This window comes from Lygodium microphyllum, chromosome 20 (assembly GCF_053477565.2).
Source record: "Lygodium microphyllum isolate KBCC chromosome 20, Lygodium_microphyllum_v1.1.10, whole genome shotgun sequence".
In the NCBI taxonomy this organism is placed as follows: domain Eukaryota; kingdom Viridiplantae; phylum Streptophyta; class Polypodiopsida; order Schizaeales; family Lygodiaceae; genus Lygodium; species Lygodium microphyllum.
Window position 1 is genome coordinate 59,436,945 of NC_141154.1, and position 273,003 is coordinate 59,709,947.

At 41.6% G+C, this 273,003-nt stretch overlaps 2 protein-coding genes across 3 annotated transcripts; one reads left to right on the forward strand and one right to left on the reverse strand.

The window, feature by feature from the left end:
- Window positions 1-3,520: 3,520 nt before the first annotated feature.
- On the reverse strand, window positions 3,521-120,622 carry LOC148018942 (neurochondrin family protein). Of its 2 annotated transcripts, XM_087701428.1 has the most exons (19): window positions 120,440-120,622; window positions 91,851-92,025; window positions 91,468-91,624; window positions 91,242-91,381; window positions 75,077-75,180; window positions 74,880-74,978; window positions 74,035-74,122; window positions 73,710-73,830; window positions 59,846-60,036; window positions 59,641-59,735; window positions 59,482-59,537; window positions 59,248-59,346; window positions 59,037-59,136; window positions 52,469-52,564; window positions 52,172-52,244; window positions 49,814-49,971; window positions 29,870-29,927; window positions 29,629-29,713; window positions 3,521-4,068 (listed from the first exon to the last, which is right to left on the reverse strand). In XM_087701428.1, exons 1-19 carry the CDS (start codon window positions 120,470-120,472, stop codon window positions 3,987-3,989), a joined length of 2,010 nt encoding a protein of 669 aa, XP_087557554.1. In that variant the 5' UTR covers window positions 120,473-120,622; the 3' UTR covers window positions 3,521-3,986. The 2 variants fall into 2 exon arrangements, with proteins under 2 accessions (XP_087557554.1, XP_087557555.1); XM_087701429.1 differs by lacking the exon at window positions 120,440-120,622 and having other exon boundaries at window positions 91,900-92,028.
- A 113,567-nt stretch (window positions 120,623-234,189) lies between these two features.
- LOC148018943 (PHD finger protein ALFIN-LIKE 1-like) lies at window positions 234,190-236,849 on the forward strand. Its single transcript, XM_087701431.1, has 5 exons — window positions 234,190-234,658; window positions 235,448-235,480; window positions 235,600-235,822; window positions 235,949-236,072; window positions 236,232-236,849. Exons 1-5 carry the CDS (start codon window positions 234,523-234,525, stop codon window positions 236,484-236,486), a joined length of 771 nt encoding a protein of 256 aa, XP_087557557.1. The 5' UTR covers window positions 234,190-234,522; the 3' UTR covers window positions 236,487-236,849.
- The last annotated feature ends 36,154 nt before the right edge of the window (window positions 236,850-273,003 follow it).

The following is a 273,003-nucleotide window of genomic DNA, read 5'->3' on the forward strand; positions in this document are numbered from 1 at the left end:
AAGTTTTGACAGGTGATATTAACTTGGTTTATGTTAGTATGAAGGGTCAAGTTATTAACATTTTCACCAAAGCCTTGCGAGCTGAGAAGCCTCAGTGCTTTAGAACTATGCTTGGAGTTCACGAGCTCATGCTAAGCTCTAGGGGGAGTGTTAAGATGTCGAGCTCTACATGAGGTGACATTCACTATGCGCCTTGGTGATATGGTAGGATATTATTGATTGGTATGTTAGGTGATCAAAATGAGAATATGCCAATGGTTCTACAACTCGACTATACCCACATAGTCCACCCTTGGTTATGGCACATTCATTGTGCCACCTCTTCTTTTCTTAACACGTTCACACACTTAGTGATTGCGTATACATATGTTATGGTACTTTTATATTAGTCTCTTATCATGCTATAGACTTAGTTCTTTTGAGTGAAGAAGAAAACAAAGGAAGAAGATTTCAGAGCTATTTCTCTATGTGCTCAAGTCTCCAATTGTTTTAGTGTGTGTGCTCTTGGTTTCTTTTCCTCTCTTCCCTTTTATTCCTTTTTTTCAATAAAGATAAAGAGCAAGAGAACAAAATTGTAATAATGATATGCATAAATGAAAAACAAAGAGTTTTGAGTGTGGAAGATGCGAGTTTCAACGTTTGTAATGCCAAGAAGGGGTCGCAACCTATATCAACTTATTATCCTAGTAAATGTTTCATGGAATACTATACTGCAAACCTTAGATCCCGCCATAAGGGTTCATATCAAATCTTGTAATCCACAGTGCAAGATTCTTAGGCTATCTGTTTCACTATTTTCATTTACCCTTTTCCACAATTGAATATGGTCCCACACATAATATGGGCCATCCCTTAAACATCTAATTGAATGGCTAGAATTTAATATTCAATTAGGAAGCCTTATAATATAGGTTCTCCTCATTTGGGGGCCTTATAACATTCATCACAAGCATAGGAAAGTAACAAAAAGGTGGGCATTTGACCAATCACTTCAAATGGTAGAAATCTTCTCTCTCAAAATCCTCCTTAGCTACAATGCTTTACAACTAGGAAAGGATGCTGCCTTCGAACTTAGTCTCTTTGAAATGGTTCATTGCTTATCCAAGATCAAATTTGTACATCCTAGTGAAGAGCACTATCTAACTAATTTCTATCCGATTTGAGTTACCGTGCATCATTAAGGTTTTGATTGATCTATTAATGATGCCATACTTCCATGTATGCTCATGCTATCCAAAGGTTCACTTAGGGCTGGAGACTCCTACTATGTAGGTAAGATTTGGCTTTATATTGCATGAAAGAAGAGCACTCCCTAAGAGCTTCCCATGCTAGTGTTGATGCATGCTTTGATGAGATTCCTACATAGTTGAGATTTGTGTTGCATACATGTAGAGAACTCCCTAAGAGCTTCACATAGTAGTGATTATATTTACTTTCACTTTCTTAGATTAGACCATTGTTTATACTCGATTACCTTGAATGGCTTCAAAATCTCCATGATAGCATTCCTTCACTAGTAGATAATATTCTACTAAGTCTTTGGGAAACATCAATGTGCAATAAAAAATGCACAAGCTCAAAATATCTCATTGCAAACTCTAAAGCCGACAACCTTGTTATCCATTGCAATATTTGCTTGTGATGTCTCATTATGGTCAAGCCATCTACATATGAGACCACGACCACCTACTTGCCATGTTATGTAAATTACATGCAAGCTAGCAACAAAATCAATTTTAGCCTAATTCTTTTGAAAGATACGTCTACCCAATGGTTCTATGCCCTTGAGGAGTGTTTTTTGCTTATAACACCTTAATCTTGATCCCTTTCTCTTTTTACCATATACCTTAAAACTTTGTTCACACATGTAGGTGGTCATTTCAAGACACAAAAGCAACCAAGGTTAGTGTAACACAACTATTGATGATTTGTCATGTGGGTGCAAAAGTCTCATGGAAATGAAACCCTTCTACTTTTGAGTAGCCCTATGTGACTAGTCAAACATTCTTCCATACCATCAACTTTCCTACATCATCCTTGATTAATGATGTGCCTAGGTTTTCTTTCATGATGTGCCTTTTTTGGGGGAATTGTGGTATGGATTATGAATAGCACAATCCAATCTTGCAAACACAAGTACTCATATTTCCTCAACTATCTAGTCCATGGGAGGTGGCCTCCCTTGTAGCACTAAGGTAGGTTGATGGTTGGAAAACTTCTCATTCAAAAGCTCCTCCTCATCCTATAGTATTTTGGTGAGCTACATATCAATTGACAATCATGTGAGTCCATTAGTAAAGTGACATGCAAGGATACATTATTTTAATATTTAAAGAACCCAAAATGTATAAAAGAATTACATTCCTTACATGCTACATTAAACTTACACATATAGTATACAAGAATTTTTCATAGCTTCAAGTGGCTAAAAAATATGCATCTTTTGTGCAAAATTATCGCTAAATTGAGGCAAGGTGCATTTTACCTTAGTCATAATACATAAGCTTTGATTTCTTCTATATGCCCACAAAAAATACACCTTCCCCATAGCTTTCAACTAAGTTCTTTTAGTTTTACATTTCAATGTGCCCAAAGCATTACTAGCTTCAAATACCCTCAAGTTTTCACATATGGAAAATTGTATTTGTCGAGGCACTTAAAGAGAACCCACAAGCATTGCTCCTAAAAAGACAAAAAAAACACATATCTAGAAGAAATTGATTGCACGACAATTGACCAACCTTGGCAAACAAAATAATGCTTTAACCGTAAGAAATGTTACAAAACTATAAATCACTCAATGATGCTTTGATATATATATTTTGCCCACTATAGAAATGCCCAATGAAAGGCCAAATCAATCTAGGAGTCAACACACCAATGTAAGCCATTACATGGTTAATTTGGAAGGTCCATCACACAAGTGTACACCATATGCCATCATAGCTTTATTCGTAAGGGCTATAAAGGCCTTATAACAATTGCTTCCATCATGGATATGCAATGTTTTTGTTTGTCAAGCAACTAATAAACATTCTACAAATATTTATTAATGTCAATATATTAATTGCATTTACGTGTATCATTCTATATAGAGGAATTCAAGGGAACAGTATCACACACTCACATTTTATAACATCCTTTAACGGACTAGCTCATCAGAAGTTTTTCAAACTCTCCACTTGTTTTATTTAGGTCTATAATTTACAACTTTTGAATGAACCTTTATAGTAGCATGAGATCATCACATTCTAAGATGTGCCAAAATTTGCAATCATTTGATTTGGTTATGAGAAAATCAGTTCATTGTAGATAAATTATGGACCACTTCCTTAAACTAGAGATGCCATCCAAGGAAAAGTTGGAGAAAAGGTTAAATTTGTAGTCATGCTCACAACCTATTCCTTTGCTTAGTGTGGAAATTTTGTTTTTGAGAATGCAATAAGTCTTTCATGTTTTTCTTTTTGACACGATGTGAAAACAATTTCAACATTTGATGCATGAGTTCAAATGATTTCATGCACATTGTGGAAAAGATTACGTTATGTCCTTGACATCTAGATGGGCACAAGTAGCATTGGTCACAGCAGTGGTCATGAAGTGACTTAGTGTGACCACTGTGACGTGTGCTACTAGTGCCCATCCAAATGTCCAAGGACATAATAGATTAGGTCATGAAAGTCTGCTGCACTCCACAGTATATTCAATATGGCAAAAGATTTGGATATTTCTAATAGAAGAGGCATAAATTGGCCTTGGTTATACTCCAAATATTTTCATGCTTAACATGAGAAATATTCACTGTTAAGGAGGACAAGAACTATGGCCACTGATCGTAGTCTTCTTTTTACCTCCTTGTTTCGATAACAAGAATATCAGAGAAACTCTAGAGGGAAGAAGATAAGACAATGTACAACAAGAGTGGCAATCTGTTCTTTCCAACAGAAACACATAATAGCACTGGCTTTACAAATATAGTGTACAGATCAGTCATCAAGAAGGCTAATTATCAGTCCATGCAATGCTGGAGATGTCGTATTGTTTCTGAGAGTTATCTCCCACAAATTTCTACAAAGCAACATAGACAGATGCAAAAGAAAAAAAGAAATAAGTTCAAAAAAAGAGTGAGTATTGTCCAAAAACTTGTCCCTTCTTTCCTGTGCCCGAATGTTATCTTTAAAAAACCTTATTAAATTCAACACATTTTTGAACTCAAATGAGGATTAGAGATGGAAACTAAGAGAGGGAAATTTTCGAACTTCAAATGGAGTCATCAGATCAGCATCCAAAAACATTATTAAAGAGTGTTTTAAAGGCTCAACAGGTGCACTTGATCGTTAAAGCTGTAGCCAATCAGAAAAAGGATGTGAACAAGCTGTAATCTTTGGCTGCTATGGAACGAACAAATTTAAACAGCACAAAAATTTGTGAAGATATAGAACAAGAACTGGCTTTATAAAAAGAGAGTTCCACTACTTTAGGCTTTCCTTCAGTTGAAATTGCAAAAACAAGAACATGCCATATTTTAACCAGGTACTAAAATCACAGGACCTGTGGCCTGCCAAAAGAGAGGTTGAAATAGCAGGAAAAGTTAAGATATAAGCCAGCCTATAATTGAGTGATCTGAACAAGGGCAGAATGTTGTAATCGAAAGTTTAGATTCTGTAGTGTGTTTGAAAAAGAAGTTGTTTGCAGAATTTGTAGTGGAATGTTTGTTCAAGAGCTAGGAAAACTTGTTTTTTCAGAAGATGTCTATTGTTGAAGTCACCTAATGGCACAATGATCTCACCTTAGCTACTCATTGAGAAATATATTAAGGTAATGTGGACTTTACTTGATATTTGAATTCAGTCGTTGGTACACTTAAAATGCAGGTAAGTGCTGCATTGAAGTACCATACTGGGATTACAAATGCAAAGAAATGGCTTACATATAATCTGTTTGGAAGACTATAAATAGTTATTAGGAATGGGGTCCACTAGAAGAGAGTGCACTACGTGAAAAGACTAAGGCTTTGGAAGACGAAAGCCTAGTTAAAAAAAGCAAATGCACATTGGGAAACGTAACAATATACAATGCGTTGGCTACTAAGAAGACATAAATGCACTTTGTGAGAGAGGATGGTAGGAGAGTGTTGAGCTAAAAATGCATTCTCACTTAATTAGCTCTTTAGTTACATTCCCCAAAACTCAAAATTACCAAACTTCTTTAAAAGGAGACAAGATCCTAGAGAGTGTATGTGTCCCACAAGTCAAACCCTAATTTGGGAGGACCCATCTATCTATAAATAGACAACCTACCCACTGCTCAGTCTCATCTCGTTTTTGCAGATTGTTGGCACCATAACTTTGCTGTCCACACTTGTACGGAGGATATGTCAGTTCGAGTTACTGTCCACTACTGTTTGCTGTTGGTGCCTGCTGTGCAGCGTTTTCTACCAAATCATCATCTGCTACTGCTGTTTGAAGCCTGCTAGCTGATTGCCAGCCTGCCATGTGGCCTGTGAGCCCTGTGGTTGACTATTTCAGCTGTCATACAGCCTGCCATGGGTCAGTTTCTGCTGCATTTTGCTGACTGCACATTGGCTTGCATGCCACATCATTAGATCACCAAGATTTTGCTGTTTCTGCCCCCATCTGCCCATCTCTCATTGATCTGGCCATCATTAGAGCCGTGTTTGCTGCTGCTAGACACTTCTGGAGGCTGTTTGCTGCGATTCAAGATCTGTCAATGTACAATACTCTCACTAGCTCATACTCTCTGTCTTGGTCCTAGGGACATGGGAGCTTGAGGGTTAGTATTTCACCTTCGCATAGTGTGTTTGCTGCATTAAATTTTGTATATACTTAACATTCATTCATTTGTTCATTTTCTTCTTTAGTGTTCATTGTCTCTGAGTTACCCTGACCCTAACTGTTTTCTTTATTAGTATGTGCTCTATTGTGCGATTGTGTTTGTTATTTTTAGACAATTATTCCTTTGCATGGTATTATAGCTAGGTACTTGTTGAAGAAACTTGAGCTTTTGATTGGAAAGCTTGTCATAAAAAACAGGTTGACATAGGAAAAATGACTTCAAACACTTCCACACCACTTCAATCTCTAGAACCCTCCGCGCAATGACCCGAGTAGGAGTGGATCTCACAACTTGCTTTGCAAGGATCCAATACAAGAGGAGAGACGTCGAACTACCATGGAGTCTACATACCATTTGAGATTACATGAGCCAAGTATGACCTTATCCTTATGCATTAGGCTCAAGACCTAATGGAAGGTAAACATGGGTTATCCCCTTTAGATTTAGTGCATGATCTACTCATTTTGCAAGAAGGATGGACACTCCAAATGGGACAAGCCATTCCATTGGAGAAACCAACATAGAGTACAAGCCTCTATTCTCTAACCCTCCATTCACTCTAGTGTGAGGTATAACTATTTATACTTCATCTTATTTGGTTCCTACTTCTTTGCAATATTTTGCTAATACATAAGAGAAAGAAGGTATTGTGCAATCAATCCACAACAATAAGTCCTTAAGAGGATTGGTATCTTTATGTAACATAAGAAGAGATGCTTATAAGAAGAAATCTGTAAACCCTTCTATAAGTTTTTTCTCCTACTATTTCTTCAAGTTTGCTTCTGAAGGTCAATTTGAAATAGGCGAAATATCTCATGCTTCTCTTTTGTCTTCATTCACATTTGAATTTCAAAGATTAAATTCTAAAAATCAAAGAAATGAACTCACACATTACATCATCTCAATTAAATTTCCCATCCATCTCACCCGCTTCTTTTCTTTTCCCAGTGGTATAGAATCTAGATGCACCTATAGGGGAGGCTCAACATCCATCTCACACATGTTTGGCTTATATGTGTAGGTAGCTGTACCTAGTGGATGGATTGGTTATGTTCCATTGCCTTAGCCTACAATTGGGCAAGGCTATGCCAAGCATCCATTCACTAACGAGACTTGTTTTAACAGGTCTAATCACCCTATTTAGTCAAACTTGATGAGCCATGTCCTAGATTCACAGTAACTTGTGGGACATTGTGCAAGGGATGGAACCCCAACCAAACCCTCGCTTTGTTTCATACAAGTTAAAATACAAGGTTGTCTATTTTTGAAAGGCTGGAAACACCTCCGCCATTGTTGAGTTGATGTAGGGATTACTAGAATTTCATTCACAACTACAACATTTTGACCTTGCATTAGAGTAGTAGAAACACTTGACTAACTGCTATGTGGCTTGGGATAGGACCTGTTGAGATTCAAAGCCTGTCGTATGAATCTCCACCATGAGCTCCAAGAATTTAGGATCATGGACTAGGATAGCCTTAATGTCAAGCTGGCTGAATACTAGTAATTACTCACCTAGTTCTCCACCACAGGGGCTCCTAAATCCCTTGAAGATGAGGTCACATTATTCCTTAACAAGCTTCCAAAGAAATACTTCAATTTCCTTCTCAAGTGATCTCATAGCCGACTATGCCCATGTTCTATGAGTTCGAGTGTTAGCTACTACATTATGCTCGATTGTTCGATCAGTTTCATAGTACATTCTCCTTAGAGCAAGCTCTTGTTACCACCTCCCAATGGGGACACTAAGGCAATAAGGGCCATAGCTAAAATCAAAATCACAATCAAAACCAAAAACAAAAATCAAATTGCAAAACCTAGGTAGTAGAATGTACCTAGGAAAACTAGGTATTGCCAACACTGTCAAAAGGTTGGCCATTTTGATGAGTGTCGATCAAAGGCAAAAGGCACCCAACCAAAACCCAAGATTTAGACCTCCGTCCCTCAATTGTGTAATTCCTGACAAGGAAGGCAAGGTGGTTGCAATCAAAATCAGGGGCAGTGGAGGACTCAAACCCACATTGCCACCTACCAATCATCACATCCAGTTTCATTCTTAACTCCAAAGGACATGTCTCACTGGTCTGTTGGACCATAGACCCACCTTGTCTCTATCGAGACATTACGAGACGCGAGCTTAGTTCATATTTACGAGTTACCTTCTAACAAGGTGACTACACAAACCCACTCTACCCAAGTGAGTACATCTGTACTTGTTTGAATTGTTGATAGTGGAGTCACCCATCACACGACCCCTATCCAGGACATTTTTGTCTCCAACACCCCTTCAACTAGGAATGTCCAATGTGGGAATAACTCCTCAAACAAGATCCATGTTCTAGGTTGCGTCAAGTTTGACACTTACAAAGGCCGAGATCTCGTTTCGCTAGATGATATATACTATGTGCCCCAACTTGTGGTGAACCTTTTATTTGTTTAGTAACTTTTGCCAATTGGGACGAGTAGTTTTCTTTACTATGATCACAATCGAGGTCATAGACTCCTCCAGTTTAGTGATTGCTCATGGTATGGTACAACCTAGTGGCCTCTATATGATAACTTGATTCCTCTCATAGCAAATTGCTGAGGACTCTGAGTTCCACCATTTCTGGACTTTAGCCACCACACAAGACCCTTCGAGCAACAAGTGACTCTAGCATTTCCACTTTGAATGCCTTGGGTAGAGCTTTGTCTACAAGCTATCATGTTGTCAAATGGTTGAGGACCTTCCATGTCTTAAACTGTCCAAGTATGTTAGCTTGGGAAGCAGTACCGCACATCATTTCCTCAAAAGACAAAACACAGAGTTGAGGAGCCCCTTAGATTGATTCATGGCGATCTTATTGGGCTAACATTCACTACTACCCTTAATGGCATATTGTACTTTTTTTTTTATCGTGGATGATTGTTCAAGACATATATGAATGTCTTTCTTAAAGCATAAATTTGACATCTTCACATACTTCTCGACTTGGATGTGTCTTGTGCAAAATTAGATGGGTTGTTGTATAGGTACTATGAGGAGTGATAGCAGTAGTGAGTTTATCTCCCACAAGTTTTCTGAGTTCTTATACGAGCACAAACTCTCTCACTAGCTAACCTCTACCAGCCCCCCCTCTCAGAATGGAGATGTAGAGCGTAGGAATCAGACAATGATGAACATGGCATGCTCTATATTCTTTGCTGCAAAACTCCCTAAGAGCCTATGGACTAAGGCTATTAACACATTAGTGTATATCCTCAACTGATGCCCGACTGCAACAGTCCCTCATAAGACTCCCTTTAGGGTATTCTTTGGTACTTGATCTCATATCTCCCACTTCAAGGTCTTCCGGTGTTGTGTCTACATACACGCATGATGATAAGATAGAAAAGCTCGATCCCCGAGCCGGTCTCTTGATTTTTGTAGGATACTCCTCCAAGGCAAAAGTCTCGCTTGTTCAATCCTCAGACAAACAAGGCAATTACTCGAAGAGAGAGAGTTTTTGATGAGAGGGATATAGTGCAGCCCACTGCACTAGCTTTTTAGCCAATTCCTAAACCTACTTCATCAAAGATAGTGTCACATTTGCGTTTGTCTTTATGGCAAATTCAAGGTTGCATTCCATTTGCGGATGGAACTATGCAGTCTGTTCTATCTAGTCCGGTTAGATCCATAGATCCGGACTGTACTTGCCCACGTGACCATTGAGCATTGTTTTCCATAGTCAAAGTTTGGCCATTTTCTGACCGTTTTGTGAATTTTTTTGCTGTTTTTCTCTACCTATTTTTTTTGCCCCTTTTCAAGTTTTTTTGGACCTATTGAGAATGCATGCAACTCTTTATTGTTGGCTGGGACTGTTTATAAACAGCCCTCTCCCGCTTCAATCTCCACCCTCTACTTTCAAGCCTTCTCCACTCAATCCTCAATCCTCAAGTCTCCACCTCTTGCTCAAAAGTCAAGCTCACAAGTCATCTCCACCTCTTCTTCTTTCTTCTTTTTTTTCTTCCTCTCTACTAAGTTACCACCTTCTCTTCCTCTTCCTCTCCTCCCACCTCTTCCTTTTCCTTCCAACTTCCAACTTCCAACTTCCAACTTTCTCTTCCTCCTCTTCCTTTCTTTAATCTTAAGAGTCAAGACTTACAAGTTACTCCATACCACCTTCTCTTACCACATCCTCTTCCATCTCTCTTACCACCTTCTCTGTCTACACCTTGACCTCTCTTACCACCTCCATCTCCATTTCCATCTCTTCACCATGCCTAAAGCCCTTCATGAAGCCTTTTCTCTTCATATCTCACACCTTGAGAAAGCCACGAATTGCACCAATGCTTATCATTGGATTTGCAAGTATTACGGAAAGGTCCAAACAAGTAGCATGATACGGCTTCTCATCCACTTGTCCAAGATAGGTGGTGAATGTGGTCCATGTCTGAAGATCCCTCAAGTGGTAGCCAATGAGATCATCAAGAAGGATTCCCCCATTTCAAAGGCATTGGAGAAGGTATCCTATAGTATGGTGCAAACTCAAGAGGAGATAGTCTCTCCCAATACATGCACACCCACGGTTACCCCTTTGGCTACACCTATGGCTACTATGGAGGGATTCATAAATCCCTCAAATTCCCCTTTTACTTTAGCTGCCTTTGCCACCACCGTCTGATGTGATGAGGTGCGAATCTGTCCAATAGCAAATTGAAGCCCGTGAGAAAGTTGAGTATCCATATATATCGATCTCACTATGAAACCATCATGGGAAAGCTGTAAGAAGTGACATTGGTATTGTACCATCTTCATGCCTAATAGGAAAGGGGCTTGGACCAAGTCCTCTTCTGTCTCCACTTTAGTGATGTCTGCTTTGATCACTCTATTCAACTTCGAATAGCTGAGACTCAAAGTGGGACAATCAAGGTTGTAATTGAACGATGGCAATCTGTCTATATTCATCCCATGCAAGTTCAACCACGTGCTCATATGTGCATATCAACACTGTCTATCTTCCTCTGCTACAAGCTGTCTTGAAGACTCCAAAGCTAGCCTAGGGTATCGGTCTTTAGGGAGCTACCATATCCTTTGAAGAAAGATGATTGCATGGAATAGTGCCTCCACTACCGTGGGTGCTGCTCCCAACTCTGCTCGGATGATCTCTTGTGGTACTGAGGCTTTTGCCCTTATCATACGTGCCATCATCATGACCAATTGGTCTCTCCATATGTTCCTAGCCATCATAATGTTATACAAGTCCGTTATAGTCCATGAGAGGCGCCCGTCTAGTATGATAAAGGCTTGGGCTCCAAATGGCTGCTCCATAGAGTAATGTGGGGATAACTAAAGTGTCAAAGAGCCACAATTTGGTACAGGGTTCCTTGAACTGTATGTGTGCACATTGTCGCTCTAGAATGCCCGAAGCTACATATGCCCATGCAAGCCTAGCCTCTGAAGTCTTGTTCCATGAAAACTGTGGCCCTTTGAAAATGATCCCAAGGTATATATATTGTCTAACCATTTCCACTAATGACCGTCATACATAAAGTGATGCTCTGAGCATGTCACCCAAGCTGCCGAGGTGTTAAAGACCATAATTTTAGTATTTTCAAGATTAATCTTGATGCCTTTCTCTTCACAAAACACATGCAATGCATCCAGATATCGTTGTAGCCCCTCAGGTGAATTTGAAATGAGCACAATATCGTTTGCATATAACAAATTTGATATCAATACCCTAGCCAAGCACCCCATCTTTGTATGTAATCTGAAATCTCGTCAATGTACAATCCAAACAACAAAGGAGAGAGTGAACAGCCTTGCTTTACACCAACCGTGCTAGACACCAAGTCTGTTGTGGGTTCATGCACTCATACTCTACCTATCACTATCTCATACAATGTATAATTACACCAATGTATATCCTTTGGGACCCCAATGGTTTGCAACCTTTGCATGAGTCATGCACGTGGTACCGTATTGAATGGCGGAAGAGCGAGAGAGGATTTCAAAGAATGGAACGTCGAGAGAGAGGATGCCGTCGCCTGTGCGTCTGGCCCTAATGCCGCCCGTCTGACTTCTGTGTCACCTTTTTTCCTGTCGTGAGGATTTGCGTTGACTGTCAAATTGAGCAGGGACTGGTAGCGCGGACCTTCTGCCCCTTGTCGCCTGTGCGTCTCGACCTTAGCACCGTCTGGCCTGTGTCTTGACTTCCCTGCTACTAGATGGACTTGCACACACCATTGGATTGACCTAGAACTTTCAACGTTGACCCCCTGCTCCAGAACATTTGGCCATGTTGCACACACAGAATGATCTGTCGTGTGCCCTTCTCTTCCTCCTGCTGTTGGACAGAGCTGCGACTTGAAGCGCCGATCTCCTGCCCTATAACGTTTCACCCTGCAGATGCCCACCAGATTTGACCGTCCTGCTGTTCTCGTGATCGTGCTTGTCTTAAATCTGGACTGGCGCCGCGCTGCAGTAAACCCTAGCCAGCAAGTGACATCGTCTGAGAAAGGGAGTGCCTGATCACACATGTCACGTGCAGAGAGAGAGAGAGAGTGCCTTGCAAATAGCTTTAGATCTCTTGTTAAAGTGGTGATACAACATGGCTAGTCTGGACATGGCCTTTATTGACCAAATGGTGACAGCCCTTGGTCCGGATTCTGAAACAGAGAAACCAGAGGATATGGTTCCTTGCACAGAGGAGATGCCACTTGGTCCTGACTTCCAACCTGCGGGGGCAAACGCACCAAGCATACTTCAGAAGATACTATGGATCATCAAGAACATTCTTATGCTCAGGTTGCTTCTGATTCTGTGGATTCTCAGGATGTTGACTGGGAGCATTTGTTGGAGTTTGCCAATACTCTGCTTGGTGATTATGTTCAACATAATCATGAAGTGTTTTCTGACTCTGAAACTGAAGATGTTCTAGAAGCCACTGTGGATCCTAAAAATGTTTTGCGCTCATTCTCAGTGTTTTATGAACGTGCTATTATACTCTTCTTCACTGATAGGATCCCAATGCTTTCCCATATTCGCCAGTGGCTGCAAAGTCTACTAAAAGGGGAGTGTGTTGAAGAGATTTTTGTTGGGCCCCGAGGTTTTTATGAGGTGCTGTTGAAATCCGAGAAGCAGCGTGCCGATCTGCTGACTAAACTGCCATTGTTCTTTGATCGTCGTTTGGTCCATGTTGTGCCATGGTGCCCAATGGCAGATTTTCAGCGCTTGCTTCAACGCGAATCCTAGGTGTGGGTTGAAGTGGAAAACTATCCGACTGTCTATTGGCCACTATTAAAGGATGCCATGGCCGTTGTGGGCACTGTTTTGGTTCCCTCGAGCCTAAGGGCCACGAATCGTAACCGTTTGTGTATATTATGAGACACTGCTCGGAAAAGGCCTGCTTGGTTACGTCTTAATTGCTCTGGCATGCATCCTTTGCACTTTCGTTTGAAATGGGGTAACTTTGTAGGGCATTGTTTTTCGTGTGGAAAATTGGGACATTTTATGGCCGAATGTCTAGCGAAGCAACCGACTTCAGATGTTGAGCATGTTTTGCCTCCCATGGAAGATATGGTACTTGATGCTCCGTTGCAGGATGCGACCCAGCCACCTAAAGTTTTGGATAAAGGCAAACAACATGTTTCGGGTTTGGATTCCCGTGACAATGACTGGGTAGATGTACGTGCCAAAAAAGGTAAAAGGTTTGATGCTGGCATGGTGGATACTGTGCCTAATGCTTCACAAGATTCCTTGCGTACTTATATGCGTAGGAAAGATATGTTGTCTTCAGAGCACACTACTCATGCTATGGTTTCTTCTGCTCCTCGCAATCAGCCCACTAGGAAAGTATATACAGATGGTCCAAAGGATCCACCTGCTAAGTTGGCTTTTGATGCTAGAGGTAACGTGATTACCCCATGGGATCGTCGTTATCCCCGTTCCATCCCCAAGACAGTGGATACATTGTTTACCTTTAAATCCGGCCGTCAAAACTCTTTTGCCGTGTTAGCTGATTTTTTAGATGAGGGAGTCCTTGACATTCTAGCAGAAAAGGTTAAATCGAGGCAAGCTTTGCTTCGTTCCTAATTTTCTTTTTTGAATACACATGAAGATAGCCACGTGAAATGTGCGAGGCATTTGTTCTCGCAATAAGATACATGCCATGTGGAGTTTATTGCATGAGAATCAGTGGGATGTCTTGTGTGCTGTTGAGCACAAGAGTCACGGTGAAGCAGGAAAAGTTGTGGATTGCCATGGGTTTCGCTTGTTTTATACAGGGACACATGCCATGCATTATTATGGTGTGCTTATGATTGTACATGAGAAATATTAGCCTGTTCTTATTAAAAATGATGTACATGGTCGTTTTGTGGTGATTGAAGTTTTATTTGAAGGAGAGATCTTATGGTTACTTGGGCTCTATGCTCCAAATGACTCTTTATCCTGCTGGGATCTTTGGAATACTTTGTAGACCTCCTTGTCACTTGGCAGACGGGGTTTTTTTATGGGGGATTTTAATATGTGTGTCGATCCTTCATAGTCCACATTAGAGCATTCGGTGATGGACGCTCCGGAAAGCCGTGTGTGGAATGCGTTTGCTCTTACCGTACTTAAGTAAGATCTCTGATCATGGCTATACCCTTCTTCTACAAGGTTTACTTTTCATTCTGCACAGTATACAACTACATGGTCGCGGCTGGACCGCATATACATCATGCACGATGATGCTTTTCTTCCTGAGATGCTAGAAATAAAAGTGTTGCAGGAATATGCCTTGTCGGACCATTTTCCTCTACAGCTTGAGATGCTTGTACAACCCATTGTACCTTTTAAGCAATTTTTGAATAGACTCCCTTTGCCTTTCAACTCGTCTTATTTGAAGCATTCAATCTTTCAGGGTTATATACAGCAATTGATTGATAGATTTTTATTGAACTTCTCCTCTGAGGGCAATGCTTCTTTTGAATGATTGCTCTCTAATGTGCAACGGATTGTTCGGCAGTATGGGATCCAACATGCCTCCCTTTGTCGGCGGCGTCGACAAGCAGCGGAGGAATTACTGGCTTTGGTTCGTTCTCTACTGGTGGAGATTCCAGATGATGTATTTTTGTTGCCATTGGCTATGCGTTTGGCTGATCTTATTAAAGAGTTTCAGTTGAAATCTTATCAGCAGGCCAAATTGCAAAATTTGACTGAGAATTTGCAAGATAGTGCTTGTCAGACTCATAAGTTCTTTCGAGCTCTCCATGCATCTCCTGCTCGAGAGAATATGACTAGACTCCAGGATGTAGAAGGTCGAATGGTCATTGATCCTCAAACTATTGTGAATATGTGTAGGAATTATTTTCTAGACCTTCTTGGTTCTAGTTCTTCACCTTCTGACCAAAATACTCATGCTCGCTCAGTTTTCTATGATTTGGTCCGCAATCAGGTTCCACATGATATGCAAACTACTTTGGAGACAGATATTCGTGAGGCGGAGGTTATGGATGTTTTGTTACACTTGCCCAAGGATAAAAGTCCCGGTTGGGATGGTCTCATCAATGAATTCTTTGAGGTTTTTGCTACCCGACTGGTGAAACCATTGACGGCTATGTTTCAGTACGTTTGGGAAACGGGGTTCATGCCTTCCTCATGGCAAGGACTTATGAAACTGCTTCCAAAAGTTCCTTCGCCGTCTATGTTGAAACATTGGCGACCAATTTCTTTGATGGGTTCTATGTATAAAATCTTTTCCAAAGTGATGGCGAATCAGCTCCATAAGCATCTTCTTGCCATTGTGCATCCTCTTCAATATGGTTTCATTAAGGGCCGAAACATTCTGCATAATGTCTTAAATGTGCAAATGGCTATTGACTAATCAGGAGGTGGTATTGATTCAATTGGACCTGGAAAAGGCTTTTGATTATTTAGACTGGTCTCTCATTGCAGAACTTATGTCTACTATGGGCTTTGGTACTCCGATGTCTCGTTTGATCTACACCATTAGTGCTGCGGCTTCTTCGCGAGTTATGCCGAATGGTGGTGTAACCGAGCCATTTGTCCTTGCACGCTCTGTGAGACAGGGTTGCGCTTTGAGTCCTCTCTTTTTTTCCCTTGCGACTCATCCGGTTCTTTCGATGTTATCTCATATGGCAGCTTCTACTCAGTTGGCTGGATTGTCTCTTTCTTTTGGATAGCACTTCATTAGTCAATCCTTGGCTGATGACAGCTTTATGATTTTGCGTGTGGACAAGGATAATCTTCGTAAAGCATTAGATGTTTGGACTCTCTTTGGTCATGCTTCCGGTCTTCATATCAATGCTTTGAAATCAGCCATTCTCAGTTGCACGGAGTCAAATTTGTAGTCATTGGACTGGTAGGGAATGGTTGTTCCCCGTGGTTCCATTGTCAGGCATCTTGGGTACCCTTTGGGTGTTGATGTTCGGCCAAAGCAACTACTAGAGTGGATTTCACAGAAATTGGCAGCTAAGTTTCTGTATTGGAAGTCACAGGCTTGGCCCTTCCATGTTTGCCTCAAAGTGGCTCAGACAATTATGTTGCCAATGCTTACATATTTCTTGCCATTGCTGCCTTGGACTACTACTACATTGAATGCTCTTACTCAGTACGTTCGTTTCATGTTATGGAAGGACTTCTTGCATGCAGGCATTTCATGGATTTCTTGGTCGCATGCATGTAGATCCCCAAACGCATGGGTGGTGGGGCTATTTTGGACGCCGAAACTCATATGCTGGCACTCCGTTGGTCCCTTTTTCGTGCCATGTGCTTGGATCATCACCCGTGGGTCTTTATAGCCCGTTATTTTCTTGAGGGTAACGGGCTTGTGCATGGTAATACCCAAATTCGGAGCTCTTGGTGGCATGTTCTTAATGCAGACTCTCGGTTTTCTAGTCCTTCATCATCCCTGCTTGCTCATTTGGTATGTTCCTGGAAATTGGTTCTCTAGAAGGCTCAGTGGCATCCAACGGAGGACCGCTTAGCTACTAACTCTTTTTAACTGGAATTGTTGGCAGCCTCGCGATTACTTTCTTGGGAAGGCAAACATGAGCTTAGACCAAAATTTAACCGCATGGCACGTTTGGGCTTGACTTCAGTTGCAGATGCCACCCTTGCCAGTCGCAATGTGTTGATATCGTTTCGTATAGCCAGGAGGCTTTTCAAGATTCCTCGTGGATACCGTGATTTATGGGGACAGCTTTTGATGGTGCTCCAGAGCAGACAACCCTTTCCTGCCCTTGCTTCGGATCGTCCCTGGCAGGACTGGGACCTTGCAGCCCGACTGAATTTGGAGAAGGCCTCAGCTAACCAGGTGTATCATCTTCTGATTAAAGATCATCAATGGCTGGTTCCTAAAGCTAATACTGTATGGGGATTGCGTAAATCTCAGTCATGGTGGAAGGTAACTGTGATGGAGGGCTGGTTGAACAAGACACCTTTCAAATGCAAGGTCTTGAGGGTGATGATTGGTGGTCTTCCTCTTGCTTCACCCCTTTCCAAGCGTCGAATTTCCAACGGCAATTGTTTCTTTTGCACCACCAGTGTGGAATCGGCCTGTCATCGATTTATTTCTTGCCCTCTCGCTAAGAAAATCTGGTTACTCTTGTCAGCGGTTTGGTGAGCAGTGGTTGGTTTCTCGCTAAGCCCTTTTAGTTGGGTTTTTGTGCGGCCCAAATACCCCACACCGGCACAGTCGCATATGAAGATCTTGTTTCACTTTCTTAGATACTGGGGCTGTTGGCACAATTGGACATATTGCTAGGCTTAAGGGTCCCTTGCATTGGCAGATAGATCTCATTTGGCACTCTGGCTTACTCCCTTGGGAGGACTTACTTTCCTGGCATATGGTGATTTCCTCTACGTCTTTGCCATGACTTTTGTAACTCTTTTGTCGTTTAGTACTTTATAAATATAACATCCATTACGAAAAGAGAGAGAGAGAGAGAGAGAGAGAGAGAGAGAGGTCAATTTTTTGTGCGAAATTCAGCCACTTCTTAAATGCGATAGCAACCAAGGGCCATTAGGGATCAGGTGACATAAATTTGGTAATGCCTAGGCCAAGGTGGTTTTGTATAGTTAGTATGATACGTTCAATATGCAAATATGTGCGGTATGGAACATACACAAAAATTTTAAGAATAAAATACATTGTTCCGTATGTTCATTAAAAAAATTCATATAAAATTATATATAAAATCAGCCTTCACACATAGAATGTGTAACTGAAAGATAGGTCATGAAGAGGCCCAAGCATTGTGGAGAAGAATGACGAGAAGGGAGGAGAGGGAGAGGAAGAGGGATTTGGGGGAGAGAGAGAGAGAGAGAGAGAGAGAGAGAGAAAGAGAGAGAGAGAGAGAGAGAGAGAGAGAGAGAGAGAGAGAGAGAGAGAGAGAGAGAGGATATAATGCATATGAATGGTGCCAAAGTCTGCCAATTGGTCATAATCTGGCCCTCATTAGAGTTGTATTTGCTGCTAGTAGACACTTCTTGAGGCTGTCTACTACCATTTGGGATCTGTTAGAGTACGATACTCTCTCCAACTCATACTCTTTGATTGGGCCTAGAGACACGAGACAGTGTTTCACATTTGCAGAGCATATTTGCTACATTGAGCATCGTATATATTTAGCATTCATTCATTATCTTCTTTAATGATCATTGTCTTTGAGTTACCCTAACCCTAACTGTGTTCTTTATCGTTTTGTGCTTTGTTGTATGATTGTGTTTGTTATCAATAGATAGACATTTCTTTATAGAGAGGTGGAAAAATATCACTCAACAGAAAACAAACACTATGGCTTACCTTTGGTAGGCCAAAAGCATTGCCTTTATAAGATAAACACAATTAAATACTATTTCATCAAGCAGCAACCTACATCAAACCTTTTTGGGACTTGATCTTTGTACACAAGAATGGGCAAGCTTCTGTCAAGAAGAACATTCGCATGATGGATAGAGAGATTTATTTGATGGTTGACAGATTATGCAGTGCTAGTCATGATGATAGGATAAATGATCTTGAGCAAGCCATATGTGCCACACCTAATAAGCACAGTTGAGATGGGTGTCACTCCCCCAAATGCCAACACTCCTTTCCAAGTAGTGACCTTTCTATACTGCATATGTGGGAGCTCCCCAACAGAGATAAGCCCATATGATACTCATTCATCTTGGTAGTTAGTAGTTGAGGGAGACACCTAATGTTGGTATGCCTAGAATGTGCACTTGGTTAGATCTATATGCATGAGGATTGATGCACTCCCGCCCTTTGACTACGACCTTGCTTGCCCCAACCTTGGTCTCAACCACTCCAAGCTAGATAGGATAATCAAAATGGACATTGTGAAGCTAGATGAAAAAATGACATGGATTAGACTCCACACAACCTTTAGACAAAAAGATGACTCATTACTAGAACTAGTTTCTGCATCTTCCCCAAATAAATTTGTCATACAATCCACCTTATATGGATATACATAATTTGTCACACAATCCATCCTATTTGTTACACAATTCATCTTCCTCTTTGATAGCATTGGTATAGATCCTCCCCCTTACCATGAACGTTGACTTGATAAGAGATGATTGTCTTTTCTCCATTGTACTTTTAGAGTTTGGTTTGTCATTTATATACCTCTTCACCAATTTCCCCTCCCGGCCGTGTTAGCAATCATGTGTCTCGTGTCATCTCCCACCTATGAGACTTAGTTTGAGTCAGACAAGGACATTTAGAGCTCTAATATTGTGTTTATCTATCATTTTATCACTCCTAGAGACTTTGGATGGAGGTGACAGCAATGGATTTCATTTTCGGCACGATGAAAGTTAGTGAGTGGACTAGTTTGAGCACCTATATTTTGGCCCTAGACAACTAGTGTACTAGTTGTGACATCAATTTGGCTTTTTACAGCATTTTTCCCTCACTCCACTCATTCATTTCTCATTTAACCAGACCTTATTCTTATCTCATCCGCATGCCTCAATTTGGTGCCCTGTAACCAGCCTTCCTCCGTGGATAAGTGGTAAATTCCTAATTACAACTTAATTACAGCAGCAAACAATTAATGCAAATCTGAAAATACAAATTTACCTACTGATCTTGGACAATGCACACCCGATTGGCCCCAAAATTGGCGCCCCTTTCGGTATTTCTTTAGCTTTATTGAAGAAGAAGATTCAAAGGCTACTGCTAAACCCTAATTTCTCTGTAAATTAGGGTTTACAATAGAGAAATCTACAATTTTTGAGCCTCCAAGGGTCCAAATGCTAAGATTTTCGGAGCAAGGCTGTGAAATGGCTGGGAGACGAGAGAGAGAGTTGTAGAGAGAAAATTCAAAGTTTTGTCGCAAAGAATGATTGAAAATCAGTCAAATGTAGTTGTTGCCTTGCCACAACAGCTTGTAGATGCAAAGAACTAAAGAAAATCAGCCATTTACTGCTACTGCCCTGTCTCAACAGCTTGTAGATGCTATCACCTGCTGTTGATTGGTCTTCTCTAGCCCCTGACTGCCTTAGAAGGTCCTCCAATGGCTGCAAATCAGACCAACAACATCTCCCTCTCTCTCGCAAGCTGAATCCCCTAAAAATACCTCTCTCTAGCCTCTAAAGACATTTTTCAGTCTTTAAATACTGAAAATTAATCTAATCATTATTTCAGTGCCCTGAAAAATAATCTGATTGGCCAATAATTAAATTGCCTAGGCAACTTCCATTCCCGAGTGACTCTGTGTCATCTTTGACCATCAGATTGGCATTAGGTACCACTAGACACCACTTCTCTAGTGTCACCAAAACTAACACTCATGGCCAAATGAATGACCTAGGCCAAGAACTGGCACCAAATACCACCAAGTACCTGTGCGGCAAAACTTATAGTAACTTTTGCCTTTGATATCTCGTGATTTCCTCGGGTCCTAAGCTCGTAAATTTACTCTAACCCTAGTTCACCTCACATGTGTAACATTTACTTAATCATGTGATTAAAAGTTAATCCACATGTTAAGTGAGGTTTCAAAAATACATGTCCTCATGACAGCCCTTTCCCTTGGAATCCTTGTAATCGTCCTCAATTGCATTGCCAATGCATTAAAAGCAAAGTACTACACTGGAATTTTTCATAGGGCATCATAGTCAACACAACATTGCGCATTGCTGTTCAACCATTCCATATGCCCAATGTATGCTGAAAATTACCAACCAACATAAATAACATAAGACTCAAAGAATCTCAAAAACATTACTAGATTATCATGTGACATGTCCATTTCTCATGAGCTCAACTTATCTGACAAAACCAAACCATAGTATACCAAGCATAAACCATGGCTAAAACATCAATGGTATCATAACATATGCTGTTGTCCATGAAACTAGATGTAAACCATTGAAAACTGAGCATAAACTGATCACAAACTGCTGCAAGTGTGACCCCAAACTGATCACAAACTCATTGCAAAAACTGACCAGCAATCAGCGCAAAAATTGATGCACAAGTGATCCAAAAAGTGACCATAAACGGTTCTCAAGTTGAACAAAAACTGAGCTGAAACTTATCAGAATTTTTGTCTCAAAATTGAGGCAAAATTCATGCCCAAACTGATCACATGAGAGAGACTTAGATGAGTGGATACTACATTGGGCTTGCTTTCTTCTTACAACTTCTATAATATTCTTTTTACTTTTGACTTTGCCTCTTTGCTTCTTTGCCCAATTAATGAATTTCTTATGAACCAACTTTAGGATGCTAGTGTCCAAAACACACGATACAAAGAGAGAAGGCCAAAGACATAAAAATTGATCCTTCTATGTATGCAAATGTTAAGTGCAAGAAAAATGTGAGAATGACAATACTTTGAACTTAACCAACTTGATTAATTATCACCATGAAAATTAGAAGATAGAGGGGGAGAGAGAGAGAAAGAAGAGAGTCGATACCATGTTGAGAGGGGAACCGGCTCCTGTCCTTTACAGGAACTTATTGCAACAAACCACAGGAACCAAGTGCTTGAACCATATACAAAAGGGTTGATTTGCTGCGATTCTGAAAATTAGGGTTTTGAAACCCTAATTTCTGCATACTCCAAGCAGCAAGCTCATTTTCATTCTTTAGTGCTTGGACTAGATCAAAATAAGTAGAAAGTGCTTCTTAGATGAGTGATAGATAAGAGAGTACAAAGCATGTGGCTGAATTTTCACTATGAGGGCTTGTTGGAAATGAAGAGAGAGACCTCTAATACAGAGGTGTGGGCTTTGGATGCTCAAAAGCGAAAAGTAGAGGCTACAAATGACAAGTCACTATAGGATCTTCCAAGGCATCCGTGGCTGTCTCAATATCAGACTGCAACTTATATCCCAGCTGTTTGCTCTCTGTGTAGGAAAAACACTTTGTTAAATGTGTTTATCAACTGTTAAATGAGTGAGGTAAAAATGTGTTTGGGATGAAGGGTTAGAGCCTAGAGAGTACTTGGGGTTTTTTTTTCACAAAAAATCCTTGAAGGGTACAAAAGCATCATTTTAAAATGAAAAGCTTTTTAAACTTACAAAAAGCTTTAAAATATTTTAATATTAAAAACACAAGCTGTGTTTGATTGGAGGAGGATATAATAGCATGCGCGTAAATACTATTCACTGTCTACTTAACTTGGAATTTTGTTGGATGATTGAACATTGATGCTATAGGACAGAAATAATGATGAAAATGGTAACTGAAGTATTGTAAAAGTAGTGAGTCATTGCAAAAGGGTAATGCCCTATCCATAGCCCTTTAAATTTAGTCATTTCCTACTACCCACTTGCATTTCATTGAAGAATTCAAAGGCTTTTTTAGTCAATGCATAGCATCATTGTTTGATTAGCCATTAGAATGTACTTGCCATATTGATTCCCGTGAGGAAAAGGCCCATGCTAGGCAAGTTGGGAAGACAATAGTGAGATGACCCTCCCTTCTTGATTATGAACCTGAAGGGGTGCACAACCCGGCTTGAGGATGAACTTTGCACATCCCTCAAGTCTTGAAGCCTATGCAATTTTCAAGTTTAGGTGTAGGTACATTCCCATTGTCAAAGTTTCACAATAGCACAACAATTATCAGCCGCCCTCTTCAGATTACTATAGGTGGTTAAGGTTCCATTGAAACAAGAAGTACATGCAGTGAGTGATTACCTATTACTGTCAAAAGAGTTGGGACATGTGAGTGAAGGCCTTTCTAAGGATTTGAAGACTTTGAATGAGACCCCTGGATACTCCTTCAAAGCCTCGTTTCCCTTCTTGAGCTTCCCCACATCATCATCCAACTCTTGTGCACTTATTTAAAGCTTCTTTCCCCACCTACAAGCTGCCTGCCATTACAGTAGCCTCTGGTCCCATCTCCTTATTAGGCTTTGTCAATTCTATGGGCAGTGCCCAATGTTTTAGTTAGTTGGTTTGTAGTGTGAACACAAATACATTAATAAGTTGTGTCACCACTTATAGAGTTAGTTCTAGAGTTAGCTAACTTGAGTTAAGTTAGGCTTTGGTCTACCTTAAGACCTAAGGTACTATCACCCTATTACTTTCAGTTCAGCAAGTATAATCTATTTTTTTCAGCTCTCTTTTTTTATTTCATAAAGGGTAATTGTATTAATTACGAAAAAAAGGTACAAGTTTACATAATTACAAGATACACGATGGCTCTAAGCCATCGAGTTACAAAAGTCATGGCAAAGACGCAGAGGAAATTGCCATATGCCAGGGAAGTAAGTCCTCCCGAGGGAGTAAGTTAGAGTGCCGAATGAGATCTAACTGCCAATGCAGGAGACCTCTAAGCCTCGCAATATGTCCCGGAACATTAGAGGCCGAATCAAAAAGAAAGGCATTCCGAGTGGTCCAATTGTGCCAGCAGCCCCAGTATCTAAGAAAGTGAAACAAGATCTTCATATGCGACTGTGCCGGTGTGGGGTATTTGGGCCGTACAAAAACCCAATCAAAAGGGCTTAGGGAGAAACCAACCACTGCTCGCCAAACCGCTGACAAGAGTGACCAGATATTCTTAGCGAGAGGGCAAGAAATAAATCGATGACGGGCCGATTCCACACTGGTGGTGCAAAAGAAACAATTGCCGTTAGAGATTCAACGCTTAGAAAGGGCGGAAGCAAGAGGAAGACCACCAATCATCACCCTCCAAAGAAAGACCTTGCATTTGAAAGGTGTCTTGTTCATCCAGCCCTCCATCACAGTTGCCTTCCACCATGACTGAGATTTACGCAATCCCCATACAGTATTAGCTTTAGTAACCAGCCATTGATGATCTTTAATCAGAAGATGATACACTTGGTTAGCTGAGGCCTTTTCCAAATTCAAGCGACCTGCAAGGTCCCAGTCCTGCCAGGGACGATCCAAAGCAAGGGCAGGAAACAGTTGTCTGCTCTAGAGCACTAGCAAAAGCTGTTCCCATAAATCATGGTATCCACAAGGGATTTTGAAAAGCCTCCTGGCTGTACGAAACGATATCAACACATTGCGACTGGCAAGGGTGGCATCTGCAACTGAAGTCAAGCCCAAACGTGCCATGCGGTTAAATTTTGGTCTGAGCTTATGTTTGCCTTCCCAAGAAAGTAATCGCGAGGCTGCCAACAATTCCAGTTGAAAGGAGTTAGTATGTAAGCGGTCCTCCGCTAGATGCCACTCAGCCTTCTGGAGGACCAATTTCCAGGAGCATACCAAATGAGCAAGCAGGGATGAGGAAGGACTAGAAAACCGAGAGTCTGCATTAAGAACATGCCACCAGGAGCTTCGAATTTGGGTATTACCATGCACAAGCTCGTGATCCTTAAGAAAATAACGGGCTATAACGACCCACAGGTGATGATCCAAGCACGTGGCACGAAAGAGAGACCAACAAAGAGCCAGCATATGAGTTTCGGCATCCAAAATAGCCCCACCACCCATGCGTTTGGGGGTACATGCATGTGACCAAGAAATCCATGAAATCCCAGCATGCAAGGAGTCCTTCTTCCATAACATGAAACGAATGTACTGAGTAAGAGCATTCAAAGTAGTAGTAGTCCAAGGCAGCAACGGCAAGAAATATGTGAGCATTGGCAGCATAATTGTCTGAGCCACTTTGAGGAGAACATGGAAGGGCCAAGCCTGCGACTTCCAATACAGAAACTTGGCTGCCAGTTTTTGTGAAATCTACTCTAGTAGTTGCTTTGTCCGAACATCAACACCCAAAGGGTACCCAAGGTGCCTGACAATGGAACCACGGGGAACAACTAGTCCCTGCCAGCCCAATGACTATACATCTGACTCCGTGCAACTGAGAATGGCTGATTTGAAAGCATTGATATAAAGATCAGACCCCTGACCAAAGAGCGTCCAAACATCTAATGCTTTGCGAAGATTATCCTTGTCCGCATGCAAAATCATAAAACTGTCATCAGCCAAAGATTGACTAATGAAGTGCTGTCCAAAAGGAAGCGACAATCCAGTCAACTGAGTCAAAGCTGCCATAGAAGATAACATCGAAAGAATCGGATGAGTCGCAAGGGCAAAGAAGAGAGGACTCAAAGGGCAACCCTGTCTCACAGAGCGTGCAAGGACAAATGGCTTGGTAACAGCGCCATTTAGCATAACTCGCGAAGAAGCCGCAGCACTAATGGTGTAGATCAAGCGGGATATCCGAGTACCAAAGCCCATATTAGACATCAGTTCTGCAATGAAAGACCAGTCTAAATAATCAAAAGCCTTTTCCAAGTCCAATTGAATCAATACCACTTCCTGATTAGAGTGCCTTGCATAGTCAATAGCCATTTGCACATTCAAGATATTATGCAAAATGTTTCGGCCCTTAATGAAACCATATTGAAGAGGATGCACAATGGCCGGAAGATGCTTGTGGAGCCGATTTCCCATCACTTTGGAAAAGATTTTATACATCGAACCCATAAAAGAAATTGGTCTCCAATGTTTCAACATGGACGGCGAAGGAACTTTTGGAAGCAGTTTGATAAGACCTTTCCATGAGGAAGGCATGAACCCCGTTTCCAAAACCTGCTGAAACATAGTCGTCAATGGTTTCACCAGTTGAGTAGCAAAAACCTCAAAGAATTCATTGGTGAGACTATCCCAACCGGGACTTTTATCCTTGGGCAGGTGTAACAAAACATCCATAACCTCCGCCTCACAAATATCTGTCTCCAAAGTAGTTTGCATGTCATATGGAACCTGATTGTGGACCAAATCATAGAAAACTGAGCGGGCATGAGTATTTTGGTCAGAAGGTGAAGGACTAGAACCAAGAAGGTCTAGAAAATAATTCCTACACATATTCACAATAGTCCGAGGATCAATGACCATTCGACCTTCTGCATCCTGGAGTCTAGTCATATTTTCTCGAGCAGGAGAAGCATGTAGAGCTCAAAAGAACTTATGAGTCTGACAAGCACTATCTTGCAAATTCTCAGTCAAATTTTGCAATTTGGCCTGGTGATATGATTTCAACTGGAACTCTTTAATAAGATCAGCCAAACGCATCACCAGTGGCAGCAAAAATACATCATCTCGAGAGTCCACTTGCAGAGAACGAACCAAAGCCAGTAAGTCCTCCGTTGCTTATCGACGCCGCCGACAAAGAGAGGCATGATGGATCCCATACTACCGAACAACCCGCTATACATTAGAGAGCAATCGTTCAAACGAAGCATTGCCCTTAGAGGAGAAGTCCAATAAGAATCTATCAATCAATTGCTGCATATAGCCCTGAAACATTGAATGCTTCAAATAAGACGAGTTGAAACGCAAAGGGAGTCTATCCAGAAATTACTTAAAAGGTGCAATGGGTTGTGCAAGCATCTCAAGCTGTAGAGGGAAATGGTCTGACAAGGCATATTGCTGCAACACTTTCATTTCGAGCATCTCACGAAGAAAATCGTCATTCTGCATGATGTACATGCGGTCCAAGCGCGACTATGTAGTTGCATACTGCGCAGAATGGAAAGTAAACCCTGTAGAAGAAGGGTGTAGCCAAGACCAGAGATCTTGCTTAAGTACGGCAAGAGCAAACACATTCCACACACGACTTTCCGGAGTGTCCATCACCGAATGCTCTGATGTGGACTGTGAAGAATCAACATACATATTAAAATCCCCCATCAGAAAACCCCGTCTGCCAAGTGACAAGGAGGTCTGCAAAGTATTCCAAAGATCCCGGCGGGATAAAGGATCATTTGGAGCATAGAGGCCAAGTAACCATAAGATCTCTCCTTCAAATAAAACTTCAATCACCAAAAATCGGCCATGTACATCATTTTTAAGAAGAACAGGCTGATATTTCTCATGTACAATCATAAGCATACCAGAATAATGCATGGCATGTGTCCCTACATAAAACAAGCGAAACCCATGGCAATCCACAACTTTGTCTGTTTCATCGTGACCCTTGTGCTCAACAGCACACAAGACATCCCACTGATTCTCATGCAATACAGCCCACATGGCATGTTGCTTATGGCGAGAACAAATGCCTCGCACATTCCACGTGGATATCTTCATGTGTATTCAGAAAAGAAAATCAGGTACGAGGCACAGCTTGCCTCGATTTAACCTTTTCTGCTAGAATGTCAAGGACTCCCTCATCCAAAAAATCAGCTAACACGGCAAAAGAGTTCTGACAGCCAGATTTGGAGGTAGACGGTATATCCACTGCCTTGGGGATGGAACGGGGATAACGACAATCCCATGGGGTAATCACGTTACCTCTAGTATCAAAAGCCAACTTAGCAGGTGGACCCTTTGGGCCGTCCGTATATACTTTCTTAGTAGGCTGATTACGGGGAGCAGAAGAAACCATAGCATGAGCAAGGTGCTCTGAAGACAACATTTCTTTCTTGCGCATATAAGTGCGCATGGAATCTTGTGAAGCAGCAGGCACAGTATCCGCCATGTCAGCATCAAACCTTTTACCTTTTTTTGCAAGTACATCTACCCAGTCATTGCCATGGGAATCCAAACCCGAAACCTGTTGTTTACCTTTATCCAAAACTTTAGGTGGCTGGGTTGTATCCTACGACGGAGCATCAAGCACCATACCTTCCATAGGCAACACAACATGCTCAGCATTTGAAGTCGGTTGCTTCTCTGGGCATTCGGCCATAAAATGCCCCAATTTTCCACACGAAAAGCAATGCCCCGCAAAGTTATCCCATTTCAAACGAAAGTGCAAAGGATGCATGCTAGAGCAATTAAGACGTAACCAAGCAGGCCTTTTCCGAGCAGTGTCCCCTAACATACACAAACGGTTACGATTCATGGCCCTGAGGCTCGGTGGGACCAGAACAATGCCCACCACGGCCATGGTATCACGTTGAAGCAGGCGCTGAAAATCTGCCATTGGGCGCCATGGCACAATATGGACCAAACGGCGATCAAAGAACAATGGCAGTTTAAACAGGAGATCAACACGATGCTTCTAAGATTTCAACAGCACCTCATAAAAGTCTCGGGGCCCAACAAAAATCTCTTCAATACACTCCCCTTGTAGCAGACTGTGCAGCCACTGGCGAATACGGGAAAGCATTGGGATCCTACCAATAAAGAAGAGTATAACAGCACGTTCATAAAACACTGAAAATGAGCGCAAGACATTTTTCGGGTCCATAGTGGCTTCCATCAGTTCCAGAGTCAGAAAACGCTTCATGATTATGTTGAACATAATCGCCAAGCAGAGTGTTGGCAAACTCCAGCAAATGCTCCCAGTCAACATCCTGAGAATCCACAGAATCAGAGGCAACCTGAGTATAAGAATGTTCCTGATGATCCATTGTCGCTTCTGAAGTATGCTTGGTGCGTTTGCCTGCAGGCTGGAAGTCAGGACCAGGGGGCATCTCCTTTGTGCAAAAAACCATATCCTCTGGTTCCTCTGTATCGGAATCCGGACCAAGAGCTGCCACCGTTTGGTCTATAAAAGCCATATCCAGACTAGCCATATTGTATCAGTACTTGTGCCGGGAGCTCACAGGAGGCAGAAATGACACAGGTCTCTCTCTCTCTCTCTCTCTCTCTCCCTCGGGCAGAACGGACCCTGCACTCTTTAGGGCTTCCCAGGTCTGACCTTCAATCTACCTGCAGGCCGTCACCTGAATAGCACCCACCACCTGATCTGCGCCCACAGCCAATTATTCTCCTGCACCCACCTCCTGTCTGTACTGCACCCGCTAGCTGGTTCCCTCCCTCGCCTCCTCGTGATGAGATCGTAGCCAGACTCGCAGTGCCCATAACTGTCCGGCTGAGTAACAGTGCCCCCGCCCACAGCAGCGCGTCAGTGGTGATCCTTCTCTGGCTAATCGTGGCGATGTCAGAACTGGTAAGGAGGAACGGACAGAGGGCTGCTACAAGAGTGACGAATTTGTTCTCTCTCTCTCTCTCTCTCTCTCTCTCTCTCTCTCTCTCTCTCTCTCTCTCTCTCTTCCTTCTGCACGCTGGGCCGAACAGAACTTGCGCAGCCCTGAGGGAAGATCTCAGGTTGCTGCGCACAGGGCAAGGAAGTGCGCCCGCTGTACAGGGCAAGTCGCCAGCACCAGTCCTCGATGTTCAGCCATCGCCTCTCTCTCTCTCTCTCTCTCTCTCTCTCTCTCTCTCTCATTTCCAACACTCGCTCTTTCCACCACCCCACCAGTACTACCTACCCCCCCCCCCCCCCCGCACCGCCGGCCCTCGCAAAAAAAAAGAGCATCCTTGCTTTACTTGCCTCAAAGTTAGAAGGAATGTTCATATGGTCTCCTAAACCAGTTATTAAAATCATGAACACATTTCTGCTTACTGCTTACCTGTCTTGAAAAAGTCTTTGAAACCAGGTTGAGGACTTTATGGCACATTTAAGTCCTGGGTAGCGATCCATAAAACCAGTAGAAGCTGGACGCATAGAATGTTCAGTGAGTTCTAAGGATATAATGCAAGACAACGTTTTGATAAACATACTACAGCTATGACAAAAAGTAAAAAGGGAAAAAAAACACTGATAACATGTGCAGATCATGAAATAAAGCCTAATTTGTCAAAATGACATACTTGTAAATGTGAGGTCCCATAGATCATCTTGATCTGTGGATTCTACCAATGCTTCAGACTGCATCAAAATAAGATTATTCTCAGAAATTAGGAACCAAACTAAGGCAAAGGATTAAAGCGTAGCCTTCAGTAATGCTTGATTAGAGAAGATTGTAATACAAAACTTGATTGCATATATTCCTCTACTACATTCAACTGGCACAGTAAGAGAAAACCACTTTGAAAACCCTTCACTAATCAGAGATCCGGAATATATAACAAACCCCACCACACCAAAAAAAACATGTTCCAGAGGAAAACAGATCAAAGAATTGAAGAGATCTACTAAAGCAGAAGCTCAGGATAATATGACACAATAAAATATAGTATAAGGGTTTAGGGACAATATGGTACCACAAAAGTGAATAATAAATCTTTGTCTGGAGTTTCATTATTAACTTGCACTTTAATTGCCCAACTTCAGATCCCTGCTTTCTGAATTGTCCTTGATGCTGCTAAAAGTCTGAACTCATTAGTATGTGGGCCCTAAAAGGCAGGACAATATCTGGTCTTCGAAATAAACACTAGTTTGCTTTCCTCTCTGAGGTCTTGACCAGGCAAGCCAGCTACCTATTTTTCAAGTGTTTGGCCTACAGACATCATGTCATCAGTTTACGAAGGATGCCTTTGTCCAATAGTTAGACTATATCAGCACACATTTTCCATAAGGATCATTATTCGCCAGCTATACCACTGTTCTACCATCACAAGGGGAACAAGATAATAAGGGAAAAGTGGGTTGTTTTGACACAGTACACAACTAGAGACCTAGAGAGGTCAAGATGGTGGACCAACATTCATGCCCCATCTGTGAGATTTCATGGAGACTTCACTGCCTCATCAAGATGGGTTTCAACTTGCCCACGTAGTGGCCAATTACATGACCAGCAATGTCTTATTGTTTATCTTTTGAACTATCTAGCAAAGATGTCTGCGTGCAAGAGACCCACCAGGCATGGCTATCCTAACATCTAGTTGATAATCACAAACTTCTTCCACGCACAATGAAGATCCAGCATACATAGGACAATTGAGGGCCAAGTGACCACACCTCAGCAGTCCAGCCCCAGCCTTGGGCCTTGACCACAAATCAAAGTGATGCTCTAGTACTAAGTCCATCTTTTAACATTTTACAGAAGAAATTTCCATTAATAAACATCTCAGAGAAAAACCTTTCCCATAGCAAACATACAAAACAAATCCCTGTACCACCATATGAAGTCTAATATAAGGACGGACTAAACAGCCAGTCCGTGGGCACTAATGTCAAACCATATGTGACTCATAGTAGAAGAAAGTTCCGAAGTCCTGATAGAGAATAAAGGCATCTCTCCTCCTCAGTGCTCAGAGGCACTCAGCAGTCTGTCTCATCTCCTGCATCTCAGTCCATTGCAAAAATGGCTGCATGTAAGAGGCCAGAGACATGGTTATCCTGACTTCCATCTACAGGATAATCACCAACTTCTTCCAAGCACAATGAAGATCTACCATTCATATGAAAACGAGGGCAGAGCAAGTGCACATCATCAGTCTCCAACCCCAGCCTTTGACCTCGACCACAATCAAAGGGATGCTCCAGTGCTAAGTCCATTAAATCTTTATTCAAAAACACAAAATGTCTATTCATAAGCTCCCCACGAAAACACCTTCCCAAGGGAAAGTACTAAATAAGCCATGTACTGACATATGAAGTCTAATATAAGGGCTGAGTAAACTGCGAGTCCATGGGCTATAATGCCAAGCCATGTACTGACATACAAAGTCTAATATAAGGGATGAGTAAGCTGTGAGTCCATGGTCTGTAATGCCAAACCATATGTGACCCATAGTAGGAGGAGGTTTTAAAATCCCAAGTGAGAATAAAGGCATCTCTCCTCCTCAGCACTCACAGTAACCCTGCAGTCTCAACGTAATACTCCATAACTCAATGCCAAGATTCTCAAATGCAAAAATATAGCTCTGTACATTCTTCAACTCTAGACCTCCACTAGTGTTGAAACGCCCACATAGATTTCAAACCTGCACACATGACAAGACACAAGCCATACAAGTATGAAAAGAAATATAGAAGATGGCAATCAAACTTATCTCCCAGCCATACAGGCAAACAAGCTCACCCATGAAATAGAGGCATTTAGATCAAGCTCCTATTGCAAGCATTAATGTCCCGTACCATAAGCCCACACCATCCTAGCAATGCATGGAGAGGCACCTAGGGTCTAGAGTCCACGAGCCATCATGCAAAAAGAGTCGCACAAGTAGCTTCTTTTGTGGCCTTAAGATGCCCAAACCCTGAAGTAAGTTAACACATTCGCACTACAAGATCCTTAGCTAACCCTAGCATGCCTTGATGTGTTCACACCTTATGACCCCTAGCAACCAATGCTGTAGGCACTTGTCAATGATGTCCAAGGATGCACCACTCCAAAATTATGAAGGATTATTGTTCTCAACAAATATCCCTAGAAAAGAAGTAAGGAAAGTGACTATTATGTGAGCATACCAACGCTAATGTAGCCTCTACATTTGAGACCTTTGTCCATGACCAAGTATTCCAACTAAACAATCCAACATCACTTAGACCTATCCGTCAAGAACCAATTTGGGTTCGATTTGCATGTTGCATTTAATATCCTCCAAGCATGGGACTTTCCCAATCCACACAACCAACTCTCCTTGCCTTGAATGCTCTTTCAAATGGCTTCTACGATACCAAAAGTTATTACGAGATATCCCTTTTAGTATAAACATAAGCCTCTAGGGAACTCACAAGGATTATAGTGATGCCTAGCAATTGTCCCTATTTCCTGCATACTGTGCTGGAAAGTAGACTAGGGATTGCATGCTCACTCCTTTGAGTTCACATCACCTTTTGTGAGGCTTCTTCCAAGGTGTGAGCGAAGCTTTGCTTAATGTACAAAGCTCAATCACTTATGCAGGCTGTCACTCTGTATGCACATCTTCAAACCTCAAGTTCAGGTCAGCGTAATCTTTTCTTCCCCAAGTGACAACTATATAAGACCATCTTTGCATGCACACTGCTTCTCAGAAGCAAATCTTGTAGGATTAGTTTTTGGCAAGCTCTCACCTGAGTTTGATGATGAGGCCAAGCCTTAAGGGCCCAGATCTTGATGACTCGTATCATCTTCACATATAATCTATGATGCTAGAGCATGAGTCTGCCCCAAGGCTACAAGGAAGACTGCTGTCTCTAGCCAATGTGAGGGGAACACTTTAGGGTTTGAAGAGGAAACACAAAACGTATACAAACCATACTAAACAATTTAACTCAAAGAGAAATTCACAAAGCACAAGACACAAAAGTGTAGAGTGAAGGAATAACTCAATGAATTGAATGAAATAAAATACATCCAAAGAGTGGAGAAGAACTCAAACCATTCTCTCCCTAGGGCCAAGCTGAGCGGAGGGAATTGATGCAGATAACCTCAGATGATCCCGCAGCAGCACACCACCAAAGCTCGAATGTCGGATGATGCCACTGTCACCAAATAGGAGGAAAACAACGCTATAGCAATCCCAAAAGAGTGAACAGCAGCAAAATGCAGCCTCTGAAGGAGAAAACTCAGCTGGGTGGGAACTTAGGGAAGTGGGCACAGAAGTAAGATCTGATGGAAATGCAGCCGGCACATTGTCTGGATGATGACTCTACGTAGGGCAGTCAGAACAGCAGAAACACAGCCAATCTGATGCTGGAAATGCTGAACAGATGGTTGAAAACAGATCAGCCGCATCTGGAGGTTGTGGCAGCAGGGCAACAGTTAGGCAGCGACTTGGTGGTCCCTGCCACCAGCACGTGGACAACAAGTGTGATGTGCGCAACCGAAGAATGAGAGTTGCATGATGTGAAAAGCCCAAGTGTTTTATTTTTTATTTTTTGTGGGTTTTACTTTTTAAAAATTTTATCCCTAAATTTTATTAGTGTGTGCCCAAGGGGAAAAAGGGATGGTTAGCTCACATGCTTGTTAGCAAAGAACCCACCCAACTACTTGCAAGAATGTCAAAGACAAGGTATGGGATGGGGAGGGTGGTGGCAATCCAGTGGTGACAACCCAAGACCAATGGATGCTGGTTGGCATCTCCACTAAATAGTGGAACAAGGTAAAGCATGCTACACAATGCATGGTGCTTCACTTGAGAAGGGGCTCATATGTATAAGTGTCCCGCTTCCAAGTGCACAAAACATAAACACAATGTGTATGCAAAGGGAGTATGCAAGTACGCATATAATCATGCAACAAGGTCCACTCAAGCGATGCCTTCACAAGGGTCCCATGCAACAAGTGGCCTTTTACAATAAGTACGAAAAGTCCATGCACAAATGAGAGGGGAAGTTGGTGAAGAGGGATGCATAAACGACAAACCAAAGGCTGAAAGTACAATGGGGAAGAGACATTCCTCCTACCAAGTGGATGTCCATGGTGGAAGAAGAGTCAAGACCTGCCCCACTAACTCAATGCTGAGGGGGGGAGGACCTATACCAATGCTGTCATGCAAGCACTAGAGCATCCACCGATTTACATCCTTTGTGAGGAGGTCACGATGATTTTGTGTGGATAGGACAACAAACTGGAGCCACCTAGTCCCGAACTCAACTTGCTCTCTAGAGAAGTACAAGTGCATCCCCAAATTCCTCGTCTTGGGGGATACAACTGAGTGCCTTGCAATGCCGATGGCATTTTGGTTGTGTTGGGAATAAAGGCTCACCGTGCCTTTCACTGTGTTCAGGCGTGAACACACCCTTACACTTTGTACTTTATATATGTTCAAAACCTAAAATGTGGTACATTCGTCATTGTACCGAATACCCATTGTGTCATGCTCACTCTCTCACTCTACTGCTCTCAACTCTCTCTACCTTCACTCTTAGCTCAGCTCACGCACAGACGACTCATCTACATCAAACTGGTATCAAAGCACTCAGGCTGTGCACGCTTCTTGAAGCCAGTGACGGGCGTCGGGCGAGCAGGAGCTTCAGGTCCTAGATGTGGAACGGCACTTGGCAAGTTGTAGGCTGCAGGAGACGTGTTTGAGGCGACCAAGCTCAGGCCACACGTTGCACACGACACGCTGCAGGCGACCTGCAATTGGATGAAACGGGCTGCAGGGACATGGCACATGGCGGACTGGATGGAACGGGCTGCGATTGGACGAGACCCGGACGAGACGAGCTTCAGTTGGTGACCACAACCAATCGCCACGAACGTTGCACACACGAGAGGCAGCAGTCAACAATTTTTTTAAAAAGGAAATATTCTTTTTTTTCCTTTATCGAGCGTTCACACGCCAAGGCACAAAGCCAAATTCTCCCCAAAAAAATTGGGGCTTTTCCCGGATTTGGGGACTCTAATGCAAAAGTGGATAATCTGGCTCAGAAATTGCGAAATCAATGCACAATTGCCCGTGAAATTTTGGGGCTTTTTCACATTTTGATGAAATTTTTTCAATTTCAGTGAAATTTGTGCACACCACCGGACCTGAGAAATTTGGGGCTTTTGCAGAATTTCATCAATTTGTGCAAGAATTGCTTGGTATATGCACTTGGGCACTTGATTTTGAACAGATTATCCTCTTAACATTTGGGGCTTTTGACCCAAATTGTCAAATTTGTGCTTGGGAATGCCTTTGGAGCAGAAATTGAAGTGAAATTTTGGAGATTTCACATGTAACTGTTGGCTTGGTCTCTAATTGTGTCAAAAATTGCTTGAGGAGTGCAGCAAATGACATTTTTTAATTCTGAAAATTCATGTGCAGATCTGAAAATTTATGCAATCTTGGGATTTTCATTGTTGCTTGGTACTCTTGTGCACTACGGTCACTTCTATCATATTTGGGGTTGCCTTTGGTGACTGGTTAGTCAATTTGGGACTGCAAATTATGGCTGGAAACACTGACAACAGTAATCTTTTGTTGGCAGAAACAATGCTATAATGTCTTGGTGCAAAAGAAACATGTAAAGCCCATAAAAACAAAGGGAATCAAACCAGCAGACATGGAACAAGACAAGTGGGATGACTTGCACATAGCAAATCTCGTGGAAAGAATGTGAAGTGCCACCATTGTGGCAAAAAGGGACACTGCAAAAGGGATTGCTTTTAGCTAAAGAAAAAGAAGGGCAAAAACAAAAACAATGAAGCCAACAAGGCTGAAAACAAGGACAGCTAGCCTGCCAAAAAGAGTAATGTGAAAATAGAAGAGGTTAATGTAGTCACTCATGATAATGACAGTGATGGTGATGTATTTCTAGCTTCTTCTTTGGATGCACATGCATTGATTGCAGATTCTGAGGATGATATTCACACTTAGATACTTGATTCAGGTGCGTCCTTTCATGTCACACCACATCATGAGTGGTTCTTTGACTACAACAGTGTTGTATGTGGTGTTGTTCACTTGAGGGATAACTATGCATGTAAAATTGCATGTATTGGCAGTGTGAAATTGGAATTTCAGCATGGCTCCATATTTGTTTTGCATAATGTGAGACATGTACCTTAGCTCAAGAAGAGCTTGATAAGCACAGGGCAACTAGATGATGAAGGCTATCACACCACCTTTGGGGATAGCAAATGGAAAATGTGTAAGGGCTCCCGGATTGTTGCCAAGGGGTCCAAAAGTGATACTCTGTATCCTTTGCATGTATCTAGTGTGCGTGACCATGTTGTCGCCATAACTGAGCAGCCAAGTGTTTCTTTGTGGCATAGCCGGTTGGGACATATGAGTCAATCTGCAATGAAGGTGCTCTCTCGTTTGGGTTATTTACCATGTTTGAGGTATGCTGATTTTGAATAGTGTGATCATTGCATTTATGGTAAACATGCTCAAACGTCACACAAAAAATCTCTCTGAAGTCTTCACCCTTAGAGTTAGCACATTCATATGTATCTCAAATGCTAGGGTTATCTTTAGGGGGGAAGAAGTATTTTATTACCTTTGTTGATGATGCCACACGCAAAGTTTGGGTTTATTCAATCTATTGCAAAGATAAGGCCTTGGATAAATTTAAAAAATTCTTGGCACTTGCTCAAAATCAGACCAGCAATATGTTAAAATGCCTTCGCTTTGACAATCGTGGGGAATATGTGTCCGAAGCCTTTCAAGACTTTTGTGACACCAAAGGGACTAAGAGAGAGCTTACTGCTCCTCATAATCCACCCCAAAATGGTGTTGCAGAGCGTATGAATCGGACTATTCAAGACAAGGTCCGTACAATGCTATCACATACTGCTTTACCCCATGGTTTTTTGGGCAGATGCTGTTATGATAGCCATACACTTGATTAATCAATCACCAAACAGGTCTTTGGGGGGGTGGGGGAGAGAAGTTCCCCAAGAAGTGTGGTCGAGCAAGCCACCTTCGTATGCACACTTGAAAGTGTTTGGCTGTGAGGCATTTGTGCACATATGCAAGGAAGAATGTAGCAAACATGAGCCAAAGTCATGTAAATGTATTTTCCTAGGATATGGTGATGCAGGTGAAATGGGCTATAGATTATGGGATCCCGAGAAAAGAAAAGTAGTATGCAGCAATGACGTCATCTTCCGGGAAGACCTCATGCACAAACAACCTAAAAGAACAGAGGTCTGAAGGGTTGTATTCCAAAAGGATGTACCAATAGGAGAGCAAAGTATGCCCATTAGACAGCAGGAAATACCTACTGAAAATGTCCTTGAAAATGCAGGGAATGATGCTGTAAATGATAAGCAATATCTTGCCCATAACGTCCCACAAATTCAGCAAGAACATGTGCACTTGAAACAACTTGAACCAGTTACACAGCAAGCTGTATCTGTAGAAAAGCAAGCTGCTAATGCAGATTTACAGGCTGAACAGCCAGTGAATATTGACCACTGGGTCCGTAGGTCGACTAGAGTGCAAAAACAGCCAAATAGATTTGTTCCTGGAGTAAACTATGTGGCTGATTATGTCATGTTAACAGGTTGTAGTGAACCGTCATACTTCAAGGAAGCAATGGATAGACAGGATAGTAAGAAATGGCAAAAAGCAATGCTATCAGAGATGGAATCTCTCATGAAGAATGGCACTTGGGATTTGGTACTTTTGCCAAAAGGACAAAAAGTGCTACCGTGCAAATGGGTTTACAAAATGAAAGTCACTTCTAGTTATTTGCCCAAGTGCAAGAAGGCATGCTTGGTTGCTAAAGGGTACAAGCAAGAACATGGAATTGATTTTGATAAAATCTTTTCTCCTGTAGTCAAAATGACTACTTTGCGATCCATTTTGGGCTTGGTTGCATATGAGGACATGAAACTCATACAGATGGATGTAAAAACTGCCTTCTTACATGGTGATATGCATGAGGAAATCTATATGCAATAGCCTGACGGTTTTGTTGCCAAGGGAAAAGAGCACATGGTATGTAAACTCAACAAAAGCATGTATGGGCTGAAGCAAGCACCACGCGAATGGTATCACAAATTTGATACATTCATGCAATCTCAGGGATTTCATCGTTCTCAGGTTGATCACTGCTTATATACCAAGAAGGCAACAGATGGTAGCCTTATTCTCTTAGTTTTATATATGTGGATGACATGCTAATTGCGGGCAAGGATGTTCATGCATTGGACTCCTTAAAACAGAGTCTACACAATAGCTTTGATATAAAAGACCCTGGTGAGGTAAATCACATTCTTGGCATGCGTATACTCAGAGACAGATCAAAGGGTCTTCTTTATCTATCACAACAGGAGTATATTACGAAAGTTCTGCAACGTTTCAATTTGGAGGGGGGGAAAGCTATTAGTGTACCATTGTCTCCATATGTGAAACTTAGTGCAAACGACAGCCCTACATCAAATGATGGTAAGGCTAAAATGGCAAAGATAACTTATGCTTCAGCTGTTGGTAGCTTGATGTATGTTATGGTTGCTACACGTCCTGACATTGCATTTGCGGTAGGAGTAGTTAGCAGATACATGGCATATCTTGGCAAAAAGCATTGGAAAGCAGTGAAGGGTATCATGAGATACCTTAAGGGCACAAAGGATTTGTGTATCTGCTTTGGTAAGCAGAAGTCATCTGTTGTTGGTTTCATGGATGCAGGCTATACTGGCCATCCTAATTGCAGGAAGTCTACTTCAGGATATGTGTTTATATTCACAGGAGGTGCAATCTCTTGGATATCTAGGCTACAAAAGTGTGTTGCACTGTCTACTACAGAGACAGAATATGTGGCTACCACAGAGGTATGCAAAGAGGCTTTATGGCTTTCACGTAGGTTCCTATCCTCCACTGTGACAGTCAGAGTGCATCATGCTAGCACGGAATCCTATCTTTCATGCAAAGGCAAAGCACATACAAGTGAAATATCACTTCATCAGGTATGTACTTGACAACAAAGACATTGAGCTTGTCAAGGTACATACAGATGATAATCCTGCAAACCTTCTCACAAAAGGTGTCCCAGCTGTGAGCGGTTTGCTTATTGTTGCCGCCAGACGATGGGGGTTAGATAGTATATGTGTCTTTTAGCTTTGTACAAACATACACTTAGCTGATTCTTTCCTCTACCTTCAGGCACGTTGCCTTTAGGTGGGAGGTTGTTGGGAATAAAGGCTTACCGTGCCTTTCACCGTGTTCGGGTATGAACGCACCCTTACACTTTGTACTTTATGTATATTCAAAACCTAAAATGTGGTACATTCGTCATTGTACCGAATACCCATTGTGTTGTGCTCACTCTCTCACTCTACTGCTCTCAACTCTCTCCACCTTCACTCTCAACTCAGCTCACACACAGACTCCTCGTCTACATCAGGTTGTCGATGAAGATGGTTTAGAGGAGCCAAGAGGAAAGTGTATCTCAGTGACGAGGGACAGAAGGGTAGATGGCCACACATGTGGCACCATAGAGAGATCTATACTATGCGGTTCGAGAGAGTTTCTATGAAACCCTAATTTGGGAGGGTCCATCCACATCTATAAATAGACACGCTGTCCCCATTCAATCTTCATCCCTTCTATGTAGGTTTTTCACATTCACATGAAGATCTTCGCCGTCAACCTTTCTTTATGTGGCTCTTCAACCTTTGTGATCGCTGCTGCCACCACTCCGTCTGCTACTCCAGCCCTTGGTAACTGCCCAGGCAATTTCAGCCTTCCCTGACATCCTCGTGCATCTCCACTGCTGTCACCATGCATCCAACTCCTTTAAGTGATCTTTGTTTTGGTTTTCTACACCCACCGACACACTCTAATTGGTGGTTACAGCACTCGGGATTCGTCTTTGGTGGATGTCACACTCGGACACTCAAGGCTTTGCCCTTGAGTATTCTATACACTCTTACATTCATTTATTGCATTGATTCATTCACTTCAGAATTCTCCTTCTCTCTCTGTTTGTGTTGCGCATTTGAGTTTTGCATTTTGCGTTTTGCATTAGGGTTTGAGTTTTGCACGTCACAATCTATGTCTTTGTGTTTCTTTTGTGGTCATACACTCTATGTTTCCTCAGTGCAAACCCTAGTAGTTTCTTTACATGCTATCAGAGTTGGTGCTCTTGTGAAGAGTATCATATAGATAGTTTGGATTGCTAGGATTTGTGTGAGGCACACGAATGATCTGTAGCTGAATCACAATGTCTCAGCCATCTTCTTGTTGGGACCCCATGATGTCTTATTTGGCTTCTCCGTCACTCGAGGCTCTAAGGAGGCATTATGGACTCAGTAAGGAAGATGACACCCCACCTTCACCTTCTTTGTTTTCTCCTATTCCATATTTCAGTCTCATGATAGAGAAGGATTTTGAAGAGTACTTGTGCATCACATACAGTCCAACTTCCACCCCTCCTACCAGCTTTGCTACCCCATCTAGACCAGTTGATGATGTTGGCCACGTCTCCGATCATAAAAGATATACGACATTTGGAATGATTAGTGACCCATTTTCTTTATCTTAGCAAGGCCTAGTATCATGTTCGTGCAACCCTTTGAGTTGTATGAATCAAGACCCTCTCCTATTTTCCCTAGTATCATGTAAACTTAAATAGAGGGGGCTCTGAAAGCACGTATCCTTCATTAGGTATCTCCACATCTTGTGATTCATTAGAGCATGTAAGCCACTCTTCTCAAATCCTTCCCACCCACCCACCTCTTTTAGTCCACACCTCGATTTCCTTCTTTCTTCATTCCAAAGAAACAAAACCCATCTGCCAACAACTCCCTAAGAAAAATAGGTTTTATACACATTGCTAGTGGTCGGGCGATATGGACGGGGAGTGTTGTACCAAGGCCCTGGATCTTCCACCTAGAAAACCACAACAGAGTGCTGCGACTACCTCCACTCCAACTGGCTAGTCTAGTGGGACTATGCCTCCTGCTGTCGCACCATTTACTCCATCTATCCTAGTGGTTGGTAGACATATGATTTGTACAACCTCAACAGAGTATATCTTTCACTACTCTTGAAGGATTAGCTAATTGGTGTGCTACTATCAATGCCATCGCACTTTATGTATCCACTTCACATTCACCTCCATCTAGGACTATCTCACCATCTCGTCGAGCATTTCATTGGCAAAGCCTTGTTAGTGGGCGCATGTGATGGTGGCCACATCCTTAGATTCGTTCCATCCTCGCACTCTTAGATCTTTAGGCTATTGAGTCAAGCCCATAGGATTTTGTCCTCAGATTTTCATTCTTAAGCCTTCTATTGCATTTACTCATACACATTTACACATTTGCATCATTGCATTGTTCATTTCGTTAGCTTTTTGGTTCACTTTTGTTGTGTTTTCCCAAGCATCTCACTATTGACCTTTGTACTTGCATATCTTCATCTCTTTTGCACGGTTTTATTTTCAATGTAGGGGCTATCATGTAGGTTTGCACTAGTCCCGCTTGGGTTGGAGGCTTTAGACGCGTGCCATTCCATTCATGGAGACTTGGGATGCATCTCTCTTGATACTATCATGGTGGTGACTTCTACCTTGTTCTTTTGGTTGGGATGCTTCCTCGCATCATGGTTCTCGGCACCACATGAAGACCAACATCCGGCTCCTCTTCCTCCTTCAGCATCGACATCCATGGCTAAGAGAAGGTTGCAACTTTTCTTGGTATTCTAGAGGTTTCGGCACTTGTCTTTCACATCAACCTTTCCCCCTATTGTACCTTCTCTTTTGCATTGCATGATTTAATCATCTTTGTAAAGGGCACTTGGACAAGTGAACGATGTCCCCACGACGAACACTGACCAAGTGGCACTTGTTGCACAATCATTCTTAGCATGTACCATACTTTGCATCTCACTGTGTAGAGTATCCCTCAAGGGATCTAGACCTATCTCCACCAAAGCTTCTTACACCACACCACTGCTCCATCACCCCTTCCCTCGTCATTGACACCCTTAAGCAGATGGATAGCTTATCTATTTTGTGATGGGTTGGACCTAACCATCCCATCTTATTCTCTTGTATCATACCGTTGCTTAATTGAGCACCAACCATCTCTCCAAACACCTTTATATTTATTTATTTTAAAAAAAAACAAAACAAAAACCACACAGTTCATTATGGTTTCATCTACCCTTGCAAGACTTGGTAGGCCACTAGTGGGCAGCCGACGAGCATCCTTTGTCCAATGCCTTGTCCTCTCTGGGGTGACTGCTTGGACTCCCTTGGTAAGGTATCCATCGTCTCTATAGTCTTGATAGGCCACTAGTTAGCCACCATGCACCCTTTGTCCGATGCCCTCGCTCCTTTGGGGTGGGACATCTTGGGTAAACTTAGGTTGGTCTTCCTTTCTAGCCCTCTTTTGGGCATGAGAAGGGGTGTTGAGCTAAGAAATGAATTCCATGCTTGTTAGCCTCTTAAACAACCCAAAACATGATTTTTTAATGAAAAATGCAAAATCGATGTGCGATTCAAGAGAGTTTTTGTGAAACCCTAATTTGGGAGGGTCCATCCACATCTATAAATAGACAAGCTGCCATCATTCAGCCTTCATCCCTTCTATGCAAAATTTTCATGTTCACGTGAATATCTTTGGCATCAACCTTTCACCACATGGTTGTCTAGCCTTTGTGACTGTTGCTACCACTCTGCCTGCTACTCCAACACTTGGCGACTACCCTTCCAGCTATCGCTTATTGGCTGGCGCTTCTTCAACTGTTGTGTTTGACAGCCATCGCCAATCCCAATCAATATCTCTTCTGCTATGTTTGGTAGTTTCAGCCATCACCAGCATCCTCGTGCATCTCCACTGATGTCGCTAAACATCCTACTACTTTCAATGATGTGCGTTTTGGCCTTCTACACCCACTGACACACTCTGAGATCTGTCTTTGGTAGATGTCACTTGGACACTTGTTGCTCTGCCCTTGAGCATTCTGTACACTCTTTCATTACATTTACTGCATTGATTCATTTACTTCAGAGTTCTTCTCTCTTTGTTTGTGTTAGCGCTTTTGAGTTTTGCATTTTGTGTTTTGTGTTTAGGGTTTGAATTTTGAACTTCACTATCTATGTCTTTGCATTTCTATCGTGGTCGTACAACCTATGTTTCCTTAGTGCAAATGCTAGCAGTTTCTTCCCATGGGAATCTTGAAATTCAAACACCTAGTAGTAGACCATAAGTCACATTCACAAGGGCTATGGATCTGCTTGATGAAGCACCAGAAACCTGGCTCCAAGTCATTGCCAAGTAAGCCAGGTGACCAATAGAGGTAGAGTTGAGGACACCGCCGGGGCAAATTTGAACCAAACTGAAATCCCTGTGCATGTGTGACTAATAATATAGGTAGGCTATTCCAACTTAACAAGATGGGAGGGAGGGATGGAAAGACTAGTGTGAGTATGTGAAGAAGCAGAGCGGCGTGCCTCCCATCTTGGTCCACAATGATTGGAGTGGCTATAGGATGTCCCTCTTTGTCCACGATGATCCCTTCTCCCACGGAATCAGATCCCAGATTTTCTTCGACTTGAAGATGAATGGAAATCCCTCAAAGCCTGAACTGATGGACTCATAAGAGAGGGCTTTTAGGAGTGTTTTAAGAGTAACAAACTGAAACATCACAAGTTAGTGAAGTTAGCTCATGCAACCCCTAGTCTCACGAGTGCTCTAGGACCATGTGAGGAGAGCACCTTAGGTCTTGCAAAGAAAATACAAAACATATACAAACTCGACTAAAATAGCTCAAAGAGAGACTCACAAAACACAAAACCAGAAAATTGTAGAATGAAGAAATAACTCGATCAACTAAACGAAATACTATACGTTCAAAGAGCAGAGGAAACCCAAAATCATTCTCTCTCTAGGAGCAGGCTGAGTGGAGGTAAGTTTATCAAGACAACCTCCGGATAATCTTGAAGCAGCACGACCACTAAACCTCAGATATCGGAGAATGCCAGCATAGCTAGAGAGGAAAAAATTTTGCAGTCCTCAAAGACTGAACAGCAACAAACCCAACTTCTGGAGGAGAAAATGCAGCTGGCTGGGAACTCCGGGAAGCAGGAAGCAGCAAGACCTGATGGAAACCCTGCCAGCACACTATCTGGATCATACCATTTAAATGCCGGACAGATGGCTGAAAACAGGTCACCTGAGCTGGACAAGGTCATAGCAGTAGGGTGGCACCTAGTGTCACAACTCTATAGAAACAAAATTTGTATCCTTTTTCACTAATTTGTCTATATAATGATTTATTAAAAATTTGTTTCCTTTGCACTAATTAGATATAAAGAAAAGTGCATTGGAGTTGGCCACTGATGAGTGGTCACAGGTTATGGTGGACCCACGCGGTGGGTTAGAGAAAAGATAGTTCACACTTCCACCTATATGGCCCGATTGGGCGCCTGTGACCAAAACTCACGCATATCAGGGTTAGACTCGCACACAGAAAGGATTGATGCCTTGAAGTGTGGGCTAGATCCGCCAGAACAAACAGTTACAATCAACAAGATGGCATGATCATGAAATGCTTGTACAATGTGCATGTGTGGGCTGAAAGCTTGAACTGCACATTTCTTTGCATAGGAAAGTCACATGAAGATTCTGATACCGTTTTTGCGATGTACATGGAAAAAGCTTTCATATGACACCCATATTGGGGGGTCCCTAAATTTTAAGAGCCTCGAATTAGCCTAAAAATGCTAGTCCTAAAAAATAGGGATGTCATTCTAAAAATAGTAAATTCTGTACTCTGACTGTGCTTACTAAATTTCTATTCTTGACAGTATTCAACCCAAAAAGGAAGGCCATAGAGAAGAGACAAGTGTCAAGACACTTGTCACACAAGTTTCCAAGTGTCCCACCACTTGTCACATCTCATGACATGTGGCTAGACACTTGTCTTGTGCTACTCCACTTTCCCCTTTTGTACTAGCTCTTCCCCCTCCTATAAATAAAAGCTCGTTTTTCTTCATTCAGCATCATTTTTCTTTGCTGTAAACTCATGTACAGCACCCACAAATAGCCAGAAACTGGCCCCATCCATCCCCATCATCATCCCCCACTTCTCCATTATCAAATTCCTCCATATTCCCTCTTCTATCACTGCTGTTTTACAGGACAGCAAGCCTGTAAATTCATTACAGCACCTCCTTCTCGAGCTCTTTCTTCCATTTTAGCAACAAGAAGCAAGCCCTATCCATGTACTCCTGATCAACGATGGAGAAAGGCTGATTTCCCCTTTTTCTTCTCTCATACTATAAAGAAATCGGTTCTTATCATTGCATAATAGATAATGCATGTGTGTTTGTACATCTTTGCATGATCTTGTGAGAGTGAGAATTACTTCTCCTCACTCTCAGGTTGATTGTAACTGAGCTCTTCCCTAAGGGACTTGGGTTGAGCAGAAATACATTCCTTCGAGGGTTTTGCCCATCTTCAGCCCTCAATCTTGTCTCCATTACTTTTACATTTTCATGGCTGTAATTTTGTGAGTAATTTTCATTTTCAGCTTTAAGTGTTCATTCTCTTTTATATTAAATCTCGAAAACAAGCGAATATCATAATTGTTAAGCATACTACGTTGTTCAGGGCGTTTACACCTAGGCAGCAGTAGGGTGGTAGCAGGCATAGTTGCCAGAAGTTTCGGAAATGGAAAAACATAAACATGTTTCAAAGTAAACGAAAAGGAGTTTCAGCCTTGGTCTGAGATGGCAAGCTGTAAAACAGGGAAACAAAAACCTGAAAAATAAAAACATAAATATAAATATACATGTTGATATACATATAAATGTAAAGATGTGTGTGCGTGTGTAGTAGTATATTGTACAAGGTACTGCTATAGACTTTACATAAGTAGATTCTTATTTTGCCAAGCATACCCATTACACTTACTATTTTGTGGCTACTAGTTGCTAGCACGCTGCAGGAGTAGAGAGTTAGTGCAACTTTTATAGTCATGCAAATCTTATACGTGACATGCATGCAATAAAGGTAGAAATTGAAGGCTATAAATGAAAGCTGAAACTAAAATACATTCCCTATTGGCCAAAAAGGGAAACATAGGTTGGTAAAGTTCAAGGCTCTCCTCCCCTTGTAACCTCAAAAAAAAAAATCATTTTCTAAAAACCTCCCAAAAAAAAGGCGACCCCAAAATGTGTTTCAATTTTGAAATGTTTTGGCATTTCTGCACAACAACTAAAGAAAGAGGGTGGTAGGATGTACAAAGTGGCTCGACAAATTCCTATTAATAGATAAATGAGCCAATCCACTGTCTAGGGTGGTACCTAGACTCCCTTGAGGTGGTGCCCATACATTTTTTATGCTAAATGGTCAGGCACTGGATGGCTAGGCATCCGAAATCCCTGACAATACAACAATGCCTTGAAAACATACAAATGTGCCCAGCCCATCATGCATGTATGGACTCACACATAAATTGGGAATCTTGCTAACACCCTCTCTTAAATCATGGGTGATTTGATATTGTACAATGATACAATGATAATGACTCATCATAGTCCATACAACATAGAATCACCAGAGTAGAAACATGGATACCCAAGTAGTGGGTGATCAAGGCACCACCAATGTACCTCGGAGAGAACCTTATGTTGATGTCGATTGTACTAACTCCTGAAAATAGAGAAGAATCAAAGCATGTCTCTGTGTCCATCATCAATGTCTTGTAGTAGCATACAAGACCATCCTACCAAAAATGCCTTTGAACATATGTGACCATGGATTCCCCGCTGTCTTTGGCTAGACCACCAAAGTGTCCCCTCATGTGAGCACAAGACTATGAGCCAACCCTACTCTTTGCCAAATAGCAGCCCATCATGAGCCTAGATGTCAATCCTAACTCCAAGTTTTAAACTTGCCAAACTCCGGTTGATGTATCAAGGATGTCCCTCTCTAGAACCTGTATGCATATATAGATGAGGCTTGGCTGCTCCATCTCACGATCCTCTCACACTCCCTCTCTAGCACTGAAGAGTCACAAGGAATGACACTATCACTTGTACTAGAAGGCAATAAAGAAAGGGGCAATCAAGCCCTTCCCTTGATCCAAACAAGCAAATTCCTTCCACGCCTTCGAGTTCTCCTGTGTCGGAAGATTGACGTCAGAGTCAGAGGAAAAGGATGACTCATTAGAGAAGTTTGCATCTCGCTTCTTCTTCTTCTCTTTTTTCTTTTGTGAGGCTACTAACTCCTTGCAATCCTTTTGGAAACGGCCCTTCTTGCCACAATGATAATATTGGGCCTTTGATTTCGTCTCCCTATCACCCCTCTCAAAGGTGGTAAAGGCTTCACTAGAATCTCCATAATGAGACGGAAGCCTCCCCTTTAAATGCAAAGATGCTTTATGCCTAAGTAGCATTTAGGACATGTGCGTGAAGCTCATAGAACTAGGTGTAGTTGATGTCTACGCCCACAAGCATTTGCCTCTCCATCGAACTCTTGAGGGAGCTTGTAGAGTACCGTTGCCACAAGATGTGCCTCTAGAAGGGCAAACTGCATATGTCGAAAAGCTAGTTTGTGCAACATGGAGTAAAAATGACTGAATGTTCTTCGAAGGGTCATTGCTGCACGCATGGTGGAAGATGCCTCGTACAACATCTGAAGCTTTGGCCATACTTCAAAAGATGTCTTGCAAGAGGTAACCACTAGTCAAACCTCTTTTAAAATACATCAAAGAAGAGCAGAATGGGCACGACATCATCTGAATCCCATGTGAACACAGTTCCCTCATGGTTGTCCTCATCATATCTTCGACAAGTGGAAAAGGACTTTGAGAATAATGAATATCTTCACAAACAATGTACCAGATTTGCTTCTGCACAAACCAAACTTTCATCATAGCACTCCATATAAGATAGTCAAGTCCATGTAGCTTATCATTTGTAGAAGTGCACAAAGGAGCCATATGGAGACAATAAGAAGAGAAGATAGAGAATAAAAGGTATTTAGAGAGAGAATACATCCAAACCAACAACAAAGACTTGACAAAATGAGAGTTCACATTCAACGTAACCAAAACATCTGATTAGAAACAAAGGACAAGTGTTGTAAAATGAGGAAAACCCAGTCAAAAATTGTCAGAAACAGCAAAAGCAGCCTAGAGGAACCACTGCCTGGCTAGAGTTAGGGGGGCAAAAAATCAAAAAATGCATGTTGATGGAGCAATTAATGCGGTGAACTGACGATTGCAGGCTGTAATACTGGCGCAGGCTGAAAACACAGGGGCCTAGGCTGAAAATGCACACAACAGTTGACCTCTAACAAGCTGAAAATGAGCAGCAACAGGTCGCCTAATCAGCAAAGGGAGGAAAGACCTGTAATCAGCAGAAAAACCAGCAGCAAGAACCTAGATCCTGTGGTTTGATACCATGTTAGAAGTGGTGTGGCAATGAAAGCACAGACAAGTGCTGAAATAAACTGTTGAACACAAGACAAAAGAGAAAGAAAACAAAAGAACACTGCAAAAGAAGAGAACTCAAAGATGCACTCAAGAAATGGAATCCATATACCAAACACAAGACAGTTGCGTACAACAGTGAGTCACTAGCTACGTAAGCACTCACATTGGCTCGTCTCTCCAATGGGGGGTGAAGAATGATGATGACCATATGTGTGGAGGAGGAGGGGGAGCCCAATAAATCGGCCCATAATAAGCCATAACCAGCAGCTGGTCAGCCAGCATTTAATGCTGGTCGACTGGCATAAAATGCCAAAAGCCACATGAAATGACCACTATAAAATGCCCAAAAACATACAGATGCGCCCAGCCCATCAGGTATGCACAGACTCACACATGAGCTGACAATCTTGCTAACAATTCATTCTCAGTTTCTTGTGTTCATGTGTTCTTTCTTTGTAGCAATGTTCATGCTTTCTCTTTCATGCTTCTGATCATCTGCACATTCTCAGAAAAGCAAGGTGCTCACATTTGTTTCTGTGGGATCCTTCAAAACCAGGAACCTGTAATGCAAGCAAATCTTCCCCTGTATTAACTCTATTTCAAGGCCACGATTTCTCATATTCTCAAATGTGTCTGAAAATACTTGTAGGTGCGTATTGGCCAATCTATAAGGGAAAAGCTAGCCATGCGATAATTCATCAAAAGCAGAGAGTTGGCATGCCAACTTCTGGTTAAAAGCATGTTCTGACAAACATTCAGATGCTAGCAGGAAACCTACAAATTATGAAATGAGCTTACAGTGCCATATCCATCGTCCCCAAACATGCATACAGGCCAAAACATACACTGCCCTCTTAAAATCATTAGTGAAGTACATGCTTCCATCATCTTTCGCTCTATACAAGAATCCCTATAACGGGGTCTGTGTTTTGCAACAGTATGGACCATACTGACAGAAGGATCTGGTCCAAAATACTATTTTACTTGCTATCTCCTTCAACTGTCTTAATCAGTATGTGAATCTGTGAATATAATAGAACAAAGGTTCATACATCTTACCTTTTCAACTTCTCCTAGAACTCTGATAAGTAGTCCATAGACACTGGAAAGAGCTTTTGTGGATGTCATTTGTAACACACTAGCTTCGTTACTCAAGTCCAACACCATCACACATATGCAAGCTGCTAGGGACATCTCCAAAACTTGTTGTGTCTTAACTGCAAATAAAAAGAGAACATTGATTAATTAACACCTGCAGGGAAGTTAAAAGGACTAAGGGAATGATAAGCATTACATGTTGTAAATCAAGAACAAGTACTACTGATGAGAGAAATGCCTGACCCTAGCAGACAACTACTCTATTTTGGGAAAAGAGGTGAATAATTCTACTTATGCCACTGAGCTGGGAGCCCATTGACTCCCACACAGAGAAGTTAGGGACTAGATGCTTGAGCTAGTATAAACATGAAGGGAAAATATCCATAAGAGAAATCTATAAAACACTTAGGGGGCTCCAAGAGCTGGTTATTGATTGACACCAAAATGCCCAAGGAAGTATACACTGAACTCCAGTACAACAATCTGGGGTTAGTGTGTGCACAGAAGATCCATATGTACTCTACAGACATGTCAGTATGAACCTAGGAACCCACTGAAAGTCACCAGCTGGGGACCAACCAAAACACAGGGAATTGACACAAAATCTAAGATTTATGCCAATTAACTTTTCTGCCCTTGCTAAGCAGAGGACTTCAAAGACAGACTTAAAAGCCCAAAGATCTCAAGGATCCTTGTCATGAGATGGAATGCGTGTATCACTAATTTACAACTTGACTACTTTTCGTTTTTGGTGAAACAATATGAAAAATTTATATAAAGTTTCAAGAGGAATGCAAGAGGTGTTATGTTGAGTGCCAAAAAAAAGAGTGAAACAATGTGAATAAATTATATTGAGGTTCTGTGATTGGAGATGTCTACCTGCTGCATCAGTGTTATAACACCAACTATGAAATGTCATAAAATGTAACCCTTCACAAGCAACCCAAGGTTTATAGCAAGGGTCAAAAAGATTTGATCAATGCTTCTCCTGGTAGATGCCAAAAAAAATGGTACAGTGCATCTAACAAAATTATAAGCAATGCATCGGATCTTCTTTAAGACAAATGGCCCTATTTATGGCCAATGATGAGCAAAACGGTGATCATATAAAAAGTGATAATAACAAGGATGCTTCTCAAAAATGAATTTGGCAGCCAATCCAGGGCATATAAATTTATCAATTGCCATGTATGCACCACTGCAAATAAATGGCATATGATGTACAAGATACAGAGAAATTATTTTGCATTATGTATTTCATATGCAGCTAACTGTGCTCCCGGTCTTTCAAGGAGCATAAGAAGTGTGGATTGACTGGACAGGATGGGAGCATTCTGCTGACTATTATATACTCTGTGCAGGCACTGGCAATTTTCCAAGGGTCACTGCATCGGCTATGCACAATTAACAGCCATGAAGAGAAAATGGCAGGTACTTACTATATAGCTGTGAGCTGAAATCTATGAATTTAGATTCCTCATGCATCATAAACATCAGCCATGATAGCTGATATATCAAGCAAATTAAGCAGATAGATCTATGTCTAATGCAGCAGAAGTAAAGTGAGACATTTCATAATGTTAATCAATCAATTCTGCATTCACATATACAATAACAAATAGAAGTCCTAATTTTAAAAAAGTTTGGTTTTAAACTTCACACCTACTGTATTATGTATGTGCAAAGGGGAGCTTTTGTACCCATTTTTCCAAGAAAAGGGATTCTATTAATACATATCTCTGCCTAAAAACAAGCAAACCTATTTTCAAGTTATGAGCTTGCAGGCTGTCTAATACTTGGGCTGTATCCCAAACCAGCCTGGGGGCCTGCAGTAAGCTTTTCTAGCCCTTCAGCTTTTTAAACTAGTAAAAGGGTCCTTCTGCAGAAAAGGCTAAAGCTATTCATTTCACTGTGAAATCAATCAATGCTGGCAAAGATTGGATAGATGATAAATGCTAACTGCAATGCACTTTTATGAGTTCACATATATGATACAAACAGAGCTCCTAATTTCCAGATAGATCTGGATAAATTTTCTTAGATGTGCCTGCAGTGTTTAAATTTTTACTAATGTATTATGTGCTTGCAGAGGGTAGCTCCTCTTTCCGAAGCAAAGAGATTCTGTTAGTAAACACCTTTGCCTTAAAACAAATAAACATACTCCCATGTTATGATCTTGTGGGAGGATGTCTAATACATAGGCTGTATTAAAAACCAATCTGGAGGCTTGTGGGCTGCTTTTGTAGCCCTTAACATTTTTGAACTAACAAGAGCTTCCTTTTGCAGAAGAAATTAGAGATATTGAGATCATAACATTACCAGCCCAATCAGGAAGAACTGATATCAGGTGAATGAAATCTGAAGGTGTGTCAACGTTCTCAAGCCTGTTTTCCTGCATTGTTAAGTACAACACAGTACAACCTTCAGAAGACTTTCATATGCCATTTATTCATGACCTAGCCTTCAAGAAGCCAAAAGCAGCCTAGATAGTTTTAAAGCTTAAAAATTCTTTTTTCATTCAAACATCAGGGTATTCACTCTAGCAACACTATTGAATTAGATGCAAAGTTCAAGATAGAATATGTACAGTTGAATAAGAAGCTCATAAAAACTTGCCTTTTGTAGTAAGTTCAAAATGATGTCAAATGCTTTAAGTATCATGGGGGACGGACCTTGATTTTCTTGAATTGACACCACCAGGAAATCTATGATCTGTATAAAGGCGAACAAAAAAATGTGGCATAACAGTAACCCCCATCCCCACCACCATGGATTGTCACTGAATAAAGCTACATATTCCATAATAAGACTTAATTCAACACTTTGTTTGAAAGATCGTAATTACTCATTGCTGTAATCTCAAAACTCAATATTCCATGTATGCCTCCTTTTGAAATACAAGATATTATTAAGTGTATACTCAGGTGCACACATCATCATAACATATTATAGGTGTTCAAAAATGGAGGGCACTATGTCTAACAGCCAGCACATAACAATTTGCTGTCCAAGAACATTAAAGACCAGGAACACATGTAAATTGTGTACACCATTACAACCCTTTTTTGATTTTCCAGGAAGAAAGAAATTCTATTAACAAACACCTAAGTCAATATGGAACAAGGTCAAAACAAGCCATGTATTGGACAGCCATCATGAAGCAAAGAACAAAATAGTCACTAAGCTAGCTGCTCACAAACAAGAGTCTAATCATGCTAGCTGCTAACTGTTGGGTTTGACTCATGCCTATACTCACAAAGGAGTGTTGGTGATCCTCAGTACGACATTGGGGCACTTTTTACTCTTCTTATGAGAGGTTTTCTCCCCCAGATTTATTTCCTTTTATTTTATGTGCCTCTGCTACGTGTTTTGCACCTTTTGGGTGTGAACACACTCTTACAACCCTAAGGTTTAAGGGTTGTACTTTGTACTTGCATCTTACACTCTTGAGATTAATTGCATTGGGTGTTGTGCTATAACACTCACACACTCTCTTCACTGTCAACTATACTCTTAGATGAGCTTCAATCTCTATACATCCTCTTACATCTCAAATTTGGTATCAAAGCTCGCTCTCAGTTCAGCCAAGTCCGTGGCTACCATCTCCAGCAGAGCCATCACCTCTCAGTTGTACGTCAGCTCGAAGATCCAGGCGCCACCCAACACCACTTGGCCTAACCTTGTCCGCCTCCAACACTCACCCTGTGTGGCTGCCCAAGCTGAGCACAATTGTCAATGCCCGCTTGGCTTGGCCTCACATCTCTTGTTGTCTACTCCCTGCACCTACTCTTTGCACTGCTTCTAGCAGCACTCGACACCTAGAGAGCCATCCGCCTAGTCTTGAGAGCCAGCAATAAAGGCGCCTTGTCCCTGCACCAGATTCCGCGAGCTCCCTACGCGCCACCTAAGCAAGCAACGCTTTTGCCTACAGCGCTTCCACCTCCAGTGCCCCTACTCCTATCTGCTCTAGCACGTGTTGCCAGTTCCCTACGTGGTGGCAGCAACACCCGCTACTTGGAACGCCACCCTCCCGGTCCAGTGCGCGGGCCCGTCTCCCTCCAGCTTGAGCTCTAGCTGCGAAAATGAGGGTAAAAGAAAATTTTTTAAAAAAATTTAATCCAGATCTCATTCATTGGAAGGGGCTTGTGCTTGGGCAAGATCTCTCTGCTTTTGCAACATCTTTCTTAGCCATTTCCCAAGAGATTAGCAACACAAAAGACATGGGACACACGGGATGCTCACACTTTGCTGCTGATTGCATTGGTAGTTCAGTGGTCCATCATTTCACACATTCTATCTGCAGCTTCTTCACAAGAAACATGGCTGACCTTAGAGCATATGTTTGCTGGAAAGAATAAGATACGTCTCTTTCTTGAAGAAAGAGCTTGAGACTGTAAAGATGGATGAGGGTGATTTTATGTAGGATCATCTAAATAAAATTCAGGACTTGGAGGAGTAGCTTATAAATGTAGATGAGTATTACTTAGATATACAAGTGATATCTACTACCTTGAATTTATTGCCGCCCTCGTATTTGGCCTTTCATACGGCCTTGAACCTCAACATGAGAATTTCCCCACAACCACTTACTTTGCTTCAGTTGGTCAGTTTGCTCTTAGGGAAAGAGCAGACAAGAAAGAACAGTGGTGTGGATGTTATAGCCTCTGAGCACGCTTTTATGGCAAGGCAAAAGGGCAGGGGCAGCCAAGCTAAAAATGCTCCACAGAGCTCTAGGGCATCAGGTGCTTCGTAGAGTAGCAAGAAACAGAGGGGCACGATAGCCAAGAAGGACAAGTGCCACTATTGCAAGAAGCCAAGACACGACATCACAGAATGTAGAAAGCGCATAGCCAAGGAGGAGTCAAGGATGTATGTTTCTGATGCACCTTCTACTGCTATTGAGTCTACGTCTTTTGTTGTAGACCGGGACTATTGGTTTTACACATGCATTTAAGACTCTTCTTGGGATAATAGAGCATTTAGCTCTACTAAGAATGCAAGCATGTGGTTTTTGGTGCTTCTAGGCATATCACATCCCACAGGGATTTGTTTTCGTTCGTTATTGCAACCCCTATTGGCAAGTCTGTATAGTGTGCGAACAATGCATCATACCCTGTTAGAGGCATTGGGGAGATTGTGTTGACAGCCATTGATGGCTCTATTCTCCGCTTGCGAGATGCCCTATTTGTGCCAAGCAAAAAGAATAACTTGTTGTCTATTTCCTCTTTGACAAGGTGTGGTTTGCAAGCCACCTTTGATGATGACAGATGTATGGTCAGAGATAAGGAACACTTGTTGTCTATTTCCTCTTTGACAAGGTGTGGTTTGCAAGCCACCTTTGATGATGACAGATGTATGGTCAGAGATAAGGAGCACATGACTTTGGTTTTGATTGGCACTTTATGCCATGGGTTATATGAGGTGGATGCTTTTTCAGTTGATCAGTCCGTTTATCTAGCGTCTACTCTCACTCCTACTATGTCATCGACAGAGTTATGGCATGCTCGCATGGGGCATGTAAACTATGGTAGCTTGATGCTTGTGCAACATACATAGATGATTGATAGTTTACCTCTTTTGGAGAGACCTCCTAAGCATTTATACGAGAGATGCACTTTGGAGAAAATGCATCGTTTTTCATTTCCTCGTGATATTGTTTTTAGAGCAATTGCCAAATTGCAGATTGTGCACTCAGATGTATGTGGACCTTGTTGAGAAACCCTTCACCCGCAGTTTGCGTTTTTGCGTTTTGCGTTTAGGGTTTGCAGCCCCCAAAAGGGGCGCCATCTTAGACTGACTGTGCCTATTTATAGGCTACTATCTCATTCATTCACTACGGCTAATTCATTCAGTCCGTCACCTCTTCTCTCCAGCCTCTCCACTACCCTCACACCCCTTCAGGAGGACATTGTGGTTCGTGATTCGTGGCTATCTTCATCATCTTCCTTGTGCTACAACACCCTTGTTTCCTTGTATCACATTCACTCCATGATTCAGATCTTCATCATTCCATTCATCAAAGTTTCTTCTCTCTTCTCTTCTCTTCTCCATGTTTGCTGAGTTCACTCCGTGTTCCTCCCCGCAAACCCTACTGTCTCACTGGTACGTCATCTTTTGACATGCTATCAGAGCTGGATCTGCTCAAACAGTGGCAAAGATCCTCCACTCTAGTGAGGGCAAAGATGGGTGGCGGGTTCGGCATCCACTTCTCTTCTTCCGCTACATCAAAATCTCGTTTTTGCAGATTTAAGGTGTTTCAGCTTGTTGCCCACACCCCCTTCGAGGAGCACAACAGCCGAAGCTGTCCATTGCTGTCTCCATCAGTTAGTGCCTGATTTCCAGCTTTTTTCGCGCAGTTTGGAGCTGACTCCAGCCAAGCAATTGCTGTTCTTGTGCAGACCTTCTGCCGTACTACTTTCCACGTCATCACAGTCCTACTGCCTACGTTTTTACTATCTCTCTCCTACTACTATTTTTTCTTGCGTTTTTAGTCTTTCTCTCTCCTGCGGGTTGTCCTGCCTGTGTTTTTAGTCTTTTTCTCACCTGCGTTTTTCTATTGGTTGCATCCTCCTCCCACTGGCAGCTCACATCTAGCCCTTCCATTGCCCTCCCACCCCTCGAGGCGGACATTGCGGTTTGTGCTTCACACTGCCCTCACACCCCTTGAGACGGACATTGCGGTTCATGGTTCAGGGTGGCTGACCTCTTCCTTCTTCAGCAAGGCACACTGGTATCCATGGCTTCTTTACCAATAGATGACCAGACTCCTGGGTGCTCCTACTGTGGCATCACCGGACACACCACCAATGCTTGCCGACTTCGACCCTTGCTCCCCACCCCCTCGCAATATGTGTCTTCCACCAGGCACTCCTTGTGCCACCTCTTCTTTCTGGGCCACCGAGATCGTTCTGCATCGGCTATCAAAGTACTATGCTCAAGGCAATAAGACGCATCCGATGCGCACTAAGTCCTTTTGAGCACATGGAGGATCGATTGGTGCTACGAACTCGTGGAGATCGTCGCAATGTCAGGGGCAGTCTTCTCCCACTTATTTTCCGGTACAGTGGCTTCCATGACCTACGGATCTGCAGTCCGCTCCATCGAGAGACAATGATTGTTTGATAGTGTCTCCTCGTCAGTCCGCTCCTTCGAGAGACAGTGGCTGCTCGACTCCTTCCTCTTCTTCGGCTACCCAGTCCGCTCCACTGAGAGGCAGCGACTGTTGCCCACCTCTTTTACTCATTCTGATCCCCATCCTTCCCCACCCTCGACTACTTAAGTTCGAGAGGCTACCTTTGGGAGCTCTTCGGCACCCCAAATACCTTCTTCCGTACGCCCCCGGCGGCACTTCCTTCGTCATCAAACATTTCAAAGTCCGTGATCCATGAGTTTTTGGATTCCCTATCTACTTCAGAGGGGGATTCAGAGAGGGATGTTATTTCTTTGTCCTCAAAGGGGGCATCTATTTCTTCGACTTCAGCGGGGGCATCTACTTCTTCCACTTTAGCAGGGGCCTCTCACACGGAGCTAGTGGCTTCTCTCTCGAGGTTGAGTTTCGGGTTCTCCAATTTACTCTATCTACTGTTTTTTACTGCAGGTTCCCTTTTCGGTGGAAATCTTGGTTCTTACGGATCCTTTACATCTTCTTCCTCCTCTTCTCTTCTTGCCTTGGTCACTTGGTCAGCATGGAGCCACCTCCTGAGATCAAGTATGGGCATATCCTTATGGTTCTCGGCACCACACAAAGTCCGACATTTCCTATGCATTGCATGTTTTCATCATTTTTGTACTAGGACGCTTAGGCAAGTGAACAATTTCCCCACGAGAGACAGTGTCCAAGTGGCACCTGCTGCATGAGCATTCTTCAGCACGTAGCATTGCATCTCCACCTCACTCTTCTCTTATTTCCCTTTTTGGGCCTGAGAGGGGGTGTTGAGAAACCCTTCACCCGCAGTTTTCGTTTTTGCGTTTTGCGTTTAGGGTTTGCAGCCCCAAAAAGGGGCACCATCCTAGACTGACATGTGCCTATTTATAGGCCACTCTCTCATTCATTCACTACGGTTGATTCATTCAGTCCGTCACCTCTTCTCTCTCCACTGCCCTCACACCCCTTCAGGAGGACATTGCGGTTCGTGATTCGTGGCTGTCTTCATCATCTTCCTTGTGCTACGGCACCCTTGTTCCCTTGTATCACATTCACTCCATGATTCAGATTTCATCATTCCATTCATCAAAGTTTCTTCTCTCTTCTCTTCTCTTCTCCATGTTTGCCAAGTTCACTCCGTGTTTCTCCCCGCAAACCCTATTGTCTCACTGGTACGTCATCTTTTGACAGCCCTATGCAGACAAAGTCATTGGGTGGCTATTACTATTCTATCACCTTCATTGATTACTTGTTTTGCTGGGTCTACTCTTTGGTGAAAAAGTCAGAAGTGTATGATGCATTTTTGGCTTCTGTAGCACTTCCTGAAAATCAATCTGGTTGTAGGGTTAAGACTCTCTGTTTGGATCGAGGGGATGAATACATGTGTTCTATGCTGAAATCTTTTTTGAAGCAAAAAGGCATTGTCCATCCGTACACTATTGCTTATACTACACAGTAGAATGGGGTTGCAGAGAGAAAAAGTTGGTCACTCTTGGAGATGGCTAGATGTATGCTTAAATCAAAGAGCTTGCCACATAGTTTTTAGATAGAAGCAGTTATGTGTGCTTGCTATGACTTGAATAGGTGCCCCACCAAGGCATTAAACAATGTCATACCTTTTGAGACTTGGAACAGTCGGAAACCTTCAGTTGGACATTTTCCAGGGTGCTCTCTGGCCAAATGGAATATTCCTGGTAACCTTACTACATTGTTTCAAATAGTAAGACTGACTGCTTCTTCATTTTAAGGAGAAGCCAGATGAAATTGATATTTTTCTTTTGTACTATGATGACCAAAATGCCAATATTCTAGTAGAACTGTTGTAGTTTAGACTTGAGGCAATGCCAGATCAGTGAGATGTATGTCCAAAATACACCATATTAAAGACAGACAGATAGAACTCCTAAAGTTTCTTGGCTAGACCCAGCCCAGTGAGTTGCATATCAATTAACACACTTAACAAAGATATACAGCTACAAGACTCAATGGCAAAGGATTTTAGAAAAAGAAAATTTGATGTGCTAACTAATCATACAATACCTTCTTATGGCCCCCAAATGATACAAGAGCCTTGCATCCTTCTTTTTCCAAAGTGACTTGACAAAGAGCAGGAAGAAGAAGCTGCACAACCATGGAAGAACTGCAGTAAACTTTTAAATGAATCAGTTAGAAAAGCAAGGAAGCTTGGAGAAAGCTTAACTCATAGAGGGCACCTAAAGAGAGAGATTTTGGTGTACTTGCAATTTCACACCTTTCTACAGAATCTGATGTAATACCAAACAGATACTGAAGCAAAGACAGAAATTGAGCTCTGAGTTTCTTCTGGGAGGGAGGTGCGTCCGTCAAATATCTTCCAAACCAGAAGTAATTTATTCAGAACTATGTCATGCAAGACACATTTGCATCAAAGAAAGTAATCAGTGATAACAAAATTGCACCTCAGGTCTAGATGATAATTTTGAAACAACTTTGTTTGATTGCCCACCTGCCAATCATCCGAGCCGATGCCAAAAACTCATCTCCTTTTGTCAAATTCTTCTTCTGTCAATTCCAAAAGTACACATCTTTGTGAAGCTATATTGGGCTTCTCTGCAAGCAAAGCCTTGCTATTTAAGTTAGCAAGTGACTGCTATGTCAAAATTACCTTTGCTTCCTGTAAAAAATCAATCACAGTACTCATGGTCTCATTCAAGACAGAAATCGTTCGCTTCAGAGTTAAGTCACATAGTCTTGTCTCATCTGTATGCAAAAATGCAAGAGCGAAAACTGAACTTTGATTCTTGCAGCTGTCCCTCTCATCAAATTCATTCTTACACAATCTGCACAAATCAGAAGAAAGGCCTATCTACCCGTTTCTTCAACAATCACATCCATGACAGTTTCCAGTAAGGCATAACAAGTAGCCAAATTATGCTGCCTCCTCCTTGATTCCTCTGATTTGACCAGAGATGCATATTCTGGATTAAACCGAAATCGTGCAATTTCATTCAAAAGGACCACTGTTTCAATCCGCAAGTTTTCAACCAGAAGAATGAAAAACCTGTCATATTAATACAGTAATGAGATTACATGCAGCATCACCCAAATGCACAGCAAAACATGTAGTTTTAGATTCAGAACTATCTCATGTATCAGAAGCATAGTTCTAGGTGAAAACCTCACAGCAGAAAACATCTCTATCCAATGCATAAGATCCAAACAACCTTTTCAAGATTGGGCATCCCAATAGATGCACCTAATACTTGTGCTACATTTCCTCTGTTAGATGCTTAAACAACCCCAATGTCCCATGACAGCTGGAATTGATTGTAAGTTCAGGCTGCCATGTAAAAGACTGTCCAGGAGAGGATCTAGAACTTCTCTTCTTGCCAGCATAAAAAGATAATTGAAAAAAAGATTCTTTTACAGCATCGTTTTTTGTTCCCACACGCAGACAACTCATAAATTTGCAGCCCTAGTTCAACCCCTTGTATACCTCTATTTCCTTCTCTGGAGAAAAAAAGTCTACTAATAACACCTTGGAAAAAAATCCCCATGTAAAACACAAAGTATAAAGATCCCTATAAAAAGCAGCTGAGTACATAAATACAACAGTTGTGTAAATAACCAATCCAGTGGAATACAATGCCCGACCATATGTGAAGCTAGGTGACAGGTGTCAGAATCCCGAGTCCTAAAAAAGGTCTCTCTCTTTCTGACCATCTCAAAACCACCCTGCAGCGTCTCCCATCTCCATCAATAATCTGTCTAGATCCTCAAAAGAATCCTTGCCATGGAGACATCTTAGAGGTCTATAGCGTGGCTATACCTCACACGCCAATTGCACCAAGCGATAATACTAGCAATCAACTCCCAACTCTGTACAATGTCCTTGGACACACTACACAATGACAAGAAAGAAGTGGCCCCCCTAAAAGTGTGCTAATATCTGCATGTTAGGCCTCTACATCTAACCCAAGCTATGGCCCCCCGAGTCACAGCCATCGTATTTGTTATACCGTGAAGGACCATCAAAGACCATCTAGAGGGCTCTCACCCACACCTCCTTAGCCATGCAACAATCCCATACTTAGTGCCTCTGCATTTCCCCTAGCTCACCACATCTCACAAATGTCAAAATATGACTACTGTGAAGGCAAACTAGAGAGATAGTAGGGTTTGCAAGGAGAGACATGGCGTGTGTATGGCAAACACTAAGAGAGAAAGAGTCTCCAAAGTATTGTTGGAGATAGTAAATAATTGCATCTTTACAAATAATTTGGAATTATTAATATCTCTCCCAAATGTGATTTGAAGGCCATCCCATACCTCTTTTGTCCTTTTTGTAAGATCGAGGTGATGAAGAAGGTTGTCAAAGAGACTGAGCCCGATGATGGTGAGTGCGCTTTCATTCTTCTCTAGCCATTCTTAATAAAGCTATGCATTGCCTTGAATGTGCTCCAGCTCGTCAGTGGAGACGACTTTCCATATGCTTTCTCCCATAAGTATGAGCTAGATCTTTGTCTTCCAAATGGAAAAGCCAACGCCGGAGAATGTTTCACTCATGATGCCATATCTCAACATCCCAACGGTAGATGGCACGAGGACAGCTCAAATTGAGAAAGGATGAAATTTTGATGAAGGACTTTGAAGAAAGCAGGCTTAGATTTGAAAAACCCCAGCTTTTATTGGATAAATGACGCAAAATTTTCATAAAAATAAAGGGTCCCCAATTTCATGTGAGCTCCCCCTAACAAGCAAGTGTTTAAGCATTATTACCTAAGGTTTAATTAAAAATCTTATCTATTGTTTGAGAAACCAGAGGCTGAAACCTGATAATGAAATGAATGTGCGCAAGAAGAGTCGCCAAGATTAGTCATGGAGTGTGGTGCTAGGATTAGACACCTGAGATAGAACACAGCCAGGCGCACAGGCCAAACATGAGCAAGTTCACTGGCACGAGCAAGGTGACTATGGCGAGCGCAAGGCAAGTATGTGTTTTTCTTTTTTAAGTACATAATGACTGGTGGGAGCAAGGCACGTGTCGAGTAGCAGCAGTCAACTGATACGTCTAAGTGATTATGACCTCTGCAACAATTGACAGTTGTGACAATGACAGGCAAGGACAAAGACGTGAGGATGACAACCATGGTCAAACCCTTCTTCCCTTCCTTCTTCTTCTTCAATTGCACAAGCAATCATACTAGACTTCACAGCAGTAGCATCCGTTCACACGTACAAATCTTAATGCTCTGATGCCACAATTGGGTGGAGCTGATGTATGCCCCTTGCAGGCTATGGAGGATGAAGCTCCATGAGAGAGGGAGGAGAGCTCTTGCAAAAACACAAGAAGCTAAATAGATTGATGTGATCGCTTGTGATGGAAGTACAAGTGATGAGCCTAAATATATAGGCTAAGCTATCCACCTATACCTTTGACCCTTATTAAATGCTAAGTGGTGTAAAAGGTGTTCACACATAAACACGCACTTTTACACAATAATGTGTGTTCACACACAAGGATAAATAAATCTAAGAGTTCCCTCAGTGCAAACCCTAGCAACCACTCCATAGTTTTCTTCATATGGTATCAAAGCCGATGCTCTTAAAAAGAGTATCTTGCAAATATTGTGGAGACTACTTTTTGTGCGAGGCACATGAACAATTCGTAACCTAATCACAATGTCTCAGTCATCTTCTTCTCAGGACCCCATGATATCTTATCAAGCTTCTCCATCAGTGGAGGCCCTATGGAGGCATTATGAACTCGATGACGAAGACCACACCCCATCTTCACCTTTGCCTTCTTTGTTTTCTCCTATTCTAGATTTCACTCTCATGTCAGAGGAGTTGTTTCAAGAGTACTTGCCATCACGTATAGTTGAACTTCCACCCCCTCCTACCAACTTTGGTATCTCATCTAGACCGGTTGGTGAGGCTGGCCACCTCTCCGATCATGGAAGATATACGACATTTGGGACAACGGGCAGCCCATCTTTTTCATCTCAGACGGGCCTAGTGTCGGGTTTGTATAATCCCTTTGAGACATATGAATCAAAACCCTCTCCTATTTCCCCTTCTAGTGTGCAAGATCGGAATGATTTTCTCTATGTAAACTTCAGCAGAGGGGACTCTCAAAGAAAACATTGTTCATCAAGTATATCTACATCTTTTGTTTCATTTGAGCATGTAAGCCACTCTTCTCAAATCCCTCCCATCCCACCATCTTCTAGCCCCCACCTCAATTTCCTCTCTTCTTCATTCCAAAACATTGGATTACACTCCATATTTACATCCTCCACATTGGGAGTTAGAACCTCCGTTTCTGCTCCTAGCACATTCTCATTCTCTATTTGATGCTCACACTTCTCGCATGCATGGTGGACACTCTAGGACCTAGTCCCAAGTGCACTCCCTTCCCCCACCCTATCCAATCCATCCTTATTACACACCTTATCCGTCTCCTAGCACTACCACCCCTGTTGCCCATGCCTAGCAAGTCCATGCCCACCTTCATATCCACCATGCACACTTCTCGCATGCATGGTGGGCACTTTGGGATCCAATGCCAAGTGTACTCCCCTTCCCCACCCTATCCAACCTATCCTTATTACACACCTTAACCATCTCCTAGTTCTACCACTTTTGTTGCAATGGCTAAGAATGCCTTCACAAATAAGACTTGTTTTAATGGGTCAAATTTCACCACTTGGTCAAACTTCATGTAAGAAGTGTTTGAATCTCAAGGACTCTGGGACCTTATCGTTGGCCTAGAGCCTATGTTGAACCCTTCATTAGCTCACCTTGATCACATTCATTAGTGGAGAGCCCACAATGCCACCACCAATGTTGAGTTAATGTAAGGATTGCTACTTGAGTTCCACCCTCAGTTATAACATTTCCACTTCATATCTAATCGATGAAGTCATCTCATTGACTGCTATGTGTGACTCAACATATCAATCTCCATTTTCAGCTTCAGCAGTTTTCCATTAAGAAAGAGATGATCTAAAAGTCAAGTTGGCTGAATATCGACAATTACTCGCAGAGTTTGCCAACACTAACTCTTCAAAGTCAAACGTTGATTAGGTCCCACTCTTCTAGAACAAGTTGCCCGAAAAATACTTCCATTTTATCCTGCACATTATCTTACTACCTAGATTGCCGACCTTCTACAAGTTTCAGTGTTACGCAAGGCTGCATGACCAAGTCCACAAGAACCCCTCCACACATACTTATTCAGAGAGGGGACTGGTTGCATCTTCCTCGCAAGGTAAAACCAGCAGTGGTAGAAACTCGCAAGATGCAAAGACAAGTCACTCCTCTTCTTCAAACGGAACCAAAAAAAAAAAATCCATGTGGCAACAACTCCTTAAGAAAAATAGATTTTGTACGCATTGCTAGAGATCGTGCTATGTGGGAGTGTCGTACCAAGGCTCAGGGTCTTCCTCTTAAGAAATCTCAGCAGACCACTACAATTGCCTCCACTCCGCCTAGCCAATCCAATGGAGCTATGCCTCCCTTTGCTGCCCCATCTAGGCAACCACCATGCATCCTTTGTCCAATGCCTTGGCTACTATAGGGTGGGTCGCAAACAGCAAACCTACTTTGGCCTTCCTTTCTAGCCCTCTTTAGGGCTTGAGAGTGGGTGTTGAGCTTACATGCTGATTAGCCTCTTAAACAACCTCAAAACATTTTTTATTAATAAAAAACGCAAAAAACGACGCACAATTTGAGAGTTATTATGAAACCCTAATTTCAAATGATTCATCCACATCTATAAATAGACAGGCTGCCCCCATTCAGTCTTCATCCTTTTGTGCAGGTTTCTCACTCTACCGTGCAAATTTCAACCATCAGCCACCTACCATCTATTGTCCTACCATCACTGACTGCAATCCATCACTATCCAACCCTAGGCGGCTTGTTTTCAGTCATCGCCCTACTATTTGGAGGTCTCCACCTACTACATCATCATAGCACCTAATTAGCCTGTGTTTTCAGCATCTAGTGCCAGCAATAGGCTGTTGCCATCCCTCCCACCAAGCGACTACTACAGTAATTGCATTTTTTCTGTCCAATAGGCCACCTACATCAGCAAAAACCTCTCCTCTTGTCACCTAATAGTCCTCTACCTCAAGTGATCAATTTTCAACCTTCTCTAGTGGTACATTGCTGTGTTTACTAGATTTCAGCGTCCAACTACTATGTTTTGGTGACCAGCCTACTACCCTTCATTATTCAGCACTCTCATCTGCGACTTGTGGCTACAGTACTTGGAAGCCGTCTCTAGTGGACATCACTCTCCAACACTATTGCTCTACCCTTGGGCACTTTGTACACTTTTCATTCATTTACAGTTTTCATTCACTTCAAAGTTATGTTATTTCTATCTCCTTCTAATTGTGCTTGTTTGTGTGTTTGTGTGTTTGAGTTTTGAGTTTTGCTTTGAGAGTTTGAGTTTTGCACGTCTGTGTCAAAATTGACGTGTTTTCGTCACAGTTATACACTTTGTGTTTCCTCAATGCAAACCCTAACAGCCACTCCACAATTTTCTTCACAAAAGGTTGGTTACAGAAACACCTTGTATTATTTTCCTATGAGTCATTCTGGTGTGTGTTTTACCCTCTTAAGTGGGAGAGGTTTTTTCCTCGTGTGAACGCATTCTCATATATAGGTCTATATTACCTTAGGGTTGTACCTTGTACTTTCATTCTTGATATCCATTATAGTGAAAATATTTGTTACATGCTTCACACTTTCTACTCCATTTCGTGTCTATTGAGCCATGCACTCGATAACAATGGTATTAGAGCCATTCTGCCACTGGCCTCACTATCATAACTGCATTGATTCTACCACCAACTCCAATGCATGGATCCCCTCATGGCATTGTTACCCCCAACCGCCATCACTCCAACCACAGCCGCAGCATTTTCTGTTGCCCCCTCTCTCCCTGTGCAAGCTGCATGCAGTCTCTCTATGCAGCCTACACACAACCCTACACACAGCCTCTCTCATCCCTACCCACCATCTACTCAACTTTGCATACTATTTCTACACATTTGAAAAAAAATAACTTGGAAACTCTAATTTTTTAATTTGGGGGTTTTCTAAAATTTGTGCGATTTTCAATGTGTCTTACCCCTCTCTGCCATTTTGTATTGTGCAAAAAACTCAGAAAAACTAAAAGAGCAAAAACTCTAATTTTCTGAAAATAGGGGTTTTCAGAAAGTTATGCAATTTCCAATCTATCTTACCCATCTCATCCTAAATTGTAAGTAATTTTCAACCTCAGATGCCCAATGTTCAAAAATTTAGGGATTTTGGATCAACCTACCCAATTTCAGAAATTTCCTGAAATTTCTATCAAGAGATATGGGGCTTTTGCTGGATTTACCTTCCATTGCGTGGATGTTCATCGAATCTATGCAAACTCCATGCACACTTCATTTAACTCTGATTTCAACAAATTTCAGCTTTCTGCCCCGGCATTTTTACATGTAAATGCCTGAACAATATCTACATTGACATTTGAGTCAGTTGTAAGCTATTTCTCATCTCATTTTAATTTTTAGCCAATTTTTTCACACACAGGTGTTGGAATAGCAGCTCCCTTGTCCATTGGTGGACAAATTAGAGCAATTGCCTCAGCTACATTTGTGTAGTCAGCATGTGCAAAGATGGCATATAATCAAAATAAGTTGTTTGGGATGCTTTTTGCTAATCAGAAGTTGGATGGTACCAACTATTCCACTTGATCATACATGATGGAGCATGTATTGGTCACGAAAGATTTTGGGGACTCATCATGGTTTTAGATGTACGGCCAATAGGCCCTAAAACACCCATAAAGATATGGCCACTAGGCCCTAATGCACCCACACGTGCTACTGCTTCTACTACAAGTGGTTCTACTACAACTTCTACCTCAAGTTTTGCTTCTCTATGTCTAAGTCTTTGTATTTAAGTCTTGATCGTACATGCTATGTTTCCTCAGTGCAAACCTTAGCATATCTTCACATGATATTAAAGCCGGTGCTCTTCTAAAGAGTATCCTACGGTGATTGTGGAGGCTAGTCTTTTTGCAAGACTCACACGCAACTCGATTCTGACTCATAAGATCTCAAGCACCTTTTTCTTCCAATCCTATGATGCCCCATCAAGATTCTACATCATTGGAGGCTTTGAGAAGGCATTATGGTCTCAAGGAGGAGGTAGACACACCTTCACCTTTACCATCTTCTTCTTCTCGTTTTGGTCAACTTACAGATAAAGAGTTTGAGGAGTACTTGTGCATCATGTATGGTTCAATTTGCACTCCAACAAGTGCTACAACTCCATCTGGACCAATTTGTGAGACTAGCCATGTCTCTGATCTTGGAGGGACCATGAAGTTTGGCCCATCTAGCGATCCATCTCCTTTATCTCAGCCAGGCCTTATGTTAGGTTTATATAATCCTTTTGAGTCATATGAGTCAAAACCCTCTCTTGTTTCTTCTTTTCCTGTGCAAGATCCAAACAATTTTCAGTATGTTAACTTCAATAGAGGAGGCTCTTGAAGCAGACACACTTCATTAGGTATATCTCAACCATCTCTTTCATTTGAGCAAGTAAACCACACTTCTCAACTCTCTCCCATCCCACCACTATCTTCTCTATATTCTGATCTACTCATATCTTCATTTCAAAATCTTGGATTACATTTCACTTCTGCTCAAAGCACACTAGGGGTTGGATCTTCCATCTTCGGTCCTAACAGTTTCTCTTTCTCCATCCCACCATCTGCCTACCCTTCACTAACTCCACCTCTTGGTGCATCGTTAGGGGAAATGCCACCCTTTAACAATGTACCTTCCACATATCCCACCATCTGCCTACCCTTTCACTAACTCCATCTTTCTAACACTTTCTCTTTCTCCATCCCACCATCTGCCTACCCTTCACTAACTCCACCTCTTGGTGCATCGTTAGGGGAAATGCCACCCTTTAACAATGTACCTTCCACATATCCCCACTTTACCACATCCTTCCACTCTGGGACGATTGTAATGGGAACCGCCCTCACTAACCTGAGACACTCACGAACCCCTTACATGACCTTTTAGACGTGGGGCTATCTATCCTCTGCTTATGGATTGTCGTCACACATACACGGACAATATGGTGCATGACTTGCTTGAAACATGTGTGCCTCGTAAGCACATATATAAGCAATGTTTGCTTGGCAAAATGCATGGGTTCAACTTTCCTACGGATGGGAGTGTGGATACCACATAGAAATAGCGGCTTGTACATAGTGTGGTCCTATGTGCACTCCCTCTCTTAGTGGATGTGTCTACTTTGTTATCTTCATTGGCAACCACACAAGTCAAAATTGGTTGGTTGGTTTGAAAGCCAAGTCAAAGGCATTCTCATGTTTTCCGCATTTTATTGCATGGATGAAAACTCTAGTAGCTGCAAATTGGTTACCCTCTACAGCACTAATAAAGGAGGAGAGTACATATCAACGGAAATTGTAGCATTTATTTCTTTTAAGTGCATTATTCATTAGTGCATTGCACCTTATACACTGAAACAAAATGATATTGCCAAGCATAATAATAGATCTCTTATGGACATGGCCCAAATATATACTTAAAGGAAATTCTTTACTAGATAAGCTTTGGTTTGATGCAATTCATACAACTTGCTATTATAAAGAAATACCCTAACACAAAAACTCAAATATAATTGTATAACAAAGCACGAACTGACAATAGAACACAATTAGGATTAGGGTAGCTCAGAGAGTGAACTCACTGAATAATGAAATGAATAAATCTAAATAGACTACGATGCTCAATGCAGCAAACACACTATGTAGTGATGAATACCGAACATTGAACTCCCGTGTCTCATAGACTGGGGTAGAGATAATGGGCTGGATAGTGTGTCATACTCTTGACGGGTCCCAAAACATAGAAAGCAGACTGAAGGTGTCTGGCAGCAGCAAACACAGCTCAATGTGGCTGGATCAGTGATAGACGGGCTGAATCACAGCACAATCAGCAAGACACAAATGTGATGATGACTTGGCAGCACTTGTGGTGTCATAAATAGAAAAATGTTGAGCTTGTAGTGATGTCAACATCAATCGTAGGCTTTTGGGCTAGAGACAAAAGGCATCAGCTAGTACAGCAATTGAAAGTATTCACCCTAAAAAGGCCAAAGCATCAAAGAAAGGGTGCACATCAGTTGCCCAGTGGTCTACTAAGTCCTGTAAAGGCTAATGGACACAAAGGACATCATCCTTGCCATCATCGCAATTAGACAAGTTGGGATCTTCACTTTCACGATGGAAAAGGACAATCGCCCTGTGTCACTAGCTTATGAATTCACTACTTCCTTCAAGAACATGTTCCTTGGAAGACTCCGTTTACCACCCAAATGGTGGACCATGAGACTATCTGTAAACAGCGTCACAACACACTCTTGGACATAGGCTTACCTATCCTAGGGTGATTCTACATGCATGTTGCCTTTTCAACAAGAGATTTGTTTGCATTTCAAGGGCTACCATAGGAGACCAAAGGCGGAGACTACATGGCCTCAAATTGATTGGTCTCTTCTCCACAAAGGACATCATCCTTGCCATCATCACAATTAGACAAGTTGGGATCTTCCTTTCAAGATGGACAAGGACGGTTGCCTTCAAAGAGAGGACTTGATTAGGAAGAGATCACATGATGCTCTAGGCAAAGGATCAGGGTAGAGGCACATGTGAGAGGACGTGGTACATCGACTCGGACCTGGCCACCTGCTCATGGAAATGTTGGGCTTATCACAAAAGGCCCCTTTAGAACTTTTAGTGGGATCTAGGAGAGTGGGTTTGGAGGGATTATTCCTTGACAAGCCAAGTGATGTGGCATTCTTAACCTATACCACCAAGCTTCAGAGAAGGATTTAGATGGGCAAGATCACAAGAAGCCAACAACTACTCCTCAATGGGACAGAAAGGGGATCTCAAATCAGTTTTTATCGGACTTCTGGAGGAGATTATAAAACAGCCTTCAACCTCGAAAGAGTTCTCTCTTCCTATGGCTAGCAGCTCATAGAAACCTAGCAATCGACACATGGCTTGGCCAAACATGGCAGGGTCTCATTGCCATGTATGAGTTGTGGTGAATAAAAGGAGACACAAAGGCACTGTCTAAGGGATTGTCCTAGAGCTTGAAAGAGGTGGAGAAGGGCCCTCAAGATGATCTTCCAAGGCACAATAGAGTCCATGGTTGTGACTCGGGTGTCGTAGCTTGGGTCACAGACAAAGGCCCAACTTGTGCATATGAGGACTTTCAGGGGAGCCACTCCTTTCTCATCATTGGCCAACATTTGAGCAGGATCACCACTATAGACTACGATTGTCCAAATACTAAAGCTTCGCCCTTAGTCACAATCTCATTCACCAAAATATCCTTCTAGGTTCCAACTTCCATCCATTCACATTAACTCATCCCTTAGTCACACTTAAATACACCTAGAATAGGTCTACTTTCTATCCATAAATAGTACATTTGGTGAGATTCTATTTAGTCCCCACTGAAGAAGATGTGCCTATGCCTATGGTCAAGCCTCGAAAAATAATATATTTGTTTATTGACGAGCCTGAAGTGAAAGTAGTTAAAATAGAAATGGTAGAAGGGAAATATTTAAATCTAGGAGCTCAATTGGAATCCCAAGATCGAGAAAGGTTTGAGGAAGTATTACGAGCACATGTTGGGAAATTTGCTTGGTCTTATACTAGCCTTAAAGGTATTAAAGTTGAACTTTGTCAGCATTATACTGATCTAGAACCAGGCACAAAACTTGTGTGTCAACGCCAACGATGAACAAATCTTGTGTATGAAAAACTAGTCAAAGCTGAGATTACTAAGCTTCTTGATGCGGGATTTATTTATCATGTTGCATATATTGAATGGGTTTCTCCTATTGTGGCAGTACCAAAGAAGAATAGTAAGAAAATCCGCATTTGTGTTGATTATAGAAAGCTAAATAGCAAAACACGTAAAGATCAGGGAGACATTTCGCAAGCATGATGGACTCCAGGACATTGTCATAGATGGGAGCTAATTGCTAGTATCATGACCTAATACATTTGCACTACAAAGTGTAGCCATGCTACAGATCTCTAGAACATCTCCATTGCACAGAGTCAAGACTCTCTCAAGGATCTAGATAAAGATTATCCATACTCTCCAAGGAAGATGGGAGAGGCTGCAGGGTGGTTCTAAGAGAAGGAGAAAGAGAAATGCCTTCTTGCGGACCTAGGATCCTGACACCTTCTTTCATCTAGCCCCTCCTATGGTCTAGCATTATAGCCAACTAGATTGGTCTTTTACACAACCATTGTATCTATGATGTACTCAGCTACTTAGTTTGTATTTTATGGTTGTATTTTACCTCATGGGATTTTCCTCCAAGGTGGTATTAATAAAACTCTCTATTCCCTAAAAAGAAAGCCCCTTTTTTTATTCATCTTGGTTTTTCAAACAATCTCCATAGCCATTGACATGAATGTATCTATATCTACTTTGCTCCATGTAACAACCAGAAGAAAGAACTAAACCATAATGTCCAAGTTTTTTGTCACCCATTTAACCATTTGCTACACCATATGATTCCAACCCAATAAATAATCCAAATGCCTAACAAAATGACCATGCGGAGGAATTTCACCAAGCCAAAGTGAGTGACGCCACTACTGCTCCATTATTGCAAGCATCTTAAATTTATGAAAGTTGACATACAGACCTGCAGTAAAACTAAAAAGGTCCAATGCACACATAAAAACAGCAATACCATGCGGATTATTTTTTGGCATAAGAAAGGAATCATAGACATAAGCTTGAGCCAAGAACTACTTTCAATTTGGTAACTATAATCCATGTAAACTGCCATTATTGGTCAAATAGTAGAGAAAAGGGTTGGTGGCCACCCTACACAGCAAGGCACTCAATGGATAGCCCTGACGGAGCCAATCTACCTATGAGTGAAATAAGCCAGTTTCCAATATCAGCAAGGTTTTGCTATACACATAAAGCCAAAAAGCAGTCTAGTGCAATTCATAGTTGCATTCGTACTATGTACGGACTAGTTCATTCCATATGGTTCCTACCGTACCATACGGTACATATCCGTATCATTTCGTACCAAAAAACAGGCTATTTTTGGCCTCTGAAGACTAGGCCATACAATATCTTCCAACTCCTAAGCCTTATGTTTATTATCATAATTCGAAGTCTCTCTCTCTCACACACACACACTCTCTCTCTCTCCCAACTTCCAAGATGAGTATGCAATTCCAAGAGCATCCCTTCCCCTCTCTCTCTCTCTCTCTCTCTTTGATGGAGAGTTTTCCTTTCTCTACTCTCACTTTCAGATCACTGACATGTTTCCCTTTTATGGGACACTATTTCATTTCCTTTTCAATCTTATAGGCATGTTTTTCATCTTTTTTCTCGTTCTAGATGAGAAACACACCATCATTGTATGTACTGCTTTGGTCTCATAGGCCACATTGGCCTTTTAGAGACGTTAATATACTCTCTCTCTCTCTCTCTCTCTCTCTCTCTCTCTCTCTCTCTCTCTCTCTCTCGCGCGCGCGCGTCTCACACACACACACACAAAAGAATGAAGAGCCTGTTTGTCCATCCACTCTTAACTTTGCTTTGTTCTTTGATGTATTACATATACACTCCCATCTATCTTCTAGTAGCACATTGCGCATGTTGTGTGTGAGACTTTTCCTTTATCCTCATGTATTCATCCTATTAACTCAAGTGGCATTGCTATTTTAGCTCTAAACATGTGTTCTATTATCTATAATCCAAAATAACCAAGTTTTTGCTTTTTTTTTTCGTACTAATATCGTACTGTATCTTATAAAATCATAAGGTACCAATTAGTACCATATTTTATCGTACCGTACCATATCGTACATTTCGTACCTGACAATCCTGGTGCAATTTGTGACCCAACCCCAATTTAGATAGTGTTAAAGCAATGTAATTCCAACTCACAAAGTCAAATGCATTTCAAATGCCCACTTACAACTGTGTATATTTAGCATAATCAATACATTATACCAATATGCACATTGGCAATATTGTCATTACTTTGCCTTCTGGGTACAAAACCATATTCAGCAGTATGCAAACCATTAGGCAAAAAAAACTACTGATTCAGTCTGCCAACATCTTAGTGACCAATTCGCAAATCACTAAGTTCTAAAATTAATGTAGCTAAGCAAAGAGTGATTCACAAGCCCATTCATAAATCATCAACATTAACTAAACCCTCTTTCCATGATGGAAGCAGAAGACCATCACATTATGCCTTGTTATCATGAAAACTATGGATTCATTAAGAAAATTACAACATGATGTAAAAATTTCTACCACCAAAACATGCCATTCGTGATTTCCATCTACCCATTAGTGCAGTGCATCCTCTCACTCAGTCATTGTAAATGGCTCCCCTAAAGTCAATGCATCCTAATGGAAAATAATGTATTTAGCATGACATAAGAGAGTTGATCTAGCCTCACATGCATGCACCCACACACACACACAAACATAGAAATTAATCATAATACCATGGGGATGGACAACAAAGGATGGCATGGGCTCGGTGGATGAGTCCATACACACAAATTTGTGATAGGATCAAAGCCCAAACAAGCAGTTAATACTTTACCTATCTGATGGTGCTATTGGGCCTTCTCCACATAAACAAATTGGACCCAACAGCCAATTGCCTCCACATATTTCTACAATAGACTCAACTAGCTCCAATACCATGAATTTCAGCTCAGCAACTGCAGAAGCTCAGAAAAGTGAGACTGTAGAAAAGCCCTTCCAAATAATTCATTCATGTCCTATCTTACAGTTTCAGCCACATTAGTGTTCTTCTATTACTCTGTACCAGGTCCGAGATCTTTCCCATAAAACTAATGTTCAGAAAAGAAGACAAAATAAAAAGTCATCACAGCATAAATCTGAGAAATTGAAGACAAACTCACCCGCTCGGCTTTGAAGAACATGGCCAATGCATGTGCATATGGATTCAAGCCAAGCAGATTCAAGGATTTTTTCATTGCCAATATGTACCTGTGCAATGCATCGATGAGATCCAATAGCAAATCAAAAACTTTGACCTTATTTTCACAAGAATGGCTGAAGCTTTGATTTTTAAAAGAGCACATACATAACAACTGCAGTATGCCCCATTTGAAGCTGTAGTTTTGATTCTAATGAACATGACTATTGTCTTGTGTGTTAAGCTGAACCTGCTTACATCTAAATACATGGCCTAGACAAACTAAACAAGCAAATTAATTCCCAACTTAAAAGCACATTTCCTAGGCCAGGAATACCACTAGTTCCCCAGCTTAAGCCACATTTTTCCAAGTCACTCGTAAGAAACCGTCTGAATGTAGATGGAGATAATTTACTTTCGGAAACAAATGCAAGCCATTGTAGCATAACGTAGATGGCATGAGCATAAGCATAAGGCCATCTTAGATAACTGGGAGAGTACTATCCTAATACGAGCTCCCTAGAACAGTTACTGGACCATATTCTCCTTATTTGTACTTGTGTATTTACATTAGTGATGGTTATTATTGTGGTGCTTTTTATTTTAATTTTTCCTTGGAGAAAAAAGCTTTTATTCCAGTACACACAACATACATAGACACCAGAGAGGGACACAGCCTCTTGTGATCATGAAGGAGATTGAGCTTCACTTGCAACATTAGAAAGGTAGATCTAACAGAGGACAAAACAGATCCAATGCACTGCCTTTTCTTCTGCCAAAACATAACAAAACAAGATAAATTGTGCATTCAGAAGGATAAGAAGAAACCAAAATATTTGGGCTGCATAGCATTCGAAGAAGAGGAAATACATCCAAGTTAGATAATCCTTGATTGGAAGCAAGCAGTCGCTCTGCAAGGACTGAAATCTGTAAAATGAGATCAAACATTTGTTTCAGAAAAATGCTGTCAGGCACATTGATTTGAAGCAAAGACTAACTAGAACCATAGGTAAATGCAATCATACAATCAAAGGGATATTGTCAGCTGATTCAACAATATCTTCCTCTGGCACACTGCCACCTAACAGCAACAATGTAATCTTGGCAGACACCTGGGATAAGGCCGAGTCTGCAAAGAAGAAAAAAGCAAGCAGATATTCAATGCATGACAGTGTGTCCATTTGTTTAATTACATTATGTGACACTTGTGAATTCTATACTAAAATAAATCGAGACAGAGAGAGGGAGAGAGAGAGAAAACGTCCCCGTTGGAACCAACCTGCACACAAGACATGACACAAGCCCTGCCCATGGCAAAGAACATAAAGGGAATGGACATAAGACTTGCCTATCAACCATAGACCTGGGGGTGAGCCAATCAGGCTCGGCCTCGAGCCTAGGAGCTAGCAATGTACTAGGTACATGATTGCGTCCCAAGAGCTGGTGTCCTGTATTGTCATCCCAAACCCACCCTAGTGTGTGGGCATAAACCTTTGCCCCAAGAGTCCATAAGTGGTGATCGCACAATCATGTGCACAATAGAGTCTTGAGTCTACATATAGAACTTGGCTACCCTAATCCCTAAAGTGTCCTAGTGCATTCGCACTATGTCACTTTATGGCCACTGTTACCAATGCACTAGCACCCATCCAAATATCCAAGGATTTAACACTTTTCCCTTGTGAATAGCTGCCCTCAACAATATCCTCATGGACAAATTGGGGAGAGTGAATCGTCAATTAACATAATCATTCCCAAGTTGACTCCGCCTCTGGGCAATTCTTTCGCTTGACTAAATACAAGGGATAAATTGTTTGATGGGATTGTTTAGTCCTATTATCAAGAACCAATTTAGATTCAAGTAGAATGTAACAAGCAATGTCTTCCAATCACGGGGCTTCCTCGATTGGGATGATCAATTTGTTGAGTTTTAAAAATGCATTAGCTTCACTTAAACAGCCCGAAAACATGCTTAATTAATGAAGTAACCTTGTTTATTTAAAAGAAATGTGTTCCTAGAGAGTGTCCGTGTCCCATAAGCACAAACCCACTTGGGAAGGCCCAAACTTTCTTTGAATAAGTATGCTGCCCTCCATTCACGCACAAATCTCGTTTTTGCAAGTTTCACATGTTTTCAGCTTGCTGCCCACACCCCTTTTGCGGAGCACATCACAGTCCCAGCTGTCCCTTGCTGTCATCTACAGTCTGGCACCTGTTTCCAGCCTTCCACCCGCAGTTTGCAGTTGTTTACAGCAGAGCAACTATTGTTGATCACTCTCCAACTACCGCCTGCTCAGTTTTCTCTCTCCTCTCTGCTGTCGCTGCTATTTTTCTCTCTTCTCAACCTATCACATCAGATTTTCTCTCCTCAGCCTATCACAGCAGATTTTCTCTCTCCACAGCCTGCATTTGCTGTTTTCTCTCTTGTAGCCAATGTTTTTAGTCTTTCTCTCTCCTGCAGCTTGCGTTTGCTATTTTCTCTCCTCACCTACGTTATTCGTCTTTCTCTCTCCTCTCTCCTACACTGTTGTCAACATCAAATCCAACCTTCCTTGGCTGCGTTTGTTGATGTTCGACATCCGGAGGCTGCCTTGCTGCGATTCGGGATCCGTTCGGAGTACGACACACTCTCTAACTCATTACTCCTGCCCTGATCCTTGAGATACAGGAGTTCGAGGTTTAGTATTCATTCACTGCATAGTGTGTTTGCTACATGAGCATTGTATATTCAGCAATCATATCACTTCATTTATTTTCTGTGTTCATTGTCTTTGAGTTACCCTAACCCTAACTGTGTTCTTTTATCAATCTGTGCTTTGTCATACGGTTTTTGTTTGTGTTTCTGTGTTAGGGTATTTCTTTACATGGTATCAAAGCAAGGTTCTCTAAGAGAAACCTAGGCCTTGATCTGAAAGCTGTCAACAGAAGCAAGAACAATACTAGGTTCAAATGACTTCAAACACAACAACACCAGTTCAATCTCCAGAAACATTTATGCCGAGAACCAAGCGAGAGTGGGAAGATCAGCTTGCTCCACAAAGTTCCGACATGGTGGAAGACACTTCTGACCACAAGAAAGAAACAAAGTTATGTAAGCTGTCCAATGAAGAATATCACATGATCATGGCTTATAGACAAAAGAAGATTGAGAAGCTCAACCGAAGGATTTCCCTTCAAGAAAAGCTACTCAATAAAGGTAGACATGATTTTCTCTCTTCAAATTTTGCACGTAAGTCTAATGATGTTGCAGGGCTGTCCAGACCTCCATCAAGGATGGGTCCCCCTTGTTAGAGAAAGAGATGTGGAGTATATTCCATTCTTTCATCCTCTTCCATTTACTCCAGTGCAAGGTACTTTGGATTCGCTTTTTGTTCCTTCGTCTTTTACCTCTTCTGTTTTGCAATATACTAATAGAGATCATAAGGAAGAAAGAGTACAGTCTGTTCACTATGGAAAAGGTTCTCTTGAGAACCAATTCTTGTATGTTAACACACGTCGTGGGGATTATAAGAAAAAGCCATATACTTCTTCTATCCTTTCTTCTTTTCAGTTTACTTCTCAAAATCAGAATGAATTTGGTGTTTCTATTCCTTCATTACATGGTGCATCTTCATCATCATCTTTTCATTTTCAATCATTAAATGGAAAAAATGAACAAAATGCATCTTCACCTTTCACTCCACAAATTCAAAATCTACCCATCCCACCATCTTCTTCCATTGCTTCTCCACTTCCATTCGCATTCTCATTTCAGACCCGGGTGGTGTTCCACCTTCTTCTCACACACTTTCGGGGTCATTGCAGCTTGGGTATCCCTCCCACACTCTCCTAAGTGTGTATCAGTTGGTACCACAGTTTGCCTCCATGGCCTTACCTAGTGGACCTTCTGGTCATCCTGCTATGCCTCAATGGAACTTTGGACAGCAGAACTTTGGACAGGGCTTCCAGGCACCTTATGGAAACATTCATGTTCCAGTGCCTCCACCTCAATCGGCACTCATTGGACATTCACAGCCCATTTTTGTCTACCCATCTCTTCCCCCTCCTCCTTCTTATCAGATCCCTCCACCACCACTACCATCTTATTCCACCAATCCATCTTACCCCACTTTCTTGACACCTCATGGTTCTACCTCATCTTTAGCCAAGCATGCATTCAATGATAATACTCGTTTCAACCGGTCAAACTTTACCACTTGGTCGAACTTGATGAGACATGTCCTTGACTCACAAAACCTATGGGATCTTGTGCAAGGGATAGAACCCCAACACAATCCCGTACTTGTTCCATACGAGATCGTCCACTCATGGGAGGCTAGGAATACCTCCGCTATTGTCGAGTTGATACAGGGCTTATTGCTTGAGTTTCATTCTCATCTTCAACATTTTGACTTAGCATCAGAGCGATGGGCGCACTTGATTGACTGCTATGTGGCTTGGGATAGGACCCGTCGTAACAATCTTGACCATGAGCTTCAAAATTTCAAAATCTCTGACCGGGATGACTTGAAAGTCAAGTTGGCTGAGTATCAGCATCTTCTTGTCGAATTCTCCACTACAGAGACTCCAAGTCCTCTGACGATTAGGTCACACTGTTTCTAAACAAACTCCCCAGGAAATACTTCAATTTTGTGGAAGGTATAGTTTCAAAGCCTACCGTGCCTACTTTCTATGAATTTGAGTGTCAGTTGTTGCGTTATGCACGGTTGTTCGATCAATTTCATATTAATAATCCCTCATAGGGGGCTCTTGTTGCTCATTCTCAAAAGGGACAGCAAGGGAAGGCCAAACAAAATCAAACTTCCAATCAAAATCAATCCGGGGAATCACAAGGAAACTTCCAATCACAACTCAAACTAGGGTGGCACAATGTACCTAAAAAGAATAGGTATTGTCAACATTGTCAAAAGGCTGGACATTTTGATGACGAGTGTTAATCAAAGGCAAGAGGCACATCACCAAAACCTAAGTCTCAGACCCCAACCCCTCAATCAGGCAATCCCCAACAGGGGAGACAAGGTGATGGCAAGGGGACTCACACTACCACTAGTCAACCATCTTAGTCGACAACGTTCTCAACTCCAAAGAGGTTGTTTGATTGGTCTGGAGCGGCCCACATCGTCTACATAGAGACATCAAATGCGAGTCTCGTCCATATCTATGAGTTGTCTCCTAACGAGGTTTCCACAGAGGCCCACTCATCACAGTCGAGCGCTTCAACTCCTGTTTGGATTGTGGATAGTGGAGCTACACATCACATGACTCCTATAGAGGACATCTTTTGTACCTGAGCCCCTGCGGCCGAGAGCGGGTCTACGTAGGAAACAACTCATCGGTCAAAATTCAGGCTCAAGGTTGTGTCAGTTTTATTAGGATAAAGATCCTTTATTTACCTCCGTATATTATACACATGTATTATTTAGTTGTACACGTGAATGCACCCTTACGTGCCCTAAGTATAACTATATTTCATTCTTTGTATACCAACACATTGTTGGTACACCCAAATCATATCGTACTCTCTCTCTCTGTGGCTCTCACTCACCTGCTTACTCCTTCAGTTGCAACACACTCTTACAACTCGTATCAGAGCACAAGTTGTGCCCACTTTGCGAGAGCACAGGCATGTCACAAGACTGGGACCAGCGGGGAGTGAACGGTCCAGCAATAGGGCTGCAGGCAACGGAGCAACTAGTACATGGCTAACAAGCTGGCGGACGGGCAGCGACCAAACAATAGCGAGCAACCAAGACGTGGACCAAGTGGCAAGTACTCGCAATTGGGCAACGAGCGCCAGCAAAACCAGGCGACACGACTAGACAGCGAGGTCCAATGGACGCACGGACCAGGTGGCAAGGACCAGGCGACAGCACTGCGCACGGAAAGGAGTCCAGCGGGTCGATGCCAGCGAGCCGTCAGACGTGACGAGTCAGCGGGTCAATGGACCCTCCCTCCCTCCCTACCCAGTCATTTTTTTCAGAAATCCTTTTAATCTCAATTATCCCCTTGCTTTGATGGGGGTTCACGTTTATGACCTACTGGACCTGGAAATTTGGGATTTTGTGCAGATTTCGGTAAATTTCTGCAGTATTTGCCCGTGTGGTGGCTGAATTATGTAAAAACAGCAAAAATTTATTTCTAATTGGACAAGAACAGCAATGCATTTGCTGGTTCAGCTTGTGCTCTTGCAATTCAATGCATTTACACTTGTATTTGTGATCAAATGGGCTGCAACTTCTTCCAGTTCTGACATTAAGAGTTTCATGGAAATCAAACGGTTTGATGGTCAGGGCTTTGACCTTTGGAAAAACGGTATACAGGACATATTATTCTTAAAGGATTGTGAGGATGCTTTGCAAGAAGATAAACCCACAAAAATGTCTGATACAGATTGGGCCAGAGTCAAGGGCGAGAGTCAATAAAAAGGCTATGGCTTATATAAAGATGGGTGTCACTGATGACATTTTGACAGGCATTAAGGGCTTAGATATTGGTTATGCAATATAGGAGAAGTTAAAAACTACCTATGAGATTACCACACCTGTTAAAATCAGGTGCATTTAATACGCAAGTTGATGAACATGCGACTGGATGAGTCCAAGCCTGCAGTTGAGCACTTGAGTACATTTACTAGTATTTTAAATCAGCTCAAGGATGCTAATTTGGATTTTGATGATAAGTTGAGGGCGATCTTTCTGATCATGACACTGCTTGATTCCTGGGAGACCTTGGTGGTTTCTCTCAATAATAACCCCAATATCTCATATGATGTGAGGGGTTTAATCTTGAATAAAGAAATTAGACGTAAGTCTAGTGGAGAAAGGAGCAACTCAGCTTACAATATTAGAGGCAGGGCTGAAAAGAAAAATGCAAATGCTGGACAAAGAAGTAGGAGCAAGAGCAAAGGAAAGGAAAAGAGTGATGTTACTTGCTATTAGTGTGGTCGGAAGGGTCACAAGAAGCCTGATTGCAAGTACTACAAGAAGGAACAAGAGAGAAAGAAGAATGCAAGAGACAAAAAGAAGAAAGAGGATAAGGCAGATGTATCTGAGGCAGCCAAAGGCAAGGAAAAGGCCAATGTGGCCTCCAATGTAGTCATAGAGGAGCTCTCGGATGCAAAGGCTGATGTACTATGTGCAGTAGATTATGATACCCTTGTATGTCACATGCAAGATATGCAGATTACCAAGGCTAATGTAATTGATGCACTTTTGTCAGTTGATGATGGTGTCACTCAAACTTGGATTATAGACTCTGGTGCCTCTTTTCATGTAACTCCTTGCTTGGAGTATTTTGCTATGTTCAATGCAGGCAATTATGGAAAAGTATATCTTGGAAATAACCATCCTTGCAGCATTGATGGGATAGGCACTATACACTTGTCTTTGGATAATGGGCAAGAGCTTGTGTTGAAAGATGTCAAATATGTGTGTGGCATCAAGAAGAGTTTACTATCTGTTGGTCAGCTTGACTTGCATGGTTACACTACACTGTTTCGTGGTGGTTTGTGGAAATTGAAAAAGGGTCCCGTGCTAATTGCAAAAGGAACCAAGAAGGCCGCTTTGTATTGTCTCCATTGTAAAGCTTTGAATGGCAAGTTTCTTGCAGTTGCTGAAATTGGCTGTCATTTGGAGTTATGGCATAAGAGATTAGGCCATAAGAACCAAAAAGGACTTGATGTCCTTACCTCTTTGAAGAGGGTTGATGGAAAAGGCTCTAAACTTGATTTTTGTAATGACTGTCAATTTGGAAAGCAAATGAAAATTTCATTTTACTCTGGTGTCTCCCGTAAGTCCAATGTTTTGGACTTAGTGCATTCTAATGTATGTAGTATGCCCGTGAAATCGTTGGGTGGTGCTGCATATTTTGTCTCTTTTAATGATGATTGTTCCAGGAAGATTTGGGTCTATCTCTTGAAAAAAGAAAAGTGAAGTATTTGCTGTTTTAAAACTTTTCATGCATTTGTGACCACTCAGACAGGTAGAAAGCTGAAATGCTTGAGAACTGATAATGGAGGTGAGTTCACATCTACTAAATTTAAGTCCTTTTGTAACTTGCATGGAATCAAGAGGGAGCTTACAGCTCCTTACAGCCCTTCTTCAAATGGGGTGGCTAAAATATACAATAGGACTTCGTGTGAAAGAGTGTGGTGCATGCTGTCCACTACTAATCTCCCTTGTGAATTTTGGGGAGAAGCACTTAAAACCGCGGTTCAGATTTGCAATTGCTCTCCAAACACGTATTTAAATAATGGCATCCCTAAGAGGTTTGGTCTGGCAAATCAGCCTCATATGACCATTTACGCATATTTGGTTGTGATGCTTTTGTCTGCATGTTAGAGATGAGCTGAGGAACAAACTTGACCCTAAATCCACCAAAGAAATTTTTATGGGCTATGGTGATGAGGGTGAATTTGGTTATAGAGTGTGGTTACCACAGTCCAAGAAAATTGTTCGCAACCGTAATGTTGTGTTTAATGAGGCAAAGTTGCTAAAAAGTACTTTAGCCTTTGATGAAGGCATGAAAAATGTCAAATTTCAGAATTTACAGCCACCTATTACTTGAAATGATGAGCTTCATGATGTTGTACCACAAGCTGAAACCGATGATCAGCCGGTTATTTTTGAGCCAGATGATGATGGACAGTAAATAGAAGCACAAGGAGGTCATGGACAGCGAGATAGACTTGCTGATTATGAAAATGCAGATGCTGGGAATGAAAATGAAGGTGCTCTACAGCATGAACAGCATGCTGAAAATGGCTTACAGCAGCCAATAAATGCTGAAAATAACATACCTCTTGATGTAGACCCAATCCCTCAAAATGTAGATCATTGAGTACGCAGGTCTACAAGCTTAAGAAGGCAACCACATAGATATGACCCCTTTTTGCACTATGTGATGCTTACAAATGAGTGTGAGCCTCTTACATATAAAGAGGCCAAGTCATGCAAATTCAACAATAAGTGGGAGCTAGCTATGCAGAAAGAGATTAAATCTATGTATGCTAATGATACTTGGGATCTTGTGTCGTTGCCCAAAGGAAGAAAGTCTCTTCCGAACAAATGGGTTTACAAAGTAAAGATAGTTAATGGGAAACCCAAGTACAAGGCAAGACTGGTTGCCAAAGGATATGCACAGAAGGAAGGGATTGACTTCCAAGAGGTCTTCTCACTTGTTGTAAAGATGACCACTCTACATGTGCTTTTTGCTCTCACTGCTATATTGGACTTGAGAGTTGTACCAAATGGATGTGAAAACAGCTTTTCTGCATGGTGACACTGATGAGGAAATCTACATGAAACAGCCCGAGGGGTTTATAGTTCCTGGAAAGGAGCAGCTGGTGTGTAAACTAAAACGCAGCTTATATGGGCTGAAGCAAGCACCACGGCAATGGTACAAAAAGTTTGACACTTTTCTACTCTCTCATGGGTTTACACGCAGCCATGCAGATCATTGTTTGTACATAAAAAAGGATACAAATGGCAACCCCATCATACTTGTTTTGTATATGAATGATATATTGCTAGCTGGGAAAAAAAAGACTAACTTGGATGCTCTCAAAGATTAGCTGAAATCAGCTTTCTCCATGAAAGATTTGGGGAATGCAGAGCATATCTTGGGCATGAGGATTCGCAGGGATACAACGCAGAAATTGTTGTTATTATCTCAAGAGAAGTACATTGAAAAGGTACTGGACAGATTTAACATGGCTGAAGCTAAGCCTCTTGGGGTGCCCTTACCTCCATATCTTAAGCTTAGTAAAGCCAACAGCCCAAAAGATGACATGGAAGCCAATGCTATGAAGGAAGTCCCTTATGCATCAGCTTGTGGCTCTCTAATGTATGCTATGGTTGCTACTCGTCCAAACATTGTTCATGCAGTGGGAGTTGTCAGCAGGTTTATGTCAAATCCTGGCAAAACACATTGGGAGGCTGTCAAGTATAATTTTTTGATTATCTAAAAGGCTAGTAGGGCCGTTTCTTGGTGCTCCAAGTTGCAAAACATCGTAGCACTGAGTACTACTAAAGCTTAATACATATCATACATATCAGCTACTACTGAACCTTCTAAGGAAGCTATATGGTTGAGCAGACTTGCGGAGGATCTCGGCATGTCTATGAGTACTCCAGTGTTGGGATGTGATAGCCAAAGTGTTGGGTATCTGGCTAAGAATGCCATGTATCATTCACGCACAAAGCATATAGATGTGCGATATCACTTTATCTGACAGATTCTGGAAGATGGTCTAATCACATTGATTAAGATCAAAACACAAGAAAACCCTATAGATGTTCTCACTAAAAGTCTACGCAAGGCTCAACATGAGCATTGCATACGACTAGTGGGAGTTGGTTAGAGGTTCACTTCGGACCTTTAAGTGGAAGGTTGTTGGAATAAAGGTCCTTTATTTACCTCTTTGTATTGTACATGTGTATTATTTAGTTGTACATGTGAATGCACCCTTACGTGCCTTAAGCATAAATACATTTTATTCTTTGTGTACCAACACATTGTTGGTACACCCAAATCATATCGTACTCTCTCACTCTCTATCACTCTCACTCACTTGCTCACTCGTTCAGCTGCAGCACACTCTCACAAGTTTTGCCACTGACAAGGATCCGGATCTGTCTTCACTGGACAATGTATATCATGATCCTCAGCTTGGGGTGAACTTGTTATCTGTTCAACAGCTTTGCCGGTTGGGGCGAGCAGTTTTCTTTACAGCGACCACAGTCGAGGTCCTTGACTCTCAGACTAGTTTAGTGATTGCTTGCGGTGAGGCACAGCCTAATGGCCTATACCACATGACACACTTTTGAACCGAGCCAACAACCAAGGGCTTCGTGTTCCATAGCTTCCAGGCATTTACCACATCTCGGAAGTCTACGAACAATGAGCGTCTTTGGCATTTTCGCTTAGGGCATCTTGGTTATGGCTCTCTTTATGAGTTGTCACGCCATGAGCTGGTTGAGGGCCTTCCCCGCCTGAAGCTAGCTCACGATATCTGTAACGCCTATCAGCTCGGGAAGCAACATTGTACCCCTTTTCCTCAGCAGTCCACATATCGTGCTAAGGTGCCTCTTAGATTGATTCATGCTGATCTTTGTGGGCCGATATCCACTGCGGCCTTGAATAGCGCACTATACTACTTTTTTATAGTGTATGATCATTCTAGATACATATGGGTGTACTTCTCAAGCATAAGGCCGATGCTTTCACATATTTTTCTGCTTGGGTGCTGCTGGTTCATAACCAGACTGGACGTCATGTTGGTTGCATGAGGATCATAGCGGTGGTGAGTTTATCTCCGACGAGTTTTCAAGTTTCTACAGCAGCATGGCATCTCTCGCCAACTCACCTCTACCAACTCCCCCTTCAAAATGGATTCATAGAGCGTAAGAACCGGACAGTCATAGAAATGGCACACTCTATGCTATTCGCAACAGAGCTCCCTAAGCACCTTTGGGTCGAGGCTGTTAACACTACCATGTACATCCTCAACCGATGTCCATGTGCCATAGCAATCTTTGTTGTAAAAACAAAATTTGCTCTAAACCCACCAATTGAACTCACCATAGCCCCAGTACCTCTTTGCTTTAGTATAGTTGCCTTTTTTGTTTTTTAAGTAAGTTAAGAAATCTTTGGCACTCTAATGAGATGTGAAACACCCGATGTCATTTTGACCTCAATGTGTGAAAAGTGCCTTTTTCTGCCATATGTACTGGAAATTACCAGGAGATGTGGTTGAACAGTCCAGATTGTTTTCGCATAACGTTGTGCCAATTGCGACTCTTCCTCAAAAGACCCCGTATGAGGCATTCTTAGGCTCTCAGCCTGTTATTTTCCACTTCAAAATCTTCGGGTGTCGTGCCTATACACACATACCTGATGATAAGATAGAAAAGCTCACTCCCCGAGCTGATCTCCTTATTTTTGTTAGATATTCCTCTGAAGTGAAAGCCTATCGTTTGATCGATCCTCGAATAAATAAGGTGATTGTTCTGAGAGACGTCGTTTTTTACGAGAGGGATATCGTACAATCCTTTGTACCGCATTCCGATCATCATCCTCCTTCCACATCATCGGAGATCGTGCCTACTGAGCCTAGTCTACTTCCCGCTCCTGACACTCCTGCAGATTCTTCAACTCCTAGGTCCCCTCTGCGAGATTTGTTACCTCATCAGTACCAACAGACCATGCAGGATTTAGGGATCTTACCACCGGATTCAACTCCAGAGGGACCTAGAAAATCTGCCCAGGTTGCTATTCGGGCATCATTTGCGTCGTTGTTTACAGCTGAATGCATAGCGCATTCTGAGTCGGATACATGGCAAGAGGCTCTTCAACACCCTCAATGGCGAGAGGCCATCGAGAAGGAGCTAGAGAGTATTGACCGAAATGAGACTTGGACGTTGGTGGATCATCTCAGCCACAAGAAAATCATCGGGACAATGTGGATTTTTAGGACCAAGCTAAAAGCTGATGGGACTTTAGACAAGTACAAGGCTCGCCTTGTACTACAAGGGTTTCAACAGAAGCATGGCATTGATTATGAAGAGACCTTTGCCCCTACTACGCGGTTGACATCTTTCAGGTTGCTTCTCGTGCTAGCCGCTCACCACGGTTGGCCGATACATCAGATGGATGTCAAGAGTGCCTTCCTGAATGGTTATTCGAGGAGGAAGTCTATGTGAAGCAAGCACCAGGCTTTCCTTCTGAGAATCCGCGGGATAAGATATTCCGCTTGCAGAAAGCTCTTTATGGGTTGAAGCAAGCGCCGCAGTCTTGGTTCAATAGGATGGATGAGTTCTTACAGGCTCGTACGATTTCTTTTTGTGTTTCTATGTTAGGGTATTTCTTTACACAATTTACCTTGTCCCAATCATTCTTTCAAATGACTCACATGAAACAAGGGTTGAAACGGATGTACGGAGGTAAATCTAACTAGTAGGGCACGCTACTTACCTTCTTGGTAATTTGGAAAGATTCACAACATCTTGAAGATCATCCATAGTACTTGTAGTAAATACCGAACTGGAGTCTTTGGGACTTTAGGGTAAACCCACATCCCCTCCTAGAGCTCTCGAGGAGTATGATCCTAGTTAGCATAAAACATAGCACGATGTTGGATTGTTTTAATGCTTCCCTCTGCAACCGTCAACATCTCTTGTATATCATGCAAAAACTAGACCACAAGTCGCAATTTTACTCCCTTTAGCTCAATGGCAATAGAAGGTTTTGGCTCACAATCTACTTTTAAATTTCCACCTCAAAATGAATCTTATCATTCACATCAATTGCTTCAACACCACAATTTTCAATCTCGCACTTCCCTTCCACTACTTCTACATCTTCATTCACACCATCTTTCACATCACCATTCACCATTCCACCTATTCCACTACACACCACATTGGGAAATCATTAAACATAGACACATCTTTTCCCTGCAAGTTCTCTACTTTTGCACACCCAGGTGTAGAGGAGATGCATTAATGGTGGAGGCTTGTCCTCCAAACAAAGCAATTTTGGCATACTCCTTTCATGGGTTACCTACCCAAGCATTCCCCCTCCCGAGTGTTAACCATTTGGTAACATAGTTTGCCCGTATGGCTAAAACTAGTGGACCTTTTGGTTATGTTCCAGCACCATAGTTGATAGTCGGCAAGGATATCAAGCTCATTGATCCCCAAATACGTGACACCACTCAAAAGAAGAAATTGTTAGTTGAAACCAACCTTCCTTCTACGAGAGGGTGGTAATTCCCTAATCAAGCACTTAATTGCAGCAATCAACAAATGAATGTAAATTGAAATGCACACTTTACCTTCAAAATTCTTGGACAATGGACACCCTATTGACCCCAAAAATGGCGCCTCTTTCAGTATTTCTTTATTTTCAATTGCCAATGGATTTATTACAAGCCGAGATTCCACAATCTCCCTAGCTGATCCAAAAACCCCTTGTTGGACCCAGCAAACAAATTGGGCAATTTGCCCCTTGAATTTGGCCCAAGACTTGCCCTAATTGGACCCCAACCGGCCAAAATGTTGCCCCAAATTTACAATGGATAGCTTGGCATCTAAAATCCCTGACAACTCACAAATTTTAGGTGCTGATTTCAGTATCCACTACCTTCTCCTATTGTCATGGATCCCAAGGTGACTCCTAAACCCTAATTTCTGCAGAAATTTAGGGTTTACAGCAGAATTTCATCTACTGTCCACCAAATCTGGCTAACATCTACTCCAAATGGCTACAATAAGTTGAGATCTCTTGAGAATGACCTAGAGAAGGTGAGAGAAAGCCAAGATGCAAGAGAAATCTGATTTTCTTCGTAAGAAAACCCTAAAATCTGCCTACTACCTGCTCTAGCCTACATTTAATGCAATCACCTACTGCCAAGCATCCCCAAAATGCTATTTCCTAATCAACAATGTTGTTGCCGGCCCCTAGAAGGTGTCTCCATACTATCGCCTGCCCCTCGATTAATTGATCAATGCCAATCTAATGGTCAACAAAGGTTAGGGACCATTCCATGTTGCAAATGGCCTAGCCAATTTAATTATAGATGGGCACATTCAATTTTGGACAAGGTCAAAAGGGCTGAAATTAATTTTCAAAATTGTATAATTTTGAAAATTAATTTAATGACTGGATAATACTGAAAAATGAATTTAGAAGGTTGCCACTTGGCAAAAATGCCCATGCAAGCTGAGAAAACGTTTTTGGGAGCTAGGTCTCAGCCATTCAACTAGTTTTCAGTTGATGGGAGAGAGAGGGAAGGCTACTGATCATTTTTTGAGTAAAGAATCATTAGTTGGCTGACCACCAAAACCCAGTTGGAATAACTAATCACAATTTTTGCCTTTGACACCCACTACATCCTCGGGGTCCTTGGCCTATTACCATAAAATAACAGCCATGTGCGAAACAACCTTGCACATTTGCTTAATAACTTAATCAAATGTTATCGACAAGATTAAAGCATCTAAAATTTCACGTCTCCGTGACATTAGAAATCATTCATGCTCTAAAGTTTAGTGTCACTATTTATACAAGACTTGGCTTATATATTTGGGCTGAGTACCATTTGCTGAAATTCCTCTGCAATTAACTTGATCTCCATGGTAGAAAGGCAAGATGGATGGAGTCTGCAAGAATTTGATCACATCTACAACACTTTGATCTAGCTTCAGAGCAGTGGGAACACTTAACTAACTATTATGTGGACTGAGATAGGATCCATCGTATAAACCTCAACTATGAGCTTCAAAACCTTAAAAATTATAAACCTTAATGGCCTTAAGGTCAAGTTAGTAAAGTGTTAGTGGCTTCTTGCCAAATTTTGTATCACCTAAGTTCCTAAGTCCCCTGATGATAGATCACATTGTTCGTGAACAAGTTTTCTCAAAAAAGTACTTCCATTTTGTGCAATAAGTGATCTCACAATCTACTATGCCTATATTCTATGAATTTGAGTCAACTACTGCATTGCACTTGGCTGTTTGACCAGTTTCATAGTATCTGCTCCATAGAGAGGGCTCTTTTGTTTCTTCTCAGAAGAGGTAGCAAGGACAAGTTAAGAAAACTCAAAACCAAAGACAAAACTTAAATCCAACTCCAACTCCAAAAAATTAGTTTAGAATGGACCTAGAAGTCCAAGAAGCTTTGGTAGTCTGGACATCTAAAAACTAGCTACTAAGAGAAAGATGGTGAAAAAAGTATTCCATTAAAAATAGATCACAATTTAAATAAGGCGAAGTGTGTGTGCTTGTGCCTGACAATGAGGATTTCTATAATAAATTTTATACAAGTGTCATAATGTGCCAAGCATGGAACACCCGGGCATACATCCGGACTCTAGCCTTGGTTAGTGGCTGTTTTTATAGGGCGCACATGAAGAAATTGATGGAGTCTTACATGTGTGATATTCACCTCAAACCTAGGGGTAGTACCGAATATTGGCCTTGCCATTTGAGCCTTGGCTCTTTCATGATGTGTATTTCATCATTCAAACATACATGGCTCTCGAGTCTTTGACTTTTTCTAGTAATATATCCTAAATATATGTTGCACCGTTTCAATAGTGTAATATGACACTTAGAGTGTGCTTCTAGAGTCTCTTTGGATACTTGTGAAGTCGTTCATTTCAGAATTATGAAAGATTTTCGACTTGAACTATTTTTTGATGGGTTGTATTCCCATTCCAAGAATGAGGCCTCCCCATTCTTGGTAGCTATGTAGCATGCACACTGACTAATTCTCCAGTATCTCAATTCCCCTCAAAATGTGTTGAGAGGTGCAAAGACCAAGCAATAGAGAAGCATTATGACATTCAATAATGATGCGATCAACTTCACCACAGGTGCAGTGCTTCAGCAAAAGGGTCAGCCCCTTGCCTATATCAATCACAAGGTAAATTCTGTAAGGTGCAATTAATAAATGTATGACAAGGAATTGCTAAGTGGGTGTTCATTAGTGATGCAACCAACTTTGCTTTGGTACAGTGCTTCAGCAAAAGTGTAATCCTATTGCACATATGAATTGCAAGTTTAATTCAGCAGATCGCAATTACTTAATGTATATCAAGGAGTTGCTGGCAAGATTTGGGGTTTTGGAGGGCGGAGGGCTTTAGTGGTTTTGAGACCATATTTGCACCTCTCTCTTGCCCAGACATCTGCTTACAATTTTGATGTTTCAAGGTTGTTCTAGAGCTAGTCATGTTTCCAAATATAGCAGGTTATTGCTACAGATAGTAGAGGTTCCACTCCCAGGAGCAATGTTAGTGGTGATTACTGACATGATGATAAGGGTGCAAGCCACAACAGACAAAGTCCAAGGAGCGGGAAGAGCCAGAGGATTCAATCATGGTGCTAAAGGTGCCTTGGGGATGAAGTGCAAGTGGTGGGCAGGAAGTGGGAGCCTCAGATGGAGCTATCATTTGTACAGGCTTTCACAAACCTCAAGTGGAGCTATCATTTTGCACAGGCTTTCACAAACGCCAGCTAGAAAACAGAAATAATGATTCTACATTTCATATCATGTGTATGACTTGGACGCTTCTGATCCCATGTGAGAGGAGTCAGGAAAACTGGGTTTTGGGGACATAGTACCAACACTGCCTGTCTCATAAATGCCTACAAACGATAGTGTAAACAAAGCCTTGGATAACAGCCATACCTGTACTGCAGGACTTGGCAAGAAATTGAATAGCTACATAAAAACATCCATGTTTCATCAGAGACACGAGGCCTCTCTCAGAAGCAGTTCCAATCCCAAGAAGACTCTCAAGGCACTCCATGACAATAGTGTCCATAGGCCTGGAAGAAGTACATCACAAGCATTCACTAAAATACTCTTTCATAATATGACTCCAGAAACTTCAAAATTGGGAGAAGGAGCATACTTTGTCTTTAATATCTGTATAAGGGCCGGAACCTTAGCAACAATATCATCCAAACATGCAAGCTCCGGCATCCGGCAAAATGCTGACAGCACAGAAAGTGCAAGCTGCAGGTAAGGTTGATCCTGTACTTTGGTCCCATGATTTGTCACTTCTATTCCTACAACCAACATACAACTTTGAATATACCAAGCAGATTATTGATACAAATCAGAACTTTGATGTCACAAATATGTTGCCAATAACATGGTTAAAACATTGTTGACCAGCCTTTCAGAAATTGAATCCTCCATAAGCAGAAAGCACATACACATGTGATGCCAGAGGTGACATGACACTGGATACACATATTTTCAGCTTGACATTGCATCAGAAATGAAAGGCACCAGATTTAAAGAGTCGATTAAAAAATTGGATGCCAATTGCATCAAAAACCTTCAAAATAGACTCCCGATCATCTCCTCGCACATACTTTGTTGCAAGTAATAGTCCCACTAACCGTTGCTCATCTGTATTACCCTTCAGAAAATTTAAGCAGCTTTCTAGGGCCCCAGCAGTATCCTGTAAATTTGGATGGAAATGTAAAGTTAATATATATATTTGAAAACCAATGCCAATAATTAACATATGTTTAGAATTTAGCAGTTGACAGGTTTAAACCAGTGGTATGTCACAACCAATGCATAATAACAAGCATATGTGAAGAATTCAACAATTGTTAAGGTACAGCACTGGTCTAAGGCATGATCAAAGAGCTGATTATATTCTGTAAGATTAAGGTGGAACCTTATTCCTGAACTAAACTATATCTATATCTTTGACATTGATATTTATCTATAAGACAGAAATCTTACAAGATAGATGGTATGAACATCTCTTCAGCTGATATTACATGTCCTATTAGCTTATTCAAGATGCTTTATGCTGATGCCATGAATATTACATCCAAGATAACTCCCTTGCACTCATGTGCAACCTTCTGAGTCCTACTTGATTTTTTCCATGACCACTCTCTTAAGAATAGAAACAGGTATGAACTTTTGATCGTATAAGACACCATGAATGATGTCCATCATACAAATCGAAGTCAGCACCTGAATTTTGAATGCGCCTCAAAGTGAAAATTAAACCAACACTAAATTCCCCTGTACATAGAATTTTTCAAGCAAAGGAAATGGCCTAGCTACATCACAAAGCTACTTGCCACATCTATGGTAAGCCGGGCCATTAGAAGAAAGATTGTCCTAATAAGGATAAGAAGGACACCAAGGAGAAAAAGAAGACTACAAAGTACTCAGGAGGGGTGGCTCCTCCTTCATCAGCAGCGTTTCTATGTGTGGAGGTTATTGAGCTTTCTTCACAAGATCTGTATGATGCAATGTTGATGGCCCTACAAACTCGAGAGTGGATTGTGGACATTAGCACTTCCTGCCACATGACTCATTCTCCAGACAGTATTGCCCAAATTCCAGATGGGCATGGTGGTGCTCCCACTTCAAAGGTTCTTTATGTTCCCAGCTTGCTATCATCTCCTTTCGATGCACAAGATTTGTGGACTTGGCCCCACGGTTGAGTTTGACAAAGACTCCTTTTGGGTTCTTGATGGAAAGACGAGGTAGGTGCTTTGCCAAGGGCAAGGAGAATGGTGTCGTTAAGGTGCAGAGTTCTTTCTCTTCTTCTTACTTCTTAAATTCAGTCTGAGCAATGGCATGCTCAATACAGCCATCTCAACTACTAGTACCTTAGGAAGGTACCTCGTGACCAGCTTGTGTGTGGACTGCCAAATGTTGGGGCGAGCCATCCACCATGTGGCTCTTGCATCCGTGGTGAACATCATAGAGATGCGTTTCCAACAAGGCTTCTAGACGGACAAAGGAGCCCTTAGAATTTGTTTCTATAGATTTTTGTGGACCGATGAGGACACAGTCACTCAAGGGGAGTCTCTACTATATGTTGATTGTGGATAATTACAGCACGGGTTAGTTATAGTTTAGGGTTAGTTTAATTTTTTGTTTTAGTTACAAACCTTAGATTAGAATAGATTAGTTTATTTTAGTTTTTTATCTATTGATTTAGTTTAGTTAGTTTAGTTAGTTAGCTTACTTTAGATAGTTTAATTGGTTAGTTAGTTTATTCACCTAGATTAGTAAACTTTTTATGTTATTTTAATTTTTTATTTAATTTTATTTATGATTAGTTAGTTTAATAAGCTAGATTAGATTAGTTAGTTTAGTTTAGTTAGTTAGTTAGCTTTAGATAGTTTAATTAGTTTATTTAGTTATTAATCTAAGTTTTTAATTAGATTAGTAAGTTTTGTATGTTATTTCATATGGGCATATTTTCTAGCACCCAAATCGGAAGCTTTCTCACATTTTAAGGGTTGACTCATCTTAGAGGCAAACCATTCAGATAGGAGCTTAAGACAATGAGATCCAACAAAGACAGAGAGTTTGTCTCCAATGAATGCAGTTTTGTGCAAACTAAGGGATTCATCAAGAGCATGCTAATATGAACACTCCTCAAGACAATGGTATTTTGGAGCAGAACAATAGGTGTGTGATCGAGATGGCTTGAACTATGATGAAGCATCCACAAACACCTCTATGTATTTGGGCCAAAGTAGTGGCCACGGTTGTAGCCTGTTCATACTCTAAATCGATCACCCACATCTGCCATTACACGTGTGACTCCTTTTGAGGCGTATTTTGAGCTAAAGTCAGATGTTTCCTACTTCAAGATGTTTTTGGATGTGATGTCTATATTCAAATTCCAAAGAAATAGAGAGATAAGTTCAATCTGGCTTCCAAGAAACTAGTATTTGTTGGCTAGAACTCTCAGTCACATGTACATGATATACAATCCCATCTCACAAGATGTCTATATGAGCTGAGATGTGCAGTTTTTGAAGTTTTCAGCTTCAAAGGGGGTGAGAAGCGCCCTATTCATGGAGATCCACATGATAGTTGGGCACTTGAGCCAGTTCCAGTGGACCCTATGACACTTGAGGCTCCACCTACAAATGATGAGATTGCTTCTCCACTGGCTTCCCCACCAGTAGATATTCCAAAGACATCGGCAGAGGCAGAGCGACGAGTGGAATATCAGTCTCCTCCTTGTTGGGCTCGTGATACACTTTGTGATGCAAGGATTGAGGAGCTTCCCGAGGAATGGCAACCGTAGGATGGCCCACGGCGATCTCGAAGGAACCACACACAATCCACCAAGCTTATTTGTACTAGCTATGGTTTGATAACCCGTGCCATGCAGGATAAGGAGCTTACATCAATAAAGGAAGCATTACAATCATTGATAAAGGGTCATGAAGCAAGAGTTGGAGTCTATTGAACGGAACGGCACTTGGTATCTTGTGCCTCGGGCCATTCATCACAAGCTGATTGAAGTCAAGTAGATCTTTAACATCAAGTACCTCAGTAATGGCGCACTCAACAAGCACAAGGCACGTTTAGTTGCCAAGGGTTTTGCGCAGAGGCCAAGTGTTGATTTTCATTTTGCACCCACAGATCATATGGCCACCATTCGAACAATATTAGCTCTTGCCAACCATAGGCAATGGCCAATTTACCAATTGGATATCTAATCTATGTTGACTACTTTGGAGATGCAAGAATGTTATACCATTTCTACTCCCATGGATCCAAATTGGAAGGCTACGGCTCATCCAAATTCTGTTGGGGATAAAGGCACCTCCGCGTAGCCGCCCGTGTATTACTACACTGACAGTACCCGCCACTGCACACTACAGGTGGCAGGTCCCCGTCACAGTCACTTATTCTTTATTCTTTTAGTGACAGTTTGAATAAAGGAGGGCCCGGCCACACATTGTGGTTGGAGTTCCCAGTTTTGAGTCTCTCTCTCTCTTAACTCTTGCTCTCCATCTGCCATAGCTCTCACCGCCAAGCTTCTTCCTCTTGGGTACAACTTCCCTTTCAACTGGTATCAGAGCAAAGACATTGGAGCTTGCCCGGCATTCTCTTCAGCCCAGATTTGAAGAGCTTCAACCCGAGCTTCAATGGCAACCATGGCACCTTCATTTGCAGGTATGTTTTGATCTCCCGCCTCCTCCTCAAGCTTCCCAACCTTCATCGGCTTCTTCTCGGGTGCATTGGAGCCCCCTCGACATTGCCAAGTGTCCCCAAGGACTGTTGCAAATCCCCCAGCCCCCAAGAACAGCCAACGCAATTTTCGGCACATTTTTAGAGGGCGGGGCTGACCTGCTCCCGGCATTTCCCTACTCTTCCTCGGCTTCACGGCACTCTTGGAAACCTTCCCGAGCATTGTTCAACTCCCCGGCATCAGTGCTTGGCTCTTGGTGATCGATTCGAGTGCTTCCCCCTTCAGCCCTTTGCTGTATGCACAGTCCCAGGACTGTCAAAACAGGGCAGCACTTGACATTTACTATTTGATGCTTCTTGGCATTGCATGTTTGATGCCTATTGATGCCCGGTGATGCCCGGATGTTATGGGATGCTATGTCCATGCTTTGGGACTGATTTGGAGCAGATTTTAGCACTGTTTGAGCTTCATTTAACAATAAATTGCTTGCTGTAATACAGTGGGCTGAAGCTCATTTACTTGGTGTATGCATTGGTTCATGGACACGGGGTGCTTACTGGAGGTTTGAATGATCATACCGATGTATTTGGAGGTTGTCAAATCCTACTTCTTAGTTCTGGAATGCTTTTGAGCTGGGATTAGGCTCCGACTTGGTCGTCCTTCACTGGCATTTGGCTTCAGTTGGCATGCTTTGGACCGGTCTATGCCTATTGTCACTGCTTGACATTTAGGCCTCCTGCATTTATGCTTTGGTCAGATATGGATGCCACTTGGTTTGCCCATGCTTGACAGCTACTTGAAGCTTCATCTCCAGATATATTTGAGCATTTTGGATCTATTGGGCATTACATTTGGTTATCAGTTACGTGCTCTTTGAATGTTTTCAGGCTTATGCTTTACAGGTCTGAGATAGCTTGGGATTTATGCTCCGGATGTACCCTACTAGGATTTGGCATGTCTGATGCTATGTATTTGATGTATTAGAGTGTTGCTTGCTCTCTTTGCATCTGACTTCACTTCCAGTGGGAGCCTCTTGGTATATTCGGATGTACACAAAGTCTTATTTACAAATGAGCTTAAGCTTGTGGAACAGTTACATGCATTTGCTCTCTTGAGAGCTTTATGTCTGCAATTTCTCTGTAGTGGGCTGATTTGATACGCCTATTGGGGTAGGCACCTATCTCTGTCACAGGTTTGTAGGTTTTGTATGCATCTTGGATGGTTATGTATTGAGCTTCTTGCTCTATCAGTTGTGCTTGTGCTTGGTCTCTTCTCTTACCCCGTGTCACGAGGACGTGAAAATTTGATGCTTTGCTTATGTTTAATTGACATTTGATTAAAGGATTAATCAAATGTGCAATTAAAAGATGCACATGTGTTGCACATGTGAGGTGCAAGCTACTTTTTTTTACAATTGAAGGCCAAAGGACCCTGTGAAAAAGATAGGTGTCAAAGGAAAAAGTTGTAACAAGTTACACTTGTTTGATTTTAGGTGAATTTTGGTGTCAGTTTGTCTCTAGGACCATTAATTGGCCATTAAGTGTCAGTGGTGACACTAGGGACTAGGCATTAATTAATGGATTAATGCTTGTCCAAGGGTCAATTAATGCATGGGACCACTTTGGGTTGCAAATGGCCTAGCCAATTAATTTTTGGATAGGCAAGGTCAATTTTCTGGACATGGATTAAGGGCTGAATTAATTTTCAGAATTAATTAATTCTGAAAATTAATTAAATTACTGGAAATTGCTGAAAATGGATTAAGAAAGCTACCACTTGGCAAAACTTTTCATGCAAGTGGGGGAAAGGCTAAATAGGGCTGAAGGGAGAGGGACATCTCGTTTTCTTTTTGGAGCTGTTGGAAAGAGGTGTTGGACTGTTGCTGCCAGCTTTTGGGGCCATTTTCCAAACATTGGAGACAATTTTGGTGATGGAGATTGCATATTCTTGACCCTGGGAAACTAGCAATTGCTACTAATGCACTTTCTCCTGAAGATCACAGTCTCTAATGCTCCTATTGTTGTTGCTGCATCTGTTTGGGGTTGGTACAGCAGGGCACTAACTGATTTTGATCAGTTCCTCGCAACAAATCTCAAAATTTTCTCTCTCTATAGCATTCTCTCATCTCCTTCAGCCTATGCTCAGCCATTCTCAGCAATTCTTAGCCATTCGGAGGAGATCCCAGTCATTTTTGGTGGGCTGATCTGTAATTTCTGCAGTAAACCCTAATTTACAGCAAAAATTAGGGTTTAGTAGTCATCTTGGGATCCGTGCTAGAGATTGAAGGCTCAAGGGACTGAAATCAGCAGCTGATAATAGAAGATTATCAAGGGATTTCAGGAGCCAGCCCATCCCAAATTGATTTGGGGCAGCATTTGGCCAGCCAAGGGTCAAATTGGAGAAGAAGTCATGGGTGAATCAAGGGGCAAATGACCCAAAAGGCTTGCTGGTCATTTATGATAGCAAGAGCAATTGGTTAGCAGGAGGAGATTGAAGAATCTCGAGTTGTACTCCTTCCAATTGAATGAAAGCTAAAGAAATACCGCAAGGGGCGCCAATTTTAGGGCCGATAGGGTGTCTATGGTCCAAGAATGTTATGGTAAAGTGTGTATTTCATTTTATGTGCATTTATTTATTGCTGTAATTGACTCTTAAATCAGGTTATCACCACCCATTCCAAGAAGGAAGGTTGGTTTCACCCCGAGACCTATTACATGTATGACTTCTAGACCTATGAGATGTCTCTTGCCTGAAAGGTGATTGGTTTGACAGTTCTTGGTACCTTATTGCCCCTGGACACTCACTATTGGATGTATCTTGCTACCTGGCACTTGCAGTGACATATGTATCAATGATTGCTTCATTTTGGGATAGTTTTACATACTACTGTCCTTTATTATAGCAAGCTAAAATCTGCAGATTTTGAGCACTTCTATGAGGGCAATGCTTACTATTTGATGTTATCTTGGTCATATTTGGTGGACAAGTGCTTCTCTTGGTGAAATCCACTCTTTCAGCCACTTTTAGCAGTGGTTTTAGTGCATTTTCTGCTAATTACAACAACCTACAATTTTGCTTTTTTGCTTTGTTTTGGGACAGTATGGCTGGTCATCTGAAAGATACAGCTCTCTTTAACATTGCCAAGTTGGATGGTACCAACTATGCATATTGGAAGTCCCAAATATGGTAGGTTTTGGTGCAGAAGTTGCAGATTAAACCCTTGCATTTCAAGGGTGTTAAACCTGAGGATATGGATGATGATGTTTGGATGGAAGTTGATGAGCTATGCAAGTCTACCATTATTTTGTCACTCTCAGAAGAGGTCCATCATAATGTTGTTGAAGATGAAAATCAGAGTGCGTGGAATTTATGGGAGAAGATTTGGGAGCTCTATGCGCAGCAGAGTCCTGCGTCACAGATGTATTGGCTAAAGCAGTTAATGGACCTTCGCATAAAGGAGGGGACCTCCCTTTCATCTCATTTCAGTCAGTTTCATGCTATCATGAAGAGTCTGTTGTCACAATATTGAGTTCAAAGACAACTTGCACCTGTTGTTTCTGCTTGGCACCTTGCCTGAATCATGGGATGTCTTCCGTACTGCCATATGACGAACAAGCTTGATGGGCTAAAAATCAAAGATGTTGAGAGTACTTTATTGATTGAGGAAATCAACAAGAGAAACAATGATGCTTCCCGCTCTTCACATGCATTGACCGTTAGAGGTGGCAGACATGGTAGGCATGATAATGATCATAAGGGCAAGGACTCTCAAAAGTCCAAGTCCAAGTCACGTGGTCGCAATAAGTCCCATGGACGGAAGTCTGATCTTACCTGTTATTATTGTGGGAAAACAGGACATATTAGGCCTCAGTGCCATAAAATGCGCGATGATAAGCGCAAGGAAAAGGGAAAAGAAAAAGTGCAGGAAAAGTCTTTTGAGCACAGTATTGTACCTGCAAAGTCCAATGTAAAGATAGAAGAGGTTAATGTTGTGCAAGCCACTGATTCCGATGATGATTACATACTTGCAGCTTCTTCATTCGATGCCTTACAGGCTTTTGAGATACATTGTATGTATGCACAGTACTGGCTCTTGGATTCGGGTGTGTCCTTTCATGTGATACCCTGTAGAGATTGGTTTCATACCTATCGTACTATGTCTAGTTCTGTGCGTCTTGGTGATGACAGGTCTCTTGACATTGTGGGCATTGGAGATGTTAGGCTGCAGTTTCCTTCTGGCAGTTCTTTTGTTTTGCACTATGTATGCCATGTACCTACGTTGACTCGTAGCCTTATGTCAGCTAGACAACTTGATGATACAGGGTATTTTGTGTCTTTTGAAGACTCTGCATGGAAGATTACTCGCGGCAGACTTGTGCTTGCAAGAGATGCCAAGTCTGGCAGCCTCTATCCCTTACTTGTATCTCAAGCTACATTGAATCATGTTTTGTCTGTGGGTTCTATTCCCCATGTATCCCTTTGGCATGCTCATTTGGGGCATATGTCTCTTAAAGGAATGAAAATGCTCCGTGCTTTGCAGTACCTAGAGTATCCGAAAGGACCTAGAGACATGCTAGTCTAAGAAGGTGGCCACCATCGCGTACGTCCAGTAGCAGGGCTCTGTCAAGGGAACGCCTAACGAGGTGGGAAGGAAGGTGAGATAGATGCATGAAGTGCAACGGATTCGGAACCGGCAGACCAATCAACCAATCCTTCAGAAGTAGAGAAGGATGGCCGCTGAGGCTGTCCGGGTACCACATGTCCAGCAGTCGCGGTGGGGGCTGGAGGAGCAGATGGGGCAGAAGCGAAAGCCGTAGCCCCACTGAACTGTGGAGTCGCAGCGGTCTGCTGAGGCTTTTTAGGTGGAAGACCTTGGGCCTTGGAGCGGCACTCCTCGTCCACATGGCCTGCTCTCTAGAAGTGTGTGCAAAACCGGTTTTTCTTAGAGAGCTGTTGCCAAAGAGATCTTGATTCTTTGGGTCCGTCTAAGGAACAGGAGTCACCCTTTAATTAGCTTGCCTTCGCATCTAGCGAGTTCTTGCTACTGGTGGTTTTCCCTCCCGAAGAAGAGGCAACCAACCCCCTCTACTCTGAATAAGGCTATGATGAGGATTTCTTGCGGACTTGATCGTGTAGCCTTGCGTAACGCAAGAACTGGCACTCAAACCCGTAGAAGGTTGACAATCGAGGTTGGGAGATGATGTGTTGAATGAAATTAAAGTATTTTGCGGGCAACTTATTTAAGAAGAATGTAACCTGATCGTCAACTGACTTTGGAGAGCCAGTAGTGGCAAACTCAACAAGTAACCGCCTATAGTCAGCCAGCTTGACTTTCAGATCATCCCCTTCCTTAAGAGAGAACTCTTAAAGCTCAAAGTTGAGATTGATGCATCGAGTACGATCATGAGCCGCATAGTGGTCGAGAAGATGACTCCAATGCTCTAACGAGTGCTGCAACTGAGAGGAAACTCAGGAAGCAATCCCTGCATCAGCTCAACATTGGCTGTAGCATTGCGGACTCTCCATTGACGGATGTAGTCAAGGTGAGCTAGTCGAGGGTCCGACATAGGCTCTAGACCAATGACGAGGTCCCAAAGACCCTGAGACTCGAGCACTTGTTGCATGAAATTCGACCAAGTAGTGAAATTTGACCCGTTAAAACATGTCTTATCCGTGAAGGCATTCTTGGCCGTTGCAACAAGAGTGGTAGTGCTCGGAGATGAATAGTGTGAAAAAGTGCAGAGGGGGTAGGATGGGGGAGTGGAGTACACTTGGGAATGGGCCCCAGAGTGCCCACCAAGTATGCAGGTAGTGTGCAAGGTGGATCCATAGGTAGGGATAAGCTGGCTAGGCATGGGCATAGTAGCCACATGAGGAACCCAAGGAGGTGGGATGGGAACACGAGAGCAAAAGATGGGAATCCCTGCGTAGGTGTAACCCAAGGAGAGTGTGAAGACGCACCATAAGCTAAGGATAGAAACCCCTGTGTATGAGTGGTCATGGGAGATGTGAAGCTAGAGATAGTAAGGGGGATGCCCATCACAGTCGACCCAGGAGTTATGGGTGTGCTCATTTGCTGAAAGGTGAGAGGCACTGTGTTAAAGGGTGGCATTCCCCCTAACGAAGTACCGTGGTGCAAAGAGATAGAGAATGGGGTGGAGAAGGAAAAGGTGCTAGGAGCAGAGATAGTAGATCCAACCCCTAGGGTGTGTGATGCAGATATAGAGTATAATCCAAGATTTTGGAAAGATGGTGAGAGATGATCAAGGTGTGATATAGAAGAGGGTGGGATGCAAGGGAAGTGAGAAGTGTGTGTGATATGCTCAAATGAAACAAAAGCTGTAGATGTACATGAATTCCATCTGCTTCGTGAGCCCCCTCTATTGAAGTTTACATACGCAAAGCCATCCGGATCCTGTACCTCAAAAGAAGAAACACACAAGGGTTTTGATTCATGCAACACAAAAGAATTGTGTAAACCTGACAATGGACCTGGCTGAGATGATGAAGATGGATCGCCAGACGTTCCGAATGCCATATGTCCTCCACGATCGGAGAGGTGGCCAGCCTCACCAACCGGTCCGGATGTGGTAGCAAAACTAGTAGAAGGGGTGTAAATATCACCGTCCTTGTTGCAATAGTACTCCTCAAAGTCCTCCTCTATCATGTTAGTGAAATCTGGTAAAGGTGGAGTGTCGTCCTCCTCACCGAGTCCATAATGCCATCTCAGGGCCTCCAATGATGGAGAAGCCTGATAAGACATCATAGGAACTGGAGAAGAAGGTGTCTGGGACATTGTGATTCGGTTACGAGTCGTATTATGTGCCTCGCACAAAGACTAGCTCTCAACAATATCCGCAGGATACTCTTTACAAGAGCACCGGCTCTAATACCATGCTAAGAAGACTGCTAGGATTTGCACTGAGAACACAGAGTGTACGACCACGACAGAAACACAAAGACACAGACACAGACATAGAGGGCAAAACTCAAACCCTAAACACAAAACTCAAAACTCAAACACAAACAGAAGAAGGGAGAGAGAGAACACAACTCTGAAGTGAATGAATGCTATAAATGAATGTAAGAATGTACAGTGTGCTCAAGGGCAGAGCAATGTTGGAGTGTGATGTCCACCGAAGACGGATCCCAAGTCTGTGACCACCAGTCGGAGTGTAGTGCTGAATAGTGAATGGCAACAAGCTGGTCACCAAAACGCAGCAGTCTGGAGGCTGGAAACTGGTAAACGCAGCAGTGTACCACTGATCGGGGGCTGGAAACTCTACACAGTCTGCTGTAAACAGCAGGCTGAGACAGTGTCTGAGAGTGTCAGGGCCTGCAATGCTGAAAACGTTGGCTGGCTAACCTGGAGATGATGGACAGCAGGCTGAACAGCAGTCTGGGACAGTTTGGAGCAGTCGCCAGCAGCTGAAAGCTGTCGCCTATAGCAATGGACAGGCTGAAGATGATGTGGCTGCAGTCGATGATGGTTGGACAGCAAATGGAGGCAAGCTGCAGGCTGGAAACTGGGCGCCAACAGCAATAGAGGGTGTGTGGGCTGGTGTAACCTGCAAAACAAGGATGATTGCTGAATGGGGGCAGCCTATCTATTTATAGATGTGAAAGGGCGCCCTAAAAATTAGGGTTTCCACTAAACTTTCTTGAACCGCTCCCCATTTTAGGGTTTCCACTACCGAACTCTCTCGAACCGCTCCCCGTTTTAGGGTTTTACTCTAAAAGAGCATTTTTAGTGTGTTTTGGGGCTGTTTAAGAGGTTAATCAGCAAGTTCTCATTTGTATTGTGTTCTTTCTTTCTCTCTTTCTTTTCTTTTGTCTTGTGTTTAGCAGTTTATTACAGCTTATGTTTACGCTTCCATTGTTGCACCACTTCTGACGTGGTATCAAAGCTCAGGATTTGTGTTCCTGCTGTGTTTTCTTGTTGATTTCAGAACTGTTTTCACTCTTGCTGATCAGGCAACTACTGCTCCAACCACGCGACCTGTTTTGCCAGCGTTTTTTGCTGACATCAGCATCCATACAGCCTGTGCATCCGTTTTAGCCTGCGTTTTGGTGCCTCAGCATCTCCTCCTGCCTGAGCCCTTGCATTCTCAAGCCGTTTTTGCTGTTTTGGCAGTTTTTAACAGTTTTCTTGACTTTTTACAGTAGCTTTTGTCTTATTTTGATCAGATTTTGGGTTATACTGTATGTGGACTCTTGCTTTTTGCAATCTGTGCTTGTGTTTTGGCCCTATTCCCTATCCAAATACCTTCTTTTCTCTACTTCTTTTCTAAATCCTCTACACATGGCTCCTCCATGCACATCCCACTGATGACAAGCTCCATGGACCTGATTATTACACGTGGAGTGCAGTGATGGGGTCACCTCCTGCAGAACAACTTCATATGTATGGTCGAAGTTGCAGTTGATGTGCAAGGCTCCTTCCACCATGCCGGCCGTTACTCTCTATGGCCAGCTCCAGCAATTGAAGTTTGCACCCAAAGATACGATTCAATCATTCCTACTTCGAGTTTCCCAACTCCAAGACCAGCTTCGCACTATGCAATCTGCCCTATCACAGGCACATCTTGTTGGTACGGTACTCTACAAGCTTCCTCGTGAGTTTGATGGAGTGGCGAATGCTTTATGGCCGCAGACATCTACGACTTCTGTCAGTTTTCTTCATATGTCCTCAATGCTACTTGAGCATGAGGCGACTTTGCAACTACAGGGGCAGCTTCCGTCACATTATGGAGGTTCAAGTGACGCTCTTGCAGCTTCAGAGAGGGGTTTGAAGACGAAGAAGTCGAAGGCCCAGTGTTATCACTGTGGCACGAAGGGCCACTTGCGGAAGGACTACAAAGAGTTAGTGGCTTCCAAAAGAAAAAGAAGTAGAAGACGAAGCCGTATGCGGACTCTTCCGACGAGTCCTCATCTGCTTCAGATTCTGATTTCAATCCTCCGGCCAAGGCGAAGTCCAAGGTGCAGAAGGAATCCTTCTCTTCGGATCGTGGAAAGGGCTTGGTAGCCCCTTCCTCAACTGCTTTCTAGTGGTGGTGATCAGGTCATCCCTCACGACTCTCCAATGTTAGAGAGGGTATGAGAGGGTGGTGAGTTGGGGCAGCCGTACCTCATCTATATTTCTATACAGATGCACAGGATCCACAGAGGGACATCCCTTACGCACTGGCAAGTACAAATCTTGGAGCTAGGATTGACATCCAGGTTCATGATGGGTTGGTTACGTGACAGAGAGCGGGTGGCTTAGTCTAGAGCTCACATGAGGGGACACTTTGGCGGTCTGGCCAAAGAAGGGGAATCCATGGTGATTTATGTGTTGTGGCATTGGCGACAGGTTAGTCACGTGTGCTACATCAGAGACATTGTTGACAGACATTGAGAGCTACTATGATCTTCTTTATCTTCAGGAGCTAGTATGATCGACATCGACATCAGGTTCTCTCCAAGGCACCTTGGTTGTGGCTTGCGCACCCACTACTTGGGTATCCGTGGTTCTACTATGATGGACATTGTTGTATGTACTATGATGCGACATTATCATTGTATATTGTATTGTATCAGATCACCCATGATCTGAGAGAGGGTGTTAGCAGATTAGTCAGGGTTGAGTCTATACATGTGGTACAGCAAGCTAGGCATAGAGATATTTTAGGCATTTTATTCACCATCATTTATTGTGTTTTGCCATTAATTGCAGCCAATCGGCCAGCATTTAATGCTGTCCGACCGGTCAGATTTTTGGCATTTATTTGGCCTATATATTCTCAAGCTCCCTCCTCCACATTCATACATCACCTAACAGTTCTTGGAGAGAGGGAGCATGTGCCAGTGCCTTCACAACCGGTGACTCACATTGCTTCAATACTGTCTCATGTCTTGGAATATGGGTTCCGTTTCCCGAGCATACATCTAAGTGCTCATCTGTATTGTGTTCTTTCTTTCTCTCTTTCTTTTCTTTTGTCTTGTGTTCAACAGTTTATTACAGCTTATGTTTACACTTCCATTGCTACACCACTTCTGACAAAGCCTTGTTGCCCTCAATCTTTCAATCGCTATCTCTTTATCGTCTAGTCTTCTCTCTAACTAATGAATTCAAATAGCAAGTAGCTCTTCCCCAAACATTCCATCCTCCTCCCTACAAACCCTATTCTCTCACTCTGGTTGCTATCATTTCTTGACAAAGGGCACTGTCCAAGTGACACCATTGCATCGCATTCTGCATGAGCATGAAAACTTGCATCTCCATGTCCATCACCTAATGCATTGGCATTCTATTCATGTAAACATGCATCTGTGCACATTTATCCCTTTTCGGTCACCCTTGGAGTGGTCAACTTTGGATCCACCATACTCGTAGCATTGCCCATAGCAATCTCCAAAGGCAATATTTCCTATACTGCATATTGGCTTTGCTTGTTTTGCTTGCTCTCTAGTTGTCTTGCTTCTCTTTCCACATATTTTTAATATGATTGGCACACACTCACACTTAGGTAATCCCTAGGCAGTTATCCTAGTTGTGTAAGGGATTGTTTTGCTTATTTTATGAAGGTAGTGGAGCTACCCATCCTTATTTCACGTACCTTGGGGCACAATGATTCAATGGGACGAAAATTGATTTGACACCCTCAATGCTAAATCTTGTGTACTAAAACAAAGCCCCACCAAAAAAAAAGGCCCATTGTTGACTCCATCTACCTTTGAAGGACTTGGTAGGCCCTTGGGCAACCAACGAGCACCCTTGGTCCGATGCCTGGCCTCTCTGGGGTGATCACTTGGACTCCTTTGGTAATATAACCATCGCCTCTATTGTCTTGGTAGGTCACTACGCAACCAACGCACACCCTTTGCCCGATGCCATGTCTGCTTTGGGGTGTGACACCTTGCATTAAAAGAAAATAACCAGAAGAGCTTATTTCTCGTGGCTCAGTTTTAGGCCTGAAAGGGGGTGTAGAGCTAAAAATACATTAGCTTGACTTAAACAACCCCAAAACACGTTTAATCAATGAAGAAACTTTTTTTTTTAAAGAAACACGATCCTAGAGAGTTATTGTGTCCCACATGCAAAACCCTAATTTGGGTGTCCCAAACTTTCTATAAATAGGCATACAATCCACCACCCTCCCTCAATCTCGTTTTTGCAGGTTTCATGCCCTCTAGCTTCGCTATGCACACCCCATTTGCAAAAGACATCTCATCCAAAGCTGCCCATTGCTGTCTACATCAATATGGCACCTATTTCCAGCCTACATCACACAATCTACATTGATTTCTATTGCATTTGTTGAACAATCACATCGTCTACAGCTAGCGAACAACTAAACTGCTGAGTTTGTGATCTACAATTGCTCTACGAACTGCAGCGTCATCATATCTGCGTTTTTGCTGCTGTCATCCTACTGTGTTATCATGCATGTGTTTTTGTTGTCGTCAACCTGCCACATCATCATTAGCTTGCTGCAGTTTCTCTCTCCTCAAGTACCTGCCTTTTTAGTCTCTCTCTCTCCTCACTGCTTGTCTACATCAGATTCCACTTCAAAAGCTACGTTTACTAGTGTTCGATATACAATGGCTGTCGTGCTGTGTTTCGTAATCCGTTCAAAGAAAAACACACTCTTCAACTCATAACCTCTACCTTAATCCTAAAGTTACGAGAGTTTGAGGTTTAACATTCACTGCATAGTGTGTTTGTTGCATGAGCGTGGTATATTCAATAGTCATTCACTTTATTATTCATTGTGTTCATTGTCTTTGAGTTACCCTAACCCTAACTATGTTCTGTATTATCAGTTTATGCCTTGTCATACAATTGGTTTTGTATTTTTTGTGTTTAGTGCATTTCTTTAGCATATGTCCTTCATGATCCAAGAGGTGGCCAATCTCACCAACCACTCTAGATGGAGTAAGCTGGTAGGATGGTTGTAAGTTCAACTATACGTGATGCACAAGTATTCTTGAAACTCTTGTGACATGAGACTGAAATCTGGAATGATGGAGAAGCCTAATAAGACATCATTGGGTCCCAAGAAGAAGGTGATTGAGACATTGTGATTCGGTTACAAGTCATTCGTGTGTCTCACACAAAACCTAGCACTCCACAATATTTGCAAGATACTCTTTACAAGAGCATCGGCTTTGATACCATGTGAAGATATGCTAGGGTTTGTATTGAGGAAACACAAAAGGTACAACTATGACTAAAACACAAGAACTTAGATAGTGACATGCAAAACTCAAACCCTAAACGCAAAACGCAAAAACCACAAACACAAGCAAAGAAAGAAGGGAACTTTGAAGTAAATGAATCAATGTAGTAAAAAGAGTATACAAAATGCTAAAGGACATAGTGGTGAGTATCAGAGAGTGAAGTCCACAAAAGACGGTGTCGAAAGATGACATACCAGTGAGACAATAGGGTTTGCAGGAAGGAACACGAAGTGAACTCAGCAAACATGGAGAAGAGAAGAGAAGAGAGAAGAAACTCTGATGAATGGAATGATGAAGTTCTGAATCATGGAGTGAATGTGATACAAGGGAACAAGGAAGATGATGAAGACAATCACGAACCAGGAACTGCAATGTCCTCCTGAAGGGGTGTGAGGGCAGTGGAGAAGCTAGAGAGAAGAGGTGACGGACTGAATGAATCAACCGTGAGGAATGAATGAGAGAGTGGTCTATAAATAAATAGGCACAGTCAGTGTAGGGTGGCGCCCCTTTTTAGGGCTGCAAATCCTAAATGCAAAACGCAAAAATGCAAATTCCGGGTAAAAGGTAAAGGATTTCTCAACACCCCCTCTCAAGCACAAGAAGGAGAAGAAGAGAAGAGTGAGGTGGAGATGGAATGCTACATGCTGAAGAATGCTCATGCAACAGGTGCCACTTGAGCAGTGTCCCTCGTGGGAAAATTATTCACTTGTCCAAGCGCCCTAGTACAAAGATGATGAAAACATGCAATGCAGAGGAGGAATGTCGGACTTTGTGTGGTATCGAGAACCATAAGGATATGTCCGCACTCCATCTCGGGAGTTGGCTCCATGCTGACCAAGTGACCAAGGCAAGAAGAAGAAGAGGAAAAAGATGTAGAGGATCCTAGATCCAAGATTTCCACCTGAAAGGTAACCTGCAATAAAGAACACTAGACAAAGTGAACTAGAGAACCCGAAACTAAACCTCAGGAGAAAAGCCATTAGCTCCGTGCATCCATGTGAGAAGGAATACGAAGGCCTCATCACCAAGTCGCGGCTAAACCTCCAAGGCCCAGATCTAGGTAGATCCAAGGGTAGAAGAAGAAGGTAAAAGGCCTCCGCCAAGGTGTGCGAAGGACTGAGCGGTGGGTGGGAACCCCCTGTGAAACTGGAGGAATAGGAGCCCCATCTGAAGTCGCAGTAGATGTAGATGCAACAGAAGAGCGACTGTTTAATTGACTCCTGCATCTATTGCATCTGTTTAATTGAGACTAAGAATTTCACGAGGATGTGAAAATTTGATGCTTTGCTTATGTTTAATTGACATTTGATTAAAGGATTAATCAAATGTGCAATTAAAAGATGCACATGTATTGCACATGTGGGATGCAAGCTACTTTTTCACAGTTCAAGGCCGAAGAACCCTGTGAAAAAGTTGGGTGTCAAAGGCAAAAGTTGTAACAAGTTACACTTGTTAGATTCTAGGTGAATTTTGGTGTCAATTTGTCCTTAGAACCATTAATTGGCCATTAAGTGTCAGTGGTGACACTAGGGACTAGGCATTAATTAATGGATTAATGCTTGTCCAAGGGTCAATTAATGCATGGGACCACTTTGGATTGCAAATGGCCTAGCCAATTAATTTTTGGATGAGCAAGGTCAATTTTCTCGGCATGGATTAAGGGCTGAATTAATTTTCAGAATTAATTAATTCTGAAAATTAATTAAATGGCTGAAAATTGCTGAAAATGGATTAAGAAAGCTGCCACTTGGCAAAACTTTCCCATGCAAGTGGGAAAAAGGCTAAATAGGGCTCAAGGAAGAAAATCTCGTTTTTTCATTTTGGAGCTGTTGGGAAGAGGTGTTGGACTGTTACTGCCAGCTTTTGGGGCCATTTCCCAGCCATTGGAGACCATTTTGGTGATGGAGATTGCATATTCTTGACCTTGGGAAGCTGACAATTGCTGCTGATGCACTTTCTCCTGAAGATCACAGTCTCTGATGCTCCTATTGTTGTTGGTGCATCCGTTTGGGGCTGGTACAGCAGGGCAGCAACTGATTTTGATCAGTTCTTCGCGACAAATCTCAGAATTTTCTCTCTCTACAGCATTCTTTTTTTTTCGTAAAAGGTAATTGTATTAATTACGGAAAAAAGGTACAAGATTACATGATTACATGATTACATGAGACACGAGGGCCCTAGCCCAACGTGTGGGAAATCCCCCGTACTAATGCACTAAAAAGGTTACACCAATCATGGCAACGACCCAGAGGCAATTGCCATATGCCAGGGATGCAAATCCTCCCGAGGGAGCAAGTCAGAGTGCCGGATGAGATCTAGCTGCCAATGCAAGAGCCCTTTAAGCCTGGCAATATGTCTCGGTGCATTAGAGGCCGAATCAAAGAGAAAAGCATTGCGCGTGGTCCAAATGTGCCAGCATCCCCAGTATCTGAAAAAGTGAAATAAGATCTTCATATGTAACTGTGGCGGTGTGGGGTACTTTGGGCGCACAAAAACCCAATCGAAAGGAGTTAGTGAGGACCCCACCACTGCGCGCCAAATTTGCGACAAGAGTAACCAGATATTCTTGGCGAGCGGGCAAGAAAGAAAACGATGTGGGGCCGATTCCGCAGTAGTGGTACAGAAGAAACAATTGCCATTCGAGATTCGACACTTGGAAAGGGCCGAGGCAAGAGGAAGACCACCAATCATTACCCGCCAAAGAAAGACCTTGCATTTGAAAGGTGCCTTATTCAGCCAGCCCTCCATCAGCGTTGCCTGCCACCATGACAGCGATTTCCGCAGTCCCCAAACAGTATTAGCTTTCACACCCAGCCATTGGTGATCTTGAATGAGAAGATGATACACCTGATTAGTAGAGGCCTTTTCCAGACTCAACTGGCCTGCAAGGTCCCAGTCCTGCCAAGGACGATCCACAGCCAGGGCAGGAAAGGGTTGCCTACCCTGAAGCTCCGACAAAAGCTTTCCCCATAAACCACGGTATCCACGCGGGATCCTGAAAAGTCTCCTAGCAGTCCGAAACGATGCGAGGACATTGCGAGTGACAAGGGTAGCATCCGCAATCGAAGTCACACCTAACCGAGCCATGCGGTTAAATCTCGGTCTGAGCTGATGTTTGTCTTCCCATGAAAGTAATCTCGATACTGCCAACAATTCCAGCTGAAAGGAGTTAGTCTGCAAGCGGTCCCCTACTGGATGCCAACGGGCCTTTTGGAGCACCACTTTCCAAGAGCCGACCAAGTGCAGTAACAAAGAGGAAGAGGGACTGGAAAATCGAGAGTCGGCATTAAGGACATGCCACCAGGAGGCCCGAAGCCGTGTGTTACCATGGCGTAGCCCGCTGTCCTCAAGAAAATAACGGGCTATGATGGTCCACGGGTGATGATCCACACACATGGCACGAAAAAGAGACCAACGAAGAGCCAGCATATGAGTTTCTGCATCCAAAATAGCTCCACCACCCATGCGTTTAGGGGTACATGTATGTGACCATGAAATCCACGAAATGCCTGCCTGCAGTGAATCCTTCTTCCATAGCATGAAACGAATGGGATGAGTAAGAGCCTTCAAAGTAGTAGGCGTCCACGGCAGCAATGGCAGGAAATACGTTAGCATTGGTAGCATAATTGTCTGAGCCACTTTGAGGCGGACATGGAATGGCCACGCTTGCGACTTCCAATACATAAACTTCGTCGCCAGTTTTTGTGAAATCCACTCCAGTAGGTCCTTTGGCCGTACATCCACCCCCAATGGGTATCCAAGATGCCTGACAATGGAGCCACGCGAAACCACCTGGCCCTGCCAGCCTAATGACTGTAAATCAGGCTCCGTGCAACTGAGAATGACTGACTTAAAGGCATTGATGCGAAGACCAGAGGCCTGACCAAAGAGCGTCCAAACATCTAATGCCTTTCGAATGTTGTCCCTGTCCGCCCGCAAAATCATAAAGGTGTCATCAGCCAAAGATTGGCTAATGAAGTGCTGCCCCAAAGGAAGAGACAAGCCTGCCAGCTGAGCAGAAGCCGCCATTGAGAATAACATTGAAAGGACCGGGTGAGTCGCCAGGGCAAAGAAGAGAGGACTCAAAGGGCAACCCTGTCTGACCGAGCGTGCAAGGACAAATGGCTCTGTAACCCCACCATTGAGCATAACTCTTGAAGAAGCCGCAGCACTAATGGTGTAGATCAATCGAGACATCCGGGTACCAAAGCCCATAGCAGACATGAGATCTGCAATGAAAGACCAGTCCACATAGTCAAACGCCTTTTCCAAGTCCAATTGAATCAATACCACTTCTTGACTGGAGTGCCGCGCATAGTCAATAGCCATTTGCACATTTAAGAGATTATGCAGAATGTTGCGGCCCTTAATGAAACCATATTGGAGAGGATGCACAATAGCTGGAAGGTGCTTGTGAAGCCGATTCGCCAGCACTTTGGAGAAGATTTTATACATCGAGCCCATCAAAGAAATTGGTCTCCAGTGTTGCAGCTTTGACGGCGAAGGGACCTTTGGAATCAGTTTGATAAGGCCTTCTTTCCATGAGGAAGGCATGACCCCTGTTTCCCAAACCTGCTGAAACATGACCGCCAATGGCTTCACCAACTGTGTGGCCGAGTTCTCAAAGAATTCATTAGTGAGACCATCCCAACCAGGACTTTTATCCTTAGGCAGGTGCAACAAAACATCCATAACCTCCTCCTCGCAAATATCCGCCTTCAAAGTGGCTTGCATATCAAGTGGAACCTGCTAGCGGACCAGATGATAGAAGACCGAGCGGGCATGCGTAACTTGGCTAGAAGGCGAGGGAGAAGAACCAAGAAGTTCCATAAAATAATTTATGCACATATTGACAATGGTCTGCGGATCAGTGACCATGCGACCTTCCGAATCTTGGAGTCTAGTCATATTTTCGCGAGCCGGAGAAGCATGCAAGGCGCGAAAGAACTTATGAGACTGGCAGGCACTATCTTGCAATGTGTCAGTCAAGTTATGCAGCTTGGCCTGCTGATAAGATTTCAACTGAAACACTTGAATAAGATGGGCCAAACGCCTCTCCAGTGACAGCAGAAAATCATCATCTGGGGAATCCACGAGCAAGGAACGGACCAAAGCCAGTAAGTCCTCTGATGCATGTCGACGTCGCCGACAAAGAGAGGCATGATGAATCCCATACTGCCGAGCAACCCGCTGCACATTAGAGAGCAGCCGTGCAAATGAAGCCAAGCCCTCAGAGGCGAAGTCCAATAAGAACCTCTCAATCAATTGCTGCATATAGCCCTAAAAAATCTCTACAGCATTCTCTCATCTCCTTCAGCCTATGCTCAGCCATTCTCAGCAATTCTTAGCCATTCGGAGGAGATCTCAGCCATTTTTGGTGGGTTGATCTATAATTTCTGCAGTAAACCCTAACTTACAATAGTAATTAGGGTTTGGCAGCCACCTTGGGATCCGTGTCACAGATTGAAGGCTCAAGGGACTGAAATCAGCAGCTGATAATTGAAGATTATCAAGGGATTTTAGGAGCCAGCCCATCCCAAATTGATTTGGGGTAGCATTTGGCCAGCCAAGGGTCGAATTGGAGAAGTAGTCTTGGGTGAATCAAGGGGCAAATGACCCAAAAGGCTTGCTGGTCATTTCTAACAGCAAGAGAAATTGGTTAGCAAGAGAAGGTTGAAGAATCTCAAGTTGTACTCCTTCCAATTGAATGAAAGCTAAAGAAATACCGCAAGGGGCACTAGTTTTGGGGCCAACAGGGAGTATACTGTCCACGAATGTTATGGTAACGTGTGTATTTCATTTTATGTGCATTTATTTATTGCTGTAATTAACTCTTAAATCAGGTTATCACCACCCATTCCAAGAAGGAAGGCTGGTTACACATACTCTAACTCTCTAGTCTCCCTTCACCTCCGGTGATCTCTAACCAGCTCACATTCAGCTCATGTCTCCAGTTTGAACTTCAAATCTCAGCCGGACCTTGTGGCAGCCATAGCCAAAGTGCACCTACCCACCTTGGAGCTTCTAGATCTCTCTCTACAAGCCATATCTTCCAATGATTCCTTCTAGAGATATCTTCCTCTACTCAAGGCGCTTCCTCCTGGTACCTCAATTGATGGCATTGCTGCTCTACAACTCCAACATTGCAGAAATTGAAACTCGCTGCCTTGTTTGCGCCTGCGTGCTGTCGTACAACTCCTGCCACTCATGCGTGCCACAATCCAGCTTGTAGCTACAGGGCATGTGAAGCCCATTGTATGAGCTATCTCACCACCAGAGGGTTCTTCAAATGATGCACTAGAACTCGTGCTACAAGAGAAAAACCAGTCGGCCTGTTTAACCCTAAACACAAAACGTAGAAACGTAAAAATGCAAACTGCGGGTAAAGGGTGAAGGGTTCCTCGACAGACGGATCGTGAGTGCTATAACCACGAGTCGGAGATGAGAAAGTGCTGAATAATGAAGGGCCACAAGCTAATCACCAAAACACAACAGTCAAAGGCTGAAATCAAGTGAACACAACCATGTACCACCACAAAAGACTAAAAACTAATCACCGAGACAACGTGTTGAGAATAGCAAATGATGCTTGGCCATAGAGGCCAGATGTATGCCCATAGAGGCTGAATCTATGCCTTGAAGAGGCTAGAAGATAGACAATTGATGGATGCTATAGGAAGAGATGTTTAAAATCCCATATGCACAATGAGGACAGTGGTACTATCCAAAAAGCTATAAAGGCATGTACTTGGTTGACACTCATAACAAGGTAATGGTACTATCAGTTTGAGTCATTGTCAGTGTCATTATCCATCTTACACAAGAATGTGTCTATAAGTCCAAGCTAATCTATCTTGGAACCTAATTCACTTGTGTAACAGTTAGTCTATCTAAGTCTATGTCATCATGAGTTGTATATTTATCTTCCATCCTCCATAGCTTCTGCCATGCTCTAGATCCGTGTTTTGTAACATGGTATCAGAGCCCATTTGGGCATGGCACAACTCATACTCTGACTCTCCAGTCTCTCTTTACCTCTGGTGATCTCTAACTAGCTCACATTCAACTCATGTCTCCAGTTTCAACTTCAAATCTCAGCTCGACCTTGTGGCAGCCATAGCCAAACTGCAGCTACCCACCTTGGAGCTTCTAGATCTCTCTCTATAGGCCATATCTTCCAATGATTCCTTCTAGAGATATCTTTCAATGCTCAAGGCGCTTCCTCCTGGTACCTCAATTGATGACATTGCTGCTCTACAGCTCCAGCATTGCAGAAATTGGAACTCGCTGCCCTGTTCGCGCCTGCGTGCTGTCGTACAACTCCCACCACTCATGCATGCCATGATCCAGCTTGTAGCTATAGGGCATTTGAAGCCCATTGTATGAGCTATCTCACCACCAGAGGGTTCTTCAAAAGATGCACTACAACTCCTGCTACAAGCGAAAAACCAATCGGCCTGTTTAACCCTAAACGCAAAACGCAAAACGCAAAAACACAAAAATGCAAACTGCGGATGAAGGGTGAATGGTTTCTCAACAAATGGATCGTGAGTACTATAACCACGAGTCGAAGATGAAAAAGTGTTGAATAATGAAGGGCAACAAGCTAATCACCAAAACACAACAATCAAAGGCTGAAATCCAACGAACACAGCCATGTACCACCACAAAAGACTAAAAACTATTCACCAAAAAAAAGTGTTGAGAATAGCAAATGATGCTTGGCCATAGAGGCCAAATGTATGCCCTGAAGAGGCTAGAAGATAGACAATTGATGTATGCTCTAGGAAGAGATGTTCAGAATCCCATATGCACAGTGAGGAGAGTGGTACTATCCAAAAAGCTATAAAGGCATGTACTTGGTTGACACTCATAACAAGGTAATGGTGCTATCAGTTTGAATCATTGTCAATGTCATTGTCCATCTTACACAAGAATGTGTTTATGAGTCCAAGCTAATCTATCTTGGAACCTAATTCATTTATGTAACAATTAGTCTATCTAAGTCTATGTCATCATGAGTTATATATTTATCTTCCATCCTCCATAGCTTCTGCCATTCTCTAGATCCGTGTTTTGTAACATGGTATCAGAGCCCATTTGGACATGGCACAACTCATACTCTGACTCTCTAGTCTCCCTTCACCTCTAGTGATCTCTAACCAACTCACATTCAGGTCATGTCTCCAGTTTCAACTTCAAATCTCAGCTCTCGACCTTATGGCAGCCATAGCCAAAATGCACCTATCCACCTTGGAGCTTCTAGATCTCTCTCTACAGGCCATATCTTCCAGTGATTCCTTCTAGAGATATCTTCCTCTACTCAAGGCACTTCCTCCTAGTACCTCAATTGATGACATTGCTGCTCTACAGCTCCAGCATTGCAGAAATTGGAACTCGCTGCCCTGTTTGCACATGCGTGCTGTCATACAACTCCCGCCACTTATGCGTGCCACGATCAAGCTAGTAGCTATAGGGCATTTAAAGCCCATTGTATGAGCTATCTCACCACCAGAGGGTTCTTCAAAAGATGCACTACGGCTCCTTCTACAAGCGAAAAACCAATCGGCCTGTTTAATCCTAAACGCAAAACGCAAAAATGCAAAAATGCAAACTGCGAGTGAAGGGTGAAGGGTTTCTCAAAAGACGGACCGTGAGTGTGCTATAACCACAAGTCGAAGATGAGAAAGTGTTGAATAATGAAGGGCCACAAGCTAATCACCAAAACACAACTGTCAAAGGCTGAAATCCATTGAACACAACCATGTACCACCACAAAAGACTGAAAACTAATCACTGAGACAAAGTGTTGAGAATAGCAAATGATGCTTGGCCATAGAGGCCAAATGTATGCCCTGAAAAGGCTAGAAGATAGACAATTGATGTATACTCTAGGAAGAGATGTTCAGAATCCCATATGCACAATGAGGAGAGTGGTACTATCCAAAAAGCTATAAAGGCATGTACTTGGTTGACACTCATAACAAGGTAATGGTACTCACTTTGAGTCATTGTCAATGTCATTGTCCATCTTACACAAGAATGTGTTTATGAGTCCAAGCTAATCTATCTTGGAACCTAATTCACTTGTGTGATAGTTAGTCTATCTAAGTCTATGTCATCATGAGTTATATATTTATCTTTCATCCTCCATAGCTTCTACCATGCTCTAGATCTGTGTTTTGTAAGTCTATGTCATCATGAGTTATATATTTATCTTCCATCGTCCATAGCTTCTGCCATGCTCTAGATCTGTGTTTTGTAACACAAAGAACTATCAAGTGACAACAGGAGAGATGTCTACTAATGTGGGTGGCTTATTGGACAACAAAAACATAGGTACTACAATAGGCACCTAGTGGGAGAGATGGCAGCAGCTTGTTGCCTCGCACTAGATACTTAAAAAGCAGGCTGATCAAGTGCTATGATGACACAGTAGACGGACACCTCCAAACAACAAGGCGATGGCAAGAAACATGCCACCTAGGGCTAGATAGTAATGGGCTGCAATCAGTGATGGCTAGACAACAAATGATAAGTGGCCAATTGCAATTTACACAGTAGCATCAGGATGAAGATTGAATGGGGACAACCTATCTATTTACAAATGTGGATGGATCCTCCGAAATTAGGATTTCACAGAAACTCTCCCCGATTGCATAGTGTTTTTGCATTTTTCATTAAATAAGCATGTTTCGGGATTATTTAAGAGAGTAATCAACATATTATGCATTTCTTAGCTCAACAATGTACACTACCATTTTACTAGAAAGCAAGTGGAGCTAGGCATCATTTGCCTAGAATTTGTACCTTCATCAAATAATTTTGCAAATATTTTGACCAAACCAATCAATCGTCCAATCCTCTAGTATCTATTTCTACGGATCACAGTGAATACACCCTCCCCTTCAATATTGGTATAATGGAGAGAGGAGATATTTCCCTTTTACCATCCAACGGTGAGAGAAAGTGGCTTCTTCTTATATGATTTTAGTCATTGATATTTGTACTTTGTATCATCATCCATTCGCATGTTGATAATCGTGATTGTAAAAGGGCAAAGGGTGCTTAGGCAAGTAAACAATTCCTTTGTGAGGGCACTATCCAAGTGGCACCATAGCATAGAATTCTGTTTGAGCATCAAACTTTGCATTACCTCTTGCATTATCCCATACATTGGCATTGTGTTTTTGTGAACCAAGCACTTTAAATAAAGAGAAAGCATGTCTTCTCACAAGTCCCCATCCAAGGATGAAAATCTTCATTGCATCTATGCATATTTAACCCTTTTCCTTTATCAAAGATCAGTTGACTTGGATTCATCATATTCATGGCAACTCATATGGCAGCACCTTCTATGTCACCATACAACATATACTTCTATATTTTCCTCATCACCAATACCTTGGATAGGTAGTTGATATAGCTTTCTATTTTGTGATGTGGGATCCAACCATCCCTTTTTTTTTCCATGGGTACAAAAAATAATAATATTTTCCTTTATCAAAGATCGGTTGACTTGGATTCATCATATTCATGGCGACTCATATGGCAGCACCTTCTATGTCACCATACAACATATACTTCTATATTTTCCTCATCACCAATACCTTGGATAGGTAGTTGATATAGCTTTCTATTTTGTGATGTGGGATCCAACCATCCCTTCTTTTTTCCATGGGTACAAATAATAATAATAATAATAATAAACAACCCAAAGAGAGAGAGAGAGAGAAAGAGAGAGAGTTTTCAAAGCAATTTCATCGCATTTGCAGGTCCTAGTAGGCCACTAGGTAACCAACAAGCACTATTTGTCCAATACCTTCACCTCTTTAGGATGGCCCTTTGGACTCTCGAGGTAATATAATTATTGCATCTATAGTCTTGGTAGGTTCTTGGGTAGCCGACGATGCACCGTTGGACCAATGCCTTGGCTGCTTTGGGGTGGTGTGAGACATCTCCGGGTTTGCAATCCCTCTTGGATTCCAGATTTGGGCTTGAAATAGGGTGTTAGGCAAAAATGTACCTTAATTAGCTCTTTAAAACAGCCCTAAAACTCAAAATCACCAAACTTTATTAAATTTACCAAAAGTGTCTAGCTCCCATAAGCCAACACCCAAACTTTGAGAGGATCCACATCTCTAAAGAGGAGACTGCCCAGCCACTTTGTTCCATCCTCTCCATCAATTAGCACCAATCTCCCATTGTTGTTTATACCTTCCCATTGGCAAACATCTCAATTCATGGTGCTACCAGTCCTTCATCAGCTTTAGGTGACCTGTCCACGTGGCCCAAAAGGATACATTTGCTGCAAGTGAACCCTCTCCAACCCTGCCCACACAGATAGCACTTGACACCATCATCACCTGAAGCAGCAAAAGGCTGCATTAACAGTCTGCAGCAGCCACCTGCATCATCTTCATCAATTTCTACCTGCTGCCCATTGTTCCAAAGCTGCCTACCTTGCATTTTTGCTCTTATTCAAGCCGCCTTGCTGCCGCTACCTCTGATCAGAATGATCCGGACAAATTTGTTATCCTAATCTATGTTTGCAGTTGCTGATTAAATTGCATACAGAGGCTGCCTGCTGTGATTTGGGATCCATTCGGAGTACAACACACCCTCTTATTCATCTCTGACCTAGTCCATTCTGAGACATGGAGATTCAAGGTCTTATATTCACTCTTGTATAGTGTGTTTGTTGCGTTTAGCATAAATTATTCTCTCATCTCCCAGTTACTTTTCACCTTTGAGTTCTACTATTTATCACTTTGTGTTTTGTTATACACTTACAAGTTGTGTTTATCTTCTATGCTCAAGTATTTCTTTACAACACTTCTCTTGAGAACAAAAGGCTAAAAAGATGAAACATTTGCATCTGATCAATCTATGGGAGATACCTAAAGGCTTTTAATAACATAAAGCAAGCTATTGATAGGAGAAATGAAAAGCGACATAGACACCACACTGAAAAAACACCCGAAGTAAGGCAATATCACGAGCTGAAAAGTACTAGACATAAGTTATGTTACAAAGAGGATTTTGCATGCAATCTCAAGCCAAAAAGTACGACACAATAAATTAGGTTGCGAATTGGATTTTGCATTGCAATGCCAAAATGTAGCGCATATCTAATTTGTATAAATATTTGTGCCCACTAGATTGTATATATCATGCACTCAGCTCCTCTTTATTGGGCCTTCTTTGTACTTCCCTATTACCTTAGGAATTTTCTTGAGGTTTCATTAATACAATTTTCTTTACTCGGAATGTGTGTGTTGCCTAGCTAGAAACATGTTCGTGTGGACTGTGGGAGTGGATTTCAGTGTAAGCTACTTGAATACTAAGCAGCCAATAGCTGCTGCTATAGCTGATCTTTCACTACCATGTGATTCTTTGCACATCACCCAAATCAAAGTCCGGTATGCACTGCTAACTAAGTTGAATTGAGCCTCAAGCAGGCTGATGTCCTGTGATGCTCATCTTGCTTGTGATAGCTAAGGCTTCAAGTATTTTGTTTGTTGTCTGCACTATTCCCTTTCATCTCCAGATTTGGCATTAGCAGGCATTGATAATCACCGTATGGAAAACTTTGCATGGGGGGCTTACTATTACGTGTGAAACAGGGAAGACGTTTTCTCTTTGTGAATTTTTCCAAAAGACAGTTCACAGAGCAAACCTGGGAGCCTGGGGTCGTTGCCTCCATGGCCATCGTCTAGAGTGGTAAAGGCTGGTCTTTGTTATTTCCTTCGATCTTCCAGAGAACTCTTTTGTAAGCCCTTAACGTTGGTGGGCGCTAGCTATCAAGTGCAGTCACAAGGCCTTCGTCTTTTCTTTTCTTTTCTTTTCTTTGATCTTCTAGAATAGCATGTGTAGGTGTAAAGGGACTCCCATGAGAGTCTACACTACTTTAGAAGTGGAAGAAGTACTAGACATCTCTCCTATCTATCCTAACATGGTGGGAAAGCATGCAACCCTCGATTCACAGTAGTTTGGACAAACATGGCCGACCAAAGGTCCATGGGTGTTTTTCGACCAAAGATTCGTTGTGTAAGTGTTGTTGGACTTAATAAACAAGCAACAAAAGCACCTTTCCATTAGGTGGTAAGGCCTTTGTGTAGCTCACAACAACTCATCAGTTCAAGTCCTGCTGGCAACTAGGCGTTCATCTATCCAAGCCCTAGGTGACTATGTTATGTCAATCAATTTATAATTTCCATTGGCACTTTTTTAACAACAGCACATTTGGACATGTGTGAACCCAACCTTAGATTTGAAATAAATAGCAACCCTATCTCTTACTATACATGGCAAAAAAGCATGCAACTCCAAATCAAAATAGCCAAGAAAAGCCAAAACTCTTTGAAAAAGACCAATATTTTTGTTTCCCAAAATAGTAGTATAGAGAGAGTGAGAATCAAGAATTGAGAACATTTTCTCTCCAAAAACACCTTTTTAAAAAAGAGCAACACAACTTTATAACCAAAATAATATAGAGAGAGTAAGAATTGAGAATAGCTAAAAGAAAATAATGTGTCTTCAATTACAAGTCACTGAATCCCACCAAAAATAGAGACAATAAGTAAAAACACTTATCACTAGTCACTTGTTCACTCGAGTAGAATGCCTCCAATTTTGGAGGGACCTCTATAGGCAATAATGTGAGCATGCGGTCTGGCAATTCACAGCATGTGAGCTACATGGCTAGAAAACTATAGAGTTCATCTAGTTTAAGCTTTCAATCTTCATTCTCATTTTCGAAGGTTAATGGTCTACTTTGATGTTTTACACCCCTATTTTACTTCATGCTTGTCATTCTTACTTAGTTGTCAATGTGTGCATGTGAGAGTAGATGTGTACTAGGCCATCCTCTTATGCAATCTTCTACTCTAATAGGTCCTTAGAATATCCCTAGCAAGTTGGTCTTTGCCCCCAATGTTCTATATAACAAAATGGCAATCATAGTGCATTAGTAATCAATAGTAATGCATTAGTAATGGAAGGAATATATACATATATAAATTAGATAATCACATTTCATCTTGTGCAACTTGGGAAATAAAAAAACAATGATGACAAATAAAGAGGAAATAAGTTGCACAATTATAACACATTAGTAATGGAAGGAAGGTATAAATATATAAAATAGATACTCACATCCATGCGAAACCTACTTTAAAAAACCAAATATGATAAATAAAGGCCAAATAAGTTGCACAAACAAAAAAAAAGAGAAAGTATGGCCTTTTCTTTAAGGACATAAGAGTAAGAAGAGGGCATGAAGGGTGGATAGTGGAAATGAGCATTAGCATTGATAGCCTCTCTCTCTCTCTCTCTCTCTCTCTCTCTCTCTCTCTCTCTCTCTCTATGTACCATGGGTGACAATGTATGTACCGGTTCACATTTGGAGGAGATGTAATGGAGCATGTGAGGAAATATGTCTATTTGGGAATCACCTTCTCTAGCCCACATTTTTCGTTTGAGAGGGGTATCAGAAGCACGTTTGGCATGAGGATATGCAACACTACAGGCAATCAAGTGTCAATGTGCTCACATATAGTTCTAGGAGCCTCACACCAAAGTGTGGTTTTTTGACACCCTAGTCACACTTACACTACTATATGGACCACATATATGGGGTTGCAGCTTGTACCATAAGCGTCTTAGCCCATTCATGGATCAAATTGGAGCAGAGAGAGATTATTACGATGGTTACGATAGCATGGAAATGCCATTGATCGTGATGATAGCATGTATGATTATGAGTAAGCCTTCCATCACACATCCCATTGTCAAAGTAGAGCTAGGGGCAGCATCTATAGTTATGGAGGCACTCTTTAGGGTAGTGACCTTTTGGCATAGATTATGGGAGCTTCCACATCATAGATACTTAAGATTGGCACTGACTTCATCTAAGCAACTAGCAACATGAGGCAAGAAGAATTATTGGTTTTCACATGTGACTATTTGGATGAGCCTACATGGTTTGGATATTGACCGCCGTCTTCCACCTTTTGACTACAACCTTGACTACCCTACACTTTCTCTCAGCCGACAAACTTTTTCCACAAACCCAACCTTGATGATACTACTAGCCTAGCAAAGATAGAGCCGTCCTACTAAACATCTTTCATTCCACGCTGTGGAGTCACATTGTATAGAGCCATTTTACTTCGTCGAGCATGATGACCCCATCTACCAACCGCATTCGAGGAGGCTACACCATGATCAGATCAAAGCCATTATCATGAGACACCAAAGAAGCACCATCAAGCATATCAATGGAGAAATTAGAGATTGCATCATAGCTAAGATCATGTGTAGATCTTGAGATTTTTGGCTATAGCCTATAGTCTCCACCACATTGTTTGTACATGTTTCTATCAAATTTGGTTTTCCTTTCCTTTTCTTTTATATCGATGGGACAACACTAGACATGGTTTAACCCTAGCATAGTCCCAACATACAGTTATTCTTAGCATTGTTTTATAGGCAACTTACTTATTTTCATGTTATCTTTACCTTACTAATGAGATGACATTAGATATGGATGTACTCTGGATTTTGTCTCATACACCATATTGGCCTTATGTTGACATTAATATATCTTTCTTTCTTTCTTTCTTTCCCTCTAAAGAGGGGTGATAGGGATATCAATAGCCCTACTCTAAAAGTTGTAATGCATGGCATGTTTTCAAATGTAAGTAGCTACACTAGAGATAAGTATCAGAATTGAAAGTACTATACTCAAAAGTGTGATTCATGATGCTCGAGCAAGATCCTTGTACTGAAAATTTGAACCACCATTAGAGTCCTGCTCCATAATCAAGAGATTGAACAATCGTGTTGAGAAAATTAAACACAAAAGACTGTGTGTGCGCTATGCTTGCACCAATATGTGTGAGATTATCTAACAAAATATGTGCATCAATATGCAAAGGCTCTGCATGTAGACACATAAGCTTGCACATGGCTACTGTTGTGTGTGAGGCCATATTGAGAAAAGGAGGGTGTCAGAGAGATCAATAAAGTATTTTCTCTAACTCTAGAACCCTACCACAACTCATCAATACTCAACCCATCAAATCAGAACTCATCGAAACATAACTTGCCAACCTATCAACTTTCAACTCTTCAACTTGTCCACTGTCAATTTGCCAACTTGCCAACTATCAATTTGCCAACTAGTCAATACAGCAACTCATCAATGCATAATTTTCCAACTTGTTGTTTGTCAACTTGTCAATTGTAAATTTGCTAACCTGTTAATTGTCAATTTGCCAACTTGTCAACTATCAATTTGTCAACTTGCCAACTAGTCAACAAACTCATCAATGCATAACTCATAGACTTGTCAACTTATCACCTATTAACATACCAACGAAGATGTCACTTGTCAACTCATCAATCCCAACCGAGATGCAACACATCAACTCATCAACTTGTCAATCCATCCAAAATGACATGACAATTCATTGGCACGTGATTTGTCAATCCATGAATGCATAAACTTACCAAATTGATCAATCTATCAACATGAGAATTTCTTAAGACATGGACACAAACTTGTTGCCTCATAAATTTGTCAAGTCATCATAGGAACTTGTCAACATATCAATGCTAAAATTTGCCAGTCCATTGATACAAAAATTTGATCAACTCATTGAGACACAAACTTGTTAATTCATCAACAAGTAATTTGTTAACATATTAAAAGGTGGAGTAGGAGTGGAAGCAAGAGAGAAGAAAGAGCTATGAAGCTCCAAGTAAAGAAGAGAGAGACTCATGTATGGGAACTCCAATAGTCACAATGTGTGACATGTCTTCCCTTCTTCTATTGTCATAGTAAAAATAAAGAATAAAGTGACAAAGTACAAAGTGTACATAGAAGTACAACAAGATGAGGATTAGATGTCATATCATCCTATGTCGCTTACTTAAGTCCATAAAGACTCTTTCTCAACTTGCACACTAGGTGTTCCTTGCCCTTTTCCTTGAAGCCCTTAAGCTACTACATATAAATGTCCTCATGCAAATCTCCATAAAGAAAAGTCATTTTAGCATCCATTTGGTACAAGTCCATACCCATATATGCAAACAAGGCCAATACCAAGATAGTCATCTTGACCAAGGAGAGAAAAGCTCATCAAAATCAACTTCCTTCTCCTACTTAAAAGCCTTAACAACTAATCTAGCCTTATATGATGGGTTAGAGCAACTAGGGGCTCTCTTTAACTTGTACACCCACTTGCATGGCCATGTATATCTCCCATTGGGCAAAGAAACCAAATCCCATATATGGTTTTTCTATAGTGAAGCATATTCAAATAGCATGGCCCTCTCCCAAGAGTAACTATCACATATGCATATAGTCTCATCATAAATGAGAGGCTCACCGACATCTTTCACCATGACATAATGCATAGAGGGCTCAAATTGATCAAGAGGATGTGAGGCTTGAGTGGATCATCTCAGGAGCTATCGAGCATATACAACATGTCTTCTTTGTCCAACATCATGATCCTATACATAGGCAGATCTTGGGCTACTACATCATTACCAGTTGCAACAAACTATCTAACCAGGAGGATTGGCTATACTATAATAGGAGGTTCCTCCTAAAATATCACCCTACGTATATCATTCACCTACTCTGGTCTCATATGTATATTTTTCTCATGTAATATGATATCATGGCTATGAATAACCTTTTGAGCTTGCGAATCCCAAAGGTGATAGCCCATTTCACCTACATCACCATATCCAAGAAAGATGAAATTGAGGACTTTGGATCCAACGTATTGCACTTGTCTTTGGAAATATGGCAAAAAGCCTCATATCCAAAGACTTGCAAGTGTGCATATGAGGAGAGTTTACTAGACCATACCTCGTATGCAACTCTACTACCAAGAGCACTACATGGGGATTTATTAATGAGATGAACTCGAGTAGTAATTGCCATAGTCCAAAAGTATTATGATAAGTGTGCATGCCTAGCATTTTGTGGACTCTTTCTTAAATAGTCTTATTCATGCGCTCTGTAACATCATTCTTCTAGGGTGGTGTGTATGGGGGCAATCAACTGATGCTTAATACTCCTCTCATCACAAAGCTCCTCAAAAACCTTAGAGACCTATTCACTCCCATTGCCATATCATAGGCATTTCAACCTATGTCCAAATTGATCCTCAACCATAGCTAAAAAGCATTGAAATTAGGTAGCACCTCTGATTTCTACTTAATGGAATAGGCCCAAACCTTATGTGAATAATCATCAACAAATTTGACAAAATACTTAGCACTATCTAATGATTGACAAGGCATAAGATACTAAATGAACAAGAGCTAAACTTTTTATGAAAGTTACATGTTTGTCTATCATATAAACAATGATCACAAGAGTCAAAACATAAGTAGTCAAGAGGTAGCAAATGCTACAAACAAGTGAGTACTTTCATTCCTTTTAGAGATATATGTCCAAGATGGTGATGCCAAAGAGATGCATGAGGAAGATTGGTCATGGACAAGACATGATCAATAGATCTAGTTACAAGCAAATGATATAGGTTGTCAACCTTGGCACCTCAAGAAAAAACAAGACTACCATGAGCAATCTTCCATGCAAAATCACCAAAAGAGACATGCTACTTGTCTCATCATCCAACTGTCCAGCTAAAATAAGGCTTTTAGTCAAAGCTAGGATATGCAGTGTTATCTCCAAGTCTAATAAAGCTTGTAATAGTATGGTGGCTATGAAACCAATGACAATGCAAAGTAACATGGAAGAAAGCCCCCGAATCAAGAAGCCAACACTGACAGTAAGAAGACAAAGAATTAGTCAATTGAGTGAAGGGGAGCTACGGAGCTCTACCCCGAGACCTACTGACCGCTTATTGATCAAGCATTTCAAGCCGAGCAGCCATGGCTACCTCTCACATAGGCGATGCGCAATGCCTACTTTATGGGTGTAGTGAGCTTACCTTGATGCTCAATTGAGTTCCCTCCTCTCTCTTGCACTCCGGTAGCTCCATGATCCTTGCAGCAAGCTCAAGCAAGCTCAAGCCCTCTCCGTCAAGCTCCATCCTCCATAGCTGCGCGAGAAAAGAGAAGAGAAGAGAAGAAGAGAAGATGAAGAGAGAAGATGGGGAGCTTCTTCTCCATGATCCCTCACTCTCATACACTTACTCCCTCACACTCTCTCAATCCCTCACTCAAGCACAAGCAAGAAGGTAAGAAACAAGAATAGAAGAAGAAGAAGCTTTGGCCACACACAAGAATGATCTTCTTATTCACTTTTGAACTTTATATACATGCCCTACTTTTTGGGCGGTCGTCCTCACTTTTTACATGGCCGGCCATTAGCCTAGGCCCTCCTTTCCTATTTCCCACTACTCTAACTTATCCCATTCCCAACTAGTGCATACAATTTGCATAGGAGTGAGCCTAGCACTCTTTTACAAGGATTCAGAAGCGCTTTCACAATTAATGGTGCGCTTTTACTCTTTTCTTTTCTTGAGGCGACATTGAGGCCTTCTAGAGAGGTCGTCGTTCAAAATTTTCAGGGTCTGACTTCCATTCGGGGCACCTTTTCCTTCCTTTGTCCTGTGCCCTTTCGGTTATCTCCTTTTTCTATTTTCCCGCTCCTCTGTGCTGCAGTAAACATTGAGTAGCATCAAGTGATGAAGCAACAAGTATCTAATAATGGGAATTGTACTCCAATGCATTTATCTCCTCTGTCTTCACACTAGTTTTATGCATAATCTCAATGGACTTTGCACTTTCACTTTTCCCTTACCTTTCTCATTGTGCTTATAATTGTGCATTTTATGGCACTACGGTCTAATGCAACCCTGCTACACACAATAATGACATATCAAAGAGAACTTACAACCGCAGGACTTACTATGACATTGCCCATGCGACTTAGACTGAAGCTTTCACAATTATCATTTCCATTTTTTCCTCTCACTGTAAAAGTGCTTGAGAAGTGTAGGCGGCATCATTATTCTTCTTGTTGATTTCTTCTATGAGTAAAGCACTGTCTACATCATTGCATTTAAAAATGACTTCAAGAGGATAAGAACACATAATAGAATGGAATCTATCCCATGACTCTGGTAGTATAATAAGCAAGAGCAAATAATTTATATTATCCTCAAAGTGAATGCTTTGTGAGATAAGCTGGCTGAAAATAGAGTGGAACTCATTCAAATGAGTAGACATAGGGATGCTCTCCTTTATGCGAAGGTCCATAGGCTCTTCAACCAATATTATTGAGATGCATGACTCTATATGTTATAAAGATCACAAATTTTTTTCCATAAATCATATGCACCACCATCGATTAAAATAGCATTGAAGTACACATGTTAGACAAAGACTAAATGATAATAGACTTACATAGTTCATCAAGCTCCTCCAAATCATATTTATCCCAAATTTTTGGCTTTATGTCCTTAGCTTTCAATGGCCTAACTTACTTTGTTTGCACCAATACCTACCATATTTGAGTCTTCCAATACCTAGAGTTGTTGTCATTCAACTTCTCCATGTTGAAAATAGCACTATCATTGGATACATTTGAAGCACCTACCATTATGTCTACAAACCAAATAGAGTATGAGCTACTATAATAACTACAAATAAACCCCAAAATTTAGCCAAAGAGAGTACAATAGAGAAGAGACCAAGCTAGTACATTGTTGTCCACAAGCAACAAACACTGGACTACTTAAACAAAGCATCTGCTCTCAAAGAAATTACTCAAAAACAATTTTCTATAGGGATGTTCAAAAAACTGTAGTAAATGACCATATATCTATAGGAAAATGACCCAAAAAAAGAATGATCTTCCATTGCTAGGGAGATCCAAGTAGCAACCAAGATGTAGAATGAAACTAGTAGTGTAGCAACCAATTGTCAAAATATCCAAGGTGTCAAATACATAGATGCATACAACAATGCGTATTAAGCATGCATCCACCACTTAAAATCCACTAATAATGATAGGTATAGGGTATCCAAGCTCAAAAGTAAATCAGCCCACAATCATGAACCTATATAATGAACATTGTCTATATAAACCAAGAGACCATAAAAGAGTCTCCCACTAACTCAAACGATCCAAGCTCTACAATGTAAGTACAAATGTCTCCCACTAGAAGTGAATCCAAAATGTCCAAGAGCACAACAAATCTTGATACATTAAGTACATAGCATCTAGATGTCCAAAGATATGAGTTAATACATCCAAGAGCATATATTAACAATAAGCCTTCAACCCACAAGTGAAAAATTATTGTATCAATGAGCAACCACCAAAATTCATTTAACTAGCTCAAATATGAAGTTATAAGCTCATCACATAAGCATATCAGGGCATATACATCAATGCCAAGCATCAACAGATACATGTGGAATCCTCGAAGTGCTTGTAGGCATGTAATACATAGACCTTCATAGTGAATGCTTGTCGTCCAAACTTTGCTATAGTAAAGAACTCTTCAATTGTCAAGCTATTCGAGCTCTAAACAATCCAAGAGCGCCCAAGCATCAAACTAATATCTCAACATCAAAATACCATGTCGTAAGCATAACATAAGCATTATGGAACTCAATGTATGATGTCCACATGGTCTTACAGTAGAATTATACCAAATTGTGAGACAATGGTTGAGCAAGAACTCCTCCAGGAGTACCCAAGAGTAATCCCTTTAATGCAAGGAAAATTGCCAATGAGTTGCAAGTAGTAAGAGACAACTAGTACTTGAAGTAGGAGATGTCCAAGGGGGTTGAAATCAACACAAAATACACTTTTCTTCAGCTACTCCTCACCTCAATGATCAATTAGCAATGTTCTATGGTGCCTTTGGAAGCTAACAAAAATGCTAGGAACCAGCCTTGATGAAGGGTGAAGTCAAAAGATACCTCAAGAGTGAAGGGTTGGGGGAGCCATGAAAGCTTGAAGTGAAGCTCTCTTCTTGGGCTAAAGTAAAGACTAATGAAGCTCCTCAAATGCCCGTTCTAATACCAATTGACGAGTGAAACAAGAGTTGAAGCATGAGTAGTAAGATCTACGAAGGTTCAAGTAAAGAAGAGAGAGACCAGTGTGTGGGAACTCGGGTAATCCTAATGTGTGACATGCCTTCCCTTATCCTATTGTCATAGTAAGAATAAAGAATAAAGAATAAAGTGGCTTGCTGCTTGCAATGTACAGGTGTTTGGGTGGTAAGTACAAGTAAATATCGACAGCTAGGCAGCACAGGTATCAATACACCAACTTGTCAACTTGATGTCACATAAAACTAGCAACATGGAAAAACTTGTCAAGATATAAATTGAAATGTTAATACATGTACCTCATCAACACATAAGCCAACTCATCCATACTTAAAATTATCAACTTGTCAATGTTCAAACTTGTTAACTTGTTAGTGCATGAAACTTGCCAACTCATTGACACAAGGAAACTTGTGTCAACTCGTAGACTTGTTAACTTGTCACTGCATGAAACTTGTCAACTCATTGACATAAGGAAACATGTTGACGTCAACTTGTGAAACATGAAAAGTCGTCAACATGTTGACACATAAACTCATCAACACACAAACCAATCAACTTATCAAAACATAAATTTGTCAACTTGGTCGTAGTTAAAATATGTTAATTGATCCACCCATAAATTGTTCAACTTGTCTATGCCTGCTGGTGGGTTCATTCTATGGTTACATATGAGTGTGTTCCTTCTTAATTACAAACAATCCTCAATTTACAGTCACTATGTGTGTGTGTGTGTGTGTGTGTACTCTCTTCCACGCACTATGCGCAATCAGGATTTTGGCTTTTCTTAGGTGTACTTCAAGTGCTGGAAAATAGTACGAGTGCGAAGGTAAAGTGACTATGCGGCTCTCGCACTCTCATTTACAAGTTTGGCCTAATAGGCTGTAAGTTCACTTTCTGGCCGTTCTCACTGGTCCTAGGGTCTATGTTGTGTCGTTCAGCTCGGTAGAGATTTGTTTGGGGATCTATGGCTCAGTCTAGTGCTACTGGCGCCTTGGATTACTAGCTGGTTGGCTAGAGTCGCTTCTGAGTCTGTGTTTCACTGATTTTTCTATTTCTTGCACCAGAAAGGTGTTTTAAGCGTCTGTATGGCCTTTGGGGGTTTGCATGATAGTGATTTGGTACAGTCAGGGTCTACAGGTTAAATTTTTTTGAAAAAATCCAATTCGGCCCACCATGTCCGAATTGTAGGGGCTGAATGTCTGATTTCGCCCATTTGAATGGTCAAGTCACAAATGAGAAAGGGCCGAATGCAATTGGTCCAAATGTCAAATTCGACCAGTTTGAATGTGTTTGTCAAAGGGCCGAATGGTTGAACGGCTGAGGGTCAAGTCAGGTGGGCCGAATGCAAAGTTGGTCCGAATGGTGAATTCGGCCAGTGTCAGCTTGTTCGAGGGGGGTTGTGGGCCGAGTCGATAGGGCCAAGGGCCAATTTTAAAAGGGTCCAAGTAAAATGGCCTGAATGGTTGATTCGACTGGGCCGAGTCTTAAGCATCCGAATGGTGGTGGGCCAAATGGCCAAACACACAAGAGGGTGGTGGGCTGATTGTGGGGTTCGGGCCAGAATTGTCGTCACTTGGACGGGCCGAACGTGGCGCGATTTTGGCAGATACAATGACAAATCGATCAAATCGCATAATTTAAGTCATGACATATAGTACGCACCTCCAGATCAAAGCTATGGATAGAGGGGAAGAATTGTATATACCTGCAAATGCGCAAAAAACTCTTGGGTGAAGTGATCGATCCAACGCGGGCAATGGATCTCTCTTTCTCTCTCTCTCTCTCTCTCTCTCTCTCTCTCTCTCTCTCTCTCTCTCATATAATGCCACAGTTGCAAATGAGCTCTCCCTTGGTCTCTTGGATTATAAACCCTTCCCCTTGACCTCTCCAATCACTCTCTTAGTGACATAAATCCATTCAAGCACTCTTTTTTTCCCATATTTCTTGATTTGTGCTCTGTTTGGGCTTTGTTTTATAACAGCAACCCTAAATCTTTCCGCTTCACTTTCTTGATCCTACCTACTCTAAATGCAACAAAAATCAAAAGTAAAGTACTGAAATGATTTCTCCTACTTGCCTAATCATCAAAAACCAAAAATATTTACTTGTTGCAAGGATTAAAAACCCAAAATCATCTATCTATCTCAAGCTTCGGTTCAGGGATGAACCCTTACTTTGATGCTCGAGTTGAGGTGCGCAAGCGCTCAAGCTTGAATCCATTGGTCCCGGCAACAACGAACCAAAATGTAGGGGGAGCTCATTGCTCAACCGCCAAGACCCACAGACCGCTTATCCCTTCAAGCGAGCACCTACGGCTATCTCTCACCTAGCTGATGAGCCTTCGATCCTGCGAGTGTGGTGAGCTTACCTTGATGCTCGATGGAGTAGCCTCTTTTCTCAAGCCCTTTGATAGCTCCATAGTTCTAGATGCAAGCTCAAGAATCCTCAATCCTCCACCTTGCTCCATCCTCCATAGCAGTGCGCGAGACAAGAGAAGAGAAGAAGAAGAAAGGAGAAGATGGAGAGCTTTATCTCCAAGATCCCTCACCTTCACACACTCACTCCCTCTCTCAAGCACACACAAGCAAGCAAAGAGAAGAGAGAAAGAGAAGAAGATGAGCCCACTTTTACCACATACCAAAGAATGAGCTCTTTATTCACTTTTTAACTTTATGTACAAAACCCTAAATCCCTTTTGGGCGGTCATCCCCTTATCTCCTTTTTTACATAGCCTAGGCCCTTTTTCCCATTGTTCTCCTATCTTCCTAGCTTTCTTTCTACCACCTATCGACCTTTACAATTTACATAGGAGGGAGCCTAGTGCTCTTTTACAATAATTTTAGGGGCACCTTGCATTTAAAAATGCGCTTTTGCCTTTGACTTGATTTTTGAGGCCACCCTTGCACTTTTAGCTATTCTCCATCCTGTTTCTTCCGTCACATCCACATTCTTGACTTCTTTTTCTTTCGTCTCGAATTGGGGTTAACAATGATGGATTTCTTGCCCAAGATACATTAACACCCACCTTTCACATGGGATCACATGTACTATTGGCTCATTGTGTCCCTCCTCACATCCGCTGGAAATTGAGACTAGGAGATACAAATCTATCCCAATAGAGAAGCCCATATGCCAGATATATCACTTAGAGCCAAAGACACAAGGGCATTATATCTGCCATCACTACCTAGCTTATTAAGAGGCCCATGGCCATTCCAATGTTTGTTTTTAGATGAATTTGGATCACTATGGATCAACGATGCCTTGGCCTCTTCCTCCTTGAGATATGATGGTGTTATGACATGTTTCTCAAGAGTACAATTGCTCTAGGACGTCAAGGCCCTTCCTAGAGACAATTCACATACTTCTTTGGGAGGGAGACTTAAGAGACACAGTTAGAGCCCTAGTCCACACATGAGACTCTCTCAATACCATAGTTCACACAGAGATAAGGAGTAGGAATTGATTAAGCCATTCCACTTAGTTGATCTTAATACAAACATTGACGATATATTCATATGGGGATGCACTTCTTGAGCTAGAGCTAGGCCTTCCATATCCACATGAGATTGTATCATCTAGAGTCCATTGTTACTAGATAGGGTTCTATGTTTTACTCATAGCCGCTCTCCTCTTTTTGAACTTCCCTTTACATTCCTCTCTATCTATCTATCTATCTCTCTCTCTCTCTCTCTCTCTCTCACTCTCTCCTTTCTTTCTTTTTTTGTTTCTCCTCTCCATCTATCTCATATTTTATTTATGATCTCTCTTTTTCTCTCTTCTCCTCTTTGTCTCTCTGTCATTCTCTCTCTCTCTCTCTCTCTCTCTCTCTCTCTCTCTCTCTCTCTCCTTCCTTTGTTTCTCCTCTCCATCTGTCTCATATTTTATTTATGCTCTCTCTTTTTCTCTCTTCTCTATTTTCCCTCCTCTTTGTCTCTATGTCATTCTCTCTCTCTCTCTCTCTCTCTCTCTCTCTCTCTCTCTCTCTCTCTCTCTCTCTCTCTCTCTCTCTCTCTATGTTTTCTCCTCTTTTTGAACTCCCCTTTCCCTTTCTTATTGTTGTATTCCCTCCCCCTCCTCCCTCCTTCTCTCTTTTCCCTCCTCTTTTTCTCTTTGTTGATTTTCTTTTTTTCTCCTCACACACACACACACACACACACACTCTCTCTCTCTCTCTCTCTCATATTTTTTATCTATGATCTCTCTCTCTCTCTATAAAGAGCTAGTTTCATAAGTTAAGGAGACAACTATAGAGAGAGAAAGAGGAGAGAGAAGATTGCAAAAGAGAGAGGAGTGCAAAATCGAGAGAAATATAGTAATGAGGAGAGAGAAATGCTAGAATGGAGAGAGATGGCTGGAAGCCATGAAGGGACAAGAGGAGCTAGAGGGAGAAGAATGACAAAGTTGTATTCTTGTGTAAAAAAATTGATATCCTATACATGTGTCCTTTACCCTTTTATATGCCCCTAATTTCACTCTTTACATTCCATCCCCACTCGGATGTTTTTGTCCTAAAAAACGAAAATGGGACTTATTACAAATTTCCAAGTGGTGGAAAGGAGCAAAGTACTCTGTCCTGGACTGAAAATAAATTGGTCTAATATTCAAGGATCCACCACAAGGATATGGAGGTATAGAGATGGCGCTTTCCAACGCAAAATAGCAGTGTCGCTATTTGCGGTGCAAATACGATGCTAATAGCGACGGTGCTCAGACAAAAAAAACGAAGGCCGAAACCCAAGCGCGTTATTTTGCACGCATACACGAAAGAGAGCGAAAGGGAGAGAGAACATCTTGCATTTGAGAGGGAGAGGGAGAGAAAGAGAGAAAGAGGGAGAAGGAAAGCTTCTCACTGCTGCCACCGCCGTTCACGAAGAAGAGGAGGAAGTATACGGAGGGCAAAGAGGAGCTGCCATCGCAAAGAGGAGCCGCCGAATCCATCTTCGAGCCTTTATGGTGAGTGCATTGTTCCTTCTTGCTTTGTTTTTGTGTTTTCTCTTTCTCTTTTACTTGGTTTTGTTAAAATTCATGTGTATTGAGAGAGGGAGAGGAAATGAGAGAGGGAGAGGGAGAGGGAGAGGGAGGGAGAGGGAGAGGGAGGGAGAGGAAATGAGAGAGGGAGAGGAAGAGAGAAAAGGAAAGAAAAAATGAGAGAGAGAGAGGGAAAAAACATTAAACATAATAGGGAAAGGGAGAAAGAGAGGGAGAGGGAGAGGGAGGGAGAGGAAATGAGAGAAAAAACATTAAAAATAATATGGAAAGAGAGAAAGAGAGGGAGAGGGAGAGGGGGGAGAGGAAATGAGAGAGAGAGAGGAAGAGAGAAAAGGAAACAAGAGAGGGAGAGGAGAGAGAAAAAAACATTAAATATAATAGGGAAAGAAAGGGTGAGGGTGAGGGAGGGAGAGGAAATGAGAGAGGGAGAGGAGAATGAGGGAGAGGAAAGAGAGAGAAACATTAAATATAATAGGGAATGAGAGAGGGAGAGGAAAGAGAGGGAAACATTAAACATAATAGCGAAAGAGAGAAAGAGAGGGTGAGGGTGAGGGAGGGAGAGGAAATGAGAGAGGGAGAGGAAGAGAGAAAAGGAAAGAAAGAACGAGAGAGAGAGGGAGAAAACATTAAACATAATAGGGAAAGAGAGAAAGAGAGGGAGAGGGAGAGGGAGGGAGAGAGAGAAGGAGGGAGAGGTTGTTGTTTTCTTATTTGTTATTGTAGTAGTAGTAGTTTTTTATTTCTTTTCTTGTTTATTGTTGTTTAGTTTTCTTGTTTTTTTGTAGTAGTAGTAGTTTTTTCTTCTTTTCTTATTTATTGTTATTGTTGTAGTAGTAGTAGTAGTAGTAGTAGTAGTAGTAGTAGTAGTAGTAGCAGTAGTAGTTGTTGTTGTTGTTGTTGTTTCTTATTTTCTTGTTTATTATAGTGATAATGGTAGTGGTAATGGTAGTCATAGTCGTGGTCGTGGTCGTAGTCGTAGTCATCGTAGTCGTGGTTGTAGTAGTAGTGGTGGTTTTCTTGTTTGTTATTGTTGTTGTAGTAATAGTTTTTTTTGTTTTCTTGTTTATTGTTGTCTAGTTTTCTTATTTGTTGTTGTTGTTATTATAGTGGTAGTAGTAGTAGTTTTTTCTTATTTTCTTGCTTGTTATAGTGGTAGTGGTAGTGGTAGTTGTGGTTGTGGTAGTCGTAGTCGTAGTAGTAGTAGTAGTCGTAGTCGTAGTCGTAGTCGTAGTCGTGGTCGTAATCATAGTCGTGGTCGTGATCATAGTTGTGGTTATAGTAGTAGTAGTGGTTTTCTTGTTTGTTGTTGTTGTTGCAGTAATAGTTTTTTTGGTTTTCTTATTTATTGTTGTCTAGTTTTCTTATTTGTTGTTGTTGTAGTAGTGGTAGTAGTAGTAGTTTTCTTTTTTTGGTAGTAGTAGTAATAGTTGTTGTTGTTGTTGTTGTATTGGAGAGAGAGATATGTTTTGTTAAAGAAAATGAGAAAGGGAGAGGAAGAGAAAAAGGAAGAAGGAACGAGAGAGAGGGAATAAACATACAGTATAATAAAGAAAGAGAAAAAGAGAGAGAGATGGAAGGAGAGGAGATAATGAATGGATAAAAAACAAAGAGAGAGTGGTGGCAAGGTTCGGTGCAACACACGAGACGGGAAACAATCCGACATACATTAATTTGTGGGTGGGTTGGTGGAGACTTTACATATGTTAATTTTTGCTGAGTTACAAGAGAAGAAATCCCTTCTTAAATAATTTAAGAAAGAAAAAAAGAATGATAACAGAAACAAATTGTTTGTCATAACATAGACAAAATAGAAAACGATGAAGGTCTTGATGTTCAAGATCGCGAGGCGTATCTTAATCAGCGTGTCCCATGTCCTTGCTCTCAATGTAAACTGGCAATTAGACGAAAACGGCGATTGTTTATAGAACACGTACGACGCTTCGGTGAGTTTCAATCTGAGATCATTGATCAGGCGATCTTGGATTTTCAGCAAACGGTAAGAAAAGTTAATATCAATCATGGATTGTACTCGCAAGCTAATTGAACACCATATACAAAAAGATTGGGTGTGACTGGCAAATTTTCTATCCAAGGAGGTGACGTCTCGTCCCAAGGAGGAGTGCACCCTTTGCGGCTAATTAGAAGAGTTCGTGGGTGTGCGATGGATGGATACCGCAGTTTATGTCAACGCGATGGTTGCATGGAGCTTTGACTACAGCGTCTCGCGAAGGGGCGGAGGTCTCAACCAAGGAGTGGCAATTCTTGAGGCGATGTAGTCCAAAGGAGATGATGTGTTTAGGATTTGTCGTATCTATATTTTATATGTGACAACTAATTGAGTGTTTCAATGTACAGTACAAAATATATAGTGCAGCGTGGTCCCGCGAACGGCATTTTCGTGTGGAATGTATTGACAAAATGCACTCCACAATAGATTGTGGTATCATGGCAAGGTTCGAGCAAGAGAGTCAATGACGAGCAACGGATCTAAACACGGTTATAGATGAGATGGAGTATTTTGGGAACTTGCAAAGTATTGTTATGGTAGATTACCGTAGCTTCTCCATGATACTATTCGATTTGCAGTGGTTCAAAGTGGTACTTGAAGGAGCTGGAGCAACAGTTCGATGAGGTCCTTCTGGATTTCTCGAAATAGATTTCGAAAAAAAATAGATGGATTTGCGCGACAGCTTTGTGTTGCCGGCCCATTGTGAACATGTGCATGAACTAATTTATTTGTTAATTGTATTACAACATGGTATATGTCACAATAGTTAAATCTCTCTTGTACATGTTTGTGAACATGTAATCTTCTATCCAAACCCCCGACAACCTTGATGGTGATATGTTATATCTTCAGCTTCCCGAAGTGCAAGAGTATATGATCAAAGAGATGTTCCGAGCATAGATAATGACAATATGTAGATAGAGGGGTCGATATTGCAAGGGGTGGAGGCCACTGAAAGCTTGGAGTATGTAGAGGAGCCAGCATCAGGTAACAATGATGGAAATATAGGAGTCCAATGAGAATGAGGTGGACTTACCCTTTTGTGGTGATATGTCTATTGACCTTCCAGTTTATGCTGAGTTATGTCAGGAGATTGACATGGGACCATATGATACTTCATACTTGGAGCATCTACTTACTCAATTAATTGACGAATCGCTTATAAGGGCACATAAGATATGCATTTTAAGTAAGATCATTTTTTAAAGATTTATATTAATATGCTTTGTATGATTTAAATTGATTATGATAACATCATTTTTTGACCTTTGTGGATACTTAGATTATCAGGATGAGTCGAGGGATGAGCGATGAGAAGTTACAGGATATCTTTACGCGCATGTCTCCAGATCAGATGGCGAGATTCAGAGACATGGCAGACCAGGAGCTGTCTCGGACATCGTCAGGCCACTCTATTAGATCTACTTCGGTGCAATCAGATGCTTCAATTTCGAGCAGACGAGGTTGACGCTTCAAACTTGGGCCAGACGGAGGGAGTGCTTCAGGGTCAGGGGGATGCTGTAGAGATCCGGATGTAGTGAGCTCGTGGTCGGCTTGGGATACAGGTACTACTCCATGCTCTCGTGGCGGTTCCAGAGAGCGTGGCTTAGGTGGTTGCTGTGGAGGCATGGACGCGGTGTCTCCATCTCGTCATTTTACTAGAGTTGCATCACCTCCTAGAGTAGCTAAGTAGCTCTTTGAGTTTGTGTACGAGTCGAGTTGGAAGGTGTGCTGGGGGGATTTATGGAACTGTGAGGTCCTTGAGTTGGAGATGATCCCTTATGTTGGAGGGATTTAGGGAACTGAGGCCCTTGAGTTGGACTAAGCCCTGGTCTTGGAGAGAGGCTGGTGGGCGAATCTCGTGTTAAAATTGAATATTGTTTTGGAGGGATCCGTCACCTGGCCCTCTACAGTGACCTTCTTATGCATTGTTTGAAATGAGCTTCTTCATTCACTTTTTGATGGGGGTTCCTTCGTCTGTGCCTTCAGCTCTCCATGATCGGACTGCGTCTTCTGCTCTTCCTTATCACTTATAGTCCTTTCGCTTGACTGCACTTGTTCATGGTGAGGCAACTGGTCAGGGGTTTCCCCTACTCCCTCTCCCTTCCTCTATGTCCTTCAAGGCCTCTTAGATGATAGCCGTTAAGATCCCACTGAACCTGATGGTGGATGCTTTGGAGGAAGACTTCTTTCAAACTGATCTTGCTGTGGACGTCGGGGATTCTCCTCCTGCTACCGTTCTACCAGTGGTCAAAGCTTTCGTTGAGCTTTCAATAGTTTTGCGCGAGAAGGCATTCCAATCGATTTCATCTAGGGATCCTGCTACGATGCTCTCCAACAACGAAACCCCAATTTTGTTCATAAGGGCATTCTACCTTTGACTAGAGAATAGGGTATGGACCATCTTTGCCTCGAGCTTGATCTCACGATTTGGAATATCCGTTAAACTTACCCCATCCACTGTGCGTATGACAGCCTTCTTCATCCCTAACATGCTATACATGTCCCTTTTTGGGCGTCGCTCGGTCCTGCTAGTTAAGCCTAGGGCCCTCTCCACCACCTTAGGGCTCAATTCCACCTCCACTTGCTGGGCTTCTTCCCATTTCCTAATTGTCACCATGCCACAGTTCCTGTCGGCATTGAAGCTCCTCAAAAACTCTATGCATTTTTCGTAGTTGATCGCCTGCCCAACCTTTTCTATGTACTTTTGTATGGTGCACTAGTTCACGAGTCATTTTATGGGTGGCTCTTCCATGATGACATCTAGGTTCATGGCATGCTTGAATGTAAAGTGGCTATATCCCCTCGTTTCTACCACCAAGCCATACTTAGCTTACTCTTCCTCTGTGAACGGAAGCTTGCTGCCTTTATCTTGCCCTGCCATTTTAGGTTACTGCCACATATCATGGTTCACCATTAGTATTCCTAAGACATTCTCTTGGAAAATAAACAAGGTTAGATCATGCTTTTATGGCAAGAAGAACATGCTTTAAGCAACAAAAAGAATTTCCCCTTAAGCAATTCTATTCCTTTCCAAGATCTTATGACACTTTTCCTTGATCTCACCCTTCTTCTTGTTTACCCCCCCCTTGATAAGGATTCTCCTAGGATTGGACATGGGAGAGCCAAGACAATTGAGCATCGTAGGGTGCCATTTACTTGGGCATCAGAGCCAATTATAAAAATCAGGGTTGTATTCCAATTGGGCATGACAATCGAGATTATAAGGGCTAATGCATACTTGGGTGGCGCGAGTGGTGGCTAAGACCTGGTCGTCTAGGTGTTTGGCGCGAGTGGTGGCTAAGACCCTAAACGAGGTTGGTGCTACGTAAGTAGGGTCATACTCAATTGTCTTGATGGCGCGTCATTGCTCAACATTAGTCATTATTTGGCAACCCTGCTTCTCCCATTGGAGACATAGATTACCCCATTTTTGTAGGAACGAGGAGTTGGAGTCAGCGAGGCGAGTAAGTTCCTAAATCTCAACGGCTGACGTAGGCCTTTGGGGGTTGCGGTATGAGGTTATTAGTGGTCTAATGAATGTGTGCTCTTTTGAGATTTCACCACTATCGATCAACTCCTTTGAGACCTTGGGGAAGGTTATGGTCATGAACTCGTATTCTTTCCAAGTGCAGGGCAAGGAAAGGACCTCAGAGGCAAGGGGTTCATCAAGCAAGCCAAGGTCAAGTCTTTCATAGCTCCTAGAAAATGTGGTGAAGGTGTTATCTAAGAGCTTGATGCAAGTCACTATTTCATCTCCCGTATTCTTAGCAAGGTCCTTGGTTAGACCAATAGAAATGAACGTCGCTCGTAGGAAGGTCTAAGACCTGCTAGTGGTTGGGGTGAAATCGGGCTAGACGGTGATGGTTCTAATGGCAATGGACTTGACCATGGTGTGCTTAGGGGTAGCTCCATAGTCAAGTCCATGTGTCCAATGCTACTTTGGGGTACTAAGGGTGGATCCAGTGGCATGGACGGTGCATTGCTTCCCTCTTGTGCAGCCACACTGGGGTGCCAAGTTCTCTAGACTTGGATGATTTTGGGATATCGAGTTACTGTTTCGGTCGATATATTGGTTGGAGTTTTTTTTACCACAACTGTTACGAGTTTTTTGGGTTCTGTAGCTTAGGTTTCCTGGTTGTTCCTTGTATTAGCAGGAGTGGGGCTTCTTGGGGATGGGGTGGTAGTCGATGGTCATGGTTGGGTTATGCTTCTAAGATGTCTCGTCTTTGACACCCATACCTAGGTGTTGCCTTGATAGTATCATTGGGCTCGCAATAGATATTTGGGAATCCATTGTGGCTTGATTGTGCGTCTATGTCGATAGCATTGAATCAGTCACTTAGGTTTCGAATGATAGTTGTTGGCTCTACAGGGCCGTGTTTGCTTACGGTGCGTAGGTCGTTTTTGGTGCCTTGGCACCCATTTAAGTGTGGGCTCTACGGCCTTGGAAATGGCCTTAGGCAGCGGTTTTGTGGTCTGGGTGGGTTGTGATAACTCATGACCCCCCCTTTTGGCTTGGTCTCAGGTGGCTCTATCTGCGGCATAGTGGGCTTTGGTGAAGCCTTACTGCCCTTGCTACAAGCTGTCACAATTCGAACGCTCCCAATAGAAAGGTGAATTTGCTGCAGATCGTAGTCCATGTTGTAGTGTGCTTGTTTCTTGAAAGTGCGTCCTAATAGCGTTTCTTGACCTGCATCCTTCGTATTTGGCAATACATAGAAGATGACTGGTAGGCTCTCAGACTCTATAGAGACTATGATCTTGCACTTCCCTAGGAGTGCATATGGCTTGCCCCTGAATGGGCTGAGTTTAGCATTGGTAGGCTATAACTGTGGTTGACCAATGAGGGTCCAATGAGCGTAGGTCAAGACATTGAAGTCAGCACCCTCGTCAATCGAGACATCAAAAGCATGTGTGTGCCGAGCAGTGGCCGTGATGCGCAGGTATGCTGGTGCTACTACCTCTTCATCCTCATCCTCTAGCTCAGTGACGGTGGTTACTTGGACATTGATAGGGGCTTTTAGCACAGGGGGCTCATGCAGTTCTAGCTTGTTGTTAGGAACACGAGAAGGAATAGGTCTAGGTCGGCTGCTTGAGCTCCTGGCCATCATACATAGTGGCACTGTGGGCTCCCTCCTTGAGACACTTGCAATTTTTGCAGCCCACTTGTATGCCTCCTCCTCGTCTGAGAATGGGAGATCAATGGTTGCTAGGACGTGCATCCAATCTCGCTCATCCTCTGGATAAGGGATGTATTTGGTTAGGGGTCCATGAGACTTCCTCATTGGTGCATCACCCCTGAGCATGGTAGAGATGGCATCTACGTCGACAGGGGTCGTCTTCCAAGTGTCCATCTCCATCCTCATTGCTTCCATCCAGTTCCCTAGGAATATTAGTCCGTTGCCCCAGTCTTCAATGACTTGAGCATTCCTCATCTAGGGTTGTCCTAGTAGAATGTCATAGTCCACTCCCTTCATGACAATGAAGTTCACGGAGAATCAGACACCCGCGATCTTCACTGGCCAATTCTTTAAGACTCCAAATAGCCTTACTTTCATCTTGTTAGCTAGAGTGACATTGAACCTAGCACTTTTGACATGCGGGTTTTCCCAAGCCTAGAGCACAGTATGGCTCAACACACTCACTTTCGCCCTGGTATCTACGATTCCCTTCTGTACTACACCTCCTAGGCAAAACTGTGCGTGTCTAAGTGCCTTCCCAAAAGACACTAATGTGTAGTGACTTCGGCACTGAGTGCAGTGTCAAGCTGGGTATTTGCATGACTGCATCATGATCTTGCAAGTCAACAGCAGCATGCTCCATCGGTTCTTCTACCTAGTATTTCAATTCCTGCCATAGCGTGGAGTGTTGTCTGAGCAGGTCTCCTAAACTTAGGGTCATAGGGGTGGTCACTAAGGTCACGAGGAGGTTGCTGGTTGTTTGTCTCTCTCCTAGGTTTATGCTTCTTGGCCACTGGTTTTGACTGACCGGCTAGCCTGTGGCATCTAGACCTAGCCTAGGTGGTACCGCCTGTGGCATGGGCACATCTCTTGACCTTGGTCATGTAGGTGAGACTGGCATGTTTACACTGGAGAGATCCTTGATCTTGTCCTCTAAGATAGGCTCAATATCCTTGAGGTGCTCCTGGGCTTCTTTTACCCACTCAACCTTGGCTATTACCTTGAGTTGGCGCCTAGGGTGGGGATAGTTGCCTACCTTTGCACTCCCTTTTGCTACCATCTTTAGAGCGGTAGTTTTTGCCTCTACATCCATGATGTTCTTGCTGGTCACTAGCATTGTTGCACCCTCAGTCTTAAGAGGGACCTTTGTGTCTGTCTTTTTCCTCCTTCATCGGCTCTTTTTCCTGTTGAGGTTGCATCTACATTGTTGGGCCTTAGTAGTGATATGCCTACCTGTTTCGTTTGTGCTCTCGTCATGTCATGCAGCAGGATGGGTGTGTCTTCGCTGCTGAATGTTCAACCCCGAACAGCCCCAAGGGCATTGAGGGCGCGTTTGTGGGTTAGGGGATGGCTTTCATCTAGGGCAATTAGCAAAGAGGTGAGTGATGCCGCACTCGGCACATTTGAGGTTGGCCTTTTCCTCATTCGCTTATTCTCTCTCTAGACATCATGATGATATGTGGCCCAGGTGACCACAAGTCCAACATGAGATTAGATCTTGGGTTAGCCTTATGAATCCTCTTCCCCTACCTCTACCTAACACCATCACCAACATTGGTCGATAGTCCATCAGGACTAGATTATCCTCTTCGTTGTACGAGACGTAAGGGTTTATGTAGGCTTTGTCTTTGTTATGCTCCTCCATGTAATGGATTGGAGCATCACTTGATTGATGGGTCATGTAGGGTCTTGGTGGCCGGGGTATGCCTATCGGGTTGATCTCCATCTTAGGGATGATGGGCTTTGCATCATTTGGTGCTGGAAGTGCCAGCTGCGCTCCTCTTCCAAAGAAATTTGGCGGCATGTTCCCTAGGTGCGTCGGGGTGTACTGCTAGACATAGGGGGATCTCCTGGGCAACCTACAGTGCATGGCATCGTGGCCGAATCTTCCACAGCTCGTGGAAGGCCTAGATGTAGGATCCTAGCACTCGGCTGGGAGGTGGTTAGGCCGTCGCAATGCACGCATTGGACGTGCGGTCGCGTGGTATCCTTACCAATTCTTGCAGTCGTGCTAGCTCCATTCTCACCTCGACGAGCTCCTTGCCTTGATCTACATTCTTCCCCCTGTCCTGTGTGCTAGGGGTTGATCCCTCGCTAGAGGTTGTGGTCCTCTGACTGAAGTTGTCTCGTGGTTCAAACTTCGAGAGCTTCTCTCTCTCACCTGGTCATCCACCCTAATTGCTTCGCCAAAGACCCTAGCTAACACATCTCGCTACAAGCTAGAGTTACTTGCTAGAGCCTTGTACAACTCCTCACTAGGGATTCCGTTTATGAACACGGTGGAGACAGCTCTTTCATTGGGTTGCTCATTCGTAGGGATTCTCTTGAAGAGGATGTGCACATGAGTGACGTAGTCTCTTATGTCCTCCTTGTCCTTTTGGATGACGTCCATCAGTCAGAGTATGAGGTTGTCAGAGTATCTTGCTTCTGAGAATCTCTTAATGAAGAGATCTTTTAGTCAGGCAAAGTTCGCTCGCTCCATTGCGTCTAAGCTAGTGTACCACATCCTACCTTTATCGCCTAAGCATAGCCCAAACAGCTGAGAGCGTTGTGCAAGGTCTGTGAGATCGTTGGCCTTGCAAACTTGCTCGAACTTCCCTATGAAGCTATATGGGTTGCTACTAGGATGGTACTTGTCCAGCTACTTAGCTACTGTAGGGATTTTTGTCTAGCTCTTCGCCCGTTGAGTAATTCCTAGGCCTGAGAGTAGAGAGGCTGTGAGTGCTGCTCCACTTTGTTTGGCAGCCGTGTTGTCCATGAGCCGCTTGTGGTCACAAGCTCGCCCAATGTGAGGTCTGCCTCTAGTGCACTTTCTCTCTCCACGTTTGGTCCTGCTTTGCTTTTATCGGCTAAGGCATGTGTCGAACTTCGTGCACCTCTACGTCTTGGTGCAGCTTCCCAGCTCTCTACTCGCGGTTATAGGTCGTTATGCCCTGCAGCGCTTTCCTAACTGCTTTCCTTTATTCCTCTAGGCTTGCCACTATCTCCTCTACTGGTGTACTGTGGATTACTATTCTGGTTAGCAGGTCATATTCGTTGACCATGTCTTGAACCGTGACCGGGAATTCATCCACATCTAGCTGATCGTCTTCCTGGTCTATGTTTGCTCCTAACATCATTCCTGCTTCTTGCTCCACAAGGTTGTCAATCAATCCAAGTAGCTTTCGTAGTGCTTTGCCCTCATTCTTATTGTCCTTTCGGTCCCCTTGCCATCTTCGCGGGTCCTATTAATGGGGCTTTGAAGTACCCCTCGGGGTCTCCTCCTACTGGTGGGTTCCTTCGAGTTATTTCGTATGCATGTGTTCCTTGTTATTGAAAACAGTCTTCAACTTGTGTACACTCAGTGTTGTTGGGTGCTTTATTGTGCACGGTGCAAATTCAGGCTTTCCATCTTTTTGGTGCACATATGTAAAAGAAATCACTGTGGGGTGCGCAAACAAAACAAAACAATCTTACAGGTACGTCTAACCCCTTGGCTTGCTACGAATTAGTATGGCTCTAAACGCGGTCTCTGGTCACTCCTAGGGTCTATACTACTCCCTCTTAGCTCTACAAGGCTGGGTTACCACGTAAAGGTCAATCTGTGGCTCTAGGTCAAGTCGGTTCCTTGGCCAGTCTGCTAGGGCTACTTCTAGACTATTCAATTGTAGCCTTCTCTGGTTCCTGGCTTCAGTGAGCCGGGTCGGGTCTCTAGGAGTGTTCGAAAATGTGTCCCACTTGGTCTGATTCCTAAAATCGGACGGTCTGATTCTGGGTGATTCGACTTCCAGAGTTAGAGTGTCCGGTCTCATCGGACGATCATTCAATTGGACAAATGGGGTGTCCCACAAGATTGGCGGTTTGCTTGGAGAAGGTTATTCGATTGGGACAGAAGGTCGTCCGATCGATGGTTGTGTGTCCGATTGGGATTGGTTGGTCCTGATCATAGGGTGATTCGATAGTTGTGCATGTCCAACGGGACAAACAGGTGTCTACCAATTGGACAGTTGGTCAGGTCGGTCCAAAAGGTATGGTCCGACTCTCGCAATTGGATGGTCCGACTGTCCGATTCTGGGAGTTGGGCCAGGACATAGTGGTCCGCCGACTGTGAAGTGACGGGGCGCACACGACAATTTTGGGTCAATTTCTTCAAGCTTGGCCCACGGCTACTTGCAAGGCTCTCCAAATCATATCTATGTCAATCAAGGAAGGGATTTGAATACCTGGATCAAAGGAATAGCTTCGAAATCGAGTGCTCCAATCTCTTCTACTCAGTAGGTCTCTCTCTCTCTCTCAAGCTCTCCTCAATCTCTCCAATGCAAAATGAGGTTTCCCTCATCCCTCTTGGCCTCTAAGTGCCCTACCCAGGTTTGCATTCACCTTAGCCTTACTCCTCTTATTAGCATTTAACCCAAGATTTCATTTTTTGCCCTTCTTTTCCCTGTTCTCGCCTGTTGTTGGTGCATAGATCGGATGCTGTAAGCGTGCGTAGTGAGCGTCAGAAGGTCCCCAAGAATAAAAGAACTCTATTTTTTGCACAAAACTCAATGTAGAAAGTATGCATGACATGAACAAGAGACCAATTGGGTGCAATCTCCCCCATGCCTTGTGTGAGCACTCCACAAAGCATGTATTTTTATGTATTAATCATCTTCAAGCTCAAATAATAGCCCAAATTACAAAATAGCACGCTTTTGGCTTTTGAGTTTGCTTTAGTGCCAAATAGAAATAAAGCTAATGGGCGGGCGCCCAAGAAGTCAGGCATACCCAATACAATGTCCAAATACAAATATCATAATCGTGCGCCCATGCGAATACAAAAATAATAAATAAATATCAAACGCCTTAATAAATAGGCACGACAAAATATAGGCGACATGCCTAAGATATGCACCCATCAAAATATAGATGATAACTCGAATACACGCTATCCTCCAATGCTTTCCTCCGCCACTGCTGCTATCTCTACACATCAACTGAAGTATTCATAATCGTTAGTAAAATAATACAATTAAACCGACAAAAGTGAATACCTAGCAGTCTTTAGCTACATAAATAAATCAATTGGTTAGAAATCAATCCTAACCTTAATTTATCACGAGTGCACACTCTAAACTCATAAATGTTTATTAATTTAATATGTATTTTGCGGAATCACCCACTATGGAATCACCCATGCACACACTAAATTAATGAAACGCCCGAAAAGGATAGGCGTCCCCATCGACTTCTCGCACAAAGAATCTACTTTTTGTATGAGCCCCGGTAATCAAAGTTTACGGAATCCACTGTAAAACCTCACGGAATCCATCGTGGCACGGAATCCACCGTGTAATATGCCTCCTGGCATTAGTTGTATAATAGAGAATCCCTGCTGTGTGCTCACATATTTTGGTCGTATCCTACCTAAATGTAAACAGAAATCATAAAGAGAATATCTACACTACTCCAACCTACTTTTCCAAATTTAAAAAACCCAAAAACCTACTTGCTTAGGAGATCAAATACCTCTTCAAACTCCCTCACTTCCTACCTATTTACCTCAAGCATTGGTTCGAGGAAAGCCCTACTTCAATGCTTGATTCGAAGCACACAAGCACTTAAGGCTTGAATTCATTTGTCCCGGGTAATGGAACCAAAATGTAGAGGCGATCAACTACCAAGACCCATGGACCGCTTATTGCTTCAAGCGTTCTAAGCCGAGCACTAATGGCTACCTCTCACATAGCCGACACGCTATCTATCCCTACATGTGTAGTGAGCTTACCTTCATGCCCGATCGAGTTAACTCCTCTTCCGAGCACTCTGGTACCTCCATGATCCAAGTGCAAGCTTCAAGCAAGCTCCATCCTCAAGCTCCATGCTCCAAGCTCCATTGTTGTGAGCAAGAGAAGAGAAGAAGAGAGGAGAAGATGAAGAGCTTCTCCACCACGGTCCCTCACCCTCACACACTCACTCCCTCGCACTCTCACACTCCCTCTCTCAAGCACAAGCTTAAGCAAGCAAGCAAGCAAGAAGAAGAAGAAGAAGAAGAAGAAGAAGAAGAAGAAGAAGAAGAAGAAGAGAGCTACTTTTGGCCACACACAAGAATGAGCTTCTTACTCACTTTTTGAACTTTATATATATACCCTCTTTCCCTTGGGCAATCATCCCCTTTTTACATGGCCAGCCGTGGCCTAGGCCCCTTTTTTCTATTGTCCTCCTATCTTCCTAGCTTCCGTCCTACTGCCCGTCTACCTTTACAAATTGCACGGGTGAGAACCCGGCACTCTTAAAATAAATTGGGGTGCGCCTTGCACTCTTTTACAAAAGTATTGACTTGCGCTTTTTCTTGTGTGCCTTTCTCCTTGATTTAGGACTTTTCTGCACTTCTTGTGTCTCCATATTTCTCCTGGCACGCCTTTGTCTCTCGTTTCACTTTTGCCTTTACCTTATCTTCTGCTTTAGATTTTCACGATTTTCCATGTTGTTCGTCTAAGGGTTAATAGGCACAAACTCACATAAAACTCTATGTTGATGAGAAAAAAATGCATTTGGAATTCCAAGAAAGAGAATTGGTCCTCTTGAAAGTGCTTAAGTCCCATTGCTCCACTCTCAAAGAGGGTAGTAGTAACAAGCTGGCCCATCGATTCTATGGTCCCTATGAGATCCTTAAGAGAGTTGGTGACTTGGCATACCGATTAGAGCTTCCCTCTACCACCAAGATTCACAATTTGTTTCATGTTAGCCAGCCAAAGCCCTTCATTGGCACCTTAGTGGACCATGTGTGGAAGAACTTCCCCCATATAAAAAGAAGGTATCATTCAATATATCCTTGAGGCAATCATTGGGCAACGAGATAAGCCCTTAAGATCTTGATCCATCAAGGAGTACCTCATCAAATGGCAAGGCCTACCATTGAAAGAAGCCTCCTGGATCTTAGCCACTATTTTGAGTGTATTTCCTCACCTCCAAGATGCCCAAGGTAGCCAATTATGCCCCCATTTGACCACCCCCAACTTGTAGATTGCACACTATTTTAGAAAAATTTTGTACTTGCCCAAATCTTAAGAATGTGCTTCCTACATTATCTGAAAGTACATGTCATAGGCTCGGTTTCAACATGTTGTATGCCCCATTTGGAGCAGCCTATCAAAAGTTATGACAATTTTACCTCAGTAGGCCTATCATGGACATCATGATGTCCCTAGTCTTTACCCACCCATTTTCATTGTAATGTGGCTCAGAGTAGTACTCTACACCCCATCCCATAAACCCATCTATCACTCCCCTCTAGTTGTCTTCATTTTTTAGGGCCAAAACCTTTCGAATGGGGATGGATTGTAACAAGCAGGATACATAGGAACTAGGCGTTAAACACCCATTCACACTCACCATGGTATATAAAGTGTAAGAGTCCTAGTTTAGGGCAACTAGTTATTACCAATAATATACTCTTCACCTTCATCTTCAGCTTCCATGGCTTCCTCCTTCTTTCTCTCTCCTCTACTAGTCTCTCTTTCTCTCCTTCTTTCTCTCTCCTCTTAGCTTTATTCATTACGATTATAAGTGGGTGTTTGCACTTTGCATAGCATAGATGCAATGTGAATAACATTCTACAAGTTGATTTAATTTTAGATACATCACAGAATCATATTGAAAAAACGTTGATGCAAGGCCGAAAATTAGAGTTTGTGCAATTGCTAATATGCTATGATTGTGAGTGAAGATAGTGGTGGTAGATAACTATCCAACATGCAAATTAGCCAAAAGGTGTATGAGCCAAACACTCTCAATCGTAGCTATGAAATAAAGAAAGACATCTTCAAACCTATCTCCATAGGAGTAGTGAGGATAGGCTTGGCGTTAGCAAGACCAAATCTCTGCAATAATGTCTCAACGTGCTTTGGTTGACACAAAACTATATCTCCATCACATTGCATGAGGCTGGATGCCCAAATAATGATGCAATAGCCTATTTCTGACATATCAAAAGCTTAATTCATTTGAGTCTTAAAATCATCAATATGTGTCTCATTAGGACCAATGAGGAGCATGTCATCACCATAAACTACAATGGATAGAGATAGTCACGCTCATGTCTAACATATAAGGTGCTCTTTGAGAAAGACAAATGTGTGCAAAGTCAAGAGGAGAGGGATGAGCCAAGAGTATCCATCTAAAGACGACATGAGGAGTAGAATAAGGGTGGGGGATAAAGGAGTATAAGAAACAGCGAAATAAGGAGGAGAAGAAGAGGATCATATCACTTTATTCTTGATCCTTTTATAGCTTGCGCTATCTATGTTGTCAAGAAGTCTGTTTGACATAATCCTCACCTAATCCACTATCTTGTATTAGTGCATCATTGGTATCAAAATTGATGGTCTCTTTTTCAGCCACCTTCCATGAATGTTATTAAGAGTAGCCAATTACGTCATCTTGCGCTGGACACATAGCATGCATGGAGAACATGAACCCACATGAGTTATTCTTTGATAGCACTTTCATATTTTAGAATGGACCCATTTGGTGCAGGATCAAGTAGTGCAATTCTCCATTTTGGCATGGAGCTTAATGTTGGTCACAACCTCTTCTACCTTTGTGTGTTGATTGGCCACTTTTATATGTGCATTGATTTTAGGCCTCCTCCTTCGACTTCTTCAGCAAGGTGTGCTTTTTCTTGATTGGGATAGAAGCAACAGTGGCCTAAGCTTGAGTGTGATGTTTGGGATTGATAGGTTATCAAAGAGGGGTTTGGCCTAGTTGCATGGTCCATGGAGTCTAAGTTTTTCTAGACTACTAGCAGGATGTGCTTTATGAGGTACTTGACCTCGATATCCACATTAGCAAAGAGTTAGTGTTGTTTACTCTATAGAACCTCACAAGCAGAGGTGACTGCATCCAATAGCATATAAGAGAGCATATACATAAGCCAAGATATCCACTATCTCAAGGAACCAAGCTCTACCAAGTAAGTGCAACCATCCCCCATTTGAAGCGAATTAGGAATGCAAAATAAGTAAGCAAAGCTCAAGACATATACATCAAAGTATCCATGAAGCCCAAGTGCATGACAAATACTTCCGAGAGCATAACTATCAAATGAAGCTTCAATACCCATAAGTGAGTAAGTATAAAGGCTCAAAACAACTGACCAAAGCCCAAATACATCAAATGTAGCTCAAATCCAAGTGTCAAAGCATATCATAACCATATGTGGCCTCACATATTAATGCTAAACATCAGTATAGACATGTAGCATACTCAAAATACCATGTATTCATAATATGTATTCAAAGCATGAAACTCACTATTATATTCTTATTGTCCAAGCTGTTATGACATCAATAAACATTTGCAAAGTTGAGCTAATCAAGCTCTAATTGAAGTAGCCTCCCAAACGCATAACCATATCGTCTTGGCACCAAAATAGTATCCTTGAAGAATCAAACATGCATTATGGAATTTATTGTTTGCTATCCAAACTAAAACTATTTGGTTTTGTATGAAACCCTCCAAGCACACTGCATACTGTACTGGGAGAGGGGAGATTGTGGACGATGTGTCTCCTCTACCTTTAGATTTGCAATGGTCCTCATAAAATGAGAGGAGTGCTCTCAACAAGGTCTAGCACCATAAGTGCTCGCCCTCACATGGAAGCTCCAGCATTTTGCTTCCCATAAATTTTAAGGGCAGTGTCACAGTAATTTTTGGCCTCTTTTTGCTTATATATTTTCATGTAAAGCACAATTATACTAACATACACTGAAGCAACAGTGGTACGGGTTTCACCATTCACACTTCTGAAGAGATTGAGAGCCTTTTGATAAGAGAAAATGGCCTTATCAAACCTACCCAATGGAACATATGCATCACCAATGCTACAGTCAACAACAACCACATCCGCACCCTTGCCATTTGATTGCAAAGTAGCACTTGCTAGCACTAGATGTTGAAGAGCTGCCTCATGAGCTCCCTTCCTACTGAGAATCAATGCCAAAAATCTTCTATCTATTGCTTCTTCTAAAGAGGTTGCTGGCTATTAACACTATGGAACTTTAGAGTATGCTCACAAATCTCTTCTGGTTCTCTGAGTTGTAGAGCCTTTATGTATGCTTCCACAAGATAACTACATCTTTCTCCCACTTGTTTATTCATATCACCTAATGCACCTTTCTACATTTCATAAGCAATCCTGTAATAGGAGAGTGCCCTGAATTGTTTACCAAGCAATGCAAGAATATCCCCCAATTGCACGTACCAAGGAAAGGTAGCAAGAGCATGATCTATTCCTTATTGTAAGTTAAGAATAGTAGCAGCTTGCTGCAAAATAGGTATGGCTTCTTCAAACTGGCCTAGCCTACAATGGATGGCTGCCAGGATGTGTAAACTCGTTACAAGGTCTAGTTTGCAACATTGATTTGAGAGATTTTCTTCTCAAGCACATTCACCAATAATAGTTGCCTAGCCTTCTTGCTTCAATTTTCCTCATACTCTTACTGAACGTCTTGCCCAGGATCTTAGACTTCTTCGTGAAAGAAATTCTATGGTTTGTTTGGTTTTTGGGAGTATAAGCCCTTGTGTGTACGCCACCAATAGAACCTTGGAGATGCTTTTACTCAGTGGCAACAAGGAGTTTCTGAGAAGTCATGGTTGCTCACCAAGATCAGTGAATTTGCAAGCCTTTTCTATACATCTTTTGAGCTCATGTGGCCATTTTTCCCTCCAATGTGGTGTTCATCTTCAAGCTCTTGATGCATAAGTTCCCATGATGGAACCTTTAATGCAAGATTTTCATAGGTAAAAGAGAAATTAAGGGATTTTTGAAAAGGACTCTATGAAAACTTGAAGAGAGGATCTCCAGATTTAGTCTTCTTCCAATTGTAGATGTCCTACAAGTTAATGCTAATCATTGTCCATGTCTTGTATTTGTAGTACTTGTCTAGAATTGATTTTTATGATGAAAAATTGGACTAAATATGAAAGAAAAGAGGAGAAAATTTGATCAAAGACCAATACTCTGATACCACTTGTTGGGGAGAAAATTGGAGAGAGAGAAAGAGAAAAGAGAAAAATGCAAAAGAGAGAGGAATACATAAGAGAGAGAAAGAGAGTGACGAGGAGAGAGGAAGACTAGAAATGGAAAGAGAAAGATAAGGAAGAAGAAGAGAGATAGCTAGAAGCCATGAAAAGACAAGAGGAGCTAGAGAGAGAAGAAGGACAAAGTTGTATATTTGTATTAAAAATTTGATATCTTGTACATGTGTCCTTTACTCTTATATATGCCCCTAATTCCACTCTTTACATAAATTTGCTTCTTGCTACCACCACCTCTTGAAGGAAAGATACACATTCATGCACTGTGGAGCTTTGCAAGAGTGTTCTTCAGGCTTGAAGAAAAGCTATGCAAGCTTATTATAAGCGGATCTTGGTATTCATGATGCGTGTGAGAAACTAAGAGAGAGACAACCGTTGTGCTTCAAAGTCGAACCTCTTAAAAGATTAAAAGGGTGTCCAAAGTCCCATCATTGAGGTTGTAGAAGCCCATGAAGTAAAGGAAGGGAAAGAGCTCATAAAATGAAAAAGAGGAAGAGAATTGCTATTCAATGGGGGCCTAGCCCCCCCTTGTTTATTTTATATTGTCAAAGATAAGGGGGTGGGGCGGGGTGCTGAGGAGCTTCCATCTTCCAAAGCACCGCATGCCTTGCTCCCTCAGCCTTAGGGTGGAGGGGGGCGAGTGGTCGTCGTCTGGCAAAAGAGCAAACATGGCAGAATACCGGCTGTGGCGGCAGCTCCGAACCTGACCTTGTATCATGCATGCACCCCACGTGGTAACTCTCCTTGTGCTTATCTCCTCTCCTTTCTGCTAATTGAGAGCTCATTCAGTGCATGGGGGTGTATGTGCCCGATACGACCATAGCTTCACACTTGCAAGTTGCACTTACGTGTGTGCATAAACACGCACTTGACGCTGCACCTGCCCTAGAGCCCTCGCACTTCTATCCACCCCTTGAACTCACCCACTTGTGCACTTTGCAACCATCACATGAACACACTTCACTATGCACATATGACATTAACACTACCCGCTTATCATTGTACTAGTGTACCATATGACATTAACTACACACACTCATCTTTCTACTACTGTACCATGCAAACTATTGCACCTCCCAATAGTTGCTGTACTCATCTTTGTACTAGTGTACCATATGACAGCAACTACACGCACTCATCTTTCTACTAGTGTACCATGCACACTATTGCATCTCCTAGTTGGTGCACTTTTGAGCATTAAAATTGTACACTTGTGCATACTCACACATGCGAGTACTTGTAATTGTGCGGTGTGTACACCTATTACCTTGTATGCACTCCACCCTCGCACTAAACTCTTGTACACCAAACTTCGCACTTTGCACTACAACCTTGCACATACACCCTCACATGTGCACTTGGCCATCACACAGAACCTAGTGCACTTGCGTGCACAAGACCCTTGCATGTGCACCGCATCCCTACACTTACACTCATACACACACTCGTTCACACTCACAATAGACCTGGGCTATCAATCCATCCCTCCTTCCTTTTCTTTCTTTGGCAAAGCGCCTACCTTTTTTGCAAGGTAGGGTTAACGAGCAAGAGGAGGAAGGAATGAGGCATCTCCTAGTCTCCAATGCTTGTGTGATATCCCACCATTCACAATAGACCAACACATAGATCCTTGCACCCTAGTGCACTCGTGTGCGTTCATTTGCACTTGTATACACCCATATGTATGTCAGAGTGAAGTAATGTGGAAGCGAATGACCAAGACAAAGAGTGAACAGAGAGAGAAAGAGATAGTGAAACACAAAAAAATATACACTGAAGAATGTTGTATCAGGATGTAGAAATATACATGGGTGTAGAGAGAATATTTGTGTATGTCTCCATCTTGAAAATCTCACTCTCCGTCAGCCCCGAGGTCAGTCTCCATGGTTTGGAGCAGCCTAAAATATGTGAGAACAACTGTTGGAGACAATTGAAATCAGGCCCAATAAATAGGCCAGGAAAAATGCAAAAATAATGCAAGTTGACTCGCTAGTAGTTGTTTGACTACAACAAACTAGCCAATTGTGCCACATGGTATATGCCATGACTCCTGCTATACAGACTGAATCCACGTGAATTGCTCAAAGAAATTGCTGCAAAACTACTCAGATCTAAAACTATGTGTCCAAGGAATGCCAAACTCTAACACCCCCTCTTAGATCTTGGACACGGTAAAAAGCTAAGGGATGTGGAGTGCTGGCTAAGTATAGTCTAGGGAAGCACCTTGGTAAACAAATCTACAAGATTGTCCTCTGTCTTGCAATAGACTAGGGAAATGGTCTCATCCAAGATCTTCTCCCAAATGAAATCGTATCAGATCTCAATATGCTTCATTCGAGTACGAAACACACGATTCCTTGCGAAGGCAATGCAACTCTCATTGTTGCATTGTAAACAATAGGACTTGTCTACATGAGCATTTAAGCTCCTTCAAGAGCCTATGAAGCCACAATATCTCACATGTAGTAGAAGATGATGTTTGATCCTTTGCCTCAGGGTTGAGGAAAGGGCAACCGTGGGTTGCTTCTTGCTACTCCATGAAACAACACCAACATCCAAGGTAAAACAATATCCTAGCGTGGACATTTGATTATCCACATCACTAGTCCAATCTGAATCACTCCAATCTGTAAGTACCAAGTCTATAGCACCTATACCAATAGGATAATAGATCCCAAGATCACGAGTCCCCCACAAGAACTGCAAAATCCTCTGAGCAGCCTAACAATGCACCATCTTGGGTTCACTTATAAACTCGACTAGCCGACCTACAGTGTAACATAAGTCAACATGGGTATTAAGAAGCCACATTGAGGAACAAATGAACTGCCTATATCGAATAACATCTGCCAAAGGAGATTTGAATAAGATGTACCCTTCTGATTCGGGTCCATAGAAGTTGTGAGAGACTTGCATCCCTCCATCTCACACATAGTCAAAAGCTCATGTACATATCGCTACTGGGAAATAAAGATTCCCCTCGGAGTCTGATAGATCTCATGACCTACAAAGAAGTGAAGAAGCCCCATATTCGTCATCTCAAACTCCTCATCAAGTGCTGCCTTCGTTTGCTCCACCATTTGAGTATGGTCACCTGTCACAATCAAGTCATCCTCCACATAAAAGACAAACAACACACGACCTCCACTTGAGGTGTGTACATACAACTAGGGGTTGGCTTTGGAACGTCCACACCCTAATTTCTCCTAGAGGAATGAGTCAATCTTCTCATTCCAAGCATGGGAAGCCTCCTTAAGGCCATAGAGAGCCTTTTGCAACATGTACACCTTACCATTAGAAGAATTGAAGCCTGGAGGCTGCTCAACATAGATCTCCTCCTTCAATTCCCCATTAACGAAGGTAGACTTCACATCCGATTGATAGACCGGCCATCTCCTATGGCTAGTCAAGGCAAGAACTATGCAAATAGTGGCCATTTGAGCTATAGGGGCAAAAGTATCATGAAAATCAATGCATGGGCACTGTGCAAAACCTTTAGCAACAAGGTGGGCCTTATGCTTTTCCAAACTACCATCATTGTGATACTTGGTCTTGAAGACCCATTTGATGCCAATGATCTTTTTATGAGGAGGATTCCGTACGAGACACTAAGTGCCATTCCTTTCAATTGACTCTAGCTCCTGCTCCATCACTTTCTACCAACGGCCATGCTATAAAGCCTCCTTGATAGAAGTGGGCTCTTGATCCTGCATGACATGAGTCATCAAACATCATAATTAGTGTAAAAAAGCTTAGTGTGTGGTGCTTGATTCCTCCAAGAACGTTGTAAACCATCTCGCGGGTTCCTCTGGGGCCCCCTCAATCCCTGCATCACAAAGAGTGTCACGAACCCAACAAGGAGGCTGAATCTCGCCTCATTGCTCTCCATCTGCTAAAGTTTCAGGAAGGCCCATCAATAGTAGGGGAGCAATTGATGAATCTGATGGCTGAAACTAAGCTCCTCATCTAAAGAAGAGTCCTCAAGAGGCACATGCTCCAAAGGAATAGTCGTTGACGCCCAACTATCACCGAGATCTCCAAGAACAAGGCGTTCCTCACGCCCTCTAAGGATGTGGAGTTTCCATGAACCAAACATCATGGTTCGTGTAGATATCTTGTTTAATAGGATCATACAATCGGTAGCCTTGAGACTACGAGCTATAGCTTACAAACACCTATCGTTTGGAAGCCACTTCAAATTTTTCATACTGTGTCTTTGGGACGTGACCATAGGCTTCACACCTAAACACCCAAAATTAAGAAACATCTAGCTTAGACCCAAAGTACACCTAATATGGTGTCGCACCAACAACAACGAAAGTAGGAGAATGATTAAGGATGTGAACTACAATAGCCATAGGCTCAGCCCATAGACATTGAGGTGTTTGATGATGCTCCATCATGGTACATGTCATCTCCATCACACTGCGATTCTTCTACTCCAAGATGCCATTCTCATGAGGGATGTTTGTAGTGGCAAACTCCTAGTGAATACCATGATCTTCACAAAAACGAGCAAGCTCATTAGAAACAAATTGTCTGCCTTATCCGATCTTGAGGTCTTTAGCTTCTAGCCCGATTGGTTCTCCTCAAAGAGCAACCAATCCTTAAAGTTGGAGAAAGTCTCCGACTTTAGCTTTAAGAAATAAGCCCATGTCATTCTACTGTAATCATCCACAATTAGCATGTTATATAAGCTCCTACGAAGGGACTCCATCCTCATCGGTCCACAAAGCTCAGTAGAAACAAGCTCCAAGGGTGCTGAAGACTACCTTGAAGCCTTACTAGGAACATCATCAAAAGTCTGCTTCCGACGGATGTAGGATACACAAGGCTACTAGCTCACCACAATATCCAGCAAACCTTGAACAAGCTATCCCTTGGACACATTCGGAAGGTAATCATAATTGAGATGGCCAAACGGAGCATGCCAAAGACGAACTGTCACCAATGAGAATCTGGCCATGCAAAGGCCGCAAATGAGCAATACTTGTTGCTGAAGAAAGAGTCATGTGCTGTGAGGCACCACTATCAACAATCCACTCCCGAGTGTATGGGGTTATCAATGCAACTTCAAAAGCCGTGAGGGTTGAACCCTCAACCACCTCCAAGTGGAGAAAAGCAGTTGATGAGGGAGTAGTCACCGCTCCAAAATCCTTTGAAGATTTCTCCCTCTTCTCCTTCATTTCCTTCTCCTCCTCCTTGTCAGGGCAATCCTTTTTCCAATGATCTATTTTGCCACAAATGTAACAAGTAGACTCCTTTTCTTTGTTCTTCTTAGATTTGTCCTCCTTCTTTTTCTTTTGATCCTTCCCTTTCTTCTGAGAGGATTAACTAACCAAGGCCTTAGATTTAGAAGCATTGGCCCCTTCAATTGCTCCTCTTGGTCCATGACCATAGGAAAACCAACTCTTCCCATTGAAGAATCTCAGACTGCCCTAAAGCAATCAAGGCGGAATAAAAACTACTAAAATGGGGTGGTAACTGTGAGAGAAGAGTTATTGCTATGTCTTCAGAAGTGATCACCTTCCCTGCATTTTGAACTTGCATCTGAAGCTGCCTCAGCTTGTTGATATGCTCCCACATAGACGATGACTTGGTGACACACATGGTCCGCATCTACACATCCAAAGAAAGTCACTTCATGTGATGGTCATCTGATTGTACATCTAATCAAGCTCCAACCATATCTCTCAGGCAACTATTAAATGCTCAATATGAGAGATAATAGTTGTAGTACATGAGAGAAATAAAAATGAGTGAATGAGAGTATTGACTTTATCCCAATGTGCCTAAGCCTTTGCGAACTCCACCTTACCACTACAAGAGAGTCTAGACTCATCTCACGAAGAAGGACGATGAATAGCCTTTGGAACAAGCTTGACCAAATCATAGGACTCTAGAATGGCAAGTGTCATGACCCGCTAGATATGGTAGTTCTCGCCATCGAGCTTTTGATCTAATGGAAGAGATGGTAGGAAGGGCACCTTCTTCGGGTTCATGATTGCTTGAAACTCTGTTTTAGGCCTAAGAATACATATTCACCTACAATTCCTGCACAAAACACAAAGAGCAGCTTCGTCTAACTCTGATAATATAGCTTGCTAGGACTCTTGTTCACTTGTCCTACTCCTTCTTCACCCGTCGGAGGTGATGAAAAGGTAAAATCTGCACTTGAAGGCCCAAAATGCAACCTTCTTCCTTCTCTAATAGCAAAAACCAGTAGTACCTTCAGCAAATCTTCTCCTTTCTTGCACATGTATGCTCACCTTAGTCTTAATCTTATATGTAGCCCTCCTGCTCGCACTTGAATGCTGAAAACATAGCCTTGTGTCACACTAAAATCTCCTCTTCAGATGAGTCCACCCTAGTTCAATCTTTCAATGCTCTAATACCATGTCAAAGTGAAGCGATGCGGCAACGAATGACAAAGACAAAGAGTGAACAAGGAGAGAAGAGAGAGAGAGCGAAAGAGACAATGAAACACAAAAAATCTACAGTGAAGAATGCTATATAAGGATGCAAAAATATACACGAGTGTAGAGAAAAATCTACACATGTCTCCACCTCGAAGATCTTAGTCTTCGTCAGCCTCGAGGGCAGTTTACCACCTAAAATTTGTGAGAACAACTGTTGGAGACTGCTAAAATCAGGGCCAATAAATAGGCTAGGAGAAATGCAAAAAATAATGTAGATCGATTGTGCAATCAACTAGACAATCATAGCATATGTTCGGCTACACTGTGCAACTGCAGCAAACTGGCTAACTATGCCATGTGGCACCTATGCTCCTTGAGGCCTGCTATATGGATTGAATCTAGGTGGGCTACCTAGAGAAATTGTTGCAAATCTGCTCAGATGTGAAACTGTGTGCCCAAGGAATGCCAAACTCTAACAATGTACCCATATGCACCCTAATGCAGGGGCACTTGCAAGGTGCATGTTTGTGTACACTCCTCCACATTGCGTTTGCACCTTATACTGTGCACGTACTCTACTACTTTTGTGCACATGCAACTTGTACTGCTTGTAAGCGAGGGCTAAAGGGGATTAAGGGAGGATTATGTGGCATTGCGGCTTGTGCACATGTGGCATCTTACTGCACAACCTTACGCACTTGCACCCACCTAGTGCACATGTACTTGCACACACACCCATTTGCATGTGTGCACTCACTTGTACTGGCACTAGCATGTGCACTAGGACCTTGCACATGCATTAAACCCACCCATTGACCCTTAGTACTCATCCTAATAACCCTACACACCATTGTGTACTAGCTTCACCCTAGTGCACTACACTAGCACATGCATATTTGCATACAACCCATCAACCAAGTTCACTAACACCCATCACTTGCATTCCATTGTTGATCCTAGTGCATTATTGTGCACTAACCCTCACCTTGTAGCTTCTAGTGCAATATTTGTAGTGTACTATACATTTATGCAATGAGCATGAATGCACTACCCTAGTGCACTTTCACTTGCACACTACTCTATTTAGTACACTACATCCTACACACAACCTTACATCATCACCTGCACTACACATTTACACCATTGTGTACTCACTATTAGATTGAATTCACCAAACCTTATTGTAAATTGTGCACTACCACCTTCAAGTGCACACATAAGTGCACACCACCCTGTCACACCCATATACAGTTCCACAAGCCTCTTTCCTTTCAATACCAACCCTACACCCACCCTGTTCACAAGGGAGACTCAAAGGGAAGAAGAAAGGAGAAGGGTGACACCTTGTAGGGAACTAGTAAGTACTTGTACCCATACATGCACTAGTGTTCATTAGCATTGGCACTGACACATGCACTTGTGTACACTTGGGCACACTATCACATGCACGTGTAGTTGTGTACTCTTGTGCACATTTGTGCCTACACATTTCAATCACTCTAGGTCCACTACTTATAAACCTTACCTCCAACCTTCCTAGCACACTTTGTGTGCACTTGTGTGCCCTTGAGTGCAGTTAAGTGCACTTGCACTTAGGGGCACCTGCACTATCACATGCACTCGCAATTGCACACACTTGTGGCTATATCCTCAGTCACCCTAAACCTCTTGCAGATAAGCCACACCAAGCCTATCCTTATGCATTTTTGTATACTTGAATATACTTGTGTGTAGTCATGTCCCATTGTGTGCACTTGTGCATGCTTGAGTATTCATACACTTGCATTGACACATAATCCCACCTTATTGCACTATCCCTAGAGCCTTCCAACACCAAAACCTAGCCTTCGATCCTAAGTGCACTACACAAGTACACTAGCATACTACATTTGTGCAAAGTCCACATGCACAAGTGCATGGGCACTACTGCATACATGCACTAGTCTACTTGACTAGCACAATCCTAGTACACTCACATACACTTGCATGTTAGCATAACAAGTACATACCAACCCTCGCACACTAGCCTTGTGCATAGAGCATTTACACTTGTTCAAATGCATGGTGCACTCACCACCTGCACTAGTGCATTGCACTAGCGCATCTGCACACATGTACATATCCAATCCTAGCAAATGATTTTCCCCTTAGTGCAGTACCACAATGCACTAGAGCACCCATCCTTCATCTTAAGTGCACTCTTCCTTGCACAATCCATGATTAGGTCACCGTACATAGAGTACACCACTTCGCCCTAGTTCACATAAGTGCCCACATGCACCAAAAACACTTACCTTGGATCACCTTAACCTAGCATCCTAGTTTGCATCACCTAACCACACTTTAGTTTCCATCCTTCACAACCTAGTGCACTAGCACATTGCATATATGCGCATACCTTGTGCACTAGTGCAGTATTTTTGATCTTTGCGTACATAGACTAGTGCATACCCATTGTGGAATCGTCCACACAACCATCATAACTAACTCATATGGACATATATTGGTGCACATGTAGTCAACCTTCTAGTGCACTACCCTCATGCACATGTGCATTAGTGTACACTAACCTTTGCACACCTATCCCATTACCACCTTTGTGCACATATTCTTGACACATAACTTAGCTTACACATTTTGCATTAGTAGTAGCACATATGAAGATCAATCCACATATCCATTCTAGGATTCTTATCCTAGCATGCTCACCCTTACATGCTGCACCAACAGGCATACAAGCATAGGGCATACAGGCTGGATCACACTATTGCATACACATACACCTTTGTGCAAGTGAAACTTTGAGGATTGAAAAGTCAAAACATAAGAACCAAGAGAAACAAAAGAGCACTCATTGTCAAAAATCAACTAACCCCATTGAAACAACATTGTTGACTTGATCCTAGATTGTTTAAGGTGTTGTAAGTTGGTTGTTTTGTGGATTCACATGTTGTTTCGGAGAGAGAGAGAGAGAGAGAGAGAGAGAGAGAGAGAGAGAGAGAGAGAGAGAGAGAGAGAGAGAGAGAGAGAGAGAGAGAGAGAGAGAGAGAGAGAGAGAGAGAGAGAGAGAGAGAGAGAGAGAGAGAGAGAGAGAGAGAGAGATTAGTTGTGCACTATACACTTAAACACACTTGAATGTTGTTTAAAACTAAGAAAACATGTGATCATTGCTCAATATGGTCAACTTAAACTTGTAAAAAAATGTTGGGAAAACTAAAGGACTTAGCTGAGCCATGAAAAAAACAAGACCGTGGAAAAGCCAATGAGAACATGTCAAAAACCAAAGAACACCCAAAACATCAAACAAGAGACCTAGAACTTAACATAGATTGGAAATTCTAAACCCATTGAGAGCAAAGGCCCTAGTCCTCATAGGATGCCTTCTTGGACAACTTTTAGCCTACCTTCCCAATGCATTATAGAATTGGATTTCTCTAATATGATCCCAAAAGGCATGGTACCAAAGTTTGTAAAGTTGAATGACACATGCACAAATTGACCAGCAATCATCAATAATGATACATGACACCAGCTTGCATGATGCTAGCACAAGTATGCTAGGATGCAATACAAGCCCTAGGGCCGAGTTTAGATGAAGAAGAACGAGCAAAGAATACATACCTAGGTAACATCGAGTAGTCATATTGTGTAGCTCTTCATGGTGAACAAGAAATCTTTTCAAATGACTAAGACAAAAAATGGACACGTGTTCGAAAAGGCCAAAACCCTTACCCAACTTTATAGAGAGATGGTTCAAATACAACTCAAAATACAAACAATGTGTGATCTACTACTTAGAAAAATGGTACAAAATGCACATCTTGCAATCATCACAAGACTTGATACTTCAAAAAATCAACCAAAGCAATGCCACACAAACCTAAAGATTATTGAAATTCCTAGCAACCAAGTCATGTGGCCCAATACTGCCCAAAACAACCACAACCCAATGCAAACAACCCTTGATGCATTGAGTGTGGTTACACTCACTTGTATCAAGATTGTCCTAAATGTAGGTCATCCAATAGCAATGAGCCTAACATCTCCATGCACATGGCTAAGGCTACCGCTATCAACCTAGAAGATAAAGAGTTGATTCTACCTGCCTATCTTAGTCAAATTAATTGCTAAACAAGAGCAGTAGTTGCAGCACTCATTGAGAATGAGTTGACTATAATATCTCACCTAATTGGAAATCCAAAACTTGTACTGACAGATACAACAATCAACCCATACGGGGGATTTCCATACTCTCTTTCAGGAAAATGTAAAATTTCTATGGCCTTAGTAAATAAAACCTTGCCAATTATGATATATGTCCTTCCAAATCAAGAAGACATAAAAAAGGAGTTTCTCTTTTTGGAAGACCTTTTAACCACACAACTAAGTGTAATGTGGACTATGAGGCACATCAATTACATTGACTCTACTTGGTGTCAAGATAATCACAACTTTTGGGAAATGCAACCTTGTTGATTTTCAAGGGGAGGGCCTATCTCCAAGCCAAGATGAGACCCTAGATTGTAATGTAAGAAATTTCTTAAAGATTGCTTAGGAAAAGTGAGTCTCGCTCAGTGTTGGGGGTAAAGGTGCATGTGCCTATGCCACCCTATATTTAATTCACACACCATGATTGCACACATATACATTGTAGGTGGTAGATGCCCATCATTATTGCTTTATTCTTTATTTTTAAATGACTATTTAATAAAGGAAGGCCAATCACAAATTGTGACTATTGGATTTCTCAAATATGGTATCTCTCTCTCTTGCTCCATCTGCCATAACTCTTGTTTTGATCTTGCTTCTACTCGAGCTCTACCTTTCAACTAGTATCAAAGCCATCCATTTGAGGAGCTTCTTCATCCTTTGCTTCAGCCCTAGATTCAAACCTTTAGCTCAAGGTTTCATTGCAGCCATTGTTTCCTCCTCTTGAGGTGTGCATTGAGTCTTCTCTTCTCCTAGCTTGTTCCAACTTTCTCCTAGCTTGTTGAGAGCTTCCCAAGGCTTAGTTGAGCCTTGTTGAGTGCTTATTAAACTAATAATATTTATTCTATCATTTTTGAGTGGATATAGAGCATGCTATAGAAGTTGTGGATAGCTATGGTAGCTTGATAACACTATCGTATTTTGGAAAGAACTTTTTCATACTATATAGATTTGGGTGTTTTATTAGCCAGAAATAAAGAGTGTGATGAGGGATACATCTTAGGTACTCATGGAGTTCATTCTGTGAAGTTTTTTGTTCTATGTTTATTACAAAACCACATAGTTTTAGTTTGGATAGCAAACAATAGATTCCATAATGCATGTTTGATGCTTCGAGGATGCTATTTTGGTGCCAAGACGGTATGGTTATGCATTTGAGAGGTTACTTGGATTAGAGCTTGATTAGTTCAACTTTGCAAATGTTTCTTGATGTCATAACAGCTTGGACAATAAGCATACAATAGTGAGCTTTATGCTTTGAATACATATTATGCCTACATGGTATTTTGAGTATGCTACATGTCTATACTAATGTTTAGCATTAATATGTGAGCCCACATATGGTTATGATATGCTTTGACGCTTGGATTTGAGCTATATTTGATGTACTTGGGCTTTGGCCAGTTGCTTTGAGCTTTTATGCTTACTCACTTATGGGTATTGAAGCTTCATTTGATAATTATGCTCTCGGAAGTATTTGTCATGCACTTGGGCTTCTTGGATACTTTGATGTATATGTCTTGAGCTTTGCTTACTTATTTTGCATTCCGAATTCGCTTCAAATGGGAGGTGGTTGTACTTACTTGGCAGAGCTTGGTTCCTTGAGATAGTGGATATCTTGGCTTATGTATATGCTCTCTTGTATGCTATTGGATGCAGTCACATCTCCTTGTGAGGTCCTACAGAGTAAAGAACACCAACTCTTTGCTGATGTGGATATCATAAAGCAAATCGTGCTAGTAGTCTAGAAAAACTTGGACTCCATGGACCATGCAACTAGGCCAAACCCCTCTTTGATGCCCCATCAATCCCAAACTTTGCATTCAAGCTTAGGCCATTGATGCTTTTATCCCAATCAAGAAAAAACACACCTTGCTAAAGAAGTCCAAGGAGGAGGCCTAAAACTAATGCACATACAAAAGCGGCCAATCAACACACAAAGGTAGAAGAGGTTGTGACCAACATTAAGCTCCATGCCAAAATGGACAATTGAAGGGGAGACTGACCTAGTCCGCGAGGCCCTAGCATCTAAGCACATGATGTGTATCCCAGTAGCTCATAGTGGAGAGGGTAGAACACGATCAACTCAAGCAGGATACGAGGCTTGACGCGCACCTACTACTTGAAAATCTAGTAGTTGAGCTCCATGCCCATCAAAGTTTGCAACCTCTACACTAGGCCAACATGGACCTTTGGCTTGAGCACAATAGCCTCCACTACTCCCTGTTCCAATCCATCGGCTCCTCTAGGACCCCGCCCCGCTTGACTCTACCCCATTGCCCCATTTAGATTTGCAACTCTTGCTTGGTCTACCACTACTAACTTTGCAAAGCCCGGTCCCAACCCCACACTCGCACTACTTGATCCTGCACCAGATGGGTCCATCCTAAAATATGAAAGTGCTATTGAAGAATAACTCATGTGGGTTCCACTTCTCCATGCATGCCATGTGTCAAGCACAAGATGACCTAATTGGATACTCAAAATAAGATTCGTGGAAGGTGGCTAAAAAAGAGACCATCAATTTTGACAGTAATAATGCACTAATACAAGACAATGTATTAGTTGAGGATTATGTCAAATAGACTTCTTGACAGCATAGATAGCGCAAGCTATAAAAGGATCAAGAATGAAGTGATATGGTCTTCATCTCCTCCTCCTTATTTTGTTGTTTCTTATACTCCTTTATCCCCCACCCTTATTCTACTCCTCATGTCGTCTTTAGATGGATACTCTTGGCTCATCCCTCTCCTCTTGACTTTTCACACATTTATCTTTCTCAGAGAGCACCTTATATGTCCATTGTAGTTTATGGTGATGACATGCTGCTCATTGATCCTAATGAGACACATATTGATGATTTTAAGATTAAATTGAATTAAGATTTTGACATGTCAAATTTAGGCTATTACATCATTATTTGGGCATCCAACCTCATGCAATGTGATGGAGCTATAGCTTTGTCTCAACGAAAGGACGTTAAGACATTATTGCAGAGATTTGGTCTTGCAAATGGTGAGCCTATCCTTGCTATTCCGATGGAGATAGGTTTTGAATATTTCTTTCTTTATCAACAAGCTATTGAATGCTTGATTTATGTATGCATTGTGATGCCTAACATTCAAGTTGTAGTTTCACAAATGAGCAAGTCAGGGGGGGTGGGTCATTACCACTAGATTTACATGCTTTTTTAAATTTTGACTAGGCTGGTTGCTATGACACTTGTATATCTGCAAGTGGTTTTTACTTCATGCTTTGACAGCTCATGTATATCATGGTTGAGCAAGAAGCAGCCCATTGTGGCAACTTCTATTTGTGAAGTTGAGTACATGGTAGCTTTCATAGCTATGATTGAGAGTTTTTGGCTCATACACCTTTTGGCTAATTTGGATGTTGGCTAGTTATCTGCCACCACTATCTTCACTCACAATCAGAGCATATTAGCAATTGCACAAACTCTAATGTTCGGCTTTGCATCAACGTTATTTCAATATGATTCTACGATGTATCTAAAATTAAATTAACTTGAAGAATGCTATTCACATTGCATCTATGCTATGCAAAGTGCAAACAGCCACTTGCAAAATGAATGAAGTTGAGAGGAGAGAGAAAGGAGAGAAAGAAAGACTAGTAGAGGAGAGAGAAAGATGAAAAAGATGGGATAAAGAAGGAGGAAGCCATGGAAGCTGAAGATGAAGGTGAAAAGTATGCCCTTGGTAATAACTAGTTGCCCTAAACTGGGACTCTTACACTTTGTATACCACGGTCACTGTGAATGGGTGTCTAACCCCTAGTTCCTATGTATCCCGCTCATTACAATCCATCCCCACTCGGAAGGTTTTTGCCCTGAAAAATGAAGATAACTAGAGGGGAGTGATAGATGGGTTTAAGGGGGGTGTAGAGTACTATTCTGAGCCACATTACAATGAAAATCAGTGGGTAAAGACTAGGGACAATATGATGTCCATGATAGGCCTACTAAGGTGAAATTGTCATAACTTTTGATAGGCTACTCCAATTGGGGGGTACCACATGTCGAAGCGGAGCTTATGACATGTACTTTCAGCTAATGTAGGAAGCACATCCCTAAGATTTGGGCAAGTACAAAGTTGTTCTAAAATAGTGTGCAATCTGCAAGTAGGGGGTGGTCAAACAGGGGCATAACTAGCTAGTCTTCAGCTCGTTGGGCATCTTAGAGATGAGGAAATTCACTGAAAATAGTGGCTGGGAGCCAAGAGACTTCTTCCAGGGGTAGGCCTTGCCATTTGATTAGGTACTTCTTGATGGACCGAGATCTTAAGGGCTTATATTGTCGCCCAATGATTGCCTCAGGAATATATTGAATGATACCTTCTTTGTCTATGGGGGAAAGTTCTTCCACACATGGTCCACTTAGATGCCTATGAAGGGCTTTGGATGGTTGACATGAAACAAATTGTGAATCTTGGTGGTAGGTGGAAGCTCTAATCGGTAGGCCAAGTCACCAACTCTCTTAAGGATCTAATAGGGACCATAGAAATGGTGGGCCAGCTTGTTACTACTGCTCTCTTTGAGAGTGGAGTAATGGGACTTAGGCACTTTCAAGAGGACCAATTCCCCTTCTTGAAATTCCAAATACCTTCTTTTCTCATCAACATAGAGTTTTATGTGAGTTTGTGCCTTTTCAAGATTTACTTTGCATTGCTTAAGTAGGTCGGCCTACATATGATCCAGCTCGACTTTTTTCTGAGGGTTGATCTTATCATTGAACAAGATTGTAGGGAGGGGAACCTTATAACCATATAATGCCTCAAAAGGGGAAACCCCAATGCTAGAGTTGGAGGAGTTATTATAGGCAAACTCAGCCAAGTGGAGCCATGTATCCAATTGTGTTGTACATCATGGCAAAAGTGTCACAAGTACATCTCAAGCCATTTATTTATTATTTCAATCTGGCTATCTATCTGGGGATGGTATGTAGTGGATGGAGCAAGCTTGGTGCTCATAGATGTGAAAAGTGTCTGCCAAAAGTTGCTCATAAACTTAGCGTCCTAAATTCTAATCATATACTATGACTTGTGGTGAGCCATGCAACTTGAAGACATATTCCATAAACTGAGTGGCCACTTGAGAGGTAGTCTATTGTGTCTTAGTGGGGATAAAGTGGAAAACTTTGGTGAGGAGATCAACTACCACCTATATATTGTTCCATCATTTCTTGGTAAACTAGGAGGCTCATGATGAAGTCCATGGTAATATGTGCCCATTTTCCTTCAGGAATAGGAAGTGGCTACAAGAGGCTAGTGGGTCTAAGTGTATTGTCCTTGTTCTGTTGGCATGGAACACATTTGGTCACAAAATCCTTGACATCCCTCCATAGGCCGTTCCAGTGAAAGCTCTTGGCAATCCTATCATAGGTTTTGAAAACACCCAAGTGACCAATAGTGGTGCAAAAATGCATCTCTTCCACGAACTTCTGTATGAAAGGAGAAGTGTGCGGGATGACAATCTTGCCATGGGACCAAATAAGGCCATTTTTTGATTATGTATGCTTTGGATGCCAGTACTTACCTATATCGGCAGTTTGTTAGTGATGTATATGCTTATGGGCCATATGGCTTATACTGACAATTTGAGTTTGTGATAGTCTTTGGTACTAGTGGTCTATGCTTAGGCACTACTAGTTGCATTCTTTGTATCCCGATTACTACTTGGATATCCTTGATAGTGAGAGCTTAGTTTCTTGGCTATTTGCCCATTCAATTGACATATACTACTGTCTTTACTTTTGCTTTGTTGTAATTATTTGCTTGGAAATTATGGGAGAAGATATACAATTTCTATGACAAGCAAAATCCTTCTTCACATATATATTGGTTGAAATAGCTCATAGACCTTCACATGAAGAAATAGACTAGTGGTCCGCGCGTTTGAATGAGTTTACTTAACTTTTAGCCAATTGACTTTACAAGGCATTGAGTTTAAGGATAATCTTCCTCCCTTGTTCTTGCTTGTGATACTTCCTGAGTTATGGAACTTTTTCCATACTACCATGTGTGCTAATATGCCTAAGGATGGTTTGAAACTCAAGGATATTGAGGGTGCCTTACTCATAAAGGAGATAAACAGAAAGAATGTGGATGCAGTCCACACTTTTCATACATTGACTGTTATAAACAGACATGATGGTAAGAGCGGTAATGACCACCATGGTAGAGACTCATTGAGGTCTCAATCTCATGGGCAATCTCATAATAAGTCTCATGGTCATAAGGCCTCTTCTACATGTCATCATTATGGAAAGAAGGGTCATATTATTCCATAGTGCCATAAGATAAGCTATGGTAAGCACAAGGGCAAAGGCAATGGCAAAGTTGAGGATAAGTCTAATGCTCATAGCATTGTTTGTAGTAAGTCCAATGTGAAAATTGAGGAGATAAATGCCTTGGAGCCTGAGTCACATGATGATTACATCTTAGCAACTTCTACCCTTAATGTTAGCTAGCTAATACCTCTTCCATTATTTCTCAATGTTTCCTATTTGATTTAGAGGCTACTTTTCATATTATCTTGTGTAAGGGTTGGTTTCATTCCTATCATAGCATGACAGGTTCTATGAGACTAGGAAATTACTTGGCATTGAATATTATTAGCATCAGTGATATTAGACTGTAGTTTGCTTCAAGTAGTACTTTCATTTTGCATGATGTACACGATGTTTTGGCTTTGACTAGAAGCCTACTCTCTGTTGGGCAGTTGGATGATAAATAGTATTATGTATCTTTAGGTGATTCCATGTGGAGATTACCTATGGGAATATTGTCTTTTCTTGAGGTGCCAAGGCTGGCAACCTCTATCCCTTGCTTGTATCTGAATCTATTGACTATATTTTAGCTGTGGCTAACATACCACATGCATATTTATGGCATCGTTGCCTTACACATATATCCTTAAAAGGAATGAAAATGCTTTCTCATTTGCAGTATCTTCTATCCCTTCACTATGAATGTTCTGATTCATGTGATCATTGTCTTTATGGCAGCCAAACACATAGTTCTTATAAGAAATCTAGCATTACGCACATGGATAAGCCTCTAGCTCTTATTCATTCTGATATATATGGTTCCATGCCCTGTCAATCGCTAGATACTTTGTGACTTTCATCGATGATTATTCACATAAGGTATGGGCATATCCCATGAAGCATAAATTGGAAGTTTAGATAATGGGGGTGAATATGTCTCTAAAGCATTTAAGCAATTTTGCGATGAGTGAGGTATTAAGCATTAGTTAACCACTCCTTACACCCCACCCCAAAATGATATTGCAGAGCACATGAACAAGACTATTCAAGAGAGAGTTTGTAGTATGCTTAGCCTAGTAGGCTTACCACAACATTTTTAGACTAAGGCAGTTACTACTACTGTACATTTGATAAATAGATCCCCATGCATTATTATCGGTTATTAGGTTGCAGAGGAGGTATGGTCTCAAAAAGTTCCATCCTATGCTAATGTGCATGTCTTTGGATGTGATGTTTTTTGTCATGTTCCCGAGGACAAATGTAATAAGTTGGATCCTAAATTAGTGAAATGCATCTTTCTTGATTATGGGGATGCAAGTGAGATGGGCTATCACCTATGCTTTCTGTAGGCTGCTAGGAAGGTCATCCATAGCCATAATGTTGTTTTCCATTAGGAGAAGAAGCATAAGAAGCCTGAGTAGGTAGTTGAGGTACGCAAAGTGATATTTCAAGAGGAGCCTCCTATTACCATACAACAAGTTAGATAGCATGTAGCTAATATTCTAGTGGCCCATGATTATAACATTGGATAGGATAGACATGCCCCACATCTTGTTTTGCAATGGGCTACTAGAGATAGACATCAATCTGATCGATTTGCGTGCTCCATGGACTATGTTATGGTGAAAAATGCTAGTGAGCCTCTTATCAATGATAAGGCCATGCATAGAGATGATAGTCACTCTTAGGAGAGGGCCATGTAGTCACAATATGACTCATTGTATAAAAGTCATACATGGGATTTAGTTCATTTGTATATTGAAAAGTGTGCTTTGCCATGCAAATGGGTGTCCAAGTTGAAGAGTACCCTTGGACACCCCAATCTACCATATAAGGCCAGATTGGTTGCAAAGGGTTTTAAGCAAGAGCATGATGTTGACCTTAACAAGGTCTTCTCTCCCGTGGTCAAGATGAATACCTTATGCTTAGTATTGGATTTAGTTTCATAGTTAGATTCGGATCATTATCACATGGATATAAAGATGGCTTTCTTATGTGGGGACCTGCATGGTAAGATTTATATGTAGTAGCCTAAGGGCTTTGGAAAAAAAGGCATGGAACACCTAGTGTGTGAGTTGAGAAAGAGTCATTATGGCCTTAATTAGGCACTTAGAGAATGGTACCACAAGTTTGATACTTTCATGCATTCACAGGATATACACATAGTCATATGGACACATGTCTCTACACAAAGAAGCCTCGTGTTAGCAACCTTATTATGTTGCTACTTTATGTGGATGATATATTGATTGCTAGCAAAGCTCATGATGAGTCAGATGCCTTAAAAGTTAGCTCAAGAAGAGCTTTGAGATGAAGGACATGGGACATGACTCACATATTCTTGGCATGTGCATAATGTGTGATTGCTCTAAGGGGCTTCTTTACTTGTCACAGGAGAACTATATACAAAAGGTCCGTGAGCACTTCCATATGTAGGATGTTAAGCCTATTGGCTTTCCCTTACCTTCCCATATCAAGGTTAGATAGGCAAATTGTCCCTAGTTAGATTAGCAAAAGGTCAAGAAGATGGCCAAGATCCCTTATGCATCCATAGTGGGTACTTTGATGTGTGCCATGATAGCCAGTTATCCAAACATAGCATTTATAGTGGGAGCTATAGCATGCTATATGGCTACACTTGGCTGGCCACATTGGGACGTTGTGAAGGGTATCATATGAGGTACCTAAAAGGCACTATAAGTATCCACATTTGCTATTGTGGTCAAGATATAATGGTCATGGGTTACACTGACTCTACCAACTATGTAGAACATGAAGGTAGTCCATCTTTGAGTATATCTTCACTTTTGTTGGAAGCAATGTTTCTTGGATATCTAGGGTGTAGAAATGCATAGCAGTATCTACTACTGAGGTAGAGTATACTGCAGCCACTTAGGCTTGCAAGGATGTCCTATGATTAGGCCCTCTCTTGATATATGTTGGTACTTTTGTTACTCCTGCACTAAATCTCAATTATATGAGTGATATTTAGTTGGCCAAGAATATAGTCTTCCATGAGAAGACAAAGCACATTGAGGTGCATTATCACTTCATCAGGGAGGTGCTAGATGACAAGTTTTTTGAGATTGTCAAGATCTCGATTGGTGAGAACCCTACATATCTGCTCACTACAAGTCTCTCAACAGAACATTTTACCTTCCTTAGGAAGATGATGGGCATAGGATGATATAAAATCTATTCCTTATCCTATTATACTTCATGTACATTTGTACTTTGTCACTTTTGCTTATCCTCACCTCATTAGGGGTACATTCACATTTAAGTGGAAAGTTGTTGGCGGTAAAAGCACATGTGCCTATACCACCCTATATTTACTTCACATACCATGACTGCACACTTGTACAATACAAGTGGTGGATGCTCATCACTATCACTTTATTCTTTATTCTTTTAGTGACTATTGAATAAGGGAAGGCCAATCACACATTGTGATTATTGGAGTTCCCACATACAGTGTCTCTCCCTCTTGCTTCATCTACCATAGCTCCTGCTTATACTTGTGTGCTTTCACTCGGACTTTCCCTTTCACTCAATGGAAATTTTCCCCATCGAAGCGAGAAATTCAAGTTGGCCAATAGCTCCGATGTAGTCCCTAATATTGCTAGAGAAAGACCACCATGCAAAAAGAGGGGAGGATTTTGGGAATACCACCATAAATGCCAACAAAGAGTTAGCCTAACACCACAATGGGTCTCCAAATCATTGCTATGTGCTCAAGTGTATTATGTGAAAAATTCATGGATTCAGTTACCTAAACCACCTCATCACTACCTTTATCTCACCTAAAGCAAGGAAACAAAGAAAAATACCAACACATAAATAAAGGTCAAGAACTGAAATGACTAGAGAGATTAAGCTAAGTAAGATAGAAATCTAGAGGCCAAACCTTACCTAGCTCAAAAAACGAAACTAAGCCCAATGTGCTTGAGTCACAGTTGCTTGATGTAGTTGCCAAGTCCAAGGAGAGATTGATTGTAAGTGATGAGCCATCAACTTCAAAGAAGGAGGCAAAATATAATTTGCATGGTGTTGGTCAAGCCAAGAAGAAATACTCAAGAGAAAATAAAATAGAGCCCCAAGAAAAAGTAGAAAATCCGATAGCAACAACCTAGTATAATTGCTCAATTTAAGAAAATAAGTCCACCAGAGATAGCCAAGAGAACACATTCACTTCCCATCAGTCTATAGATTTGATCAAGCGGTCATCCTTGATTGCTATAAGTACATAGTCCATTGACTTAGGTATTACTATTTCCAAACCTAAGATGGAACCCCATTAATCATCATCTTTGGTTGTGACAAAACTTGCCACATTGATAAAGAAACAAGCCTTCTATTAGTTCACTATTAGAAGTGAATGTCAACTCTACAAGTAGCCAAACATGGAAGCACAAGAGGAAGCAAGAATGAAGCAAGAGCTATAGAGGTTTAAGCAAGAAGAGAGTCACCAATATGTGGTGTTAACCCCAAGCCGAAAAGACGAACGAAAAAGCAGAAAGAAGATGGAAAAGGAGCAAGGACACGCAGGTGGGCTCCAAAGCTAACCCGGGGCCAAAAGCGTAGTTTTAAATAAAAGGCGTCTCAAAAACTTCAAAAAACTTTTGTAAAAGAGCACCAGGCTCCCTCTTGTGCCACCTGTAAAAGAATAGCTGAATATAGGCCTAGGGCACAAAGAAAAAATAGGGAATTAGAAAAAGGGACCTTGCCACAATGGCCGGTCATGTAAAAAAGAATGGGTGCCTATGGGGTTTTAGGGTTTGTATATATAAAGTTCAAAAAGTGAATGGAAGCTCATTCTTTGGTGTGTGCCCAACAAGAGCTCTTCTCTTCTCCTCTTCTTCTCCTCTCCTTGCTTGTGTGTGCTATTGAGAGAGGGAGTGAGGGAGGGAGTGAGAGGGAGTGAGGGATCAAGGGAGTAAAGCTCCTCATCATCTTCTCTTCCCTTTCCTTCTTTTGTGTGCATGGCTATGGAGGTCGGAGCTTGGAGAAGGAGGAGGCTTGAGCATGCTTGAGCTACCATCTAGGATCCTGGAGCTACCGGAGTGTGGAAGGGAGGAGGCAACTCATATCGGCATCAAGGTAAGCTCACTACACTCTTAGGATCGAGAGCGCATCGGCTATGTGAGAGGTAGCCATTGGAGCTTGCTTGGAACGCTTGAAACAATAAGCGGTCCGTGGATCTTGGCAGTTGAGTGAAAGCTCCCACATTTTGGTTCCGTTGCTGGGACCATGGATTCAAGCTTGAGCGCTTGCGCGCCCCATATCAAGCATCGAAGTAAGGGATTCTCCCCCGAAATGGCTTAAGGTAGGTAGGAAGGTTGGGTGCTTTGATCCTCGTAACAAGTAAGTATTTTGGGTTAGTTTGTTTGTTTGATGATTGAAAAATAGGGAGAAATCATGTCAGTTTGTTGCTTTTGATTCTCGTTGTATTTAGTGTAGGATAGCATTAGGAAATCGAACCGGGAAAGGGTAGGGTTTACTGTTGCAAACATGGCAAAACAGGACATAAAACATGCAAAAAAATGGCAAAAAAGCTAGCTTGGGATGCTTAATGTCGGCAAGTGAATGACTGAGAGAGTCAAAGCCCTGCCCGAGAAGGGGTTTAAGGGTCAAGAGGCCAAGGGAGAGCTCATTTGCAACCATTGCAGTGAGAGAGAGAGAGAGCCTCGCAAAGATTCGATTCGATCGCGCCGTCGGAGAGCCTACCGCTCACCCCAGGTATGCCAATCACTTCCCTTGGTGCCTTAGCCAGGATCTTGAAGTTTATGTAGGGGATGATTGCCTGAATAGGGAGATTCGATCAAAATCGTCATTGCGCGGCATTCGTCGCACACGTTCGGCCCGTCCAAACGGCCCTTGTTAGACCGAGTCCCAAACTTGGCCCTCGGACCCACCCATTCAGACCTCGACCCAAAAACCCTACTCGGCCCTAGGACTCAGCCCGTCCGAATTACTCGACTCGGCCCATTTGAATTACTCGACTAGGCCCGTCCGAGTTACTTGACTCGGCCCTTTGACCAAACTAACACTCGGACCTAGGTCCACTCAGCCCAGGACACGATACTCGGCCCTCGGTCCAACACTTGGCTCGGCCATCCGAGTTACTCCACTCGACCCTCGGCCTACAAAAAACCTTTTGCACTCGAACAAGTGAGATTCGGCCCGTCCGAGTCACCCACTCGGCCCTTGCAACTCGAACCAGTTGGGCCGAGTGAGTGCCCCAACTCAGTCTCAGAAATTTAACCTGACCCAATTGGAGCCCAGTGACGCAACTTGTCGTAAGCCTTCCTGACACTTGAAGTCTGATTTTGGTGCACCGAGTAGATGAAATCGTAAGACATGGCCGCTTAATAGTTCGAGTGGGCTGTTGTGATACCTAGAAACCAAAGACCTAGAGGTATCCTGCCGAGCCATAATACCCTAATTGAGCCCACAAGAAATGGCAAGGCAACGTAGCGCCCAAGGGTGCATGAGACGCTTAGGGGCTGTTTATCGCACTCACCTTGAATTTCCGCACTTGAAGGGCACTTAAGAAAAACTGAAAGCCTGATTGAACACACGTGCACCAGAAAGAACACCGCATGGATTGGAGATAACTTGAGAACTACATTTAATAAGCCAAGGAACTCACTCAGATAAGCCACTCAAGGAACCCACAAATAGGAGAGAACCCACGGATGGAGACAAACCATCAACACGCAAAGTGGGACCAAGCAAGTGGAGCAAGCAAAGGGGATTTGACAAACCCACTCAATCGGATTGATAGCTTGGCGAAGCGTAAGAACTCAGCCATGGCAGAGGAAAGCGCGGACCTTAGGTCTAATGAGAAACTCAACTTAGGCGTCTTCCCAAAGGCTATTCAACAACTGGTCAGTAGCTACGATGCGCACGCCCGATATGAGCACCGCGGTCGGACATCAGATGCTATCATCGCAGACTTAGAAGAAGAGAGGAAGGTAGCCCATAAGGTGTTGCAAGGCATAGCCACGTACAATAGAGATCAGCAGGTCAGGAGCCAAAGGCAAAGCATGGAGTTGCGTGAGCTACAGCCGGTGGTGAACTTAGCCGGCCGAAATCGAACAGATCACGAGAGAGGCCTAGAAGGAGACTTAACACTGAGCGAACTTCTTATGAAGCGCTTGTTAGACAACACCGCGATAGAGCAAAGTACTGTAGCGTTAGCAACCTCACTACCTGCAGGGTTAGGAGCAACCCAAGGCTCTAAGAGCCAGTCTAAAATCTCGATAGTCGCAAAGCAGCTCGACAAGTACCAACCCCATGACGACCCATACAGCTTTGAGAGCAGTTCGAGCAAGTCTGCAAAACCAACGGCCTCAGCGACCTAACTCAACATTCTCAAGCATTCGGACTCTGCTTAGGTGACAAGGGCACGATCTGGTATACAAGTTTAGATGTTGCAGAGCAGGCAAACTTCAACATCCTCAAGGATCTCTTCATTTAGAGATTTGCCGAGCCTGGATACTCCGATAATCTGTTGGTGCGACTGATGAATGTCAAGCAGAAAGAGAAGGAAGACATTCACGATTACATAACCCATCTAAGGAGCCTCTTCAAGAGGATCCCTATAGGTGAACAACCGACTGAAAGAGCAGTTTCGACTGTGTTCATCAGCGGAATTCAAAACAAGGAATTGTATAAGGCTTTGGCAGCCACTCGAGCCTGCAGTGAGACGTGCTAGCTAGGGTTCTTGAGGAAGCTATTAGAGTTGACAACAACTGAAGGAGAGGAGTTCTAGGAACTCCAGCTTAGAAAAAACCAGCTCACGAGGTTTGGAAAGAGCACCAACCTTTGGTGAGGGACCCGCAACATCATCCCAAGATAAGGGGAAGGCCATCGAGACATGACTTGGCTGATGTCAAGATGGAGATAGTCAAGCTGCAAGACCTGTGGAGACGACCAAGGCAACCACACATCCAATGTGTGTACTGCGGCGGAAATCATTTGCTAGTCGAGTGTTAAGACCCTTGGTCGAGACCTTGCGCTAACTGCGGCAGGTTTGGTCACGACGCTATGCACTGTAGATTGCCCAGGAGACTTCCGTACTCCCAACTATATGGTCAGCCTTACCTAGCCAACAGACCCCAACCACTTTTCAAAAGGGGAGCCCCATTGGCCCTTCCTGCGCCTAACAACATGAAGCCAGATGTCCCCAGGATGGACATAAACCCCACAGGTATACCGAGGCCGCCCGGTCCCTATGTGACCCATCCACCGGGTGATGCTCTAGTCCACTACGTGGAAGAGCCAAATGAGGAAGAGACTTACTTATACCCTTATGTCTCTCACGACTAAGAGGGTGACACCGTCCTCATGGACTATCGACCAGTACCAATGATGGCGTTAGGAAGGGGACGAGGTAGAGGCCTAGGGGGGCAGATGCATGATCCAATCATCTGTTGGACCTGTGGACACCCAGGCCATGTCTCATCGTGTTGCCTAGAAAGGGAGCAGCAGAACAAAGGCAAGGTTGACCTAAGGTGCGTAGAGTGTGGAATCCAACCGAAGTACCATCTGTCCCGTTGGGGCTGTTCGGCATCGAGAACCTTGATGGGGAGGCCACGGCCATCCCGTTGCGGGTCATGACCCATGCCAAGACCAAGCAGGCTGGCATATCTCTACCAGGGCCTAGTAACCTTGATGCAGCCTCGACAGGAAAAAAGAGCCACAGGCAAAGGAAGAGGAGGCTGGAGGCTAAGATCGCACCGAAGGCCGAGAGTGCTACAACTCTACATGTTGGAAAGAAGGTCAAGGACGCAGAGACGGAAACTTCAGCCCCCAAGACGGCCGAAAAGGGGAGTGCCAAGGTAGGGGAGTACCCGCACCCGAAGAGCCAACTCGAGGCCATAGAGAAAGTGAGGGACTGGGTAAAAGAGGCACAAGTGCACTTGAGAGACGCTGAGCCCATCCTAGAGGATGGGAGCGAGGATCTCATCAGCATGACCATGGCAGACTTACCCCCTCAACCAAAGCCAGGAACGGCAACTGCACCCCTGAGGGCAAGCCTTGATGCTGAAGGCCCACAAATTAGTCACGGCCATTGGCTAGGGCAGTTTGGCACAGGAGAGGGACGAGCAACTGGCGGACTCCTCACCACACTAGTCACCACCCTAGTGAGGTTAAGCCTAGGAGACCTGCTTAAGCAGCACCCCATCCTATGACGAAACCTCAAGAAATGGGTCGAGGAGTCACGAAAGCAGGCGTCGAATCTACAGGATCTAGATGTAGAAACACAAATACCAAGACTAATGCTACACTCTGTGTCAAAATCCTTGCACATTAACGCTTTCTAGGAAGGCACTGAGATGCATGCAGTGTTACCAGTCCTAGCCTTAGGAGACACAACAAGAAAGGGGATCATAGACACGGGAGCCGAGGTTAGTGTGTTGAGCCATGCGGTACTACAAACCTGGGGAAATCCACCTATTGAGACCACTTAGTTTAACGTCACACTAGCAAATGGCATGAGGGTGAGGCCATTCGGGGCACTTAAAAACTGGCCAGTAAAAATTACAGTTGTCCAGTTCTCGGTCGACTTTATAGTCATGAAGGGGGTCGACTATGATGTTCTGTTAGGCCGGCCCTGGATGCGCAATGCCAGAGTTATTGAAGATTGGGGTAACGGCTTCATCTTCTTAGGCAACAGGACGGAAGCTGTGAGGGTGGATATGGACACTTGGAAAACCTCACCAATCAACTTAAGGGCGACAGTCAGGTCAAGAAGTCTTATGGGCCCTTGACCAAGTATATCCCATGTCTAGAAGACGAGCGGGATTGGATGCATGTCCTTGCCACAATCAACCTGCTGTTCTCGGATGAAGAAGTGCATGAGCAAGCCATCAAGATGATGGGCGCGATTGACGGCATGCCCCCACTATACCAATATGCATGATGGAAGGAACCCATCTGGGGAGACCTAAGCCCGTCACCTTCCAAGTGCTAGGCAACAAGAAAGAACTCCAGGAGGCCCTGGAATACTTAATAGACAAGCTGGCTGACAACTCAGCAGCAAACCTCACGCCTCTCCAAGACCTCTTTGGCGAATCCGAGTGGCGATGGACCAGAGTGCATGACTTGAACCTTATGTACAATTGGGCCTTGGTCCCGGATCAGCGACAAGAGAAGTACCAAGACCTACGGGACGTCGAACCGGCTAGTGTAGAGGACTCTGACGATGAGTACGAAGACTGCCAACCCTTCGAGGATGAAAGTGGGAGGGAGGTGGATTCGATAGAGTACGACATGGAGGGACATGTAATAGAGCAAATACGGGCAGATTCCAAACTGCAAAAAAGAAGTGCCTACAAGACAGAGCGAGGGCTCATGCACGTGAATTGTGACTGTGCCTGGTTAGAACACATAGCAACCATAGACCTTGAGCAAGCAGGCCTAGCTCAACTGGGGATGACACAAGTGCTTAGAGCAAAATCACCATCTGAACTGCGACCACCTGGGGAGACCCCCTCCTCTAGCGAAGACGGCGAGTTCGACTCTGAGTCAGAAGTGAGCTCGGATAGCGACCCAGAGATACCTAGGTCATCCAAGACTCGACGCACCACCGGGGACTTACCTGTCCATTTGAGGCGCAAACGATTGAAGCAAGAAGTGAGCTCGGATAGTGACCCAGAGATACCTAGGCCATCCAAGACCTGATGCACCACCGGGGACTTACCTGTCCATTTGAGGCGCAAACGATTGAAGCAAGAAAGGTAAAACAACCCAGGGAAACCTGAACAGACGAGCAACGAAAACAGGGATCTTCCGAAACGATTTACGAAATTCAAGAAAGGCAATAGGGTAGTGATCTTGATGGGTGCCAAATGGCAAGGGTAAACAAATAAACCAATCGAGGGACCAACCAGAGTCAAAGAGGTGAACTTAGCCCGAGAAGGGGAGACACCCCGACCAGTCTTCGTTGCCGATGACTTGGCCGAGGACGAGGAGGCGAGTCTGGTCGCTCTCTTGCGAGAGTATGTGGACATGTTCGCATGGTCCTTGGAAGAGCTTAAAGGGGTAGATCCGAGTGTGGTGTCTCATAACATACCCATGACACCAGACGCAGCACCAGTGAAGTAGTGACCATACCCAATGAATCCTAAGCATGCTCATGCTGTTAAGGAAGAAATTGATAAGCTGATGAAAGCAAGATTCATTTACGAAATTAAGCATACGGACTGGGTATCACCCATAGTCATTGTGATGAAGAAAAACAAAAAAATTAGAGTGTGCGTCAATTATAAAAAGGTGAACACTGCTACCAAGAGGGATAACTATCCATTACCATACACCAAGCACATGCTTGAAAGTGGCAGGCAAAGAGGCCTACAGTTTCCTGGACGGCTTCTCAAGATACAACCAGGTGCAAGTGCATCCTACCGACAGGCCTAAGACTGCCTTCGCCACCGGAGTGGGGTGTCTTTGCGTACATAGTCATGCCCTTTGGGTTGACTAATGCCCCTACCACCTTCCAACGTCTCATGTGCACCATATTTAAAGACATGCTTCGCAAGGAGTTAGAAGTCTTTGTCGACGACCTCTGTGTTCACTCGACCTGGATGGAACACTTGAACAAAATCCAAGCAGTCTTTGATCGGTGTCGCCTATATCGTCTCTCTCTCAACCCCTTGAAATCCCAGTTTTGGGTGAAACATGGATGCATCCTCGGCCATGTGGTGTCAAAGAATGGCATTGCCATTGACTTCTCGAAGGTCAGGGCTATTGTCGACCTTCCACCACCAACCAAATACAAGGGAGTTCAATGCTTCTTAGGCCATACGGGATACTATCGACGGTTTGTGTTGAATTATGCATTGATGGCAAGACCTTTGTACAAACTGTTGATTGTCTTCGAATGGACTGAAGCCTGCCAACCCGCATATGAAGAGCTGAAGAAGGCTCTAACCACAGCACCAATTCTACGAGCCCCGAACTGGACCATAACCTTCCACATGCATATTGATGCTTCTAAAATCGCGGTGGGGGCAGTATTGTGCCGACCTGGCAAGCACAACCTAGACTATCCAGTAAGCTTTGCAAGTCGATAACTAACGGAGACAGAAATGAATTACTCAACGACCGAAAGAGAAGGCTTGACCATGGTGTTTGCTGTGAAGAAGTTCCGGCATTATCTATTGGCTACACCCTTTATAAACCATCAAGCCTTGCTATACCTAGTGAACAAACCTTGCGCTACGGGACGCATCGCTCGGTGGCTCCTTCTGCTATTGGAGTTTTACTTCTCGGTGGTTGTACGGAAGGGGAAACAACACTACATGGCTGATCATATGTCACGCATCCCCACAGGAGGGGAACCTACTGGAGAAGGCATCACTGATGAATTGCCAGATGCCCATCTCTTTAACCTCTCCAACGGGAGGGATTTATTCAAAGCCGATTTAACACCGTATTCGGCAGATGACATAGACCAACTGCTGGAGCACGGACTACTGAAACGACCAATAGAAAAGAAAAGACTAAGGCAACTTATTCTCAAAGTCCAACCCTACCAGTTGATAGCAGGCCAGCTATATCGCTTAGGGCAAGATGGATTGATGTGCAGATGCATGTGCGAGCATGAGATGCACGACATACTCTCAGAGGCACACAGTGGGATTATGGGAGGACACTTTTGCGGAGACACAACAGCCCCCAAGGTGTTGCAGTCTCAACTATGGTGGTCGATGTTGTTCCGTGATGCCGCGTGATTTGTTAAGCATTGTAATGAATGTCAGCAAACAAAGGTCCCGATTCACAAGGATCAGATGGAGTTGACCCTAGTCATTGCATGACAACCCTTCGAAAAATGGGGGATCGACTTCACAGGACCCATCAGCCCTGCTGCACAGTATTCTCAGGCCAAATACATCATTGTGGCCACAGACTACCTAACAAAGTGGGCAGAAGCGAGAGCAACCCGAAAGAACGATGATCGAACGACTGCTAAGTTCTTATGGGAGCAGGTGATCTCACGATTTGGATGCCCCATCGAACTAGTCAGTGACCAGGGGACACACTTCATCAATGAAGTTATAACTCATCTCCTATCCACCTTCCTGATTATCCATCGAAAATCCTCTCCATACTACCCTCAAGCAAACGGCCAGGTGGAATCCACAAATAAGATTCTTGTCAACGTCCTAACCAAGGTAGTCTCGGCCTTATGCAGTGACTAGGATAACAAGCTAATGGCGGCCTTGTGGGCTTACTGCACAGCTTACAAAATAGCCGTCTGACAGACCCCCTTTAGGCTCACCTACGGAACCGAAGTAATTCTCCCCGTAGAATTCTTCGTGCCTAGCCTACGAGTTGTGCTTCAGGAGTGATGGGAAGGAAAGGAAGCATGGATGCAATGCCTAGTAGAACTCAAACGCCTCTCGGAGACCGACCTTCTAGCCACTCACGCACTCATATGCGAGAAGGCACAACGCAAGAGCTGGTTTGACATACATGTCAAGCAACGCGACTTCAAAAAAGGCGACCTAGTGCTCCTATACTCAGTCAAGGGACACAAGCAAAAAATGAAGTTTCGGGGTCTTGGACCTTTCAGGGTCTGTGCAATCAGCCAAACAGGCAACGTCGAGCTCGAAACTCTAGTCGACGACGGAATTGGCTTCTTCAATGGGGTGGCAGCCCTGTCAAGAAATACTATCCCCCCGCGCATCCTTTGCATGAACCACCAATGTTCATCCGTGTAGCCACCATCACCGAAATTGACAACATGGAGGAGGAAGTCGTGGAACCTGCATACCTACACATCACGGTCACTACCAAGTGGACATGCATCCTCAATGCCTTAATTGATAAGGGAGCGGACTTCAATGTCCTAACTCATGATCATTGGACCCAACTTGGCAAACCACCACTACAACCCACTAATGCCAGATTGAACCCATATGGGGGCCGCTCCTATGCACTCCTCGGCAAGTGCAGGACCACCATTTCTATTGAGACCAAAACTGTACCAATGATCCTCTATGTGGTGCTGCCAAGCACCAAGGATGCAGGAACAGAGACGCTGCTAGGGCGAACCTTCAAGAAGCAAACTCATTGCCACATCGATTATGAGTCGAAACGCATTCGCCTCACCATAGGCAACATCCGCATTAATACACCTTTCTGCCAGGGTGGTGCGATGGAACAGTCCACAAGACCACCGGTAAAACTATTAGCATCCGAATCTAAGGAGAAGGGTAGTGCCTGGCCACCCCCCACCACTACTCAAGAACCACTACTCCTGGTGACAAAAGCTAAGGCTCAACAGCATAGTTTCCAATGGAGGCCGAAACAACCGCAACCGCCTCCTAGGAGTCATCACACACGACCGGATAAGACCCATGGCACTAAAACTAGGAAACCAAGGTGCAATTACAGAAATCAGGGCATGATCCGGCGTAGGTGGGTCCCCAAATCTCTCCTGCTCGTGCAAGGCTACTATGAGGGAAACACCTGGTTGTATATCCCTAAAACCCACCTAGCCAAGACTGCCATTCGTATGCTACCCCCAAGCTTGATCACCCCCAGCCCCATCAAACCTCAACACAACGAGTTGCAGTCCAGCAAGCCCATCTACACATATACCTGAAAGACTCGAACAAGCCTACCGGCCCAAACGACAGACACCATCGCAAAAGAGTGCGAAAGCAAAGTTTTTGCTCTCCAAAAGAATGCTCAAAATAGTAATACTGATGTAATAAATGCAGCAATGTATGTCAATCCAACTGTGGCAAAATAGATAAGATAGCGAGCTTCCACTGCTAGGGATATCCGAATAGCAACTAGGATATTGAGAATGCAACTAACAATGAATATGTATAGACCACCAATACCAAAGACAATACATCCCATAGGCATATACATCACCGACAAACTATTGATAGAGGTAAGTGTCGGTGTCTAAAGCATATGTAATCAAATCACACCACAAGTAGAAGTATCTACATCAAGTAGCATACATGAAAGCATAAACATAAAATCAAGATAGTTCCATTATCTCAAAGAACTAAGCTCTTCCAAGTAAATACAAGTGTCTCCCAGTCGAAGCAAATCTGGAATCTAAAGTGAGTGCCAAGCAAAGCTCAATACATAATGTTCATAACATCAGGGTGCCTAATGACATGAATTGATACATCCGAGCAAACATACCCACAATAATCCTTCAAACCCATAAATGGAAAACCATTAAAGCAAATACCCACTACAAGTATATATCCATTGGAGCTCAAAGGCATAAATCTCAACATAAGCATCTCCGAGAGTAATAATCAATGCCAAGCATCAAAACATCCATGTAGCATTCTAAAAGTACATATATGCATTCAATACATAAGCTTTCAACCTGTAAGCTTGATGTCCACAAGGTACAATAGCAAAGAACCTTCCAAATATGGAGCTAAACAAGCTCTAATCGATCCAAAATCCTTTCCTCAGTATTAATACATCATCCTAGCATAATAAAATTGCCCCATAAACATTAATAGAGCATTAGACTATTCAAGTACTTGTCGTGATAGTGTATAGCAGGTTTATCCTACATAGTAGTAAACATTAGGTCTCTCTTGAACACAATGAACAACAAGCCTTCCTGCAACACAATGAACTGCAAGTCTATCATGCACACAGTAAATAATAGCTCTATCTTGCATAGAGTGAGTAGCATGTTTGAATAGCAAGTCTATCTTGCATAGAGCAAATAGTGGGTTGAAACAACAAATCTGTCGTCCTGCACATAGTGAACAGTGAGTTGGAATAGATGAAAATTTTCAAGAACAAGGGTAGCAAATCAAGTGCAAATCACATTGATGGTGGCTGCTAGTCATTTGTTGTTGCTACTAAGCCCAATGCCCCCTCAAAGCTCAAAAGTTTTTAAAAAAGACCATGATCAATATTGGAAAGGGTGAAAGTGATTAAGGAAGCAATGGGACTCAATGAGCAGCTACCATATAAGCTACAAATGAAGCTTTCTTCCCATGCTAAAGTGAATATCAGTGATACTCCTAGAATTCTCACTTGGATACCAGTTGAAAGGTGGAGCTGGAAATGAAACCACAAGCAGAAGCAAGAATGGAGTAAGAGGTATAGAGGTTCAAGAATTGTGGGAACTCCAATCGTCACAATGTGTGACATGCTTTCCTTTATTCTATTTGTCACTAAAAGAATAAAGAATAAAGTGACAATGATGGGTGCCCCCATCTATGATGTATAGGTGTGCGAGTCTATATATAAGTAAATGTAGCTAGCTAGGCACATGTGGCATTTAATCCCCAACAACTTATAAAGCACTTGAAACCTAGGCATAATAAGAAATGTCGCATATGGAGATGTCACAAGTGATAGTGTAGCAAACTAATGAACCAGAAATAAAGTATCTTGTAGGGCTAGATAATAAGTTAACATCACTCACAGATGCATATATACATGCCGACATTGGAAACTTGATTGAATAGTAAACAAAGTATTTGGCAAGGCAATGACATGGGATAAGCAATGACACATCCGCTCTCATTACACGACCCCTATTGAGGAAGTCATGAAGGTTATGCCAAAATCTATATGTAGAGAGCTATGCCTACTTCTCTTATTCTACACTAACCATTGTGAGATGAATAAGGATAACTAGAAACATAAAGAACAAAAAGGAAAAGAATGCAGTGTGTTTCAGCAAAAATGATACTATAGCCAAAGTTTGGTAGCTAAACTCACTAGTCAACTAATGGCTATTGTAGAGCAAAGAAAGGCTCTCTAGACCTCAAGGCATAATCCCACATATGTGGCCCTTAGCTCCCTAGAAATGGCATCAACTATACATAGTGTTGAGCTTTCTACACAAACCCAACAACATCCCTTGTACAATAAACTCCTTGCAGAGGAAGAGCTACATGTGGCTAGTAAGTTCGGACAAGGGAGCATGCTACTTAATGTTAGTGGTATATTTTTTGCCTTGCCCAAGACCCAAAACTTCTTGATAACTATGCTTTACTTTAGTACAACCTTGACTTCTTCAAGTGGTTTAATCCGATTCCGAGTGACATGGAAGCTAATCTATCTTTTGATTCTGCATATATCCCACTTCATCATCCAATGATGTGAGGCAAAGTGAATTCCCCAAAACTTCTTCTAACACACATGTAGAAGAGAAGAGTGATAGGCCCCAACCTTTAGGACAAAAGTTAATATCTCGATGGACATGATAGAATGGATCCTAAAAGCAATGGAAAAAATCCTTTCAATACATGGCTCCAAGAGACCAAAGACATTAACCAAAACATGCACAAACCGCCAAAGCCCAAGAGTACTTCCAAACAAACCAAAGATCCAAACCAATAGTTGCCCACAATTGCTACCATGGTCAAATCTAGTGACTCGATAGTTGCTACTTTCCATGTGGATGTGGAAACATAATAGTTGCATTTCCCAACTGCGAGACTAATCCCACTAACTCCATCAAGGAGCATGCCCCTAATGTTTCAATAAACAAGATATTGGCACTAAAATAATGACCCTAAGTGACTCAATAGCTCTGAAAACCATGCTCAACTCGACCAAAGCCTCCAACTCAATTGAAACCTAGCTTGAAGCTTAGAAATTTGAAGGAAATGGTAGCCAAAACTGCTCAACCAGCTAGTCATTGCATGCCTTATAGAATTGAATGATAAACTCATGTTACTTACTCATGTTTGCACCTAGGTTGAAGCTAGAATCCTAGCTAAAGAACATAGGGAATTCTTAGAATTGCCACAGTCATTAGAGAAGTAAGAACACCTTAGGGAGCTATACGCTAAACACTTAGACAACCTTCTAAGACTCACTCTTGATAAGGAAGGTAAGGAATTGCATTTGGTCTCCACATTCCATAATGCATTGTGCTATGAAATTGTTGAGGCATTATAAGTGCTAGAACAAAAAGGAGAGGGCAAAAGCCCATTTGAGAAAGTTTCTTATTCTATATGAGCCTCAATGGCTCAAGTGGAGAGTTAGATAATGACTATCTCAGAGGAAAGACTAGCTATATGAAAGTCGTAAATTGACCCAACATGCATACCTCCAACTTCTCTTCGAGTACTCACCATTGTACAAGGTGTAAAGCTACACTTGGACCTTTCCTTGCTCGATAATATCTTCATAGAAGAGGAGCTCCACACCACCAGTTGGCTAGATTAAGGCAGTGTGGTACTTGATGTTGCAAGTACTTTACATTGCTAGCCAAGTTACCATAACTTCTTGACACATATGTCGCACTTTAATATAATTTTGATTTCTATCATCGGTTCACCCCTCGATAGAGTGCCACTATATCACAATTCACCCACGTGTACTTAACAATTACGTTATTTCAATTGTTGCACATAATAGATGTTACTAGAACATTTGTTTTTTTTTAAGAAAACAAAAACAAAACCAAAAAAATCTTACATGCCAGTAGATCATTATTTTTGCAATGCTTGAAAGCATCGCAACATTTTGTGTGTGAGGAGAGTGCAATTATTGACCAGTACGCTAACAAATCGATAAGCTAGTAAGTGGTGAAAAGCTAATGTCAATATTTGATTTTCCAAAATTTTAATTCTCTTAAACTCCACTACATGTGCTCTCAATTTTTATCAAGTGAATGCAAGCAAAGTACGTGACAAGTGGTACACTCAAGATAGCAACATTGAAATAGTAAGTCAACAACTGTTGAAGAACTAGAAGACAAAAGACAAGGATGCAGAGATCCTTAATCTACCTCAAGGCCATGCGAAAAGATATTTGACACCACGACACTAACTTTCTTAAGCAAAACTCAGTTCAATTATTACCACCTCAAGCTCTCTGCTATCCTAATAAAAAGTACAATGATTGACCCAAATTTCCAATAACCTCTCAAACTACAATTCTTCAACAACAAGTCCCCCAACATTGAGACATACAAATTACTTGGAATCAATCCATCTCCCAAACCACCAACATATATCTTATGCACAAAAAGAAGACTAGCACTTCCCTAGGAAGAGACTACACAATAGTTTTTTCATTTGTAGGTATGGAGATTTCAAGGATCCATGTGCCCTCAACTCTTATTTAATGCTCCTTCAACCTTTGACCCACCATTAAAACTCATCATGTGAGTCCCAAGAATACCCTAAACTAGTACAACCATGTGATTCTACCACCACTCTAACCACAACTTAACCTTGTACCAAGAAGCTTCTACCATCAACAAGGTGAAGGACTCCAAGGACAATGCAATTGTCCCTAACATTCATGCCTTTAGTCTTTAGTGCAAGCTGGACCGTTCCACCTATGATGGTGAGTACCATGGGACTAACAGTCATCCAAGAGGGGGATAATGTTAACCGCAAGAAGTATTGCACGAATCAGAGTTAGATCTTGGCACAAATTGAGCATTTTTTTGGATTGTGCTATATTAACTCAAAGATCATTGTTTGCAATGTGTAGAAAGAAGTTGCAAAATTAAATCAGAAAGCAATTACATTAGTTGTATTACTTTGCTATGTAAATCCGTAAGCCATGCAACTTGTAACATTAGTGTAGGCTCTTGAGGCAACTGAAAAGGTTTTTTTTTACTCTCACCATAGGAAAAGCATGCCATTATAAAAGATCGTTCTTATGGCCATAAAAAGGGGCTAGATGTCTAAGAGGGAGGGGAAATACCCAAACCGTAAAAATGTGTATTAAAAGGATAAGAAAGAATGGAACAAGCTATTCATGTGTGTGCAAATTTTTTGTTCTTGCATTTTCATAGTGAGAGAGGGAGAGAGTGAGAATTTGAAAGGGTGAGGGTGAGGGTGAGGGTGAGGTTGAGGGATCATGTAGGTGAAGCCTCCTTCCCCTTGAGCACTCTCTCACGCCTATGCTCATGCTTTTTCCTTGCATGCTAAGGACATAGAGGGTTGAGAACTAAAGGAGCATATTCATGGATCATGGAGCTTTGCAAGAGTGACGAGTGTCCTTTATGCTTGAGGGAAGGCCATACAGGCTCACTACAAGCAAATATTGGTATTCGTAATGCATATGAGAGGCTAGGTGAGATATAGTCATCGTGCTTTGTAGTTGAACCTCTTGAATCAATAAGAGGGTATCCAAAGTCCTATTGTTGAGCTCATGTAGCGTAACACAAACCCTTCCATCTCTCTCTCTCTCTCTCTCTCTCTCTCTCTCTCTCTCTCTCACATTGGAGAGAGGAAACTTTGTTTTTTTTCTTTTTTTCCAATATATTTTCAAAACCTTCAATCAATCACTCTCTCCCTAACTCTATTCAAAGGGGGTCCTTCAAACTTTTTTAAAATGAAGTGGTGAATCCCACTAATGTACCTAAATATGAAGTGAAAAGCCAAGAATTAAATTTTCTCAAAATAGAGGAAAGTGGTACATTCAAAGAGAGCCGATCTCTGTAATTTGCTTTATTAAAAAGTGATACCATGAGGAATATTCCAGGATGGATTCCGTGAGGTTTTGCGATGGATTTCGTAAAATTATATTTATTTGACGAGGCTCGTACACAAGATGGATTCCTTGTGCGAAAAGTCGATGGGGACGCGTGTCCTTTTCAGGTGTCTCATTAATTTAATGTGCAAGTGGGTGATTCCATAGCGGGTGATTTCGCAAAATACATATTTAAATTAATGGATGTTTATGAGTTTAGAGTGCGCACTCGTATTAAATTAAGGTTACAATAGAGTTACAACCTATTTATTTATTTTGTAGCTGAAGACTGCTAGGTATTCACTTTTTTCAGTTTAATTTTATTATTCTCTAACAATTGTGAATGCTTCAATTGATGTGTAGAGCAGGCGGCGGTGGCGCTAGGAAGCACTGGGCAATAGCGTGTATTTAAGTTAATTAGAAGAAATTATCATTTTTTATGGGCGCATGTCTTAGGCATGGCACCAATATTTATTTTGACACGCTTATTTATTAAAGCGCTTCACATATATTTATTATTTTGTATGCACATGGGAGCATGATTTAAATATTCATTATTGGACATTGTATTTGGACACAGTCCGACTCTAGGGGCACCCTACTGCTTTATTCTTTATTTGGACAAAAGCAAACACAAAAGCTAAAGTGTGCTAATTGTAAATTTGGGCTATTTTTGAGCTTGGAGATGAATAATATATTAAATATATGCTTTGTGGAGCACTCACACAAGGCGTGGAGGGAGATTGTACCCAATTGGTCTTCTTGCTTCATATCATGCAAGTTTTCTCTCTTGGTTTTTGAGCAAAAAGTAGAGTTATTTGTTCTTGGGGACCTTCCGGTGCTCGCTACGTACTCATACGGCATCTGATTTGCGCAGCAGTGGTATCAGAGTGAAGCTGAAATCGAGGGCTTCCAATCGCTTACCATCTCGCACAAAGGCGAAGCTCTTGGAACGACCAAGCTCTACAATCAGTCTTGCGACAATCTATCAATACCAGCGCGTTCCTGGCGGTGAAGAACCCCCTGTTACGCAATCGGATCGCGAAGGACCAGCCTCTACAGGCGGAGGACCACTCGAGAAGCTCTCTTAAGAATACATTTTTTCTCAGAGATACAGATAAGCTATTATCAACTAGTTTCATTATAAAGCTTGATTAGCTTTATAAAAGAAATCTTAATCTATCATTTTTAATCGTCTGCGGCGGCAGCATGCACTCACGGTCGTCGACTCTGTTTAGGGCATACCGCCGTCCTAGTCGATTCAATTTAGACTGAATACGTTTATTTTTTAAGGCTTCAAGATCTAAAGCTTAAAGCTTTCTAAGCTTTAAAGACTAAATTCCCAAAGTTCTAAATTCTCCCATAGCATGAGTTCACACACAACAACTCCTGAGCCGGCTTTTAACTTCTCTGCAAGCCCCCATTCGCATTTGTGCTTTGACAGAGCCAAATTCCAGCAAACAGATTGCTATACGCAGTCTACAAGGACGAAGTATCTTCTTGGAAGAAGGAAGAAGGCCGACATCAATTTCTATAGCCGTGAAGAAGAAAGATCATAAAAAGTCACTTTTTTTAATAAAAAAAAAGCAAGCCTTGTAATCATGAACTTGAGCTACGCTCATTCCGCTAACAGGATTTCGAGTGTGTGAGGTTATTTGAAATTTTGCAGGATGATCGATCAAAATATGGAAGATTTTATGGCCGAATGTGATCTACTGGAACCAATGATGAAGCAAAAACTGGACCTAATTATGATACAGCTTCAAGAGGAACGAAGAGCACGTCAAACTTTGCAAGCTCAATTGGCCAATCTGCAATGATCTACTACCGATCAAGATAGACCGCAATCTGAAGATATTATATGACGTACGATCGATGCGACACTTGAAGCACAATCTACTCAAAAAGAAACAAAGATAAGTAGAAGAAATTTCAAATTTCGTACTTTCAATGGGTCACGCGATGGAAAGACTATACTTGCTTTTATCAGTCAATTTGATGATTATTTCCATGAAGAAAAGTATGTCGAAAAAGACAAAATTAAGTGTGTCACTAATCATTTAGTAGATAGATCATCCTTATGGTGGACTGTTGTTCGCAAAAGCATTGATTATCCTACTACTTGGGAGACTTTCCAAAAGAAATTTTTGCAAAATTTTCTTCCACCCCAATTCCACGAAAAAGCAATCAAACAGTGGGATCTTCTACAACAAAGAGATCGTGAGCCTATTTCCCAATATACCAAGCATTTTTTGAATGCTTTATTGCAACTTTGAATGCTCGAAGATGTACCTGAGGCGACCCATAAGCGCAAGTTTATGTCTAGGTTACTTGGTCACTTCTATGCAGTGGTGAATATGTTCAAGCCAACAACTCTCGAAGATGCAATTTCCTTGGCCCATGATGCTGAAGACAAAATTCAAGGACGAGAGAAGCGTCCACAACAATTCTCAAACAATGGTAACTTCGGTACAAAACAATTCAATTCTAATTTTTGAAGATTCAATCAAAACCGCTTCATTCCATCTTTATTCCGTAAATCTTGGACACGACTCCTTGTTTTACCATCAAACACAAATCCAAATCCTAAGCCATCTCTTCAGCCAAATCCCAACATTCCTAAACTTCCCGCTATTACCAATAATGTGTCTAAAGCCAAATCCATAGTCTATTATAAATTCCATCAACCTGGACATCTAGCGGCGAATTGTCAATCCAAAAAACCAATTGTTCACATCAACTATTTGGGAGCGATTGAAGATGAAGACCATGAAGAAATGCCAGATTTCACGGAAGACGATGACGATAACGACACTACTTCAGATACTTTACCAGTATACCAAATCCTCATTCTTTATTAATGATGAAATGTCTTGTGCATGGTAAAGAAAAGATTGTTTTACATTATGATGGGAGTATACACGACTTCATTTCTACAAAATCGGTCAAAGAATTGAAATTATATGTTGTTTCCACTCATTATTGCATCAAGGCTGCATTCTTAGGCATTAGATACAATGGAACACAAGAAGTGCATGACTTAGAAATTAAAATTGGTGATTATGTTGAACATAGAAATTTCCTAGTTGTGCCTCTACAATCTAGTGACATTAGTTTAGGAATGCCTTGGCATCATCAGTATAATCCCTATATAGATTATTCCACGCATTCAATGAAGATTCATTCTCATGGGAAACAAATCACATTGCATGGTATGCACACTTTTGATAATTTTCCATTGCTTAGTCATACACATGCTAAACATGCATTTAAAAAAACTAGCAAATCCTATTTAATCTGGGTGAATGAAATTGAAGTTAAGGAAAATAAGATGCATCCTCGGCACGCACAATTTCTTTTACAATTTAAAGACTATTTTGCGGCTGACTTACCACCTGGTTTACCACCCACACGTCCTGAAGATCATAAAATAGACTTAATTCAAGGTTCTCAACCACCATGTAAAGCACCTTATTGACATAATCAAATTGAACATAAAGAAATTTAAGCTCAAGTTGAAGAATTGTTAATCCGAGGACTCATTAGACCCAATAGTTCTCCATTTGGTGCACCTGTCTTATTAGTTAAAAAGAAAAACAACACTTATAGGATATGCATTGATTGTCATGCCCTAAATAAAATCACTATCAAAAATAGATATCTGATCCCTAGGGTAGACGATCTTATGGACAAACTACAAGGGACTGCAATATTTAGCAAAATAGATCTTAAATCTAGATACCATCAAGTACAACTGGACACATCTGACATTTTCAAAACTGCATTTAGAACTCAATTTGGACATTATGAATTCCTTGTTATGCCTATTGGATTAACTAATGTACCAGCTACATTCAGTCGTATGATGAATCGCATATTTTTGAAGCATCAGCATTGTATCATTGTTTTCTTTGATGACATATTGATTTTCAGTAAGAATGCGAATGAGAATTATGAACATTTATCTTTGGTTTTCAAATTACTGAAAGAGAATCAATTATATGCTAATCCTAAAAAGAGTGAATTTTTCCAAACACAAATTGAATACTTAGGATATATTGTTTCATCTGAAGGTATTAAAGTTTGTCTTAAAAAGATAGAAGCAATTTTGAATTGGCCGAAACCTAAAAATGTGCATGAATTATGTTCTTTCTTAGGTCTTGCTAGCTTTTACAGAAAATTTATGAGAAATTTTTCATTGTTTACATTACCTTTGACAAAATTATTAAATAAAGGTATTGTGTATCATTGGTCTGAAAATCAGCAAAAGTCCTTTGATTTATTGAAACATACTTTAACTCATGCTCCTATATTGCAACTCCTTGACTTTACTAGACCATTTTTCCTAGTAGTCACTGACACTAGTGGATCTAGAATAGGAGCTATCCCTATGCAAGTTTCCCATCCCATAGCTTACTCCAGCTACAAGCTTAAACCCTCTGAACTTAAGTATTCTACCTACATCCTAAAACAAATGGGCAAACAGAAGCTACAAACAGCACAATCTTGGATCTCTTACGTGCATACACAATTTCAAAACCACAAACCTAGTATACACACTTGCATTTACTTCAGTTTGCATACAATAACACACCACATACAACTACACGAAAAGCACCTTTTAAAATCATTTATGGATATAGATTGCCTACATCCCTTACTTCATTATCGAACAAAGTTAAAGTTGATGATGATATTGCCCATATGGATGCTACTATTTTCGATGAAGTTAAAGATATGATTGTGAAAGCCCAGCAATCATATACTAAACAAGCAAACAAGAAAAGAAAAGCTATGAATTTTGACCCGACCTATGTGGCACCAACTTCCCTTCGAGTGCTGACTGCCATTCGGGGTACGGACTTGGCTAAACCTAGCCAAGAAAACTCTCTGTTTGATAAGGTTCTCACTGAGGAGGAGTTACATGTTGCCAGTAGACTTGGGCAAGGTTCCATGCTACTCAATATGGCAAAATATCTATCGGTATTGAGTAAGCTGCCACGAGTACTAGATGCATGTGCCACGCTCTAGTATAATCCCAAGTTCTACAATTGGTTTCTATCCTCGTGAAGTGACATGGATTCGTAAATATGTATATATATAAACAAGGATTTTTGTGTCACCCTGTATAGACACTATCAACACACACAAGCAATAATAGTCAAGCGCAGACCGAAGAGTTGGGGCCAACAGACTAGACTCGTCTGGTCCCCCTCTCACATGACCATTTCCACCTCTGGGCAAAGGGCATGCACCCGCATTGCCACCATGGAAAGCCCTGACCAACATCATTGATGATGTAAGTAGGGTGCAGTCCCTTTCTATACACCTTTCCCTTTCCGGTCCATCCTTCTGAGGATGAGCCCAGCCCAAATCCATGACCACCAGCCGATGTAACTCGGCATGAGCCAAGATCTACTAATGGCGAGAGGCTAAGTCAACATCATCATGGGGGCCATCCCACTACAACGAGCACAACACGCCCCACTTCGCCTCTTCTAGTCGTATGCATTTGATAACCCACACTATAATCCCTCCCATGCGAACGGTCTTATTCCGTATCAAGGCCTAACCCTTGGTTTGCATATTGCAGGTCCCCCTACAAGAAAAACATAGAAAACCTAGGGCAGCTGGCTTGGAGAGATGCTCTCTGCGAACGATGGGAACATGTGGCACATGCCCCTCCGCCGGTGCGCTACGTGGCCACCCTCAAAAGGTATGCGAAGAAGCGAGGTCCTAAGCGACACCGCCCCAGACGAAGGCCGAAGAATCCCCGGGCCAAGAAAGTCAAGACTCAAAGAAACGCACAGCATGTGGTAACACCAGTTGCACAGACCCCCAACGTACGCTCGGGCACTAGGTGCTCATGAACAGAAAGGGCAGCTCGGGACAGGGAAGAATTTGATGAATTGTTTAAAGGCATTTTGGAAACGGTGGCGGCCCGGGACTACACCATTCATGTCCCGGCCGACATGTTCCCTGGCCAGCCTCACGGGAGTCCCCACCAGTACCACCCCAGTCGCTTAACCAACCGGACTCACCCTGCCTAGTACAAATCGACTAAGCCCCTATGATGTACAAGTAGCTTGACAAGTCATCATGCCATAACTTTTTGTCTATTGATGAGTAAAGGGGCAAGATCCCCACTTGTACACACTTCCCTTACCTCTCTTAATGTATGCGACCTTAACACGCAATGAAATAGGCATCCCAATAGACATCATAGCATTCTGAAAAATTATGTCTTAACATGATTGCATTTGTTCAACGTACTTAATGCAAGCAAGCATATACTCTCACGAAGTGACAAGTGGATGCAGGATGAGACAAGTCTTCGTGCAAACGTGTTCAACGGCCAGGCCACCGCAAGACTGCCAACCGCACAAAGGATCGCAACAAAGCCACGCTGCTGAATGCGAAAAATCACCCTTGCGAGTGCCCATATCGCACGAACCAAAGCATGGTCATGGGCTACACTCTCTTCTTGGGCCAAGCTCTACAGTGAGCTCATGACGGGTGTCACCGCAATCGCACCAATATCGCAACAACGGCTCCCTTAACAACGAGGCTAGGGAAAAATCATCACGGTCATATCCATTTCCTGAGCCTCTGAGGCTTGACATGTCCCGACCCATTGAAAGAATCATAGCCCCCGCATATTGCAAAGGTTGTACTGTGGCAAAAAAAAAGGGGGGGGGACGGAAAGAAAAGAAAAGAGAAGAAAACAAAGAACGAAAAAATAAAAAGCACCCATGATCACTGCACAGCACCTAAGGGCCCTCGAAATAGGTGTGTCCAGTGCCCTTGGTCGGCTAGCTCCGCCCCTAGTCCCCTAGCCCTGGTGATTCAGTCCTAAGTACTGATGTCGCCCTGGGCTAGGCCTGCTTGCTCAAGGTCTATGGCTCCTACGTGTTCCAACCATGCACGATCACACTCCATACGCATGACTCGTCGCTCCATCCTGAAGATACTCTTTTTCTGCTACTTGGAGTCTGCTCGTATTTGCTCTATTTCTTGTTCTTCAGTGTCATATTCCACGGTATCTACCTCACCCTCACTTTCATCATTGAAGGATTGGCAATCTTCGTATTCGTACCCCCCATAATCGTTCGGGGCACATCAAGGGCAGGACAGACCTACGGAGTTGTCACACCTATGGTTAGACATGTCACCCTGACCCATTCACACAATTCCCTTTTACACTCTGCCTTAATACCATGGCAATCAATTGGGGCACGCACCACCTGATAGCCATGAACAGTACACCATCCTCATCGCATAGGCCCAATGTCTAGCACCTAAGGATAGTACACTATCCAGGTGTTCTATCCTGCTCCGTTGTGCAATCGAAATGCACAGGATGTTGCACCCACCTTCACATGTACTTCTTTCCATCATGGACCACTTTGCTTCATCCACACAACGTCATGAGAAACTAGCCCGCAGTTTTCTACCTACGTAATATCTAAGTATGCACGTGCACTCACATAATATCTGCACCGAAGTCTATACACAGTTTGGGTCCTCAAGTGCAGGACAATACTCCAGGCTTGCTTAGAGTTCGACCTGTCTCCCGAACTAATCAAAATATGTCTTGTGCATGCTAAGAAGACTAGTACTATCCCTTAGGGAGAGACTACCTGAGAGGTTTTCCAATTGCAGGTATTGAAGACTCCAACAAAAGCACCATCAGCTCTACATCAACACTCAACTCTGAACTCTTGTCCTTTACTTCATCATGCAAGACCACCAAAGAATCATCACGAGCAAAATCCACCATGAGCATTCCAAGAACACCAACACCCATGCGAGCTATGAGTGACCATTCCCAACAATGAGTAGCCCTATCGCCACCTACAACGAACCATATCACTAGCCAGAAGATAGAAGAACAATGGGAAAAAGGACCTAGGCTACGGTCGGCCATGTAAAAAAGGGGAAAAGGGGATGACCGTCCAAAAGGGAATTAGGGTTTTGTATATAAAGTTGAAAAGTGAATGGAAAGCTCATTCTTGTGTGTGGCAAAAAGTGGCTCTCCTCTTCTTCTTCTTCTTCTTCTTCTTGCTTGCTTGAGCTTGTGCTTGAGAGAGGGAGTGTGAGAGTGTGAGGGAGTGAGTGTGTGAGGGTGAGGGACTGAGGAGGAGAAGCTCTCCATCTTCTCCTCTCTTCTTCTCTTCTCTTCTCTTCTCTTCTCTTGCTCCTGGTAATAAAGCTTGGAGCGTGGAGCTTGAGGATGGAGCTTGCTTGAAGCTTGCACTTGGATCGTGGAGCTACCGGAGTGTGCGGGAGAGGAGGCAACTCGAACGGCATGGAGGTAAGCTCACTACACCCGTAGATATGGATGGCACGTCGGCTGTGTGAGAGGTAGCCATTAGTGCTCGGCTTGGAACGCTTGAAACAATAAGCAGCCCATGGGTCTTGGCAGTTGAGCGAAAGCTCCCACATTACATGATTGCCCATGAGACTTAGACATTCCCTAGTTGGGTTGTGAGTCTCTACCACGATTACTATTCATGCTATCATCTTATTTACCTCTCATTGTGAGTGCGCAAGATGTATGGGATGCATCAACATTAAGAGAAGCGCACTCTATATCCTTGATCTAAAAGCTACCTTCATAAGGATTTTATACTCATAGTAGTACGAAATGTATCCCAAGACTCGAGTAGTGTAATAAATAATAAAACATATTGATATTCCCCTCAAACTTAGGACCTTGTAAAGTAAGTTGACTAAAAATGGAATGAAACTCATTTAAGTGAGAAGGCATATACGTCCCTTCCTTTATACAAAGGTCCACGAGCTTTGAAGCCAATACAGTTGTGTTGCAAGACTCTGCTTATCATAGAGATCACAACTTTTTCTCCATAGTATATAAGCACCACCCTGAGTCTCTATGACATTGAAGTATACATGCTTTGACAATGATAAAACGGTGGTAGACTTACATAGCTAATCAAACTCTTTGCATCATAAAGTTTTGCCTTTATGCCCTCTAATTTGAATGGCTTGACTTACTTCTTTTCCACCAATACCTGCCAAATATAAGTATTCCAATACTAGAAGTTATTGCCATCCAACTTCTCTATGTTGAAGATAGAACTATCATTGGAAGCATTTGAATATAATGTTTGTTAAAAAAGAGAGTAGGGGCTACTATAATAGCAACAAATTAGTCCCAAAATGAAGCCAAAAAGAGTGTAGAAGGGAAAGACTAAGTCAATACATTGCTATCCACAAGCAAAAAACACTAGAATATTAAACATAAGTGTCTAAAAAAAGCTCCTCAAATATGATTTCTAGCATGACTATTCATAAAACTACAATAAATCATCATATAATTATAGGAAAACATGATAAAGAGTAAGTTCCCATTGCTAGCAAGATCTGGGTAGCAACCATAATTTATAATGCAACTAGCAGTGTAAGATAAAGCATAAATCACCAAGTACCAAGGACTCTTAAGATATCCAAGGTGTTAGGTCCATAGGTCCACCATTGTAAACCTCTATAGTGACACTATATGCATAAACCAATACCAAAGGCAAGGTGAGGTCAAACATGTTGGTGCTTGAAAGCACACTAGTCAAACCACCACAAATTTGCACTTTCTAGAACACAATGGCGATCCCTAGAGGTAGTAAAGGTAAGGCCAAATCTTTTGTCAATATCAATCATATTTCATTGGAAAAACTCGAGTAAGAGTGTTTAGGGCATAGATGCTAGACTTTGAATGCTCAAACTAAGGGAGACTTGATGTAAAGTGACTTTAAGACAAACAATATCTATTCACTTTCAGAGATACTCATTTAGTGTGTGAAAATAATGGAAGAAGGAGGGAATGAAGAATTAAGAAGAAGAAGAAGATGGATTAAGCCTCCATATCTTGTCTCTATTTCCCCTCTATTTCGCATCCACCTTGAATCTTTTTAATTAGTATTAGAGCAGGAGTTAAGAATCAGATTGAGAAGCGTGTCGAATGAGGTCTAAATAGAATGTAAACTTGTTGTCCCTAATAAGTTAGGTACAAATCTTCATCTAATCAAATAAAAACAAGTGTATAGATTGAAAGAGCTATTAGACCTTGGGTTCTTTTGTCTACTTTAAATGCATTTGAGAAGCCATTAAAGGTTGAAAATTATCTATGACAGCAAGGTTTTAGTTTGCTTGGTGGTACAAATTGATAACATATGTTGGTGTTGAAAGAAAGGGAGATGCTTAAGCCCAAGGCTTGCTTAAGCTCAAAAGCACAGGGGTAGCTTGTGAAAAAGCACAGGGTCTACTTGAAAAAAGAAGTAAGAGGCTTACTGCATAGAGATAGAGAAGAAAATTAAAGCAGCTTACCTTTTCTGGATTTGACTTAAAGCTTGAAGCTTTAGCTAAAATCGAGTAGGAGGAGAGGATGTTTTTGATCCATTTGACCCTAGCGATTGCAACTTGAAGGTTTGTTGTGGTGAATTGGACATGGCTATGGAATGATTGTAAGGTAGCATGATGAGTTTTTATTAGGCTTGTTAAGCCTTAGTCAAATGCTTTAAACAACCCCCCCCACCCTTGGGCAAATCCCCAAAATAACCCCTTTCACACTATAAAGCACATGGAACTAGTTTCAAGTCTTGTATGCACATTAGAGCTTCCTTGAAGTGGTTATTTGGTAGAATTAGTTTCACACAATCACAGCACGACACTTAGGGGTCCTCAAATTATAGTACGACACCTAGGAGTCCTCAAATTAGGTACGCCCCTAGTGACCTTGGTTAGCTGTCTCCGTCCCTAGTCCCCTAGACCTCTACACATCTCCCACAATTGTTTAGGGCACATCAAGGGCAGGACATACCTAGGGAGCTTGTCTCGCCTATGGTTAGACCTGTCACTCTGACCCAATTGTACGATTCCTTTTTGCACTCCGCATTAGTATCATTGCAATCGATCGTGGTAAGCACCGCACAAATGGCCATGAAAAGTCCATCATACTCATTGAGCAATCCCAATAACTACCAGCTATTGAAAGTTCAGTGTCCCTATGTTCAATTATGCTACATTGTGCTATCACAATGCAAAGGATATCTCATACACCTTCCTGTGTACTTCTTCCCAACATGGATAACTTTGCTTCATCCACATGTTGTTATGAGAAACCATACCCGCGGTCTTCTAACTATGTAATATGGAAGTATGCACAAGCACTCACATAATATTTGCACCAAAATATATACACAGTTTGGGTCCTCAAGTGCCGAACAATACTCTAAGCTCCCTTAGAGTTTGACCTGTCTCCCAAACTTATCCATCTACGTCTTGTGCACGATAAGAAGATTAGCACTTCCCCCAGGGAGAGACCACATATGCGAGGTTTTCAATCGCAAGTACTGAAGACTCCATCAAATGCATCATCAGCTCTTCATCATCACTCAAATTTGACCTCTTGACCATTCCTATCATGCAAGGCCACCAAACAATCGGCATGTGCAGAATCCCCACAAACCACCACTTGTGATATCCCCCAACGCAATTTCCAACAACAAATAGCCCTACCCCCAACTCCAACCACCCTACGACCAGCCACCCATGCCAACAACATCTTTGGTGCATGCTAAAGCCTGCTACCTATGACGGTGAGTGCCATGGGACTCGCACTTGTCTAGGAGGGGGGTAATGTTAACCCTCAAACGAACAAGGTAGAAAAGTAAAAAAATCTAAAGCAGAAGATAAGGCCAAGACAAAAGTGAAACAAAAGATGAAGGCGCGCAAAGAATAATTTGGAAACATAAGAAGTGCAGAAAAGTCCTAAATCAAGGAAAAAGGCGTAGGAGAAGAAGCGCAAGTTTATACTGTTGTAAAAAAGCACAAGGCGCACCTTGATTTAGTTTAAGAGTGTTGGCCTATCACCCGTGTAATTTGTAAAGGTAGATTGGCGGTGTAAAGGAAGCTAGGACAATGGGAGGACAATGGGAAAAATGGCCTAGGCTACAGCCGGCCATGTAAAAAAGGGGATAAGGGGATAGCCGCCCAAAAGGGATTTAGGGTTTTGTATATAAAGTTGAAAAGTGAATGAGAAGCTCATTCTTGTGTGTGGCCAAAAGTGGCTCTCCTTTTCCTCTTCTTCTTCTTTTTCTTACTTGCTTAAGCTTGTGCTAGAGAGAGGGAGTGTGAGAGTGTGAGGGAGTGAGTGTGTGAGGGTGAGGGACCGGGGAGGAGAAGCTCCCCATCTTCTCCTCTCTTCTTCTCTTCTCTTGTCTTGCTCGCGGCAATGGATCTTGAAGCGGGGAGCTTGCTTGCTCTTGGATCGTGGAGCTATCGGAGTGCTCGGCAGAGGAGGTAACTCGATCAGGCATGGAGGTAAGCTCACTACACTCGTAGAGATGGATGGTGCATCGGCTATGTGAGAGGTAGCCATTAGTGCTCAGATTGGAATGCTTGAAGCAATAAGCGGTCCATGGGTGTTGGCGGTTGAGCGAGAGCTCCCACATTTTGGTTTCGTTGCCAGGACTAACGGATTCAAGCCTTGAGCACTTGCACGCTTCGAACCGAGCATTGAAATAGGGTTTTTCTCGAACCGGTGCTTGAGATAGATAGGTAGGAAGCGAGGGAGTTTGAAGAGGTATTCGATCTCCTTAGCAATTAGGTTTTTGGTTTTTGGACTTGGAAAAGCATGTTGGAGTAGTGTAGGTATTTCGCTTATGATTTTTTTCTTGCATTTAGGAAGGATAGGAGTAAAACATTGGAGCATGCAGTAGGGTTTTCTGTTGCTGTATAACAGGCTGAAACATGAAAAAGAAGAGCCAAAAATAAAAATTTGGGTTAAATATTGGTGAGGGGAGCAAGACTAAGGTGAGTACAGACCTGGGCAGGGTGATAAGGGGCCAGAAGTGGCAAGGAAGACCACATTTTGCATTGCAAGGTTTCAAGAGAGCTGGAGAGAGGGAGAGAAAGCTTCATTGCGTGGACTTGCTTTGATCTTCCCATCAAGGGGTTCTTTGCCCACCACAGGTAATTCCACACCTTCCCCTACATGAGTAGGTTGGATCTGGAGGTGGTCGTGACCAATAGTAAGGCGTCAATCGCTCGGCGTGACGAATTCTATGGAGTTCGATGAAAAACACGTCGCACTCAGCCCATCTGAGTAACGATGATTCTAGGCCGCGTCCCAAAATCGGCCCTTGGCCCCATCCTGTATTCGGTCCTCGGCCCACTCGACTCGGACACCCACCGCTCGGCCCATCTGAATCGACCACTCAAATGAACTTAATATTCAGCCCAACTTGGCACTCGGCCCTTGGTGACCGAGTTAACCATTCGGCCCTCAGCCGTGCCGACTTGGCCCAACCCCACTCGGACAAGTTATCATTCGGCCCTCGGCCAACTTGACTCAGCCCTTGGCCCACTTGGCCACTTGGCCCTCAGGCACCCATACTCGGACTAATCGAATTTGACATTCGGACCGGTTACATTTGGCCCTTGGCCATTCGGACGGGCTGAATCGAGCATTTGGCCCCTGCAATTGGGACCTATTGGGACGAATTTGGATTTTTTCAAATTTTAACCTGTAGACCCTAAAACTGACAGAGATACCATATAGAGCCGAAACCACATCATAGATCTATCACAGGGCTGAAATCTAGAGCAAGTAGTTCAAAACTTGGCTATAAACAGTCCTTCAAATTACCCATGGCATTTACTGTAACGGCCCTACGAGCCGGGGGGGACTTCTCCCCCCGAACCCCTGTAGAGGGGGCTACCCCTCTGCACCTCCCCCAAGTAGGTTGGAGAGAAAACGCGCACCGCAATAGGTCCTCCAAATTAGATCCTAGTGTAGTAAGGGCTCTACACAAGCATAGATCCACACTTGCAAAACAGCAAACCAAAAGCCCATACCCGAACAAAGACAAACAGAGAACCTAGAACCACAATGGGCCAATCTATCCAATAAGGGCAAAAAGGCCATACCACAAAAACATGTATAGATTGTGTCCGGACTGCATCTAGTCAAAGTGGAATGGAACAACATCAAGCTACAACTACAAGGATGACTAGACATGATAGTCCTGACGATAGATGCACCTTGAGTAACACTGCACAAATGACCCAAGACATCAGTGGAGAATCCATGTCTCGTTATGCAGTTGGAGAATCAAGGGCATGTATTAGAAGGCTTAAATTTATAAGCCAAGACCCGAAGACGAAGACATAATACCACGTGCTTATCTTAGGGACAAACTCACCGCAAAAAGGGAGCACTGTGTCGACGCTCTCATCGATGAAGGAGATGATTTTAATATCTTGACCTATGAAGCATGGACCCTACTAGGCCAACCAAAGCTCACACCGACTAATGCAACTCTTAGTCCTTATGGGGGACACTCCCAGGCACTTATGGGGAAGTGCAAAATCCTTGTAGCCATTGAAACGGAAAGCTTGCCTATACTATTCCATGTTGCTTAAAATAGTGCTAATTTTGGAAAGGAAATCCTCCTCGAATGACCTTTCAAAAGGGCGACCAAGTGTGAGGCCGATTATGTAGCACAAAGGATACACTTGATACTATCGGGTGTGAGGATAATCACAACCTTTAGTAAGGGTGACCTCATCAAACCTCGGGGGAAAGACAAGGAACATTGTGACATGCTAGGCAAGCCTAGTAACGAGAGCAAGGACTTGTTGAAAGAGTTGATACAAGCACATGTTGAACAACCAGTGAGTGAGGCCATGCTTGAAACAAAAGGGTCAGGAGACAATGCCAAGGATAGGATTTGGACTTACAAATATCATAGAAGACCACAAAAGAAGCCCAAACCTTACAAACGAAGGCATCCATGGAGAGCTAACACAATGCCGCGATGGATATCCAAAGTGTTGCTACGTGCTCAAGGGTATTATGCAGGTAACCAATGGATTTGGGTACCAAAGCCCCCTGCTAAATCACCTCTATTAGCTGAAGGCCAGATTGTTTCAAAAGCAAAGAAACGAATGAGGAAATCTAGATGAAAATCGAAGTCCTCACCCAACAAGGTTGGAGTGATTGAGCCCCTCACGAAAATCAAAAAACCAAATGGGACTATTCTAAGGGTAGATCCTCAGCCTAATGTGCTTAACAAGAAAATATCATATGTACCCATCGAGTGTGCACAAAGGCCACTAGTGCCCAAGGAGCCTTTGATTTCCCAAGAGGATAATGAGCATCATAGGCACAACATTACTCATGGTAAGGTTAATTGCTCATCAAAGCAAATGGTAGAATCATCTAACAACCACGAGCAAATTGTCTAGCCAGTGTCAAAGCCACTTAGGAGTCCCAAGTCTCCTACATCCTCTTTCCCTAAACGAACACAGGAAGCATAAAAACAGTCGTCAAGTGGAGCTTCTCAATCCCAATCTCTATCTCCAACTAAGCTTCCAAATGTCCAAAAGGTGGGACATGACACTACCCGTAGCTCTCGGCCCAAGGATATGCCTGTGCAATCTATTGTGACTAGATCAACTGAGGCTCAATCTGCACAAGTGAATGCTCAAAGGGTAACAAAAGACATGACCACTTTTGATTTACCTAAGGATTTGACACTGCAATCTACCAATAGTAGCCAGTCCATTGAACTAGCCGTTATTACTTCTAATCAGGGATCACAACAGTCACAGCCTTTGTCCATGACAACACCCCTTGCGGAATATGTCCTTAGCAATGACCTATGGAAGAGGTGTCGCAACTAACATCCTTGACACCTCCAGCACTTCCAAAGCACCTAAAGCCTAGGCTTGAGGATAAATCTCTCAAAGAGGTGGCCAAGGATAGGGCGCATCTGACCAATCAACCTAGCAAGGCTATTCAGCAGGCCACAACCATGTCCCATAAGGACACACTAGAGAAAGAGAATGCTGAGGCCCAACCAAACACATCAACGATTGACCTAGTTCAGGGTCTTGATTCCTTAAAGGAGACACCGCAATCACCCAAGAAAAAGAGGACAAAACAATAGAAACAACGACAGTTGCAAGTGGTGGTAGATGCCAAGACGATTGAGACCAAGAGCATTGAAGAGTTGAGGAATAAAACATCAAGCCCATCCACCAATGAACCCATTGCCATCTTCCCTAACAGCGGTGAAACCTTAGACACATTCGTGTGTTTTGAAAAATCAAAGCAACCATCATCATTAGCGGTTGCTTGCAACACTCAATACACCGACAACAACAGAACTTGCATTAACCAATCAAGAGTGGATACAACACTGTCATAACAGGGCGACAAATCCATACTAGTCTCATCTAAGGAGAACCATGACAAAATAACAACAAAACCTCAGGAAAAACACGAAAACCCTAAGACTATAAGCAATCCTAACATTGACCAATCCTTCTCGTCTAGACCTGACCCCCCAACTATGCTTAAGCCTAGAAAAACTCCTAGAACCTTGTAGGAGATAGCAACCAAGCATGCCTTCATAGAACATAGAAGTGCCATAGAGTGTTTGATTGAGATGAATGCTAAACTCAAAGTGTTCGCACGGGTCTACGTCCTTTGCAGACATGGGCGCATTCCCTAGGGAGTAGCTTGAAGAATACTTGCCATTTTCCCTATCCTGGGAAGAGCAAGAACATCTTGATGAGCAGTATGACAGGTTCCTGCATGAACGCATGCGTCTCATGTCTGACGAGGAAGCCGACAAACTACTCTTCACTGTGACATTCAATGATGTGCTCTACCGACCAAATCTCTTAGAGATAGAGCAACTAAAGCGACAATCAGAGGGTCAAATTCGATTTGATAAATGTTGGTTTGAAAACCACGTTACAATGGCCGAACTGGGAGCCCAGATTATGACAGTCTCAGAGGAGCGATTGGCCAAATGGCGGTCTCAAAGAGACCCAACCTATGTGGCACCAACTTCCTTTTGAGTATTGACTGCCATTCGGGGTGTGGACATAGCCAAAACTAGCTAAGAGAACTCTCTGACTGATAAGGTTCTCATTGAGGAGGAGCTACATGTTGCAAGTAGACTCGGACAAGGTACCATGCTACTTGATGTTGCAAAGTATCTGTTGTTATTGAGTAGGTTGCCACGAGTACTAGATGCGTGTGCCACACTCCAGTAGAATCCTAAGTTCTACAATTGGTTTTTATCCTTACGAAGTGACATGGACTTATAAACATGTATATAAATAAACAATGTGTTCTGTGACCGTGTATAGATTTTTTTTAAAAAAGCAAAGCTATCTCATACACAAGTAATGATAGTCAAGCGCAGAGAGAAAAGTGTGGGTTTGACAGGCTGAGCTCCCAGGGTTCTCCTCTCACCACACGTCTAGAAGTCATGTGATCGTTCTCGCCTCCGGGTAAAGGGTAGATAGTCCTCATGACCGCCATGGGAAGCCCTGACCATCGCCTTTGAGGGTGTACGTGGGGAACCGTCCCTTTCTACGGGCTCTCCATCCGCTTCCGATCTCCCCTTCTGGAAACGAGTCTTGCCCCAATTCATCACAACTAGTCCGTGGGATTTGGAGTGAGCAGAGATCTACTACTAGCTGGAATACACCCCGTGGTCAAAGCAGGACGAATATTATCACATGGCTATCCCTCTACAACAACTACTATGTGCTTGATGATCTACTGGTTAATCCCTGTCATGCGAGTAATTCCATCTTGCCTCAGGGCATAACCCTTGGTTCACTTTTTGCAGGTTTTCTCACACCAGCCATCATGGAGCGCCCAGTGCAGTTGGCCTGCAAGGATGATATCCATCGTCGGAGGGAGCATATGGCACAAGCTACTCCGCCAAAGCACTACGTGCCTACCCTTAAGAGGTACGCACCAAAAATAGGTCCTAAGCGACACCGCCCAAGATGCAGGCCAAAAACTCCCCAAGCCAGGAGGACAAAGGCTCAAGGGAGCACTCGGGGTGTAGCGACACCTGCCATGTAGGCCCTCACCAGATACTCGGGCACCAGGTGCTCCAAAGAGGAGAAAGCAACTAAAAAACTTTGATGAATTATTTAAAAGCATTCTTGAAACAGTTGCGGCCAGGGACTACACCATTTGGGTCCCGGCCGATATCTTCCCCGCCCAGTCTGACAGGAGCCCACCACTGGCATAGCTCCAGTCGTCTGATCACCCAAATTCACCCCACCTTATACAAATAGAATAGGCCTATGTTGTATAAGTTGCTTAACAAAGGTCATCTTGCCATAACTTTTTATCCTTAAGTGGTTAAAGGGGCACGCTCCCCAACTGTGTAAACCTCCCTTACCTACTACTAATACATGTTACGTCTTTAACAAGCGCCGATGATATGCATCACAGTTAGCACCATAGGATTTTGATAAAGTAATATCTTTTTATATTGTATTTGTCATTATAATTGATGCATGTGACTTGCATATACTCTCACAAAGTCTCAAGTGGATGCAGGACAACACAGGTCTTTGTACGAAGGTGTTCAATGCCCAAGTCACCGCAAGACCACCAATCTCACAAGGAGCCATGACGAAGCCTCACCGCTAAAAGAGAAAATCACCCTTTCCGATCACCCACATTGCATGGCCCAAAGCATGATCAATGGCCACTCTCTCTTTTTGGGTCAAACTCTACACCTGGCACTCACGGCAGCTGTTACCTCAATTGTACCAACATCTCATGTGACAAAGAGTTTTTGCAAAATCTCCAGTATATCTCCCCATCTCAACAACTATTCCTCTAGCAATGAGGCTAGGACACAATCATCGCTATAATATCCATTTTCAGAGCCTTCGAATCTCGACATTTTCCAACCCATTGAAAGGTTGATAGCCTCAACTATTGCAATGGTTGTACTCAGGTTATTCTCTCTTTAAAAAAAAGAGAAAAGAGAAAAGAAAAGGAAAAAAGTAAAAATAGCACTCACAATCACATCACGACACATAGGGGTCCTCAAATTAGGTATGCCTAGTGACCTTGGTCAGCTGGCTCCGTCCCTAGTTCCCTAGCCCTCTACACATCCCCCACAATTGTTCAGGGCACATCAAGGGCAGGACATACCTAGGGAGCTTGTCTCGCCTATGGTTAGACCTGTCACCTTGACCCAATTGCACAATTCCTTGCACTCCGCCCTAGTATCATTGCAATCAATTGTGGTAAGCATCACACGAATGGCCATGAAAAGTCCACCGTACTCGTCCAACAAGCCCAATAGCTACCAGCTTACTGAAAGTTCGGTGTCCCTGTGTTTAATTATGCTACATTGTGCTGTCACAATGCAAATGATGTCTCATACACCTTCCTGTGTACTTCTTCTCAACATGGACAACTTTGCTTCATCCACATGTTGTTATGAGAAAACAAACCCGCAGTCTTCTAACTACGTAATATTGAAGTATGCACAAGCACTCACATAATATTTGCACCAAAAATATATACACAGTTTGGATCCTCAAGTGCTGGACAATACTCTCAGCTCGCTTAGAGTTCAACCTGTCTCCCAAACTCATCCATCTACGTCTTGTGCACGATAAGAAGACTAGCACTACCCCCAGGGAGAGACCACATATGCGAAGTTCTCAATCGCAGGTATTGAAGACTCCATCAAATGCATCGTAAGCTCTTCATCATCACTCAATTCTGACCTCTTGACCATTCCTATCATGCAAGCCCACCAAATAATCAGCATGTGCGAAATCCCCACAAACCACCACCTGTGCTAGCCCCCATCGCAATTCCCAACAACGAACAACCCTACCCCTAACTCCAACCACCCTATCACCAACCACCCACGCCAACAATGTGGCCCCAACGACGTTCATCTACCCACCACCAAAAATCCTCCAAGGCAACCATAGACATCCTTGCCACCCATGTCTTCGGTGCATGCTAAAGCCTGCTACCTATGACGGTGAGTGCCATGGGACTGGTACTCATTTAGGACGGGGGTAATGTTTAACCCTCAAACGAGCAAGGTGGAAAAGCCAAAAAATCTAAAGCAGAAGACAAGGCCAAGGCAAAAGTGAAATAGAAGACGAAGGCATACCAAAAAGAATTTGGAAACACAAGAAGTGCAGAAAAGTCCTAAATCAAGGATAAAGCCGCAAGAGAAGAAACGCAAGTCTATACTTTTGTAAAAAAGCGCAACGTGCACCTTGATTTATTTTAAGAGTGTCGGGCTATCACCCATGCAATTTGTAAAGGTAGATGGGCAGTGGAAAGGAAGCTAGGACGATAGGAGGACAAAGGGAAAAAGGGCCTAGGTCATGGCCGGCCATGTAAAAAAAGGGGATAAGGGGATGACCGCCCAAAAGGGATTTAGGGTTTTGTATATAAAGTTGAAAAGTGAATGAGAAGCTCATTCTTGTGTGTGGCCAAAAGTGGCTCTCCTCTTCTTCTTCTTCTTCTTGTTCTTGCTTGCTCAGTTGTGCTTGAGAGAGGGAGTGTGAGAGTGTGAGGGAGTGAGTGTGTGAGGGTGAGGGACCGCGGAGGAGAAGCTCTCCATCTTCTCCTCTCTTCTTCTCTTCTCTTCTCTTCTCTGCTCTTGCTCGTGGCAATTGAGCTTGGAGTGGGGAGCTTGAGGATGGAGCTCGCTTGAAGCTTGCACTTGGATCGTGGAGCTACCGGAGTGCTCGGGAGAGGAGGTAACTCAATCGGGCATGGAGGTAAGCTCACTACACCTATAGAGATGGATGGCACATCGGCTATGTGAGAGGTAGCCATTAGTGCTCAGCTTAGAATGCTTGAAGCAATAAGCGGTCCGTGGGTCTTGGTAGTTGAGCGAGAGCTCCCACACACAATTGTTGGAAACAATGCATTTCCATAGCCATATCTCTTTTGGACATAGAGATTTTATACTTAGAGACATGGGAGATCCTTCTGTAGAGGTAGAGGATAGTCTAGTCCTCATAGAGATTGTGCAATAAATGACAAATGTCAAAAATTCTACACAAAAGGATGAAAATACCTGTGTAGTACTAATTGTGCAAATGGAATTTGAGTCAAAGACCTTGTAATGCCAAATCATGCACATACAGAGCTTGGAGAAGAAGAAACTTGAGAGCATATAACACAAAGATTGAGAGGTATCAAAATGGAGGGTGTATATGATTAAATATGCTCTAGAATGAATAGCCATATATACAAGGCCAAGGGGGAAAAACTCCTAGTATGGGAACAAAGTACATGAATGGTTGTTCATAGACATCACTACCAAAATATTGTAATAGACGAGACAGTGCTAGCAAATCAAATATATTGAGCTCCAATATATATAACTATGTTAAGATTTGTATTTTTGAATTTTAAGATTGAAAGCCAAATAGCTTCTTGAGGTTTTCCCAAGATTTCCTAGTAATTCTATTGCTAGAGATTTGCCATAAAACATCATCTACTAATTTGTAGGCAAATAAGAGGCAAATAATTCCAACAACATTATGTTTGTTCCAAACCATTGGCACCTCTTCAGAAAGACCCCAATGGAATTTCATCGTGAGATGGTACATTGGTTTCATCTTCATGTAACGAATCCCTCACCACTGCACCATTGAAATCAGTTGCTTGCTTGGTTTCAATCATGGAGAGGTCTTGCCAATTGTTAATGCCTAAATCCTAACAAAGAGTGGTGATATACATTCCAAACTCTTCAACTAAGCCTTGAGCGAGTAAGAATGTAAGTGAACGACCTCTTCATTTATATATTGCATATATCTTGGTGTGAAGGATCAATTAGATGAGTTTCTTGTTAGGGAGATAAGATAGGAAAGAAAATACATATACATATTCATTACTAGTTGTTGTGGGCCATATCAAACCTTGATTGATCCATGAGCAACATATCTCTTCATTTATTCATTCATTCAATCATTACTATCTATCCAAGACTTATATGACTGCAACTTTACAGAGTGAGAAATATGCTTCAACATGACACAAATCTTCTAATAGATTGATGCACAATGGAAAACCCTTCCAATGGTCTTGGAAGATGGATGTTTTTGCAACCAAAAGAACTTTCTCCTTGCATAGACCCTCTTGCTTTACCGAGGGGCATGCCTACTTAGGTGGGATAAGTAAGAGTATGGAGCATTTTCTTCTTAGTTTCTTCAATATCTATGCCAAGTAATTCAACATTTCCTTATTTCCTTTATTGTTTGCAACAAAGTAAGGTTTTGGAGCTAGCAATCCCTTTTACTATAGAAAAATCAAAGGGCTACTCCATAGGCTTGAGCACCACTTTCCATTGAATTTGAACTTAAGAATGATGAGACATTTTTTGGAGCCTTGATACATTTAAGCACTATGTATGAGACTTGTGTAATGAGAGATCTATATATCTCCTTGTTGGAGCCTTCATATATGGAAGCAACAAGATGATAATTCCAAAGGAATGATGAGACAAATACAAATCATCATAGAGGTAAAAATATTAGTCATAAGTTAGCTTAATTGAGCTATGATACTATGACAAAATCATGGTGGATTTAGTGTTATCTAGATTAGCTAGGGTGGACTATAAGGTAGAAGCACAATTGAGCTTCTTTTTTCTCTTGGAGCTAAAGTAAATGGAGAGGAGAAGCAACCTCAAAGAATGGACTCAAAAGTTGTTTGTATTGCTCAAATGAAATAAGAACTAAGTACACATTTATTTAGCTTATTGGTGATAGCCTCTCCTCCATGTTGGCTTATGGGATACTACTCAATTTAAGACAAGACAATGTGCACTCTCATACTATTACTCTTAAACCAAAAGATTATTTTGCATAGGATTTAGAAACACTAGCATACAATCATCGCTAAACCATGTTCAATTAAGTTACCATCAATGGATATAGAACAATAGTATCTAGGGGGTTGAAAGGGTAGGTTTGTTATATTCACGAGTCTATGACTATTCCGTGAGCAATCCTTCAATGTTTTTTTTTATGCATACAAGTGTTACATATGACTTCATGTACTAGAATAAACACATGTCATCTTCTTGTGCGTATTGAATAAATAGACAATGTTGGGCCATAAATGCCGAAAGACATTTGCATCTTGTTTGAACCTTTCATGCTCATCATGTTTAGATGTTTCCTTTACTCCCTCTCGCCAGCTCTTCGATGTGGGAGGGTTGCTCAATCGATAGGCTAATGGTGAGAGCCATCAGTTCATCCTCTTCCCTCCTTAGTCTTTCCTCCTCCTCTTGTTGCTTCTTCCCTCGTCCTTTCTTTGTCCTTCTTCGAGATTCTTCTTTTTCCTTTCACATGCATTCCTTCTCTTTTTCGTGCTTCTTCTTCTTGCTTGTAATTTTCAGCAAGATTTTCTTCTGCTCCTCCTGGCTTGATGGGACCAAACCCTCCTTACCTTGCTCACTAATGGTCCATTCATTGGACCCCTCCTATTAATACTGTGCTTGGAGTTGAGTCCCCTTCTTTCTTAGGGCTTGCTCTGTCTTCTCTTTTTGTGGCTTGCTCACTTCTTTGTCTCCCACCTTTCTTGCTTTTGGAGATGCTAATGGGCTTTTTGGGATTGGGAAGAGGTGCTGCTCTTGGATTGGAGATCTCTGGGAGTCTCCCCTACTTCTTCTTCCCTTTCTCTCTTTTCCTCAAACCTTTTTCGACTGTGAAGTTTGGTTTGAAATTTTGAAGTTTAAGTCATATTTTCTTTTCCACCTTACCACCTCCCCCTAGGGAATGATGGAAATTCTTTCCTCAAACCTTTTTCGACTGTGAAGTTTGGTTTGAAATTTTGAAGTTTAAGTCATATTTTCTTTTCCACCTTACCACTTCCCCTTAGGGAATGATGGAAATCCTTTCTAGGATTGGAGAATGAAGGGTTAAGGGCATTAAGTGCCTGCTTGTTTTGCTTTATTTCTTCATGAGCCAAGCATAGAACTATGGGTTATGCTTTAAGTGGGCAGGATGGTCTTTGCGTGTGATGGTTGTGGAAAACCAGAGATGCAGCAAGAAAAGTGTGCACAAGAGGGAGATGAGAGCTCAAAGTATAAAATCTTGCTTACTAAGTTGCTCAAAGTACAACTTGGGTACACTTTATCTCACACTTGATAGTGACCCATAGGCTATTTATATAGCCTCTGCCAAGCTAGGGTAAGAGTTTCGCTTGCCCCTTAAGACCATTCACATCCATCTGCCCTCATATACCCTTGGTTAGGGTGAATTCCCATGCCTTTATTGTAACACCCCCCCACCCCAATGCCAGGGTGGCATTGCATCACAAGACATGTTAGAGTTCCCCCCCTCAATCAAATGGGATGCCTTTATAAATCACGCTACAAGGATATTCATAGGTAGAGGATTTCTACAAGACTTAAAAGAGTCGATCATTTGTGGATTGGGAGGCAAAATTGGCCTTCAATTCCTTAGATACTGGTGGAACATTGGGATACTTACTGGTGATATGCCCGGTCTTTTTGCATTTGTTGCACTTCATTTTGTCAGGGTATTTCTTCTAGCAATCGCTTACAATATGCCCTTTTTTATGACAAAAGGAGCACTTAGCAGAAGTGGTATGGAATAACACTTGCTCACGAGAAGTGATTGCTGAAGTTCCTTCAGTATGGTTTCTCTTCTCTTCATCCAGGCAAGGCTGGATGGTACTTACCAAAGTTGGGTTTGGGATATTAGTTAGGGTAGTCACAAGGGTTGAAAAAATCTTCTTCACAAACTTTAGTAGGATGGAAATGGCATCTTCATCATGGATGGGTGCTTGAACGGAGGCAAGCTATGCCATAAGCCCCTTCATATGTGAAATAAACTTTCTTAGATATTCTCCCTACTTGTATTCCAAGCTGAAAAACTCAATCATGAGAAATATCTTGGAGTTCTTCCTTGTTTGCAATTCAAAATTTCTAGAATTAAAAATTTCATCCCAATTATCATGCAAAGGCCTACATACATAACTATAATTTATTTGAAATTTTTATGTGGCCTCTTTATTTTGGACCATTGATTTGCTAGCGGTAACAAAGAAGAAAACAATGATTAAGTCTCGTACTCTTGCAAAATTTTTAAAAACATTTGATTTAAGGTCTTCAACTTTTTTTAAGAATTTCTTTGGACATACATGTCTAACTTTTACTTTATTTGATAAAAAACTATGATATTGTATTTGTAGTTGCATCTTTTGTAGCCTTAAACCCACACTATCTACTTAAATCATTTTTTGAGACTATTTTTTACTTATTTCCATTTAATGTTTCTAGAAGATGACCAATAATGTCCCAAAGTACTAGTTCAAACCATTTTGTAGCTCTTGGGTTGGAGAATACATGTAGGTTTCTTGTAGGAGGTTTACAATCCAAAGAAATTGAAAAAGATGGTATTAGTGAAATTGCCAATGGAAATGTCTCATATAATATTTTGTAGTGCTTTTGGGATGACTATCCTTGGTTCTTAATTTAAGGATTTGAATTATAGAACTTATATTGAATATAATACTTTTTTCTCCATATTCTTATAATTTTTGTTATTAATTGGATTGTCTCTTCAATTTCTTGACTTTTTACCGCATGAGGTTGGGTTGCCCGAGTACTATTAGATGGCTGAATAATTCATTCTTCAAGCACCTCATAATTTGCTTATATATTCTCATTTTCTTTTAATGAACTTCTTCGTTGAGCCATTTTTGTTGGAGAGTGATCTAAAATATAGATATAGCATTTGACTAAAGCAATAATATAGAAGAAGACATTGAGATAATTATTTTGTGGCGCTTTTATGTAAACATCTTACAACATTTACCTATACTTCAATAAGAATCACCTCAATGTGTTGGGAGCAAGACAAGCTTATGTTGTCTAGATTGCATTGACTTTTCAATCAATGTTTTCCTAGAAGCCTTAGCTTCCTCTCTTCTAAGTCAACTTTTTCCTTGAGCCTATCCGATCAATGGCATCCAAGGGTTAATTAAAAATTAGCATATTCAACTAATGACGTCCAAGGTCATTCAAAGTAGTTGTCTAACTAGCAATATATTACATTCTTGAAAATAAATTGTTCCTGGATTATTTATTTTAACACTTGAAAATGTGGATGAGGTGTGGATATATTTGTGATCCCCAAATAGAATTAAAATTTGAAATGTTGACTCAATTTCTAGTTTGAATCATTTTACAATGCCTTCATAAATGGAACAAAAAGTGCTCCTTGTACCATTGAGAGTTGCAAGATTATGGTTGTTGACTCTCATTGATGTTGCACATTTTAAATATTTGTTTTCTTTGATGGAGGATCTTGCATGTGCAAGTGGCTTGCCTCTACCAATCATTTACTTATGTGTTTCCCTAATGTTGTAAGTGTCTGATTTTAGACTAGTCATTGAAGAAAGACTAACAATCGTGTTCAAAAAGATATCCACATAGACATCCAAAATGAGATCCATTACAGATAGTTGATATGTGGAAAGGATAGCCTATACCTCACTACTCATTCTAACTAGAAAGGCATCATTTGTCATAGTGGAGATTTGTTTTTCATTCCTTGTCCATCAATTAAAAGAGATAGCAATAGTATTGTTATTTGCATTGTGTGATGCTTCGACTTTCTTGACTTCTTGTACATTAATTTTGATGAACTGACTATCAAAAGCAGTGTCTCAAATGGAATAATCTATATTCTATACATCAACACCTTTTGAGATCAATACGGCTATAAATACCTCTACACAAGAATTGCCATGTGTACGGCTGTTATGGCTAGTTAGTCCAGATCGAACTAGACACATTTAAAGACTTGAATAAGTCAAGCAAGTCAAGACTTGACTTGTAAGAGATTGAGGCCAAGAAAACAAAAAGCTTAATAAAGATGAGAAGTCAACAACTAGAATACGTCGCCCCCTCTCTCTTCGCCCCGCCCCCCCCTTTCAACACAAATTCAATGCCATCATCTTCTCCTCCCTAAATTCAAAAAATTGATAGACACAAAAAAAGCCTAAGATCTCTTTCTCAATCTCAACAAAAGACTCAAGCAACCTCCCTCTTTTCTCACTTTGACAAGAGGCCCAGATTGAAGGAAGATTGCCCAAAAGCCATGCAAACCAGTGGGCATCTTTGCCAGCCTCTCTAGACCTCAAAGAATAGATTGCTAGCACGAGATTGCATCTTGAAAGCTTCCAGATAGCTAGATTGGCAAGACACCCTCCTTAAATATTTTCTATTCTTGGCCACAACTCATGAGAGCCCCCTCCCTTCGATTAAATCATAAGTATGGGGCATAAGGAGCCATTGAGAACATTAGCTGGAAGTAGGCGAAGAGACTATTCTTGAATCAAGAGAGAAGAGCGCAAGAGAGAGAGAGGCAAGAGGAGAGTGAGAGATATAATTCTTATTGCGAAGCAAAGGGGGATACTCTACTACCTTTCTAAGTCAAATCCCATCTCTTCTACCTTCATTCCCTAGTAGAATCAAGACTCTACTCGATTTCTTCCCAATTCCTATTGTCTCCATATCTATTGATCCAATTGAGATAGTCAATAGCTCTATTATCGAAGTCTTCTCTGTAATTTCTTGATCAAAGACCATGGCCCTGAAGAGAAAATTTATGAAGGCTGCGGAAGCGGGAGCTACTGATCACATCACGAGTACAACCACTACAAATGAAATGGTAAGTACTAGAATTACAAATGAAGCTACGAATATCAACAACAACCAAGTGCTCATTGTAAATCCCCATGTACCATATTTGACTATTATTTTAAATATTAAATACGACAAAGAGATCATCATCTCATGGACTGGTAAAGAAAAATTACATCTGTAAGAGTAGGACTTTCCATATAATCTCTTGCATATAAAATTTACTAAAAGAAAAATTCTTAATCACAAAATTTAAAATATTAAATTGGATTGCACGAGATGTACTAGGAATAGGACACATGGAAGTTACTACACTACTCGAAAGATTTTATGATTTTATTGCATCAAATAGGATTTACCAAGATTTCGATTCAAGGACTATGATTTTTGCAATAAGAAATATTATTAGTTAAAATTTTGAATCTAATTTGTATTAAACTTATGGAACCTCCGATCAATAAATACGAATACTAACCCCTTGAAAAACCTTGAGATGGAATTATTAGAATACTTTTCGTAATAAAATATCGAAGGGTATTGAACCTAGTGAATTATCACTAGACAATTACCTATAGAATTTCGTTAAGAAAAAGGAAATGATCATCACAAAAGTTTGCTCATAGAAGTCCTTTAGCAATCTTGGAAGGACTAATGGGTTATTCGAACTCTTGAAAATGGAAGTTTGAAAGAATAAACTCTTTTTAATTTTTACCTTGGGCTAGATCCCAAGGGAAAGAGTAACCAAGAGGATTACTGAAAGCTATTGCCACTTACGCTAAAGTTTAGCCTTGATATTGTTATTCTAGGCAAAGGGTTTGTCTTGGAAGGCAATTCATTAAAATTGTTGTGTATAATACATTTGAAGTAAGCTATTTGTGATTGTAAATTAGATTCTGATTTTTCTTAAATTATCAGGATAAAAGATAGATAATCAGATACAGATCACTGAGACTAAGGCAATATTTTGATAGGCACAAAATGCTGATTGAGGTAGTGTTCCCTAATGATACTAGACCTCCCCAAGGTCAGCGTGAAAAAACCTACTCCAAGGGGTTTTTGTTCTCGCGTTGGTGAGACCAACCACGACGTGAAAGGTCATGTCATAGGGAATCCTAGTTGGCAGGAGGAGTTGAGGATACCAATGGGGCTTTGGTCACAAATTCCTTTGTCAATTACCCTTTAAACTAAGATAGTACTTTGGAAGTCCTAATACTAGTCTAGGGACTAAACTTCATGGGAATAATACCTTCAAGTTAATATTATGTCCACTTAGACAGGAAACATAGTAAAAAGATATCTTTCTAAAAAAATTGTTTGAGAAAGAATTGCTTCACACTGTTTTGTATCGTGAAAAAAAGACATGTAATGAACCTATGCCAAAAGATAATCAAAGAAGCTATTTTTATATGTCAAACCTAAAGTGGTAGGTAATTAGGTAATTAAAAATACCCTATTGAGAAAAGTGGGTGGATGGTGATGGGTCCAGGCCTATGGCTAGGTGATCTCGGTTAGCCAAGAGCTTTTCTCATAAAAAATATGTTAGCAAATAGGCAAAACGAATGGCTATTAGATATTAGGAAAAACCAAACTTACATAAATTTAGGGAGCCGAAATGGGATTTCACCTTATGATGGACAAAAGGGTTGATGTGCTGCCCTCCCCTTCGTCTCCCATTCTGTTTGAACCAAGTGTAATGCAAATCTGCTTCAATTTGAGTAATCATGTGAAAAGTGGAAACTCAAAATATTGATGCTAGCTTAGGTGATTTGACCACTATTAGGAACCCAACAAGCCTTGTGGGGACGGTCGAAAACTTCCACTGCAAGGTAGACTCAAGACGACCTAGACAACAAACTTCGAGGTATTCCATGGAGTCTCGGATGGCATTGTCTAGGATATCTCTTGATGGACTACTAAGAACGTGTCAATGAGAAAGTAGCTTGGGTGGGCACATCACACATTGCCAATATTCATCCTATTATAATTGTCTGCTTATGGTCATTAAGCACATGGTTATTATCATCTATACAATTCTCAGCATTTCCAAGATAAAGAAGCCAATCAATGAAGGTTTGGTTGCCAATATTGCGTATTTTGAGATAACCACAAATTTGTATATGATTTCAAAGAAGATAATCGCAAAGAGTTGCATCCCTATCTCTTTATGGCCACCTTTGGAAATAACTAGTAAAATGTGACAAAATTCACCACTAAAAGAATTACTTTTCCCTAACTGGCACATTACGTCCCATAACATTTCTCAAAGTCCTAGTTAGTACCTCAAAATTATAGTGATGTAGCACAGGTGTTTCATCCCAAATGATAAGATAAGCAACTCGTAGCAATTCACAAGCTATCCTTGAATAAGGATGTTCTGCCAAGATGTACTCTTTAGCTCCAAACAAATCTTGAATCTTGAGTATGGGATCCATTCCTTTGGCAATATTGGTGCTACAATTCCAGTTGATGTTGGGTAGCACAACTTTATAGGAAATATTATAAATATGTTTTGCCTATCCTATAGGACCATCCAAAAAGAACACAAAATTTTGCAAGTTTTTCATAGTAGCATGCACACCAAAAAATGTCCTCCTTTGACACCCATTAGAACTAGAGTCCATTGAAGAGGCTGTGCTTTATGGTTGTACCATTTCAACATCCATTGGCTCACAAATCAAAGGATTGCCATAAGCTAAAACCAATGATCTATCCATCCAACATATTCCCTCAAATAGATCAAGGTTTGCCCATGCTACTATGCAAGATGCTTTCCAAACATTGGAGGCCATTTCTTCAATAGAAAAAATGTCACCACATGTAGAAAAACCATGGACAATGTCATTTGTCAATTCCACTTTATATTGCTCCCATAATTGGCCCAAATTCACTATGTCATAGAAACCCAACAAACTAAAAAAAAAGTGCCCACAATTGTCTGCCTATTTTTACCATCACAGTTTCCTCCATGTAGAAGAACCACTCACGTTCACTCTCCAATAGACCCTTAGCCATGTAAGTCACTTTGAAAGAAGGGTATAAAATCAAATCCACTCTGTGCAAAACTTCAAAACACTTGAGGAGAAAATGTAGGTAATAAAGTTCACCTATGGAAGGCAAAACGAAACAAGTGCAACTACATGTATGCCCTTTTTTCAATGTGTCCACAAGTTCCTTTTTGCATTCCAAACCCACTTTGCAAAAAACTCCTCACACAAAAATTCATATGCATCCGAGTTCAATTGATTGCAAACAAACCACTCCATCAAGGTCATTAATTAGATGTTCTCATTGGCAACATGCTTGTCCAATATCATCATTATCATGAAACATGACCATGTTTTACATTGGCAAGTGTATTTTCATGTGCTACACATTCGGTTTCTCATTATGCAAATTATAATCATAGATCCTCCAACATACCTGTGAAGCAAAAATATACTAAGCATCAAGGTATATCTAAATCTTATTGACAATGTCCACATATACAACGCCATTTGAGGAATTCGAAGAATTGTCCATGCCAAAGACTAGAACCCAATAGTAGTACAATAATGTCATTTGTACATATACTTGTAAAAATAGTTCACATAGATATGGTGGACCTCCGCATTAATACGTGATTTCTTTTTATGAGAAAGGTAGGATTGAAAGGCACAACCCATCAGTTATAAAGGTAAGCACCTTTGACCATGACTCATTGATGCCAGGAGGCATATTGCACGGTGGATTCCGTAAGGTTTTACGGTAAATTCCATAAACTTTGTTGACCGGGGCTCATACACAAAGTGGATTCTTTGTGCAAAAAGTTGATGGGGACGCCTATCCTTTTCGGGCGTTTCATTAATTTAGTGTGTACATGGGTGATTCCATAGCGGGTGATTCCGCAAAATACATATTAAATTAATAAACGTTTATGAGTTTAGAGTGTGCACTCCTGATAAATAAAGGTTAGGATTGATTTCTAACCAGTTGATTTATTTATGTAGCTGAAGACTGCTAGGTATTCACTTTTGTCGGTTTAATTGTGTTATTTTACTAACGATTGTGAATGCTTTAGTTGATGTGTAGAGATAGCCGCAGTGGCGAAGGAAAGCATTGGAGGATAGCGTGTATTCGAGTTATCACTTATATTTTGATGGGCACATACCTTAGGCATGGCGCCTATATTTTGTCGCGCCTATTTATTAAGGCGTTGGATATTTATTTATTATTTTGTATGCGCATGGGCGCACGATTATGATATTTGTATTTGGACATTGTATTGGGTATGCCTGACTCTTTGGGCGCCCGCCCATTAGCTTTATTTCTATTTTGTGCTAAAGCAAACTCAAAAGCCAAAAGCGTGATATTTTGTAATTTGGGCTATTATTTGAGCTTGAAGATGATTAATACATAAAATACATGCTTTGTGGAGCGCTCACACAAGGCATGGGGGGAGATTGCACCCAATTGGTCTCTTACTCATGTCGTGCATGTTTTCTACTGAGTTTTGTGCAAAAAGTAGAGTTCTTTTGTTCTTGGGGACCTTCCGGCGCTCACTACGCGAGCATACAGCATCCGATCTGTGCACCACTCATCTTCCATTATTTCTCTTGATGAAAATAGGGTATACATGCTCATCATCCATAGCGGTATTTGTTAAGCTCCTTGATTAATGTTATGTACACTTTCCATCTACTATGCACGAACTATTTACTCTAAAATGTCCACATGGGCCATACATATTGCAAGCAACAACAGTCTTAAACAAATAAGGAAATTTCTCTTTATCTAGAAGCTTTACACAAACTAACCTATCATAGTGCTTTGCATCCTTGGACTTAAAAACCACCATCCAAGATCAATAGAGTATGCAAATGCAGCAAGCCACACTAGACTCCATCACATTTACATGTGTTGAGACTTTTTCAAATAATTTTCTCTTCATAATTGAATCCATCTATCGTTATGTTTCTAACAGAAAACCGTAGTGGTCAAATATGGCCTATCATGCACCATTTGCCAAGGTAGCAATGCATCTTGGATTGCACTTAAATATGAGAAAAAGGCCTAGTTTCTCTTTATTGCAAACAAGTGCCATAGGATCCTAGTAAAGTTGGTACACGAGGTAAAAGTCGACATTAAAGGATGATGGGAGAAGAATATGCTTACCAATAGATATTCCTAAAAGAGCACACACTATTGTCTGCGCAATCATCTCGATAACACCAAAATATATCTATACATGCAAATTGGACTTATTTAGTTAACAAAAATGTCAACTTGGATTGCTCAATGCTGTAATGTGTATTATTTATGAACAATTGCAACAATTGTCCAACCCATAATAGTCACATGATTGTATCTATTCAAATATGATGATGAAAAGAATAATACTACATCTGTGTGACACATTCTTTGGAAGGCACTTGCTCTATAAGGATATCCATTGCCAAGATAGGGTAGGCGATGTTCATTTGTCATCGCTAATGCTATAAGGTATCATCATTACCTTGCTCAAGCATTACGGTAGCAATCTTGTTTCCAGTAGGTGGGAAGTACTACTATCTTGACATGCCATGACATTTCATGATAGTCATTCTTAGCTCCACTCTTAGGTTCTCAAGAAATCTCTTAGCCTACAAATCAAAAAGCATGGTCATAAACATTGTGAGCATGCATCATCATTTATAGCAAATCCAATGTTACACCAATAATACCATAGACTTGATATGATGGTAAACAAAATCATGAACATGAAGAGTATAGCCATTTCATCTAGCAACAAGCAAAGATTCATCTATGTTAGCACCCATTGATACAAAAGCAAGGGTAGCATTGTATGTGTGTATTTTTTAATTGAAATGTTTGGGACTACACCTTCCATATGCAATAACACTATATGGACTTGCGAGCATGGATACATTTAACATTGCAATATCATGAGCCTCATGAGAACTTCCATTCCTAACAAATGAGAATAATTGTTGTGAGGAATGCACATGATCAAACCTATCATTGTCATTTGTATGATGATATGAAGTTAGAACTAAACAAAATCTATGCATTTGTGCACTTGCATTTTGTCTTTGACTAACTCTTGTAGAGTTTAACCATAGTTTATGTAGATGCTACATGGACTCCCTTTGAAAGCATCCACATAGTCGAGCCATCTTGGGATAATGCTACTAGTAAGTCTAAAAAGAAAAAACATAGTACACAACAATGTTATCAATGAAAAGGACACTGAAAAAGGGATGAGAGAGAGAGAGAGAGAGAGACTGTGTGTGTGTGTGTGTGTGTGTGTGTGTGTGTGTGTGTGTGTGTGTGTGTGTGTGTGTGCACGCGCGCACACGCGTGTGCATGTGTGCGCACGCGCACATGTGCGCGCGCGTGTGTGTGAATCGACTAATAAATATAGAAGAGTTTTACAATTGCAAAGTAAAATTAACATCCAAGTCATAATGTTCTTATAATAATATTCTATGCACACACCTATACATATGAGAGAGAGAGAGAGAGAGAGAGAGAGAGAGAGAGAGAGAGAGAGAGAGAGAGAGAGAGAGAGAGAGAGAGAGAGAGAGAGAGAGAGAGAGAGAGAGAGAGAGAGAGAGATTAATTAATTTAACTATCAAAGAACACATAAAAAATGACTTGTTTACTTAAGTACAAATACAAAAGATAGAAAATCATGACATAATGTGGCCAAGAGAAGAGTTTCCTACGATAACAAAAGTTCATCAAAAACAAATTCATGATAGATACACTCCCCTATGCCTACTATCTAACCATTAAAGGGGCCAACAATTGCATTACCACTACCAAAGAGACATACATTACTTGTCATAATAGGTGAAACACTACCACTCATTCTATGATCTACATCATTAGCAATCTTGATGATGATGTTATTGAGAAAACCCACATGCATCCTAAAGTTCGTGGCCTAAGTCTCAAGCCTATAATTCAAGACTTCAAGGATCATACTTGTAATTTGCAACCTATTGGGCAAAACACTAATCCTTTTGGTCCACCCCATAATATTCCCCACATCTCTTTCTATAGCTTACTAGTGTCTAGGCAAGCTTTAAACAACATCTAGCAATCCATGTAGAGTAGAGTTAACTTTGGCCTTCAAAGCAATATCCTACTATGTTGCAAGCTTAACTGTTTACTGCAATCTTTAGAGCTCTTATGCAAGAGTGCTACTAAATCTACTACTGGATGTTTGTCTATTGTGGATTGCAAGTAATGCTCTTTTGATGACTTTACCCCTAGCCATACGTCACACCTTTCTCGCTCTCATTTGTTCCTATGGATTACCCAAATGGCACCTCAAGGATGTCACTATTGAGTATCTCAAAAGTGGGGTTATGCTTGCATACCTTCATATCTTTGGAAATAAAATTGAAATTGAACACTTTTAAATAGAAATGGCCATAATGTTATATAATCTATATACTTGATCTACTTTGAATACCATATGCTAAGCCTATCCATATACAAACCCAAACAAAGTGTACATGCAAGGGCCATCACTGTATTGCTAACATCATCTTTGCATGCCATTAATAGGTTCCTACTACTTATACATATTGTAGAGGTTTAATATAAATTCTCTAAATGTAAGTTACTTAAATTGTCTTTTTTTAAATGTATATAGTAGTTATATATGCTATATCAGTTGAAAACAACACGTATGATAGTGTTATCTTAGGGAGAAATAACTTATACATAGAAGGAAGTTCTTAGTCAAGTTGCACAATCAATTTTCACCATAGTATTCTTTGATTTCTCAAAAGAAGTCTCCTCATTATGCATTCTTATCTGTTTATGCAAGGGTTTTCCTTGATAGAAAATGTTGTCGAGTGTCCTAACACAGACGATATCACACTTGTACACCAATTCTAACATTGAAAGATAACTTTGAGTGAAGCAATACTCTTTACAAGGCTACCATATGCTAAGCCTATCCATATACAAACCCAAACAAAGTGTACATGCAAGGGCTATCACCGTATTGCTAACATCATCTTTGAATGCCATTAATAGGTTCCTACTACTTATATGTATTGTAGAGGTTTAATATAAATTCTCTAAATGTAAGCTACTTAAATTGTCTTTTTTAAAATGTACATAGTAATTACATATGCTATATGAATTGAAAACAACACGTACAATAGTGTTGTCTTAGGGAGAAATAACTTATACATAGAAGGAAGTTCTTAGTCAAGTTGCATGATCAATTTTCATCATAGTATTCTTTGATTTCTCAAAAGAAGTCTCCTCATTATGCATTCCTATTTGTTCATGCAAGGGTTTTCCTTGATAGAAAATGTTGTCGAGTGTCCTAACACAGATTTTATCACACTTGTACACCAATTCTAACATCAAAAGAGAACTTTGAGTGAACCAATACTCTTTACAAGCCTAACAAGGTAACTATTATATTTAAAAAAAACACATGTCAAGCCTTGGGGTTGAGAAAGGTTAAGAGAACAAAGATCAAGAGAACACAATAATCATTGTGTGAGTATATTTCTAGATGTGGCTATTGTTTTAGTGGTTGAATCTTTCTCCATCGAGAGTCTTGAGCTGCACATTTCTAGTTCAATTGATGGTGTAAACATGGGAGGGTCCTAGTCCTTTGAGCTTCAATTTCTATTTGTGTCCCTTGAGTGAGTAAAGTAGACCTAAATATGTGTTCAAATTATATTTGTTGTAAATGTCTATCAAACCAAGCCTTCTTGCAAGCTTTTGCTACAATGAGTGCATGGGTGGCTAAAAGTAGAGTTTCTATTAGTTGTTCTAGTGATGCACTCATCTAGGCTTTGTTTGCTTCCCAACATCCTTGTACTACAATGGGTAGGTTGGGGAGCAAAAACTCCATGAGCATGATAGCATCAATCCAATAGGTTAACTTGAAAGGGGTCTATCTAGTGACTATCTTATATATAGTGTGATATGCCCATAAAGTTATCATGAGTCTATTGTCCTAGTTTGATTGTGATCTTCATTGTTTTGGTTAGTATGTTGATTAGGGTTTTGTAGGGTTTTGTTTGTCATCTTAGCCTGCTGTCCATTTACTTGGGGATAATATGATGTTGAATTTTTGTGAATGATTATGAAGGTAGAGAGTAGGTACTCCACAACCTCATTTATGAAATGCATTCCTTGATCACTCATGATATGTATTGGGTAACCAAATCTAGATAGTGGTTGCTCCCATGGAAATTCAGACGTTGTTCTTGCATCATTTTTCCTTTTGGCTCATGCCTTAACCCATTTGGCCGTGTAGTTGCTTGAGAATATTGTGCAATAGAGTTGATGGGACCCATAAAGTTTATTCCCCATTTCTCAAATGATTGATAGGCTAGAACTAGCACAAGCTCCATTCCATCTTTCTTGATGGTCACTTTTGTGTGTTGGAATTCATCACAATGTTTCACAAATCACATTATGTACTTCATAGTGTTGGCCACCAAAGTTGGGATTGCAATACCTTTGGCACTATGGTGGTGGCATTGAAATGGCCTTTAGATATTTTTGCATGTGGTTCTTATAGCAGGTCTTCAATCTCATGCTCACATGCACACTTTCTCATCAATTCATATAGTCCTAGCCTATATTTATTGTCCTCTTGCAATTGATCAATAGGGTTTCATTTTTATGAGCAAGCATATAATTTAAGCTTTTTCTATTAGGCGATTAGGTAAATTGTTTGAAAGTATATCTAGAATGTCATCGGCTCTATAGGGTGTTAGGTTAGGTTTTGAACAGAGCTCAGCCTCCTACTATAAAGTAAAAAACTAGGAATTCATAGTAGGAGTAGGAGTAGGAGTAGGAGTAGGAGCAAGAGCAGCAACATGATTAGGAGCAGGAGCAGCAGCAGCAGCAGCAGCATGAGTAGGAGGAGCATGAGCAGGAGGAGTAGGAGCAGAAGCAGGAGTAGCAACAAAGCTATTGTTGCTACTAATAGTAGTAGTAGTAGGAGGAGGAGCAGTTGTAGTAATGATAGTTGTAGTAGGAGGAGGAGCAGTTGTAGTAATGATAGTTGTAGTAGGAGGAGGAGCACCAAAAGCAATAGCAATAGCAATAGCAGCAGTAGCAGCAATAGCAACAACAATAGTAGTAGTAGCAGCAGTAGCAGTAGCAGTAGCAATAGCAATAGTAGTAGTAGCAACCATCTCGCAACTCATCTTGTGGCCCATGGCTTACTCACCAAATACATCAAGGCTTGATGGTTTATGGAGAAAGTGAAGAATGTGATAAGAAATAGTGGCAAAACTTATTAACCACGTACACCATGCCAAGTTCTTCACATTCCATGGTAGATCAATTCATTTTGATTTCCATGAGCTACCAACTAACGAAGTGCACAGGAAAATCCATGTTGTGTTGTCCTAGTTGGCAAAGCACTGCTCCAATGGTGATTTTGGATGCATCAATATGCACATGGCATGTGAGCTTCTAGTCAAGGGCTTGTAAAATAGATGCAGTGATTAGAGCCTTTTCTAAAGCTTCATATGCTTACTAGCATTTGTCAATCCACTCCTAGTTCACCTATTATTAGAGGATGAAAACACATCTAGAAAATGAAAATGTTCATTCCACATAGATCCTAGAGTCAAAAGTCAAAAACCTAAAACTAGAACGCTCATTCACCTACTGATTTAGAAAATAGCATTCCTGACTCACACATAAAAAAATGTATAGGCTACGACAAACATATAATACATAATGTGGAGTCTTATATAGTGGTTCTACAATGGATGCATAATTAAGTAGAAAGTGTCTATAATAATTGATGTGCGTGAGGAAGAATTGACCTCTTTTGGTACTTTCTGGTGGCCATAGCACAACAGCTTTAAGGTAACCCAAATCTTTGATATGTCAATTGCAATTCCTTTCTTGGATATGATGTGACCTAAAATGATGCCATATTTGACCCAAAACTAATATTTTAGTGGATTCAATGAGAGTTGATATTGCTAGCATTACTAAAAGATTGCTTAAAGTTTTTCTAAATGTTCCTCCTATGAGGAATTGCCTTAGAGGTCACCGACAAACACTTTGAGGTACTTGCAAAGCGCATCCTTAAAGATCATACACATTAGGTGCTGGAAGATTATAGGCACAGTTGTGAACCCAAAGGGTATGACAATGTACATGAACACTCCCTATTCAATGAGCAAAGGCACCTTTATGCATATCATTAGGGTGAACTTGCACTTGATTATATCCTAAACAGCCATTGAGGAAACTGTAAGTCTCCTTGCCTTTCATGCACTCGATCATATATTTAGCATAAAGCAACAAGCAATGGTCTCTCTTAGTAGTTGTGCTCACCTTCTTGTAATTTACACATACTCTAGTTTTTTCATTTTTCTTAAGTACAACCATGATGGGTGATACCCTCCATATGTAGTATTTCGTAAGTGAATCTTGCCTTGAGAAGCTTTTTCTAGTTCTTCTTGCACAAGATGTGTGTCTATCAAGGGTTTATCAAGTTTGGTATTTGTTTAGTGGGTTTGACTTGAGGGTTTGTTGGCATAGTGTGGGTAAGTATATGTGTAGTACTCCCTTAAGATTAGTGTAATTCCATGCGAATGTATCAGAATTCTTTAAGAGATGCAATGTCTTTTTTCTCATTCTCTCTTGAAATATTGTTAATGTGTTATATACAAGTTTAGGAGACTCTCCTTTCCTAATAAGATTCACTTCTTTCACCTTTGCATGTACCTTAATCGCTTCATTGAAGTTTTCTTCTTGTTTTGCTCCTAATGGAATGATTATGTGTCCCCTCTTCTTGTATTGAATAAATCTATTTAGAAGTTATTGTGGATTTTTATGATCATCCTCATCAAAATCATCGTTTTTCTAAGCTTCCTTCAACTTTCTCCACCTAAGATACACATGCAATTTAATGCTAGATTGTTTGGATTGAGTTGGTTGTGGAATCTCTAAATGAAATTTTGTGATGTTGTCTGATTCTAAGCTCATCATGTTTGATTCTAGAAGGTAGTCTTTGTCCTCATCTTGTATTTCTTGGACTTCAAGGACATCAAGAGCCACAATGATCTAAATACTTTAGCATCTCTTGCAATTTGTTCTATGGTTTTACCATCAAAATCACATTTTTTAGATCCATCATCTTCCTCCTTTGCTCTCCTTATCTATAAAGTATTCTTTAGGATCACTAATTTTTTCTTCTTCAAGCTTATCAAACTTCATTAACAATGTGATCAACTTGGCATGATTATCAAATAATATTTTATGCAGCCTTGTCTACTTCCATTCCCATTGCTAAAGCAATTCTTCGAAGATCAACAAGTTGGCTTATAGATTGTGCCTATGACACCATCACTATTGAGCAAGAATCTTTCCCGATTCCTAGTGGTTGGTAAGAATATTAAATCCTATAATGTTAGGTTGAGATTGTCTCAAGCTCATCATTAGGATAGGTATCATCATCTTTGTTGTGCCTAGCTCAATTAGATGCACAATGAGCTTCTCTTCACTTGTTTGACTCGATGATTTACTTGCTTTTTTGTATTCTTGTTCCTCTATAAATGGAAGGTCAAGCATATCACAAATGTGCATCTAGCCCTATTCGTCACAAGGAAGGGATTTTAGGGTATTTGGGGTCATATCATGATTTGTGTTTCCTCAAAGCAGATTAGTCCTCTCACATCCATGCAAAAGGAGCAACCCAGAGAGAGAGAGAGAGAGAGAGAGAGAGAGAGAGAGAGAGAGAGAGAGAGAGAGAGAGAGAGAGAGAGAGAGAGAGAGCTATTATATATAAAGGTAAATAATAGGGGGAGAGAGATAGATCAAGTATAGGAAGATAAGAAAAGAGTACCGCTCTAAACCTCTTAGATCATATAATTTTTATTACCATCCATTTCATCTCTTTATATTGTTTCTTGATTCCATCTAAGGCTATCATCAAAACATCATTCATGAATTACTATTGCATACAAATGAAGGAGAGTCAAAACCATATGTGATGTAGATATCATTCAAGTTGACAAGATTGCCATAGAAACAAACAATAAAGGAGTCATTGACCTTCCATTGTCAAGTTGACAATCAAGGTTTTTCTTAATTTGAATATGTGGTTAGATCGATCTCTTCACAAGAACTTATTGGAAAGGATTGTATTCATTGTTTTTGTAAGACCGCTTTATGGTTGTGCTTGTGATTAAATAACAATGTTGAAGTGGTTACATAGCATATGGATCCATGGGACCAACGATGTGTCATCAGTAGTTACACTAGGCCCAAGGTCCAATGGTACAACAAAGAAAATGAGATAAGCTGCTTGATGTCTAGGGTTGAGAATCGAGTGGTGCAAAAGGCCAAGCACGTGGTTGCTTCATGATCTTAAGCGAAGGAGCATTGTTTTTGGAATGAAAGAACTCAAATTCAAGACAAGAACAACATCATGAAAGTTGATAATCTTGCATGGAATAAAATAAAGGAGCAATTTTAAGAAACCATTTTTAATGATTGATTGTGTAAGTGTTGTGCAATAAGGCATGCTTGAATACTCTAGCTTTCATCAATACGAGGGAATCTTCATTTCATGAAAGGGGGGAGTATCTAATGTCATGCCTCTTCCCCATTGTGTGCATCCCACTCTTGCTAATTAGAAAAAAGAAGACCAATAAAACAAAAGCTAGTGAATCAATTGGCTACCATCACATCCCCTGATCGACCCACACACTCTCCCCCTTGCTCTCTCTCTCTCCCCTCTCTCTCATCACTCTCTCCCCTACTTAGTGGCCACTCTTTCCACTCTTAGAATTCACCCTCCACTTGCTCACACTAATCCCTCTACTCCCGCTAACTAGGCCATTATAAACCGCCAATCGACCCTACAAGTGTACACACACTTCCTTTTCGATTTTGCTGACACCCATGTAAAGATGCAAACACGTATTTTGAGTGTGTGTGTGTGAGAGAGAGAGAGAGAGAGAGAGAGAGAGAGAGAGAGAGAGAGAGAGAGAGAGAGAGAGAGAGAGAGAGAGAGAGAGAGAGAGAGAGAGAGAGAGAGAGAGAGAGAGAGAGAGAGAGAGAGAGAGAGAGAGAGAGAGAGAGGAGAGGGAAGTAGACAGAGAAGGAGATAGAGAGAGTTTTTTTGGGGGGGTGGGAGGGAGAAAGATCATGTAAGGACAGAGGAGAAAATGAGCATCTTCAATCATATAATTATGTTTACCATCCATTACATATCTCGATACCCTATCTGTTGATTTCATCCAAGGCTATCGTCAAAGTGTGATTCACAAATCACTATAGTGCCCAACACACACACACACACACACACACACACACAGATAGTGTGTGTGTGTGTAGAGAGAGAGAAATTGACATTCATTGTCAAGTTGACAAGTCCAAGTTCTTTGTAGCTTGGATGTAATTGATTTCTTTAAATGGTTACATAACAATTGGAACAATGGGTGGCCATCGACAATTGGACTTCTCCCAAGGTCCACCAACGATATAACAAGAGAAAATGAGATAAGCTACTTAGTATTTGAGGCCAAGAGCTAAGTGGTGTAAGCCTAGAAGGGCTTTGAGCAAGTAAATCTTTGATCAACCTATGATAAGGATGTGGAGATGAAGTTAAAGAAACATGTGTACAATGATTGATTGTTGATGTATTCTACAATAAGAATTATGCAACAAACCTTGTGTAACAAGATAACTAAGCAAGTTGAAAGCATATATTTCACAATGTGATATCATAATTGATTTAGATAATTCACAAGTGTTGGGTGTGTGAGGTGGAAAGAGGGCGGATGGAGGTCCTAAGGATGGATGGACTCGGTTAGTTGGGTGGCTTTCTATGGTATTGTAAAGATCATAGTTGATCGATTGTGATCATTTACTAGTAATAAAATACAACTTAAATCAACATTGTTGTGGGGAAACACCAACGCAACTATGGTACAATAAAGGGGTTGGTGCCTAACTCCATCTCAAATTAGACTCTCCTTGAATCAAGTCGAGCGTTGGCTACTCTTGTCTTGGAGAGGAGAAGTCAAGTACCCTTAGGCTTCATCCTTTTGGGTAAAGTCTTGACGTTTTGGTATGAGGTAGACTTGGAGACCACTCAATTGACTAAGTCCATGTATCTTGTAGAATTAGAATGGTGTTGAGGTTTTTAGTGATTATTGAATGTTATATGTTGAGAGAGAGAGAGAGAGAGAGAGAAGGGGGGGGGGGGAAGAGAGAGAGTAGGCATGATAGAAGATTGTAGATGTGGTGGTGGGGTCTATAAAGATTCTTGTCTGGTCCTTAAGTGACCACCTTTTAGTTGCCTAATGGACATCATCTCCATGTATAGGTTGGGTTTGATAGCCAATGTTACCATGCCATATTGTTCGTCTTGCCTTTCGGTTGTGTGTAGACCACATGCCTTCAACTTCAATTGTGCATGATCCAACTACCTTTGGCACACATTAAGCAGACATGTACCTACGATTCCAACATGCTTTGATATGTAGCTTGCTAGCTGGAGACCAAACAAAGGTTTGCATATTCGAAGCGATGCGCACGTGCACACACACACACACACACACACACACACACACAGAGGAGGAAAATACTGGAGACCAAACAAAGGTTTGCATATTCGAAGCGTGCATGCATGCGTGCGCGTGGGCGCACACACACACAGAGCAAGGAAAATACTTTATTTCCCTCATGATGTAGCTTTGTGCGAAATTAGAGTGTGCAAGAAACACTACTATCACAATATTGGACACGAATGGATTGGTATCTCGGGGGATGCAGGACGTAGGGATATAAGTCATGCACTTGTTGAATGCAACCCACATACAATTCACTACTAGGTGCTCCACGCCTAGACTCGCCCGGTGCGAAGGTGGGCGCGATTTTTGCGGGCATGGGCAGGTGCTAGACGCGTGGCACCCACCCCCCGCGTTCTCTTTTTCTTCTTGTGGGGGAAGTTGGGGGCTACCATGTGGCACCCGTCCCCCGCCTCTCCTTAACTAATAGCATAGATGTCATGACCCAGTTGGCCTAGTTTCAGAATATTGTTTGAAATAATTTTACATCATTTCTCCAACTCGAAAAACAGATATCGTGCTTAAAAACTTTTTCACAATTTGCAAGATTATTATTTTTTTGGTGTGTTTTTTCCTTTTCACACAAACAAACAGAGTCTTGCCTCCCTTCTTCTTTCTTTCTTAAATATACTTTTCTTATGACACTTTCGGACCCTTTAAGGGCCCCTCTCCCTCTCCCAGTTCCTTGTCCGAGAGTGGGAACTCTTCTTCTCCCCAGTCCCCACAGCCCTCCTCCTGCCCTGCCCGATCCTTCCGAGAGAGAGAGAGAGCGGCCATGGCGTGTTCTCTTTCCTCTCTCTGTTCTCCTCTTTCTGCAACGGCTGCTCTTGGACCTTGACAGAGCCAGACGAGGTCTTTCCTGCTGGTTTCACACACACGAACGCACGCACGCACGCACACACACACACACACACACACACACACTCTCTCTCTCTCTCTCTCCGTCACTCTCTCTAGTGTACAGGGCTTTTTCCATTGTGTACAGTGCGGGAATGGAGGGAGGTGGAGGTGGAGGTGGAGATGGAGGGGGAGGGGGTGGAGGAGCGAGCGTCATCCCGAGAAGCATTGAGGAGATCTTTTTGGATTACAAGGGCAGGCGGGCAGGCTTGATCAAGGCTCTCACTTCAGGCAAACAAACCTTCTCAATTTCCCTCTCTGTTACTGTACATTAGGGTTTTTAAGTTCTGTACAATTCCCTCGCTCTCCTCGCTCTCTGTCTCTCTCTCTCGCCCGCGCGCCCCCTAGAATTGTCCCTCCCTCCCTCTATATGTGGAATCCTCTCTCTCTCTCTCTCTCTCTCTCTCTCTCCGTGCAAGCATGGCCTTCCTGCACGAGACAATTGCCCTCAAAGAATTGTGTTTGGCCTGCCGAAATCTTTTCAAAGTTCCTTTTCTCTGTAGAATGCGCTCCATTCTTCCATTCTCCTGAGTTTCCTCTCCCCATGAATTTTATACGCCAATTCTCCCTCGTTTCCGTCTCACTGTTTTTGCTTGGGACTCTGTGCAGTCTCCAATTCTCAGCGCGTGTTTGGTTCGTTCCTTCTTTCCAACGTGATGCTTTTCCCGCGCCTGTGCAACATTAACCCTAAATTGATCATCTTTTTGCGAGGGAGATCGACCTGTGGATCTATGCTCGAGGTAATCCTGTATTTGGCACTTTCAGAATGCTCTCTCGGGCACTCTGAGGCAACACTTCCAAGCTCTTCTGCCTCCATTTTTTGCCTCTGCGTCAGGATTTTAGAATTGCACCTATGTATGCAGACCCCAAATTGGGATGTTTTAGTAGACCGTTTGCTCTCGGGATTTCCGGTTTTGTTCTTTAAGAGACTTTCCTCTCATGGTCTCGCTTCCATTGAGTCCTTTCTGTAGCTTTTCCCTTCCTTCCTTACAGATATTGTGTTTTTTGTGTCTCTGGCAGATGTGGAGGAGTTCTACGACGAATGCGATCCAGGTCTGAAACCTCATGTTTCAGAGTTCTTTTAATCATATGCAAGGAAAATACACATTTTACACGCACACAGTTTTACATTCAAACTCAATTATATATATATTTTGAGTTTGGTTTCACAGAGAAGGAGAACTTGTGTCTGTATGGGTACCCGGATGAATCTTGGCAAGTCACCTTACCTGCAGAAGAGGTTCCACCTGAGCTCCCTGAGCCTGCACTAGGCATCAATTTCCCAAGAGATGGGTTGGAGCGCAAGGACTGGCTCTCGCTGGTAGCAGTACACAGTGATGTTTGGCTTCTCTCTGTTGCATCCTTCTATGCAGCACGATTTGACAAAAATGATAGGTTATCTACTGGCCACTCTTATTTGCATCTGATAGTTTTGCATCAGCATATTGCCTTCACTCAAGATATAGTATATGTTTGCTCTAACGCCATAGAGTGGTGACAGAAAAATGTATCTTCTTGCAGGAAACGCTTGTTTAATATGGTTAATGAGCTTCCAACAGTGCTAGAAGTAGTGAGTGGCAAGAAACCAACTAAGGAGAAATCATCTGTGAGCAATGGAAACAAAACAAAGTCAACCAGCAAAGCAGTAAGATTTCAAGCCTTTACACAGATGGCTGTAAGTCTATAGGTGGAAAACCCCCTGATTTTTAACTGCCTTTTATGGTTAAAATCTACATTTACGACCATTTATCGTCCAAAGCTACAAAAGATGCACCAAATTTATGGTCCCTGTTTGATATTTTAGGCTAAACCAGCTAAGCAATCGCGTGCACCTGCTCCCAAGGAAGAGGAAGATACAGGAGATGATGAGGAGGAACATGGTGACACATTCTGTGGCAGCTGTGAAGGTCCTTACACTGAAAATGAGTTCTGGATTGCTTGTGATAACTGTGAGAAGTGGTACCATGGGAAGTGTGTAAAAGTCACTCCTGCCAAAGCTGAACACATCAAGCAGTACAAGTGCCCTTCTTGCTTAAGCAACAAAAGAGCTCGTCCATGACTGGTAATTATGAGAAGGTTTAGCTAGCTGTGCAAATTTTGAGGATTTTTTAGTGGAGTCCCCTGGTATCAGGGTCTAGGGTAACTTGTAACAGTTGGTTAGATGTAGATGTGTTATTAAGGATGACTTGACTAATGTGGGTTCAAAGGGGCATGTGAACCACTAACACTGCGGATCATTCTGATTTGCCCATGTTACAGTTTACTCCACAGGGAGCTGTAGATTACTAGACTTTTTACAGCAATGTACTTATTATGATAATTTTATACCAAAAATGTTTGTAGCTCCTAAAGACTCTGTGTTTGCTCTTGTATGCTTGTCAGCAAGCATCTCTTAATACAGCATTACAGCAAATTTTTGTGACGTTAGGTAAGTCCTTGGATGTGAAACATGACAGCTTGCTTGAACGCAAATATGAGTTGGAGAGAAGGATTTAGATGTGCCTTGTGTCAGGAGATCTAATACAAATACTTGTCTGGAATCTGCAGAATTATCAGAAGTGTTAAGGATTCTGGCCAGCAGTAAGAAGCAGTGAGCTTTGTTGTTTTTGGGGTTGTCAATTAACATCTCATCTTAATCACATAACACTAATATCGTTATGCAGTGGGTGACTTGATTGATTTGTTAGATTGTGAAAGCAATATTGGTCATCGTGTGAAACCTCTATAAATAATATGGTGTTAATTGTCTCCATTATGTGACCCTGGGATAAGATAGGGCTGGCTCTGACCTCTAGTATAGATTGCTGAAAGTCTTGTTTATATTGTCTTTCTTGGACCATGGGAGAGGGCTTGTTGCAGAACATGCCTTTCCGATGAAGGGCAAGATGCTGGTAATGGGGAGTGTTTTTCTGGGCTCACCAAGCAGACTATACACATTCTAGGTTAGGGGAGCGAGTAGATTGCCACTAAAAGTTACTCCTGTCGTGAAGGCTTAGTGATAAGCCATCTTTTGAATTTTTTCTGCAGCAAAGATTGCAAAGGCATGGGCCAGCTGTGAGTTTGCTTTAATGTTGATCAATGGCCTGCTGATGAGGGATCCTTCAGAAAAAATTATATGACAATCCAGGGTGAGGACATCTTTCATGACGTTTTCGACCAATAGCGGGTGTCTTTTTTGGAATCTTGCCAATCATCTTCCTTGAAATGCAACAAAGATTGACATTGTTTTTTTTTTCTTTGGGGCGGGGTGTTTTTGTCGAGCCTCAGGGGGCTGTCACTCTATCGGCCCCTGTACCTTGTCGATTACCGACCCAAATATTTTTTTGAAAATACTGTGTAGCTTAAAGTCATTGGCATTGTTCTTGGACTTCATGTAGTGTTGTTGAATTGAAGCCACCAAGTTGTACTGTGTAGCTTAAAGTCATTGGCATTGTTCTTGGACTTCATGTAGTGTTGTTGAATTGAAGCCACCAAGTTGGCATACAAGGGATAGAAAGAAACCAGTATGGACAAGCCAAGAAAGGCCAAATGGCCTACACCTAGTAGCTGGTACAGAGATCACCAACTCTACAAGAGTACACAACACTGTCCAAGTGATGGAATTTGGAAGCTTCAAGTCTGGAATTGGGGATTGATCATATGTTGGCAAGCAATTAGAGTGCCTTGACCTCCAATAATTACCTTTTGATGATACACATGCACGGGTGCGTGCACATGCTCATGTAATTGAGTGTGTGGCATATGGTGGTGCTGCCTTTTGTAGGAGCCTTAGCTTAGTGCCTTAACCTCCAATAATTATCTTTTGTTGATGCGTGAACTCACATGTTCATGGAATGGAAGTGGGTGGCATTTTGTGGTGTTGCCTTTTGTAGGAGCCCTAGCTTTTGTGTTTGTGTTTTCAAAAATTTTGAATTGGAATCTATTTTCTAATGAGACATTGAAAGGCGAATGTCTTGGCCAATATCTGAACTTTTCTTTATTTTATTGCTATCCGACTTATTGTTTTTCCTCTCTAGTTCACCTCTTCATACTTGCAAATTGCCCTACAATCAACGGAAGGCCACGGTGCTTGAAGAGGACTAGGGAGAGGTTGCAGTGCCTATTTGCACCTAATGTAGCAGCTTTCATGGATGCCCATTGAGATTGAGAACAAACTTTCAATGTTAATGATAGCTCCCAACTCCTTGTTATTGCCACTCTAGATTGTGTGACCTTGTCACAACCCTCTTGGCTATAGTTTTTATGTTGTGCTTTTGTATTTGCGTTCTCTTCTTTAGTTTGAATAATGGTGTTTTGGTATGCTTTAATAGCTATCATTTTGGCATTTTCCTTGGTTTGGTGGTTCTCAACTCCTTTTGTAGATTGAGGCAATGCCTTTTCTTTTGTTTCCTTTTTCAATCACTTCATAGCTCAATGTAAGCATATTCAATGCCCTAGCAGCTTTTATAATAGGCAATAAAATTTCTAAAGAAATTGTATATAGATTGACTTAAGAGTATTAATATTTTACACGAACATGGTAAGGTCAAGGATCCCCTCAATAAGGATCAAGGGCTCATAATTGACAAAGGAACATAAGAATAGCTTTAATACAAGGATTAGCATGTGCCATGGTTAAAACATGTGTAATGATGAAAAGTAGCATGTCTTGCAAATGTTGAATGCGCCTCTTTACTTATGCTAATGTGAAAATGAAGGCATTGTGCCAATCAAAGTATGTTAAAGAGCAACACAAAATGTGTGATGGATGTTGATGAGATAGCCATTCGAAAACCCAACCTTGTGGGGTAAAGTTATCACTAGTTACCTAGCCCCATGCAACTAAAAAGACAAAGTGCCACATATGTTGTGCTATTGGGTATCCAGTAAACCTATGAGGAATGGACTTCGCATATTGTGCAAAAGAGTACTACCCATTATTAGTCATTGCACCAAGTGATAAGCTATCAATCATAGTTTTTTCCATACAAATATCTTAGTCTTCAAGTGTAATACAGAGTGCTTTCTATTGAATATTGTTAAAATGTTGTGCTTTGTTAGCCTTATGTCAACTAATTTGTTTGTGCTAATCATCATGTGATAAATGTTACTTGAAGTTGTGTCAATGTAAAGTTGCCTCTAGGTGCCCAATCGATCCATGATTAAGCCTACAAGTGAAGGATGATAGAAAATAAAGTAAGGTTACGGAGGTTGACAACAGTAAGTCTTGCCATGTGATTGATTGCTTGTGCATGAGATGCTTATAAGCCATGTAATCACTTTGGAGGATTCAAGACTCTATGATTGTAGGCATTGTGATATTTTTCCAATGGTTCTTAAGAAGTCATTGATCAACATAGAGTTTTGAGAGCCAAAGTTACTATTTTCATTAACATGCCATCAAGAAGCTATCTTTGTGATAACTACCTTGGCTTCGAAGGAGGGGAACAACGATAAACACCCATGGTTTCTTGCTCTTAGACATGTTTTGGAGCAAGGTCCATCTTTGACCAAGCTTATACATGTGTATGTGGAGAATAATGCGAAAAAAAGAAGAAGATATTTTTGGAGTAAATGTGATCCTAAGCTATCTAAATCAAACTGATTTTTTGGAATTCTTGTTCCAAAGCATGAAGTGAATGGGCCCAAAGACTTGTTTAGTGCTTTGTGAGTCCATACGAGCAAGGTAAAAATGTGCTTACATAGAAAGCATAGTGGATCGAGCAACCTTAACTTGAAATATGGAAAGGTCATACTTGGGATTTTCAATAGACAAATTGCTTCGAGACTTGACTTGAGATTTATCATTATGAATGTTTGCCTGTGTGTTATTGTCTTGATGGCAATGTGATACCTATCAAGTCCCCATTTAGAGTTGCTTAATAGCATGATTAACATTAGGTGAATGAGTAAGCTGAAGGTAATGGTGTTTATCAGCTACATTATTTTGGGTCCAAATCTTGTAGTATGCAATTCCCCCAATACGGAGTAATTGTGTACTTTCTATTTGCTAAATTTCTTGGAATATGAAGATCAAAGAACAATTCAATCGCTCAATATTTTAACCAACGAATTCATGGATGAAACCATCATAATTGGAGCACCTCTACTTGCACAACCACTAGCACCTTTAACACCACCACCACCACTAGTAGTAGTAGCAACACCTCCCCCTCCTCCACATTTACCTTCACGTTCATCTTCACCTTCACCTTCACCACCATCACCACCACCTCCACCACCGTCACCTCCTTCTAAACTTTTCCATCCTCTAATTCTCCTACTTTTTTGTTCCATCTCTCTCTCTCTCTCTCTCTCTCTCTCTATATATATATATATATATATATATATATATACATACATATATAATGCACCTAAATTTCTCCCTCTCGTTCTCTCTCTTCAATTTGGTTGTTGCATTTGTAATAATACGGGAGGTGATAGAAGGAGGGGCTTTGTATAACCATGCCAAGTTAGTAGAGCATTCAATGCATGTCATAGAGGGAAGATAGAGAGAGTTTTGCCAACTTAGGTGACACAGGAAACCTACTTTTTGACAAACAAAATTTCTAAACCCCCCACCCCCACCCCCATCCCCACCATCGCAATCACCATCATCACCATCATTGTTGCCTCCTCCTCAACCACCACCACTGCCGCCATCACCTTGTCCTCTTTCCTTAACTTTTTCATTGTCTAATTATCCTACTTTCATGTTCCATATATATATATATATGTGTGTGTGTGTGTGTGTGTGTGTGTGTCTGTCTCTCTCTCTCTCTCTCTCTCTCTCTCTCTCTCTCTCTCTCTCTCTCTCTCTCTCTCTCTCTCTCTCGGGATTTGAAAATTTATTTTGTTGAAAATGTGTCTTCCAACACTCTCTTTTTGGTGCGCAAATCAGATGTCGTATGGGTACGTAGCGAGCGCCGGAAGGTCCCCAAGAACAAAGAACTCTACTTTTTGCTCAAAAACCAAGAGAAAAAACTTGCACGACATGAAGCAAGAAGACCAATTGGGTACAATCTCCCCCCATGCCTTGTATGAGCGCTCAACAAAGCATGTATTTAATATATTATTCATCTCCAAGCTAAAAAATAGCCCAAATTTACAATTAGCACGCTTTAGCTTTTGTGTTTGCTTTTGTCCAAATAAAGAATAAAGCGGTTGGGCGCTCCAAGAGTCGGGCTGTGTCCAAATACAATGTCTAATAATGAATATTTAAATCGTGCATATATGCACATATAAAATAATAAATATATGTCAAGCGCTTTAATAAATAAGCACATCAAAATAAATATTGGTGCCACGCCTAAGACGCGCGTCCATAAAAAATGATAATTTTTTCTAAATAACTTGAATACACGCTATCGCCCAGTGCTTCCCAGTGCCACCATCGCCTGCTCTACACATCAATTGAAGCATTCACAATTGTTAAAAAATAATAAAATTAAATCAAAAAAAGTGAATACTTAGCTGTTTTCAACTACAAAATAAATAAATAGGTTGGAACTCTGTCCTAACCTTAATTTAATACGAGTGCACACTCTAAACTCATAAACGTCCATTAATTTAAATATGTATTTTGTGGAATCACCCACTTGCACATTAAATTAACGAGACACTTAAAAAGGACAAGCATCTCCATAGACTTTTCACACAAGGAATCTACCTTGTGTATGAGCCTCGGTAAATAAATATAATTTTACAGAATCCACTACAAAACCTCACGGAATCCACTGTGGAATATGCCTCATGGCATCATACCCTCGGGGTGGGATAGCAATTGGCCTCAATTGCTATTAACTCAATGTGGAGCGAGTAGTGAGGGGTAAGCACTTAGGTCAGGAGCGTGCATCCATTGGGCCTCTTCAACAGGATGATTTTTAAATTTCACCAAATATCTAGAATATCTATGGCCAGTTCTAGTGGTCATAAAGTTAGTATCTAGAATAATCTCAGGTTCAAGGATTTCAGTTTCTTCTTCTAACAAAGGAGGATTTTCATAAACAGGGTGGACATGTAATTGGCCTTTGAAAGGTCGTAACAATCTGATATGAAAAGTGTTTCCAGTGTTGGGGTAGTTCTAGTTTAAAGGCATTGTCATTGATTTTGTGAAGAATTTTGAAAGGTCCATAAAATCTAGGAGCTAACTTTACAACAGCGTGTTTCTCAACACTTTGTAGTCTTCGCTTTTCAATTCGTAACCAGACATATATACAAATTGCACGGGTGAGAGCCCGGCACTCCTTGAATTAAACCATGATGCGCTTGCGCTCTTTTACAAAAGTTTTGACTTGCGCTTTTCCTTGTGCGCCTTTGTCTTCCATTTCTCTTGCCTTGGCCTTTGTCTTTGTCTTCTATTTTTAGCTTTCCGAATTTTCCACCGCCTAGCACTCTTTTACAAGATTTTAGGGTGCACCTTTGTATTTTAAAATGCACCTTTCCCCTTTTGCATTTGCCTTGGGCTTTTTAAGGTTGCCCCTGCTCTTTTGGCCTTTTCTCTTCTTATTTCTTCTGTCGGGCTACCTTTTTTCCGCCTTTGCCTTGCGTCCTTTTTTATTTCCTTTTGCTTTCTTCGTGTTGGGGTTAACATGTAATAAGTCATATCGTCCTAAGTCCTCTCTTACTTGTCATTATTGTAGGCAATAGGGTCACATAAAGCCGTAGTACTATAAGATGCACGGTGATAGGTGCAAAAAAGCAAAGGAAAAGTTCAAGATAGTGTCAAATCTTCTTATAATTATAGTATTATTTTTAGGTCAAAGCCTTGGAATACTACTCAGATGATTGCATACTTGTTGCTTCATCACTTGATGCTACTTAGTTGACCAATGCTCCATCTTTTTACTCTCAATGTTGACTTCTTGATTTAGGGGCTTCATTTCATGTTATCTCACATCGTCATTAATTTTTATATCTATCATATTATCACATGTTTGGTAAGACTAGAAGATGACACTACATTGGATATTATTGGTATAGATAATGTGAGATTGCAGTTTGATATTGGTTCTCCATTTGTGCTTCATGATATACATCATGTCAGGCCTTTGACTAAAAGCCTTATCTCTCCAATGGATGATTGGATGATGGCAAGTATCGTGTCTCTTGTAGTGATCCTCAATGGAAGATTACTCATGACAATCTTGTTTTTGATTGAGGTACCAAGGTTGGCAGCCTCTATCCTTTGCTTGTATCTGGATCTATCAATTATGTATTGGTTGTGACTAATCTTTCTTGTGTATTTCTTTGGAATTTTCATCTTGGGCATGTATCTCTTAAAGGAATAAAAATACTTGCTCATTGGCAGTATTTGTCACCTCTTGACTACTCATGTTTTGACTATTATAGTCATTATTTATGTGGTACGTAGATATGTAGTTTAGCTCTATGTGTGTGGGTGAGCCTTTGGCTCTTGTTTATTCAGATGTTTGTAGTTCTATGCGCTATCAATCATTAGGTGGTGCTATGTACTTTGTGATGTTCATCGATAATTATTCTCATAAATTTTGGGTCTATCCTATTAACCAAAAATTACAGATGCTATCTACATTTTAGCATTTTCTTACTATGGTTGAGAACTATTTTGTGCATAGGCTAAAATACCTATCATCTAAGAATGGAGTGAATATGTCTCTAAGATATTTGTGTAGCTTTATGATGAGAGAGATATGGAGCATCAATTGATTGCCCCATATAGCCCACCCCTGAATGGTGTTGTAGAGTGCATGAATAGAACTATTCAAGAAAGAGCTTGCAATATGCTTAGTTGGGTAGGCTTACCATAGTATTTTGGGCTATTGTTGTTCATCTCGTTAATAATTCCCTATGTATTGCTCTTGGTGGTTAGGTTGTTGAGGAGACATGGTTTAAAAGCCTCCCTCATATGCTCATTTGGGGAGTCTTTGGAGGTGAGGCATTCTGTCATATTCCCAAAGACATACACAATAACCCAGATCCTAAGTTTTTCAAATGCATCCTTCTTGGATATGGTGATGCATGTGAGATGGGCTATTTACTTTGGGATCCACATGCTTGGAAGGTTATCCACAGCCATGATTTTGTGCTTCATCAAAATAAGATGCGTAAGTATCCTAAGTGGATGGTTGAGATATGTAGGGTGATCTTTCAAGGGAAGCCTCCTGCTACAGTAGAGTCCACAACTAGACAACCTATAACTAGTGCTCCAATGGCCTATGATCCACCTATTGTGCAAGATCATGATGTTGGATAGAGTGGACAAGCTCCACAACCTATTTTGAGAAACTCTACTAATAAGTCTCTCATCCTCCTTAATTATTTTGAGCCCTCTATCGATTATATTATGTCGACACATTCTAGTAAGCTCCCTACTTAGAAGGCTATGTGTAGAGGTGATAGTTACTCTTAGGAGACGGCCATGCTATCTGAGTATGACTCACTATAGAAAAATTGTACATGGGATTTGGTTCCCTTGCCTAATTGGAAACATGCATTGCTATGCAAGCGGGTGTATAAGTTGTTGAAAAGTATCCCCAATGTTATGAGCATAGCAAGTGCTCTTCAAAAGTAAGGAGATTACTCTCACAACTTATAACAGAAGAACTTGAAAGAGAAATTAAACTAAAACTTGATTACGAGATAACTTGATTATAAGAGAATGCTCACAAGAGCATGGCTTGATTACAAGACAAGACTCGATACAAGACAAGAACTGGAAGAGGACTTACCTCGCAAGAGCCTCACAACACCATGTTGGCAAGAATGAAGGGATTGTAGTCCAAGGCCCCTATTTATACTAGAATTGAGGAGGTTATGTGGAAGCTTCTAGATGATGATATCATTGATGACATGAGTATCATTGACATGAGTGATGATATAACCAATATTGATGTAAGCATGTTCTATAACTTTCCAAAGAGCTATCTAAAATCTTCTTAGAATCGTCTAGTACTTTCTCAAATCTTCTAGAATGTTCTATATTGTTCTAAAATCTTCTAGAAACTTCATGGAACCAGGGGCTATACCACATTCCATATGAACCAAGGGCTATCCTTGCTTGAGCATCCATTACATTACCCCTACCCCCCCTTTCTAGCACCAAGTTCCATGAGAGGTGGTAATGTACTTTTAAGTAGGCCTTGGCCTGGTTGGGTGTTGAAGATGAAATTTGAAAATCTTAACAAGATCTACTTAAATATGTGAAGCTAATTCCCATGTTCATTCTCTTGCATCATAGCCCTTCCAATGGACAAGATATTGTAATCTATCTCTTGCAATTCTTAAATCCAAACTTTTGTCTACTTCACATTCTTGGTGATTTTTGATTATGATTGGAGGCAATAGCTTTAGTATTCTTCTAGGAATACTAGATGTATGGCATGGCTCAAAGACTGAAACATGGAATATATGACGGATTTTCATGGATGGGTGAAGCTAGAGATGGCAAGTGACTAGATTTACTTGGCCAAGAATCTTGAAGGGCCCAAGTTGTTGATAATCCAGTTTCTAGGAGGAGCGAGAAGAACATAGATCACGTCGAAGAAGCCAAACTTGATCTCCAATGTTGTATTATGGGTATTGCATGCAAATCTTATATGCATTTCTCTTATATTCCTCTTGAGCTTGTTTAATCTGTGCTTGCAACTCTTTATAAATATCAAGGAGGTGTTGAACTAAGTCTATAGTAACTAGATTCCTCTCCTATGGTCTTACATGATTGTCTATCCTTGGGCATTGGCCATAATTAGCAAAGAATGGCATGAATCAAGTGGAGGCATGGAAGTAATTATTGTGTGCAAACTTAGCAAGGGATAATAGATCCACCCAAGTGTCTTGATGATAGTTGATTGTGCATCTAAGTTATTCCTCCAAGACTTAATTCACTCTTTTTGACTGTCCATCACTCTGTGGGTGATTGGTTGAAGAAAGATTCAGTTGTACTTCCTGAAGTTTAAATTGGCTTCTCCAAAACCCAGATATAAACTAGGGGGGTGAGAACACATACAATATCATTAGGTAACCCATGGTATCCACATATATTTTCCAAGAAGAGCCTTGCTATCTCAACTCTTGCAAGTTAAGTGCTCTTCCAATTCTTGTCTTGTTCTAGTCTTATCTTGTGATCAAGCCACACTCTTGTGAGCATTCTCTTGTAATCAAGTTCTCTTATAATCGAGTTATCTTGTAATCAAGTTCCAATTCAATTTCTCTTTCAAGTTCTTCTGTTGTAAGTTATGAGAGCAATTTCCTCGCTCTTGAAGAGCACTTATCATACTCATAACAAATTGGAAAGTCTAAAGGGCTTGTAGCCCAAGACGTGTACTTATATTCAATTAAGGATGTTATAGAGAAGCTTCTAGATGTTGATATCACTGATGACATAAGCATCATTGACATCAATGTTCAGATAAGCAATGTTGATGTAACTATTGATGCAAGCCTCTTTTAGAACTTTTTAAAAAATTATCTAGAACATTCTTAAAATTATTTAGTACTTTCTCAAATATTCTAGAATGTTCTAGGATATTTTGGAAGCTTCTAGAAACATCATAGAACCAGGGGATGTACCAACTTGCATACAAACCAAGTGTTGTCCTTATGTGAGCGTCTATTACATTTCTTGAGTATCCATTACATCTAGTTTCCCTAAGCCAACGTATAAGGCTGCATTGGTTTTTGCTAAGGGTTTTAAGGAGGAGAAGGGAATTAACTTTGACGAGATATTCTCTCTTGTACAAAGATGACTACCCTATAATTGGTATTGGCCTTGGTTGCGCAAATCGATCTAGACTTGTACTGGATGGATGTGAAAATGGATTTTCTTCATGGAGAGTTGCATGAGGATATCTATATGCATCAACCTAAGGGCTTTGAGAAAAAGAGTAGGGAACATCTAGTGCGCAAGTTGAGAAATAGTCTTTATGGACTTAGGCAAGCACATAGAGAGAGGTATCATAAGTTTGATGCCTTTATGCAATCATAGGGTTACTCTAGTAGTGATATGGATTCACATCTTTACACGAAGAAGGCCCATAATAATGGTAGCTTTGTCATTTTGGTGCTATATGTTGATGGTATGTTGATTGCTAGGAGTGATCATGATGAGATGGATGCTTTGAATACTCAACTTAAGAAGAGCTTTAAGATGAAGGACATGGGCATGCCTCTCACATACTTGATATGTGCATTACATATGCAATCACTCTAAAGGACTCCTCTATTTATCACAGAAGGAATACATTTATAAAGTCCTTGGGCAGTTCCATATGCAAGGTGGTAAGCCTATTGGCTACCCATTACCTTCTCATGTGAAGGTTAGTCAAGCAATTCCTAGTCAAATGATGAGAAGGCCAAGATCTCCAAGATATTGTATGCATTTGTGATGGGTAGTTTGATATATGCCATGATAGCCACTTGATCTAACATAACATTTGCGATGGGAATTGTGGCTCATTATATGGCAACACCTAGTTGATGGTATTGGGATACCGTGAAGAGTATCATGAGACCTTAAGGACACTACAAATATCTGCATTTGCTATGGTAGCTAGGATACTAGAGTCATGGATTACATTGACTAAGATTATACAAGACATGCAGACTAGAAAGTCCGTCTTTGGCTATCTACATTGTATTCAGACTCTATGAGTGCTATTCAATTGGCATGTAATCTAGTCTTTCATACAAAGACCAATAACATTAAGATTCATTATTACTTCATTAGAGAGGTGATTAAGGACAATCAGATAGAGCTTGTCAAGATCTTGATTGATGAGAATCCTACATATCTACTCATTAAAAGTCTTCCATTGGAACGTTATGCCTTCCTTAAGAAGATAATGAGCATTGGATAAGATGATGTCTATTCCTTGTCATGTTATACTTATATGTGCAACTTGTATGTTGTCACTTCTTTCTTATTTTCTTCACACTTAGGCACATTCACCTTTAAGTGGGAGGTTGTTGGAGGTTAAAGGCTATCTTTACCTAGATGTTGCATTTATTGTACTTATTGTTTACACATGTTCACTATAGGTGGTAGTCACCCATCCCTATCACTTTATTCTTTATTCTTTACATGATAATAGAATAAGGGAAGGTATGTCACATCGTGATTGTTGGAGTTCCCACATACCATCTTGCTCTTTCTTATTTGAACCTCCATAGGTCTTGCTTTTGCTTGTGCTTTCACTCTTGCTTCACCTTTCATATAGTAAAAAAATGTGATTTCTGAATGAACTCACTAGAGAAGGATTATATAGAGGTTTCCTTAGGTCCCAAGTGATATCCACCAGTAGCTTCCAAAGGTAGGCAGGCATGTTGGCACCTTTGTTTGAACTAGGAACTTATGCTTGATACAGTCTTTACGAATCTCAATAGGCTTCTGAGAGCAGTAATGTGAAAAAGGTCTAGCCCCAAAAAATACACTTCCTTCTCTAGGATCTTCTTTGCTACCTCTTGATAGTAGAAGACTACTACAAAGAAACCCTTCCTTTCCATAACAAATTTGATCCATCACAACCCCTATCTTAAGAATGGTATTAAACCATGTGGCAACATCCATTGCTTAGGGTTTAGTAATAAAAATGCTAGCATTAGTTTTCTATTAAACCTAACAATGTTATTATTATGAGAGCTTTCACAAGCTCGACTATTCAACTTGACTAAGTGCTTATTGTTTCAAGTGCTTTATCTCATCAAATAATGGTTATCTCTCACATAGCCGATGCATCTTTCACACTCATCAATCTATCCATTATTCTCCCAACCCACATATAAGCAAAGAATGAATGAATTGACAAGGGTGTAGTGAACTCATTATCTTACCTTCTCCTTAATATCACAAAGTAAAAGCTTGATGCTGGCTCCACAATTCGTGCTATGGTACTCAGTTTCCCTCCTCTACTCCATAGCTCCCTATCCAATCCATGAGCACTCAATCCATGAGAGAAAATGTAAAGAAGAAGAGAAGCAATCCAATCTCTCCTCCAATCTGCCTCACATTGAATGAGGAGAAGAAGAGAAGAGTTCATATAAGAAAGAAATATTATCTCTCAATTCTCTCTCACACACTCTCACTCTCCCTCACTCTCAAGATGAGGCACAATTAGATAGAGTAGAAGTAAGAAGGAGAACCATGCTCTCAACTTTGCATACCACAAGAATGATATCCATTAACTTTCTAGCATTTATGCACAGGGTTTTGAGTTTTGGCACCCATCTCTCCTATTTGGCCCTTGGTTGGTCTTTCCCAATTTATGCATACACATTTAGATTACACCAATTGTCACGAAAGTGAATGAAAGCTAGTGTCCATACCCTTTTTGAGTTATGAGTCTTTCTTCCAGATAGAAAATATTATTACTTCCACAAACGCTACGATTGATTCTCAAAATAATATTACAATTCACTACATGAATACGGACATTGATTAGAAATTATAAAATTTTATAACATGCCTTGTGCCTTTTGCCTAGTTTGTACTTCTCTTTGTTTTTGCTATTTTTATCCGCCTTTTGTCAATTGGTTTTGTCATTCTATTTCCTTTTTGTTTTGTGGTTAACATTACCCCTTTCTAGTTAGTCCCATACACTCTTTATCAAAGAAAGCATGTGTTAGCTTGTATCAAAGATGAGGAATGTTAAGAATAGTTATGAGGTCATTGGGAGGAGAGTAGTGGCTATCATTAGAGATTGATCTAGATGTTGAAGTTATTGGGAGCTCAATGTGGAAATTGGGGTTGTTTACTGCATTGGACATCAAGCAAGAAGTGGTAATGAGGATTTGATTTAGCTCATGAGATTAGGACTTTTTATGGGAGGCTATTCAAAATTAAATGAAAGGGTTGAAGTTGGTCACCATGAAGGTTGTTAGCTCAAGGTAGAAATTGCAAGACGTCAAATTCACTTCTACCTATAAGGAAAAACCTCTCGTGCTCTCTCCCTAGGGGAGTGCTAGTTTGTTTGCATGCACATGATGTAGGGATGGATTGCAAGATGGGTCACACTCAAGGAAAAGCCAAAGTGTTGTCCCATACTTGAGGACTTAATATATATATATATATATATATGTTATAATGCAACTACTATGTGAGTTTGCATGCTTACATAGGCTATTACATGATTAGAAGACAACATGATGGCTTCCACTTGTTGATTGCTGATGAAGTAGGGTATGAGCTAATGGGTAGCTGATGGAAGTATTGTTGTTGCTAAGGGATAGAGGAGTCGATGAGGCATCATTATAAGACCCTCAAAGTGTTGTGTGGCCCACGGGGCTCATAATCATGGGTATGATGATGGAGGTTCTTTTATAATTTACAATGAATAAAGACTACAATACTGAGTAGGACTGTGGCATTGAATAATGCCCAATTGACTTACTAATTGTCATGCTTCTTGTATTTTTGCCACAATAGTGAGAGATTGGAAGAACTTATTTGAGTGATTTAGCGAGACAAGATAGAGAAGTAAATGAGGCATCATGAGGAGAGCCTTGAAGTGTTGTGTAGTCCATGGGACTCATTGAGATGATGGATATTCTTATACAATTCACAATGAAAAGAGACTTTAGTACTAAGTAAGACTATGGCATTGAATGATGCCTAGTTGACTCGTTGATTGACAAGCTTCCTATATTGTTGCCACATTGGTGAGAGATTGGAAAAGATTTGAAGAACTTTTGCGGGTAGCTTAGGGAGACATGTCTAGCCGAGACTCCGACATGTCTAGTCGAGACTCCTTAAGTGTGTCTTGCCCTTGATGTGCCTTGAGTTTATTTGGAAGAATAGGAAGAAGGGATAAGTGGTTAGAAATGTAGCCCGGTGACAAAGGCCACTAGGCATACCTAACTTGAGGATCCCTAGGTGTGGTGTCATGTTTGTGTGTGCATATTTTCCTTTTTCTTTCATCTTTTCTTTCTTTTGAAATACGATGCAGTACAAGAGGACTTTCCAACCTCAGGGAGGGGTGTTACCATCATAACATTTGGAGGTTTGAGAAGGCTCTTCAATAGGGATACTTGGTCTTGATGTCAAAGAAGTGTTGATAGAGTGGTTTTTCAAACTCAAGGTAGGGCATATCGAAAGTTGATGTATGGTTAATGAAGGAACTTTTGCCATTGAGACAAGCTAATCTTATTATTAGTATTAGGCCTTGTTTATGGAATGAGAAAGTAGCCAAGAGAATGCATGTAGAGAAACATTTGCATATGGAGGGATGATCTTGGCATACATGCTTATTAAATTCTCATCCCCACTAAAGTGTTCTACTACATAGTCTTTATTGCTTAGTGTTGCTTTTTGGTGATTCTTCAAGGAAACGGTAGTCCTTACTAGCTTGGAACATTTGGTCTATTAGTTTAATCACCTTCATTATATTGCATTCACTTCATAAAAATATGAGAGTACATGCAGTTGATGTGCTTCAAACTCTATTAATAGGGTTATGCTGGAAAAAGTGCCACTTACTTGAGTTCAATGTGTTGATCTTGATTATGGCTACCTCTACTTGATAGTCATTACTTGTAGGGGGTGTGGGGTTTTTTCATTATTAAATTTAATCTCTAAGAAATTTATTGAAAACATATTTGATTTATGTACACAATTACAATTTATGGTTCCATGTCACTCCTAGATGATGAAAGCCAATTGTAGAACTCAAGATTATATTGTAGTGTAGTGCAAGACCTTTCTTGAATTAGCTCTATCCCTGAGTTGTTGTTTGAACTCCTCTATCTCAAACAAGTTGTACTAGTAGAGCACTTCATTGAATATAATTGTTAGGTGGTACTCTTCAGCTTATTCATCTGAGATATGTAGAATATTGTTTAGAAGCCCATCATAGTGCTCACCAATGCATTCTTGCTCCTCCCACATTAGCAAATATGCTAGGTATTCCTTGTGTTCTTTAGCTAATGTATCCATGTTGGCATAAACATAGACACATGTGGGTAATTTCAACCTAGTATATCTAATTTTGTGAGACACTCTATGACATTCCTATTTTCTAAGAGAGCTTGCTCTATTGCCATCTCTTTTGGGATTTTGACAGTTACTTTGGCCTTTAGTATGGTGGGAGGTTCAAGGCAAGACAGCTTGCCGAATGTGAGTGAAGGCAGTGAGCCCTGAGTGGAAGCATGCAAGAGGAAGTAATAGCTATAGTGGAAGGAGCAAGAGCAAGAGAGAGATATATACAAGATGTGGAAACTCCAACAATCACAATGTGTGACCAACCTTCCCTTATTCAAATGTCATTGGAAGAATAAAGAATGAAGTGACAGTGACAAGTGTTCACTACTTGCAATGTGTAGGTATATGGGTACTACCAGTGTAGCTAATACATAGGCGGCTAGACACATGGACCTTTACCCCCAACAACCTCTTACTTAAAGACGAATGTGCCCCTAGTGAGGAGAGAATGAGAAAAAAGTGACAAAGTATAAGTGTACATAAATACAATAGGATGAGGAAAGATGTCATCTTATCCAATGCCCATCAATTTCCTAAGGAAGGCAAAACGCTCTACTGAGAGACTTTTGGTAAGCAGATCTATGGGATTTGGGTCAATTGAGATCTTGATAGCCCAATGGACTTGTCCTCAACGACCTCTTGGATAAAGTGGTAATGCACCTCAATGTGCTTTGTCTTCACATGGAAATACCCTTTATAGCATCCTAATGTCATCTGCCAGGTGTAGCCATATAGCATGCCACAACTCCCATTGCAAATGCTATGTCAGGACGAGTGGCTAATCATGGCATACATCAGACTGCCCACTATGGATGCATAAGGGATCTTGGCCTTCTCGGCCTTCTACTCATCAAGTTTATGGACAAATACTATGGACAATTGGCCTGACTAACCTTCACATGGGAAGAAAAATGACAACCAATAGGCTTCCTATCCTATATATGAAACTGCTCAAAGACTTTTTGGATGTACTCCTTCTATGATAGATGAAGGATCCTCTTAGAATGATCACACATAATGCCCATCCCAAGAATATGTGAGGCCTATCCCATGTCCTTCATCTCAAATCTTTTCTTTAGCATCAAGCTCATTAAGAATCTCTCCCAACAATAAGCATATTATCCACATAGAGTACCAAAATCATAAGGCTACCATCACAAGCCTTCTTCATGTATAAACACAGATTCATATCACTACAACTATATCCCTGTGAATGCATAAAAATGTCAAATTTTTGGTACCATTCCCTAGGTGCCTACTTAAGGCCATAAAGACTCTTTCTCAAATTGCACACTGGGTATTCATTGCCTTTTTCCTCAAAGCCCTTAAGCTGTTGCATATAAATCTCATCATATAAGTCTCCATGTATAAAAGCCCACTTTACATTCATGTGATAAAGGTTTAGATTTAGATGCTTTTTTTAAAGCTCAATTATTATTATTTGCATGTGTAAAGACAAACACTAAGTTACGCTTTATTTAATACAACAACTAACATATGTACATGGCCTCATTATAAGAGAGAGACTCACCTACATCTATTACCATAACATAATCCATGGAGGACATAAAGTGCTCATGTTGACATCTAGATCTCGTAGAGCGTCTCAAAATAGACTAATCTTGCACAACACCAGGTGGATCCTGGGCCACTCAAGCATCAACTACTATAGGTTGTCTAGCTTGCTATATACAGGAGCAAGAGGCTCCTCCTGAAAGATCACCATGCATACCTCAACTATCTACTCAAGCTGCTTATGCATCTTTTTCTCATGGGAAATGACATCATGGTTGTGGATAACCCTATGAGCTTGTAGATCCCATAGACAATAGCGCATTTCACCTACATCCCCATAACCAAGAAAGACATGAACTTAGAATCCAACTTATTGCGCTTATTCTTAAAAACATGGCAGAATACCTCACAACCAAAGATACATAAATGAGCATATGATGGATGTTTCTTAGTATATACCTCATTTACAACCTAGCAACCAATAGTAGTGTAATGGAATCTATTAATCAAGTGTATGAAAGTAGTAACTACCTTAGTCCAAGAGTGTTGTGGTAAGCCTACCTAGCTAAGCATACTGTGGACTCTCTTGTTCATGCATTTGGGAATACTATATTCTAGGAAGAGATGTAGGGGGTGGTCAACTAGCACTTAATACCCCTCTCATCGCAAAAATATTCAAAAGCTTTCAAGACATACTCACCCCCGTTATCGAATCCTAGGCATTTCAACCTATACCCAGATTGGTTCTCAACAAGAGCAAGCCAACACTGAAAGGTAGATATAACATCTAATTTCTAATTAATAGAGTAAGCCAACGCTGAAAGGTAGATTATAACATCTAATTTCTAATTAATAGAGTAAGCCTAGACCTTACGTGAGTAATCATCAATGAAGGTGACATAGTACTTCTCACTGCCTAGAGACTAACAAGGCATGGGACCACATACATCTAAATGAACAAGAGACTAACAAGGCATGGGACCACATACATCTAAATGAACAAGAGACAAAGGCTCACCCATATACTTCATGCCAGACTTTTTACATGTACCTTGTGTCTACATGCCATATAGACAAGGGATCACAAGACTTTAATACTTATAGTCTAGGGGCGAAAGATACTGCAAATTGGTAAGCATCTTTATCCCTTTCAAAGACATGTGCCCAAGGTGAGGATGCCAAAGAGATACATGTGGAACCACAACCACAGCCAAAACATGGTCAACTAACCCAAATACAAATAAGGGATAGAGGGCATTAGACTAAGCACCACATGTAATAATAAGATTCGTACGGGTAATCTTCCATGAGGAATTACCAAAATAGACAAAATAACCTATATCATCCAAGGTGCCAGTAGAGATAAGGTTCTTGCCTAAACCAAACTCCAACTAGACATCACCAATGCCAACTATCTCCAATGCTAGGTCATTACCCAAATGGATAGATACAATCAAACTGCGATAGGAGTGAAGCTACTGTATGAGGGAGCACATGAAAGGAAGCCCCTCTCTATGAGGGAGCACATGAAAGGAAGCCCCTGAATCTATCAACTAACACTAAGTATATCATGACAAAGCATCAGTCAAATGTGAAGCATCCAAGGAAGAGGTTGCCAATATGAGATCATCAAATACATCAGGCTACACCATATTAATCTCCTCAAACTTGATGCTAGACTTGCTAGCACAATGCTGTGATCATCATTCCTGTCATGCACTTTACCCTTTCCCTTTTCCTTGCGCTTGTCTTCGCACATTTTAAGGCACTGTGGCCAAATATGACGCTTTCCCACAATAATGACAAGTAAGACCGGACTTATAGCCACAATATTTACTATGAGACTATCCACATGTCCTAGACTAAGACCTTTGAGAGTCTCTACCATGGCCATTTCCATCCTCTCGACCTCTCATAAGCAATGCATGTGATGTACAAGAAGCATCTGCATTCTTTCTTTTCATCTCTTTTGTTAAGAGAGCACTCTCAATATCCTACAATTTCAGCACATCCTTTGAGGTATTAGCACATAGAACTGTGCGGAAAATGTCCCATGACTCACGTAGAGTACCAAATAGAAGTAGAGGATGCAAAGGATCCTCGAACTCAATCTCCTATGAAGCTAGATGGATGATGATGAAGTAAAACTCATTCAAACATGTAGACATAGAAGTCCCTTCCTTCATGCGGTCCATCAACTGTTTCAATCAATACATTTGAGATGTAGGACTCTGTTTGTCAAAAAGATTCTAAATATATGTCCAAATCTCATATGCAATTTGATTATGTCACAACATTGTAGTGAACTTGCTTAGAGAGTGATAAAATGGTTCTAGACTTACATAGCTCATCCAATTTAGCCCAATCCTTAGCCCCAATGTTTTTGGGTTTGGCACCCTCATTTTTTAATGGCTAACATGTAGTTTATGCAGTAAAATCTACCATATCTATGTTTTCCAATAGATGTAGTTGTGGTCCCATCCAGTTTTTCAATATTGAGGATAGCTTTGCCGTGAGAACCACTGGCCATAATGAGACCAAGCGAGTGCGCAGAAGGGCAAAGGAGACTATTGTAACTTCCTATATATTAGTCCCAAAACCACCACTAAATCAAGAAGGAGACAAGAGATAATGCCAAAGTAATGAGTTGTCTACAAACTATAAGCAAAAGACTATCAAGAGGAGGTGACTGCTCTCATAAATAGTGTAGTAAACTACAATTACGACATGTTGAAAATAAAGTATAGTAGCAAGAAATCAAAGCTAAGTATGAGCTATCACTGATAAAATGCAAACTGCAACTACCAAGGAAGAACTACAACTAATAGTGAGTGAATATGCAACCAACATATTGAGAATTGTCAAAGATCAATGTGTTGGACTGAGATACATCCCATAGGCATAACCATCACGCATATAGTAGGTCTCGCATATAATGGAAGAGACTTGCCGAAGGTACAACTAACTAAGCAATGGCAACAAAAGCTCAATACATAGCCATGTAAGATGAATGCATCACTAACATCAACATGACAAAGATAGGTACCAGCACAAAACAAAAGTCATATCAACCCACTAGGCATCAAGTGCATACATATAGCATGAAGAGAGTATATACATGTCCCACTAGCTTACTATAACAAGCTCAAGCTTAACTATATAAACCAAATGCTTAGTAGTACATCCAAGTGTCAAATGTTGCCTACTACATAAAGCTGAATAACTCCCACTAAAATAGAAGTCGAATGCCAAATGAGCAAGCAAAGCTCAAAACATCATGGGGATGGCATCCATACATCTGAGATCCATGTAGCATATAACTAGAAGTATCTAACCCAAGTATCCTGCAAAGCTCTGAGTAGTAACACTCAATGAAGCATCCAAGTAGCATCCATAATAGTGAATGACAACCAATATTAATGTATTCCAACTCCAATATCAAATCAATAACATAATATGAGCACAACCAATCATGTAGCATCCATCATAGATTATGAGCACATTCAATAGATAACCCTAGTAGCATCAAGGAGCAATAGGCATAAGCTTTGACTATCAAATGCTTGTTGATGTGCAATATTCCAATAATGAAAATTTCTGATAAACTGAGCTAAATGCAAGGTCAAACTAGGCCACTGGCATTACAATACATTACCATAATATCCCAACATCAATGTGATTGCATATGGGTATCAAAGAATACATGTATGAGCTCCAAATTGTGAAAGATACCTTGTTATAGACCTACAACAACAAATCTGCTATTAATTATAGCAAATTGGAGTGAAGAGGAACTCAAATCCAATGCCAAATGCCAAGAATTAGTGCCAAGGTTCTTCGACAATGATTGTGAGACTTCAAATGAGTGTCCAAGAGTTGGAAAGAGGTAGAACAGGCCATGAAGGATTTAGCTGGAACTAGCCAAGATAACTCTCTGTCTGATAAGGTTCTCACTGAGGAGGAGTTACATGTTGCCAATAGACTCGGACAAGGTTCCATACTACTCGATATTGCAAAATATCTATCGGTATTGAGTAAGCTGCCACGAGTACTGGATGCGTGTGCCACACTCTAGTACAATCCAGAGTTCTACAATTGGCTTTTATCCTCGTGAAGTGACATGGATTCGTAAATATGTACATAAATAAACAATGAATTTTGTGACCTTGTATAGACAATATCAACACACACAAGCAATGATAGTCAAGTGCACGAAGAAGAGTTGGGTTTGACAGGCTAAGCTCCTCAAATCCTCCTCTCACCACACATTTAGAAGTTGTGTGACCATTCCCGCCTCCAAGGGGAGGGCATGCAACCTTCATTACCGACATAGGAAGCCTTGACCAACATCTCTTATGGTGTAGACAGGGTACCATCCCTTTCTATACACCTTTTCACCTTTCCGGTCTATCCTTCCGAGGATGAGCCCTGCCCCACTCCATGACAATCAGTCCGTGCAACTTAGCATGAGCCAAGATCTGCTAATGGCTGGAGGCCAAATGAACATCATCATGGGGGCCATCCCTCTACAACAAACATTGCATGCCTCACCTCTCCCCTTCTCGTCATGTGCACTTGATAACCCTCACAGGAGCCCCTCACCAGCACAACCTCAGTCGCCCGATCACCCAAACTCGCCCCGCCTCATATAAATAGAGTAGCCCCACGTTATGTAAAAGGCTTGTCAAATGCTACTTGGCCATGACTTTTTGTCTCTAAAGGGTTACGTACTAACATGTTTCCTGATTGTACAAACTTTTCATATTTTCATTTACTATGTTTCACGTCTTTAGCAAAAGAAAAAGATAATCAAGCGCATGTGATAAGTATCTAAGTCAACACCATGGAATTCAGATAAGTGATGTCTCGTGTTGCACTGGTTTATTATAGTTGTGGCATGAGCCGTGCATGTACTCTCATGAAGTGACAAGTGGATGCAGGATGACACAGGTCTTTGTGCGAAAGTGTTCAATACCCAAGACACCACAAGACCGCCAACCCCACGAAGAGCCGCGACAAAGCCACACTGCCGAAAGCGAAAATCACCCTTGCAAATGCCCACGTCGCATGACCCAAAGCACGAGCTTAACCACTTCCTCTTTCTAGGTTACACTCTATGCCGGGCACTCACGGCAGCTGTTACCCCAGTTGTACCAATATCGCACGTTCCAAAGAGGGTTGTAATATCTCATGTGTATCTCCCCATCTCAACAACTACTTCTCTAACAACAAGGCTAGGATACACTCATCACTGTAATATCCATTTTCTAAGCCTTCAAACCTTGATATTTCCCAACCCATTGAAAGGGTGATAGCCTCAACATATTGCAATGGTTATACTCAGGCAAGTCCACAAAAAAAAAAAAGAAAATAAGAAAAGAAAAGGAAAGAGAATAAAGAAAGAAAGAAAGAAAAAATAGAAAAGAAAGAAAAGAAAAGAATGAAAAATAAGAAGCACCCACGATCACAGCACAGCACCTAGGGATCCTCAAATTAGGTACGACCAATGATCTTGGTCAGTTGGCTCCGTCCCTAGTCCCCTAGCCCTTTAGCATCACCCACAATTGTTCAAGGCACATCAAGGGCAAGACATACCTAGGGAACTTGTCTCGCCTATGGTTAGACATGTCACCATGGCCCAGTCGCACGATTCCCTCTTGCACTCTGCCTTAATACAATTGCAATCAATTGTGGTAAGCACCGCATGAATGGCCATGAAAAGTACACTGTCCCCATCACGTAGGTCCAATAGCTACCAGCTACCGACAGTGCAGTGTCCCTGTGTTCAATTATGTTACGTCATGCAGTCACAATGCAAAGGATGTCTCCTACATCTTCATGTGTACTTCTTCTCAACATGGACAACTTTGCTTCATCCACACAATGTTACGAGAAACCAGCCGCAATCTTCTAACTACGTAATATCTAAGTATGCACGAGCACTCACATAATATCTGCACTGAAATATATACACAGCTTGGGTCCTTAAGTGCAGGACAATACTCTCAGCTTGCTTAGAGTTCGACATGTCTCCCAAACTAATTGAACTATGTCTTGTGCACGATAGAGAAGACTAGCACTACCCCTAGGGAGAGACCACCTATGAGAGGTTTTCAATTGCAGGTATTGAAGACTCCAACGAAAGTGTCGTTCGCTCTTCATCGACACCCAACTCTGAACTCTTATCCTTTATCATCTTGCAAGCCCGCCAAGAATCGGCATGTGCAGAATCCCCAACAAACCAACACTTGTGCTGGCCATCAGTGCAATCCCCAAGAAAGAACAGCCCTACCACCAACTCCAACAACCCTACCACCAGCCACCTAGGCCACCAACGTTCCCCCAACGACCTTCCTCCACACCACCACCAACACTCCTCCACGACAACCATTGATGTCCCTTTCACCCACGTCTTCAGTGCATGCCAAAGCCTGCTACCTACGACGGTGAGTGCCATGGGACTGGCACTCGTCTACTAAGAGGGGGGTAATGTTAACCCTCAAACGAACAAAGGTGAAAAATCTGGAAAAACTGAAGCAGAAGACAAGGCCAAGGCAAAAGTGAAACAGAAGATGAAGGACCGCCAAGAAAAATCTAGAAATACAAGAAGTGTAGAAAAGTCCTAAATAAGGGAAAAAGATTTGTAAATGTAGACGGGCGGTGGAAAGGAAGCTAGGAAGATAGAAGGACAATGGGGAAAAGGGCCTAGGCCATGGCCGGCCATGTAAAAAAGGGGATAAGGGGATGACCGCCCAAAAGGGATTTAGGGTTTTGTATATAAAGTTGAAAAGTGAATGAGAAGCTCATTCTTGTGTGTGGCCAAAGGTGGCTCTCCTCTTCTTCTTCTTGTTCTTCTTGTTTGCTTGAGGTTGTGCTTGAGAGAGGGAGTGTAAGATTGTGAGGGAGTGAGTGTGTGAGGGTGAGGGACCGGGGAGGAGAAGCTCTCCATCTTCTCCTCTCTTCTTCTCTTCTCTCTCTTCCCTTGTCTTGCTCGAGGCGATGGAGCTTGGAGCGTGGAGCTTGATGATGGAGCTTGCTTGAAGCTTGCACTTGGATCGTGGAGCTACTGGAGTGTGCGGGAGAGGAGGTAACTCGATCAGCATGGAGGTAAGCTCACTACACCTGTAGATGTGGATGGTGCGTCGGCTATGTGAGAGGTAGCCATTAGTGCTCGGCTTGGAACTCTTGAAACAATAAGCAGTCCGTGGGTGTTGGCGGTTGAGCGAAAGCTCCCACAGATTCTTATATGCAACAATTAGAAGCACCTATTGCTTTGAAACCTTGGAAATTTTGGAGGCGTTCATAAGCTTAGTGCTTTTGGGAGAAGTGGGTGTTGTCCAAGGAGGTAATATATCAAGCCACAAACCGCATGGGTTAAGAATAGCAAGAAACCCTGTAAGTATAGGAATATGATGAAAACCCTAAGGATAGCAATCCTATCTTGAGCTTAGCTATAACTTTTTCTCTCTCTAACTTTTTCATCTAGAATCAGAAAATCATATCCATGTACTCAAATTGAACAAAACAAACCTATCTACAAGGAAACGTAGACAGAATTGTGAAAATCTTCTCAAAAGAACCACAACGTCACTTTTGTAAAACACAAATTTTTTTGTATTTTTCATCCTAGATGCCTTGTGCCACTCAAGATAACTCCTTGCGAGTATTTTCATTGACCCAAGATTCTCATTTAATTATTAGAACTTATTAATAGATACTATTTTAGAGACCAATTCTAAACCTTGAGAAACATGTTCACATCTTAATTAAATCTTTCATAAGCACATACCTAAAATGTTTGTATAAATGTCCTTCCTTTGCTTTTCCTTCTTTGAACATGTAACCACATGACATCCAACCTTCTCGAACATGCACATCCTTTGGCGTGTGCCATCACTACTCATCATCATCTCCAAGATCAATCATTGATTCAAAGTTTTTCCCTTCTACTCCAAGTTCTTCATATTTTACAAGCTCTTTTCCTTATTCTTTTGCAATGTCAACATGTATCGTGTCTTTTTCTTCCTCCTCAAGATCTTCCACTTCATAATCTTCTACTTCTCTCCTCTTGAATATTTTGATCCTCTTTCCTACTATGGGTGTCCTTGTGAGGTAGTCCCATCCAACTCTATCAAAGCATATGTTGCATTATCATAGGCATGCTTTACAATGTATGGTCCAAACCACCTCTTTCATATGTTTCTGATAGTACTTTGCTCGTTCTCAAGGCTATTATCTCATAAAGAAAAACCCAATCTCTTTCTTCAATAGCTCTAGGCCTCAATTTGTATCTGCTATCAAATCTCTCCTTATTCCACAATCTTGCCTCTTTGAGTTTTTGCATTCCTTTGAATATATTTAAGTCTTCTCTCAAACTGTCAAATTCTTAGAGCTAAAAGCTCTTCTCTAGTCATGTCATCCTACCATGGTAGCATACTCTTATAACCACCTCTTGGGTCAAATGGCCTTTTGATAATCACCCCATAAATCATACATACAACCCAAACACTTATTTCTTATCCAAACAACCAAGATATCATGCTTAGTAGCACACCGAGTCTATCAAGATCAAAGGTCCACTTCATCATCATCATCATCAATCAAATAATTCATTCCCTTTGCATCTTGAGTCACTATTTCCACTACATCCACTACTTGTATTGTCGAAGCATAGGTAAAGATCATATCCATGTCGTCAAACAAAGCATATATATGATACTCAAGAAATACATACACTAAATTGATTGCTTATTACGCATTCTCTATTTAGTAAATTTATGTCAATAAACCAATGTCTCACTTTTCTTTAAGTGTTGATGATGATCTAGCCTGGTCATGAGACCAGTTTTCCTAGTGCATCGCTTAATGGGGTGATCAGAGCACTGTGATGGGGATATTTGATATAGGCAGTACAAGTTGTAAAGGGGGAAGGAAGTGTCTGCCAAGTGTAAGAGTGTACACAAGAACCAAGAAGTTACACATAAATGAAGATGGATTGAGTTCTAAGAAGAGGAAGTGCATTAGCATTGTGTATATGTATTTATGTGTGCATCCAGGGACACCTGGGAATGTTTACTTGTGTGTAATGAGCATTGCATTCATTTGGGGTCATCCTCTCCCTTACGCGTCAAGGTTTAAGGTATTTTCTATCTCAATGAATTAAGAAGATAAGTAATTCTTTCACTAAGAAAAACAAGAGAGATAATTCTCTCACTAAGAAAGACAAGAGAAGTGATCCTCTGGAAGTGAGGAGAAAAGTGATTTTCTCTTTCTAAGGTCTAAGATGGCACAAGCTTTTGTGGGAAGTCAATCTTAAGGTTGAGGCCCAAGGCAATCTAATGACTCTCCTTATCTATGACTCAAGGTGGTTGCATGGACCATAAGTGAAGAGTATAGTTTAAAAACATGCTTTTCTTAAAATAGATATGGTGAATCCATTTTTAACATATCTCGCGATAGAAAACTTATCTCTAAAAACAACCCACAAAGTTTATCGAAAACAGTGAGATCTACAACCTTTATATTGGACATTTTTCCATCCGAGCAACGCATAGAGAGATATTTCAAAATTTGTGTTGCAGAGTAGGTCCTGGAACTACCACATCTTGAATGAAGATCAACCTTTCCAATCTTGGCACTCAAGTCTCTCTCCAAGAAGAGAAGCTCTTGGAGCCTATAAAAAGGAAGGCTCTCCTTGGGTGTGGAGGAGGTGAAGGAAGCATCACTTTGCGTGCATGCAAGAGGAGGAGAGAAGGCGGTTCGAGTCTCATAAAGTGATGCGGAAGCTTTGCTAAAATCAAGTAGGAGATCCCTGCACATATTGTGTAGGGGAGAAGGTGCAAGTGCTACAGAAGCTCTACTGAAATCAAGTTCCAAGAGGAGATCCCTACACATACTGTGTAGGAGAGATTGTGCAAGTGCTGCGGAAGCTCTGCTAAAATCAAGCTCCAAGAGGAGATCCCTACACATATTGTGTAGAAGAGAAAGAGAGACTCAAGAAGGATCAAAAGGTGCCAACTTCCAAGTTGTGCAAGTATTAGGCGGTTATATACCGTGCAAGGAACCATGATCTTGTTCCCAATATCTACAAGTTAAGAATTGGTTTATGTGTAACCGAGGAGCTTACTCCTTGTCAATAATATAACTCCACAAGGGGGGGGGACTGGCCCATCTTCCAATCCCTAGTGTGTTGTGAATCTCTCTCTCTCTCTCTCTCTCTCTCTCTCTCTCTCTCTCTCTCTCTCTCTCTCTCTCTCTCTCTCTCTCTCTCTCCATCTTTCTTTTCTCTCATCTGTTCTCTCTCTATGCCAGCATAATATTCACCATATATCTTTTAAGTATATAAGAAGGTCGACGAGCGTGTATCTCAGATCTTATAACACTATCTTCTGCATTCATTGTCCAAGCATAGTCATCAAACAAAGCACATGTATCCTGTGCACCCTCACACAATATTGTATTTGTATGCATGATCACTATTTCATGTGCATTCACAAGCACTGTAGCATCTGCACATGTAGTCACATGATCATCAGTATGCACTTGCATCATCGTTAGCATATCTACATCCTCGTTTAAAGCATGTGTATCATACTTTGCCAATGTATCATTGATATCCTCTAGAATACCCTCTATCAAAGGATACTAGTTTTTCTCCTCTTTTCTCTCTCTTCTTTTTGCTCTATTCTTCTTTTTTATATTTCTATTGTACATCCTCCATATACTACTCCACATCTAGTAGGAGGTGCAGGCTTCTCACCCCCTCTAGTTATTCTCTTCAAAATGTTAGGATTTCCTTCATTACTCTTCCTCTTCTCTTCTACAATCACTTCTCTAAGTTGTGTTTAAGTCAAGGTATAAGGTAAGTAGGTATCTACATGAGATTCCCTTCTAGTTTGAACTCTGATAGTGTATCATGTATCGGTGGTCAACTATGTTTGTAGGCACCTTCACCTTTTCTATAGTCTACAAGGCACAGATCCAATTTTCTATCTTCTTACCTTCAAGCTAATTCTCAATCTACAATCCATAAGCTATAGCATCTACAACGGCATATGCAATCCACACAAATAAATCATCTAAAATCTTCTTCATTCCACCCTTTCTAAAGTTCATGGCAATAAATAAACCAATCTCATTGGTAGAGATATTTCCATCCTTCCAAAAAGTTAGATTTTTCCTTATAGCATCTCTATAGGCTTGACAATCCATGCGGCCATGCTCAACACTATCGCACCACATATATCTACAAACAAATTCACTCTTAGGTGGATTCTGTAAAGGAGCAACACTCCTAGGATCTTCCAACTTTGCCAACTTTATCTACAAATCTCTCATAATCTTCACAAGATTCCATGATATCATCCTTTGCTAGTGTAGAAGTGGGTATAGGAGACTATGGCATATGAAAAGGCTTAGGCCATGCAAGGGTAGCCATAGTTTGCAAACCTATCAATTACTCATGTCTTCTTTGCCTCTTTACCAATTTTGAAACTACTTGGATATCCGGTCAATCTGTCTTGAAGCCACCCAATCTATCTTCAAGCCATTCTCTATATCATCATCTTCAAGAAGCTCTTCTAATTTTGTCTGCAAAATGAAGGATTTGCGGCTTGTAAGAAAAGCAAGACTTTCTCTATCTCAAGTCTTAGCTACTCTATAGCACTCAATTGCTCATACTTTTTCTCAAAAACCCTCAATAGCTTTGGAGCAGAAAGCCCCTTTTCATGTCTAAAAACCCGCTCTAAGAAAGATCTCTTTGTCACACAATCTACATCTTCAACATAAATTTCATCTTTTAGAGCTCTCTTGAAAGCAACCGATGTAGTCTCATTGCATTTACCTTGGTCCATAGCTCATAAGCCGTAACTCAATCGAAATACATTGGCATCTCTTCGATTAGTAATGCATCTCAAGCTTTTCTTCATAAACATAGGAAAAATCTGGCAATATTTTGTTCGTCAAATTTCTTAACTTTTGCTATGACCTTCTCCAAAGAATTAGTCATGGCTTCTTTCTATTTGAACATTTCATATGTTCTTATGAAGTTCATGAAGTCTTTGGGTCTGACAACATCATCATCTGTATACATACTATCTCCCATGTTGTCAAAGTTTAGACATGGCTTTTCACATTGGGTTCACCAAAGGTCGAGGGGGGATATGTGTTAAGCCACAAACCATAGGTGTTCAAGAAAAGAATCAAGATAGATGGAAGATAGAAAGATCCCAATAGACTCTGTGTATTACTCTTGAATGAACCTGTATTACTATTGCTACACCCTCAATTTACAAAGTACTACATCTAGACCAATTACTCATATTATAGCAATATGATAAGAAACAACATCCCTTTGACAACCCAAAGTATCCATCAACAATAGCCAAGTAGATGCTTTAAGTAAGAAACCCTGTAAGCAATGGAATCTCGTCAAAACCTAGAGAACAATAGTCCTATTGGCTATAACTTGTTTTCTCTCTACCCTTTTCATATGAACTCAAAAAAAGGTCATCTAGGTACTCAAATTGAATGGAACATACTTGTCTCCAAGGCAACATGGGCAAAATTGCAAAAATCTTCTCAGGATAGTTGCAAATGTCACCTTTCATAAAACACATTGCTTTTTTGTATCTATAGCCTTGATGCCTTGTAGCACTTAAGAAAACTCTCATAAAGTTATTAGAACTTAATAATTAATATTCAAACTATTTTTAAGACTAGTTTTGAAACTAGAGAAACATGTTTGTATCTTGATTAAGTCTTCCATAAGCATATAACTAAAACACTTGTGCCTTTTTCTTGCTTTTTCTTCATTGAAACGTGTAACCACATGACAACGTGGAAATGTCTATAGATTGGCTATGTGACAAGGCTATTGGCTTCTTGCTTTTCTCCTTAAGCTTTATTTTTGTGGCTTCTATAGAGTTGTTTGTTGCTGTTATTATTTCCTTTGCTTCCTTTTCTTTCTCTTGGATAATGAAGGTGCAAACTTAAGAGATTCCATGCCATCAATTTGTTTGGTATTTTTGTCATTGGGATCCTTGTCATAAATCTCTTGTCCTTTGTCTCTTGGTGGAGCATCCCTAAGTCATGTAAGCAATATTACTAGGCTACAATGATTCGATTTCTTTTTGTTTTGAAGAGTTTAGCCTTTCAATTGATTCTTCTTCATTAGCCATATTAATTATGGATGTTGGCAATTGTTTTTGCTTGCTTGTCATCTTTGGGACTTTATCCTATTCGATTGTGGGTAGCTTATCTTTAGGGATATTGGTTAGCACTGCCTCCCTTGACTATTCCTTTTCAAGCTTTGTTTTACATTTATGTTTTTTTTCCCCCTTTTGTTACATAGGCATTTGTATATGGTGTGATAGAGGTGACCTTGCAAGTGGTTTGGGCAACCACAACCAAGAGTCTCCTGCATATTACTCTTGAGTGAGCAAGAGGGATCATGAAACCCATCGATGTGTACTAGCTCTTCACCATCTTTGCCTATGAGGTTTGGGCACTTTTTCTTGGTTTTCAATTATCTTTATAAGCCCATCTTGTATCTTGGCATCACTTCCTAGGTTGCATGTTTGAAGAATGATCCTGCTAATAGGTTCTCTTTCCTTTGTTGTGCACTGGAAGCAACTCCTTGAGCATTTCCTTGCTTCTCTCTTTAGCTAATATCTCATTTGAGTGGAGGATCTATTATGTGGCTTTCCCTCAAGGATTGGCAAGATTACCTCGGTGAAAGCTGTAATTATCCTCACACTTAGGAGCATTGAATGTATTTGTTATACTACATAATTAACTTCACATTTTGTTGCCTGCTTGAAGGCTCTACCAATAAGTATTTTCCTTCCCATATCCTCATACTTCAAGAGTACATGGAATAAGATGGGCAAGCTTTTAGTCTTGATCATTATGAGGATTCTACATTTTCCTATGAGAAAATATGGTTTTCCCCCATAAGGATTGAGGATTGCATTGATCGATGTAAGCTTTGGTTGGCCTATTTCAATCCCTGCTTCATAGGTCAGAGTATTGAAGTATGCTCCTTTGTCGACAACATGTTCTCTTTTTATAGTAAGTTTGACCTTGAGATAGATAAGAGATGTTATCTTATCATCTTTTAGATCTAGATTGAAAAACTTGACCTTTCGAATGTGGTCTCTTGGGTTTTTAACTGCACTATGGAGTATGATTGGTGCATGGAGTTGTGGCCCCATCTATGCAATGTTGATCGTAGTGCTTTCAATGTTAAGATTTTCATGTCCGTTTATCTTCATGTTTGTATTTTGATGTTTTTTTTTTAAAGACTAAGTGCAACCTCAACATAGTATGCAAGTATTCCTATGTGGCCTAGTTACCCTTGATGACTAGCATGGTCCTTCTAAGATTTATGGACTTTGTTTTCAGTCATTATGTGTGGGATTTCTTCATGTTAGAATGTTTCTTTGTTAGGCTGCTAGGCCTATTTCTAGGTTCATTTGCTTGCCAATCTAGTCACTAGAAGTTGTCTTATTTGGCTTATTCTCCTTGCATGCTCTTGACAATCCCTTGGTCTCTCTTGTATTGATATTGGTATCGACATGGTTCATTATTCACTTGTTATTATTTCACAATTGTGGGTCTTGTTTTCTCTCTATCTGTTTTGTTTGATTGCAGTTCTTTCTCCCTCAATGTTGCGAGAAGGCAAGTAGGTTATTGCCTTCACCAACCAATGTGTTTGATTACAATTTGAGTGCCCTAAGTGCAACTTATACTCAACCCAAATTTCCACCTTCCAATCAATGGTGTATCATGTAGAACCAAGTTTTTAACACTACGCAACATGGCATTCGTCTTCAGTTTTTGGTGCAATCTTTCCCTAGTTGACTATGGTTTCCCTCATTCTTTTTACCGACCATTGGGTAGGCCTAAATGCAATAAAACCTTGCTAAGACCTAAATCCAGCTAGTCAAGGTGCTAGGGTGTGATTAAGTGCAATGAAGAATAAGTGAACGCGGCCTAGGATTCTATGGTGGTGTGTTTGTGGATGTGTAGTTAAATGCAAGGTAAATGAGCTCCAAGCAATCATCCTTGAAGCACAATTTCTCCAAGTAGGGTTCTCATAGGGTAGGTCAATGCACTATGACCCCATTGATGGTCTTTAGCAAAAGCACTAATTTCATAAGATGCACACAAGCTTCAATATACAAAGTTTGAATGCAAGAGGACTCTAGTTCGTGTTGGAGTTAGTTCCTGGTGGAGTTTCCCTTGTAATCAATAGTTAGACCCTATTAGGGCCACTACTACACAAAGATCCTCACGTAGACACCAAGTAATCACATTTCCCTCAAGTCATTATTGCTCTGAGGTGTTTATACCCACTAGAAATGGTGTGCCATCATGTACTCTTGTTTCTTACCTCTTGAATTCAAGTAGGTTATTAGTCATCTCCTTGGTGTGGAAGCAATGATGTAAAGCCCCCTTTTTAATGCTACTGAGGGAAAAATGTCTAGTCCATTCTCTTATTAATGGCCTTATTTTTATGAGTGGGACGTGTGAAAAATCCCAAGGTTATTGTTTGTCTGATCCATAAATCTTTAATGGTGTGCTAGCATCCCCATGAATTTCAAGAGGTAGCCTTGATTTAAGACATTGGTTGTGGTGCTAGCTTTTTTAATAATACTTGAATGGTGCGATCAAGTTTTACTACCAAGGTTCTAGTCAAAGCACAGTCAATTTCCCACTATCATTATCAAGCATTTATTTGTACGACAATTTAGATACCTTGAGAAAAATTGGTTGAATGTCCTCTCAATTAGGGTTTTTTGTTGAGGTTGGATGGTTTAGGGATCAATGCCTAGACTTGTTGATTCTAGTGCACAATGAGCAATGAGAACCTGGATGTGTGTGTGGTTTAACATATGTTGTATGCTTGATGTTGTTTTGGCTAGTGCACTGTGTATTGCTAATGTTCTAATGACTATGCTTGCATGCTCTAAGGTGTGTGTTAGTTACTCCACCAAGAGGGAAAAGGAACCCATCATAGGTAATGTCAGAGGTCATTGCGCTTCTAAACTTAGTGTCCAATAGGTGTGGTGTAGAGATGAGTAGATGTTTCCTTATAGATCAATTGCTTATAGATGCTCAAGTGTGTGCAACAAGAACCTCTTGTATGTGACTCTAAACAAGCCGTAGCTTTCTAATGCTTGGTGGGGTGTTCCCTTCAATACAAGAGGCCCTTCAAATCATATGCAAGCAAGGGTGTCCCTTTTTCAAATATTGATTCCTCGTAGGGTCTCTTCTAATGCCTAGAGGGCATTCGTTAATCAACTAGCTATAGGTGCCATGACTAACATTATGCACCCTAACTTGGAGTGTCTAATGTGTGAGTGGTGTTGTATGCATGTGTCTAAGTTATGTGTGTGCTATGCAGCTCAACGTGTTGTGTAGTGACATAATGGAGGGTTTAATGTTTAGTATGTGTAGTGATGTGGATGCCTAATGTGTGTATGTCATGCAACCTAGCTATGGTGTATTTCAGAGAACTAAAAGTGCAAGAGCTACAGTTTCGTGTGATGATGTGGGTGTCATGCTACATATGCCTTAGAGCTAGAGCCTTATGTGCCAATTAAGGGTGCCCAATGTTTTGAGTCTGAGTGTAGTGCGTGATTGACTAATTCATGCATTGCATGCAAATGTGGCTAACTACCAACACTCCAATGTGCCTACATGCATTATGCATGGTCTCATCTTTTATGTGAAGAATAACTATTTACTATGGTCAAATGCCTAACCATGTGTGTACAATTGATGATCCTAGTGCAAACTAGCCTTAAAAATGCATACTTACGGGGGTGAATATCGAGCATGATGCTAGGTGTCATGTGTTCAAGCGTTCCACAATGACTATGCACATATCTTATTGATTCAAGGTTCATCCTATTGTGCTCCACCACTAAGGGAACATGTTAGAGTTTTTAGAAATTAATCCTCGATGTCTTGCTACATTGCAACTCTCACTATATAACTTTGAATGAGTAGGGTTAGAGGGTGGTTGTCATGTGGAAAGCTCAAGATAGAAAATGATTCTATATTTTGCTCTAATCTGTTTGTCCAAGTGTGACCTCCCCACCTCATTATGCATGAATCAATTCATTGCTCTAGTTTTTCGCATGACTTAGCTCTCAAGGTTCACATATCGCAAGGGGTTGGGCAACATAGAGAAGCCAAAAGATAAAAACCATATGAATATTGGTTGAGTGAGTGCCTTGATTCTTTTTTACATGTATTCCCTTTGCATCACCATCATGATCACTTCAATTTTAGTATTTATATCATGTTTATCATGGTTCTTAGTTGAGTTGGCATGAAGAGGGTGAGAGAGAGTTATCAAGCATTGTGTGAGAGTTAGTGTTGAGTATGCCTAGCCAATAACTATGTGTCAACTCTATCCAAGCTACAATGTTTGAGGGTGGAATTTTTACAAGCCATCTAAATTGTGACGAGGCTGTTTGGATATTGTGTGGTCGTGTGTGGGGAGACATGAGCCGATGGATAGCTGATTTGAAAGGTAGTGTTTGTAGCTGTTTAGCAATTGGCCATCCTTCAAGGCCTTATGCCTTGGCTTCAGAGGCCATTTTTTCGGCCAAGTTTGGGCATGTTTGCCATTTTTTCTTTAAAAAAATAAAATAAAATAGGGGGACCCCAATAGGCCATTTGGCCCTTGGTCTCACTTTGCTTTGAACAAGGCCTTTGAGGCCTTAGGCCTTGGCCTTTCGATCATCAGGCAATTACTCTTTTTTTATAAATAATAAGACTAAATAGAATTTTTTAAAAAAATTAAAGGGTCCAATGCAAGACCTCTTGGCCTATTCCAAGGCCGTTTGGTTCGTCGGCCTATTCAGATGGCTTCAATACTAAGGCCTCTAAGGCCTTGCAAGGTCCCATTTGGCTTGTTCCAGTGCCAAACCACTAAGGCTTTAGTGAGGACCTTTTGATTTTGCATTATGCAGGCAGCCATTTAGTGAGGCCTTTACACAAAAAGTATGGCGTTCATTCAAAAAGCCTTATGAATGAGCGACTAATGTTCAAGGCAACAAGCTATGCACAAGTTGTTGTGATCAAACATTACAATAAGGTCTAGTGGCTTAATCTAAAGCCCTTATCATTGGTTGATAAATAACATAAATCCATGGAGTCCATTGTTAGGAAAAGAGTCCTCAATAGACTACATGGATCAAGCCCTCCATGGTTGTGTAGTTAAGGGAAAACATCTAGAGAGGTGAGATTGAGGATGGAAAGAAAGGGGGTGAAAAGCTATAGATTCTTGCAAATCCCCAGCTTCTTAAACATGTCCCAACAATTAGAACAAAAATATTATAGCTTTTGAAATCTTGACCCATTGGACTTGAGAAAATGCTTATCGTTTCATTTCCTTCATCTCTTTTGGTAATGGCTACCTTTCACATGGTTGATGCGTTTCTCACACTCATTGATCTATCCATTCTTCTCCCAAACCACACGAAAGCAAGAATGAACAAATCAATGAGGATGTAGTGAACTCACCACCTTACCTTCTTCTCCTTGACAACACAAAGCAAAAGCTCAATGGTGGCTCTATGATTCGTATGCTAGCACTCGATTTGCCTCCTTTACTCCATAGCCCTCGATCTAATATGCAAGTACACAATCCACGAGAGAAAATGTGAAAAAGAAGAGAAGCAACCCAACCTCTCATCCAATCTATCTCTCACCCAAGGAGGAGAAGAAGAGAAGAGTGTGTGCAAGGAAGAAGCTTCACCTCTCAAGTCCATCACTCTCACATTCTCACTCTCCCTTACTCTCAAGATGGAGAGCAAGAAGATAGAGTAGAAGTAAGAAAGAGAAGCATACTCTCAAGTTCACACACCACAAGCATGAGCTTATCCATTCACTTTCTAATTTTTATACAAAAGGGTTTTGAGTTTGGGCTTCCAGTTAAGTTTGGCACCCATCTCTTCTATTTGGCTCTTGGTTGGTCTTTCTGGTTTATGCACGTGCATTTAGATTACATCGATTGTCACAAAAGTAAATGAAAGCTAGTGTCTACATCCCTGTTAAGTTGCATGTCTTCTTTGTCGGTAGAAAATATTACAACTTGCACGAGCGCTACACCCAA

Bases quoted from the DNA above. Each gene is read 5' to 3' on its own strand.
- LOC148018943 (XM_087701431.1), top strand. From the start codon at position 234,523: ATGGAGGGAGGTGGAGGTGGAGGTGGAGATGGAGGGGGAGGGGGTGGA. The intron at 234,659-235,447 runs GCAAACAAACCT...TGTCTCTGGCAG, and splicing joins GATCAAGGCTCTCACTTCAG to ATGTGGAGGAGTTCTACGAC. The intron at 235,481-235,599 runs GTCTGAAACCTC...TTGGTTTCACAG, and splicing joins CTACGACGAATGCGATCCAG to AGAAGGAGAACTTGTGTCTG.
- LOC148018942 (XM_087701428.1), bottom strand. From the start codon at position 120,472: ATGGCCATGGAGGCAACGACCCCAGGCTCCCAG. The intron at 91,382-91,467 runs GTATGCTCCTTC...TACTTCTTCCAG, and splicing joins ATACAGATATTAAAGACAAA to GCCTATGGACACTATTGTCA. The intron at 59,538-59,640 runs GTAATTTTGACA...TGGAATTGACAG, and splicing joins ATTTTTTACAGGAAGCAAAG to AAGAAGAATTTGACAAAAGG.